The sequence below is a fragment of the Nerophis lumbriciformis genome, linkage group LG02 (assembly GCF_033978685.3).
Source record: "Nerophis lumbriciformis linkage group LG02, RoL_Nlum_v2.1, whole genome shotgun sequence".
Taxonomy (NCBI): Eukaryota; Metazoa; Chordata; class Actinopteri; order Syngnathiformes; family Syngnathidae; genus Nerophis; species Nerophis lumbriciformis.
Window position 1 is genome coordinate 26,421,105 of NC_084549.2, and position 288,358 is coordinate 26,709,462.

Genomic DNA, 288,358 nt, shown 5'->3' on the forward strand with positions numbered 1-288,358 from the left:
GGATTCACTCGAGGGAGTACTTGAGAGTGCTCCCCCGGGTGATTCCCTCGTTCTACTGGGGGACTTCAATGCTCATGTTGGCAGCGACAGTGAAACCTGGAGAGGCGTGATTGGGAAGAATGGCTGCCCGGATCTGAACCCGAGCGGTGTTTTGTTATTGGACTTTTGTGCCCGTCACAGATTGTCCATAACGAACACCATGTTCAAACATAAGGGTGTCCATATGTGCACTTGGCACCAGGACACCCTAGGCCGCAGTTCCATGATCGACTTTGTAGTTGTGTCATCGGATTTGCGGCCTCATGTTTTGGACACTCGGGTGAAGAGAGGGGCGGAGCTTTCTACCGATCACCACCTGGTGGTGAGTTGGCTGTGATGGTGGGGGAGGATGCCGGACAGACCTGGCAGGCCCAAACGCATTGTGAGGGTTTGCTGGGAACGTCTGGCAGAGTCTCCTGTCAGAGAGAGTTTCAATTCCCACCTCCGGAAGAACTTTGAACATGTCACGAGGGAGGTGCTGGACATTGAGTCCGAATGGACCATGTTCCGCGCCTCTATTGTCGAGGCGGCTGATTGGAGCTGTGGCCGCAAGGTAGTTGGTGCTTGTCGTGGCGGTAATCCTAGAACCCGTTGGTGGACACCGGCGGTGAGGGATGCCGTCAAGCTGAAGAAGGAGTCCTATCGGGTTCTTTTGGCTCATAGGACTCCTGAGGCAGCGGACAGGTACCGACAGGCCAAGCGGTGTGCGGCTTCAGCGGTCGCAGAGGCAAAAACTCGGACATGGGAGGAGTTCGGGGAAGCCATGGAAAACGACTTCCGGACGGCTTCGAAGCAATTCTGGACCACCATCCGCCGCCTCAGGAAGGGGAAGCAGTGCACTATCAACACCGTGTATGGCGGGGATGGTGTTCTGCTGACCTCGACTGCGGATGTTGTGGATCGGTGGAGGGAATACTTCGAAGACCTCCTCAATCCCACCAACACGTCTTCCTATGAGGAAGCAGTGCCTGGGGAGTCTGTGGTGTGCTCTCCTATTTCTGGGGATGAGGTTGCTGAGGTAGTTAAAAAGCTCCTCGGTGGCAAGGCCCCAGGGGTAGATGAGATCCGCCCGGAGTTCCTTAAGGCTCTGGATGCTGTGGGGCTGTCTTGGTTGACAAGACTCTGCAGCATCGCGTGGACATCGGGGGCGGTACCTCTGGATTGGCAGACCGGGGTGGTGGTTCCTCTCTTTAAGAAGGGGAACCGGAGGGTGTGTTCTAACTATCGTGGGATCACACTCCTCAGCCTTCCCGGTAAGGTCTATTCAGGTGTACTGGAGAGGAGGCTACGCCGGATAGTCGAACCTCGGATTCAGGAGGAACAGTGTGGTTTTCGTCCTGGTCGTGGAACTGTGGACCAGCTCTATACTCTCGGCAGGGTCCTTGAGGGTGCATGGGAGTTTGCCCAACCAGTCTACATGTGTTTTGTGGACTTGGAGAAGGCATTCGACCGTGTCCCTCGGGAAGTCCTGTGGGGAGTGCTCAGAGAATATGGGGTATCGGACTGTCTGATTGTGGCGGTCCGCTCCCTGTATGCTCGGTGCCAGAGCTTGGTCCGCATTGCCGGCAGTAAGTCGGACACTTTTCCAGTGAGGGTTGGACTCCGCCAAGGTTGCCCTTTGTCACCGATTCTGTTCATAACTTTTATGGACAGAATTTCTAGGCGCAGTCAAGGCGTTGAGGGGATTTGGTTTGGTGGCTGCAGGATTAGGTCTCTGCTTTTTGCAGATGATGTGGTCCTGATGGCTTCATCTGGCCAGGATCTTCAGCTCTCACTGGATCGGTTCGCAGCCGAGTGTGAAGCAACTGGGATGAGAATCAGCACCTCCAAGTCCGAGTCCATGGTTCTCGCCCGGAAAAGGGTGGAGTGCCATCTCCGGGTTGGGGAGGAGATCTTGCCCCAAGTGGAGGAGTTCAAGTACCTCGGAGTCTTGTTCACGAGTGAGGGAAAAGTGGATCGTGAGATCGACAGGCGGATCGGTGCGGCGTCTTCAGTAATGCGGACGCTGTATCAATCCGTTGTGGTGAAGAAGGAGCTGAGCCGGAAGGCAAAGCTCTCAATTTACCGGTCGATCTACGTTCCCATCCTCACCTATGGTCATGAGCTTTGGGTTATGACCGAAAGGACAAGATCACGGGTACAAGCGGCCGAAATGAGTTTCCTCCGCCGGGTGGCGGGGCTCTCCCTTAGAGATAGGGTGAGAAGCTCTGCCATCCGGGGGGAGCTCAAAGTAAAGCCGCTGCTCCTCCATATCGAGAGGAGCCAGATGAGGTGGTTCGGGCATCTGGTCAGGATGCCACCCGAACGCCTCCCTAGGGAGGTGTTTAGGGCACGTCCGACCGGTAGGAGGCCGCGGGGAAGACCCAGGACACGTTGGGAAGACTATATCTCCCGGCTGGCCTGGGAACGCCTCGGGGTTCCACAGGAAGAGCTGGACGAAGTGGCTGGGGAGAGGGAAGTCTGGGCTTCCCTGCTTAGGTTGCTGCCCCCGCGACCCGACCTCGGATAAGCGGAAGAAGATGGATGGATGGATGGAAATTAAAAACATTTTCTTGAATAAAAAAGAAAGTACAACAATATAAAAACAGTTACATAGAAACTAGTAATTAATGAAAATTAGTCAAATTAACTGTCAAAGGTTAGTACAATTAGTGGACCAGCAGCACGCACAATCATGTGTGCTTACGGACTGTATCCCTTGCAGACTGTATTTATATATAATGTAGGAACCAGAATATTAATAACAGAAATTAACAACCCTTTTGTGTGAATGAGTGTAAATGGGGGAGGGAGGTTTTTTGGGTTGGTGCACTAATTGTAAGTGTATCTTGTGTTTTTTATGTTGATTTAATTTTTTTTTTTTTAAATAAAAAAAACCTCATACCGATAAAAAAAACGATACCGATAATTTCCAATATTACATTTAAACGCATTTATCGGCCGATAATATTCTATATATTATAATATTATCGGACATCTCTACTTATAATGTTATGCAGAAGTATAGTTAAACACTTTTTATATTATACTATTTATAGTCACGGTGGGGTAAGGGAGCACAAAATATTTTCTTCTTACTGGGAAGGGCACAACAGAAATATGTGAGAAACAGTGGTTTAACCAAACGTTTAAAGAAACAAACGCGTATCAGGTGAAAGACATCTTGCGGCCCTAGGACTTCACAGATGTCAAGTGGCCTACATGCGGTGGTTGTCCATTTAGAAAATGCAACGTTTCATTTATCGGTGGTAAACTCAGCCAGCATAGTTTGTTTTCATCAGTTTGCGGCGACACCATCCTCACGATGGCCTAGCTCGGTTGGCGGAGCGTCCGTGCCAGCAACTTGAGGGTTCTGCGTTCGATCCCCGCTTCTGCCATCCTAGTCACAGGGATCCAAAAACGGGAGAAACAAAACAGGCTTTATCAAACAGATCTAACCTGACCACTAAATTTACAAAATTATCAACAAACTCAAAATACTACAGCAACAGGAGGGAAAAAGGTTTTAAGAAATACAACTACCAAATACAACAAAAAGCACTCCAACGGAGGCGATACTATGAAGCTAACCTTACCTGAAAAAAATACAAAGCAAAACTCTCCCGAGGATTCAAAAGGTAGCACTAAAACATGGCTATGGCTGTGGACAAGACTGTGGCAAAGAAACGCTGGCGGTACGCACAAGAAGAAACAAAACACTCTGGCACAGGACAGAAAGAGGACGAGACATTTTAAGAATGGGGGGGAACAGGTGAAATCAATCAGGACAAACGATGACACACGAGGAAGGGCAAGTGATCTGAAACGAGAGGGAGAAGTAGCTTTTCAAAATAAAACAGGAAGTGACACAGTGACGTGCAGTCACTGGAGGCAGGTGAGGCGGGGCCTCACGTGCCATCATGGAAAGAAAAAAAATGTAAAAAGAAAGAAAAAAAAATTAAATTGTTATATGTATCCAGTGATTATACTATAAAGTTATTTTCCATTTAACTTCACCAGTTTTAGATTATTTTTATTCAAAATCGCTGAATTTTCACATTTGCCGTTCAAATACTGAGAAGAGACGGTGCGGTGAACAGCAGCCAGTTGAGGCACGTCACTGCGTTTTAAAGCCTCACCATGGATTGCGGACTAGGCTAACTGCTGGCCTGCTGTGCAGTGAGACCGTATTGCTATATGAACTATATTATACATTTCCATAGTTTAGTTAGCTGAGGTATATAATGTACAGTGTATTTTGTCAACAACTGTATGTGTGTAACGTATTTCTTGTGCTGAGCAATCATAAAACGGCTGCAAAAGACGCACTGGCTGAGGCTCGCAGTAATCCCGCCTCCTGCACCCTGCCGTAGAATGCACCGACCTGACGGGAGTGTTATATCAACTAAAGCCCACACTTAAACTTTCCACGTGCAAGATTGAATCTATTTAAAAAAGTTATTTCATAAGAAGCCAAAAAGTGCAAAAACAATCATGTTCGTGTTGGAGGAGTTGTGAATGACTGCAGGGCCACAACATTAGGTACACCTGCAGGCTGCAGGTGTACCTAATTCACAACTCCTCCAACACGAACATTATTGTTTTTGCACTTTTTGGCTTCTTATTAAATAACTTTTGTAACCTATTTTTATGGGCTTTCCTCTTTGTGATGTTAAGTTCCCGTTATGCGCTGTTATACAGTATATGCCTTGAGCTCTTATTTTGAAGGCGCTAAGAGCGGAAGTGATGACACGTTGGAGTGGAGCGGAGGTTTTTGAAAGAAGGTAAATAAAGTGGTCCTCGTGTAAACTGCAGCCTCCGTGTTTGTTATTTTGCAGTTTCATACAGTGTAGGCGACATTTATAAACCCTCGGTTACACTTTTTAAAATAGATTCAATCTTGCACGTGGAAAGTTTAAGTGAGGGCTTTAGTTGATATAACACTCCCGTCAGGGGGTGCATTAATCCAGCACAACAGCGGCGCATGGACTTCATTTATAAGTAAAGGTAAGACCATAATAACGTTTTTTTTTTATTAAATGTGATTTTTTGTGTGCTACAGTTTGTATGTGTAAAGTTAAAGTTAAGTTAAAGTACCAATGATTGTCACACACACACTAGGTGTAATGAAATTTGTCCTCTGCATTTGACCCATCCCCTTGATCACCCCCTGGGAGGTGAGGGGAGCAGTGGGCAGCAGCGGTGCCGCGCCCGGGAATAATTTTTGGTGATTTAACCCCCAATTCCAACCCTTGATGCTGAGTGCCAAGCAGGGAAGAATGCTGGTATGAGCTTTTAAACATAACCCGTTAACTGCTGCCAATCAAATGGTGAATAAGATACTCTTTAGAGTTCATATGTTTGTAAATCTGACTGTGATGAAGTCAGTGCCTCACCAGCCATGAACCTCACCGCACGTCACTGAAGTGACAATACAACCTGAAACCGGACGAAACCCAGACAAGACTTCACCCATGTGTGACACGCAGAGCACATCGCTCTAACTATCGTCACACTGCCGTGTGACGTGATCACTGCCCGTGCAACGCGCACCACTTTCTGGCGGTCATAAAAACCGCTGTGAGTAATCTTCATTCATTTATAATAACGCACATTTCTTTTAAATGAGGTGTGGTTGTAATGTATAAGTATGTGTCAATGAAAGGGCATTGTATGACCTTTCTTAATTTGATTACATGCTTTAGTACGGTGGTGTCAAACGTACGGATCAGGCCCGCTAACAGGTTTTATCCGGCCCACGGGATAAGTTTGCTAAGTATAAAAATTAACCTGAAATTTATGAATGAAAGAAACTGCTGTTCTAAATGTGTCCACTGGATGTCGCAATAGCAATTATTTGTATCTTTGTAGATGATGCTACATATGTATAAAATTAACCACATGATGTTAGAACATCAGCTGAAGAAAATAATCAAACTACATAAATAAGATACTGTAATTTGATTTTGATATTTTTTTTTTATCTTGATAAATTGAAAATTAACACCAATGAGTTGACTGATGAACATTATCACATAATTTATTCAGAAAGTAAAAATAACGACAAATAAAGATAGAATACTATTAACCGCAACATGTAAGTGTAAAAAAAAAACCCAACAACATTATGACTTGTACAATTTCAGAATATGCTTGTTTTATTTGTAAACAAAGAAAACAATCTGAAGTTGTCTTTATTTTTAAGTTATCGTGTCGTGATTTTACCAGTCCGGCCCACTTGGGAGTAGATGTTTCTCCATGTGGCCCCTGACCTAAAAGGAGTTTGACACCCATGATTCAGTATAATTTTATTGTTATAATTGTATTACATGTTTTTGTATATCTTTAATTCAGGTAACCAGGGACTGCAGATGGAAATGAGCTATTTAGCTATAATCTGGTGCAGAACATATCTGTCTTTGAGCTTAATGTTTCTGTGCATTGTCCCTTCAAATAAAGACTAAACTAAATTAAGCTAACGTGTTAATGTTGAAAGCCCCAGTTTTACCTGTATGCACATCATTTATTTGCTCAAAACTGGCTAACAGTTTTCTCGAAAGGGCCGTCTGGGTTTATTTTTCAGTCAAATTTACTAGTAAGCATACGAGTCGGAGTCTCCTCACTCATGTTTGGACTGACATATGCGTTGACCTGATCACTAACAACCTAATAACCATTCGCGATTAAGGTAAAGGAGCCTGTACGGTCAAACTGAATTGTGTGATTAATCTTTTTAATTAATCTGCAAATCTGCGATCATTCTTACATGATTAATCACATGAGCCTGCTCAGTGGCCTTGTGGTTAGAGTGTCCACCCTGAGATCAGTAGGTCGTGAGTTCAAACCGAGTCATACCAAAGACTATAAAAATGGGACCCATTGCCTCCTTGCTTGGCACTCAGCATCAAGGGTTGGAATTGGGGGTTGAATCCCCAAAATGATTCCCGAGCGCGGCGACTGCTGCTGCTCACTGCTCCCCTCACCTCCCAGGGGGGTGGAACAAGGGGATGGGACAAATGCAGAGGTTAATTTCACCACACCTAGGGTGTGTGTGACTATCAGTGGTACTTTAACTTTAACTTTAACGAGTTAACTTCTTTTTTTTTGACAGACAGCCCTAAAAAAAAAAAAAAAAATTAAAAAAAAAAAAATAAATGTATATTTTTCTTTAAAGAAAAAAGACAGTGGGTATATCCAACCTCTCTCACCTCATTGTAAAACAACAGACGCAGAAAATTGCTGACGCGCCCAGTGCAAAGGTCTATTTGTAACTGTATTAGTTGTATTGATTAAGTGCTATAGTGACAGAATTGCTCAAGCTGAGACACCTCTTGTCAGTGCAGTGGTGTGGTTAGAAATGCATATAATCCAATAAATCTACAAACTACAGAGGAGAGTAAATCCCTGTTCCATTTTTACAAATATACTGCATATCTTATCAATTAACCTAAGGGTCAAATGAACAAGGACAAACTGTAGAAGCAACTGATTGTTGCTTCTATGATGGATGAAATGACAAACGAATGTTCTGTTCTAAGCAGCATGCTGTGAATATTACGGTTGGATAGACAACCAATCAGACAAGCTGCGAACATAAAAATGTGTCCAACATGTCACCTCCTGCCTTTTGGACTGCAAACACGTACAAGCTGGTCTAACATGTTGACTCAGTAGGTGGAATTTATGTGTGTCCAGTAATGCTTCGACAAAGAAGCAAGTTGAATTGACGGATCCTGTTGGTCATCCGTCACTGTGGTACTGTACTGCCAACTGTCCGTTCTATCCAGGACATTGATACGTGGTCATATTTCACAAAAATATGGCCTGCACGCTCAGTAAAGTCCCTTCACCCTAAGGTCATCTTTGACAGCAGCTCGGCAGTTCCTAGGGATCTTTACTTCATTATGCATTCTGCTCAGCAAGTACACGCTCAAGGCAACACGTACTGCGAAATAGAGGGAAACTATTCATTCAAGCTACTATAAATGTTTATGCTAAGTGTCTGCCTAATAACAGCCTTTTTTTAATGTCAGTCCAGTAATAGTTTCAGATTCTGCACAATAATCACCTTTTTGTACATGCGAACCTGAAACATTCAGTGCAAAACCAACAGGCAAAGCGAATAAGCAGATATGGGTTAAAGTTAAAGTCCCAACGATTGTCACACACACACTAGGTGTGGTGATATTACCCTCTGCATTTGACCCATCCCCTTGTTCCACCCCCTGGGAGGTGAGGGGAGCAGTGAGCAGCAGCAGTGGCCGCTCTCGGGAATCATTTTGTGATTTAACCCCAAATTCCAACCCTTGATGCTGAGTGCCAAGCAAGGAGGTAATGGGTCCCATTTTTGTAGTTTTTGGTATGACTCGGCAGGGGGTTTGAACTCACGACCTTCCAGTCTCAGGGCGGACACTCTAACCACAAGGCCACTGAGTAGGGTTAACATTTTTTTTGTAAAACCTATCCCTTTACACTCATATCTTAGCAGTGCAGTATAAACCAGTTAGATAACAGATTAGGTGCCTTGCAAAAGGGAATTTCAGCAGGCCTCGGGAAGAAAATTGGCATGCCTTCAATCTTTCAACAGTCATAGTTCAACCTATTAATCAAAATGTACTTTTTTGATGATCACCATCAAACAAGAGAAAGATCATTAGGCCAAAATTGTTTATTATGAACTTTTAAAAGAAGAGGCTCTCCAAATGGTCGGTTTTGAGGTTCTGGGTTATTATGTCATAAACAAAAATACTTATGACATGATACAGCCTTTGACCTGAAAGCTGGATGAATTGCCACATGTATACGCCTACCACTTCACGAAGGACAACTTTGTAAAAAAAAATGCAGGCTTCACTACACATCTTTAAAATTAAGCCCAGAGCTCTGCCAACTGTCCGTCAGTTAGTTACAGACTCTGGAGCTGTAAGTTTGATCATCTTGTTTTTCAGCATTGGAGAACTTAGCATGATGTTGCTGTTAAAGGGGAACTGCACTTTTTTTTGGAATCGTTCACAATCATTATGAAAAACATGATGACAGATGTTTTTTTTTTTAATGCATTCTGTCATGACGTGGTTTTCACAAATTACTGCGAGGATTGTTCTCCCAGGATGCAAACGGACTACTCTGGACAAGGTGAGCAGGTGAAAACATGATTTAATCTTGACTGAAAAAGTGAAAATAAAAAAGGTGCACAAGGCGAAGGCACAATTTAGCGCAGGAAACAAAACTAACACTTAGACTGAACTATGGATATGAAACAAAAGTCGCTAACTGTGGTATGAATAAACAAAAACTTACTTGGCATGGCATGAAGCATGAGAAGAGCAATAGCAAGAATACCTGCATGAACAGCGCATGAAAAGATCATCAACAGAGCAATGTCTCCAGGCCGACTAACTGGCAAAGACAGGCTTAAATAGTCTCTTTGATTAGAGCCAGGTGCGTGTGTCACATAAGGCAGGTGAAACCAATGGAGCGCAAAAACAGGAACTATGGAGTCTTAAACATAAAAAAACAAAAAACATGATCCAGACCACAGATGACACATTCTAAATATTAAATAGACGTAAATAAAAGTCCGCCTACAGCGCAGCCAATCGGAGCTCCTCTATTTCGCCCATAAAATCCAATAAATAACCATTCGAAAACCGCCAATACTCAATTTATATTTTGTGACTTGAACATTGACCAAATATTAGTGATACTATTATAAAGCAATAACAGAGACAAAATATTTATAGCAGCTCCATGATCAGTTCCTTGCTCCCTGTAAGTTTGTTCGAGATCATAAAACATGCATCTCATCTGGAAAGAAGTCTGAGTAGGTATTCTGACAAGTTGGTACACTTTGACAGCCATTTAGGACCCGAAAATATATAGCGCTTTTCTAGACACTCAAAGCACTTCACAGAGAAGTGGGAACCCATCATTCATTCACTCCACATTCACACCTGGTGGTGGTAGACTGACGGAAGCGTGGCTGCCAGTTTGAGCCTACGGCCCCTCCGACCATCACCATCATTTATCATTCATTCACCAGTGTGAGCGACACTGGGGGAAAAGGTGAAGTGTCCTGCCCAAGGGCACAACAGCAGTAATTTGGATTGCCAGAGGCGGGGAGCGAACCTGCAACCCTCAAGTTTCTGGCACTCCTGCTCTACCCACCACGCCATGCTGCCCCCAATAGTAGGCATTCTTCACCGAAATGGGAAAATATGAACATCCCAGCAGTTGGCATCTTAATGACAGCAGACCTTGCAAGGTAAGTGATGTTTTATTATGTTTGTTGCCTCTCATAAAGTCTGCAGTGAGTAATGAAGAAGGGAAAAAAACGTTGTGATTGGTTTTTGAAATTAATGTGCCGCTTATGCTTAAAATGATCAAAACATCCATCCATCCATCCATCCATCCATCTTCTTCCGCTTATCCGAGGTCGGGTCGCGGGGGCAGCAGCCTAAGCAGGGAAGCCCAGACTTTCCTCTCCCCAGCCACTTCGTCCAGCTCCTCCCGGGGGATCCCGAGGCGTTCCCAGGCCAGCCGGGAGACATAGTCTTCCCAACGTGTCCTGGGTCTTCCCCGTGGCCTCCTACCGGTCGGACGTGCCCGAAACACCTCCCGAGGGAGGCGTTCGGGTGGCATCCTGACCAGATGCCCGAACCACCTCATCTGGCTCCTCTCGATATGGAGGAGCAGCGGCTTTACTTTGAGCTCCCCCCGGATGACAGAGCTTCTCACCCTATCTCTAAGGGAGAGCCCCGCCACCCGGCGGAGGAAACTCATTTCGGCCGCTTGTACCCGTGATCTTGTCCTTTTGGTCATGACCCAAAGCTCATGACCATAGGTGAGGATGGGAACGTAGATCGACCGGTAAATCGAGAGCTTTGCCTTCTGGCTCAGCTCCTTCTTCACCACAACGGATCGATACAGCGTCCGCATTACTGAAGATGCCGCACCGATCCGCCTGTCGATCTCACGATCCACTCTTCCCTCACTCGTGAACAAGACTCCGAGGTACTTGAACTCCTCCACTTGGGGCAAGATCTCCTCCCCAACCCGGAGATGGCACTCCACCCTTTTCCGGGCGAGAACCATGGACTCGGATTTGGAGGTGCTGATTCCCATCCCAGTCGCTTCACACTCGGCTGCGAACCGATCCAGTGAGAGCTGAAGATCTTGGCCAGATGAAGCCATCAGGACCACATCATCTGCAAAAAGCAGAGACCTAATCCTGCAGCCACCAAACCAGATACCCTCAACGCCCTGACTGCGCCTAGAAATTCTGTCCATAAAGGTTATGAGCAGAATCGGTGACAAAGGGCAGCCCTGGCGGAGTCCAACCCTCACTGGAAACGTGTCCGACTTACTGCCGGCAATGCGGACCAAGCTCTGACACCGATTATACAGGGAGCGAACCGCCACAATAAGACAGTCCGTTACCCCATACTCTCTGAGCACTCCCCACAGGACTTCCCGGGGTACACGGTCGAATGCCTTCTCCAAGTCCACAAAGCACATGTAGACTGGTTGGGCAAACTCCCATGCACCCTCAAGGACCCTGCCGAGAGTATAGAGCTGGTCCACAGTTCCACGACCAGGACGAAAACCACACTGTTCCTCCTGAATCCGAGGTTCGACTATCCGGCGTAGCCTCCTCTCCAGTACACCTGAATAGACCTTACCGGGAAGGCTGAGGAGTGTGATCCCACGATAGTTGGAACACACCCTCCGGTTCCCCTTCTTAAAGAGAGGAACCACCACCCCGGTCTGCCAATCCAGAGGTACCGCCCCCGATGTCCACGCGATGTTGCAGAGTCTTGTCAACCAAGACAGCCCCACAACATCCAGAGCCTTAAGGAACTGGATGTTGGATGTTTTTTAAGGGGGTTGTATAGGCGGAATTCCACGGCTCCTATAGGCTCCATTGTAAGTAGACTTTTGATCGCATGTATTTAATATTCAGAATGAAATTCTTTTTTTTTAAATAACATCCGTTGTTGTGTATGTGTCAAAGGGAAGGAGGCGACACCAAGGCGGAACTGCGTTTTACCAGGTTTATTTAAACCTTTGATGAATGTGTGGGGTGTGTATGCTACCACAAGTGAATGAGTGCGGACGATGTGTGGAATTAACAATGTGAGTTTTACCAGAGGATGTTGTCGGTGCGTGTTGAATTAATCTTTCGCCGAATCCAAGAGAGAAGGCGAAGAGGCAGTCAGCGGCGAGGCAAGCAGTCAGGGGCTGGAGAGAGGCAACGATGTTCGCGTCAAAGCAGGGGTAGAGGATCGAGGGAGGCAAGCAGAGATCCGGGAGGAGGTCGTGAGGCAAGACACGATCACAGGCAACAGGGAAGACACTGTGGAAGACACAAAGGACATCAAAACGGGAACGAGGAAGAGCACAAAGAAGGCGAGCAAGGAACAAGGGAGGGGTGCCAGACGTGATGCTCACTCAGGGAGATTGGCTACGTTCCGGCGAAGGTCCTTTGGGTCTGCTGGCTTTTATGCCGCTCCCTCTCATCAGGTACAGGTGCGCTGATGCGCAATTGCCTGCAGCCTTGTCGCTGCGTGGGCATGCTGCGCCCAGCGCGAGCAGGGGCGTGTCCAAGCGTGCTGCCAGCAGAGGTCCCGGCTGCTCCAGCTGCCGAGGAAAAGCGAGTCCGCGCCGTGCCATCCAGCTTCATATCCTTCATTATGATTGTGAATAATTCCAAAAAAAGTGCAATTTTACTTAAAAGGTGACCTATGATGATTTGAAACACTTTCTTGCGGTCTAGATAATATGTTTGGATATGCTTTGGTTAAAATTGTACGTATATTTTGCTCCACGGTCACTTATAACCTTTCTGCGCATGTCTGCGTTTCCAGATTGCAAATATAACCATGGCCCACCCTCTCCATATATATTTTGAAAGTGTGCACTGTTTAAATATATATGTGGAAGTTGTCACCGCTATTTTTTCCAGACAAGGTCAAAAATAAACTTCATAAACATTATACAGATTCACCAGTTCACAACATTAGGTACAGCTACACAATGAGAGTGCAAAAAAAAGCTGCTTTTAGTTTGTCTCTGCATCTGGCACATCCTTGTTATTTATTCCTTTATCCTACCTTTTTTGTAGTGATGGGACGAAATGTGCCGAGGCTTCGAGGCATGTGTCGAGTGATGGAGGGGGCGTTTCCGCACAGCGCGTATCGAGGCTTGATTCATGTAGGGGAGGAGCCAGAAATTATGACCTGTGAGGCCTCGCTGCCGGTCCATACCACAAGACTGCTTTGGGACGTGGTGTGGGCTTTTGGGAGCTGCAGTCACTTGGGAATCTATATAGAGAATAAAAAATAGTTTTTCAAAATGCCAATAGAATCAAAGAATGACATGATAAAAACACTTGACAGCAAACTTAATCCAAGCCGTTTAACGCTTTGTCAACATTATATATAATGACTTCTGCCCAGATCTGAACATTACTCTGGTAGTATAATGGTCTACACCAACATCATTTATGCCAAACGACATGGGTTCGATTCTCGGCAACGTCAGACATCATATTTGTTACCTTATTAAACGTTATGTTTAATAAGGTAACTCATGCTCTTTTAAACACCCACCAAAAGTCAATAGCTGTATAATGGAGAGCTTTTGTCAAAAAAAAAAAGAATTGCTTTAAACTTGTCATGATCTGGCAGGTCTGCTGCCGCCTGTCTGATTTTGTTGCAGTGCCTGGTTTCTGGGTGACGAGGCGGAGCCACCTGCGCGCACACTTGATACTCATTTCCTAATATGTACTTAAGCTCTCCAGTCCATTCACTTGGTGCAAGTAGATTCCTGATGGTTCACCCTTCCAGTCATGTTCATTAACTCTGCTTTGGTTACACTCACGCTTCTTGTTTCATTGTGTTTCTGCCGTTGTCGTATAGTGTTTCCTCTCAGCACCTTTTGTGTACAATTTCTGTTTCTCCACACCTTTTGTGTGCATCCTTGGTTATTTCCCCTCACACCTTTTTAAGTGAGCTTTTTGTTATTATTCCTATTATTTGTGCTCTGCGTTGGGGTCCTACTCTGGCTAAGCCGATTGTGACAAAAGTAAAAATTTAAGGTTAACTACATCTCCACTATTGTGTACAGTATTATCCAAATCACATTAAATTGTCATCTTCCTCTTTAAGCTCTTATGCCATTTTCCCAAGATGACAGAAAAATATTATACACCCTGCCTAGGGATGTACGGTATACTAATGAATTAAGAACGGAGCTTTACTGCCTCTGAAAAACACTGGTGCTATTTTGATTTTTTTTTATGGCCATCACGACGCGCCGTCGTCACGACGTGCTGGAACAGAGGCGAATGTCTGTCAATGCACACGTACAGAGTATTTACAAAACCCAAAATCAGTGAAGTTGGCACGTTGTGTAAATTGTATATAAAAACAGAATAAAATGATTTGCAAATCCTTTTCAACATATATTCAATTGGATACACTGCAAAGACAATATACTTAACGTTCAAACTGGTAAACGTTGTTATTTTTTGCAAATATTAGCTCATTTGGAATTTGATGCTTGCAACATGTTTAAAAAAAGCTGGCATAAGTGGCAAAAAAGACTGTGAAAGTTGAAGAGTGCTCATCAAACACTTATTTGGAACATCCCACAGTTAAACAGGCTAATTGGGAAAAGGTGAGTGCCATGATTGGATATAAAAGCAGCTTCCATGAAATGCTCAGTCATTCACAACACCAACAATCCTCCATTTACATTTTGTGACTTGAATATTAACAAAGTATTAGTGATATTGTTGTTATAAGCGCTAACGCAAGACAAACTATTTATAGTGGCGCAGTGATCACGAGCTTGCGTGCCAATGCTGACATGTTCGACTGAGCAGCTACTTCCTCGCTTCCTTACTTGTCAAACTTTATTATAGACAATAAATCATGCCTCTCACCTGGATAGTAGAAGGATGAAGACATGTTCCGACAAATTGGTACACTTTGACAGCCAATTTAGACCTGGAAATGGCGAGAACGACACAAAAAGCAATTGATTCCATTCCACCCTCCTTTTTCTTTGCGCGGATTATGTATGAGTCATTCATCATCTAAATGGAAATATATCAACATCCTAGCAGTCGATATTCTAATGACAGCGGACCATGTACAGTAAGTAATGTTTTATTATGGCTCTCATGAAGTCTGCAGTGACTAGTGACTAGTGATCAGTCCTGTTATCAAAAAAAAAGTAAACGTCGTGATGCCTTTTTGAAATTAATGCGCCACGTATCTTAAAATGATCAAAATACATAAAAATAATATATAAATGTGCCCATTACTACAATACATTTATACTTACATCATGTATACAAACCTTAATGGAAGTGTTTGGATGTTTTTTGAGCGCTTGGCAAAATAGAGGGGCTCCCATAGGCCCCATTGTAAGGGGACTTTTGATCGCAATTATTTAATATCTAGAATGCATTAAAAAAAATACATCCGTCGTCATGTCTTTCATAATGATTGTGAATGATATGCAAAATTCCAAAAAAAGTGCAGTTCCAATTTAAAGGGGTCCTATTATGCAAAACCAACAACTTATTATCTGTTGGTACCTGTATTTGTCTATTTGGGATTCCCATAAATCCCCAAAATAAAAAATCAAATGGAAGCATGGTGGAGACATTTATAAAACAATCTTGCCATCTTCCAGACTTGCTCCAAACGAGCCGTTCGGAATTTGAGACATTAGTGACATATTTTGCCTTAGTTATGTCAGCGGATAATCTCCATGTCGCTTTACTCGCAGAGCTTTGTGCGAGTCTGGCAGTTTTATCTAGTTATAGTCCCAAGTTGTTGTCAATAAGTTCCTTAATATGTATCCACTTGTCGTGGGGCAGACTGGGTCATACATGCACATGCATGCTAAAATCCTCTGCTGTTGCCTTTTCTCATAACAAGTAGTGTATGGTTCTAACTTACATCTGTCTAAACTCAATATAAAAAGCACTAAAAACTACAACATGGCTGACAGTGTGGAAACACATCCCACAAAACAGCACTTTTTGAAGAGACATTTATATGGCAATTTGAAGATGGTCTTTAATTTAGAGACTCTAAAACAACAAATGTGTAAACTTTGGACCAAAGCGTCACCATAAACATTTTATGTAGACCAGAGGTGTCAAACGTACGGCCCGCAGGCCGACTCAGGCCCGCAAACAGGTTTTATCCGGCCCACGGGATGAGTTTGCTAAGTATAAAAATTAGCCGAAATTTTTGAATGACAGAAACTGTTGTTCAAATGCAATTATTTGTATCTTTGTAGATTATGCTACACATATTTAAAAAAATAAACCACATGATGTTAGTGCACCAGTTGAGGAAAATTAGCAAACTACAAAAATAACATCCTGTAATTTGATTTTGGTATTATTTTTTTATCTTGATAGATTGAAAATTAACACCAATAACAATCTACAAGGTTAATATAGGTTGCTTTTCTTTCTTCCCCTCCATTTTTCTGCATTCTTTTGTATCTCTAGTTATCATCACGTATATGTATTGTTGCATTTGAACAACTGTATTGTTGATAATAGAGGTAAATTATTGTTATTGTTCATGATCAATAGCGCTATTTCTATTGGTATTTGTATTTCTGTAGTGTAATAATGCTCATTGTCATTTCTGTATTTTTATTTATCTCGCTAACTGCTGCTTTGCTATCACTTTTACCATTATATTTGTACATATCGTATTTGCTGATGTTGCTCTATTGTTGTTGTTGTTGTTGTTATTGTTGTGTTTGCTGTTGTTGTTTTTGTCTCTCTGTCTTATCCCCCTCTTGTCCCCACAATTTCCCCCTCTGTCTTCCTTTTTTTTCTCTTTCTATCCCCTCCTGCTCCGGCCCGGCTGCACCAAATGATAATATAAATACATTTAATAAAGTCAAATACAAATAAGGCAACAAGAGAAGTATCCTACACTTCTCTTTTGTAAAGGAAATCTGAACAGCCGATATGGGCATCTACATCAACTATATGATTTGCCTGAGAAGCTGGACAGAATAAAAAGAAAAAAGAAAATTAACACCAATGAGTTGACTGATGAACATTATCACATAATTTATTCAGAAAATATAAATAACTACAAATAAAGGTAGAATACTATTAACGGCGACATGTAAGTGTAAAAACAACAACAACAACATTATGATTTGTACACTTTCAGAATGTGCTTGTTCTATTTTTAAAGAAAGAAAACAATCTGAAGTTGTCTTTATTTTGAAGTTACCGTGCCGTGATTTTACCAGTGCGATATACATTGATATATAGTGTATATATTGAGTTTTTATGTTGATTTAATAAAAAATTAAAAAAATTAAATCAATTTTTTATTTTTTTTCCTTGGGCGGCCCGGTACCAATCGGTCCGCAGACCGGTACCGGGCCGCAGCCCGGTGGTTGGGGACCACTGATGTAGACCTCAAGGAAATGTTTTGAATATAGAAAAAAAAAATCATAATATGACCCCTTTAACTTGTATTTCCAATTAATGTCACCCATTGAAATGAATCGACATCCATTTAATTAATGTTGGCACCCAAAACAGCAAAATGTTAACATGTAGCATGCATTTTTAAAAGAAAGAGAATAAATAAGAAATATTGTATGAATACCGATACAATAATTGTAGTACAAAAAACAAAACAAAAAAATAATCATTTGACAGCCCTAAAAAAAAAATTAATCTTTACTTTTCAATAAATGCGTCCCAGAATATATACGTGGGGCGTCGCCAGGAAAATTAAGCCCCGCCCCCTACTTGGCAGGTCGCTGTCAACACGGAACTGAGCTGAGCGCTGCTCCATCGCTGTTGTATACGTTCATGTGATATAGACTCTCTCCGAGCACATTTGCTTTCTTCCTGGCTGGTGTTTGTGTTGCCATTCACGTAAGTAACCTTGCCTTTTCTGAACCAGATATGTTTTAGAATCGGGTACAGTGAAACGGCAACCGTGGGCTACCTAACGTTAGCTGTTAGCACTCAGCTATCTAGCCTTAGCTGAACATCGCATCAAATCTATATACGTTAATATTCTATTCGAGTCACACGTCCCAAGCCGTTTTTTGGAGTAAACCAAGCTAAATAAAATACTGATGTTAATGACCATGCATCACTTGGCTCCCTTTTTCGTCATGGAAATGGGAGGAAAGTATGAGGAGCTGAAAGACATTTTGGACATGAACCCTTCCTTGTTTTGAACTGTTTTCCTCAATGTCTGTTACTGTGGTTACTATGTTTCTTCATTACATCCATTCATATTATTATAGTTTATCCTTTGTTAACAGGTCTCAACCAATGACTCACGTGTTTCCATGATACTTTTCAAAAATAGCCACTGCAAAGCACATGCATGCAGTCTGTATTTACCATTTACTACACTTAACGACATGTTACAAACACCTTCACGGTCAGTATCTGACTCGGCATCATTTTAAGTGCTGTAGTGAAGCCTGCTTTCTTTTGATAAAGCTATTCACTGTGAAGTGGTGGATGTATACAGGGGCTGGCTCATTTAGATAAGGTTATCCAGGGTAAATCCCACCTAACCTTATCCGTGTCCACACACAACAATGCCACCGTTTAAGACCACCCCCCACACACAAACACCTCCGTCCACCGGCGCAACGCCCCCTAATACGCATGCACGGAAAATGCGCACGTCATAGTCACCTCCAGTGTTGCAAGTTCTTAAATTTAACTTATCTGAATAATATCCAGTGTTGTGGTATTTCATTTAACTGGAATTCAGTGTGCTGTGAGGCCGTATTGTAGTGAATCACACCTCATCATCATCATCTCCATAGAGCTTTTCAACAGATGGAAGCATGTAGTGCTCTAAAATCTCTTGGTACACAGCTGCATTGACTCTGGACTTGATGAAACACAGTGGACCAACACCAGCAGCTGACATGGCTCCCCAAACCATTGCTGACTGTGGGAACTTCACACTGGATTTCAAGCAACTTGGATTTTGCTCCTCTCCAGCCTTTCTCCAGACTCTAGCGCCTTGACTTCCAAATGAAATACAAAACTTGCTTTCGTCTGAAAACAGGACTCTGGACTACTCTGCAACTATCCAGTGCTTCTTTTCCATAGCCCAAGTCAGACGCTTCCAGAGATTATAGAGCACTACATGCTTCCATCTTATGAAAAGCTCTACGGAGATGATGATTTCATTTTCCAGCATGATCTGGCACCTGCCCACAGTGCCAAAACCACTAGTAACTGGTGGACTGACCATGGCATTACTGTCCTCGATTGGCCTGCCAACTCCCCTGACCTGAACCCCATAGAGAATGTGTGGGGTATTGTGAAGAAGAAGCTGAAAGACACCAGACCCAATAATGCAAATGAGCTAAACGGACTATTCTGTGCAAGGTGTGCCTCGATGCTAACTCATTGTTAGTGTGACAAGAAAAATATTTGTGTGTATTAAGTGTAAAAATCTGTCACCCCTTGGATACAAATTCAATAATGCTGAATTGCTTTTCAGTTCAGTTGACACAACACCATTACCACTGGAGGACTAGAGAAAAAGGAATGGCTAAACGTGCTATACACACACACACACCGAGCAGGATGAAACAAAAAGCTAACCGCTGAAGCATCAACGTAAAGTAGAGGGACTTGATCCAGATGTCAATACCATCGATACCAAGTATGGCATCAGTGTATAAACGATACTAAAGTAATTATATCGATATTTATCTTATGGGCTGTTTTGTTATTGTTAACACACTCCGGGGGGAAGTTTTTGGATACAGAAAGGCTTTGAGGGCAAAACCCAAATGATTAAATGGGAGCCAATAGTAGTTTTTGCTTTTGTTTGGTTATTGCGTCTCTTTATTTTGTTAAAAAAAATGTATGTGACATTCAATACTACACATTTAATACCTTTTCTGATTTACAACAATACTAGTGCATTCTAAATTTAAAGATGCCATATGTAATATTGTGGCCAGAAATGGTACTGCAATCACGGTCAAAATTCTGTAGTCCCCTCCCACTCTCCATGACTGAGGTTGCCGGATACGCAGCCGAATCCAAATCCTGCTCCAAGGAACTTCAAATGGTAATCGACGAGTCCTACGCTGTAGGTTTGTCTTGTTTATGCTTCTTGCAAGATGGTTTACTAAGCAATTATGCCACATTTTACTGATGTCGATTAGCCAAATGTATTTGTAAAGTTACGCAGCAATATTTTTGTCGGGAGTCGGGACAGATTGTTGGCATTACCCTGCTGAAATGTGTAGTTTGACCGCACGGACCACCATCGAAATAATTATATATAATTGATCATATATCGCATAGGCCTACTTTGATAGCAAGTCAAGGCCAACACTAAAATTACCGCCACATTTCATTCAGCATAACTCCATGTTGCATCCAACCTGTGCAGTGCAGAGTGCAATTCTATGAGCCAACCCACGTTACGCATAAACCACGTTACGCATAAATCATATGGCCTACTACCATGTCAATACACAAAGTAGAAAATCATTACATGTAAATTATATTGTGCCAAGCAAATACCACCGTCCCCATATGTGTTTGATGCACATACAGTACCAGAAACCGCAATTAGCCGTGCTAATGTTGGAACCCATTTCCTCAGCATATTGAGAACGAAATAGGCACTGACACTACCCATATCCACATAGGTTTTATTTGTCGAAAATATATTTTGCTTGTCAGTTGGATGACACATCGACATACAGGCTAACAGGCAAATATTTCCCTCGTTAGCCTATATGTTGATGTGTCATTGACCGGGCTAGTATGCTAACTAAGCATTACACACGCTCCTAAGCATTCGTTGCACAACATACTGGCTTTGTTAGACATAGACTGGATTGGACAATATAGTTTACATACGGAATGTCCATTTCCGTTTATAACAAGTAATAAGAAAACGTAAATGTCTTACTTACCTATCAAGGAGGAAATGATCAAGTTTGGCGTCAGATGCGTCAAACTCGAAGTCTGATTGGATTTGAAACCAAAGATGCTGATTGAGACGTTCCTATTACAAAGTATTACACAGTTCAATCTTCTCTCCTTTTAATTTCAAACAAATCAAGGGATCAAATCAAATTGGCTGCAATGCAAGTGTCTTTACCTTAAACGTTTTGCTTCCACGCAGAATGTTCCGCTTGCGGGCATTGTCTGCTGTATGGGTTGGCGTGGCACACTTCTCCAGGCGCTACCACCAAAATGGAACAGTTCGAGGATCTGGCCGAAAGAGGATAATGGTGGCAGCTCTAGCCGGGGTAACTGGTGTTTCTGCAAGTGCTGGACTGCTCTGGAAAAGGTACGGTTTATTCAGAAAACTATAATGAATAACTTTTAATCAGTTTGAACGTTTTCTTTGTGCATCTTTTTGTTTCCATCCATCCATCCATTTTCTACCGCTTATTCCCTTTGGGGTCGCGGGGGGCGCTGGAGCCTATCTCAGCTACAATCGGGCGGAAGGCGGAGTACACCCTGGACAAGTCGCCACCTCATCGCAGGGCCAACACAGATAGACAGACAACATTCACACTCACATCCACACACTAGGGCCAATTTAGTGTTGCCAATCAACTTATCCCCAGGTGCATGTCTTTGGAAGTGGGAGGAAGCCGGAGTACCCGGAGGGAACCCACGCAGTCACGGGGAGGACATGCAAACTCCACACAGAAAGATCCCGAGCCCGGGATTGAACCCAAGACTACTCAGGACCTTCGTATTGTGAGGCAGATGCACTAACCCCTCTGCCACCGTGAAGCCCCTCTTTTTGTTTCCAAACAACAAAATTAGACTTACAGGGCAAGAAATTTAATATTTTATGTAAATATAGTAATGTAATAATGGCAATGAGGAGTTTATTAAATAAGAGTGTGTTGTGATGCATGGCTTATTGAATAATTTAATGACAGCAATGTTATTTCATTGTAATTTGTTATTTTGAGTCTTTGAGGTTCTAGAAAATCACTACAGAAATGTAATGTATTACTATTATTATTTGTATTTGTGTAAACAGCTGCTGCCTTGAAGGTGTTGCACTGTTTTGATGTTCTCCATTGCTCAGGAGGCTGATGTTTCCTTAAGGCAAAGTGAAGTTGTGGAGCGGTTGTTCAACTGCTGACATGAGAGCTCAATAGCGATACAATAACCATGCTGCATGAGCCAGTGTGATGGATGATGCCACGGGGTGTTTTAGACAGTTTCCAGGCCTTCACCCCCAGCCATTGTTTGTATCTCATTAAACCAACTTATTATTCAGCCTACCCCAGACTGTCTTGGTTATTCATTAGCATTTCTATTTGTCAGTCATGACAGAAAAATGGCAGAGTGGGAGTTGGCCGTGTTATACTGCTTAGCGTAGCAAAGATAAAACATATCATTTTAGCCCCTACTAAATCATACGTACATTGTAATTTACATAAGATGATCAAGCATACCTCACAAGTTCTGCTGTACTTACAGTGTAAAGAGACATTGCTATATTTAACCACCAGATAACATAATGAGTTCCAACAGTTTTTTCATCTGCTTTCAATGTTTCTGTTCTTGAAAATTAGAGCGTATGCTGATGCAGGGCCGTCAGTGCGACACGCCGAGATGCAAGATGGAGAGGCGGATTTTGTAAAGGATTTGGAGTCTGAGTCAGAGAAATCAGTCGAGGCCAGCAGTGGTGATGACGAGGCTAAGAATGAAAATGGCGAAGGGAAAAAAAAGAAGCCACGCATTGGATTCCGTGACCGCAAGGTAATCAATAACTAACACGGATTGCGCTATTCAACCACTCTCTCCTGTTTAATTCATATGTAGTATGACTCATCCAAACCTCCTAAATTAATGTTCAATACACCATATTAGGGATGTTTTAAGCAAATATTTTACAGAGCTTGTTTTTAGCTGTCATAAACAACCGTGTGGTTAATTAGGCATTGTAGAAGAAGAATTTGTCTGCTTTGTTTAGTTTACGGTTTGTTGATTGTCTGGAAATAAGTCTAAGCGGATTTATGGTAAGAATATAAAAGGGTGCAAAAAAGATTCTGCTGAAATGTCTGGATCCAAGTGTTTTTGGTAGCAACCGCATCATTGTATTCACCAGGTTGCACTTGGGTTGACATCTCGCTCATGTTGTCGAATGAAGCATTTAGTCACTATTAAAGATCAGTTTGATGTTTCCTTCAAAGTTTTGCTGCACGTATACAACAACCTGTTGATTTGCCCTTTTAAAAACATGTTGAAAATCATTCTAAATTCTTAATGTGGTTGTGATTGGATTTTGGGCCTGATCTGGATCATTTGTACTCTGTTACCTTACGTTCATGCGCGCATGTGTGTGAATGCGTGTGTGTGTGTGTGTGTGTCTCTCTCTCTCTCTCTCTCTCTCTCGCTCTCTCACTCACTCACTCACTCACTCACTCACTCATCTTGTAGGAAATATCAGAAATGGATTAAGAACAAGTGATTCGGTTTGATCAGGATCACTATCTGGATTCAGGACTTTTTTACTGTTGGGGTTAAGGCCTGGCGGGGGTCTGTGCTCTCCGAGGGCCTATTTGCTTCTATAATAGTTCGGGTGTACACTAAATGCAAACGCAGATTTCGGATATGGCCATGAAAATATGTGAAACAATGATGGATGGCAGTAGCACTACATTGAATTTCGGCACACAGAACCTTTAATGTAAAAGCCTGCCTCAGTTTTCGACTTAGCAATACAAGTTTATAAATCCAAACCAATACATAGCTACTCAAGCTTTTCTCTCAGTTTCTGTCATATCTGTCCTATAACTCCTCATTCACAGTGATTCTTCTATGGACCTTCTGCCAGAGATCTCCCCAAAGCGAAGCAATGCCAGCTTAACAAGCTAAAACAACACTGAGCCATGTATTCATTGTTTTTTTAACTCAACATCTGTTCATGCCTCAAATTAAATCAGTGTGGCTAACAACCTGAGAAAGTCAAATCTTACATTGTGTTGCCCACAGAGTGTTTAAATAGTCCACTCAGTCAGTTAGTCACATAGAATAAATGCCTTTGTCCCAAACAGCTGCTGCTTTGTCAAAAGTGTTCTGCCATGCTACTGCAGTTGGAAGCAGGAAGGTGGCTGTCTCAGAACAAATATTAATGCAACTAATGACTTTAACTGAGTAATGTATTGTATCCCATCGGGTGTGGGGGTTGAATTGGATTTATAGTATTTAGTTTTTTCTGTACAGCTCATTTGCCATGGTTGTACTTTGGAAACTGCTTAAAAGGATACTTAAGAAGAGCCAAACTGGTTGCCAACTGACAATACATAAGGAATTGAAAAATGCATAACACCATAATCCATAATCAGGTGTGTTGGAGCGATGTACTAAACGAGACTCATTGTGTTTTGCAGGTGATGGAGTATGAAAACAGAATACGGGCTTACTCAACGCCAGACAAGATTTTTCGCTACTTTGCCACATTGAAGATCATCGGTGAGCATGGAGACACTGAGGTCTACATGACACCACAGGACTTCATACGCTCTATCACGCCAAATGAGAAGCAGCCAGAGAGTAAGTCACGTATCCACCCCCATCACAACTGAATTTTTTCACCGAATTAGAATTAGAACCTCTGTAATTGCCCAGATTGTATGTTTTCCTACTCCGCTTTGGCAGTATAGACAGACCAAGTTAACCAGGTTGTACTTTGGAGGATTGGGTCAAAATTATAACGCATCTTTGGCCATCTTCTCTTCCTTCCACTATTTTAATGTCTCAAACTTGAAGTTATTCTCATGATGGTTCAGCTGCCATTTCCTTGAACTTTTTAAGTGTTCGGTTAAAACCTTAGAACTCAGTAGGATATAATGGTATTTGTGTGCTCGGGTTGCGCGTAATAGACAATATACAATATAAATGAGATAAATTAAGCAGATAATGCTTTTAATTGTATCGTTACATAGTGATAATGCATGTCGATGGCACATTTACGATGAGTCCTGCAAATTTGATAGCGACAAGTGACCGAACGCATCCTCAACTCAACTTACTATTCTCGTTCAAGGCTCATGTCCCTCCACAGTGCAAAGCCACATCTAATTCAGCTGTCCTCACCTCCATGGTGGCAAATAAATTATGTTTTTTACAAGTATCATTATCACTTTCTACCTTTTTGCTCTACTATCAGTTAGTGATGACACAAGGTCACACTCTCCTGACATTGATGATAAAGACTCTAAAGCTGATATGTAATTATCATACAAGATTAATTTCTGGAGGACGAGGAATAGCTAAACATGCCACACTATACACCACGGATGATATGCTAACCGCAAGCTAGAGCTCTTCAATGTAAACAAAGGAGGGCAGATTAATACAAATAATGACAATAACAATACCCAGTAAATGATCATTATATGGTCCATAATACAGTGGCTAGATGGATTTTTGTTGTTGTTTTTTTTTTACAATCCAATAATCTTTTGTCGTTTTTGTTATTGTTTACAAACTTAGGAAATAAGTCCCTGGAAACAGAAAGACTTCAAGGGCAAAACCTAAAGGATTCAATACAGAGTCAATAGAAGGAAATTATTTAAATATTTAATTTAATATTGTTACACCACCATCCTATGTTTTGTCTGATTATTGTGATAAAAAATTTAATCATTCAATGATCTTGAAAATGTTAAGTATCAGTGTTGTTATAACCAACACTGTCCCTGAGACTTGCTATTGGATCGATACCCATATTTGTGTATTGCCATAAACTAATGTAAAGTATCCAAACAGTAAAATAAGTACTTATTATATTTTAACAGAAACATAGATATAACCATGTTACAGCAGAAATTACCCAGCTATTAACAGCTAATTAGCAAGTATATTAATAGTAGTTGACACAATATATTACTCCATATATTAGCAGCTGAATTAGGAGCCTTTTGTAACTTGTTTTAATATGCTTCCAATATCATTTATATGCCTAATAATGTATTGTGATGTATCTGGTTATTGCAGAAGCCTGCAATATACAGTATGTCGCGATGTAGATTGGAATCCTTTATTATTTGATTAAATGATCAAATTTAGGAAAGTGGTGATGAAGGAACTGAAATACTAATAGTTTGTTCTTGCCATTCCTGCCTCTAATTAAAACAGACAATACCGGTGTCACAGTACATGCATGCAATTAGTTTTATTGCCACCTCTATTCTGGATTTTGCAGATTTCATTTTATTCCAAAAGTAGAGCCTCCCCGTTATACACACACACACACACACACACACATTCTGCCCTGTGCTCATTCTGCTCCATAAATACTAGCACACACTTGGTCTTTATGAAAAATTATGGAAATAGGAGAAACTAGGGCTGGACAATTATTAGAATTTTGATTTCGATTATGGCTTCGCAGGATCATGAAAATGGTGGACTGCGCAACGTACATAAGACACCCATAGGCTCCCTTGTAAGAGGACTTTTTCCTGCATGTATTTACTAGTTAGAGTGCATTAAAGAAAACATGTGTTTTTATCTTACATAAAGGATTGTGAATGCTAGGCAAAATTCCCCCCAAAAAGTGCAGTGAACGCTCTTGTTACATAATGTCATTTCACACAGCAAAGGAGTGTGGAATGTAGGTGTGAGGGTTCTGATGTTTAGATGAAACTAAGTGTATTTATTTATTTAAAAAGCAAGTTCTTGCAGGGTCTAGAACTGTATTCAGAGACAACAGAGTGTAAAAGACTAACGACCGTATGTGTTGGATCTGACGGCAGATGATTCTTTCAAAGAATGTGTAACATGGAAATGGGTTGTTGATGACTATTATTATTCCCTTGCACATGTCGGTGATCTTCAGAGTTTGAGTAATAGCATTGCCATTTGCTGTGCGTCATGCTACAATACATCATGTTGTGTAACTAGTGCGCCTCTTTTCGTATCTCAACGTATTTGCCCTTCTGCTTTTCAGATCTTGGCCTTGATCAGTTCATTGTGAAACGCTATGATGGAAAGGTAAGAATTGGATGGATTTGTGATAAAGAGGCAGATTAATCATAACTTTGAAAATCTGTTTTTGTGGTGTTATGTGGTCTACATTACTACTCTACATTCCATGTACATTTTAGTTGTCATTATGAAAATACAAACAGAATCATATTAGAGCTTCAAATATTCTCTAATCAAAAAGAACATTCTGTGGTTCCCATCCTGTAATATTTACCAAATTACCACACTAACCATAAACAATATACCGGTACTTGTTATGCCTCTGTTGTTCCTTTTCCCAGGCTATGTGTTCCCCTTATTTGCTAGCCACATTTATGTCCATGTGGATTTGTCTGATACTGCATTTAGCTCTGAAATGTTACTGCCAGCATAGACTGTGCCCACCCCCTGTGCTTTTGTTGTGTGTTTTTTTTGCCTAGAATCACATTCAGCATAGATGTTTCCTGAAGCGTTGTAGCTGCAGAGTGAAGGAAACTTTTGAGCTAGGATTTAGCTAAAGGTTGGCATAGAGGACAGAAAAAGCTCATACAATACCCCCGTATCAATTGGTAAAGGCTTTGTACAATACTTTTCTTCCTTTTAGAATGGAAGTATGTGAAGGTAAGTCTGTATAGTATTTGCCCCCGGACATTTCCTCCTGCCTGGTTATCGCTCATTTTTTCCAGGTTCAGCCTATATGTAAAGCAAACACAACACACCCTGTGTGGCTATGAACAACTAAAGTGTATGCTGACTCACCTTGTGTTTTATTTCCCTTTCCGAAGAACAGTGTTATTTTAAATATATTAACGGGATTGCTTGGGTTTGCTTAACCAGTTTTGTCAATGTGTATGTCATTTACTCCACCCACTGTGTTCATGTGGGTGTCCTTGTTGCTGCCATAATCTAACATTGTGATCCAATGTTACCATTACCGTTCTATCATGCTGTTGTCGACCCTCTCTCATTCTCATAACAAGTAATCCCTCCATTTTCTCTCTCTTCCCCTCCTTGTGAATAACCATCATCCTCAAACCCAATTTCCACCTTGTCTGTCTTGACCCCCAATCCCCAATAATTCCATCTGCTGACCCCCATTACCCACCTACAAACTCCCTGCCCCTTTTCTTCCTTGCTTCTTCTGTCGCCCTCGCTCTCCGTGCTTCTGCCCCTCCCCCTCTTCAGGACTTCTGGCAGGTATGGGGTGTGTGCTGAGCGGCATGTGTGCACCTGAATGAAATGCTGCACTTTGTAGTCAATACCTACTCTTCTTCCTTGTAATGTGGACGGCGTGTATACTCTACTGTAAGTGCAGGGGAACAGTTAAGTAGTTAGCGAATTAGTTTTACTCAATTGTCCATATCTTTGCTTCAATAACTCTTATGATGGCCCACTGATGATTATAAATTATCATAATATTACAATTATGTAATTGGATGGATGAAGAACCGCTGCCTTATCAGTTCATTATCATTTAATAGGACACTATGCCCATTACCCAAACACATATTTGTTCATTTAAGCAGTTAGATGCACAATTATTGTTCAGAACTGAATGTGAGGTTCATCCAAGTGCTTCTAAGAAATCCTAGATGGTATACTGTATTATTTATTATCTAATGAGCTACATTAACATTACCTACATAATGCCTTGGCTTGGTGCAGGTCAGTCAAATTAAGGCGTCATTACTTTATAATGAAGAGAATGTCCATCATGGCCGGGTTATTTTGGCTGCAGTTGTCTAGTGCCTCTGCATTGTACAAATTGGTACTCTCAGGGTTGGTCATTGTGTTAAAGACCTCCCCAGTGCTCTTTGTGTAAACTAGGTGCCCACAGTTGTCTGCGATTCAGTCCGTGCTGAATTATTCAATCTTAATTTTGCGCCTTGTTTTCTAAAGGACTAATGGATTCTGCAGATATATTGCAAAGCTGAGATGGAAAGAGCAACTACAATGGGTCCCTCAAATACAGCTTTTAGATTAGTTTAAAGACAATCATTTTCTGCTGTGAGAAAATTGCTGTTCCCCTGCACTCTTTTTAAAGAAGCGTTTTCTTCCTTATCTCCTTTTTTGATTGTGCACTAGCTTTCCATATGCTTTGGCACTCATGCACATTCCCCCAGCATGCCCTGCTGTGTTAAGGGTGTCTTCCACAAAAAGTAGCTGGTGTTGGCGCCCCCTTTCCACGCATGGTGGCATAACAGGGTTTTTTGGACCCAGGAAATTGCTGTTATAGCTAGCATTGAGGCTGTATTGATTTGCTTGGTAGCATTCACTAATTCATCTTTTAAATTGTTTAGATGTCAGTACTGCATGATGCCTGGAGAGCATGGTTTAAAGTTACTGTAAGCAGTAATTGTTTACGTCTTTAAAATCTGTCCACAATGTTTCCTACATGCTGTATCAAAAGCCACGGTGTGTGCCAACTGACTAGCGGGGACTGTCAGTGGACAACTCTTACTGATGGAGTGTGTGTGTGTGTGTGTGTGAATGTGTGTGCGTTTCTGTTGTTGCTGTGATTATGTTTCACTATTTCTTATTTTACAGGAAGTTTCAGAAGGTCACCGTTTGGACTTCAAATGGCTTTATTTTTCCATGTTTTTGCTCTTTATTCAACCTCCTTTGCGTTTTCTGTTTATCTGATAATCGCTTAACCCACTCACATATACTCTTTTCATCCCTCTATGTTCTCCTAATCTAGATGAGGTTTTGGGTAACACACTCACATTTTCGTCTGATGATTCTCCCCCTTCCTTGTGAGGCAGCTGCCATTCCTCTATAAATTGATAGCTGAGCATTTTGTATCATGTTGAATTGTTTAGTCATGTTCCCAGAATAATCAAGAGTTATTAAAAGACACATCTGTCTCTGACAGGTGTCCAGACATAAACAGTTAATATGCTCTCTGTAACCGCGCCATCGCATTAAGACAGTGGTATTTTTGTACCAGATATCAGTGCAACTCCAGCATATAGTAAAGTCCAACCCCTCTCAAGGAGTTTGGTTCCAGAGCCTATGCTGTGTGTTGAGGTGAACCCAACTATATCTAGACGGTATCTCTCGACTTCATGCACAAGCTCAGGTTCCTTTCCCACCGGAGAGGTGACATTCCATGTCCCGACAACCAGATTTGGTCGCCGAGAAATTCGCCTTCGACTGCAACCCAGTCCACATAGGATAATTCAATTGTATAATAGAAAAATATATGCTACATTTTTTATAACTCAATGTAAATCTTAACTGAGATTAGATGAGCCTTGTTGTTATGTTTCATAGCATGTGCTCTTTGTTTTACTTGCACATTTAAGGTAAATGCTACATATGTACCTGTGTACTATCTTGAACCGGGCCACTTGTTTTTTTTTGTTTGTTTTTTATACAATCAGTGCTTGATTGTTAAATACAATAAAATACCCACTACCTATTTGTTGTGTGGTTAACTGGACATGTACTGTAATCTGAGATGTAAGAAAAACTTGTTGCAAATTAGTGAAATGAGAACAAGACAATAATACATAATGACTTGTTAAGTGGTTAATCGTAAAAAAGGAAACCAATTGGGTGTATTACACCAGGCACCATTAAGAACACTGAAAAACAAGAACATTGACTGTGGCAATTAATGGGATGGAGGGGCCCACACTGATGCTCTTTAAGCAGCCTCAGAATACCTAGTAACAGCCCTGGCTGTGCAAGACCTCAAGGTGAATCAGATTTGTTGGACTGTTGAGTTAAAATGTGTCCAGCGCAACTCTCGGGCTTAGCGTGAACTGAACAGAGATTAGCCCTGACAAAACCCTTGACCTCCTATGTGAGTTGTTTGTATGTAACAGCTGTACATGTTTACAGCATCGCCCGCAGCTCTCGCACAACTGTATTTGTGCCTCTGCTCTCAGGCTATTTCCATATTTTCCCTGCAGCCATAGTTTAGCCCAACATACAGAGATTGGTATGAACATGAGCAGGCTTACAAGAGAGATTTAATAAGGGCCCATGCTTAGATTCACTCTGGCAGCTGCAATGTTGACACCAATAGGTTGACATGCACGTTCAAACGATGCGCTGTTAATTAACTTGAGTACTACAGTAATGAGGCTTTCAGTCATTTGCAGATCGGTAATTTGAGATAATTAAAATTAGCACTAAATGCTGACTATTGTCATTTTAGTAACGTTGAATTTCTTTGAATTAAATTTAGGTATTTATATGGGATTCTTTTATTCATTGTCTCCCAGCAAATATGTCAGTTTATATCATTCTATAGTGTCTGCTATGTTCAGCAGACTGACATCAAAGGTCTTAATCGCCTGTTGTTCAAATGTGGCCCAAAACCAACCTTTTCTCCTTTTTCTTTCCTATTTTCACTTTCAACTCTATTTCTCTCTTGCTTACCATTTCACTTTCAACTCTATTTCTCTCTTGCTTACCATGCCTTTGGTTCTTGACCCACATAGGGAATTGCCTCAAAGCTTCTAAGGCATTGTTTTTCCTCTTGTTCACCTTCTTGTCTTTTCTTCCTGACTCCCTTCTCCATTTATACTGTAACTGTAGATGGATCAATCATAATACTGTTATATTGGATACACAAGATTTGCACATTTGTTAGGAATACCATGATAAAATGAATGCAGTGCAGTCAACAGCCCTGCAATCTGACTAAAGCATCCCTTTATCCTGTGTGTTAGATGTGTAATAAAGGGGATGCTGATCATGTAATTTCAATTTAAGGCTCTAACGTTAGGGAGAGAAAGAGAGAGGGAGTCAGTAATGTGTGAATGCCTTTGGTTATTTTATTCTCCCAAAGGGGATGCCACAAAATGTTTCTATTCAGATATGTCCATCACAGAAAAATGTATGTACTGTAATATTGTGATAATAGCTGATTGAAACGAATCAGTTTTAAGATCCACTACTAAACAATAGTCTAGAGGAATTTTGGGCAAATAACGGTCTTTGTGTGAGGGATTAGATTAAAATCTCTATCCTGAGTGGCATCCCCATATATTATTTTGCTTTGAAGCATCTGTTTTGTGTGAATGTATATGTGTGTGACTGTGTGTAAGAAAGCATAGTATAAATACACATGCGTGTCTTTGTCGTTCAAGGCCCTGCTAAAGACAGCAGAGGCCACGCACTGTTCTCTAACAGTTGTTTCTCCTCCTTCCTCCTCCTGTGAAATGGACCTCTTACAGACGGAGGTAACTCCAGCAGGACTTACTATATAAACCCTCCAACCCCAATACCACGACCCCTCCCAAGGCATGCTTCGTTTTCTCTGTCAACTCGTTTGGTGGAGCGTCTCTGCTTGTGGGAAAGTGTCTATCTAACCTTTTCCTCACTGAGTGTGCATGTGATAAGGTCACACTCGTTATGCAAGAAAGTAAATATACACATGCTAACAATATATAACCGTTAACTATGTATGTGTGTGCGAAAGCGTAAAAAAAACTAAATCGGTGTTTGTTATAATGAATACATTTGGTTTGTGTTACAGATGTGAGTTATTAATAGTGTGTTTGTATGCTGCAGTTGTGTGATGTTTCTTCTCTCGTAATGTCAGTTTCACACTGTGAGTACAGTCTCTGGTGTGTATTGTGTTTGTACTTGGACTAATTATTTGTCATCGTCACCCTCACCTGCCTGTATAGCGTCATGTGTATGCAGCACTTGCATGACTGATATTGCACTACATCATTGTTACATATTCACTCCAATGCACACTGGTTTCTTTAGAAGTGTTTTGTCTTTGAGGGTAGGCTGTTTTGAGTGTAACTCGTGTAAACACTAAAGTATGTTTGATATGATGCTTTCTTTCTGCTGCTCGTGGTGAGCAGAAGATAGCCCAGGAGAGGGAGAGGTTTGCAGATGAAGACAGCATTTTTTACTCCCTGGGAGAATGTGGCCTCATCTCTTTCTCCGACTACATCTTCCTCACCACTGTGTTGTCCAGTAAGTGTAGATTGGTTTCTTTTCACCCGCCCCATTTAGCCCCTCACGCCTTTTCAATAATACCAAACCCATCTCCATTCCCTAAAATTAGGAACGGTAATTTGCATCTTTAAATTTAATATTAATTGGTGGTTTGTTCTTTTAGATTTGAGACCATTTGGAAGTTGCTCAAGGTTTTACAGTTACACATACTTTTGAAATGTATACCAGTGTATGGTAATAAAAACTATAAAGCTGACTTCTTCAATTCTAATATCTACTAAAATGTTATCCCCAGCTTAGCTTGCCTATTTATTCTAATCGCTGAAAGTCTGTGCAGAAGTTTTCAAGGACATGTCCTTTTTAGGCAGACATAGCAGACAGCCAATTGGTTGGTTTCAATCCATTTAACAATGCCACTAGGATGGTACATTGAAGGACATGCTGTATTTAACATTATACAATGGATTTCTTGTCACTACTTGAAATGGCATAAATGTGTCCTATTTCCATGCTCTGATACAACCCACACAATGCTTATGGGTAAAAATGCCTACATTCAAAACACAGTAAGACCTTTTTTCGTACTATTACAAGAAATATTGCTTTGAAACCTTGTATCATTACCATTTACATATAAAAATAACAGTTTATAGTGAATAATTACCAACAAATCATTTGTATTTCATAAATAAACAGGAAATTGATGTATCAGATGTTTGACTAATGTTGATTGGTGTTGCACAGTGTCAGTGAGTGCAGTCAGTATGACATTGTTCTTATTAGGAAGGATAAGCCAAATTAGCATTTTAGTGGTAATATATTAGTGTATTTTTGCTTCATTGGGCATGGATGATGATTGACTCAAGAGAGCGGTAAATAAACACTTATGTGCACTTTCGTCACTTGGCAGTTGCAGAACATTTGATGTGTAATTAATTACCAAGTCAGTATTGAACTTTTCAGCTGTCGTCTGTGTCGATCCAGTGTGACCTGTCTTTTCCTTATTATGTTACACTGACTTCAGACTTTGTTTCCTTTTGTCTGTGTCTGTCTTGTCAGCTCCCCAGAGGAACTTTGAGATTGCGTTCAAGATGTTTGATCTCAACGGTGACGGCGAAGTGGACCTGGAGGAGTTTGAACAGGTTTGTCCCATAATCAGCAACACTGCCAATTAAAGCTTCTCACACAGTAAACACTCAGAGAGTGCCGACTTCTGCCAGGGCTTTAACAGTTATCACCTCTAAAAACAATGAGGCTACGTAGTTTCGCTAAAGGAAGTAAACACGCAAGGGGCGGAGGTGAGCCAAAGGGATGCCCTGTGCTTCGCCCGTCAGTTGCAAAGGAGTGCAAACGACTTTAACAAAGGCACATCAAAAATACCGGTATGGTGGAAATGTCTCAAATATGTACTGCTTTCTAAAATATACCAGTATTAACTATAATACTGTTATATTGCCCAGCCCTAAATGTAATAATAATAATATACAGCATTTACCTTGGAGAGTGAACTACTACAGTATTACCTTCCAGCTGCTTCTCCCTAAAACACACCATCAGCAGCGTTTCCATATTTTCATGGATAAATGACGGCTGTTTCGATATAATTTTAACATTCTTGGCTGGCGTTAGACTCCTTCTGCTTCAATATGGTGCAGACGAGCAGTAATGCACTCAAATTGCTTCGCCAAGTTGCCGACGCGCTTGGTCATGTTTTTAATAATTTATTGTATTTAATGATTATCATCCATTTCTTCTTCACTGTCCTACACACTCACTTTCTTCTTTACCATGGTTGGAAAACAAAGTTGTTAATCCCTAGCTATAAATTAATAAATACAGTACTAGTGAGTAAGACCAGATGTTTTGTGCAGATCTTATGGGTTTGACTGTGGCATTTGGCAAATGGCGGGGTTGCTTGTAACTCAAATTTCTGATTGTATAACAATTAGCGGAGAGACAGCTCTCATCTCAAAACACTCTTAAGTTGGAGCACTCTGAAGTTGAGGTACCATTGTAATAGTAATGTTCATGATGATGAGGAAAAATGATTTCAATATTGCAAGAGCACCTCGACTGTTTTGCTCACCTCCTCTGTACTTGCTTCTTGCTCACCCCTCCCTAACCTGTTAAGAGTCCGCATTGGTCATAGCCATCTATGAGGTCTTGAAGGTTGTGGTAAGGTTTTTCCTTTTCAGATGTTTACATTATATTTGTATGTACAAACTTAGTTATGATGTCAACTAGTGTGTGACTGTAATAGACCCGTACTACAAGGTCGCTGTTTGAGGCGTGCAAATATCAACTAACCCATTGTTATTTTGTGACTGTTAGTTTGTCTGCCAAGAACAGAGACAAACATTCCTGATAGTAGGATGCTTGCAAGCCAGTAAGCAGTGTCAATGTAACATTTATAGTGTTGTCATTATGCATTCACTGTCTCTATGTTCAGGTCCAGAGCATTATCCGCTCTCAGACGAGCATGGGCATGAGACACCGCGACCGCTCCACCACAGGAAACACTCTGAAGACAGCCGGCTGCAGCTCAGCACTCACCACATACTTCTTTGGAGAAGACCTGAAGGGAAAACTCACCATTGGCAGCTTCCTAGAGTTTCAGAGGAAGCTGCAGCATGATGTGCTTAAACTTGAGGTAATGTGATTACACTGAGGGTGTAAATCCACACAGCAACAATGCACAAAGTCTTTTAACCATGAAGCCAAAAGACAACCTCTGTCTCTTTCCACTTCATACTTCCTTGTGTAGTCACAGCATATGTACATGGAGCATATCATGTTTCTATTAATTTATATGGTTTGTGTCTAGCTGATAAGATCAACATTAATGGGTAGTGGCATCTAAGGCAGGTCAGAGCATCTGCTATCTCTTAATGATACTACTTAGCATATGGAGTAAACACTATGGATAAGATAAATTGATTTAATTTTGAATCCCAATATTACACCCTTTTTTTTAAAATAGCATTTTATTCTCCATTAAAAGGTAGACGCTCCATTGTGGTGTGAAGGATCAACCCTAAATTATTCCCCCTGGCTTATTTTGTTTAGCGTAGTAACAAGCTGCTTCTCGGAAGTGCTACGAATTAGCATTTTGAGAGGTTGGCACATTCTGAGTGAAAGAAGGAAGGCCGCCGTGTGGCTGTCAAGCAGCTGCACATATAAATCGCCAGGATTGACCTGACAGAGCCAAGGACCACTACTGCTAAGACACGCTCGGCTGGAACGTTGTGAAAATGCACACAGAGAATTAATGTCACCATCCCATTCCCGTGCTTGATTCAGCTTGAAGCCTGACACCACAATTTACTGTTTCTCATCCTCCCGTGCCAACCTATTAATTTGTTTGTTCTTGTGCATAGCACTCAGTCCTCACTTGTCTCTCTCGTACGTTTCCCCCTCCAGTTTGAGAGGAATGATCCAGTTGATGGACGAATCTCCGAGAGACAATTTGGAGGTATGCTGCTGGCCTACAGCGGTGTTCAGTCTCGTAAACTCAAGCAGATGCAGAAGGGATTGAAGAAGATGTTTAAAGATGCACAGGTATATCTGTGTGTATGTTTTCAGTTAATGTTTATATGAATCTCTGACAGTAACTTGCTGGTGTTTCCACTAATTGGACTGCACAATGAGAAGTGTGACAGCCTGAATGTGCCTGCTGGGAACAGACATGTTTAAGTGTGTACAAAGAACACAGTGGGCAGTAATGCAAACCAAGGCAATCCACCTGCACAGTGTTCTTTTCTCTGTGTCTATAACAAGCAGAGCTTTCCCTATTTCTTATGAAAAAGCTGGAACATCAGGACGCAGAAAAAGTTGCTTTTCATCTGTTTGCCTTCTTTGTTTTCCTCATGGTTTCCCCATTTTTACTTCTACATTATTCCATTCCATATCAAAATAACTCAAGGTTTCTTACATAAGGGAATTTAAACTTTACTTCACCTAGCCAATTTTTCACCAAAACTTAAAACGCATAAATTGACTGCTGAGAAGACATGAAAACATTAAAAAAATCGAAGGCAATTTTAAGACTTTCAAGTTCTCTCTCCATTACCAGCACAATCCATAGACTGTGGTTTCATGCTGGTTCCGCTTCACTTTAATGAGCCCAGCCTTAAGCATGTTAATATCCCTATTGCTGCTGCAGTGAAATATGTCCCATCTCCCCCATTTTAAAAATAGCATACATCACGTTAATAGCTTTCACGTCTGGCAGGCTGAGCTGGGTAAGGCAAGTGTGAGGGTTAAAACTGCAAATGAGCTGAGTAGACTTCAATTGAAATCAATAATTTCTCATCTGACCATCTCTCTCTCTCTTGCCTTGCTTACCTAACCGACATCCATAGTTGCCATTGTTTGTTTTTCTTTGCAAATGACCAGTTCAGCAGTGTGGCGGTCATGTTGTATTCTACAGTTGTGCCTGTTTAGCTGACACTTGGTGGCACACTGTTCATCCATGCATGCCCAATGCCTTTGCCCATTTGTGTCACTGCTGCACCGTACCCCGCTCTTGGCAATATTTGGATGACCTTTTCATCATATTGCAGTGTCCTGTTCCTGACGGGTTCCATGTTGTACAGGTTTTCAATTATTTGTTTGTTTGTTTTTAGCCATGTTTTTGTTTGTGCAGGGCATTACTTTTGAGGAAGTTGAGAATTTCTTTACGTTCCTGAAGAATGTCAATGATGTAGACACGGCGTTGAGCTTCTACCACATGGCCGGAGCATCCATAGATAAAGGTGCAGACACACTTTTCCTCTGCCCTTCTCTACACTTTGATACACTTTCATTTCCTCCATGTTGTAGAGCTATAAATCCTCCTGCTAACCACTATCTCTTCTCAGTTCTTGCTGTGATTTTCTATTTGTCCATAATCAATTTATTAGCTACTTCCTTAGCTAAGCCTTATAAGAGAGCACAGGCCCTTGTTTGTTCAATTAGGTCCAGAATAGTGTTCAGTATTGTTTTACTTCTAAAATTGTCTCCAAATACGTAAGTACTCAAAAAGAGGAAAATATAAATTGTGTCTAAAAACAAAGCTTTTTTTATACAATTTTGTGACATGCAATTTAAACAAAATAGTTATTTAATACTTGAAGAATATACATACCATTGTAACTCAATAAATTCCCAAAAATGAAATATAATTCACAACAAAATTTCATAATTACCACAACATCACAAGCAGCAATACAGAGAATGTGCAAAAAAACAATAAAAAAAAATATCACAAGATTCTGTTTTTTAAGTGCATAATTGATATTTTTGTCCTGTTAAAAAAAACAATTCTATTCAAATACACACCTAATTAAGTTGTTTATTTGTAAGTAAGCAGACAGAAACATTACAGCCTTCATCTGCTCAATGAGTCAGCATATTCTTCATTTAATGCAGTGTTTTTCTGTCTACACATTTAATGGCTGGGATTCTTTGCTGAAACCTTCACTGAGTGCAGGATCCCCCTGAAGGTGCTTGTTTCCAGCATACGGTCTCAGCTGGAGGTGGGAAAAATGATCGATTCTCTGATGCATCACGATTAGAACGGGGACAATTCATGAATCGATGGACAAATGTTCAAACATCGATTATTTACGTATGTTAAATAAAGTAAAACAGAGTTCTAAAATGTGGCATTGATTCTGATGTTCTCTAAACATTTAGTTTAGAACCATTAGTTAACATTCTTTTAATGTTATGTGTTAGCTAGGTTAGTGCGAACACACAGAAAGTAACCAGTTAAGAAGGGAAACTTATACAGATTAATAAGTCAGAGACAATAATATCCATACAAACACGTCTTTTAGCCGCAAGTTTATGGCGACTGGGGCCAAAGTGTTTGAAAATTATGTGCTTTTTAAAGGCGCAAAAATGAAATCAAAGATGCCTGCTTCCCAAGTGGGGACTTTTATTTATTTGTTCACTTAGCAGGCTACTACAGTTCTCACATATCTAGTCTTCAGTGCATCCGGAAAGTATTCACAGCGCTTCACTTTTTCCACATTTTGTTATGTTGCAGCCTTATTCTAAAATGGAATGCACTTCTTTTTGTCCTCAGAATTCTACAAACAATACCCCATAATGACTGTGATTTTTTTTTTGCAAATGCATTAAAAATGAAAAAAATCACAAGTACATAAGTATTCACAGCCTTTGCTCAATACTTTGTTAATGCGCCTTTGGCAGCAATTATATCCTCAAGTATTTTTGAATATGATGTCACAAGCCTGGCACACCTATCTTTGGGACGTTTTGGCCATTCCTCTTTTTTCCATTGCAAAATAAAAAACAACTTTTCAGATTGTCATTATGGGATATCGTCTGTATAATTCTGAGGACAATAATGGATTTATTCCATATTAAAATAAGGCTGTAACAAAATGAGGAAAAAGTAAAGCGCTGTGAATACTTTCCGGATACACAATTTAAAAAACGGAAATTACGAAATACTGCATACGTCAGTAGCCAAACGAGGAGCCACATATCAATAAATACATGTATTACATTTATAATATATAATAATAATATACAATATAATAATTATGCACAATATATTTTTTATAGCTGTACAAATAATTGATTTATAATTGAATCATGAGGTGCCCAAAGATTCCCACCTCTAGTTTTTAGCCTATGCTATATATACTCCACATGCAGTAAACTTGCCGTGTGAGTGCAATTGTGTCGTCTCGTCTGCGGTTTTGTATTGCGGCAAGTTTTGTCTACAAAATGATTTGAATCCTCCAGGTTGTCTGACTGCATTCCTACTCTTCAAGCCGGAAGTGAGCACTTATTGTTTCCACTTTGGTCTTTTTCATATTTCTCTCTTAATGATGAGAGGATTGTGATGATACTGAACTGTATGCACTTTGTGGGAAGTTTCCAAAATGGTGTGTGCGTGTTGAAGTGCACACATTGTCTCTCTCAAAGGTAGAAAAAAAGGCTAATAATGGAGTTCTTAATAAGATGGCAAACATTTCACCCGGACTCTTTCGTACTCCGCGCTCTCTTTGCCAGTCCTCATCAATATTCGTGGATGTGATTAAATAGATTTAACATTATTTCATCTTGCCTGAGGCTTTTTTTACTCCAAGTTCCTGTCTTAATTTCTTCTCGTAACTTTCCGTCATCCTCTCAGTCAGTCATTCTCTTCTGAACCTGCTGATGCTGTCAGCCTCTCTCTTTCATTTGCATACCTATCAGTTTGTATTCACGGTTAATGGCAGCATTTCCCTGCTATTGAGCCAAAGATTCTCAGTGTCCTCCACAAAACACCATTGTGCTTCTCTTCTAATGACTTTCTCCGTCTCCTAGTTACCATGAAACAGGTGGCCCGCACTGTAGCCAAGGTGGAGTTGTCGGATCACGTGTGCGATGTGGTCTTTGCTCTGTTCGACTGCGACGGTAAGCAACTGGCCGTGCAAATATTAGGGATGTGCCGATCGATCTGCCTTTGATCCTTATGGGCCGATGTTAATGAAAAAGTACGTGATCGCCATTGCCAACTATTGTTTTTCAAAACCGATCACCAAGGATGATCTCCTCTGGTAGACACTGTATTTATTTTAGTCCCCCGGCTGACAAGCTAGCAGCTAATTATGTATCTCCATACACAGTGTGGAGCCCTAAGTTAATAATAACGACAAATAAGATACAAAAAAAATTTGTTTCAAGTGTCGTTATCAAGTTTTCATTATCAACTATTATCACTGAAGGACGAGGCTAAACATGTTACACACCGAGCGCAGATTAATGAGTCTAGAGAGAAGATAATATAACAACTGTTGGTGATACCAAGGGTAGTATCAGTATAAGATCGATACCAGAGTGATTCAATTGCTATATTAATTTCCTCAGAATCTTGTTTGTTAATGTTTACAAACTCAGTGAATTATTCCCAAAGCAGTTAAATGAGTACTAGAAAGTTTTTGCTTTTGTTTAGTTAGTGTACTATTGATTTTTTTTAAATCAAACAATTGAGCAGCATGGGCTGCCAAATAACCACGTGGTGCCACCATGCGACACACACCCAGGTCTGATCAGCCTGTGGTGGGCCAACCTCAGCAGAGGGTGTCTCGTGATAAATGGCCGAAACGCCCAATGACGTCGGGGAACACAACTGAAGATGTGTTGTACTGGTGTCACCACATGATTATTGCCAAATTCCACCCCACCCAAGAGGACATCTCCAACCCCATTTAATTGTTGTGCTGAATATTTAGGGATCTTTAACAACTAGTCCTATTAAGAATCATGTATTAAAAGAGAATTAAGGACCTAGTTTAAACATTGTTGATATTCTTAATCTGCCAATAGCCTTCACAATAAATAAATTAATTGAAGTATGTAATTGCTTGGTTGCAAATGACGTTACATCCGTTTTTCTTCTTTGCGGCTTAATTCACACGATGGACAAGCAGCTTGAGCGTAGCATTAAAACAAGTGAGCGTCAGTGTAAAGTTTGAGCAGAAAATGCCGTATTGCTGTTCTGTTCTTGGTTCATATCGTTCAAATAGAGAGATAGTAAAGCGCTTCCAGAGTCTCGAAAGAAGTGGTTCATAAAGTTAGGGAAGAAAACGAAAGTGCGTCGAAGGAATGGCTCTTAAAAATATCAATTTTATTATCTTGTGGAATGCAATGAACATGCTTGTGTCTGCAGTGATCACTTTGTAAAATGTTTGTTTGAACATTTGATTTGTTTGAGAAACTTTCTGTGATGCAATAGTTTATTCTGTACTACCTTAGTAGTGTTTGAGAGCAGAACTAAACCTAAAGAAAGGACAAGAGATTGCATTAGTTTGTGTTATTTTGTGGTTGCTATGCTTAAATATAACTACGAAGACCTGGTTGTGCAAATAAACTAACGTCATGATAAGGCCTAGCAATAAATATTGTGATTGTTGGTCCAATCCACCGTATTTTCGTTGCAGATTTTCATAACAGAAACTGAAAGCTTAGTTGTTGTGCAGGAAAGCAAAGTGCTCTAATTGAAACTAGATTAATAAATCTCTCGTAGGCTCAACAGCAATCGCTGAACAACAGGGACATCTATAGCTAAATAAAGAGATAAGAATGAACTTCACACCATAAAAACAACTACAGACATGAATTGTAAATGAGACTAATTATAGCAGGATATCAACTTCCAACAAACTTATCCTTTTTCTTATTAGTGCCACAATCACAGCAGCGTGGTACTCGTTATGTCAATCAAATACATTACTTAGTGATGTACGAATAAGTCCAACTTTGTCTTTCACGGATTAATGCTTAATTTGTGGACCCCTTCAGATGTAAATATACTATGTGCCTCTAATCTTTTCTTCTTTAAATCCTTGAAAGTATCGAAAGAAGTGAGGTCAAGGTGAGCTGTAACGTCTTGGTGATGAGTGGTTTAAATCTTTCAAAAATAATTTTTCTCTAGAGTGTATAAATCCACTCCATTTTAAATATATTCCCATGATCGCTTATATATTTGCCTCTAAACCAGTCAAAATGCACCCAAATCTGCCCTGATGCCGGTAAATAAACTGTAGCCTAATGGGACTCTAGACCATTGCCTGAAACTCGGAAGCATACTTGCCAACCCTCCCGAATTTTCCGGGAGACACCCGAATTTCAGTGCTTCTCCCGGGACAACCATTCTCCCGAATTTCTCCCGATTTCCAGCCGGACTTAAGGCACGCCCCCTCCAGGTCCGTGCGGACCTGAGTGAGGACAGCTTGTCGTCACGTCCGCTTGGCCAACCAACCGTTGGTTGGCCAACGGTTTACGTTGTATTGCGCACCCTGACGGCAAGTGTGGGAGTCGGTTCTGAAGTATGAAGTAAAGAGACGTAACTTCGTCACCTTGCCTGGTTATTGACTCCAACCCAGAATATTACACTGCCCATACCTATGCTCCTTCAAAGGCTGTGCTACTGGCTGCAAAGCATTGCACTTTCAAATACAACAATGAGTAGAGAGGAGTGTTATGTGTGTATATGTGTAAATACATGAACACTGAAATTCAAGTATTTATTTTATTTATATATATAAAATATATATATATATATTTTATTATATATACACCCCCCCCAAAAAATCTCCCGAATCTGGAGGTCTCAAGGTTGCCAAGTATGCTCGGAAATGCAGCTAGGTCATGTGATTGCAACCTAGCATTACATGTGATCGGTATCGTCCAATCTCACCCGCGGATGGTCTGTATCGGCAGCATAAAACACTGATCGGCACATCCCTAGTAAATCTGTCAAGTATTTGTCTGTAAGCACTCTTCTGGCTTTTAAATATCCCCCCGCTCCCTCCACACTTCTCCCTCTCTTTAGGGAACGGCGAGCTCAGTAATAAGGAGTTCATTGCCATCATGAAGCAGCGGCTCATGCGTGGGCTGGAGAAACCCAAGGACATGGGCTTCACTCGCCTTGTGCGCGCCATGGTGAAGTGTGCTCAGGATACTGCCTGGGACTTTGCAATGCCAAAGACATAAAGGGGCAGCAAAAGGTGACGTGTGAGTGGGAGTAAGAGCACCATTAGAGACATTTTTCTCCAACTGTTCTTACAAACGTAACCAACAAATACAATGGAAACTGCAGCGCTATCGGCCATGTTGGTGGTTTTCCAGGCCAACAGTAAACTTGAACCATGCATGAGGGCCCTTAATTGTGTATCATTAAGGTGTCACACAAATATGTATGATAACAATATACAAGCATATATTTATGCCAAAGTACGACATTCAACAGCATGTGACCCTTTGTTAAATGCTAAGAGCAGCTAGAAACTTTAACTAATATTCAAAATGTTTCCCCTTTTGCGTTTCTAGATAGCCTTAACTTCTTCTACCACTTGAAGGGTAACTGATTTTTTTTTTTTTTTTTTTACTTTCATTCTAAATTGTGTAAGACAAAAACACACGTCTTTTTCTTTTCTAAATCGTAATAAACTGCTAGCTAAGGCGGCTAACAATGCAGGTAATAAGGAGTCATCTATTCCACCAATATAGCGCTCTAAAAAAACTTCAATATAGCATGTATGTAATGTAGTAACAGCCACATTCATAACATGTAATAATTACAGTATTTTGCTCATTTTAAACATTACCGTAACTTCTTTTTTGAGCCTGAATATAATGAGGATAAACTACAAGTTTAAAAAGCTGAGTTATAAGGAGGCTGTTTGTCACATTTACACAGATGTTGAGAGTATTTTACACAGTATATCCCGCCCTCTTTACGGCTTCTAAGACGTAATGGCGTAACTATGTACGTAACACATGCACGCACCTTAGCTTTGGGTGTTGTTAGCTGATTATAGCGATTTGGATAGTTAGTGTAGCTGGCATTAAATGTATATTCTATCATAACAACATGACTGCAAATTCTCTTGGACGTGCTCTTAGTGCGTAAGTGTTGATGAGGCCGCTGTAAACACCAATCATTTAATTTATTCTAAACAAATATGTTCTGTTAAACCACTAATGGTAACATATAAACTAGCCGGTGGTGTTCTTGCTATATTTTTTGCTTTGAAAAATTTAACTGTGAGCAAGTTGCAAACATCCCATTTAGCAGTTTCAGCTTTAGTGAAACACTAAAGCATCATATATCAGTATTGGTGAGTGCTAAACAAGAAAAACAAAACATCAACATAATAAAACAGTGACTTACAATGTTTACTCTCACTGGGATACAGACTAATGCGATTGTTGTATCTTTCAGCACCAGACATGTGCTTCCCGTTTAGGAGATTAATTCAGCATAGTCCTCATTTCCCAGGTAAAAAAAAAAGGTGAACCAAACGAGCATCTTGCCGTGTCTTTCTAGCGATGTCTTGAAGTCCAGGTTAAATTTCAAAGTTGACCAACTCAGGGTTGGTTCAGCAGCAACGGAGTAGCTGTGGTCAGGGCACTGTATTACTAAAAGTAGTTCCTCAGCATTGGCTCTTACAGGTGAAACTCCAAAAATTAGAATATCATGCAAAGGTTTGTTTATTCCAGCAATTACATTTCCAAGGTGAAACTAATTTGACGTAGGCTCCTAACATGCAACTCAAGATATTAAGACTTCTTTTGATATCATTTGGTGATTCAGAAAATGTGGAGTTTTCAAAAACTGTAACCCATGATCATCAAAAATATGAGACATTTTACTTTGTATGTAAGGTGTTTATTTCACCTATTAGTTTCACGTTTGAGGTTGTATTGCTTAAATTAATGGACTTTTACACAATATTCTATTTTTTTAAGCTCCTGTATAATAGCAATGTGGCTATAGCTTGTTAATATGCGGGTCATGGAGCACTGTTGGCGCTTTTGGGATGTTTTTTAAAAGCGCTTTACAGGCAGAGTAGATTATTCCCATTACCTGTATTGTTAGCCACCTCTTGTTTTTTTTTAATATTTTGAATACACAAAAAGGAAAGACCAAGTGTGTTCTTGTTTCACATAAGGATTGTGAATGATGGGCAAAACATATTTTAAAGTGCAGTTCCACTATAAAGATGTTCATATGGGATGTCATGTCACAAAATGTTTATTCTTCTGATTACATTGCTCACTGAAACACTTTATACAAAGAATGTTATTCAAATTAAAGGTTTGTGTTTGATAACAAATAGAATGAGTTGTGCTTTTCTTTTTATACCTGCATGGAATTTTTATTTCTTTTTTCTCAGTTTCTAATTTTTACTGCTGGGAAAAAAAGGGAGATGAACCTGTGTGAGTGTGAGGAAGTCATTGTCCCAGTAGGTCTTCTGATGTGCAAGCACCAGTTGTACATATTGGCAGGGTGTGAAAGAGTTGGCTGTAGGGTTGTCTCAATACCAATATTGTGGTACAGGTAACCGTTTTGGATGATACCACAAATTTGGCTATCGATTCGATACCAAGTAGTAACAGGGTCATACATTGGTCATATTTACAGTCCTCACGTGTCCAGAGACGCATTTCCTGAGTTTATAAACATAATATAAATTTGGGGAAAACCGGAAAAAATATTTTGTGACAATAAATATCGATGTAATCATTGTAGTATTGACTAGATATGGCTCTTGTACTTGGTATCATTACAGTGGAGGTCGAGTGCAGATCCATCTATAGCAGTGGTCCCCAACCTTTTTGTCACTGCGGACCGGTCAACGCTTGTAACCGGGGGGGGGGGGGGTTTATTTATTTTTTGTCATAAAAAAATACAATCATGTGTGCTTACGGACTGTATCCCTGCAGACTGTCCATCCATCCATCCATCCATCCATTTTCTACCGCTTATTCCCTTTGGGGTCGCAGACTGTATTGATCTATATTGATATATAATGTAGGAACCACAAATATTAATAACGGAAAGAAACAACCCTTTTGTGCGAATTAGTGTAGTAAATGGGGGAGGGAGGTTCGGGTTGGTGCACTAATTGTAAGTGTATATTGTGTTTTTTATGTTGATTTAAAAAAAAAAAATTCAAGCAAAAAAAAAATTTCATTTATTTTTTATTTATTTAAAAAAAAAAAAAAAAAATTTTAAATTATTTTATTTTATTTTTTTATTATTATTTCTTGTGCGGCCCGGTACCAATCGATCCACGGGCCGGTACCGGGCCGTGGCCTGGTGGTTGGGGACCACTGATCTATAGCATTGGTCTACGATGAGGAGCGCTAGCCTGTTAGCGGTGAGCTATTGTATCCGTCTACAGTGTGTGGTGAAGCATGTTTAGCTATTCCTTGTCCTGCAGGGATGATACTTGTAAGAAACTTACTTTATTTGTCGTCGCCATGGAAGCGAGGATTAGTGATTTAGAAGTAGGTAAAACACTGCCGACTGCGGATGGACACTAACTAGCCACGTTTTAAAGCACCTTTTGCTAAGCGGCGTTTCAGTGTTGTAGCTTCACCTTTATCGTTAGTTTTTAAGCCAAAATGCATCCATTCTCGTTTTTAATCATTCATTTGTACCGCGCTTCTTTATTAGCGAGTTTAGCATCACTTAGCTGACAGTACATGTGTTTTATAGGCGGGATAGAGGGCGTTTTGATGTGGGAAATGTCTCCAAATCATCCATCAATATTTTTTCTACAATAGCTGTTTTTTTGCCCTCTTCGTCTCATTTGTAGAGGAGTTAAGGTGAACGCTGTAGCCTTACAGTGGCTTTTTGCTCTGGAGGTCAATCCTGTAAGGTATGAATGGCCTTCACTGTTCCAGCATCTGCATCTAGAACAGATGTTTCTCCTCCTGCTGACCACTGACACCTAGTGGTGGCTACGGAGCAACACATGCTAAGCATGAGACACTAAAATAAAAAGGCTGGACTCTCACCTAATTCAGTGATTCTCAAACTTTTTCCACCAAGTACCACCTCAGAAAACACTTGGCTCTCCAAGTGGCACCATAATGACTAACATTAAAATACAGTAGCATAGTAGGCCTAGATTTAATTAAAACAAGGCAAAGGTTTTATTTAAACAGATATATTTAATATTTTTGGCCACTAGCATTACACACAGTTTGAATAGTAACACTGTTTAAATACTTAAGTGATTCTTACCACAGTTTGAGAATCACTGCTCTAATACTATTGAAAAATAAACTAATAGTTTTGGAGGAAATATGACTGTAAACTCAGCACCTCCAAGTCCGGAAAAGGGTGGAGTGCCATCGCCGGGTTGGGGAGGAGATCTTGCCCCAAGTAAAGGAGTTCAAGTACCTCGGAGTCTTGTTCACGAGTGAGGGAAGAGTGGATCGTGAGATCGACAGGCGGATTGGTGCGGCGTCTTCAGTAATGCTCACCTATGGTCATGAGCTTTGGGTTATTACCGAAAAGGACAAGATCACGGGTACAAGCGGCCGAAATTAGCTTCCTCCGCCGGGTGGCGGGGCTCTCCCTTAGAGATAGGGTGAGAAGCTCTGTCATCCGGGAGGAGCTCAAACTAAAGCCGCTGCTCCTCCACATCGAGAGGAGCCAGATGAGGTGGTTTGGGCATCTGGTCAGGATGCCACATGAACGCCTCTCTAGGGAGGTGTTTAGGGCACGTCCGACCGGTAGGAGGCCACGGGGAAGACCCAGGACACGTTGGGAAGACTAACTATGTCTCCCGGCTGGCCTGGGAACGCCTCGGGATCCCCCGGGAGGAGCTGGACGAAGTGGCTGGGGAGAGGGAAGTCTGGGTTTCCCTGCTTAGGCTGCTGCCCCCGCGACCCGACCTCGGATAAGCGGAGGAAGGTAGATGGATGGATATATATATATATACATACATACATACATACATACATACACACGGTTTCTGTGGTTTATCCGTTATACAGTGCTCAATACCGGGGTAGAGCAGCATATACGTTAGGTCAGGAAAAAACACAGGCTATTTCATCCCTACAAGCCTGTTTCGCAGGTTTCCCTGCTCTTCAGGGGATTTTATAAATATATATATATATATATAATTATATATATAATTATAATTAAAATATATATATAATTATAAAATCACCTGAAGAGCAGGGAAACCTGCGAAACAGGCTTGTAGGGATGAAATAGCCTCTGTTTTTCCTGACCTAACGTGTATAATCATACTGTACATGTGTACATATATTTAAAAAACTTAGTTAATGCAGAAGTAGATCTTGCTTTGGTTTTTGGCTGAGACCTGGGATCTCGGGCTCGATAAGGTTGGCGACCACCGACCTAGAACTATGTGGTATGCCAAAGAATCATTTAAAGTTTGAATCAGTGTTTTTTTCCCAATATTCAAAAACAGTGTTACTGTTCAAACTGTGTGTAATGTTACAGCGGCCTAAATATTAAATATACTTGTTAAAACATCTGCCTTGTTTTGAATGAGTATCGTATTTTTCGGACTATAAGTCGCAGTTTTTTTTCATAGTTTGGCCGGGGGTGCGACTTATACTCAGGAGCGACTTATGTGTGAAATTATTAACACATTACCGTAAAATATCAAATAATATTATTTAGCTCATTCACGTAAGAGACTAGACGTATAAGATTTCATCGGATTTAGCGATTAGGAGTGAAAGATTGTTTGGTAAACGTATAGAATGTTTTATGTTATAGTTATTTGAATGACCCATACCATAATATGTTACGTTAACATACCAGGCACGTTCTCAGTTGGTTATTTATGCCTCATATAACGTACACTTATTCAGCCTGTTGTTCACTATTCTTTATTTTAAATTGCCTTTCAAATGTCTATTCTTGGTGTTGGCTTTTATCAAATACATTTCCCCAAAAAATGTGACTTGTACTCCAGTGCGACTTGTTTTTTTTTCCTTCTTTATTATGCATTTTCGGCAGGTGCGACTTATACTCCAAAAAATACGGTACTTTGGCCTATTACGCTACTGATTTTTAATGTTGGTCATTATGGTGGTATGGGGAGCTGAGTTTTTTCTGGGGCGGTACTTGGTGAAAAAAGTTTGAAATGTTTGAGCTCAGTTTCAAAGACAATGTAGACCGGTGAAAACCTCTGGTCCATTACAAAAAACATTTTCTGGAACATAGTTCAGTTTTATGCTCACAACAAAAATGTATTCACATTGCAGACAACTAACTCATTTAACCTTTTAACCTTAAAAGTTACCTAAGCAGGTTTAAAAATATATTTTTTAATTTTAATCAAGCTTCTGCATTTCCTCCTTTCCTGAGACCCGCCTCATACTTTGAAACCTTCTGCTGTAGAACATTCTCACCAACGTCTGTATAATTTGTTTTAAACATCGAACACTTTAAGTTCTACAATCAAACCTACAAGTACTTGTCAATCTTTTATTTACCGGTAGTTATGGTTAGAAAACAAGTACAGTAACAAGTTAAAACTGTCAATTACTACAAGACAAACAGAATTTCAACATACCATGAGGTCTTAAAACAATTAATACGCCGCATAAAATTGACTTGTATCCTCCATGCGGAGTTAAAGGAAAAACGCGTACAACCCCTCTCGCCGATATTCACATTAAAGATAGAGAAATTAGACACTTGAGATTACATAATAAAAAAACAGAAAACAAAAAGGTTGGATGGCTGCCATTCATAAATGCTGAAATGAAAAAAATTAAATTCTAATCAGATTTGTATGTATGGACTGGCGGCCTTAAGCCACCTAGTGGCTATATACACGGTCATTGTGCATTCTTCTACCACCATCAGTCCACTCAGTGTTACCTGTGAGCAAGCCTGCAAGTGGATTATCTATCTAGCAGGTCGTGTGCTGCTTTAATGTTAGGCCAGGAATAAAGCAGCCTGCGTCATCACACAGTTCAGGTGAAAGGAGACAAGAAGGAGACATTGTTCAATCGCTGTCAAACTTGATAGAGTTGACTGTGGTGGAGATGGCGCCGCCTTGATAGCTTCCCCTCTTCTTCTTTGTCTTTTCGTGGCGAAATGATTTGCCTTTAGTGAAGCGGAGGACATTGTTTGCTTTCTCGCCCCAGTCGCCGTTGGACCTGTACTGAATGGGCACAATGTGGAGATGGACAATTATTACATTACGTTTGTTATATATTATATAAAAATAATGTAATATAATAATACATCAGGATATATTATATACTGTGTATATATAATATATAAATATTACATATGTTATATTTCATATTGCTACTATGGTACATTTTTAGTCTACTTAATACCTGCATTATCCTTTCCATCCTTTGAAACTGAGCTGTGTGTGGAACAATTTCCCTTGTGGATCAATAAAGTTTGTCTAATTACAATCTGACAGACAATCTATTAGTTATTTAGCGGGTAAGCCTTGTTTGACTTTTTAGTTGAATGCAGACATGTCCGCTAATCTTTTGCCAGTGCACTAAAGGTGGCTACCAAATTTCATTGACATTTCCCCAAACACCACCCAAAGTTACACAGGGTGTTTTGTAAAAAGGCGTGTGAGAAAATTCAAGTCAAATCGACTTTAGGGTTGTATCTAAGAAATATATCATCACAAACAGTGATAATGCATGTTGTGTCGAATGTTTGCACTTGTAGAAAATTTGAGTCGTGTAAAATAAAAAATCAAATCAGCTTACCTTTGCATCAAAAGAATTATCTGCAAGGCGGGGGTCTACCTCCACATCTTCGTCTCTTATTCTTCGGAACGGTGCGTTAGTCTGAAAACACGATTATGATCAAAACACAAGTGTAGTTTGACATCACTATGACACAAATTTCAAGCCTTCTTGGCAGCAGCTTTAAACGCTTTTGGATTTTGTTTTATTTTTTTAAACCAGTCTAACTCTGGACAGCAGGAATTTGAAAATAAATCTTAATTTCCTCCATATTTGTTATTCAGTCCATCCAGGACTTCCCGATTGCACAGATCTTCGCAAATTCAACTAATCCCAGCGAATTAACCGCAGCCTCGCAATTTCTGTCAGACATTTTCGCTGATTGAATTTGTCCCAGCTGCACCCAAACGCACCGCAAATGTTTAACCAATCAAATGTCTCCCTGCATCTCCCCATGTCTTCACTTCCTTGTTTACCTTGACTTCACTCATTCCCAACCAAAATCACTGTCTACAGTTCATGTTCTCACCGAAAGTGCGGGTAAACCACACGCCATGAGTTGGAACAAAAATGTTTACGATCGACTTTTACCCTTAAAACGAGAATGTGTTTAACTTGTGGATGACAGAGCAGACAATAAGACATAATTAGTGGTAACAATAATAAGACAGTAGTAGTAGTAACAGTAAGACAATAGTAGTAAGAACAATAGGACAATAATAGTATTAGTAATAAAAATAAAACAATAGTATAAGTAATAAGAAATAATAGTGATAATAAAACAGCCTTTGGTGGTGGTTTTACAAACTATTTTTTATGTTTGTGAGTTCACAACAAACATGCCAGCAGATGGAGCACACTGTATGTAATGAATTACGCTTAAATCTACACTTTATGAAAAAATGTTGAAATTAAGCATATGTACATATACAGTATTTAATGTGAGTACAACCTTTAACATTTTACTACAGTACATCTTTTCAAGGTAGAATACCGGAAATCAAAATTGTTATACTTTAGTCAGCTGGTAACCAAAGTGCAATTTCTATAGTAATGTCCTGTAAGATGTTTTGTATTGTTTACTCATTCTTAGTACAAATTATTTTTCATTGTGAAGGTTTACATTTTGTTCATGTGAAGGCTAAAATATATTTTCCATACAGTAATAAAGGCCGACTGAATAAAGCCTATTTTGCACATTTGTGTGTCCCATGTTGGTCAAATGCTTTCTTCAGTCTTTTTTTGTTCATTAATTACTTTTTCTTCAGCAAATTTCCACATTTTAATTAGTGAAAAAATCAAAATGTATTGCAACACTTAAAAACCCTGCACTTCCAATTGCAATATTAGGAAAAAATTGGGCAAATTTTTAAAAAATCTGAAAAGAGGCCTGCCAGGTACTAGGTGGAAGTGACTAGTTTGTCAATACTCCCAAAAAAATGTATGATGCAAATAAAGGCTATTTTGTTAGATTTGTTGAAATCCTGTGCTTTTTGGGGAAACACTGATTAAAAATAAATTCACTCCTTGGGTTAAAGAAAAAAAAAAGCCTTTTTCCTGCCGCAAAATCAGGCTTTTTAAGTTTACTACAATCGCAAAAAAAAAGCTCCTGCATGGACTTAGTATTACATTCGCAACATTTTTTTTTTTTTTTTTTTTTAATGATTTTGATAACACATACTTTTTTATTTTCTTTAGGAAAGGTCTGTGGTGTTGTGGTTTCTCTCTTGTTTTTTGGAGTCTTGTTTTTCACTTTTTCTTCTTTTTCGCTTTCTGACGACTGCTTTCCATTGGTGCCTGCATCAAATGGGAAAGAAATAATAGTTTGTTATTTTGACTTTGCACTTGTCGTCGTCTTCACCTACCGTTGGTTTTAGGAGTGCTGGGCGCTGTGGCAGCTTTTTTAGGCGCCTCATCCTCTGAGCTGTCTGAGGAGGAACTGCTGTCTTTAGCAGCCGCTGTTGGCTTGCACGATGCTGCAGGTGTAGAGGTTTTAGCAGAACTTTTCACGACGGCTTCCTCTTCCTCTGAACTGCTCTCACTGGATGAAGACTCCGCAGGCTTGGCCGATGCAGCTTTGAGAGCGATGCCATTGACGACGGCAGCCTTGGCAGGTGTCTTCTTGGTTTGAGTATCAGAGTCTGAACTGTCATCACTGGACTCCTCTGCTGCAGCATTGCTAGGTTTCTTGGCCACTTTAGGTGCAGCTGCCTTTGTCACCGCAGGTTTCGCTTTGGCTGCAGGAGTGGCTGCTTTAGTCGCAGCTGGCTTAGCTTTAGCAGGTTCCTCATCTTCCTCGGACGAGGAGTCGTCAGAGCTGCTTTCAGCTGCTGCTGCCTTTGCTGGAGGTTTTGCTTTCGGGGCTGCCTTTGAAGTGGGCGCTGCCTTTGCTTTCGCTGGCTCGTCTTCAGAAGAGGAGTCAGAGTCTGAGCTGCTTTCGGCAGCAGCTGCAGGTTTTGCTGGGGTAGCAGCTTTCTTAACAGCAGGTTTAACTGGAGCCTTGGCTTTTGTGGGTTCTTCATCCTCAGATGAGGATTCAGACTCCGAGCTGCTTTTAGATGCTGTTGTCTTTGCTGGGGTAGCTGCTTTCTTAGCAGCAGGTTTAACTGGAGCCTTGGCTTTTGTAGGTTCTTCATCCTCAGATGAAGATTCAGACTCCGAGCTGCTTTTAGATGCTGTTGCCTTTGCTGGGGTAGCAGCTTTCTTAACAGCAGGTTTAACTGGAGCCTTGGCTTTTGTGGGTTCTTCATCCTCAGATGAGGATTCTGACTCCGAGCTGCTTTTAGATGCTGTTGCCTTTGCTGGGGTAGCAGCTTTCTTAGCAGCAGGTTTAACTGGAGCCTTGGCTTTTGTGGGTTCTGATTCCGAGCTGCTTTTTGCTGCTGCCTTTGCTGGGGTAGCAGCTTTCTTAGCAGCAGGTTTAACTGGAGCCTTGGCTTTTGTGGGTTCTTCATCCTCAGATGAGGATTCAGACTCCGAGCTGCTTTTAGATGCTGTTGCCTTTGCTGGGGTAGCAGCTTTCTTAACAGCAGGTTTAACTGGAGCCTTGGCTTTTGTCGGTTCTTCATCCTCAGATGAGGATTCTGACTCTGAGCTGCTTTTAGATGCAGTTGCCTTTGCTGGGGTAGGTGCTTTCTTAGCAGCAGGTTTAACTGGAGCCTTGGCTTTTGTAGGTTCTTCATCCTCAGATGAAGATTCAGACTCCGAGCTGCTTTTAGATGCTGTTGCCTTTGCTGGGGTAGCAGCTTTCTTAACAGCAGGTTTAACTGGAGCCTTGGCTTTTGTGGGTTCTTCATCCTCAGATGAGGATTCTGACTCCGAGCTGCTTTTAGATGCTGTTGCCTTTGCTGGGGTAGCAGCTTTCTTAGCAGCAGGTTTAACTGGAGCCTTGGCTTTTGTGGGTTCTGATTCAGAGCTGCTTTTTGCTGCTGCCTTTGCTGGGGTAGCAGCTTTCTTAGCAGCAGGTTTAACTGGAGCCTTGGCTTTTGTGGGTTCTTCATCCTCAGATGAGGATTCAGACTCCGAGCTGCTTTTAGATGCTGTTGCCTTTGCTGGGGTAGCGGCTTTCTTCGCAGCAGGTTTAACTGGAGCCTTGGCTTTTGTAGGTTCTTCATCCTCAGATGAGGATTCTGATTCCGAGCTGCTTTTTGCTGCTGCCTTTGCTGGAGTAGCCGCTTTGGCAAGAGTAGTTGCAGGTTTAGTGTTTGCCGGCTTGGCTTTGACTGGTTCTTCCTCGTCTTCAGAGGAGGAGTCAGAGTCTGAGCTGCTCTCTGCAGCAGCTTTTGCAGCAGGTTTTGAGGCCTTTGCAGGAGGAACAGCAGCCTTTGCAGCAGGAACAGCAGCCTTTGCAGCAGGTTGAGTTGGGGTTGCTTTGGCCTTCGTAGGTTTTTCATCCTCAGATGAAGAGTCAGAGTCTGAACTGCTTTCTGCTGCAGCAGCCTTTCCAGCCGGAGTGGCAGGTTTAGCCACAGGAACAGCCACTTTAGCAGCAGGCTTTGCTTGAGCTTCATCTTCTGAGCTACTGTCAGAATCTGTGATAACAAACCGTATTTTTAATACAAACTAAATTCCTAGTCAGCAGTTTTACAAAGAAAGTAAGCAAATTTAAGTAGGGCTGCAACAATTCATTGATTACAAAAATGCATGCATTTGCATTTTGTTGCTTCGAAGATTCGTCTGAGTAATATATGCAGACTGCTTTAATAGAGTGCATATGATGTGATGTATAATCGCGCTGCGGGTGGTGTATCAGGAACAGCGGAGTGCAGAGAGAAATAGCTCAAAGAAAAACAATGACAAGGTAGTAAGAGAGCAAAAGGCCTGAAGAAGACAAGATAGGTTTTGTGATCATTTAATAGTGAAAAAGAAAGACATGGTGTTGAAATGAGCTAACATTTCACAATAGTACTACCGTACATCGATGATGCAGCACATTACCAGAAAGCATCCTTCATATTTAAGTGCAGCAAACAAGCAGAAACAAGGTTAAGTCTTTTTCGGTAGTCAACGCCATCCTATTTGTTTGACTTGCATAACATGTTTTATTCAAACACATGTGAGGGTACTAATTTTGGTCCCAATAACCGTGATAAAATGTTCTTATTGTTACCGGTACATCCCTAACACTACCACTGGGCCATCATTCCAGCAGCACTGAGACCTGACCCAGCAAAATTCAGAGACGAAGAAAAACAGACATAGCAATTTGTCGATGATGGCACAGTTAAGGAGTTCATTTTCATTCATCATTTGATTACTTGACTTATTGACTATTAGCCCAGGCCTAAAATTGTTTAACATATTTTAACGCCCCTGGACATTGAATTTCAATGCTTTTTAATAAGGTCTTAATTTTACAAAATCCATTTATTGACTTTTAATGCGCTTTAATGCCTTGCGGAAACCCTAGAAGAAGAAAAAAGGTACCCATCCCTAGTTGCAGCCCTATACTTAATGTGATTAGAATCTGCTGTTTCTTGCCTGAGCTTGATGACTTGTCCTTTTTTGCTGGGGTCTGTTTGACTTGGGACGCTTTAGCTGGTGTGACCTTGGCTGGAGGCTTTTTTACATCTTCTTCCTCCGAGCTTGATTCTAAGAGGACCACAAGTTTTAAAACAATATAAAATCTTTAGCGATTTTAACTTGAATCTTTACTACCTGAGCTCTCAGAACTGGACTCCTTCTTTGCAGCAGGCTTCTTCACTGTAGATTTAGCAGGCACAGCCTTTTTTGCGGGGGTAGGTTTAGCTGATTCAACTGGAGCCTTCTTGATTGTTGAAGTAGGAGGTGGAACTGCATTGTATGCTCCTACACATATGAAAAGGTAGGGGATCAAAAAAAATATTGACTCATGGTTAAAGAAATGGCAGAAGGAAGGAAAACATAGTGAGGCTTGTACATTTCAATCTCTCTAAGTCAACCTCTGATTTGTTCATTTCCTATAATTGTTCATTTGTTACAATCAATATTTCTCATAGAAAAAAAACATGAAGCCAGCTAATAAAGATAATCATTATACCAATGGTAACACTGTATAGAACAGGATATGAAGTGTTTGCCAGCACACATTTATACTAATGCTGTTAAATTATTTATTTTCTAAATCAATATTACACTTTTGAATTTGGATACATTGTGTGTTAATCTCAGGTTATTACTTGCTTGCATAATTTAAATAAACCCCAAATATTTGGACAAAAATGCTAATTTATTGTCAATGTCATCCAGGGACATTTTGTAAACATTTTACTTGAATGCACTACATTTATTTGTTCAAAATGTGGAAACCGTTTTATTTAAAGTCCCACTGCTGTCTTCTCACTCATCTTTGCACTGACGTATGCATCAACCTGATCACTGACCTTATAACAACTCACGCTTCCTTTCATGTAACCATCGGCGGTAGAGGGAGAGGAGCATGTATGGTCAAAATAAATTGTGTGATTAATCTGCGTACATACATGATTAATGCAATAATTTTTTGTGATTAATCAAATGAGTTAACTTATCTGTGACAGCCCTAATTAATACAAACCTGTAGTTGTGTTACAAATAACAAGTATTGCATGTGCAGAGGTATACATGACAAAAGTCCACAAATACTTTTGCTACTTTAGAGGCATAAATTAATTTAAAACGTTATTTTGAGGGGAAATTTTCCCAACAACTTAGGTGACGTTAGAGCTGATCAACGTTCCCTCTAAGGTGCGCGCCTGCGCAATAGCGCACTGCTCAAGCGTCCTCTGCGCACAGCAAATATATGCCGCGCACCAAATCAAATCCCATCTGAATTCTAAACAAAATAAACACATAATTTATTCTGTATAATTTTGCAATGCAACTCTGAGTGACAGTGACAACAAGCGGCCCTAACGATGTTCGTCAACACTGTTCAATTGAACACCGGTTAATTATTGTAACGTCTTTTGAGATGGTTCGAGGACAGGAATTATATTGATCACTTTATTGAGCGAAACTGTTTATATTCGGCCATAACCACACCAAAAACATGAGTAAAAAACTTCTCTCTCGAAAAACTAGTCATTTTCTGCCGTACAAACCAGGCCAAAACCAACTTGTCATCTGTCACCAACACGCATAGCACTAAGCCACTGGTGCGTTTATGGCCACACAAAAAGTTGGACAACTCAAACACCACACAAGGTTACACTATGACTCCTCAGTCATACGTGTGCTTATTCTACTGTCATTTATTATTAATGTTAATTTATTGATATTAATCATGGAATGCTGTTACTAGACAAAGTTACAGAAATGCACACTTCATCCTATGCTTACATTTCATTGTGCAACATGAGGATGTTTAAGGGCAACTAAATGTGATCTCTGAAAGGGGTACAAATGATTTCCAAAGCAGGACCCCCACCCAGACATATTGTACAACACTAATCCATAGCTTATGAAAAACAAGATTTCTTTTATTTTCATTACAAGTGGGCCAAATCACTAATATTAGAAAATAATCTCATGAAAATGACTCCTCTCATTTGAGTGTTATAATAAAAGATTGGTTTGAGACAGGTGTGCTGCTGGTATTGCCACGTGTGATGTTGCTCACATGTGCTCCACTGAATGCTCAAGGAGTTTTTGTGTTTGCTCACACACATGAACAATTAGAGGGAACATTGGTGCTGATTGGTAAATGTACCGTAATGAAAACATGACCTCATGTTCTGAGGTCATCCAAAATCTTGTATTAGGAATACCGTTTTCCTAGGCTCCTTGTTTGTATGGAGTAGGAGCATCATTAAATAGTACAATCTTTAAAAAAAATAAAAAATAAAGATTAACCTGATTTGGGTTTCTTTGCGGGTGGCGCCTCATCTTCAGATGACGAATCTTCACTGCTTGATTCAGGAGCTGCAGCAACAGTTTTTACTTGGACAGCTTTGACTGGAGCCTATCAAGGAAACAAATCTAACTTCAACTGAATTGAAGATTCAAATGGCACAATTTTGTGACCTAAATATGAATTACACAGGTCTTAAAGAGGAACTGCAATTTTTTTTTTTATTTTGCTCACATTCTCAATCATTATGTAAGACAAGAACACGCGTTTCTTTTTTTAATTAACTTTGAGTCGTGAAATACGGCAAGTACGAGGTGGTTAACAATGCAGCGAATGACCGTACTCTATTGCACACATAAAGCCCTTTAAAACATTTGCAAATCACCAATAATACTTTATTTACATCTTGTGACCTGAATATTAACAAAGTATTAGCATATATGTTATTATAGGCGATAACCGACACACTATTTTTAGCTTATGCAGAAAGATGTCACATCCGGCTCATTAAATATGCGTGGTGGTCAAGCCAACGTCTGTTCTTAATAGGTACTAGGCATCATTTAGCCTTTCTCAAAGAAAACTACCCTATGCTTGCGGCTGTACGAATAGTTCAGATCACAAAAAGGATCAAAGTTTCTTCAGAGTTCCTCGAGAGGTAATCAAGAAAGGCTCGAAAAAAGTAGCACGCATTTAAGTCCTAGGGAGCAGAGTCGTAGAATGCACAAGTTTGCAGTGATCACTTTTTTTAAAGGTGTGTTTGACATACTTTCAACATTCCTCAAAACGCATTTTTGCTACGAGTGTTTTGAAAAGCACAAATTCGGCGAGCCTAAAAAAAAAAAAAAAAAGCAAACGTGAGCAAAACCTGAAAGAGTTACGGTAAGCTTTTACCAAAGGCAGCAATAATAAATCAAGCTTTCAGCACATACACAATGTTGAGATTTATAGTTCTATTTTTATAAAGTTGGGAATAACACACGTATTCATAAAAGGTGCGTTCAACAGCAACAACAAACATGGTGGTAGACGCGAAGTTAAATCATGAAATGCAACCTTACCCAAGCAAAAATGAGGCATATTTCCTTGACTCAGACGCAAACAAAGATGCCGTTTGCTTTTCTAAATTTTAATCTGTTTTGTTGTGTAGAATGATATCTGGAGCACATGTTTGGGAACGCTACTGAAGTATAATCCTTTATATCACTCGACAAATCTATTTTTCATAAATCTATTCCATTGCTTGGTTTGAATTTTTGCTCGTATCTGCTTTTTTCCAGGTAGATCTAGGCCTCTTGCGCACTCCGATAGTTTGTGCGCTGCTTGCTGCACAACAGCAATCTTGGCTTGGTCTACCCCCACTGGTTTTCATTTGCGGGAAGAGGCCACGTGACAAAATACAAGCAATTGACATGCTGAGCTAGTGAGCTGCTGCATCGCCTCTCAGTTGCTGACAGTTAATTCTAGCTTATAAGTCATGCCTCTCACCTGGACAGTAGAAGGTTGTGGCCATAAACCGAGAAGATAGTAAACTTTGACATCCCACTAAGATCCGGAGATGGCAAGAAAGACAAAAACGTTTGTAGCACCTTTGTTTTTTTTTTTAAACATGCATTACAATTTTGAATAGTTCTTCATCTAAACAGAAAGATGTAAATTTACGATTAGTCGGCATTCCAGTGAGAGCAAACATTTATCATGTTCATAGCTTGTATTTCTTGTTTGGCGCTTAGCAATATTGCTACTAATGCTTAGTCTTTTACTAAATATGGATCTGTTTAGCACATAATTTCTAAAACTTGTAGCTAATTCTCCTTATATTCAGGCTCAAGAAGAAATATAAGGTTCTAGATCATGGGTGTCAAACTCTGACCCACGGGCCAAATTTGGCCCACCATGTAATTTCACTTGGCCCTTGAGGCATATCAAATTAACACTAGAGCTGGCCCACCGATTATATTCAGCGGCGGTGCCGCAGTAGCACCGCATTCACCACTAATTCTCATACTTGCCAACCCTCCTGGGAGACTCTCAAATTTCAGTGCCCCTCCCAAAAATCGTCACGTCCGCTTTTCACCCAGTGCAGCGGATGCTGGCCCAGTCACATATGTGCGGCTTCAGCACGCACACACACACACACGTGAATGCAATGTATACTTGGCCAACAGCGATACATGTTACACTGACGGTGCCCGTATAAATAACTTTAACACTGTTAGAAATATGCACCACACTGTGAACCCACACCAAACAAGAATGACAAACACATTTTGGGAGAACATCCGCACAGTAACACAACATAAACACAACAAAACAAATACCCAGGATCCCAAGCAGCCTTAACTCTTCCGGGCTGCAATATACACCCCCGCTACCACCAAACCCCCCCTCTGTGCGTCGGTTGAGGTGGGCGGGGTTGGGGGGCGGGGTTTGGTGGTAGCGGGGGTGCATAACGTAGCCCGGAAGAGTTAGGGATGCATGGGATTCTGGGTATTTGTTCTGTTGTGTTACGGTGCGGATGTTCTCCCGAAATGTGTTTGTCATTCTTGTTTGGTGTGGGTTCATAGTGTGGCACATATTAGTAAGAGTGTTAAAGTTGTTTATATCACAACCCTCAGTGTAACCTGTATGGCTGTTGACCAAGTATGCCTTGCAGTCACTTACGTGTGTAAGCAGAGGCCGCATACTACATGTGACCGGGCCGGCACGCAGATAGCATGGTGTTAAAGCGGACGCGACGACATGTTGTAGAGGACATTTAGGGCAGTGCCATCACGGCACGCCCTCAATATTGTTGTCCGGGTGAAAATCGGAGAATGTTTGCCCCGGGAGATTTACGGGAGAGGCACTGAAATCGGTAAACCTCCCGGAAAAATCGGGGGGGTCGGCAAGTATGCAGCTGAGCCGCATCAGAGTGATCAAAGAGCCGCAGGCGGCTCCGGAGCCGCGGGTTGCCGACCCCTGACTTAGACCTACCGTGTAAATGCTGCATAGATGTTTACCTTCTTCACCTTGGCTGGTTCCTCATCCTCAGAACTTTCCTCACTGCTGCTGCTTTCTTCCTTTTCTTTAGCAGGAGTAGCACCTTTGGGCTTAGCAGCACCCACTGCCTCTGTCAGTCAGAGTTGAATAAATGACGATGGGGTACGTTCGTAAAGATGAAATGAAAGGTTTACAAAGTTTGGCGTTGACACTCACTTGATGGAGGAGCTTTGGCGGCCTGTTCGTCTTCAGAGTCTGATTCCTCACTGCTAGAACTGCTGTCTTTCTTCCTTGTGGTGCCTGCAGCTGCTAGTGGTGGTTTCACAGGAACCTACATAATAATAAAGTATTCATTTAGTCAAATAAAAAATAAAGTCATAAATAGGGCTGGGAATATCAGCAATGTTCCAATCAGGGTTTTATGCTGCCTATTTCAATCATCCATGACTGAGATTGGCTGATACAATACCGATCACACAAATTACTTGTAAATTTTTAAATGTATTTATGTTTAGTGTTATTGACAGTTTAACAATATCAACAATATATCAATTATACCACCAATTTATGGATTGATACACCCTCCCCTTATGTGTCATGTACCAACTGTGACAATGTTGACACACCAACAGTTTTATTATCCTCTCTTTCTACTTGTAATAATCTACTAGTTAATTTCCTTTTAATAGCTTCTAACTTTCTGCTGTAACGTGATTACATCTACACATCTTAAAAGCTTAGCGGTTAGCTTAGATATTAGTATGCCTGTTCGTGGCTTGCTCAGTGTGTAACATGCTTAGCCTCGTTCTCCAGTGATAAGGGTACATTAGATACTAAGAAACAGTTTATTTGACATAACTGAGGTGATTATTATTAATTTAAGGGGGAACTTAACTGTGTGGAGACATTATCTGCTAGCCTCTTGTCAGCCAGGTGACTAAAAATAAAAACGGTGTCAGCCAGAAGGTACTGGCGTTTGTGATCGGCATTAATTGGCAATGACGATCGCATACTTTTTTCTTTTTTTTTTCTTTTTTTTTACAAATATCAGCCAATACTGATTGGTGGCGGCTCGATCGACACATCCCAACAGGGTACGTCAGGATGTGATGATATGTGATACATGGCTTACGATAACATATCTGAGTTTAGAGGTGAAGCAAACAAGTTACATACGGCAAAGTCTACAATATAAATGCTAAAGTGAATTCACACTTTTTATGAAGGCAGTTTTGGTCCCCTGCAGGTTTAATAATATTTATATATCAATTAATCGTCATACCGCTGAAATCAATGTTTGTCACACACAATGATTGATTGCTACCTTAACAGGAGTCTTGACAGGAGCTTTGGCTGGAGCCTTCTCTTCTTCACTGCTGCTAGATTCCGCTTTAGTAGCTGCTGCCTTAACTGTGTAAAAAAAACTTGGCTGATGAATTCACTCTTACGACATACAACTAGCAAATAAATTCTGCAGTAATATTACTAGTAGGTGTTGTAGCCTTTTTTTGTTTAGCCTTAGCTTCATCTTCCTCACTGCTGGACTCTTCACTGCTGGAGCTCTCCTTGCTGTTTTTTGCCTTCTTGCTTGATGGGCCAGCATCTTCAGTCTTGTCAGCAAGTGCTTTTCGTTTTTTAGCTTGGGGAGATCTAAGCACACAAATGTATCATTAGGAGAACAAGATTTCATCCAATTCCTAAAAGGCCACTGTCAGAGAGAATGTCATCAACAAATTGACTACAAGCGCTTAATTAACTTTAAGACAAAATAACATTCGGTAAATGTTTATCCTCCTGCACATAAAAGTGTAGAAATAAATAATATTTATTGCATATAATTTATATAGTGTCAGGCCTCGAATTTTAACTTTTTATGGTCATGGCAAGTGTTGCATTAAAGGAGGGCTCATGTTTTAGGGCACCAAGGCAAACATTATTTTCTTTCAAGACAGGGACTCCAAAGCATACATGCGCGTATATGTATATATGTGTGTGTTTGTGTATATATATATATATATATATATATATATATATTAGGGCTGCAACAACTAATCGATTCAATTCGATTATAAAAATAGTTGCCGATTAATTTAGTCATCGATTTGTTGGATCCATGCTATGCGCAGAGGCTTTTTTTTAATTGTTTTTTTGTTTGTTTTTTTAATAAACCTTTATTTATAAACTGCAACATTTACAAACAGCTGAGAAACAATAATCAAAATAAGTATGGTGCCAGTATGCTGGTTTTTTTTTCAATAAAATACTGGAAAGGATAGAAATGTAGTTTGTCTCTTTTATCCAATTATTAATCGAAGTAATAATCGACAGATTAATCGATTATCAAATTAATCGTTAGTTGCAGCCCTAATATATATATATATATATATATATATATATATATATATATATATATATATATATATATATAAACGGCAAAAATGAGTCTACTTGTCTGAAGAACAACTTGCATTGGACCTGATATTTCCATAGTGTACCCTTTCCTTTGTCCAATTCTGCTCGCTATTTTCCTGCTTGTTGCTCATCAGTAAACAGTGAACGCAGCCACATTTTCCCACGCTACGGAACCGAACCAATTGTTAACGCGAAATTGCGTTAACTTTGACAGCTCTAATGAATTTTTCTTTTAGAAAAAATACTACATTGTGATACATGTTATCGGTATACACAATTACCTATACAAGGATATGCATGTGTTTTATTGTATTGCACAACAGTACCTCATTGGTATGATTGGAACAACAAGATAGGGAGCTATTATCAACAGTCTGTTTTACAATTTATTGTAAAGCCCACCCCTGGTAAAGCTATATTAAACTGAACTTATAATACAAGACAAAATACTGCGACATTGTGTACTACACAAAATATAGTACTGTAGAATATAACTTGGGTATCAACTCACTTCACCCAGAAGTCGTAGATTTTGAGAAGACTTTCCTCATTTGGATCCTGTGGGCTCTATACATAGAAATACAAACGGAGCAACAAAAAGATTAGTTACACTTAGACAAAAAAAATGAATTAATCAGTCAATAATAAACGTAAACCACGTGTTTGATCTCTGTAATCCACGTGTGAAGTGGCCACACACGCACACGGGTTTATGTACATTTAAATCATGACACGTTCACGTCCAGACCTCACCGAGTCCACATTTCACAGAATACCTACCACTTTAATTTGTTTGACGAATTGCTGAGCCGCCTTTGAGAATTTGTTCTCAATCAGAAACGAGTACACGCATTTATACAAATCGCTCGGCACCGACTTTTGCTCCGCCATCTTTACCACGATGGTAAAAAGGAGGAAGTGACCTCAGCCTCTTAAGCCGGTTTGCGCAGGCGTATTGCGTCGACTACACGATTGTTGATGGCTCACTCGCCCATTTTACACAACATCCGAACAATCTAATAGTTGACACACGGAGACCTATTCTATGTTGTCGCTAAGTCACTTACGGTATTTTGAATATTAATACCTAATTTAAAAAATATTTGGTTTATCAGAATACCTTAGTTAGTTTGTCCCAAAATATTTGGAAGAGTAAGACATCATTCTTTATATATTTTCTTGGTGGTTCACGGACCATATATTAAAAAAAATAAAATAAAATAAAATAAAAATATATATATATATATATTTCCTTTGATATATCATTTTCAATTAAATATTATCCAGTATTTTGTGTTTGCTACGTGATTGTCAAACTTTTATCTTTTTTTTTAAGAATATACAATTACACGGACGAGGAGCGCATGCTTTATACGTCATCACCGAAGACCTTCTCTCCTCGTGTCATAACATGGTCGACATTGACCGCCTACTGGAAATGTCTGCCACCAATTGAGTATTTCTATTTTTATTCGCTTCTCTTTGCCGTAATAATGCCTCGGTACGAACTGGCCCTTATTCTTAAAGCCATGCAGCGGCCGGAGACTGCAGCTACTCTGCGGCGGACTGTGGAGGCGCTGATGGAGCGGGGCGCTGTGGTGAGAGACATGGAGAATATAGGAGAGAGACTTCTTCCATTTGTGATAACCAAACACAACCAGAGACACCGCAGAGGATCATACTTTTTGATTGACTTCTACGCCGCTCCCAGCATCCTCACAGGCTTGCTCGACCACTTGCACCGGGACGTGGATGTGGTGAGGCCTACCGTGCTGAAGAACGACAAGGAGACTTCCGAACAAACATGTTGTGGACCTAAACTGTGATTGGACACAAGTAGACGTTTCTGAAACCTGCAGGACATATGTGAGTGCATGCTTTTGTTACCATATTTTGCTAAGAACTATTTTTGCAGCTGTATCATATCTTCCTTTAAAACATAATAATGCACTATTGCTGGGGTTCTTAATCTTTGCCCCCCAGCCCCACCTTTTCCACTACATCGGGGCCCAATAAATATTAACACTGAATTAAAGCTGCAAGCAGCGATGGACGGAACCGACTTTGAGGGCTCTTAAAATCCAAACCGGAGCAGTAATTAAAACTCTTTCATCAACTTTTAATCAGAAGGGTTCAATCTCTCTCCTGTGCTAATTTGAAGCCGACACGACAAACGCTCTCAGAGGAGATAATGTTTGAAAAAATGTGACTGTTTTTACACAACTTATGTTTTGAAGGGGGAATTGCAAACTTCTTGTTGATTTTTGCTGGGTGTTGTCAGTGTATTAAATATAGGTCTAAGTGAGACCTACATAGAGGTTTTTGTTTCATGTCTCTACAACATTCCTACTGGGAGTTACAGGCAGTTTTGTCTGTGTTTTCTTCCTAGGGGTCGCTAGAGTGCAATTTTGAGTTTTTGATTAGATCGCAATTTTCGCCAGTCCTGATGTGTGTGTCCAATTTGGTGAGTTTTGAAGCATGTTAAGGGAGTCAAATTACAGCTCAAAGAGGCGGCGGTATAATAATAAAACGCTACAAAAACAATAGGGTCCTCTGTCCCAAAGGGTCTCGGTCCCTAATTAGTAATCTTACTCTTGATTTGAATTGTAGTCAACAATTATATCTAACCTACTTTCAGTTTACAACCTTGTCAAATGATATAAGACTATGTGTCATTAACAAATATTATTTATTCATTTAACACATACACCTTAGGTTTAGGTTGGAGGATTATAAATATAATTACTCAGTAAAACTAAAATAATGCTATTTGGTAACAGTAGAAGATAAAATCAAATACAAATAGACGGAATAAAAATTGAAAGAGTAAATGAAACCACATTTCTAGGTATACTGATTGATGATAAATAGAACTGGAAATCTCATGTAAAAAATATACAACATAAAGTAGCAAAAAACACGTCAATAACGAACAAAGCAAAACATATTCTATACCAAAAATCACTCCATATTCTCTACTGCTCGCTAGTGTTACCATATCTGAGTTATTGTGTAGAAATATGGGGAAATAACTGCAAAAGTACACTTCATTCATTAACGGTGTTACAAAAAAGATCAGTTAGAATAATACATAATGTTGGATATAGAGAACATGCAAACCCTTTATTCATTGAATCAAAAATACTGAAATTCCACGACACAGTGCATTTGCAAACAGCTAAAATTATACACAAAGCAAACTATAATCTGTTACCCAGGAATATACAACAATTCTTCTTAAGAAAAGAGGAGAAATATAATTTTCGAGAAAAAAAATAATTTAAAACATTTGTCCGCACGTACAACACTTAAAACCTTCAGTATATCAGTATGTGGAATTAAATTATGGAATGGATTAAGCAAAGAAATCAATGTACTAATATGATCCACTTCAAGAAACTCTTCAAACTTAAAGTGTTTACAAACTACGAATAAGAAGAACCATGATAAACATTCAGAATTTATTTAATCCATCCATTCATTTTCAAGATAATCACCATATGAAATATAACTTACTTCACCAATTATTATTTTATTTTTTTTATTGTTATTACTTATGGAGAATATTGTGAATAAATTGAGAACAGGAAGTGAACAAAAGTTTTAGCAACTGCTATGTAAAGGAAAAGGGGTAGGATTAAAAGAGCTCTGCTTCTTCCTACTCCCTTTCGAACATGTTGAATAGAGAAACTGGAAATTAGGATGTATCATGTTGTATGCATGCATGTTCGAAATAAACTCAAACACAATGTCTAACTAACATACTGCATAAAAAGGGTCTCATAAATACCTGATGAAAAATACTTTTACATACAATTATGTTGTGCTGAAATAAACACAATCAATAAAGAGTATGTTACTTAACTAAACTGTCAAAAAAAATTAAAGTGCTAATGAAAATACGGCTTCACTGTCCGTGTTAGGCATAATTTTTGCGCTTGAGAAACTTCTCTAAGGCTTTTTTCTGTTGGTTTGAGATTGTCATTACTGCCACACAAGTGATAAAGAGTGTAATACAACTGAGCTGAGAAACGGATGCTTTTTGGCGGCTCTGTAGGGGGCTCTCGCGGCTTAACAATGGGCCCATGGCCCTATGGTTAAGAAACACTGCACTATTGTACATTCGGGGTGTGCGAAGAAAAGCCATTTTTTGGATATTGTACAAATTAACAGAATTCTGTGTAAACTACGCTCAGTATTTAATTTCACAGGTGATGTTCTTTTTAATGGTATTTCATGAGAGGGACAATGGATGGATGGATATAAACACACAAATTATTCATTAATTTTCAATGTAAAACCAAAACTTTAAAAGAAAGAAATATCACTTCTGTTTTTTTCAATATTTGTTTCCAGACCTAAAATGAAAAAGCAGAAAATAAATAGTTTTTGCAATTTCTGTTTTTTGTGCACAATTGGAAATTTGAAAAAATAACTTCGACATGGAGGACTGAGGTTTTTTTTCCCTTAAGTTTTGCTTTTATATTGAAAAATTGATTAACAAATAATACACATACATAGGCAAGGGGATATGTAGGAGAAGAAAAATGTTTTTATTAGTTAAAGGGGTAAAAAAGTCAACATGAAGCCAAACTCCATCCCAAAAAAAATACGGGAGTCAGGAAATAGCATCCAAGCTCCAAGTGCTTAATAGGTGGCACTGTCAAATCCTGTACAGAAAACCAGAGTGTAACTAAAGAAAACATACAAATATACATACATATATGACTGCATAACATTAGACATCCTTATATACAACATGACATTATTCAGAAGCTCCTCAAAGGCACAAAACAATTGTGATGGAAATAAAAGTTTACAAACTTCGCAATTTAAGCACCTTCAGCACCATAGAACATAAAGTATGTCTGTCTTAACTTTATAAAACAAATACTTGCAGACAATGCTTTCGGAGACGCAAATAACACAAGTCTGACAAGAAGCGGAAAAATGCAGTTTACACCAGAGATGTGATCTTCTGCTATCAAATGGACCGCAACAACCACATCCCTATTATTGTTTTTGAAAATCCTTGAAGACACACGTTGTTTAATCATTCCATTCTAAGGGGATAAACATGTCTAAATTAATTATTATTAAGAGCCCAAAATAATTAATAAGACATCTAAAACCAAGATGAGTGTATGAACACTAACACTATGAACTGTAAATTTATTGTAGACAAAACGTTTCCAGTTGTAAGTAGAGAAGTGTTTGGAAGGTTGATGCCCTCGCTGTATTCATAGGTAACATGTTGTGTCTTGTTGACTCGGCTGAAACCTAACTCTATAAAATCTGTTGTTTTACAGGTCTGGGCGACTCATCTCCAGGGAGTGTGCTGTCTCTTTTCCATGGGTTTTGGAGTGCATTTAGCTGTTGTATTGTAATAATTAAAAAAAATCTAGTACGCTTGAAGTTTGATGTACTTTCCTGACAAAAGCAATACATGTTCAGTACAGTCATCCATCCCTCGCCACATCGCGCTTCAAATATTGACGTTTCACTACATCACAGATTTTTTGAGGGCTCTTTTTCGGTTTGTTTTGAAAGCATATTTTACAACAATGCAAAGAGGTTGCTAGGTCTTCAAAAAAGTATGCAATTTTGTTATACCTATAGCCAGACGTGTGTTTATTTCCGTACCTGACGGTTTCGGCCACAACGTTGCCTTCCTCAGAGGTTGTCATGTTGCTGTGACGTGACAACCTCTGAGGAAGGCAAAACACACAAAACATGCAATATTTTCCCCAAAAATATTTCAAAGTGGAATATTTGATGTAATGTAATTGGAGCCTTGAATAAGTCAATAATTCATAACATTGGTTTTGATTCATTAGTATTTCATGAGCAATGTCAATTAAAAAAAACTCACTAAAATTATCAGTGATCCAAAAGGGCCCCACTCATAAAAGTGTTAAAAAATAACTGATACATTTTTTTTTTTCACTTTCAACGCTTGTTTTTTAATGTTTTTGTTGTTGTTTGTTTGTTTTATGCCCTTTTTGTCATAATAAACTTTGTTTGTTTTTTTGGCAAACACACAATATATTAAATATTTTCCCCAAAAAATATTTCAAAGTGAAATTTTTGATGTGAAGTAATTGGAACCTTAAATATGTCAATAATTTATAATGTAATTGTGTATGTAATGTAACCTTAAACAGTCGTAAATTGGACCAGCACAATTTGGCAGGAAAATATTTAGGGAAATCTAAGAGTCGGAGCAGTGACAACAAGTCACATTATGACTGGTTATCAAAGTTAAGGTTTACAGTATAATTGTAGTTTACAATAAAAAATAACCTCTCACCTGTCATCATAAAGTTTACCAGCAAAAAAAAAGGCGACATTAATGAGGTAGAGAAGAATACTCAAAGGAACAAAAATAACGAGTTAACTCGTGTGATTAATCACCAAAATTAATTGTATAAATCATGTATACATGCAAAATAATCACACAAGGTGTTTTGAGTGCACATGCTCTCTTATCTATGGTTACCTAAAAGTTAACACGAGTTGCTAGAAATCAACGATCAGGTCAATGCATACGTCAGCGCAAAAATGAGTGAGGAGAGTACAACTTCTGTGCTTGCTGGTAAATCTGATTGCAAAATGATCCCCGACTGGACTTTTATAAAGATGTTAGCAAGTTCTGAACAAAGTAAAATATGTAAAAAAAAATATTCCCGGCTGACAATAAAATTGCATTTTTGTCCAAATATTTGACTTATTTAAATTGTGCAAGCGAGAAACAATCTCTGATTTATATGGATTACTTCAAATTCAAAAGTGTGATTAAAGTGTCTTAAAAAAATGCATCTGACAGCACTAGTCTATAAATGAGCATGTGACAAAATGCAAAGCTGCTATTGCCAACAAAACATCCGACTTAAGGAAGTGAGAAAACATTTGGGGCACTTGGAGCGCCAACTGTTAAAACGTGCTTTTTGTCAAAGGACATGAAGGAGCTGCAAATAATTGAAAATGACATCTCGACTACAAGGATTTGTTACTGCTTGAATGCATCATCAGTAATTTGCCAAATGTAACAATAGTAAGCAATATGTTATTGGCTCATTTAAATCAGAAATTACATATAAATCGGGGGATTTGTGTAAACCAGGGGTGTCAAACTCAATTTAGATCGGGGGCCACATGGAGAAAAATCTACTCCCAAGTGTGCCGGACTGGTAAATACACGGCACGATAACTTAAACATAAAGACAACTTTAGATTGTTTTCTTTATTTAAAAATAGAACAAGCACATTCAGAAAATGTACAAATTGATTGAATTATTTATTATTTATTTAACAAATCATAATGTTGTTGGGGTTTTTTTTACACTTACATGTTGCGGTTAATAGTATTCCATCTTTATTTGTCGTTATTTATATGTTCTGAATAAATTATGTGATAATGTCCATCAGTCAACTCATTGGTGTTAATTTTCGATCTATCAAGATAAAAAAATGATATCAAATTACAGGATTTTATCTATGTAGTTTGCTAATTTTCCTCGACTGGTGCACTAACATCATATAGTTTATTTTTTTTTACATATGTAGCATAATCTGAAAAGATACAAAGAATTGCTATTGCAACATCTAGTGGACACATTTAGGACAGCAGTTTCTTTCATATTTATACTCATCCCGCAGGCCGGATAAAACCATCAGGCCCACGGGCCGTACGTTTGACACCCCTGGTGTAAACTCATCAGTTGGTTGAGCCAGTCTTAAGGTTTACAGATAAGGCTTCACTACACATGTAGAAATAATCTCTTGGGCTCTAGCAATTAGTCTAGTGTCAGTCAGCTACTGGAATGAGAGATGTTTTATCTCTTTTGTGATATTGTTTTTCGTCAGCTAACATTTGTAACCAGCTCCTGTCCCACTGGCCACTCCTTAATGTCATGTTATTATGTGTGATATTTGGCATCGGTCACGTTGTACTAGTGCAGCGTTACAGTGTACAGTATGTGTCAAAAGTACGTTAGGTAGAGTGCAAAATAGGGCTTCTTGGAGTCACACAGGTTTGGACAAACATCTCATTAGCATTAAAGCTACAGACAATAACAGCTTGTTCCCAGTGGCGCTTATTAAAAGAAACGTAATTCCAGGCTAGATTGTAGCCTGTACAATTTAACCCTCTGGGCACATTCCGTTTTAATTATTTTCAAAGTCCTGTAGTTTTTGAAGGGCACAAAATCGTTTTGAAATTATATTTTTGTTGGTACTTTTTATGCTCAAATTGCTCAATTAACTTCAGTATTTAACAAAATTATAAAACATGTAATGTTTTTTATTTTATTTTATTTTGACCCCTTTGAAAGCCTTTTAATGAGATAATGCCACAGGTTTAAATTCGTACAATACCTCATTATTCAAATGTACACTAATTAAAATTGTGACATAATTTTATCGAAAGGTCTTTAAAGAGTTGAGATAAAAAAAACAACATTATGATTAAAAAACATTCCAGGTAATATTTGTAAGTAAAATAAGTAATTTATTGCTAAGTGTTTTTTCTTTGTGTTTTACTTTATGTAGAATTGGCGCCACTGAAGTGGCAGCTTGTTGCATCAGCTCCTTGCTCTTTTATTGTATTTTATGTCCTTGGTGTTCTTTAATGTTTGTTTTCATGTGTGTTTTACATTATTTCTTGTGGACTTTCTTGTATCTGCACTGCAACCACATAATGTCCCCATTGTGAGATAAAGTCTATCCTACATGCAAATGTATACTAATTGAAAACTGTGACATCATTTGATCAATAGGAATGGAAAGGGTTAAAATAATTTAAAAAAAAAAAAAAAAACGTTAAGTTTTTGTTAAGAGATTTGAACAAAAAAAGAGAAGGTTTTATCCATCCATCCATCTCCTACTGCTAGTCCCTTTTGGGGTTGCGGGGGGGTGCTGGAGTGTCCTTTGAAAATTGAAGGACTAAAATGTCCTATTTGGCTTTGTGGTAATGTTGAGTAACTGCAATTGTATCCTACACTTGTGAAATAATTACACTTTCCATCCATTTTCTACTGTTTGTCCCTTTTCGGGGTCACGGGGGGTGCTGGAGCCTATCTCAGCTGCATTCGGGCGGTAGGCAGGGTACACCCTGGACAAGTCGCCACCTCATCGCAGGGCCAACACAGATAAACAGACAACATTCACACTCACTTTCAAACACTAGGGCCAATTTGATTTTTTTAAATTTAACAAGGGAAAATCATAATGGATTAATACAGAAAACAATATTGACAAAATACAGCAAATATTTACAACAAGCCAGCCTTTTGCCCCTGAGGGTCAAATATACTTTTGTTTAAAAAAAATAGTATAATATGGGACCTTACTTAATATGGTATTTATGATAGTGACAGTTTGATCAAAGTAATTTATTGTATTATTTACCGATAAATTAAGGCAAATGTTAGAAAACTACTACTGAATGATCAATTAAATAAAGTTACTATTTTTTGTTGCATTTTATCTTCCATCTGTACAGTGCCGGCCCAAGCCTCCATGGGGCCCTAAGCAAAATTTGATTTTGGGGCCCTCTATTTCTGCCAATAATATTGATTGTTGATCATTCACACACCTACTATAAACTCATTGCGGCTCTGGCAGTGTTGTTTACATTATCCTATTGTCAGCCTGGCATGTCTTTACAAATGACATGTCATTTATAAAGATATGGGGGTGGCCCAGTTAAGAACATAAATAATACCAATGAATTAACGAATGATGTCCAGGGTGCCACATATGGTTCCTAATCTTAAAATGTAGAAAACATTCAGCTACAAGAGTGGCCTGGGGTTGTACAGTCCAAGTGATAAAGCTTTGTATTTACAGTAAAAGTGTCATCTTGTCTCATCAGTCTTGTACATATTAGTCTTTAATTACTAGTTTATATTTTTAGTTAATTGTTCATATTTAATGTTTACTTTGTACAAAGAGAGCGCAGTCTACTGAAGTTAAATTCATCAATAGTTTTCCCCTTTGAAAGACGCAAGGCAAATTCCTTCCATTTCACCATGTTGCTACAATGATCTTCACTGTTTTCATGCTGTTTCAGCAGTGCACCTATGTTGACCCAATCCCGCTGTCCCTCGGCTGCCAGTTTTAAGGACTTTTTGGAAAATAATTTGCAGCAAAAGCAATAGACTGCATCTTTACTTCTTGAATAAGTCAGCCAGCTACGCTTGACTTTTTCCCCATTTACTAGCTGTCTGTAGGTATAATGATAATGAAAACTTCGGCCATTATGCCGTTTGGGGAATGAAAAGTTCTCCTTAATAGACAGTGGTCCTCTGATCACCTGCTCAGTCCTGTCTGAATCTGAGAGGAAAGAAGGCCACTCAGCTGGGTCAACTGGCGGAGCGATGATGGTCCATGGTGTGAAGGGGACGTTGTGGTGGAAGTTGCTGAGGAAGTGACCAAAGAAAGACAATGACTAAAAAAGAAGGACCTATAAGGTCATTAAATTGCACTGTTGGACATAATTATTAATCTCAGAATGTTCTGCAGTACAATGAGCAATTATAAAGGGTGTTTTGCAGTTAACTTACTAGATAAATCAGCTGTGGTTTTAGACATGGAGGGGACAGTGGGCACAGAGGATGGAGGTGTGTGAGAGAGCACTGTAGAAGATGGAGATGGACCTAAGATGAAATACATACATACATACATATAGGCACACATATTAATGAGATACTTTGACTACATTAATTTCCCTTCAGGTGTAATGTTTATACTAAGAAATTAAATGTATACTGTATGGTGACAGTCTTTCCCTCACCTGATTCATCACTCACAGTTGAGCCTGAGGATGTGGACTGGCTCTGGGCTGATTCTGTGCCTCCAAAGTATTTTAACAATGCTCCTGGGGAAGTTTCACATAACTTATGAGTTGATGTAAAAAATAATGTTTATTTTACTCACATAAATTACCGTGCTCTGCTGCAAACAATTTGTGCAAACAACATATCTCACTAGTAACCTGATGCTAAAAACATATTGCTAGCACCGCGCTAGCTAGCTAACGTCACCTAACTAAAGCTAATTACAGCTACAAATCTCTTTGATAAACTTGTTATTACCAAGTCATGCAAACATACCTTTATCATGGCATTTTTTCTCCTCTTCCACTTTCTTCTTCTTCCTTTTTTCTGCACCTGAAGGATATGTCCTTTTTTGTGACATTGTTTTGCCTCTATCTGCGCTTTTGATGCCCAGTGCGCACTGGCATTGCACGGCGGGCGGCAAACGTCACAGGTGCAGCAGAGGCAGCTTTACATTTAAAGAGAGGCAGGAAGAATCACTAGGCCATCAGATCAGCAGCAGCACTCTGTTGACCTAAAATTGTGTTTTGGTACAATAATATATCTTTGATCATTTAGAAATCATCAGTCAGACTCGTATATGCAAAAAATAAAAAATAAGAATTTTTTGTTAATTGCTTTTGGGGGCCCCCTGGTGGCCGCGGGGCCCTAAGCAAGCGCTTAGTACGCTTATGGCTTGGGCCGGCTCTGCATCTGTACATATTAGTGAGCAATATGTTGTATGTATTACTATTTTTTGTTTTTCATTACGCTTTACTTCTGTTACTGTATGTGAAAACCTGCACTGCAACAATGTAACTCCTTCATTGTGGGATAAATAAAAGTCTATCCTTATCCTATTGAGAAAATTCAATCTAAACTGCATAAAGTAGCACAATCTCACAATGCTGACAAAAAAACAATCATGCATCCTAAATGTAATCACCCCAACCTTCCAAAGGTTACAAAAGTAATCCTGAACAAACAGCTACGTAGACACAAAGCCGACTTGGCGGAGGTCAGCAGTCAAGTGACAGTGAGTCACATGTTCTGCTGAGTGGTCAGCTGACTCCCAGTGTGACGTCACTATTAAACGAAAGACTTCAACAGAAACCCGCAGACTGCCTTCAATACGCCTTCGGTACATCGCAGGAAAACAGCCGTGTCATGCTGCTTCTAAGTCTACTTTTCGTGTCAGCAGGTAAAGTTTGCACACTGGACAAAATGAACAGAAATGTTGCACATATTATCGAAAATGTCAGTTTACAGTGAATAATTTGGAGTCATGTTACTGCTTGTTATTTCACTTCAGAAAGGCGGAAGCGTCACCTTGTAGCTTTGGTAAACACTAAATGTGTATTCTTAATAGCGAATGCCAACACGCACATACGTACTCTGTTTATAATAATAAAAAAATAGTCGTAGTACAATTTGTTTGTGTTTTCTAACAACGGAGTTTGGCGAATTATCGTCGGCACTTCCTGTTAAAAGATAGCATTGTTAGCATGAAAGCTAATGGCTAGTTAGCATGGAAGCTAACAGCTAGTTAGCAGCAGAGCCTCGACCTATTTAAAGCTTTGTTGTTGTTTTCGGTTTTAACTCGAGATAAAACCTCGACTAGCTGTCAAAATTAATTTTGGTATCCGAACACTATTTGTTCGTTTGTGTGGTTCTATAAAATACGTGTTATATATTTACAGTATATACACGGGAAAATATTTGTTGTAAACAAGTGTAACCTGAGCTCAGTTATTCCCTGTCATACTGACGCTAATTTACCATTTTTTTCAGTTCTCTACAAAAGACTAACCACGTATTTTCATTTCAGTTTTTTCTTCTTCAAGTCCCTGCTTTGTTCTGCTTTAGGCACTTCTGTTTTTACTGTACACTAAAAGTAACCTGTTTATCATTCCGATTTATTTCCAGTATAAACATGAAATATATTAATTAATTAGTTTTACTACAGTGCTTGGATACTATGGTTGGCATTTAGGCTTTCTATGGACTCTGCTTATCTTTTGCGGCTAAATACTTCTCTGTTGAACTTTTCACATTCTTGCATTTGTTTGGTGCACAACCTTTAAATTAGTAATTTCAAAGACTTTTTGGGCAATTAAAAATATCTGGAGTTAAAGCAAAATCTGTCTTAGAATAGAACAAACTGCTTGGTGTGGTTGGACAATGACTATTTGTAGTATTTTCAAGATTAGTTGAGTTAATAAGAACTGTATTAAACTGTATTGTTGTCGTCTTTGTACTTGAAAAAACAGACATGTTATTTGTGCGAAGTAGATCATTTAAAGAGTTTACCGTGATATTTTACAAGTGGGATTCTAGAACAGTTTATTTCCGTCTGACTGGTTACATGACTCAAGTAGAAAGGGGGGCAGGGTTTCCGCTTTAAAAAATAATTTTTTACCAAAGTCTTGCACTGAAACCGCGTACGTTTGCTACTGATAATTTTGGTATTTTGGTCTGACGCATACATAAATAACATTGGTGTATTGATATTGTTGAGTTTCTTTGTTTTGTGGACCTCTTAAGTTGAACACAGTTTAGTAATGCTTGTTGACCTCTGATAAACACTTTAAAGTCTGAGACTGTTCCAGGGTCAAACTGTCCCCATCATAAAGCATTGTGATGGCAATGGTGTTACTGTAACTGCTAACTTTGTGATGTGGTGATTGAACTATAGTGTTTGTTGACTTTGATGAACTTGAAAATTTTAAAAGTGACAGATTGGTGCTTGTTTGTGCGATTTAATTCCCAGGGATTTACTAAAATATTGAATAAGTGAAGTGAATTATATTTATAGAGCGTTTTTGCTCTAGTGACTAAAAGCGCTTTATATAGAAAAAAACCCTGATATCTTAATATAAACTACATATACACCAGGTGGTTGATACTGGGAGAAAAGTGCATTAAGCGTCTTGCCCAAGGACACAACGGCAGTGACTAGGATGGTAAAAGCTGGATTCGAACCAGAAACCCTCAAGTTTCTGGTTGGCCGCTTTACCATCTGAGCCACGCCGCCCACATAATGATTAACAATACTTAAGAAATGAAGCTTCATGCACTTTAAGTAGCCTGTGTACATCTTTTAAAGCCCAGATCTGGCCCACCACATTGTTTTGCATAGCCTGCAAAAGCCTGAAAATAATTTATTTCAAACACTTCATCTTTCTTACTAAATGTATCCCTTCTTACAATTTTAGCAGAAAAAATGCATGTACTGTAGGGCTGGGCGATGTGGCCTTTTTTTAATATCTCAATATTTTTAGGCCATATCGCGATACGCGATATATATCTCGATATTTTGCCTTAGCCTTGAATTAACACTTGATACATATAATCACACCAGTATGATGCTTCTATGTGTCTACATTAAAACATTCTTGTTCATACTGCATTAATATATGCTCATTTTAAACTTTCAGGCAGAGAAGGAAATCACAACGAAGTCAATTTACCAAAACTGTATTTATTAAACTGTTATTAAGCAGTGGCACAAACATTCATGTCATTTCCAAAACAGAAAGTGCAAGATTGTCAGAGACATTTTAAAACAAGCTATTAGTGCACTTTTGTGCATGGTGTCACTAAGATGACTTATCAAAACAACACTAAATTAAAGTGCACTTTTTGTACAGAACGCCACTACAATAGTTTAAAAACATGATGTCACACACGATATTTCAAGAAGTGTCAAATAAAAATAAGTTGCATAATAGGAAATCAAATAGTGTTCGTCCTACGCTATGTGGTAGGTTCCTGCGGACATTATCTCCTTTTGTTGTTGACACTTTTTTGATGGTGTAGCCGTGTGGCACTGAATGGAGATGTTGACATGCGGAGTAAGCACTCTTCATTCTCTAGCAGGTGACTTTTCAAATGATGCTACATATTAGCAGTAATGCTACTTTTTGTAGAAACGTTTTTGCCCCACAATTGACATATTACGGTTGTCTGTTCGACATATTCCCACTTGAAGCCAAACCACCGCCAGACGATGGACCCCCTGCTGTTTTTCTTGGGAATTAATTCTTCCTTCATTTGTTACCAGATTCGCACCTTCTTTCTCTCGTATTACCACTCGCACCACAGCTAACGTTACCCATGCCGCTACCTCTATGCTCTACGAGGGCATATTTGTATGTGACGTATGACATGACAGTATGTAGAAGGTGCGCTTGCTGTCTGTGAGAAGGAGGCACAAGAAGGAGTGGGAAGAGCCTGTAGTGTAATGCCAGCAGCTAAAAGCAACTGCGTGAGAACGTATACTCGAATATCACGATATAGTCATTTTCTATATCGCACAGAGACAAACCCGCGATATATGGCGTATATCGATATACCGCCCAGCCCTAATGTACTGCATGCAATTGAATGTCTTTAAACTTTAGTATGATGGGATCATGCAACAAATATGATATTAACATACTCCAAAATTTAGTTTTTGGTTAAATAAAAGTAAACACTTGATATCTGGTTGCCACCCTGACTTTGGATCATTAATGTTTATGTAAAAAAAAAAAATTAGGAGGCAATTTTGTGTAATATCATAAAGTGACTATACACTAATATTCATATGTTTATTTACTGTTACATGTGGCCCTCTGAGGGGTGCTGTTACTTGGCACCCCTGTATTTTCATTGGCACTGTTTAGTTGTATTTTGCATACATTATGTTTACACCCCCCGCGACCCCAAAAGGGACAAGTGGTATAAATGGATGAATGTTTAAATTTGCTGTGAGCGTGGGGGTCTTTTTTTGTGAAGCCTTGGGATACGTTTTTTAGTTTCAACTTCCCTTTAGGAGCACAGGTGCACATTGTTGTGGCCAACCGAATAAAGCCTTTTTTTTGCTATTTTTTTTGTAGTTACGGTAAACTTCTGTGTGCCATGTTGATAAGCTGCTTCTCAGGGTTTTTATATTGAATATTTGTTATTACTTATATAACATATTTTTCTATTTTATTTAACAAATGGCAAAAAATAACAAAACATTGAAACTGTTGCTGTAATATCCAAGTACTGTTTTGTTTGAATGACCCATAGTGGTTTGGTGCAAAACAAGTTGTGGTAATCTAAAAAAGGACTATGAGCTAAATAACAAAATGCACATAGAAGGACAGCAGGTAAGTCCTGTCAGCAACATAAACAGGACTGAATTGTTTTAACTGAATTAGATTTGCAAAGGTTAATGTTTTTCTTCTTTTGCAGCTGTGGCCAGCCCTCTGCTGGGCACAGAGCAGTGTGCTCGTGGACCCCCTTACTGGTGTCAGAATGTGAAGACTGCGTCTCTGTGTGGAGCAGTGACTCACTGCCAGCAGAATGTATGGAACAAACCCCAGATGGTGAGACTCAGGCTTCCGGTTTCCATTTATAAAAAAATCTTTCCTGCATTTAGTTTCTTTTTTCTGATCGCTACTTGTAATATCAAATAAGTATTTATGATCTTATTTGAATCATTCCCAATATTCAATTGTCTACAGGCCAAAAAAGTCAAGAGTCAATATCTTGTGTTCTGTTTCCCGTTTCCAGAAAGCTGTGCCATGTGACTTGTGTAAGGAGATAGTCATGGTGGTCTTACAGGTTTTAAAGGACAATGGAACACAGGTAACAATTATAAATCATTTTACATACTTTCTCAGGGTATTCAATCGATCATCAGTTCATGCTCATAGGCTTAGATTAGTCATATCTGGTCTGTAAGCTGGTGCCAAAGCCCCAACTATTTCGCCTTCAACACAAGAAGCGTGCGCCCTATTGTAGTGAAAAAAACATCTGTTGAGATGAATAAGCGCAACGCCAACGACAGTCATTAAAATCAAATTCGCCCTCGTTAGCGTCGAGGTATTGTGTGGCAAAATGATTGCCATGAAACGATCGGAACGTGTCTAACTTCTGTTATTTGTTGGAGGCTAAATTGTAGTCTTTTAGGTGGAACGGACAGTATTAGTATGTACACTTAATAGTAGTATATTATATATACTATGTATAATAATAGTAATAGTAGTGATTGATAGCCCTGAGAATATAAAAACCTGAATGAGAACATCTGTAGACATTTTATATACTTGTTTTTGTTTTCCTTCCGCTCTAAGATGTAGTTGATCATGTGATTGCAGGCTGAGGTTCTTGGCTACATGGAGAAGGCCTGCCAGCTTATTCCTGACAAAGGTTTGAGTTCAGAGTGCAAGGAGATGGTTGACAATTACTACCCCATTGTCATAGGAATCATCATTGGAGAGCTGGTGAGAGATTGCATGCCGTTTTACCTTAAAGCCACTTAGATAAATGCTGCCATTGCCTTTTTTAATGTCATGAAAGTGTCTTGTCAGGGAAGTGAGCATAGAGCTACGGGCTAATGATAGGGAACTGGGTTTCAAGTTTAAATAGAAACAGAGAAGTTATTGTGCAATATGGATCCTTGTGACAGGACGCTCTCTTTTCAACTCTCAACTGTTTCGTTTTTTAATGCGTTTGCAGTCTTTTGATAACCCATGTCTATTATGTTTGTATATTTAGCAGGATCCCGGTGTGGCTTGTGGCGCTATAGGCTTATGTCGCTCTCAGCAGATGGCGCTGGCTGAGCTTCATCAACAGCTCCTGTCCAACAAGATCCCACAAGTGGACCTTTCACAGCAAGCAACACCATTCCTCCTCAATGTGCCCGAGCTCCTCTATCCACAAGAGACCCAAAAACCAGAAACTCCAGTTGCGGTACAGCAAACCCTCATTTATCGCGTTAATTGCTTGCGTGTCTGACCGCAAAATTACAAATTATAATTGCAATATTTTCATAGGTAGAGCAAAAAAACTGTTTACGACCTTCTAAATACAGGGATTTAGCATTATGAGAGCTCTCTTTCATGACACCCACATACTCACTTTTTTACTAGTTTTTATCCAATATAGAAATAGTGGCCTGAGGCTGAGCCAATCAGTGGCCACAATACTGAACAGTGCCCTATGATTGGTTTGATCTTATCTTGTGGCCAATACTACTGAATTTAGGGATGGGAATCGAAAACTGTTTCTATTTTGAGTTTAACCATTTTTTTAACCACTCAAAGTTACCACGCAAGGCACAAACGCTAGAGAGTTATTCACGAAAAAGGAGGACAACAGGGCAACTTGCATGAATACCTGCAATATAGGGAGGAAATACAACCAGAAACATTAGCACACGGGGGATAACTTTTGAATGAATTACACGTTTTTTTTTTCATATCATGACAAAAATGTTCAGTTATTTATTATCGTGCTATTGAATGTGGTCAAAAAGTACTTAAACACAGACTGAAATCTTTAGATTTTTTTAATAACTAAAATACATTGACACACTGTTAGAAAACTCACTATTTTGAAAGGTGGTTTGTTTCTTGTGCTTCACTGAAAGTGTTTTATATCTTATTAATGGTTAGGCTTTTATGGTTTTAAATATTGGTTTGTACTATTACTTTTGGAGGTATATAAATGAAAAGTATGTACAAATAAAATCTATTATTACTAATACTAGCGGGGTTTTTACTTTTTCAGCGTCCTTGAACGGCTCGTATTCCTCGGAGTATAGAACGGTCAATACAACACAGCTTTTAGGTTCAATGTTCACAGTTAAATAGCTTAGGTGCTCAGACAGCAATGTGTTTATTCAAGTTTAGATGGTGTATGCTGTTTCTTAACGAGGAAAGACCCTGTCGTCTGTTGTGTTCATGTTAGCATTTAAGCTCGCGAGCGGGCGCCAAGTCAGTCCGTGAATTTATTAAAGTGCAGTTATTAGTCAGTTTTTTGGAAGAAAAAAAACGGTAATACTAACCGTCTGGAGTTCTACCGGGGTTATCATTACCTACTGCACACTATATCCATTTTTTTATTCCATCAGAAGCATCCACCATTTAACTTTGCTTTTCCTGTCTCTTTAGGGAGCGAATGACGTGTGCCAGGACTGCATCAAGTTTTTGACTGATACACAAGCAGAAGCCAAGGCCAACTCATCTTTTGTAGACTCTCTCATTGAGACTATTGAGAACAAGTGTGACCTGATGGGACCTGGTTTGTCTGACATGGTAAGCACCACACTTGCATACAACTGAGGACCCTCCAAGGTCCTACACAATCCTTTTTTCTTTTCTGAGATGTTGGTTAAATTATATAAATTGAAACTATTTCAGGTTCAACCAATTGTTATATTCTTATCAATCATTATGCATGCAATTATGTAATTAACTGTTACTTACAGTTGTATTTTTCCTGAAATGTTTGTAGTTTTGGGGTGTTTCACTGCATTGCTGACTTTTTCTCCTTCATACAGTGCAGGCAGTATGTCAGCCAGTATGGCAGCCTTGCCATTGAGCAGCTGCTGACTATGGTGAGTCCTCCCCCATTAATACCTAAAATGTATTTTTACACAAACAACACGGCTACTTTAAAATCTAATAAGACTGAAAACAATTATTTCATATTGCTGACCCCTTTTACGTTTTCTAATTGATATTCCCTCTACATTTCTGTTTCCCCTCACCCCCATATTGTGCTTGAGCTTTCCTTCATTCATGTATTCTTGTTTTTTTATTTCCTTTTCGGCTCTGTGCTGCTTCCCAGGAACAGGTAGGTCTTGTCCAGCCTGTAGCCTCTTAACCCTCGTGCTGCTCGTGATTAGTGTTCCAGTGACTTACCCCACAGTAGTACTTAACCTTACATTTGAATGCTTTTAACCACCTTAATCTGCACATTTAAAGTTGTTTTTCCATTCACAAGCAAGGAGTCTTGTGACTGTTTTGACCAATAAGTCCACTGAGAATTGAAAACCACCGTTTTTTAATTTGCTCTGCATTGGTGTTCTGTCTTTAAAAGTTGGGCTAGTCTTCTTATGTTTTTGTGCATGTCACTACAACAAGAAGTTTTGTTTTGGTAAATTATGTGCAAAGTGCACATTAGTATCAGGAATTCCCTTTTATTGACCGGTCTTTTTTTTTCTGTCCACAGGAGCCCAAGGATGCATGTTCCAATGCTGGTTTCTGTAGTGCCATGAAAAAGTCCACTCCCATGTTGAATCTGCTGCCTGCCAAAATGTTACCTGCTACCAAGAGCGTGCTTGCTCTTAATCTTGTTCCGGCGACCAAGATGGAATCTAAGTCAGCAAAAGTAATTAAACACACACACACACACATACACACATACACACACACACACACACACACACACTTTTATGCAAGCTGTAGTTTATTAGTACAGTTGCATTAAACACCCAAGGGTGTTCAATGTTGTCCAGGCCAAAACCCCCTACTGATATAGCTTGTAAAAAAATGTTTTATATTAACCTAGTCATAAAGGTACCTTATTGTGCATCACTAAAATATTGAAATATCAGTAGAGTTGCTAATAACTTGCTGTCATCTAGCACGTTAATTGCTAGCTGGCAACTGGCGCGTTAATTGCTAGCTAGCAACTAAAGCGCTAATCGCTGTCTGCCAACTCGTCTCCAAATCGTTAGCTGGCAAGTAGATTGATAATCGCTAGCTATCTTAAATGCTAGCATCGCTAGATGGCAACTAGTCCGCTGATTTGTAGGTGGCAATTCGAGCGTTAATTGCTAGCTGGCAACTGACATACTAATTGCCAGCTGACACCCGGTGCGTTACTCGCTTGTTGGCAATTGGTAACCTGCAATTTCTTCATGGTTTCATGTTTGATAATTTGCCCGCTGGCAACAAGCATGTTAATTACTAGATTGTTAGCGACATGCTAATCGCTAGCTGGCAACTGGCGCGCTAAGTGCTAGCTGGCAACTAGGACGCTAATCGCTAGTTGACAACTACAGTGCTAATCACTAGCTGTCAACTAATGCCCTATTTACTAGCAGGCAACTAGTACGCAAATTGCTATCTGCCTCCTAGTCCCCAAACTGTTAGCTGGCAACTAGATTGATAATCGCTAGCTATCTTATATGCTAACATGAATACAACACATGGTGTTTTAGATCAATGTTAGTGTGTATTAAATGTATTGAAAAATAATACATATGAAAAAGTCTAGTAAGTTAAATATTTTAAGACCCACCCCCTGCAGTAACTCCTCAGACCCTCTGTCAAAGACCTCTGGTATAGTATTTATACAATACCGTATACCCTTTTTGTGTTCCAGCCTATGGTGCGGGTTCGTGATTCCCCAATGTGTGCAATCTGTGAGTTTGTGATGAATCAGTTGGAAAGCATGTTGAAAAATAAGGCAACTGAGGTAAGCTGAATAGCTGAAGCAAACTCAATGGTAATGTAGTTAAGGATTTTGATGTTGTCCAATCTTCTACCGTTGTTCTAGGAGGAGGTGATACAAGCTGTGGAGAAAGTTTGCGCATACTTGCCTTCCAGCCTGGCTACCGAGTGTAAGGACCTAATTGATACCTACGGACAGGCCATCATTGAGCTGCTGATACAGGAGGCTGACCCCAAGACAGTCTGCACTGTCTTGGCACTCTGCAATAGTGCTAAACGTGCATTTGTCCGTAAGTCCTTACCCTTTTCGGCATTGGACGTCCATTTTGTGTGAACTGACACAAAACCAGGTTTCCATTTTTCTTTGATCATACATTTGCAGTTCACTAATGTGGTTATTTTGGTTGAAATTTGCAGCATCTATGTTTTGTGAAAATATGTCCACACACAGATTTATAAATAGATTTACAGATTTACAAATTATTAGGGAGTGCTGTTACTCACCGAATGAGAATTTAGCCGGACATAAGTATGTGATCATGAAGGGGAGTTACTCTTACTGAGAGTTAACTGAAAAAAACTAAAGTATATGAAAAATTCACAATTTTTTTACCGTGCAGAACAGGACATATATATGGAGTTTTCTTGTCTATATGCGCGTATTGTGTGGGCATACTATTGTAACAGGGTGTATAATTTCATAGTTTAACGACAGCCAATTGTCGCTAAATTGTTCTCAAAATTTACACACACAGTAACTCAATGTAATGTTTCAATGACAATCATGAAAGGGCTGGGGAATAATACTTAAAACATGCTGCTACAGTGTTTGGCATGACTACCGATTTAACCGTGTAGGTTAAATTTTAAATCTCTTCCCCTCCCCCTTTTCTATAACATCTGCTGTGACAGCAAAGTATTGTACATGCACACCTATGCATATGGACGTCGCTCGAATCTCGCTACATCATCAATCAACCCTCGCCATTTGGCAGCAGTGACGTATAGCATATGCGACAAATGTTTGTGTACTTTCAAGATGCTGTCGCACTCGTTGTACTGTTCTTAATTTCATTCGCATGTCTTTGTTAAGAAGACAGTTTAGAAGACAAAGTTTTTGGTGAAAATTTGCAAGTGTTGTCCCATCAGCTTGCAGTATGTAAAATGTGTTTTAACTTGTGTTTGAAGCCAGTATTTACATGCAGTAGCAAAGGTTTTAAGTCTGACTAAATATAAATGATTAATTATGCTTATTACTTACATTTGTCGTGGGGACGAGCAGTAGAAAATGGATGGATTGAATTATATTTTTTACGCTTCTCTGGGTTTTTTGGTCTGCTATCTTTTTTCCTCGCACTCGATAGTGTAGGGTTGTCTTTGATGGATAATTTTAACTCCTCTTTAAGGGAACGCGCAAAAACCAAGGGAGAAGGTGGTGTATTCAAATTGAGCCGTAACCTCTGTGCAACCTTAAGATTGACTATACACACTTACTCTTGAGATCCACAAGGGATCATCTCATAAAAGTGTCATAAGTCAAATATTTTGTCTTCCTTTAAATCATTTACCAACTTCATATATATCTATTGATATGTTTAGGTTTTTTTTACAAATGTTTTTGGTCTTTTTGTCAACAAAAATAAAAACGTTTTATAATTGGAAAATGCAAAATATGCAATATTTCTTAAAAACAAAGTTGAAAAGTGGAATATTTGAGGTTGGGTAATTACAGTCTTGAATAGGTCAATAATTGATCAAAATTAAAGAGATAGCAAGCAGGACTTGGTTGAGCTTATTGAGTTTTCACAAGTAATTTATATATATCTACAGTGTTATATATAACTGCCTAAGATCATGTTCATTACATTTCAGCAGTTTTTTGGCTGTTTATTTTGATTCCTCTCAAAGCACTGAGCATTATGCTTTATCAGAGTGGATTATGGTTTTCTGGCACCATCTGCTGGTTAAGGGGACCAATTACACCAAAACAATACTTCCTTGTTTTTCAATCAAGGCTGTTTCTTTTGGTTAATCTAACCAAAGCGCTGAGAATTATGCTTTATCAAGAGTGGATTATGTTTTTGTGGCGCCATCTGGTGGTTAAGGCGACCAATTACACCAAAACAATATTTTCTTGATTTTCAATCAGCAAGAATTAGATTAATTTGGTTTTCATTGAAAAAAGCTTAGTAATTTACCATGATTACCCATTCATCCATCTTCTTCCGCTTATCCGAGGTCGGGTCGCGGGGGCAGCAGCCTAAGCAGGGAAGCCCAGACATTCCTCTCCCCAGCCACTTCGTCCAGCTCTTTCCGGGGGATCCAGAGGTGTTCCCAGGCCAGCTGGGAGACATAGTCTTCCAAATTTACCACGTTTAGTCTTTTAAAAATAGCAGTAAAAATGAGAGTCAATGGGGTCAAAATAGTTCTTAAGATAAAGTGTGTATAGTTTGTTTATATCCTATTCTAACAATGTTGCATTCAAAAACAGTGCAATTTAATATAGAAAAAAAAAACTTTCAAGCCACTAAACCTTCAGACTGAACAATCATATCACATAAAAAACATGTGTAATGCACATTTTGGGCCCTAAGGTTGTACAAGGGTTAAATAAAAACTGCACTTAACAAAAAAGTGCCCATCATTCACAATCCTTTTGTGTGACAAGAACACAAGTGTTCTTAATATTTTTTTTTTTTTAAATAAACATTTTAAAAAATGCTCGCAAGAGGCTCTAAAACATCCAAAAACCGCCTAACTATGCTCAGTTTACATATAATGAAGTTATTAACCGACAAAGGTTAATAAACATTTTTGTAGGAGCTAACACTGACAAACTACATCCAGGGCATAAAAACATAGCACCTTGCTTCTCAGTTACAATACAATGCGACAGAACAACAATCTGTACTGACTGAGAAACAAGCACAGTCATATGAACTAATACACAGAAAACCAAATTATATGCAAAGTATTAGCCCATGTTTGTTTTGTTTGTACACAGCTATATCAACTGTGTATTTAGCTGTGATAGATCCATGTATCAGAATCAATTACATGATAACTTACTCACCTCACAGTTGTCCAGCTGGCCGGGGCATCTTTCTCAGTGGATTTGAGTTTGGTGGGGGAAAAAAGTTTCAACCACTGCATGGTTTATTAGCCCGAACAATTCTAGAAGTTGTTGTGATAAAGTCTCTTGGAGCGGTGTACGTATATTCAGGCTCAAAAAGATAAGGTTTTGAATCGCCATTTGTATCAAAATAGTCCGAATCTTTGTCTCTTATAAAGTCCGCCATGATCGCCATTTGTCTCAAAATAGTTGGAATCTTTGTCTCTTATAAAGTCCGCCATGATTGAGTCCCTCACATTAAAAAAAAGCTCTGTTTATGGAAGTAGCGTACGTTGCTATGCTCTCTGTGAAATCCATGTGCCCTGTAAAAAAAGTTTTGGTAATGCTTAAAATGACCAAAATACTGTAAAGTATACATTTGATTGAAACATTGATGGATTTTTTTAAAGAGGTCTTTATAGGCAGAATAGCAATGCTACCAGTTTTTCTCACAAAAAAGAGACCTGTGTTCTAAAGAGGTCTTTATAGGCGGAATAGCAATGCTAGCAGTTTTTCGCACAAAAAAGAGACCTGTGTTCTTACCTTTACATGAAAGAGAGGCAAAATTCCCCCAAAAAGTGAAGCTTTCTTTTGATACTGAACCTTTTGTGGAGCTTTGTGAAAATGATTATACAACCTTTACCTGTTTGAATGTTTTTTGAGTTTGATCTTTTATTTTTCAACCTCCAGCCTTACTTAATCTACCATGGCATGTAGTTCCTAATTTATATGTCAAATAATGTCCATTATCTGGTTGATTCCCGGTGTTTAGTAGTAAAACAAGAGTCCTAATCCTTATTTTTCTTTACAGCTGCTCTTGATGTGACCACCTTCAACGCTGGCGCTTACTGCAAGGTATGCAAGATGGCCGTCACCTATATCGACGGCATCCTGGAGAAGAATGCGACCGAGGCAGAAATTGAAGAGTCGGTGAGGAAGGTTTGCAGCTTCCTGCCTGACTCCTACCAGACACAGGTGATAAGATGCACACTTTACACCACCTGTTGTGTAAATTTGGAACTCTTCTTAATCTGATAGTGTGTGTATGTCAACAGTGTGACCAGCTGGTTGAACAGTATGAGCCCATGCTTGTGCAGCTACTGCTTCAGATGCTTGACCCTGACTTTGTGTGCATGGTGAGTATTTAAATATTTCAGTTTGAGGCCAGAAAACTTGGCTGTGCTCAAGACAAGAATCTTGTCCCGCCATCTGGATGTGTTCTATAGAAAATGGGTGCCTGTCCTGACGTCATGCGCCGACTGCTGGGAACCGAGCAGTGCAGCTTGGGACCTTCATTCTGGTGCAGGAGCATGGAGACAGCAACCCGATGTGATGTGAGTCATCACGACACGCCCACAGAATGGGTTAATAGGCATACTGTACGCACGTCAACATATTCTTGACACCTGCCTCTCTTTCAGGCTGTGGTTCACTGCAGGCGCCACGTGTGGGCGTAAAAGACGATCAGCGAAAAGTTTTTATTAGGGAATTAACTGCATTGCTGCTTCCTACTTCAACCATTTGTTCTTTTCTCTACTAGAGTAAAATGAATGTTTGAATTAATTTGATATGATTTGTGATAAGGGCACTGGTCTTGTTTGAACCCTCTGACTGTGCGTGGGATAACAATGTCTATCCTTCTTTCATTTCTGAAAACAAGCTAGTTCTGCACTGTAATGTTTTGCAGTCTGGCATATTTGAGTATATTTTTTTGTCCTGCTTGCAGCATCTGATTATACGTAGAAACACAAGTCAAGTTTTACATTCATTGCTGTGTCGAGAGCCAACCGAGAGCAAACAAGATGAATTAATAATGATTGACAGATATAACCTTTTAGGAGCGTATTCTCTTCTAAAGGAAATGCTGATCTTTTGTCAGTCAGAATGTTTGTGAATTGTTGTGATGATGATGGCCTTGTTCCTTTAATTGTTTGCACTGTCCTAACAGTTTGTAAGTGGTCGCTTTTTCTAACCTACACAAAAGCATCTTGTGTTTTGCTTCATGTCCTGAGCCAGTTTATGTTTGATCCGGAAATTTTAATTATTAAAATGATTTAAACCACTGAAAATGAAGTTGTCATTTATTTTAGACGTGCACAAGCATTTTTTTAATAGGTAATTACAGTGTTCAAGCCACAAAATTGAATTCAGTTAGACCAGGGGTCGGCGGCCCAAATGTTGAAAGAGTTGTATTGGACAGCCAATACAAAAAAATCTGTCTGGAGCTGCAAATGCAATGATATTTTGTGGTTGTGCGCATTTACCCAAACACCATTGCAGCACTATCAAGATGCACATGACGGTACATTGACCATATATGGAACATATTTAAAGGATTTTGTTAATGCAATGCATACATTGGTATTTAGCAATAATTTTATTGCAACAATGGACGTAACGAGGGACAAGCGGTACAAATAGGATGGAAATTAGTTAAATGTCTTCAACTTTGCTGTCATTTAGTGGTGTGAGCACACATTTTACATTTGAAATCAACGAAGACAAGAATATATTGCTGAGAGAATTTCAGGCAGATTCATGTTTAGTGAGAAATGCGAAGAGGTGGGTAGTAACGCGCTACATTTACTCTGTTACATCTACTTGAGTAACTTTTGGGATAAATTTTACTTCTAAGAGTACCGGTAGTTTTAATGCAACATACTTTTATTTTTACTTGAGTATATTTATAGAGAAGAAACTCTACTTTTACTCCGCTCCATTTACATTCAGCTCGCTACTGATTTTTATCGATCTGTTAATGCACGCTTAGTTTGTTTTGGTTTGTCAGACAGACCTTCAAAGTAGGATCTACGGCATGCCTGCGTTTCACCAATCAGAGCAGTCACTGTTGACGTTTGACTCCGTTTCACCAATCAAACAGCCAGGCGGTCACATGACCGTAACACATGGATCCCGACTTAAACAAGTTGAAAAACGTATTCGGGTGTTACCATTTAGTGGTCAATTGTATGGAATATGTACTGTACTGTGCAATCTACTAATAAAAGTTTTAATCAATCAAACGTGTGAAGGAAAAAAGACACTTTTTTAATTTCAACCGTACTTCCCGTCAAAAGCCTAAAGACTGACCGCACAGTTCCTGTCTTCACAATAAAAGTGCCGCTCCATCGCGCCTGCGCTAACAAAATAAGAGTCTCCGAAAGCCAGCGCAAACAAGCTAGCAAGCTACGGAGTTTGCCGCCAATGTATTTCTTGTAACGTGTATAAAAACGAATATGGAAGCTGGACAAATAAGATGCCAAAAACCAACCACTTTCATGTGGTATTAGACAGAAAGGAGGAACTTTTTTTCTCCTCCATTTGAAAATGTGGACGTTATCAGCACTGCTGTCTGATTCCAATCAATGCAAGTCATCAGAATCAGGTAATACAGCAACTTATATTCTTGTCTTCATGAAAGACACCTTTAACATGTGAACAAAAACGGCAAAATAAATAAATATAAATTATATACTGTATATATCAATGTATGTTTATATATATATATATATATATATATATATATATATATATATGATATGTGTGTGTGTGTATTTGTATATATGAGGTAGATCACCTCGACTTGGTCATTTAAAAAGTAGCTCGCCTGCTGATTTTGTGTGGGCACCCATGGCTTACATGAACTCAACGTCAAATTTGAGGAAGCACATCGCGGTAAGTAACGTTAGTAGATATTCTGGCTGTCACCGTAGGCTGATGTTATGTTATGTTATGCTTCCCTGCTATGAATCACTGTCAAATGTACATTGTGTGGGGACATTTATTAACGCACTGCAGACGCACACACACACACACACACACACACACACACACACACACACACACACACACACACACACACACACACACACACACACACACACACACACGCATGCATAGAAACACCAATCAGAAGTGCACAGTGTGTTTACCATGAATTGATTAACGTTGAAAAACTTATTGGAGTGTTACCATTTAGTGGTCAATTGTATGGAATATGTACTGTATTGTGTAATCTACTAATACAAGTTTCAATCAATCAATCAATGAATGCCTACTGAGCCTATGGTGCTGTTAAGTTATTGTGGCTCAATTTGCCTTAATGTTTTTTTTCTATTTTAATGTATTATTATTTAATATATATTATTGTTTTAGTTGCTTAAGAGATATTCCTGGCTCTGAATTTGCTCATTGCTATTTTTATGTTTTTGTGCATTATTTGTTGCTGTCATCATTAAACTAACAGGTTACTCATCAGTTACTCAGTACTTGAGTAGTTTTTTCACAACATACTTTTTACTTTTACTCAAGTAAATATTTGGGTGACTACTCCTTACTTTTACTTGAGTAATAAATCTCTAAAGTAACAGTACTCTAACTTGAGTACAATTTCTGGCTACTCTACCCACCTCAAATGCGCACATGTCTCTATTGGCTTAATTGTACACATGAGATACTAAAATACTGCATTACCTTTCATTTGGCACTTCATGACCTAGACATTAACAATATGATTGTAAATGTGCCCTAAACTATAATTAGTGGTAATTAGTGTTATAAAACACAAATTTAGGCAGAGCCATATATATTATCTTTACTGACCTAGAACTGAAGGCTGAGGAGTTCACATTCCTTTCTTTACTAGTACAGTTGTAACTCTTTTAAAGCTCATACATCAGTATCAGAAGTATTTTATTAATCCCCAAGGGGAAATTATGATTTTCAATATAATCCCATTCAAGAGCAGGGAGACAGAACAGGATCGCTGATGGGTCTGCCAACTTCCGGCGCCCCTAATAAAAAAGGTGAGAAATAGGTCAACGCTGGGGGGGAGAAAAAAACGGGGTCCAGACTGAGGCCAAGGAAATGGAGTAAGCTGGAGCCTATCTCTGCTGCATTCATGTATATATATATATATATATATATATATATATATATATATATATATATATATATATATATATATATACATATATATATGTGTATATATATATATATATATATATATATATATATATACATATATATATGTATGTATGTATGTATGCATATATATATATACATATGTATGCATATATATATATATATATATATATATTGCTCCTGATGGCTGCTGGTTAGCGCCTTGCATGGCAGCTCCCGCCATCAGTGTGTGAATGTGTGTGTGAATGGATGAATGTGGAAATACTGTCAAAGCGCTTTGAGTACCTTGAAGGTAGAAAAGCGCTATACAAGTATAACCCATTTATCATTTATTTATTTTTATATATATATATATATATATATATATATATATATATATATATATGTGTGTGTGTATATATATATATATATATATTTCAGTGACATGCAGTCAGGGGAGGCAGGTGAGGCGGGGCCTCACGTGCCATCATGGAAAGAAAAAAAAATTTAAAAAATAAATAAAAAATTAAATTGTTATATGTATGCAGTGATTATACTATAAAGTTATTTTCCATTTAACTTCACCAGTTTTAGATTATTTTTATTCAAAATCGCTGAATTTTCACATTTGCCATTCAAATACTGAGAAGAGACTTGCGGTGAGTCAGCAGCCAGTTGAGGCACGTCACCGAGTTGAGCCTCACCATGGATTGCGCAATGACTCGGCTAACTGCTGGCCTGCTGTGCAGTGAGACTGTATTGCTATATGAATTATATTATACATTTCCATAGTTTAGTTAGCTGAGGTATATAATGTACAGTGTATTTTGCCAACAACTGTATGTGTGTAACGTATTTCTTGTGCTGAGCGATCATAAAATGGCTGCGAAGACGCACTGTGTGAGGCTCGCAGTAATCCCGCCTCCTGGTGGTAGAGGGCGGTAGTGATCCCAGAGATCATTCATGCAACTACTCGGCTGCAGAAGAAGTGACAACAAGCAGCAACAGTTAGCAGCGATCGTTTATTTTTTCCTCTCGCCTGGGCATTTCACATGGACGATTACATATCTAAAATAAAACAGTTTTCAAAACTGGACTTTCAATCGAAGCAGGAGGTAATACTTAAAGGAAGATCTCCATCGAGACAGAGAGACTTTTAAAACTGAAGAAAGATAAGGAAGACTTCTATAAACAAGTTATCGATGCTTCCGTTCAAAAGGAGCTGCGCATGGACTTCATTTATAAGTAAAGGTAAGACCATAATAACGTTTTTTTTATTAAATGGGCTTTTTTGTGTGCTACAGTTTGTATGTGTAAAGTTAAAGTAAAGTTAAAGTACCAATGATTGTCGTGACACACACACTAGGTGTGGTGAAATTTGTCCTCTGCATTTGACCCATCACCTTGTTCACCCCCTGGTGAGGGGAGCAGTGGGCAGCAGCGGCGCCCCGCCCGGGAATCATCTTTGGTGATTTAACCCCCAATGCCAACCCTTGATGCTGAGTGCCAAGCAGGGAATAATGCTGGTATGAGCTTTTAAACATAACCCGTTAACTGCTGCCAATCAAATGGTGAATAAAGATACTCTTTAGGGTTCATATGTTTGTAAATCTGACTGTGATGAAGTCAGTGCCTCACCAGCCATGAAACTCACCGCACGTCACTAAAATATTTGTGTGTGTGTGTATATATATATATATATATATATATATATATATATATATATATATATATATATATATATATATATATATATATGTATATACAAGTATATGTATATACATATATTATATATGTATATCAACAAATTACCTCTTCCTATTCTTTATTAAGGAGTAGTATACATGATAGATAAAATAATTAGATCGTATATAGAACCGTTATACACTGCATATGACATTCTATCACAACGAACGTTTTCTGACAATGTACAATGGTAGCATTTTGCAAAGATTTATAAGTCATTCGTCTAATCTGAAAACATTACGATAAGATAATTGAACCAAAATTTTCATTATTAAATTCATTACTTTATTTTGGAACATCGCCCCTGGATCTCGCCCAAGGGTGTAACATCCGGTGTACATTTCAAAATTACAGCAGTGATTATTTCAAACAACCATATATTCGTTTTTTGTCGTTTCATAACATCACATAAATATTAGAATTAAATAGTAAATAATCCCAAGCAAACAATTTATATTTTAGACAGTGTAGAGCAGCGCGTGTAATTGACAGCTCCTTTACTCTGAAAGCACGAACCAGAAATGAGAATGTTGATAGTCAACAGAATGGATTCCTTTTTGTGTCACTTGCTGTTTCTCGGCGCACAAGAGCAGAACACGCCAGAAGACTGACGGACATTTATGCCGCTGTGACAGGAAAACACACAGCAGCGAATAACTTGGCGACATTGAGGTATGTTTGTATATTTACATATACAGCGTTAAATGGGTGACCTGAACGCGTATGTGTATGAGTCAGATTGTAGTAGCCAAATTAACAAGCAGGATTTTTAGCTAGTTTTGTCCATGTAAACCTAGTAGCATATCAACTACTAGCACATTAACATCACAATTAAAAGCGGTAAAAAAAACAATTTTGCAAATTTCCAAACTAACTTGCTCCGTCAGCAGTCTTGAGTTAGTATGTGTGTCATTGCTCTTTCCACTGTCATGTGAAGAGACTTCTTCCTCCTTGACCTAGACAACTTTGGTTTGCTTTGTGCTGACTTGCTGTTTTCATTCCATAGTGGATTTAACATAGAATCCTTTAAATTATGTCCATGCAACATATTTTACCTTGTGTGTGTGTGTGTGTGTGTGTGTATGTGTGTGTGTGTGTGTGTGTGTGTGTGTGTGTGTGTGTGTGTGTGTGTGTGTGTTTGTGTGTCCGTGATGCTTGCTGTGACTTTCCTTGCGTTGGCATCCCTATCACACAAAGTTGTCACATGGCAGTCTTGCATCCACTCATACAGTTGGTACAGTAGAAAACAATATCCATAGTGAATGTCACATTCCTCATCATCAGAATTGTGAGTATTTTCCAAGAAGGACCTGCAAAAACTTCATTAGATTCGGAGTCACACAAAGTTGAGATTATTTTCTGTACAGACTAAAATCCTTCTGACAGGTCATGGTTGTCCATCTATTCAGTTTCTTGTTCTGGTCATATACAGTCGCGGTCAAAAGTTTATAAACACTTGTAAAGAACATAATGTCATGGCTGTCTTGAGTTTCCAACAATTTCTACAACTCTTATTTTTTTGTGATAGAGTGATTGGAGCACATACTTGTTGGTCACAAAAAACATTCATGAAGTTTGGTTCTTTTATGAATTTATTATGGGTATACTGAAAATGTGACCAAATCTGCTGGGTCAAAAGTATACATACAGCAATGTTAATATTTGGTTACATGTCCCTTGGCAAGTTTCACTGCAATAAGGCACTTTTGGTAGCCATCCACAAGCTTCTGGCAAGCTTCTGGTTGAAATTTTGACCACTCCTCTTGACAAAATTGGTGCAGTTCAGCTAAATTTGTTGGTTTTCTGACATGGACTTGTTTCTTCAGCATTATCCACACGTTTAAGTCAGGACTTTGGGAAGGCCATTCTAAAACCTTAATTCTAGCCTGATTTAGCCATTCCTCTACCACTTTTGATGTGTGTTTGGGGTCATTGTCCTGTTGGAACACCCAACTGCGCCCAAGACCCAACATCCGGGCTGATGATTTTGGAGGTAATCCAACAGTTCCATTGGCAGCAAAACAGGCCCAGAGCATAATACTGCCACCACCATGCTTGATGGTAGATATGGTGTTCCTGGGATTAAAGGCCTCACCTTTTCTCCCCCAAACATATTGCTGGGTATTGTGGCCAAACAGCTAAAAAAAATGTTTCATCTAACATCACATGGACAAAGATAAGACCTTCTGGAGGAAAGTTCTGTGGTCAGATGAAACAAAAATTGAGCTGTTTGGCCACAGTATCCAGCAATATGTTTGGAGGAGAAAAGGTGAGGCCTTTAATCCCAAGAACACCATTCCCACCGCATGGTGGTGGTAGTATTATGCTCTGGGCCTGTTTTGCTGCCAATGGAACTGGTGCTTTACAGAGAGTAAATGGGACAATGAAAAAGGAGGATTACCTCCAAATTCTTCAGGACAACCTAAAATCATCAGCCCGGAGGTTGGGTCTTGGGTGCAGTTGGGTGTTCCAACAGGACAATGAGCCCAAACACACGTCAAAAGTGGTAAAGGAATGGCTAAATCAGGCTCCAATTAAGGTTTTAGAATAGCCTTCCCTAAGTCCTGACTTAAACGTGTGGACAATGCTGAAGAAACAAGTCCATGTCAGAAAACCAACACATTTAGCTGAACTGTACCAATTTTGTCAAGAGGAGTGGTCAAAAATTAAACCAGAAGCTTGTGGATGGCTACCAAAAGCACCTTATTGCAATGAAACTTTGCCAAGGGACATGTAACCAAATATTAACATTGCTGTATGTATACTTTTGACCCAGCAGATTTGGTCACATTTTCAGTAGACCCATAATAAATTCATAAAAGAACCAAACTTCATGAATGTTTTTTGTGACCAACAAGGATGTGCTCCAATCACTCTATGACAAAAAAACAAGAGTTGTAGAAATTATTGGAAACTCAAGACAGCCATGTTGTTGCTCTTTTATCCTGCACTACCACGAGCTAATGCAACAAAATTTCGTTCTTATCTGTACTGTAAAGTTCAAATATGAATGACAATAAAAGGAAGTCTAAATCTAAGACATTATGTTCTTTACAAGTGTATGTAAACTTTTGACCATGACTGTATATGTGAGCTATTTCAGAAAAGGGTGTATTGGCCCTAAGTCAATCACAGCGCAACATATATAGATGAACAACCATTCACATTCACATCTAAGGACTATTTAGAGCCTCTAATTAACTTACCGTGTTTTTAAAAAGTGGGAGGAAGCTGGAGTACCGGTACTTGGAAAAAACATGTCTACTCCACAGAGTTGTTCAAACGGAGATTTGAATCCCAATCACTGGACTGTTGGGCAGGCGTCCTTCCACCGCGCTGCTGAATTGATCATTGTATGGAATTGATTGTTGATTAATTAATGGTGTACACTAATTGGCTATAAGACCGCAGCTATCTATTACTTTAGTAATCGAGGGATCTATTGATTAGTTTGTTTGATTAATCGATTAAAGCACACTTTATGGCCTCAATACGTATCTTAGGGAACATTGGTGAAATAAACAATTTTTCTGCTTGCCAAAACCTTAATCCCCCCCCCCCCCAATAAATGCACATTATCAAAAATGACATTGCACTTTTAAAGGGGTCATATTATTATTTTTCTTTTACATTCAAAACACTTCTTTGTGGGCTACATACCATGTATTGGTGGTGCTTTGGTCAAATGTTTGCATAGATTATGTTTTACAGACCATCTTTAAACTGCTCTCTGACCTTTTCTTCAGGACACATCCTATAGTAGGCGGTCTTATTTAGGTGCCTCCACTTCAATTGTGTCTTCTTGCCGTCATTGATGATTATAAAAAATATTGATGTAATCATTTTAGTATCGACTAGATACGCTCTTGTACTTGGTATCATTACAGTGGATGTCAGGTGTAGATCCACCCATGGCGTTTGTTTACATTGTGACGCGCCAGCTTGTTAGCGGTGACGCCGGTGAGCTATTGTATCCTCCTACGGTGTGTACTGAAGCATGTTTAGCTATTCCTCATCCTGCAAGGATGATACTTGTAAGAAACATAATTTATACATACTTTCCTGTGATAAAATGGCAACCAAGGTAATCAAAATGGTCAACCAACGAACAAGATTTCTCTATAGAATCTCCTCTCTGGTCAACAAAAGCACCATGAGGATTCTAGTGGGAACTCTCGTTCAACCCTTTTTCGATTACGCATGCACCTCCTGGTACCCTAGCACCTCCAAAACCCTCAAATCTAGACTCCAAACATCCCAGAACAAGCTAGTCAGACCTCCACCCCAGATCACACCTCACTCTTACCCACTTCTCCAAAGTGGGCTGGCTCAGGGTGGAGGACAGAGTAAAACAATTTGCACTGAGCCTAGTCTATAAAATCCACTACACCTCCCTGATACCGAAGTACATGTCAAACTACTTCCTTAACGTAAATGACCGCCATAACCACAACACCAGGGGGAGCTCCACTAACCACGTTAAACCCAGATTCCGATCTAACAAAGGTCTTAACTCATTCTCTTTCTATGCCACATCAATGTGGAATGCACTCCCAACAGGTGTAAAAGAAAGGGCATCTCTATCCTCCTTCAAAACCGCACTAAAACAACACCTCCAGGCAACTTCAACCCTAAACTAACACCCTCCCTTCCTCATCATACCTCCTCGGAATGTAAATAATCAAATGTAAACAATCAAATGTAGTCACTTTATCTTATAATTTCTGATCTCTCTCTCCGTGTCCAATACTTGCTGTACATATGTACCAAGTCAGACCTACACTGTTCCAATGTCAATTTCTCTGATGATGCAATTGTTGATGACTGAAGTGCTGATTCCAACCAGACTTAACGCACCCCCCCCCCCCCCCCCCCCCCTCCATATCCCACACCCCGGATTGTAAATAATGTAAATAATTAAATTTATATACTGTGATGATTATCTTGTGTGATGACTGTATTATGAAAATAGTATATATCTGTATCATGAATCAATTTAAGTGGACCCCGACTTAAACAAGTTGGAAAACTTATTCGGGCATTTAGTGGTCAATTGTACGGAATATGTACTTCACTGTGCAATCTACTAATAAAAGTTTCAATCAATCAATCAATCAATTTGTCGCCATGGATGCAAGGATTAGTGATTTAGAAGTAGCTAAAACACTGCCGACTGCAAATGGACGTTAGCCGCTAGCGAGCTAGCCATGTCTTAAAGCACCTCTTTTTGAGCAGCGTTTCAGTGTTATAACTTCACCTTTATCGTTAGTTTTCAAGCCAAAATGCGTCCACTCTCCCTTTTCTGTCTACACAGTGTCTGCTTGTGAGTAGTCCGTGATTGTGTGTTGAGAAAGAGAACTGGTACTTTTTAGAGGCGGCATAGTACCGATTATGATTCATTAGTATTGCGGTACTTTACTAGTACCAGTATACCACACAACCCTAAGTGAGATATTGGAGCAGAGGAGGCCGGTAAAGGGCGATGAAAGCGATTTTGACGCTATAAATATGGAACTTAGAGGCAAGCTATTTCGACATAAATGGATTGCTTACCCAAAATCAACGGGAAACATCCCCGGCCAGCTGGACCAGACGAACAACTGTCCATCGAGTGAGTCACTTTAATATCGATCATGATACACGCAGCACGCCATGCGCATTAGTACAACTACAGTACATACGCTATCTGGCTAGCTCAGCTGTGTACAAACAAAAGATGAAGTGTTGTCTAATACTTTACAGACACTGTAATGTGATTGTTCATGTTTTTCAGTCAGTACAAATGGGTGTCTTATCGCAGTGTTGTGCATTACAAACTCAAACGCGTTTCATGTTGTTGTAGAAGCTAATTTATCTCTTGCCGTAGTTAGCTTTTACAGGCCGATGTGTTCTTATGCTAGAGAAAGAGTTCCTCCATGTTCACTCTTACAATAAAAATGTCGCTACAGCTTGGTTATTATATGGGTTAGGGACGTAAATTAAGTACTGTTGACAGTTTTTGAATGCATTTTTATAGTTATTTAGAGGTGGAATTGATTGCTCCCATTAGCTGCATTGCGAGCCACCTAGAACGAGCCGATCTTTTTGATTTTTTGTGTGAAAGCAAAACAAAGAAACCTTTTGTCTTTTTGTCTCCCATAATGATTATGAGCGATAGGTAAAAGTCCCAAAAATGTGCAGTTCTTCTTTAAGACAACACCGATGTGGCAACAGGAGTTCAGAACCTTCAAAGACAAAACATTTAAAAGGAATCAAGGAAATGTAGTCAAATGTTCATCCTTGATTTCTAAATTAATACAGTGTATGTTCGTTGTTTTTACAGCATGCTTATCTAACTGGTCACGATATTAGGTACACATGTGCAACGCTACAAGTTCTATCAAAATATTATGCATTTACATCGATAATAACGCTAAGTTCTGATTTTACTACAATTGTTAATAGTAGGAAATAGTTTTCCTGTATGTTTTATACACACAGAACAGCATTGTATGACTTTACAGCTGGATAATGTGACCATAATATTAGAATGTTACACAAAAGAAAAATTGCTCCCAATAAAACATAACCACAGTAATAAACACGTCAACTTAATACCATTTTGACAGTCTTACTTGAAGCTTAGCATTAACATCAACATAGTATTACCGTATTAATACTGAGCGTTATTATCTGTTTGACACTGCTCTCGTGTTGGATCTTGTTAGATTGTTTAGGGTTCATAAGATCATATACTCAATAATGAATTTCATTTCTCTTTCTTATATCGTCTTTGTATTACAGTGAGTATATGTTGAAGAAATACCAAGAAGACCATGGTCCCAAACTCCCAATACACCAATTTGTTTTCTGGGCAAATAAAAGTAAGCTTTTTTACTTTAGATTTTAAGTAGCTGTAACTTTGAATTTAACAGGCCTTTCTTTATCTAATTTGCAGATTTCTATATGACGCTTTCTGTATTTTTGGGCCCATCTTGGTGAGCGTGCTACACGTTCAAACGGTGCAAATGGGTGAAACAAGAAACCTCAACTCCTCCTATTTACCCGTTCACCTTGACAACGACACTTCATCAGAGGATGAGGAGAGCGATAATTCGACCCTGGACAAACGCTCCATTCCTGATGACCGCTACTGTTTGGTCTACATCATCTTCTTCCTGATGGGCATTGGCTCACTGCTGCCATGGAACTTCTTCATCACAGCCAAAAGCTACTGGCTTTATAAAATGAGTAACGGCACTGAGGAGCAACGATCTGACTTCAGTGTGAGTATGGCCAACAGGAGAGCTCTATACAGAAACGGTATCCACAATAGACCCCTTGTGTGTGTGTGTGTGTGTGTGTGTGTGTGTGTGTGTGTGTGTATGTGTATGTTCAAGTGTATGTGTCAAAGGGATCCATGTGACTTTTGTGACTGGGCAGAGTGTCTTTCGACATGCCACCAGAACACATTAACCACATTAGAAATACTTCTAGACTTTAGGACACTTAGATCTGTAAGTTAGAACAGTGTTTTTCAACCTTTTTTGAGCCAAGGCACATTTTTTGCGTTGAAAAAATCCGGAGGCACACCAGCTGCACAAATCGTTAAAAAAAGATGTCAGTTGACAGTAAAAAGTCGTCGCAATTGCCTGATATGAATTCAAACCATAACCATAACCAACCATGCATCACTATAGCACTTGTCTCAAAGTAGGTCTACTGTCACGACCTGTCATATCCCGCCGTGACTTATTTGGAGTTTTTCTGTGTTTTCCTGTGTGTAGTGTTTTAGTTCTTGTCTTGCGCTCCTATTTTGGAGTTGATTGTCATGTCATGTACGGATGTACTTTGTGGCCGCCGTCTGCTCCACACGCTGTAAGTCTTTGCTGTCGTCCAGCATTCTGTTTTTGTTTACTTTGTAGCCAGTTCAGTTTTAGTTTCGTTCTGCATAGCCTTCCCTCAGCTTCAATGCCTTTTTTTAGGGGTGTGTTTGTATCACGCCGTCACTTGAGGACCGGCACGTCCCTCGTTCTCTTTGGCCAGGAGAGCGAGGACGCACCTGCACGCTGACAGCGGGAGCAAGCACACTGTCACAAAGACAATGTCAGTGTTGTGACTTGGAGAATATAACGTTTTGAGTGGGGTGTAGTCAGATGTACACCACATCGCGAGACACAAGCACGCACACACAAGAGACTCACCGAGCTTTATGCTGTCGTCATGGCGTCACATGGAGTTCAGTCAAAAGGACGCTGCGCGTTCAGATGGCATATGCATTATATAAGTGCGCATTGACCAGTGGACCAGACCAAGTGGTCTTAAGGTGGACTTATTATTTATTCATGGATTCGCTAAATATTCAGTTTCATTTGATATGTAATGGATATATAGACATGGTTTAGCATGAAATATTGTCAATTATTATCTAGATATGTACTTCAAGGGTACAAGCTTGTTTTTTCACCCTTTTCCCCTGTCAGTGGTATGCCCGAGGGAGGGGCTTGGACTAGTTTAGGTAGACTGTTCATTCAGTCGGGGTGGTAAGCAGGTTGGTTGTGGAGAGTTGGAGAATAGTGCAAACAGTGATTGGGGATTGTTGAGTGGCAGATGATTTTTTTTTCATTCCTGCATTTTGTAAATACTTTTTTTTTTTTTTTTGTATTTACTTTTCATTTTCACCAATTTTTGCACCGTATTTTTTTTTTGCACACAGTGCACTGGTGACTTGGAGTTGGTCCAATAAACATCCCCAACTCGAAATCTGCGACTGAGCCATCATTGGTTGAATGGTGATATAATTTTTGAGCGAACCCGCAACATACATCTATGTACTCGTCTATTCAGCAATGTAATTTTATAGCTGAAGGCTGTTGTCTAGATCGTGCTTCAATATATACTGGAGAAGGTTGTATATGATACATATATACAAAACCCAAAACCAGTGAAGTTGGCACGTTGTGTAAATCGTAAATAAAAACAGAATTCAATGATTTGCAAATCCTTTTCAACTTATATTCAATTGAATAGACTGCAAAGACAAGATACGTAATGTTCGAACTGGTAAACTTAGTTATCTTTTGCAAATATTAACTCATTTGGAAGTTTCAAAAAAGCTGGCACAAGTGGCAAAAAAGACTGAGAAAGTTGAGGAATGCTCATCAATTTGGAACATCCCACAGATGAACAGGCTAATTGGGAACAGGTGGGTGCCATGATTGGGTATAAAAGCAGCTTCCATGAAATGCTCAGTCATTCACAAACAAGGATGGGGCGAGGGTCACCACTTTGACAATTTGCTCACGCATTTGTTCACAAACAGTTCAAGAACAACATTTCTCAGATGGACTAATGCAAAGTGGAAAAGTGTCCTGTGGTCTGACGAGTCCACATTTCAAATTGTTTTTGGGAACTGTGGACATTGTGTCCTCCGGACCAAAGGAAAAAAAACATCCAGATTGTTATAGGTGCAAACTTCAAAAGCCAGCATCTGTGATGGTATTTGGGTATATTAGTGCCCAAGGCATGGGCAACTTTAGGGATGGCGTGGCGCAGTGGGAGAGTGGCTGTGCGCAACCCAAGGGTCCCTGGTTCAATCCCCACCTAGTACCAACCTCGTCATGTCCGTTGTGTCCTGAGCAAGACACTTCACCCTTGCTCCTGATGGGTGCTGGTTAGCGCCTTGCATGGCAGCTCCCTCCATCAGTGTGTGAATGTGTGTGTGAATGGGTAAATGTGGAAGTAGTGTCAAAGCGCTTTGAGTACCTTGAAGGTAGAAAAGCGCTATACAAGTACAACCCATTTATCATTTATCATTTAACTTACACATCTGTGAAGGCACCATTAATGCTGAAAGGTACATACAGGTTTTGGAGCAATATATGTTGCCATCTAAGCAACGTCTTTTTCATGGACGTCCCTGCTTATTTCAGCAAGACAATGCCAAGCCACATTCTGCACGTATTATAACAGCGTGGCTTCATAGTAAAAGAGTGCGGGTACTAGACTGGCCTGCCTGTAGTCCAGACCTGTCTCCCATTGAAAATGTGTGGCGCATTATGAAGTGTAAAATACGGCAACGGTTACCCCGGACTGTTGAACAACTTAAGCTGTACATCAAGCAAGAATGGGAAATAATTCCACCTGAAACGCTTCAAAAATCAGTCTTTTCAGTTCCCAAACATTTACGAAGTGTTGTTAAAAGGAAAGGCCATGTAACACAGTTGTAAAAATGCCCCTGTGCCAACTTTTTTGCAATGTGTTGCTGCCATTAAATTCTAAGTTAATGATTATTTGCAAAAAAAAATTAAGTTTCTCAGTTCGAACATTAAATATCTTGTCTTTGCAGTGTATGCAATTGAATATAAATTTAAAAGGATTTGCAAATCATTGTATTCTGTTTTTATTTACGATTTACACAACGTGCTAACTTCACTGGTTTTGTGTTTTGTATTTGTGCGTTGCATGTCAACAACGTGACAGCACGCCGCAGGTTGGTCCATATGATGCCATAAATGTGGAGAGAAATGAGTGTCTCCACGAGTGTCTCCTACACTTTATTTAAAGCATCTATTATTTGGATCTTAGTAGATAAGGCCTTCTGTCTACTCCATGTTTCAGTGACTCATTTAAAAGTTTTTTCAACTGTCAAGCAACTGCAATAACAAATTGTTTCTCTGTCTATTCACAGGACTACTTTGAAAGTTACCTAACGTTTGCGTCTACGGTGCCCTCGGTGCTGTGTTTGATTCTCAACTACATCCTCGTCAACAGGTCACATGCACCATTTCATTCCCATTTTTCTCATCTTACCGAAATGTCCATAAACAAAGGTCACAATACTGTAGTATGTATCTTATGTTTTTGTAAAACTCACTCACGCACAGTGTCTTACATAGATGCATACTTTGACACATTAATTACAGACTACAAAAATCATGTGTGTTTCATAATAAAACTTTACGCCAAAACAACATTTTAACTATCTTGCAATTTCAGCAAGACAATGAACAGAATAGTTGAAGTACTTTTTCTTGGTCACATGTTTGTCTTGCTACTTGTTGTCATCCTAAATTATGACATTAGAAATAGTTTTCATGGCAAAACTAAGACCTGTCAGACTAAGTTATTACTCAAAAACTCTAAATTCACTTATTCTTCTTTACAATGAAATCGCTGGTCTCTATTGAATATAAAAAAATGAAATCTTTATTTGTTGTGTTGCTGTATTGTTCTGCATAGCTGCTGAACTGTGAAATCAGTCTGCTCCATTTTGTATGTGTTGTCATTTTTCAGGCTGTCTCCAAATGTGCGCATCCTGTCATCCCTCTTTGTCATCCTGCTGGTGTTTGTTGTGACCACGGTGCTGGTGAAGGTGGACGTCTCCCAATGCAAGTCAGAGTTCTTCGCAGGCACACTGGCCAGCGTGGCCGTCGTCAGCGGAGCTTCTAACATCTTCTGTGGCAGCGTGTTTGGTATCAGTGGTCACTTCCCCATGAGGATCTCTCAGGCTCTCATAGCAGGTACTGCAGTCTGCTGCTTACAGCACAGGAGCTCAACGTGCGGCCATTTTGGCTCACAGCTCATTTCTTTGTCCCTCGGCATATTCTAAAAAAATATATTTATGCATTACTAATTTAAAAAATGGCTTTAAATGGCAACAAACACTATCTGTCCTGTACTTTATGTACACAATGTTTACATTTTTTTTTCAAGGATTCAGAATAGTAAACAATATAGATTGGTTTAACAGATTTTTGTTAATGAAAAACATTTGCTTGCAAAAGTTAGACAGTTGGAGCCTGATCTACTAAAGGTTTGCATGTATTAAAACTTGATAGCCCACACAAAGTTGATCTCCTTAGCTTGTGCGCAGAAGATTGCGTCTCTGAAATTAACCCAATGGAAAGCGCAATCCATTAAGCGCATTTGTCTTCATTTATTTGCAGAATATATGCTGATTCTCAGAACGCCCACAATTCTGGAAGCAGGAGATGCAAACATAATCAGTTCGGGCTCGCCATGTGATTAATCAAGACTGAAACTGTTCTGCAGGCGCTGTTTTGCATCTGTATTTGTAAAAAAAAAAAAAAAAAGGAGGCTATCACGCTGTTAATACAGACATTTGAGATAGAGAATATTCCGTCAAGTTGCAAACTGCGACAAACACGTTGTCTATCTACAAGCCGCTTCTAATATAGTAATGCTCACCCCCATGGTGGAAAATAATGAGCTTTTTCCAAGTATTATTATCATGGGAGGACTAGAGGAAAATTAATGGCTAGGCATGCTACACACCGAGCAGGACGACACAAGAAGCTAACCACTAAAATTTTAATATAAAGTAGGGGTGATCGATGCAGAAGTGATACTATTGATACCTGTTGAAGTAGCAGTATAGAAACCATACATGATAAAACGATATGTTTTATTTTTCTTGTTCTTATTATTACAAAATCCCTTTTTTGTTCGTTTTTTTGTTTTGTTATTGTTTACAAAGTCGGGGTTAAGTTTATGCATAAAAGAAGGCTTTGAGGGCAACACCCAAATTTTTTAAATGGGAACCAATAGTAGTTTTTGCTTTTGTTTGGGTATTGTGCACTCGACACTTAATTTTGTTAAATAAATGTGTGTAGCATTTAATACCACAAACGTTGTACATCATCTGATTTACAACAATATTGGCAAGTTCTACATATAATAAGATAAGCTTTATATAACTGGGTTATTGTGTTTAGTTACTTGCTCTAAAACATTTTTAGTTCTATATTCTATTGTCAAAGTATCGCATCCGGGTCTCAGAATCGGATCAAGTTTAAAGCCAAAAATATTGATAGGGACATCCCTATTTAAAATATATCTTCTATGGTACATCCATCTCAAAGAAAAGTCTTGCAATATGCATTTTGTTGTGTCTAGGCACACCATCTCAACACCCCGGTGCCTCCCAAGGTGCACCTAGGCGTGCTAAAAGTAGGTTCTGTAGATATTACACTTCTATATCGCCCAGAAAAGATGGTACATATTATATTTGTGCTGCATTTCCACAATATAACAAAACACCACAGGTTGGAGCATATGATGTAATGGGTGTGCAGTAAATGAGTTGGTAAAAGCCACATAGTACATACAGTATAAAAATATCATTTAAATAGGAAGGCCTGCACCACTTTTCTACTTGTTATTAATTGTACTCACAGGGCATGATCTACTAAGATCCAAATACTACGTGTTAAACAGCAAGTGCAAACTATAAAATTACGTGTACTATGAGTGAGACTGCGTGTGCAATTGAAAAGTGGTGCAGACCGCCCTGTTTAATTAAGCTTTTTGTGTGAACTTTGTGACTTTCACCTTGGATACACTCATTGACTGCACATTCATGTTATCATGCTCTTACTAGTGGCATTTTTCTACATTTTGAAACATGCAGCAGTTCATTATGTACCACTTGTTATAGGCATTTTAGTCCTGCATTGCATCTACAATAAAACCAATATTTCAAGTGCGCTGAAGATACGCCCTGGGAGATGCTGGCACTAACTACGAGTGTGCGCTGCAATGTTCCAGACAAATATAAATGCATATTACAATAATTTTTTTTTTACACATAAATTAAAAAATAAATGCCATAAAAAAACACACCAACAGACACCAAGAAATTGAATTTGTTTTAATCAGCCCCTTAAGTCATTCAGTAACTATAAACTTATAAAATAATATTGCTGATGAGGACCAAGCTGCAGCGTGATTGTCTCATTTCTCACAGCTATTTTTGCACAAATGCCAGTTTGCACGTCCTTTCTAGACGTACAGACACAAAACAGCCCCCACAAAAACCATTTTAGTTTTAAGAAATCCCACTGTTTGCTAAATAATTTTGTTTGCATGTTCTCCTCCCAGTATTGTGGATGTTCTGATGATCAGCATATATTCTGCATATTCATGGAAAAGCCTGATCCCTGCAGCTATAGCTGCCCTTAACAGCAGGCCCGGCCGACCTGTCTGACAAGCCAATAAATGTGTTTGTCATGTATGATGTATTTTTGTTATGTGATGTGTAATGTCTATTGTTTAAATGTACGGCAGTGAAAATGAATTTCCCCACGGGGACCAATAAATCTAATCTAATCTAATGAAGACAGACACGCTAAATGGATTGCGCTCCTTATTTTGCTCACTTACTCTGTGCACAAGTTTAGTAGATCAGTGGATGTGTTTTAGTACCTTTTCCTTTAGTAGATCAGGCCCTCAGTCTTAGTAGATCACCTATGACACGCCCATTTAATAGTACACACAATTTTAGAGTTTGCACACACTGTTTAGCATGTGTTATTTGGATCTTAGTAGATCAGACCCAAATGTGCGCCAGTGTTTTTGCTTCACAATTGTACTTGTTCTAAAAAGTGATTTCTTAAACGTTTTTAAAGCTTTTGTCTTAGAGTTTTTATACTTCAGGCTCACAAAGGTGTTTTAATAATGTAGCACAATTTGTTATTTTCCTTATTTTCTGCCTGAATGATGCTTAAATCTAATGAACATATTCAGTCATGTGCAGGTAGGTGTCTATTAAGGTGAACTGCTCTACTAAGTAATTGTCGACCTTTGAGGGTGTTTTGTGTCTTTTAAAATAACGTATTCATTTAACATTAAAGCTAAATATATGTGGAGGGTTGTGAGTACTCACCATGGTGCCTTTATGTGCTGCCTTTACTTTTAAGTCTTGACGTGTAGTACTCATACTAGCACTAGTATCTGTCAGGTGATTGGAGTGCACATTGTGTCTCAGGTCAGGCCATGGGAGGAACACTGAGCGCTGTAGCGTCTGTAGCAGACCTCGCCCTGGCGGAGGACGTGACAGACAGCGCCCTGGCCTACTTCCTGACTGCAGACATCTTCATCCTACTCTGCATCTTTGCTTACCTGCTGCTGCCCAAACTGGCCTTTTCAAGGTACACGACCAACAAATGTGTTGTGAATAATCACTAGCAGAGATGACATTTGGAGCCTGAGTGTACGTTTCGTCCTTCATTGGTCACACAGTTCACGTGTCGCAGTGGCATGAGATAAGAACGATATTTAGTTCTGCATTAGCTCACCAGTTTATTGCCAAATGATAAAGCTTTAAGAGTGATTTCACATGAACACAAAACTGTTTTTGAATGGCGCAGCCAGAGACAAGACCTAAATCCATAAGATATTCCCTCATCTTCTCATCCAAGTTTTCTGTAGTAAAAATGAGGCTTGGGATATGGGAGCTTTTATTTTGTATAAGTCTGATACGATATCAGCAAAAATCATACACTTATGTGTGGAATGTCTTGATCAAGTGAAATTTCTCAGAAGGATGTAGGTTCGGCAAATACTTATCTTATGACAGATTTATGCTTTAGAGGTAGAGTGTTGATGTTTTTGGTCACAGCAATTTATTAAGTTAAGAGCGTGACACAGTAAGTTGAATGATACGGACCCATTTGTTACTGAACACTTTCTAATACGTTTCTGTGTTATAGACTTTATGTGTAAGCAGTGTTGGGTTAGTTACTGAAAACCAGTAACTAATTACAGTTACTAGTTACTTTATTTCAAAAGTAACTCAGTTACTAACTCAGTTACTTACACCAAAAAGTAATGCGTTACTGTGAAAAGTAACTAATTAGTTACTTATTTTTTTCTCTTTTTTAAGGTTCCCATTAATGCCCTTTTAGCCTTCATTATAGTACTGTTATTGCACTGGAGAATAATACAATCTGTTGATCAACTTGGCATGCATTTGCTAAGCCGTGTGGTCTACATACAACACACAAAGACAAAGATATGTTTCAAAGGGTCAATTTATTTCAGGCCAGAAGAAATTGACAGAACTATTTTAAATAGCTGCAACATAACATACATAAGTAACAAGCAGCATAATAACAATATAGCTATAAACCTGGTTTCACCCAAGGAAGGCACACATGGCATACACAAAGCCTAACCAGGCATTTTTTTTCTCTCAAGGAATTTGGAAATAAAATCATGTCTTCAGGAGATCAACACTGTACTGAAGCCCAGAACACTATGCATTTCCCCAGTTTTAGTTTAGAGATAAGGAAAGATTGGCCTGGCCCACTAGCATCCCTCTTTATGTTTGTGAACTTTATAGTCTATACATTTAGAGTGATGTGATAATCAAACACTCTAGAAGTCTAGAATGAAAGAGTATACAAGAGAATTCACAATGTGTGTACCTTCAGTGCTGAATGATGAGCAGAGGCAGAGTTTGGAGTGTTTTCTTTAGCTCGCTTTCCATGTTTATGTACTCACTGTCCAGGTACGTGGAACATGTTTACTGTGCCATTTGCTGTTTGACGCCGATATCATGCTAATTAGCTGCCTGAAAGCGGGTTACTCCACTGTAGAAATAGCCTGCATGTCTTCTAGCGCATACGCTGCAATGGCTCTATCAATGTTGTCCTGGCTAGCAGTCCCTCCGTTAAAATCCTTAAGTGGAGCTGAAGTGGCATCGGAGTCTGTGTCTCTATTTACTAGCTTCGTCAAAGCATGTTGCCTTTGTAGCTGTTTCAGCAGGTTTGAATTGCTGTTTTGGGCAGTAGATGGGATCTTTGATCTAAGACACAACTTACATTTAACTAAAATGTTATTTTCTTTGTGCTCGACAAAAGAAAAGTAGTGAGTATATCTCCATGTTAAGAAACTCGACTTCTGGCTCCGCCATGATGTTTTGTTAGTAAACACAGACCCCCCCCCCCCCCCCCCCCCCCCCCCCCACACCATGGTTGGTGAATGGCCACAATGTCCCAACAAGGCTGAGACGGCAGCAAGGGAGTGGGGGTGTCATGTTTTGGGCTGGAATCATGGGGAGAGAGCTGGTAGGTCCCTGAGTGTGTGAAAATGACCCCTGCAATGTATGTAGAGTTTCTGACTTTCTTCCATGGTACAAAAAGAAGAACCGTACCTTCCGACAAAAAAAATAATCTTCATGCATGACAATGCCCCATCTCATGCTGCAAAAAACACCACTGAGTCACTGGCTGCTATGGGCATAAGAGGAGAGAAACTGATGGTGTGGCCACCATCCTCTCCTGACCTCAACCCTATTGAGAACCTCTGGAGCATCATCAAGCAAGAGATCTATGAGAGTGGGAGACAGTTCATATCCAAGCAGCAGCTCTGGGACACTATTCGAACATCCTGCAAAGAAATTAAAGCTGAAACAGTCCAAGAACTCACAAGTTCAATGAATGCAAGGCTTATGAAAGTGATAACAATAAAGGGGTCCTATATTAACATATAACTCAGCCTGTTTAATCAAAACTTATTTCAATCAAAAATATTTTTATTTATATGGTCTTATAATGCTAGAAATTTAACATGTAACCAGTTTGAGTTCTTTACAGCCTATACAATGTCTTGAAACACTCTTGTGCTTAATAATTTGGAACAGTGGACTTTTGACTTATTTATTGTATTTATTTATTGTAAAAATACATTTCGAGATTTGTTCAATGAAATTTGAATTAAACTCTAACGGCTGATGACTTGAACATTATTCTGACTGACATTTGCATCAATTATTTATGAACATTTGAGTAAAATGTACTTTGCATAATAATTTGGAACACAGTGTACATTTATGTGATACTTATTTATATTGACAAATGCTTTAGACTGCAATAGTGTTCAATTAAGCACACCTATTACATTTGTTTAGCTTGTGTGCTAGTGTGTGCTTGGCTGTTGTGTAGCTGCTAGCTCCTAGTAGTCATTCATTTTGTGAATGACTTGACTAAAATACAAGAAAAGACCAACCTGGAGTCCTTATTGGAGGACATTCAGATGCTTTGCACAAGTAAACACGCGGCAGAACTTCTTGTATCGCAGACTTTACATGCGAGCCGATATCATCTGATTTTTTTGCTGATAATGAACCTACATCAATATCGGTAGAAAGAATACAACTTTATTTCAAAAGAATAACATGTGTTTTTAGTTTTAATGACCCTGTCTCAAAGTCATCTGGGAAAGGCTCTATATCAGTGTTTTTCCAACCACTTTTCTGGTGTGCCGTGGGAAATTATGCAACTTCACCTAATTGGTCCAAAAAATATTTTTTGCAAATCAATAATTAGAATAATGTGCCGTTGTCTAGTGCCTGTGCTGTGTAGAGCTTGGCAGGGTAACCATGTAATACTCCATGTCAGTAGGTGGCAGCAGGTAGTTCATTGCGTCAAGGATGGTTTGTGGTGATTCCAATATGCAGAGCACAGCGGGAGACAGTGTGCAGGTAAAAATTAACCAAAGGCAAGTCCCGCTATGAAAAGGCACTGAAGCATAGGGATGGCTATGCAAAACAAAAGTCAAACTGAACTAGCCACAAAGTAAACAAAAACAGAATGCTGGACGACAGCAAAAACTTACGGCGTGGTGCACAGACGGCGTCCACAAAGTACATCCGTACATGACATGACAATCAACAATGTCCCCACAAAGAAGGATAGAGTACGCACAACTTAAATAGTCTTGATTGCGAAAACAAAGCAGGTGCGGGCAATAGCACTCAAAAGAAGGCGTGAAGCTGCTACAGGAGAACACCAACAAAACAGGAAGGGTCACCAAAATAACAGCGCAAGACAGACACTAAAGCACTACACACAGGAAACAACAACCAATTCAAAATAAGGCACGACAACCTGGCGGAGTTTAATTTTTCAACCTTTTCTGCTGGTGGTGTGCCTCTGTATTTTTGTGTGTGAAAAAAATGTGCCTTGGCTCAAAAAAGGTTGAAAAGCACTGCTCTATATGACCTCATGATATCGCGTCTCCTCTTCCTCCGTGCAGACGCTACATGGAGGCCGCCCCCTTAAACAATCCATCAGAGAGCAGCGACGCAGCAACAACATTCCACATCCCGCCATTGAAGCCCATCCTCAGAAAGACGTGGGTCCTCGGCCTGAGCGTCTTCAGCGTGTTCTGCGTGAGCATCCTGGTGTTCCCTGCTGTGTCGTCCGGCGTCCAGTCCGTCAACAAGGACAGCGGGAGCCCCTGGACCACCACCTACTTTGTGCCCGTCACCTGTTTCCTGCTGTACAACGTAGCGGACTTCTGCGGCAGACAAGCCACAGCCTGGCTGCAAGTCCCTGGACCCACCAGCCGGGTTCTACCAGCTTTGGTGCTTTGCAGGTCAGCCTTGGTGCCACTCATCATCTTCTGTAACTACCAGCCCAGGGACCACCTCCACACTGTGCTCTTCACTCATGATGCGTACCCGGTGGTCTTTAACTGCCTGCTTGGGCTCTCCAACGGCTACTTGGGTACTCTGCCCATGATCTATGGGCCAAAAGTGGTTCCCCGAGAGCAGGCAGAGGCCACAGGGGTTGTCATGTCCTTCTTCCTCACCCTGGGACTCGCTGTTGGATCCGCTCTGTCCCTCCTGATTGTCCACGCCATCTGATGAGTTTGTCTTTCACAGATCAGAGTCTTCCAACTCACTAAGAATCCATTCTATATTTTGGTATAAAGATTATACTAAAACTTTTTCAAAGCGGTTTACAAGAGCTCCTTTTAGCTGCTGATGCATGGCATAATATGCACAGTGAGTATGTGTGGGGATGACCTAAATAATGTAGGACTCAAGTTCATTAAGAGTATCTAACAAAAAAAGTAGAAAAAAAATATGAATCCAAAATATTTTGAGGACTTTATTGTCCTTTAGCTGACCCTCGCCCATTGGGCTTAAAATTATTTCTAGAGATGTCCGATAATATCAGCCTGCCGATATTATCGGCCGATAAATGCATTAAAATGTAATATCGGAAATGATCGGTATCGTTTTTTTTATTATTGGTATCGTTTTTATTTTTTATTTTATTTTTTTATTAAATCAACATAAAAAACACAAGATACACTTACAATTAGTGCACCAAACCAAACAACCTCCCTCCCCCATTTACACTCATTCACACAAAAGGGTTGTTTCTTTCTGTTATTAATATTCTGGTTCCTACATTATATATCAATACAGTCTGCAAGGGATACAGTCTGTGAGCACACATGATTGGTCCACTAATAGTACTAACCTTTAACAGTTAATTTTACTAATTTTCATTAATTACTAGTTTCTATGTACCGTTTTTTTTCGGACTATAAGTCGCAGTTTTTTTTCATAGTTTGGTCAGGCTCCAGTGCGACTTATATGTTTTTTTCCTTCTTTATTATGCATTTTCGGCAGGTGCGACTTATACTCCGAAAAATACGGTAACTGTTTTTATATTGTTTTACTTTCTTTTTTATTCAAGAAAATGTTTAGAATTTATTTATCTTATTTTATTTTATTAATATTTTTTTTAAAGTACCTTATCTTCACCATACCTGGTTGTCCAAATTAGGCATAATAATGTGTTAATTTCACGACTGTATATATTGGTTGATATCGGTATCGGTAATTAAAGAGTTGGACAATATCGGAATATCGGATATCGGCAAAAAGCCATTATCGGACATCCCTAATTATTTCCCATTGTTTCGATGTATTTGAAATGAAAATATTCAAATTATACATGAAAAAAATAACTCCGTTCAGAGTAACTCAGCCAAAGTTATGGACAAAAATAGAGCAGACAATTGACCTCAAAGGACACAAAAGTCCACAATACACTCTTAGGGTTGTCAATTGATTTAACATTAAAAAAAAAAAAAATCGATTCTTAAAAACTCTGAATCGATTTATAATAAATATGAATCACAATTTAGATGTGAATATTGTTTTAAGCTCCCTTATTGTTTTAGCAGACAAGAAAGCTGCATCACAAATATAATTTGTGGGGGTGTGTCACGTGACCAGAAGTGTCATAAACAAAAGAAAAAAGTGGTTAGTTTAAGGACAATTTGAATTTGGACAACTGAGATCATTTGGACAAACCATCTGATCCCGTGAAAGCCATCCATCCATCCAATTCCTACCGTTTGTCCCTCTCGGGGTTGCGGTCAAGTCGCTAACTCATCGCAGGACTCATGGGATCATGTTTTTAAATATGTTGAAAGACTTAAAGACCCACGACTGAGCACATTTCCTGAATTCTTCTATCACAAAACATTTATTCGTCTCCATTAAGACAACCAAAGTGCGCTGTGAGGACCATTCATCGCACTACTTGACTACCTGTAAATACATCCAACCATTCATTTTATACCGCTTGTCCCTTTATTCACAGACCTACTTTGTATACATTGTTGTTTACATATTGTTGATATTATCATTGTTGTACGTGGACAATAACTGCCATCTGTTTTGGTGCCAAAGTCTACGCTGCAACTGTTGGGAAAGTACGAGCTATTACGACATTGACCGGCAGAGGGCAGTAGAGGGCAAGGTTCTTGTTCTTTTCTAGACTTTCTACTGGAAATACTTGACATTTTAACAGCAGGAAAACATTCAATTGTGTACACATTTTATTTTGATTGATTATTCATTTTTATAAAATAATTTTCTGATACACCAGTATACTTGTTGTATATTAAAGTACTGTATTTCAAAGTGGAAGACATGGTACAAGTGTGTCTGTGGACGTAAACCTCAAAGCAAATATCAAATGGTAATGTTTAAATATGCTTCTGGTTCTAATTGCAGATTCATTTAATAAACTGGTAGAAAAAATCAAAAGCTTTTGCAGTTTTGGTCAATTTCATACCTGAGGGGATTAAGGCAATGGTGTCACATGAAATATTTACATTTTGGACACAATGTGTTGTTAGCTATTACACAGTAATGACTGCGTTGATCCATACTGCTATACAAGCTGTACACAGACTACTCTTAAGTATGTAATAAAAAAGGTTGCGGGAATGTGCTCGGTGTACTCACGTTCCTTCAAGATCCTGCCAAAAAACAAACCACACCAAATCCTTTTTTTAAACTAAGAAATATAATTTATTGCATAAAAATTATATTTAGTTACAGGTAAGAAGGCTAGATGTTTATTTACAACTGGTATTTTACAGAGATAAAATGTCACTGAAATACATTTGCTTTTCCTTCCATTTTTTTGTTGTAATTTTCTTCCATTTTTTTTTTTTTCTTTTTTTTTTTATTGAAACAAAGGCTTATTTCTTTTTCAAGAGGAGCGATTAAGGAGGAGTCCATCCATCTGCAGCAAAACAGCATCAATGCTACATGGAAACAATCCAATAATAAATACTGCTTACACTTCCGGTCCTTTTGTTGTACTGAAACCATTGTGTTGAGAACTTCACACTTTTGGTAATAACCGTTGATCCATTCGGGGGGAAAAAAAAAAAAAAAAAGTTAAGCATTCTTAATTTTGTTGGATAGAAAATCAAAAACCCTGTCAGTTATGCTCTTTATTTGAAAAAATAGAATTATTATTTCAGGAAAGCAAAAGAAGTCAGAATGCTTTTCTTGTCTTTTGCACTTGCATAGAGCACACACACACACACACACACGCACGCACGCACGCACGCACACACACACACACACACACACACACACACACACAATCTAATGGGTCGAAGCAAGCTTTTTTTTATGTGGACCAGCCAAAATATCCACATAATAAAGGTGGGCTGTTGTGCAGCACACACATTCTATTTCCAGTTCATTCACACAAAGCAGCGACATGACTCACTGCTCGAGTGGTACTGCAAAGTGTTTTGGTTTTGGGATTTCAAAGATATGAAGACTTTTGTGTTGTATTATTTTCTTGCTCTTTCTTCCAAACTTAACACTTTGGGATGAGAAAATAGCTTGAGGAGTCCTGACCACAAAGCAGGCAGATTAGGAAAACACAAAGCATCTTGTCTTGAGGTAAAAGTTACACACTATCGCTTGCCTTGTTCGTGCACGGCCTCGCTAAATGGAGACTTTTGTGTGGGGGGAATGTACGCCTGCTTTATGGAACGACGTGCAACTTAAAAAAAAAAGTGTGTCCCCCGGCGGGGGAAAAGTTTTAAAGGATGACCAGAAAACGGTGGCGAAGGAGATTACGGCGAGTTGCGGTGATGAATATACGCCGAGGCTTTGAGGCATTTTGTTGGTAGGAAAGAAAGAGTTGGACTTGGGGAGGATTTGTCCCAAATCCCAGCCGATGAATGAGCGTGTGTTCTGAGCGCGTCTGCCGCCCCCAGGTGGGCGCGCACTTGTTGCGTCCGCCCACGACCACGGTGGAGATTTGCAAACAAAAAGGCGTCTGACTGGCCTGAGGTGTGATGGCGTCGGATGGTGCGCTTCCTCCCGTGCTGCCGTCCCACGTTGGCTGTTGTCGGCATACATTCTTCTTTTGTTTCCTACGTGGCAAAGCAGCTTTTTCTCGCCACGTGGGGACTTTTTAAGGGCTTTCAAACGTCGGCGAGTCGGTTTTGGGTTTTTGAAGTGAAAAAGAGGTAATCGAGTACATGAAGCGACGACTACACGTACGTGCTGTCATAGGCAGGTGCATTGTTAGCATTCTTCTTTGCCCGCCGCCAATCAACAGTCCCCATCTGTCGTCATGACGACGAGCACCTCGCTCTTGCCCATCTCTTCCAGCGCCGTCGCCAGAGAGACCAGGTCTGCGTCGCCTTGGTGACAAGCTTCCCATAAGTCCAGTAGGACACCTGTGGGGCTGGGCTTGGTTGCAAAGTAGTTCAAGTACCTGAGGAGGCAAAATAAACACACCTTTATTACATCATATCAAACTGTAATTACAACATCACACTCACACTGATGTGTGTGTGTGTGTGTTCTTGTGTTTCTACCCTTCTGAACACATCAAAAAAGAACCTTCCATATGAGGACCGGTGAACAAGTTAGGACATAAATCATGGTCCCAATACGGAAAACCATTGCATCTAGTAGAGAATGTCTCATTTGCACCCCTGGTGGTGAAATCTATCAAAATGAGGGTGGTCCCAAAAAGGAAGGATTTTTCAAATTGACTGTGTGTTGGTTTTAAAAGTGCTCCCCCTCTGGTCAACCTATGAAATAACAAGTGTGTGTAAGAAAATGAAATGCGCCCCCTTTGGCCAAAATTGATAAAAAAATTAAATAAATAAAAATATATAGAGACATACTGTAATAACTTGAAGTAAATAATGAGGATTAAAAAACAATTACAAACAAAAAAATTCCCCCCCAAAAATAAAAAAAACTAAAAGCAGTCTTTTTTTTTACAATTTGTAGACTTTTTTTTCTTATAAAATTGGGAACATTATGTCATATTCTTTCTGTTTCTGTAATATTGCAATATTTCCTTGTAAAATGATTACATTTTTATGTAAAAATATTACTTTTTTAATGCAAAATGGTGACATTTGTCATATCAAATTCTGACTTTTATCACGATATTGCCAAGTTTTTGGTTTTTCTTGTAAAATAGTGACCTTTTTTTGAGTAAAATCCTGACTTTTGTCATAGTTTTGCCAAGTAAAATTCTGAATATTATTATAATATTGCCAACATTTTTAAATGTTCTTATAAAATTGTGACTTTTGTCGAGTAAAATTACGACTTTTTCATAAAATTGCCAACATTTTAAGCTTTGCTTGTAAAATTGCGACTGTTATTGAGTAAAATTCCAAATTTTATCATAACATTGCACAAATGTTCAGTTTTTCTTGTAAACTTTTGACTTGCGTTGAGTAAAATGACAAGTTTTATTATAATACTGCCAACATTCTAAGTTTTTCTTGTGAAATTGTGACCTTTTTCTTGTGAAATTTGAACACATTTTTCACAACAAGCTGTTTTATATTTGCATAGTATGTATATATTATTAATGTTGTTAATACAAATCTTTATATATCTAGAAAGGGTGGTCCTAAAGAGGTAGGCATTTTTCGGAGGTTTCAAGAAGTTAACAAATACAAGAATGTGTGTGTGTGTTTTTGTATTGTTACCCTTCTTGAGACATCAACTAGGAAAAGAACCTTCCATATGAGGACCGGTGAACAAGTTAGGACATAAATCATGGTCCCAATACGGAAAACCATTGCATCTAATAGAGAATGTCTCATTTGCACCCCTGGTGGTGAAATCTATCAAAATTAGGGTGGTCCCAAAAAGAAGGGGTTTTTCAAATTGACCGTTTGTCGGTTTTAAAAGTGCTCCCCCTCTGGTCAACATATGAAATAACAAGTGTGTGTAAGAAGATGAAATGCGCACCCTTTGGCCAAAATTAATTAAAAATTAAAATTAAAATATGTATATAGAGACATACTGTAATAACTTGAAGTAAATAATGAGGGGCGGCGTGGCGCAGTGGAAGAGTGGCCGTGCGCGACCCGAGGGTCCCTGGTTCAATCCCCACCTAGTACCAACCTCGTCATGTCCGTTGTGTCCTGAGCAAGACACTTCACCCTTGCTCCTGATGGGTGCTGGTTAGCGCCTTGCATGGCAGCTCCCTCCATCAGTGTGTGAATGTGTGTGTGAATGGGTAAATGTGGAAGTAGTGTCAAAGCGCTTTGAGTACCTTGAAGGTAGAAAAGCGCTATACAAGTACAACCCATTAAAAACCAAATTACAAACAAAAAATGCCCCCCCCCAAAATTAAAAAAACTAAAAGCAGTCTTTTTCTCACAATGTGTAGACTTTTTTTTTCTTATAAAATTGGGAACATTATGTCATATTCTATCTGTTTCTGTAATATTGAAATATTTTCTCGTAAAATGATTACTTTTTTATGCAAAAATATAACTTTTTTTATGTAAAAATATTACTTTTTTATGTAAAATGATTACTTTTTTATGTAAAAATATTACTTTTTTATGCAAAAATATTACTTTTTTTTGTAAAAATATTACTTTTTTATGTAAAATGATTACTTTTTTAATGCAAAATGGTGACATTTGTCATATAAAATTCTGACTTTTATCACAATATTGCCAAGTTTTTGGTTTTTCTTGTAAAATAGTGACCTTTTTTGAGTAAAATCATGACTTTTGTCATAGCTTTGCCAAGTAAAATTCTGAATATTATTATAATATTGCCAACATTTTTAAATGTTCTTATAAAATTGTGACTTTTGTCGAGTAAAATTACGACTTTTTCATAAAATTGCCAACATTTTAAGCTTTGCTTGTAAAATTGCGACTGTTATTGAGTAAAATTCCAACTTTTATCATAACATTGCACAAATGTTCAGTTTTTCTTGTAAACGTTTGACTTGCGTTGAGTAAAATGACAATTTTTATTATAATACTGCCAAAATTCTAAGTTTTTCTTGTGAAATTGTGACCTTTTTCTTGTGAAATTCCAACACATTTTTCACAACAAGCTTTTTTATATTTGCATAGTATGTATATATTATTAATGTTGTAAATACAAATCTTTATATATCTAGAAAGGGTGGTCCTAAAGAGGTAGGCATTTTTCGGAGGTCTCAAGAAGTTAACAAATACAAGAATGTGTGTGTGTGTTCTTGTATTGTTACCCTTCTTGAGACATCAACTAGGAAAAGAACCTTCCATATAAGGACCGGTGAACAAGTTAGGACATAAATCATGGTCCCAATACGGAAAACCATTGCATCTAATAGAGAAAGTCTCATTTGCACCCCTGGTGGTGAAATCTATCAAAATTAGGGTGGTCCCAAAAAGAAGGGGTTTTTCAAATTGACGGTTTGTCAGTTTTAAAAGTGCTCCCCCTCTGGTCAACATATGAAATAACAAGTGTGTGTAAGAAAATGAAATGCGCCCCCTTTGGCCAAAATTAATTAAACAATAAAATAAAAATATGTATATAGAGACATACTGTAATAACTTGAAGTAAATAATGAGGATCCATCCATCCATCCATCTTCTTCCGCTTATCCGAGGTCGGGTCGCGGGGGCAGCAGCCTAAGCAGGGAAGCCCAGACTTTCCTCTCCCCAGCCACTTCGTCCAGCTCCTCCCGGGGGATCCCGAGGCGTTCCCAGGCCAGCCGGGAGACATAGTCTTCCCAACGTGTCCTGGGTCTTCCCCGTGGCCTCCTACCGGTCGGACGTGCCCGAAACACCTCCCGAGGGAGGCGTTCGGGTGGCATCCTGACCAGATGCCCGAACCACCTCATCTGGCTCCTCTCGATGTGGAGGAGCAGCGGCTTTACTTTGAGCTCCCCCCGGATGACAGAGCTTCTCACCCTATCTCTAAGGGAGAGCCCCGCCACCCGGCGGAGGAAACTCATTTCGGCCGCTTGTACCCGTGATCTTGTCCTTTCGGTCATGACCCAAAGCTCATGACCATAGGTGAGGATGGGAACGTAGATCGACCGGTAAATCGAGAGCTTTGCCTTCTGGCTCAGCTCCTTCTTCACCACAACGGATCGATACAGCGTCCGCATTACTGAAGATGCCGCACCGATCCGCCTGTCGATCTCACGATCCACTCTTCCCTCACTCGTGAACAAGACTCCGAGGTACTTGAACTCCTCCACTTGGGGCAAGATCTCCTCCCCAACCCGGAGATGGCACTCCACCCTTTTCCGGGCGAGAACCATGGACTCGGATTTGGAGGTGCTGATTCCCATCCCAGTCGCTTCACACTCGGCTGCGAACCGATCCAGTGAGAGCTGAAGATCTTGGCCAGATGAAGCCATCAGGACCACATCATCTGCAAAAAGCAGAGACCTAATCCTGCAGTCACCTAACCAGATACCCTCAACGCCCTGACTGCGCCTATAAATTCTGTCCATAAAGGTTATGAACAGAATCGGTGACAAAGGGCAGCCCTGGCGGAGTCCAACCCTCACTGGAAACGTGTCCGACTTACTGCCGGCAATGCGGACCAAGCTCTGACACCGATTATACAGGGAGCGAACCGCCACAATAAGACAGTCCGATACCCCATACTCTCTGAGCACTCCCCACAGGACTTCCCGGGGTACACGGTCGAATGCCTTCTCCAAGTCCACAAAGCACATGTAGACTGGTTGGGCAAACTCCCCTGCACCCTCAAGGACCCTGCCGAGAGTATAGAGCTGGTCCACAGTTCCACGACCAGGACGAAAACCACACTGTTCCTCCTGAATCCGAGGTTCGACTATCCGGCGTAGCCTCCTCTCCAGTACACCTGAATAGACCTTACCGGGAAGGCTGAGGAGTGTGATCCCACGATAGTTGGAACACACCCTCCGGTTCCCCTTCTTAAAGAGATGAATCACCCTTCCGGTCTGCCAATCCAGAGGTACCGCCCCCGATGTCCACGCGATGTTGCAGAGTCTTGTCAACCAAGACAGCCCCACAACATCCAGAGCCTTAAGGAACTCCGGGCGGGTCTCATCCACCCCCGGGGCCTTGCCACCGAGGAGCTTTTTAACTACCTCGGCAACCTCAGCCCCAGAAATAGGAGAGCCCACCACAGATTCCCCAGGCCCTGCTTCCTCATAGGAAGACGTGCTGGTAGGATTGAGGAGGTCTTCGAAGTATTCTCTCCACCGATCCACAACATCCGCAGTCGAGGTCAACAGAGCACCATCCCCACCATACACGGTGTTGACACTGCACTGCTTCCCCTTCCTGAGGCGGCGGATGGTGGTCCAGAATTGCTTCGAAGCCGTCCGGAAGTCTTTTTCCATGGCCTCACCGAACTCCTCCCATGTCCGAGTTTTTGCCTCCGCGACCGCTGAAGCCGCACACCGCTTGGCCTGTCGGTACCTGTCTGCTGCGTCAGGAGTCCCATGAGCCAAAAGAACCCGATAGGACTCCTTCTTCAGCTTGACGGCATCCCTCACCGCCGGTGTCCACCAACGGGTTCTAGGATTACCGCCACGACAGGCACCAACTACCTTGCGGCCACAGCTCCAATCGGCCGCCTTGACAACAGAGGTACGGAACATCGTCCACTCGCACTCAATGTCCAGCGCCTCCCTCGGGACATTTTCAAAGTTCTTCCGGAGGTGGGAATTGAAACTCTCTCTGACAGGAGACTCTGCCAGGCGTTCCCAGCAAACCCTCACAATGCGTTTGGGCCTGCCAGGTCTGTCCGGCATCCTCCCCCACCATCGCAGCCAACTCACCACCAGGTGGTGATCGGTAGAAAGCTCTGCCCCTCTCTTCACCCGGGTGTCCAAAACATGAGACCGCAAATCCGATGACACAACTACAAAGTCGATCATGGAACTGCGGCCTAGGGTGTCCTGGTGCCAAGTGCACATATGGACACCCTTATGTTTGAACATGGTGTTTGTTATTGACAATCCGTGACGAGCACAAAAGTCCAATAACAAAACACCACTCGGGTTCAGATCCGGGCGGCCATTCTTCCCAATCATGCCTCTCCAGGTTTCACTGTCGTTGCCAACATGAGCGTTGAAGTCCCCCAGTAGAACGAGGGAATCACCCGGGATGAGCACTCTCCAGTAATGAGGATTAAAAACCAAATTACAAACCAAAAATTCCAACCCCAAAAAATAAAAAAAATAAAAGCAGTCTTTTTCTCACAATGTGTAGACTTTTTTTTCTTATAAAATTAAGAACAATTTCTCATATTCTTTCTGTTTCTGTAATATTGCAATATTTTCTCGTAAAATTATTGCTTTTTTATGTAAAATTATTACTTTTTTTAATGCAAAATGGTGACATTTGTCATATAAAATTCTGACTTTTATCACAATATTGCCAAGTTTTGGGTTTTTCTTGTAAAATAGTGACATTTTTTGAGTAAAATCATGACTTTTGTCATAGTTTTGCCAAGTAAAATTCTGAATATTATTTGGCACTTGGCACCAGGACACCCTATTGCCAACATTTTTTTAATTTTCTTATATAATTGTGACTTTTGTCGAGTAAAATTACGACTTTTTCATAAAATTGCCAACATTTTAAGCTTTGCTTGTAAAATTGCGACTGTTATTGAGTAAAATTCCAACTTTTCTCATAACATTGCACAAATGTTCAGTTTTTCTTGTAAACTTTTGACTTGCGTTGAGTAAAATGACAAGTTTTAGTATAATACTGCCAACATTCTAAGATTTTCTTGTGAAATTGTGACCTTTTACTTGTGAAATTCTAACACATTTTTCACAACAAGCTTTTTTATATTTGCATAGTATGTATATATTATTAATGTTGTAAATGCAAATCTTTATATATCTAGAAAGGGTGGTCCTAAAGAGGTCGGCATTTATCGGAGGTCCCAAGAAGGTAACAAATACAAGAATGTGTGTGTGTGTGTGTGTGTCTGCCTCACCTTCAAGACACTCCGCTAAATTACTTATATTCAAGGATTTTGATGATTTTAGTTTGTTCATTTCTACCGTAATAGTTTGTAAACTTCCTGTGTATAAAGCAGTAATATTATTTGCTAATAAGCAAATAATATTACTGTATATATATATATATATATTTTAAATCATTTTGGTCCCAGGATTGACCCTTGGGGCACACCACAAGATCCAAGCACTCTGTTGTGTTACTGCGGCCTCTTAACCTTGAGGCATTTGGGTTTGACTTTTTGGAGGTTTTACTGTTACTATTAAAGCATACAAAAGGCTTTGTCATCTGCTTTAATAGTTTGTGATACTGGTGGACCAGCCTGGAAACCTTTCATGAAGTCTGTAATGGTTTGAACTCTTCAGTACCTATTTATTGACTTAGTTCATTTTGGGGCATGTTAGGACAAAGCAGGCTTGTTTTGAGTTGAATTTGGAATTTGGAAATTCAATTAAAGTGTTTTGAAGAATTTGAATTAGAATTGGCTCCACCCCGACAGGATGTTACAGGAAGTAGAATTTAAAATAACAAAAGTGTGACTTTAACCGCGCTGACCTGTCAAAGCCTAAACTGCGAGCCAGGAGTCTCCAGTCGCAGCCTCGGGCGCTCGGTGCGTCTAAGCTGGTGCAGATCTTCTGGCGGATGGACTCAGGCAGGCGGAAGGCATACGGTCCTACTTGAGAAGAGGGCAGACAGGAGCCTGCAGAGGGGTGGGGGGAGTGTGGGGGGAGGGTCTAATGGGGACAAAAAGAGAGAAAGAAAGAAAGAAAGAGAGTTAAAAAAGCAGGAAATAATTGAGAACAATCTCAGTAATGAGTGTGCAGAGAGGCGTGCACATAACACCACATATTACCTCGTGTAACAGCACATATTACCTCATTTAACAGTACATGTTACCTCATGTAACAGTACGTGTTACCTCATGTAACAGCACATATTACCTTGTGTAACAGCACATATTACCTTGTGTAACAGCATATATTACCTCATTTAACAGTACATGTTACCTCATGTAACAGTACGTGTTACCTCATGTAACAACACATGTTACCTCATGTAACAGTACGTGTTACCTCATGTAACAGTACATGCTACCTCATGTAACAGCACATATTACCTTGTGTAACAGCACATATTACCTCATTTAACAGTACATGTTACCTCATGGGGACGGCGTGGCGAAGTTGGGAGAGTGGCTGTGCCAGCAATCTGAGGGTTACTGGTTCAATCCCCACCTTCTACCATCCTAGTCACGTCCGTTGTGTCCTTGAGCAAGACACTTCACCCTTGCTCCTGATGGGACTGGTTAGCGCCGTGCATGGCAGCTCCCGCCATCAGTGTGTGAATGTGTGAATGTGTGTGCGCGAATGGGTGAATGTGGAAAATAGTGTCAAAGCGCTCTGAGTTCCTTAAAAAGGTAGAAAAGCGCTATACAAGTATGACCCATTTACCATTTACCATGTAACAGTACGTGTTACCTCATGTAACAGCACATATTACCTTGTGTAACAGCACATATTATCTTGTGCAACAGCACATATTACGTCATGTAACAGCACATATTACCTCATTTAACAGTACATGATACCTCATGTAACAGTACGTGTTACCTCATGTAACAGCACATATTACCTTGTGTAACAGCATATATTACCTCATTTAACAGTACATGTTACCTCATGTAACAGTACGTGTTACCTCATGTAACAACACATGTTACCTCATGTAACAGTACGTGTCACCTCATGTAACAGCACATATTACCTTGTGTAACAGCACATATTACCTAATTTAACAGTACATGTTACCTCACGTAACAGTACATATTACTTCATGTAACAGCACATATTACCCTCATGTAACAGCACATATTACCTTGTGTAACAGCACATATTACCTCATGTAACAGTACGTGTTACCTGATGTAACAGCACACTTTACCTCATGTAACAGCACATATTACCTAATGTAACAGCACGTATTACCTCATGTAACAGCACGTATTACCTCATGTAAAAGCACATATTACCTAATGTAACAGCACATATTACCTGATATAACAGTACGTGTTACCTCATGTAACAGCACATATTACCTGATGTAACAGTACATATCACTTCATGTAAAAGCACATATTACCTAATGTAACAGCACATGTTACCTCATGTAACAGCACGTATTACCTCATGTAACAGTACATATTACCTCATGTAACAGCAGATATTACCTCATGTAACAGTACATATTACCTCATATAACAGCATGCATTACTTGGTGTAACAGCACATATTACCCTCATGTAACACACATATTACCTCTTGTTACAGCACGTATTACCTCATTTAACAGCACATATTACCCTCATGTAACAACACATATCACCTCATGTAACAGCACATATTAACTCTTGTAACCGCACATATTAACTCTGGTTAGAACATCTATTACCTCATGTCGGCAGCACATATTGCCTCATGTAACAGCACGTATTACCTCATCTAACAGCATATATTACCCCTTGTAACAACACATATTACACCTTTTGTAACAGCACATATTAACTCTTGTAACAGCATATTTTACCTAATGTCTACAGCACATATTGCCTCATGTAACAGCACGTATTACCTCATCTAACAGCATATATTACTCCTTGTAACAGCACATATTACCTCCTGGATGTCTGTGTGCAGCTGAAAGATTTGTCCCTCCCCTTCCACTTGTCGCACACAGATTTTACAGGAGAGCTGCGACACCACCAGGCTGCTTCTCTCCAGGCTGAAGGTGCAGTGCAGAGGTCTCTGACTGCCACTCCAGATATGATAGAAAGGAATCTCCTGGCAACAAAAAAAGCAACACAACAAGATGACTAAAAAAATGTTTTGGCTTTGATTAGGTTTTGACCACTTCACAGCACAATCAGCGTCTGTTTGTCAGAAGCCCAATCAGCGTCTTTTATTCAATGATACACATGATCACCTGGTACTTGGCCAGTAGTTTGCTTCTCCAGTGAGCGTGAGGGATGTCGTGGATGGACAGGCGCAGATTATGATAGCTGTCTTTAAACAGCAGCGGCTTGGTATCCTCCAGCAAGACTCCACCCAGACTCCTTTCTAAATCCAGCACCTCCTGCACACAGCAATGTTCAGCCTTTTCACATTGAACTGATTGCATGTTTTATAAATACAAATAAAAAGATAACTATTAAAATACCTTGAACACTAAAAAAATAGCATTTGTTGCCTGTCCCATTTCTTTAAATTAAATTTTACAATGAAACATTACAATCTAAATCCTCCAGTAATGATATATTTGTTTACATGTTTGTTTCATCCTTATTCCAACCATACGTTCAGTTTATTTGCTTTAAAAACAACAAGAACGACAACTTAGTTAAAATTGGTGTCGCTGGGTTTACACTCAGTCAGTGGTTCCAAAAGTGGGCCGCTCGCAGTTGCACGAAGAAAAAATCCAAACAGATGAAGAAAGATAAAAAACAATGCACTAAACTTGGGAAAGGACCTCAGGCGAAACGCATATGTGGCAATGAATGTTTGTCACGGCGAGCTGTAGTTATCTCACAAGTTCTTGCCGTCTGTGGTTCTCTACACGTGACCACACACAGTCTGAGCAATGTGTTCACGTGCACGCTAAAACGCATTCTCGCAGGTGATTGCGATCAAGATCAGACCAGACTGTGTTTAATAGCGTTCATCAGATATCGTATCAAAATTGTACCTCATGAGTATTATTAGCATCTGATAGCATGAAGTTGAACAAGGTAAACAATGTAAAATGACACAACGTGTAAGTTGTTCAAAAAGAAACTTCTCAGTTCCCGTTGTCGTCATTTCCTGGTCCTAAATAGCTGTACCAACTTGTCGGAGTACGTCCTCAGCCATCTACTTTCCAGATGAAAAGCATGATTTATGATCTACAATAAACTTCCAGGGAGCAATGAAGCAAGGAAACACCACTGTAATGTGGAAATTGTACTCAAGCTTGTTATCACAGCGCCGCTCTGAATAGTTTGTCTGCGTTAGTGCATATAATAACAATATCACTAATACTTGGTTAATATTCAAGTCACGAAATGTAAATAGAGTATTCTTGCCGTTTTTTGAATGGTTATTTGTTGGATTTTATGGACGGAATAGAGGACGTCCCATTGGCTCCGCTGTAAGCAGACTTTTATTTATGTGTATTTAATGAATGCCATAGAAAAAATGTATTAGTCGTCATGTCTTTCATAATGATTGTGAACGATAGGCAAAATTCCAAAAAAAGTGCAGTTCCCCTTTAAGTCAAGAACATCAGCAGCTTTTTACCATCTAAAAACATTGCCAAAATTAAAGGATTAGTGTCTAAAGCAGACTTTGTCTCCAGCAAGAGAGGCTACTACAATATCATTGTCACTGAGCTCTCTAAAAAAAAGCTGTAAAGCAGCTGCAATACATCCAGAATGCTGCTGCTCGAGTCCTGACAAGAACCAGGACATATTAGTTGACCATATTAGTCCAGTGCTTCTGTCACTGCATTGGCTTCCTGTTGCTCCGAGAATAGACTGTAAAACAGCTCTACTTGTGGACAAGTTTTTTCATGTTAGAAATAATATGATCGCCACCTCGGCCTGTGAGAACCTCAGGCAGAGGTCTCCTGCTGGTGCCTCGGGTCAAAACGAAACATGGTGAGACTGCTCCTAAAATCTGGAACAGTCTTCGAGGAGATGTTAGACAGGCTTGAACTTTGGCAATGTTCAAATCCAGGCTAAAAACACTTCTTCTTCAGTGCATTTGACAACTGAAAGTATTTTATTTACACTTTTATTCGCCTTTTTGTAATTCTATAGATCTGTAAAGCGCTTAAAATTGCCTTGTTTATGAATTGTGCTCTATAAATACACCTGCCTTGCCTTGCTGTATCTCACTATAATAGGACACACCCACTTTAACACTCCTCTGCTTGTCGCTCAACGGAAGACAGACAGAGGAGCCCGTGGCCGCGGGACAGAAAATCTCACACTTGCAGACGGACACTAGAGACACTTTTCAACCCACAGCAGAGTCAATTGGAAGCACTCGGTTGCAGAACTGCTCTTAGCGGGAAGGCAGATTTGATTGGATGGCAGCGAGACGAGGGGCTGTGCAGAGCAGAAGCGCTGTGCCTTAGTGTTGCCCAGAGGGTACAGTGACACCAGTCATGCATGCATAAAACGTTAAACCCGTTTACGTTTAGACTTAGACTTAGACTAGACTTAGACTTCCTTTTTATTGTCATTCAAATGTTAACTTTACAGTACAGATAAGAACGTAATTTCATTTCATTAGCTCATGGTAGTGCAGGATAAAAAAGCAATAAGGTGTATATATAAATAAATAAATGAATAGGTTACTGTACAGATAAATATATTGCACGTTTTCACATGCGTCCACGTTTAGGGATGTATGTTATATTGTCTTTTTTTTTTATTCCAACGAGTTAATCCATTTTGGGGGGAGTTGAGGGGATTTTTATGATGATTGTATTTGCTTACAATGTGGAGGAGGGTAAATCATTTTCTGCGTTAACGGTTTCAAGGACATTTGACCTTTTCTCTCATATTCCTTGTAATTTGGTTAATCATTTTCCAGGAGTTTCGTGCATTAGGCTTACGTACGCACAAAAACCTGCTGTATGCCTCTTTTCATGGCAAAGAGGAAATGTATCAAGACGTGGATACTCGTTCGGGCTTTCCCAACATATGACTTATTGTTCTAGTTCTAGTTGTCTCATGAACTAGTAGGGACGAAGCAAATGAGATACAGTATACCGACACCTCCCACATTAGTCAGTCTTTGGCGGTGTCCAGAGGCTGGTAGAATAACATGTTGGTCCATGTTTTGATGTTATCCCTCCATTTGATTTCAACAATGTAAAAAAATCACTTTTTTTCCAATGCATTAAATGCTTCATATTCCATCCATCCAACCATTTTCTACCGCTTGTCCCTTTCGGGGTCGCTGGAACCTATCTCAGCTGCATTCGGGCGAAAGGCGGGGTACACCCTGGACAAGTCGTCACCTCATCGCAGGCTTCATATTCATATTAATATTTAATTAAGCGCGATGATGTCACGTTATCGATGGGAAAATGCATTTTTAGACAATATAATAATAATAATAATAATAATAATAACTGGGATTTATATAGCGCTTTTCTAAGTACCCAAAGTCGCTTTACATGTAGAACCCATCAATCATTCACACCTGGTGGTGGTAAGCTACTTTCATAGCCACAGCTGCCCTGGGGTAGACTGACGGAAGCGTGGCTACAATTTGCGCCAACGGCCCCTCCGACCACCACCTATCATTCATCATTCAATTCACCGGTGTGAGTGGCACCGGGGGCAAAGGGTGAAGTGTCCCACCCAAGGACACAACGGCAGCGATTTTTTGGATGGTAAGAGGCGGGGAGCGAACCTGCAACCCTCAGGTTTCTGGCACGGTTGCTCTACCCACTACGCCATGCCGCGGCATGATTTGCCTGAGCGGCGAGGAGACTCCGAGAGTAACAAGCGGTAGAAAATAGATTAGAAAGGAAAAATTTACTAAAAAACTTGAGACTTCCCGCAGGCAGGATTATGGATTATGGACACACACACACACACACACACACACACACACGCACACACACACACACACACACACACACACACACACACACACACACACTAAAATAGATAGCCCAGCCACTGCCCAAATCAATTTAATCTAATGGGGCCCCCGAGTGAAAAAGTTTGGGGCACCGTGCCCTAAACTGAAAAAACTGCAAACTGAAAGCCAGAGGGACAATACACAAGAGCAACTGCGCCACAAACGCCCACCTTAAGTGCATGAGGTGTGTCATGGATGCAGTAAATACGCAGGCTGTAGTCCAGGGAGAGGCAGGGTGCTCGGGGTGCAAACAAAGCCAGCTGAAGGCGCTTGCAGGCAGGCTGTGGAGGGCAAGATTGACCCACCAGGCCATATGTGCCCAGCTGCTCCATGAGTACATGACAACACTCCTCCTCCAGCTGCAGATAGCATGGAGAGGACAAACTTTCCTCTCCCACTGTCAGCACCTCCTGGGGAAAAAAGATAGGTTGAAGCAGCGCGCTGACAAAGGACACTATTGTGTGGTATGAGTGTCTCACCTCCCATGCTCCCTGATGGGTCTGTGTCTTCAGTGTGAGTGTCCAGTCAGGTGTTGGCGTGTCCAGCTGGGCACAGTGGGGCAAGGTAAGGACAACTGGGCGATTGAGCAGCAAAGCAGACGGACCACAGCTCACTGCGGGGCTTAGCACAGTCTGACTGCCCTCTGAGGGTAACCTGTGAACGTCACACAATACGGCCAACACATCTATCTCACTCAACTTGGAAAAGAACACAGCGGAGGAGTCATGCTGAAGACACAATGTTTCACTCACGTGGTTTTCTCCCATTTGCTGATGATGAGGTACATCTCATAGAACTTCCCCTGGGGGATGGTGCCAGGCGGGACTAGAAGACTCACACCTGAGGGAGAAGTTGACCAATGTGTTACACTAAATGTGATGGACCGGGTCACCAAATTACATCTTTGAACAATAATTAAATATTATTATACATCAGTGCCAACAACAAAGACAAATATAATACACCATATGTAGGCCAGGCCTAAAAATACAATCTCAGATTATTTTACAAAAAATTCAATTTACGACTTTTATCCCTCTACTTTTTAAAGAAACCAATGAATACAAAAGACAGAGATAATTCAAAACATTTTTTTCTTTTATTTGATCAAACACTAGTAGTTTGAAATGACACTGTATACACTGCATCTTACTAAAATGGAATTTGTACAATGTTATTTTTAGACCAGATATAAATGTTACTTTTTATGCAATAATTTAAAACTAAATTAAGAGCTTACTCTGGGATGTAATACTTCTGCTTGAATGAAATATTTCTATACACAAAAATATAGAATTGTACATTGCATGCAAATGAATAATAATCTCCAACATTGAGATTAATAAAGTGCAAACTTAAAACTTCTGTCTTAAAAACACTTCTGTAAATAAAAATGTAGCATTGCACATTGCACGCAAATAAACAAACTCAAATAAATCAATAAATATACAAATAATCATTAAATTGTAAAACTATCAATCAAATCAATAAAGTGCAAACTTAAAACTTCTGTTTTGAATAAAATACTACTGTAAATAAAAATATACTATTGTACATTGTACAATACTATATAATAAAATAAATAATCTAGTAAAACCTTTAGATGACTATATAGTTTTATTATGTAGATAAACCCAGACTATTCCATAAGTTATCCTGGGCTCCTTGTCAGTGTGTACTAGGGTCGTCATTTTGGTACCGGTACCGGTACCAAAATGTATATTGATACTTTTCCATATAAAGGGAACTATGAAAACATTTCAATTTTGGCTTTATTTTAACATGAAATCTTACAATATGATAAACATATGTTTCCTATTGCACTCAAAGAACAATTTTAGAATGTTAAAATTTTACTTAAAGCACATTAAACACATTGTGTTTTTATTGTTGCACTCAAAGAACAATTTACAATTTTCCATAATCAAGAATTAATTAGAATATAGTAAAAAAAGCCTTATTAACATAATATTAATTTATTTACGATTTATGGTTGCCACCCCTGGTCTGTCCTTTAAGAAAAATAAAATTATTAGTAAGTACTAAAAACCAAACTATGGATAAATGTACACAGATAAGCCATGTAGTAAATAAACACACATTGGTTAAAGATAAAACACAAATTGTAGCAATTTGTTACCAAACTCAGTCATTTTACATGCACTAGTTGACGTTAGATAGGCGTCTTAACTCCGCTAATATTTGGCATCAATCCAAGCAGCTGTGTGCGCGTCTACATATCTACATGTTATGTATCTACATGTTTTTTTTTTTTTTTTTTTTTTTTTTTAATTTTTTTTTTTTATGTCCTGTCCAGCTTCTCAGGCAAATCATATAGTTGATGTAGATGCCCATGTCGGCTGTTCAGATTTACTTTACAAAAGAGAAGTGTAGGATACTTCTCTTGTTGCCTTATTTGTATTTGACTTTATTAAATGTATTTATATTATCATTTAGTGCAGCCGGGCCGGAGCAGGAGGGGATAGAAAGAGAAAAAAAAAGAAGACAGAGGGGGAAATTGTGGGGACAAGAGGGGGATTAGACAGAGAGACAAAAACAACAACAGCAAACAACAACAACAACAACAATAGAGCAACATCAGCAAATATGACATGTACAAATATGATGGTAAAAGTAATAGGAAAATAAGCAGTTAGCGAAAAATAAAAAATAATACAGAAATAACAATGAGCATTATTACACTACAAATGGATCAATACAAATACCAATAGAAATAGCGCTATTGATAATGAACAATACCAATAATTTACCTTTATTATCAACAATACAGTTGTTTAAATGCAACAATACATATACGTAATGATAACTTGAGATACGAAAGAATGCAGAAAAATGGAGGGGGAGAAAGAGAAGCAACCTACATTAACCTTGTAGATTGTTATAGTCACAATAGGTTAAGCTTTGTCAGTGTGCCATGTGTTACACCCAGTTTACCCTAGGGCAACAACGTTAATATATGTTTGATGAAACGTGATTATGTGCATGAGTGTAAGTATGCATATGTACTTGTATATGTACAGAATGTGTATATGTGTTTGTACAATGAATGTATATGTACAGAATGTGTATATGTGTTTGTACAGTGAATGTATATGTACAGTATGTGTATGTGTATGTTTGTATATTGAATGTGCGTGTGGATGTACGAACATTAGGTAGGTAAATATGTACTGTATTTGTGTATGTATGTGGGAGCGTAGGTACCTATGTACGTATGTGAGCATATGTGAATTTGCATGTACAATACAATCGACTCCCAGAGTGCGTGGGAGCCAGAGCACGGCCCCATCACCCCCGAGAGCCCAACCCACAAACAGGAGGCGTGGTGCCCAGGGAACCAGGGACCACCGCCCCCACGCAGCCAAGCCGGCCAGCGACAGGAACCCCAGAGCCCGACCCACCGTACCGCCCACAAGGGCCAGCAGCAGGCCGCAGACAGACGCACCCGGCAGAGGACAGGGCACGAGAAAAGCAGGGGACAGCCAGACCCCAAGCCAGCGAGAGACCACACCCCACACGGGCAGAAAGGCGAGACGCCCCGCCCGAGGGACCCAGAGACTCCCCGCAACCGGACGGGAAGACCGTCCCCGCCCCACCGGCAACCGGGCCCCCACGAGCCCACCCCCCACCCCCGGAGAGCGCGGCGAGGCCAGCCCCCGGCCACCCCACCCAAACCGGCCGCCGCAGGACCACCCAGGCACAGGGCCACGGGAACCACCCACCCCACCCGCAGGGACCCCAACGATGGAGATGGAACAACCAGCAACCGCCCCGCCGAGCCCCCCCCCTGAGGGAGGGGAAAATTAAAAAATAATATTAATAAAATATATTAAAAAATAAATAAATTAATAAATAAATTAATTAATTAATTTAAAAAAAAAAGAATTAAAAGAAGATCACAGACATGCTGACAAACAAGGTCACTACCCCAGCAACTGGCCGACTCGCAGCACCTCGGAATACCTTGCAGCACCAAGCTACCACAACAGACGCAGGGACTAGGCCCAACAGGCCCCAACCAAGACGGGCACCCGGAAGGGATGGACAGCGGGACCCAGGAGCTCCAGACACGCAGTTCGGATGCAGTAGCCTGAGGCGTCGACCCCCGTCTGACAGGCAGGCCCAGAGCGTACCCCCAGAAATATACATACATACATACATATATACATACACATACACACATACACGTATACATACCCACACATACACATATATACATATACATACACATATGTACACATACACATATATAAACATACATACATACACACACATATACATACATATACACAGTTCGTCAGCCCCGACAGCCATCACGCGCGCGCGCTGCCATCAGTCACAACATCAGCCACACCCCTACACCAGACCCAGCAGCCACGGGCACCCACACCACAAACAAACGGCAACAGAAACAGCAGACGCAATAACCCCAGACAGCCAGCACCAGCCAATCAAATCAAAGCGATCAAAAAAAAAACTGCGACCAGCAACCACACGCCACCAGGGCCACGGAGACCAGCCGGCGCCAGCCCGCCGGTCAGCCCGAACGCCAACACGCAAACAAGAGACACCAACAACCCCCCCAACCAAAAGGCCCCCCACCCCAACCCAAACCCGCACAAACACACCACCGCCCAAACAACCGAGACACAGCATCCAGACCAGACACGGGGGCTGCGCCGCCACCACACCAAGTCACCAACAGAGACCCCACAGCGCAAGGTCGGGCCACACGGGCACGGACCCCATCCAACAGGAAGTGAGACCCGCGCGACGCCACACACAAATAAATAATAAGATTAAAAAAATAAAAATAAAAAAATAAAATAAAATAAAAAATAAAATTTAAAAAATAAAATAAAATAAAAATAAGTAAATAATAAAAATAAAAATAATAAATACATTAAAAATAAAAAAATATATATAACAATAATAAATGAATAAAAGCCTGGCAGGCCACCAGACCGCAGTCCCCCCGGCCGACGAGGCAATGAGGGGTGCGCCGAACCCCAAACCCCCCATGCATATGTACAAGGCCCCCAGAGTGTCTACTGTGTAGTTAAAATTAGGAGGTCAGCCGTTACAGCCGACCTCCAGTCCCTATTGATGTGTGTACTGTAGCGTGAGTGAGATATGTATGCTTGTGGGAACTAATAATGCGATTAAAATTGGGGAACATCAAGGTCATGGTGGGTCCCAACCAAACCAAGCCCCCCAAATCCTAAGTGTCTAATATGCAGCTAAGATTGAGGGATGGACGAGCAGGGGACAAGACAGGAGGACTGGAGCCCCATTGGAGGCATCCTCAACCCCCCGCCATGCCTCCCCGCAGGACAATCCCCAAAGTCCTATATATGTGTGACTGTGTGCGCTATAAGTAGGAGGACTAGAGGGCCCGGACATCCCCCCAGTCCACGCGGCCGACAACCAGGAACTACGGCCAGGAGGCCGCCACTCCCCGCCACAGCCCGTGACCCACACCAGACCACTTTAACGTGACGCCACGCGAGCCCCACCCCCCGCCAAACAAAGCCAGCCCCCGCCCGCCCCAACCCAACCCTGCAGAGCCCATACCGGCAACCAAACGCAGAGAAACCGCACAGCCCCCACGCCCAATGCAAACACCGCATCCCGGCCATCCACACAGCAACGTGCCCATACGAGTCCCGGCCAGGGGAAGGAGCCCCCCAACGGGGCCAGAAGCCAATGCATCCCGTCCGCCCGCCAGCCCCCAAACCAGCCGGCAAGCTGGTTTGGGGGCGTATCTACATGTTAAGTATCTACATGTGCACAACAGAGGAGCTGGTTAACTTTGTTATGAGAATAGTGTATGTGTGTTTGTGAGAATGGCAACGTGTTGTCTGAGTGAAGTCAGTGAGTAAGTGGACGAGTAAAGAGAGGGAGCGGTAGCGCATGCACTGCGCAGTAGAGTGATGACTGAAAGCAACCAGAATGTCACAAATCAGCGCCCTCAAATTCTGACCGGAAAGCGGAGCTTAGCAGACCCATTGTAAAGTGAAGGGGGTTACCCCCGACGAAAACATCGACCCTGAAGGGAACGTCTGCCCTGTGCTCCTTGGCGGCAGTCTGCACCGGAGCCAAGTGACAAGTGTAACAACTACATTATTACATGTCACTCTTTATAACTCCTTGTGCAGATCTGAATTTTTATTATTTAAATGTTTACCTAAGTTTGAAGCAAAGGTGTTAATACTAATCGTCACGTTTGGCGAGGCGTGTTTTGAAGCAACACTTGAAGCGCAGCGCTTCTTTGTTTAAAGTGTCACCTTTACCGTTAGTTTTGAAGCCCAAATACCTCCATATTGCGCTTCACGCACCCTCTTTATTAACCAGTAGAATTGCAGTTTTTGGCCATTCTTCCTCTGCAAGATGTTATTGCTTGTATGGTATAAATGATTTCGCCACAATACGCTGCTTCCAAGGTGGTGTTATTGTTGCGGTCTTGTAGGCCTCGTGAAGAGTTGCATTTCCCCCACTTGGCTCGATGCTGTTTCAGATGCTGGAATAAGTTTGTTGTGCTGCTGTCTTTTTTAAAGAAACTTTGCAGCGTGCAGTCACTTTTTCTACGTCTGTTGCCGCAAATCTAAAGCACTGGCAACACTTTTCTTTTCTTTGGAACAAACGTCTTGCTCTTGTTAGCATTAGCATTAGCCATGTTTTGTGTTAGGCTTGTGGGTCTCCGCTAAGAAAGTAAGGGGGCGGGCGAGAGCGACAGAAGCCAATGTGGGCAAAAAAATATGCCGGAGCAAGAGGAAAAAAACATTGATTTTTTAGTTTTTAAATAGTCTGCAACAAAAAACTTAAATTTATCAATGGAATTGATTTGTCGCCCTGGCCTAACTATATCCTAGGGCGGCACGATTATAGGCAAAATAATAGTCGCGATTATTAAATACGATCATTATTATTATTATTAGGGGTGTAACCTTTGATCAATGTGTCGGTAAATCGATTTATACTCCTAAATTTCAAGTATATCGATCGTGCTCGGCAAGTTTGCCTTCCGGAAAATAGTTGTTGATCCACAGTCGTTTAAAAAGGGAATCGATCGATTTTATCGATACTAGACAAAGGAAAACGTTGGATTTAAGAACAGCAGACTTTGTATGATGTTTAACACTTTTATTGAAAAGGACCTTAAATGATAAGTCTATTTTGCCCGTCTGTGGGGTGGTCAAAACAAAAATGGCGGATGGCTACGGTGTCTGAGAAAGATCACAACAAACGCTAAAGCCACAAGACAATATCAATAATTACAACACAAAAACTTTCAGCTACAGCACAATTGCGAAAGCCACAAGAAAGACAAACAACATATCTCTCAACAAAATAATAAAAAGCCGCAACACAACTTTAAGCCACAAAAGACGCGGAAGTGGTAGCGGAGCAAGTTAAGTGACACACTGACTTCCGGAACACAACAACATAATCAGAAAGAAACAAATAGAAGAGATGGAAGGAGGCTATGGAAATTAGAAAGCGAGGGGCCAGCGCCATCAACAGGGATGAGAGAGCATACATGCTTCCGCACACCTGGGTCGCGGTCCGTCATCGACAAACCCCAGGGCAGAGAACAGATACTGTATGGCCGGGTCGGGGAACTTTATTTAGCAGGTAAATCTACTGTTAAAATGTTGGTTACTGTACTTTTATTGAAAATTGCTTGAATGTTTAAAATGTGAGCAGAAAGTGTTTCCTCAGGTTAATTCAACAATTGGTTGCACTTTATTCAAATAAGATGTGAATGCTTTGGCCATTAATTGTTGTTTACTTGCTTGTTTGTATCCATAAATCATCTATACATAATTCCCTACAAGAAACAACAGGGATGTAGGAAACTTCACCTGCAGGATCCAGTATCCACTATTTATTTCAGTCAAACTGCTTGATTTGTGTATATATATATATATATATATATATATATATATATATATATATATATATATATATATATATATATTGAGGGGTTGGGATATTATAAGCATCTGCTTCATCCAACCCCTTTTCAAGCCTTGCATAAATGTGATGTACTGTGCAGGTTTGAAATAAATACTTCAATTCAATTAAAAAAAATATATAGTACAGGACAAAAGTTTGGACACACCTTCTCATTCAATGCATTTTCTTTATTTTCATGACTATTTACATTGTAGATTGTGAATTATATTTATATAGCACTTTTTTGTCTAGTGAGCGGTTTACATAGTGAAACCCAATATCTAAGTTACATTTAAACCAGTGAGGGTGGCACTGGGAGTAGGTGGGTAAAGTGTCTTGCCCAAGGACACAACGGCAGTGACTAAAATGGCGGAAGCGGGGATCGAACCTGGAACCCTCAAGTTGCTGGCACGGCCACTCTACCAACCGAGCTATACCGCCCCGATTGTCACTGAAGGCATCAAAAATATGAATGAACACATTTTATATTCTACTTTCTTCAAAATAGCCACCCTTTGCTCTGATTACTGCTTTGCACACTCTTGGCATTCTCTCGATGAGCTTCAAGAGGTAGTCACCTGAAATGGTTTTCACTTCACAGGGTTGATTAGTGGAATGTATTGCTTTATCAGTTGTGTTGTTAATGAGGTGTGTCCAAACTTTTGACCTGTACTGTATAGTTGACTGAAAGAGCACGCACTTGCCGATGATGTCACGTTATCAATAGGAAAATGCATATTTAGACAATAATTTGCCCGAGCGGCTAGGAGACACAGAGAGTAACAAGAGGTAGAAAATGGATTAGAAAGGACAGATTTTTTTAAATAATAATACAAAAAAAAAAAAAAAAAAAAGTTTTTTTTATTTTAATTTTTTTTAAAACTCAGGATTTTCCACGGGTCGGATTTTGGACCCTGGCAGGCCGTATCGGGCTCGCGGGTCAGAGTTTGTGGACCCCTGGGTTAGCCATTACACAAATTTAAACAAAACTAAGATGTGGATATTTTGTTCATACATAGTTTATTGATTAACGTACATTGTACTGCTTTTAGTATTTTTAATGTACAAAATGTATCCAAGTAACCCACGCATATTTCATTTTGTCTGTAAGCGGCCCTCACTGGTAAAAAGTTTGGACACCCCTGACTTAAATCATTCTCTAGGAACCAAGAAGTGGTCTGCCAACTCAGTCAATTCCTTATGGACTATAGAATCATGTGACTGGTGCACATGTTTGTGTCAGTTTTAGTGCAATGATGTGATTACCTGTGCTGGGGATGGTGAGACGCCCCCCCAGATGGCCCAGGGTGGCGCTGGTGCTCAGCCCGGGATCTCTGGACAGCGTGTGGCTGTGGAAGTGTCGCTCCCTTCCCCCGGTGCCCACAGACTTCAGACTGAGGATCTCGCCGTCTGCCGAGCACATGTCGGCGGGGATCTCCAGTGATGAAAGGGTGGAGGAGTTGTACACCTTGATTTTGAGACTGGGCAAGGGGTCTAACAGCGGGGAGGTGGTCATGGGGATTTTGTGGCTGTCGTTGACCCCCTGCTGCAAGGAGAAGAGAGGGCTGCGGAAAGCCCCCGCTGTGGCTGTCAGGTCAGGAGGAGCAGATGGATGCAGAGGATGGGGGTTATCTGTGGACACGTACACACAAGAGAGTGAGGCTCTTCTCTTATCTGCAGAAATGAGACGGGCTCAGCTGAGAGTGCAAAAAGTGATGCGAGTGAAATGGATTAATGTTGCTAATTAATATTTGATGGCCAGAACAAGAGAAGAGATACCATGACAAATGCTTCAACTCTGAAATATGTAATGCGGTAAAAGAAGGGAGAACTGTCTACGTGAGAGCAGATAATGGTGTATGGTATAAAAATAATTCCTGATAAAAATAGCACGCACCGCAGAGAGTGAAATAAAACGAGTAGAGGCAAGAACAGGGAAAATAAAACAAGAAATCAACCAGTGTGCGTGTGTGTGTGTGTGTGTGTGTGTGAACTCACCTTGTCTGGGAGGCTTGTAGTTGCCAGGGTGAAAGGCAGCGGTGAGAGCAGAAGAAGAGTCAGTGATGTCGCCGTGGAGATGGCTACATCTGCGCCGGTATGCCAGGATGCCCACGCACAGGACCAGTATCACACACAGCAGCAGCGCCCCCACCAGGCCCGCGTAGACCGCCACACCCATATCAGGCGCCAGTGCTGAAAGAGGAGCAAAACGTTAGATTGACATACACTGAAAGAAAAGTGGAAAAGAGGGTACAAACAAACACGTGTTAATCACTGAGGGAGTTTATTAGTAACCAGCATCACATTTAGTTTTATTATGCAGCTTCAGGTCAAATTTGTTGCATCATTTTCTGGCCACCAGAATTAACTTAAACCGGTTGAGTACAGTAACTGTTGTTACATCCGAACCATGAATAAATATGAGATTCCCTGAGTCGAGAACATGAATATTATAGTCAACATTTTTATTTTAGGCAACAATCTGCTTTAGAGCAAAATTAAGCTTTGACTAAACTTTACAAAGACCCGGAAAAAAGTGATGATTGTGTGGTCCATCTGTTACTTTGTAATCGCTTGGAAAATGAGAAGGCACAATTGCACCAGTCACTTCTAATCTTTGCAGTGTGCATACGAACATCGGAGTGTTGGTGACTTGATTTCAAGGCCCTGCCAACACTCCTGCTGGGATCTTTCCAGTCTTGTTTAAGAGGATGATCCAGAAAAGCAACACAGACAAACAGTGGGAGAATTCCAAGCTTCATGGATGGTGGAAATGCTGGCCTAAGTTCACCTGCTCCCCACTGGGCTTCATCTCCTTTCTCTCCTGCTGGCTGACTGGTTGAGATTAGTTGGCTCAATGCAGCCAGCTCAACCCTGACTACTAAAAGCAGCAATTAGTAATAACTGTTGTTTTTTTCCCCACTACTCGGCTCCCACAAAAGTTGCAAAGTGCTGTCCAGTGATAACCTCGGAATCCACTCAGTGTATTTTATGGATGTTGACTACATGTACTGAATGTCGACCAAAGTGTAAGCTTAAAACATTATAATAATAGCCACATTTATTATTTTACTTTGCTTCCTACAAGCTGAGATCGACAAGAACAGGAGAGCTGTGGGTTTTTAGTGTTCTAGTTTTAATTTCTCAATCCTGGAAGCCATGCTTACATTTATACTAATGAGTTTGGTTGGATATTTTGGTCAAGTCCACACGATAATGAACATTCAGCATCATCATTTGATTTGAATAATTGGCCATGCTACAGTATATGTGCATGTGTTTTGTTAAAAGACTAAAAAATATATATTTTAAGGAAAACTGCACCTTTCTTTGAATTTTGTTCAGCATCCACAACCATTATGTGAGACAAGAACACATGAATTTCTCTTTACTGTGCATTCTAAACAGTGAAAAACTGCTAATCTGAGGCGGCTAACAATGTAGGTAATGAGGTCTTTACTATTCCGCTAAAAAAAAACCCATCGAAAACCCACTAACAACGCTCTGTTTACACCTATCTGCAAATTAACCAAGCGACAGCGACACATCGCCTGCCATACAGTAAATTGCTGCTGCTGTATTGTCTTAGAGTTAGGAAAAGTTAATGTTAGGTCATAAATCATACATCTCACCTGTAAAGTATGAGGTTGTTGCATTTAGAGAAGTTGACAATACATACACTACCAACTTAATACTGTACGGCTCTCACCAACAAATGGAATGCAGCATAAGACTAACACCACAAGTAGGAAGCATTTTTTTTTATCTGAGCAGTGAGGATTTTCTGAATTTAGCAGCTCAATGAGAGCATAAGTGCTGAAAGATACAACCATCTCATCAGTCAGCATCCCATTGAGAGCGAACATCGTAAGTCACTGTTTTACATTCCTTTTTGAAGCGTTTAGCAATAGTTCTACGTGTCTGCAATCAGTGGTAGCAAACACAGAAAGTGCTCTCCATGTTTTTGTTGTCAATGGAAATTAGCTTGTGTTGCTATGCAGTCTGTGAAATCAATGTCCGGTAAAATCACGAAAATACAGTAAATATTACATGTTTTCTTAAATGTACAAATTACATATATTTTTACAGCATCTATATCAGGGGTGTCAAACGTACGGCCCGCGAACACGTTTTATCCGGCCCGCGAGATGATTTTGGTAAGTATAAAAATTAGCTGGAATTTTTCAATGAAAGAAACTGCTCTTCTAAATGTGTCCACTGGATGTTGCAATAGCAATTCTTTGTATCCCATGACTTCAGAGGGTGCGGAGCTATGTGCCTGGTTAAGATAGAGGACTGGGGACACATTATCTGGGCGCACATAAATAATCTGAAATAACATGTATCCCCTTCTAACTTCATGTGTGATTCATGAAAGGAGTCCAAATTCACACGTTTTGTTGTAGATGATGTGTACAGAATAAACCATATGATGTTGGTACATCAGTTGAGGAAAATGAGTAAATTACATTAATAACATTCTGTTATTAATATAATCTGAAGACAATCTGAAATTGTCTTTATTTTTAAGTTATCATGACATGATTTTACCAGTCCGGCCTACTTGGGAACAGATTTTCCTCTATGTGGCCCCTGAGCTAAAATGAGTTTGACACCCCTGATCTATATAAAACAGTATTGGAGGTTTTTGGAGGGCCTTATAGGCGGAATAAATCGTATTCCAATGACCTGCATTAACGCGCAGTTTCTCACTAAAGCACAGAAAAGGGAAAGACGTGTGTTCTTGTCTCAATTGTGAATGATGGGCCAAATTAAAAAAATGTGCAGTTTTTCTTTTAAAAACAATTATTTGTTTTTATGACATTTTAGTATAACATGTTTTTGCTCTACTTTGCATTTTTGGTTTTAAATATTTTTTTTGATTAAATGTATTTCTACAACGTGCCCCCTACCCCAAAAGACAAAACAAAAACAGCCTTACTTTTGTCACCTCTAGTTTACGTAATTCACCGGAAAGGCTAAGAATCACCGAATGACGTAAGAGTGTACCTAGGCTCTGTCTTCTTACCACTATAACTAGTCTAGACTTGCGCTAGACCACGGGGAAGACCCACCCAGGACATGGTGGAGAAACCATATCTCCCAGCTGGCCTGGGAATCCCTTGGGATCCCCTCGAGGAAAACTGTACGAAGTAGCTGGGGAGAAGGAAGTCTGGGCTTCTCTGCTTAAGCTGCTGCCCCCGCGACCCGATTTCGGATAAGCGGAAGAAGATGGGTGGATGGATGCAATTTATAGGAGTTTTGATGCATAATGCCTCCTGCCAAGTTTATTTTTGGCAGTCCAAATGTATCTGTGGTGGACCACAACAAATAAATGATGTACTGTATAGAAGACACTGCAAAAAAACAAAAACTCTATTTTTTCTCTATCGTTCTTATATAGACAGAACCCAATGAGGCATCTTATTGTCGTCATATCTTAAACAGTTTAGGTACTGCATAAAGACAACTGGAAAAGCAATGAAAGCACAAGAGAGGTTTACTGCCTGTCCCACCGCTAATGTATAGACCAATAAAGTATGTTAGGTAAAGTACATGATTCAGGGCTGGAATGGCCGCAAAAAGACGACACTAAAACTATGAGTACAATTCAAATGACCTGTTTTTGGGTCACATTCTCACATAGTGTTACTTTACTGCAAAAGGGAAAAATGGTTAAAGACAAATATGAGGGAACAGAACTGAAATTAGGCAATTTGTCAAAAAACGATGGAGAGTATATAAATATGACTATGAATTGTTGAGAGGACAAATGTGAGGAAACGGTGAGAAAACAAGAGCAAAATTTGAATGATACGCAGGAGATGAGCATGGGGGGCTGGGGTGTACGAGCCAGAGGCAGACTGGCTAGGAGAGGAGACGCTTCCACGCTTAGGTGGCGCGATTGAACCAAATCCGACAGCCGTCCGCACTTATTACCAGAAAGGGAACAATAGGGAATTAGGTGCATTACTAAGGCTGCCCTCCCCTGAGTCCATGTCACATTGCACTAAAGGAATTAGCATCACTTTAAATTTGAACCATATCAAAGATTAGCTGTACAAAACAAGCCTGCTGTTCTTTCCACAACTCAGAGACCAGCCATTTCAACCTGATCACTTTTTGTTTAATTTACAATTTGTAGTTTTTCAGTTCATTATCAACTAGAGTGAGGTGACAACATGGAGTGCAGGTAGGACGCGGGTCAGACATCCTACATCGACTGGATAAAGTGTGACCACACAATGCTGCACACAACACAAAAGTTAAGGAGGCCATTCCAGTGAATCAGTGACTTTTGCATTTATTAATGCATGATGACATTTTATTTGAAATATTTATTTTATTAAACAAAGTTCCTTGCACATTGATCTGATTGTACATTTAATGAACATATTTTAAAATATTAATCTAATGTAACTTGAACACTGAAAAAAATTGCTTTTGTTGCATGTTCCCACATTACCTTGAAATATAATTTACATTAAAATCATTCAGAAATGTTATATTTTTTGTATATTTGTTTATCCCAACTAAACTTTGCTCATCTGACAAAAGGTAAAATTGAGTAAAATTCACATTTTGTCGTGTTGTTGAGTTTTCACTCATCCCTTTTACCTTAACACATTATGCCCTCTAAGAATTTGAAATATTCCACAAGTCACATGGTCCACAGGAAGTTGCATCATTACACATGCACACATGGGATAATAGATAGAACTAGATACTCGGGATGTAGGAATATGAACAGTTCATATTATAATTAGGTGATTGGGGCAGCACGGTGGGAGAGGGGTTAGTGCGTCTGCCTCACAATACGAAGGTCCTGAGTAGTCCTGGGTTCAATCCCGGGCTCGGGATCTTTCTGTGTGGAGTTTGCATGTTCTCCCCGTGACTGCGTGGGTTCCCTCCGGGTACTCCGGCTTCCTCCCACTTCTAAAGACATGCACCTGGGGATAGGTTGATTGGCAACACTAAATTGGCCCCAGTGTGTGAATGTGAGTGTGAATGTTGTCTGTCTATCTGTGTTGGCCCTGCGATGAGGTGGCGACTTGTCCAGGGTGTACCCCGCCTTCCGCCCGATTGTAGCTGAGATAGGCTCCGCAATATCGAAGGGAATAAGCGATAGAAAATGGATGGATGGATATTATAATTATTGTTACCAAAATGATCACCATTATTATTTTAATCACGTTATTGTTGAATGTGCTCATGAATTAGTTAACCCACACTGAAATCTAATAAAGGGGACCTATTATTCACAACCAACTTTTCTTACCCATTGGTGCCTGTTTTTGTGTATTTGGCTTTTGCAAAAGTGCCGCAAATTTCAAATCAAACCGTGGATGCATATTAATAAAACAATCTTACCTGTCTTAATACTTCCTGTAAGCGAGTCGTTTGGAATTTTCCCCCCGTTGTGATGTTTAACAACTGGTGACGTCAGCGGATATTTCCATATGTTGTAAAGGTTTACCCGAAGAGTTTTGAGCGAGTCCGACATTGTATTCAATAAGTTCTTTCTTTTTACGTAAAATGTAATGCATCACACAATTCCAGTTGTTTCATTCTGAAAAGGAGTAGGAAGAAGCAGAGCTTATTTAATCCTACCCCTTTTCATATCATAGCAATTTTATCCAATTTCCTAGTTCTCTGTAACGTAACAGTGAACAAATAAATAATTAAAAAAATAATATACCATAGATAGATAGATAGATAGATAGATGGATAGATAGATAGATGGATAGATAATACTTTATTGATTCCTTCAGGAGAGTTCCCTCAGGAAAATTAAAATTCTATCAGCTGTGTACAGAATTCAGATTGAATTTAATAAGTAACAAGTAAATAATGGGGGTATAAATGGAAATAAAATAGAAAAATATTGCAATAAGAATAAAAATAAAAAGCAACAATAAAAATAAAAATATTACAGTAAAAATAAGAATATAAACAAAAGAAACTAGCAAGTGGTGACCTTGTTATGAAAATGTATTGCAATGTTTAGTAAGCAAACAAATATTAAATACATAAATAATCTTTGTCTCAATTAAAAAAAGGTTCAAGATGTTCATCATAATTCTTGTTCTGTGTACTTTGTGAACACTTGTAGTTGGAACAGTCTCTAAAACTGAATCATATTGGTGCTTTGTTTGATTTCTTTGGTTAATCCATTCCATAATTTAATTCCACATATATAGATATGCTAAAGGTTTTAAGTGTTGTACGAGCATACAAATGTTTTAAATTACATTTTCCTTTAAGGTTATATTTGCCCTTTTTTGTTGAGAAGAATTGTTGTACATTCTTGGGTAGTGGTTTATAGTTTGCTTTATACATAATTTTAGCTGTTTGCAAATGCACCAAATCGTTGAATTTCAATAATTGTGATTGAATAAATAAAGGGATTGTATGTTTTCTATATCCAACATTATGTATTATTGTAATTGATCTTTTTTGTAAAACAGTTAGTGAATGAAGCGCACATTTGCAGTTGTTTCCCCATATTTCTACACAGTAACTCAGTCCTGTAACCTAAATTATTTTTAATAATTTGATTAATTTATTAATTTTATTAATTATTTTTTCTTAGATGTTTTTTGTTTATTTTTTAAAATATGTATTTTGTTCAATCACTGTAATGTGCTTAGCGTCAACATGCTATTCGCACAAATGGTATTTGGCTATTTTTCATGTATTTTCTAATTCAATCCTAAAAACTCACTCCCTTCACTTTCAGTCTTGTTACTCAAATAAGTCATCTTAGTCTTTGGAACCTTTAACAAAAAAGTCGGAACTGGGTTTTTATCAGATTTAGAGTGGTTAAAAAGACATAAATCTAAGTTTATTTTGATTTACAACAAACAAATGACACCGATTTGATGGAATGGTCCTAAGACTCCAGACAACACCAAGGAGTACGAAAGTAGGATGTTAAAGAGTGACATCATGACAAAGTGAACTTACGATGGCTTGCATGTTCAATAGAAATCTTTTTATCTGTTTGAACAAGAGAAAAAAGAGAGAAGAAAGAACAAATATGAAACTTTATGTAAATCAAAGATAACAGAACACAAAGAAAATAGAATTGGCTTATAATTATGAAAAAAAGAGAAATGTAAAAAAAAAAAAAAGTCCAGCAGTGCTATCGAATTGATTTAGATATAAAGAACACTATTGGGAGGCCAGTGACATGATGGCTATCAAAAGAAAATGACTGAAGTGGATGGTTACCACGAGAATGAGAGTGGCTCTAGAGATAAGTGGGGTGTGTGGAGATGAAGAGATTGAAATCATGCTGTCATGGCTGCTAACATCTTTGTAGAGTATGATAGAGTATCACCTTCATTTCACATCAACAACATCATCTGTCCTGGAAGGAGCATTGTTTAACATATTAGCTACGCCTGCAAGATGTAATGGGATTCAGTACACAAATGTAACAAAAACACGCATACAGATGCATGACTATAAGGTAGCCCTCGGAGAGACATCATCTGAATAGTACATTCAAACACAAGTGCATTTTGTAAGATTGATGGAGGGAATCATACAATTGGCCTGTGTTAATATCGCAACTATTGCTGTGATCACACAAAAGGTTCATGTTCCAATTATAAGCACTGCCAATGTAAACCCAACGAGCCCCATTGGGATACAATATTTACATTTTTATCATACAACCGTTTGGTTTCTTTTGCATTGGATATTATTAGATTGAGCAAGTGACCAAACATCTTTGCTGAGAGGTCACAAAAACGTTTCAACATGTCTCCTGTTCATCCAGCAGTAGAATCCACCATCAACAAAGTGACATTTATAACGTCTGTTTTTGTTTACCCTCAAAGGAATTACAATTAATGAGACACAGGAGAGTCAAATAATAATACTGTAAAGGCAAAAAAACAAGTCAATCAGTGATCTGTGGTATGCCAAGTGACACTTTCACAGATTCTCCATAATGCTTGTCATCTTGTGTAACAATAACAGGAGTGCATCTTTTCCCTTCGAGACATTTTTGTGTTGGTTTGATCTGCTGCTACAAGTAAGACGGTTTATGTCTGTATTGTCGTGTATGTCTAAGAGCGGAAGTGAAGCTCTGAGGGAACATCCAATCCCCTTGTTGCTTTCCGGGAGGTTTGTCCAAATGCTTGAACGCTACTTTGTGTACGTCTCTTAGTGTGTGCTCTAATACACTGTCAGATGGATTCTTCCCAGCTCATCACGGCTTCCACACTTGATGTCAGCGCTCGTCTGCCTCACTCTCATATGCTCTTCCTTGTGCTAATTTTTTGACTTGGATGTGTCATGCTTGTTTGCCGCTCTGGTAGCCGTCTCTAACTCTCCGTCTGTGCTTTTTAGACGTGGCTCACTGGCCTTCTCCCTGTGCAAGCTAACACGTTCCTCCATGAAACATCTGTTAGTAGGATGTAGCTGTTTTTTTTTTCTCGCATCTATCTCTACAGGATGCATGTCCTACTCATGCCGCTGCAAGAGGCTTCCCACCTTGAGGTATGCAGAGCTGTATAAAATCGATTTGCCATGCCATGCTCCTTATAAAATAGACTGTCTGTGCAAAGAAATCACTTTCTGTTCTATTATCACTTGAATGACCACCTGGGGCAACAACTATAATAGAAGGGGTTATGTCCGGATGGAGGCCTGAGAAACTCTATATGCCCTCAGATTCTATCATACAGAAGATTTAATGTGGGAATATACCCAAGTTTAGTATTTACTCAGTTCAAAAGCCAACACAAGGTTACTTACTGCGTGCACATAGCCCCTCAGTGCAGTTTTTACTCTCCATCATGCTGCCGCTGCAATGCTCCCCTCCATTTCTGGGTGCGGGGGCCAAGCATTCGCGACTTCGCCAATGGGTACACTCTGTGCTACAGGCGGACCACTTTGCCCATTCTGTCCAGCCTCCATCCACTGGAATGACGCAGAACACATGTGAGAAAACAAACCAACGATCAAAAAACTTCAGTCACTATTGCAGCAGGGAATTGGACCTGATCATCCTAAACGATTTATTGAATAATAACACAGATTCGGTAGAAGTGGATAATTTAGTTATGAGAGAGATTTTTATGATCTCAGGTCCGAGTCATGGTTGTGCATCAACTGGCACAACTGTGTGAGACATTTAATTAGTACAGGGGTCATGATGTGAATGTAATCAATTATAGGACATAAAAGAGAATCATCCAATGTTGTGGCTGGTGAAGGTGGATTAAATGACTAGGTCCTATTAAGATACACTATTACTCCCACTAAGTGACTGACAGCAATATGAAAATGGCATAAAAATGCAATTACATGTAACACTGACACATGTTAACATGTAAAAAAAAAACTAATAAACTAAAGCAGTGAATTTTACAGACAATAAAAATGGAGTTTGGGAAATAATAAATTCCAGTCAAAAGCTGGGACACATCTTCTCAAATGTAAAAAAATATAAAAGAAAGCAACTAAAATCAAAAGTACATTTTGCAATAACAAGCCTATACAAATGGTATAAGTCTTCAGTGTAGAAGGTGCCCAATTACCCCACTGCAAGTGCACTGAGGTAATTGGCCCGTTGAAGCTTTTACAGGAGATAAAAACAAGGGCAAAGGTTTTTCTTCTATGATCACAAAATATTTGAAAATATTCAAATTGACCAGTTATTTATAATTAGATTTATTTATAATATACTGTATATATATATTTTTTGGACTACGAATTGTTCAGAGGACAGAGGTGAGAGACGCAATGGAGAGAGCTCAGCACTGAGTCAAAGTTCTTGGAATTTTTTGGCACTTTCCTTGCAAACAGGTCTTGACCATGATTCCAGATCTGTTTACGTCTTGTTGTTGAAACTAACTCCTGGAAAGAGACGAGGTACAACTGCCGAAGATCCCTCGCAAGATGAGCTACGTCTATCTCTAACTCTATCTCTAACCTCTGAGCTTCAAAGCCGTCAAACCAAAACATGGGGAGAAAAAAGGCTTCTACTGCAACAAATGCAGAGAGGGAGGACTTGGAACAGAGTCGAGAATCAGGTAGTAACCAAGAAGTAAGGATGATGGAGTGTTTGCTTGGCTTGATAGACAGCATGAGGACATGAAACACTAAGGAAGTGAGGAATGATACTGCAAACATTCTTGAACAAATGGATGGCCTGGAAGGAAAAGTGCTTGGACGAGAAGAAAAAGTGAATACACAACCAACTTTTCTTACCTATTGGTACCTGTTTTTATGTATTTGGAAACTGCATGAGTCCCAAAACTTTGAAATTAAACCGCGGAGGCATTGCGTAGATATCTATAAAAAGACCTTCATAATTCTTTCAAACGAGCTGTTTGTAATTTGCACGATTTGTGATGTTATGCAACATGTGACAGGAGCAGATATCTTCATGTACAGTAAAGGTTGACCCAAAAAACTTTGTGGGAGTCTGCCATTGTAGTCATTCAGTTCCGTCTTTTTCTATGTTCAGTATATCCTCTGGTCTTGGGGCAGACTGGCTCGTACATGCACATGCATCCTCCGCTGTCGCCATCGCTAACACAAAGTAGCGCATAGTTCTTAATTAGATCTGTCAATAGATTCCATATGGAAGCGTTAAAACCTACAACATGGCTGACGGGGAGAGGGCAGAATCAAAATGGAGGCACGTAAATAAGACTGCCCACCAAATGGTGCATCCTGAAGAGACGGTCAGAAAGCGGCTTAAAGATGGTCTGTAAAACATAATCTATGCAAAATTTTGACCTAAGGACCACCATTACATGTTATGTAGACCACAAGGAAGAAGAAAAAAACCGTAATATGACCCCAATAATGAAGCAAAATGATGAAAAGGATCACATGAGGGATGTTCCGATCATGGTTTTATACTGCCGATTAATAACTGTTACAGTTTGTTAATCACTTATTTCTTGGCGTTGTTTCAAGCTAGATTAACGGTTAGCCTAGCTACTACCGTGCCTGCTTCTGGCTTGCTCTTGTTGTGGAACATGTTTTCCTAGGTCACATTATATCTCAAATTATGGGTCAGATTCAGGAAGTGCAAGAGTTTGTTCACATGAAAAATGTGATTGTGACAGATGTTCAGCTAACATGCATGCCTAATGGCAGAGCAAAAGGTGGCCAATCATCTGCATTAAAAGAGGTTGGATGTGGATGTGACATGCATTCCAGTGTCTAGCAGCAATAACACCACGCATGTCATCGTCATAAGGTCGACTACAAGGAAATAAAAGACACAACTCAAAAGACTTGATGCAGCTTGAAGTCAACATTAACAACGCACACAAAAACACAATAGTAAAATATTAAGTGATACATAACCTCAATTTAACAGTGCTTTAACTTAAGAGTGTTTTGAGGTAAGGCAATCTCTTGGCTAATTGTTATGTTTTAAGTTGCAACCAACAATTTTATGTTACAAACTCCACCGCCATTAGTTGGTGTATGGAATGTCACAGTGAACCCTGTAAGATCCAACCAAACAAATCTAGTCTTACTCGCTAGCATTAGCTTATTGCTAGAGACATAACTTTGCTTGCATGGGAAGGAAGAAAGTGGGTTTAGAGGACAGTGCTGAGAAGAAGAAATGAATGACAATACAAAAATAAATCATCAAAAACATGACGCAGCGTGTCACCATCTTGGCAAAGCTATTTGAACGTACCAGTGCTGGACTGCACCATACTGAAGCAGAATGCGTCCGATTCCAGCCAAAAATGTTAAAAATAATATCAAAAAGGTGGATACTTATCCATGAAAATATGAATAAGCTGCTGATGGTGTGTTTGACGGACAAGCAGCTAGACGGATGTACCGTAGAAGTCCACTCTCTAAGGTAAATGCTGTACATTAATAATACATGGCATCGTGAAACTAATGTAGTTGCTAGTAGAACATTATATTGTTTTATACAATATTTTTAAAGTTTGTTTTCCTTTTTGAAAGGCATCAGGGATGTAACAGTATTGTAAATATGGTGGTGTTGCAGTTTAAAAATCCTCACGATAATGCCATGATGTGTGACGGTATAAAATGACAACTTCGTCAGTGTATTTTTTTTTCTAGCATTTTTAATTTGCGAGTCTGAAAAGTAAACTACAACTCCCCAAATTACCTGTATGGCGCGAGTGTGCGAGGCCAAGCATCAATTTGTGAGGTATTTACATTATTAAACGTTAAATCGTCAGTTAACTTTTCTGAGAATCAGTATTTTCCAAAGTGATATAAAAATGTCCACGACAGGACACTGTTTCTTAGTTAAGTTAAAAGACAGTAAAGTGAACATTGCTGTTTTACACTTGTTACACTGGATGATTATATTGTCAGTTTAAAGAAAGTATGTACAGTATATATATCAGTAAGTGTGTTTATCCTAAACATTCCTGCCACTTTATTTATTTTTTCCACAATAATATTGTACCGTGGCCTTTATACTGTGATAATATCGTACCGTGAGATTTTTATATTGTTACATCCCTGAAAGGCATGTTTGATGTTAAAATTGTGCTGTTTTGGGAGGGCCAAGCACCAATTAAATTGATTTAATCTCATTTCAATGGGAGACTTTGATTTTAGATTCAAGTGATTTGAGTTAAGAGCTGAGTAACAGAACCAATTAGGCTCTTAAGTTAAGGTATTACTGTATGTTGAATTGTTCAAATATAACCGCATGATATTTCTTATTAACTGGTTAAATCACTTAACGTGAATAAGTGTTTTCCCAACCATTACATAAAGGGGGTGGTTATTGAACAAACTAAAAAGCCTTATTTAATTTATCTTATTTACATGACAGTGAGCAATTTCTGTCTCTACAATTATCTTAAAGTTGTTATTGTTGGATTAATTATAAGACATATCTTTATTTGATGAGTCTGCTGTGTGTTTGACTTTCTAGAATATTTCTATGGCATTGATTTATCTTCTAAAACGTGATGGCTATCATATATGATTGGTGAGGAGCTATCATATAAATGTCATTGTGTGACTGAGCTACACTGTTTGTACATTCTTATCCCTCACTACCCGTGCCCCGAAGCTGTAAACCTGCTGTTAACATTTAAAAGGTATTAAATGTGTCATCTGGTCTACTCGAAATAAGATAAATGAGATGGGTCATTCTAACCTGGGCACAATGTGGTGCAAGTCACTCTCTGGAAGGGTGGGCCTTCACAGAAGGCTCCTCCATTGAGGGGGGCAGGGTTGGTGCAGCTACGTGTTCGTCGCTGCCAGCCCCGCCCGCACTTTGTGTTACACTCAGACCACTCCGTCCAAGAGGACCATCCGCCGCTCACTGATGTATAAACACACACAAAAAGCGACATAAGCATTCTTTCACTCGTGAACGTGATGAAAATAAAATCATATGAAGAATGAAAAGAAGAATGAGTGGCAATTTGAAGCGTCTTTACGTAATTCATTCATTTCCCATTTTTAAATTGTGTATGTGTCACCAAAACAGGTAGACCAGGTGCCGTATGAAAGATTCTGCCTTTACAAAGACAATAACACTCATCTATGATTTTGTTACCATAAACAATGACAGTAGCTGTGCTGCTTCGTCTTTTGGCCACCACGTTACGAGCCAAACAGGTATAGTTGGCCGTATCCGAGAGCCTGGCCTGTTTGATTATCAGATCATTATCGATGGTGATCAGAAAGTTGGAGTCCTGCGAAGGGTCAATGGTATCCTCGTTCTTCAGCCAGTCCACCTGAGACAAGACACAACAGCGGAATGCAAGTATTATTATACCGTAGAAGCAGGTAAACAGCATGTCACATGTCATCCAACCACCCCCACATTATAGCTACTACCACAAAGGTATTAAACCATGTTCTTGTTTCTTCACAGCGATCTTCATTTGTTCTTTGTAAGTGTATCCCCTCTCTCATTTCTCTTCTTTCTTTGCAATTTTAAATCCACTTAAACTGGCTAAACTCCTGCCGGTGATGAATGTTTTGCACTTACTTTTTTCATTACTTCACAACTATACACTGCAATAAAATAGATATTTTCTAGTTTATTGAATCATGAGTACGCTAGTGTTTCGTTCAATTTAATTTGCTAATTAGTAAATGTTGTTTTATGAACCTAATACATCTGATTAAATTTAGCACACCACAATCTATAATCTTTAAACTTTGCAAATTCAACAAAGTTTTAATAGATTCTTTACTTCTGATTTTGTTGCAGATGGCAGCACAATGAGCCGAGTATGATGGACTGTTGATATTGGATCTTGTTTATTAGAGGAATCATCACTGCGAGGAAAAGCCATATTACCGATACAACCTTTGACCTTCTAGCATCTTGGACATTATTCAGAATCAATATTGGTAACAATCCCTGACAATCATGTTAAAAATGGACTTAAATCAACAACATGATATTGACACTGTATGTGTTGCATAAGAGATGAACAATAAAAAGGTCAGCACATGAAAACTTAACCACATCGACTCGAGATACAATATTGGAGCCATGTTGAAATATCAAGTACTTGAAAAAAATAATGACATATGTTATGCACGCATGCACAGTCACGCACACAAAATCTATGTGGTGGCAAATAGCTATCAAACATTATATGTCCACGTCTCTCCTGTTGTCATCGAACATGCTGACAGGGATGATGACGAGAGAGTTTTACCTCAGCAGCAGGCATGCCCTCCGGGGGGCGACACTGCAGGAGGACCTCTTGCTCCAGGCGCACCTCCCGCCCTAGCGGCTCCTGCTCAAAGTTTTTTCTCAAGTCTACCAGGGTGAAAGACACAAGTGTAATCACCTGTTAGTAAAAGTTTCTTTTTGACAACCAAATGACATGCAATTGATCACTGACATATACATGCACACCAGTAAAAACTATCTGGCACGCTGTCATCTTTTTCCTCCATAACATGACTGTCAATCACATGACAACTCACACCGTCAGGCAAGACGACGTAATATGAGAGTGCAGATATACAGTATATAGGATGATAGGCAAAAAGTTCCTATGGTACTGACATGCGATGCGGACATAGGCACGGATGCTCTTGGTGGTTCCGGCCGAGCTCCAGGCCACACACTGACACCAGTAGTCCTCCAACCCAAACAGCTCCTCAACTTGAGTCCTTGACACCAAGATGTCCACCTCTCTCACCACTAGCCCTACGGAAAACGATAGAGAGCTCATGCATATAAACAATGACTTGGCTGTGGGCCAAATGCAGTTATGGTGCACATAAAACCTTGTAGGAACTAATGGATCATGTAGTTGAATATTATGTTTGTAATTGAGGATGTTGTTTAGGTCTGTAAAAAACAAGGTGACATTGCCCCGAATGTGTATGTGTGTGTAGTTGTGTTTACTGGGTCTCTTTGATCGTCACCTGTGACCTGGTCCAAGCTCTCTCTGGTGACGTGGTCGTTTTGATTGACCCACTCCCCGTTGCACTTGAAGTAGATCTGAGTAGCTGGTGACGCCCTGCACCGAAGCTGAACAGGTCTGTTCTTCACAATAAAAGCATCTTCTGGTTCAAGCAGGAATTCTGGGAGAGGTTCTGCTGGTGCTGACGGATAAGAGTCCGGGAGGACCTCTGCATCACTGTAGTCGGTGCTCTCTGAAAACATTTACATAAGAGATGACTGTTATTTCCTCAGAAAAGCTGATATTGTAAATAAGGACTGTTGTTCCGTGGTTCAGCCTGCCAGAAATGTTGTCAATACAGGCCTTCCAGAGAGACCATAGCAGTCCACGTTTCCAATTAAGTGTGGATGACCTTCTCTGGACAGGTCTCTTTGAAGCTGACATTAAACAGTACTCAGTTCGATACAAACACACACACCCTGACAACACTGCAAAGTGTTTTTACTGGTCACTGTTTATTTATCTTTTGTGTTAGTTTGTTTGTTAATTCATTGTAGACGTCTTTAGAACTCACTTCTCGCTTACACCAGGCAGTAGTTTTGATTCAGTTTTGCATGGTAGCTCGTTTTTTCGTAGATTCGGTTTTGGACAAACATCTTCGGTAAAAGGTTGCGCCGATTTTTGTTTACTGTCTTGGTTATTGTACAGCCAAAACTTGTGTGTATTAACAAACTAACCCTCTTGGCCGTGTGTCTTTATGTGTCTTGAGAAGTGTTTTTATAGCATGAGACTACCACTATCTGATATCAATGCTCTGCTTTGGTGGAGGTAACTTATTGTATAACAAAAGGATAACTTCTAGGAGTCTGCACGAGCTAAGCAATATCTGCATTTTCTTCATCATCCTTGTATGTATTTTAGCAAACTCCAAAACATGTATTTCAAACTCTGGCAGTGCATTAATTCAAATTCATTTTTACCTGATAGTACTCAAGCTTTTCAAACATGGCAGTATTGCAACGTCATGGCTCTTTAACCCCCTATTTAACATCTTTATGTGATAAAATAAAAAAGATGTGCGAAGGCAACTATTTGTAGGCTTTCAACAATGAGACCTGGGGCAGGTAAATTTGCATGGTATTATAAATGTATCAAGCTCAACATGATCAGTTATGCCACAGTCTTAGAACAAGAGAAACTACTTAGAGAGATACCATCTTCTATTTTAGGAATGTGAACACTTCCCTACCAAGCTCCCTCTAGCCCATTTTCCCCCGACAGACTCTTTGCTCAGACATTAGCGCAAAGCAAAGCTGAACACAGAAAGTGATGGAAAGCAGAAGTGCAGGTTTGGGAGACTCTTGAGCCAACATCAGCAGGGATTCATGGGATTCTAATGAAGTGGAAGTTATCTCTCCTAACCCAAAGTCACCCATTAGTCAGTCATCCTTCCAAAACATCTCTCAACATTTACGCCTACAAAGAATTCCTACACAAAGACTCTGCACTCACAAATGTTGTGACTGCAACCTGAATCTGCGGGTCACACTCAGTACCATGTGATGTGTCACAAAAACCAAAGACACAGCACACCATTCGTTATTCTCCTCCGCATCCAAACATGTTACACAAAAACGGTGTTGGGATCTTAAAACCATTTCAGCACATTTATGCTTTGACAAAAGCATTTGCCTTGTGAAAACCACAAGGGAGGAATGTGTAAAGCAGAGTGGGCCAGTGATGCATGAGAGAAAGAAATGATATATGCATGAAGGTCTGCAAAATATTCTAAAATAACACTCTTCCTTTCACTTGGTTCAGTCTTACACGTATAACGTCTCACAACTTGTGCAATGTGGGATTATAAAAAGACATCAATTAAAACCATGTACTGTATTCAGAGGTGGGTAGAGTAGCCAGAAATTGTACTCAAGTAAGAGTACTGTTACTTTAGAGATTTATTACTCAAGTAAAAGTAAGGAGTAGTCACCCAAATATTTACTTGAGTAAAAGTAAAAAGTATGTTGTGAAAAAACTACTCAAGTACTGAGTAACTGATGAGTAACATACACACTCATATATATATATATATATATATATATATATATATATATATATATATATATATATATATATATATATATATATATATATATATATATATATATATATATATATATATATATATATATATACATTGATATATACAGTATATCATTTATATGTATTTATTTTGCTGTTTTTGTTTACATGTTAAAGGTGTTTTAATGAATATACATGCATGTTTAACATATAGATTCCTTTCCTTAATGAAGACTAGAATATAAGTTGGTGTATTACCTGATTCTGATGACTTGCATTGATTGTAATCAGACAGTAGTGATGATAATGTCCACGTTTTCAAATGGAGGAGAAGAAAAGTTCCTCCTTTCTGTCTAATACCACATGAAAGTGGTGGGTTTTTGGCATCCTATTTGTCCAGCTTCCATATTCGTTTTTATACACTTTACAAGAAATATATTGGCGTCAAACTCCGTAGCTTGCTAGCTTGTTTGCGCTGGCTTTCGGAGACTCTTGTTTTGAAAGCGCAGGCGCGATGGAGCGGCACTTTTATTGTGAAGACAGGAACGTCCTCATGTGCGGTCAGTCTTGAGGCTTTTGACGGGATGTACGGGTATTTGGGTCAATTATGGAAATTCTTCAAAATATTCAAATATTCCAAAAGTGATCTTTTACCTTAACCAGATGCCTTTATCACCATTTTCATTTCAGACTGTTTTATTTTTTGTATGCAATGATATATGCCAGGAATGTTAAAACCGTTATGTAAAAAACTGCCAGTCCAGATTTAAAGGTGCCATATGTAATAATTTCATGTCAAGTCATCATTAAATGGCCCTGATATGTCAAAAGGCATCAATAAATCGTGTTCTTTTTTCGAACACCTTTATAACTGATAACGGTAGTTCAGCCAAGATATGCTCATTTCAAAATTAGATTTACTGCCCGGAAATATTGTTATTGTTTTCCCTCCACTGTTTGACCAATTAGAAAGTCTTTGAGTGTGTCACATCCAGGTTGCCAGTTACGCACCGCCACCTTCGTCGAGCTACTGCCACTGGTAAAGTTACTAAACATGTCAGACCTTAGTACATCTAAAAGGCGTCGATACGATTCTCAACTTATTCATGACAAAGCCAGGAACAAAACAAGGATTTGTATCGGGGATGCCTTTGAAAGATGGAGACGATTGAAGGCGGAGAAGATTTTTTTCATCTGACGCCAAACTTGCTCATTTTCTCCTTGATAGGTAAGTAAGGCATTTACGTTTTCGTATTACTTGTAATAAATGGAAATTGACATTTCGTATGTAAACTATATCGTCCAATACAGTTTCTGATCTTGTCTAACAAAGCTCGTATGTTCAAGCAACGAATGCTTAGCATGCTAGCCCGGTCAATGACACATCAACATATAAGCTAACGGGGGAAATATATGCCCATGTGTCATCCAACTGACAGGGCAAAATATATTTTCGACAAATAAAACTTAGGTGGATATGAGTAGTGTCAGTGCTTATTTCGTTCTCAATATGCTGATACGCTGAGGAAATGCGTTCCAACATTAGCACGGCTATAATTGCGGTTTCTGGTACTGTATGTGCATCAAACTCATATGGGGACGGTGGTATTTGCTTGTCATAATATAATGTATTACATGTAATGATTTTTTACTTTGTGTATTGACATGGTAGTAGGCTATATGATTTATAGGTAACGTGATTTTTGCGTAACGTGGGTTGGCTCATAGAATTGCACTCTGCACTGAAAGATGGTGATGTGCGTAAATGGAAGAGAATGCAGTGCGTCAGGTTGGATACAACATGGAGTTATGCTGAACGAAATGTGGCAGAAATTTTACTGTTGGCCTTGGCTTGCTATCAAAGTAGGCCTATGGGATATATAATATATTATTATATATAATTATTTCGATGGTGGTCGGTGCGGTCAAACTAGACATTTTAGCGGGGTAATGCCAACAATCTGTCCCAACTCCTGACGAAAATATTGCTGCGTAATTTTAAAAATACAATTGGCTAATCGACATCAGTAAAATGTGGCATGATTACTTAGTAAACCATCTTGCAAGAAGCATAAACAAGAGAAACCTACAGCGTAGGACTCGTCGATTGCCATTTGAAGTTCCTTGGATTAGGATTCGGATTCGGCTGCGTATCTGGCAACCTCAGTCATGGAGAGTGGGAGGGGACTACAGAATTTTGACTGTGATTGCAATACCATTTCTGTCCACATTACTAGATATGGCACCTTAAACATGGCAACAGTTTGAGCATGCAGAACATATTACTGTAACGTATTGTCCAGACTATAAACCGCACATCCATGACTGAGGTTGCCAGATATGCACCCACTAAAATTTTAGAAGAAGAAAAAAAAAAATGTATATATCAGCCATGCCGGACTATAAGGTGCAACAGCAGGTACATTGTGCAATTACATATTTACAAATAAAAACTTTGTGAATGTTTATTTACATACCTTAATTGTTTTCAAACGGTGCTTGTAATTCGGCACAACAACGCATATATATAATTAATATATTTGGATATTTAGAGTATGTGAAAGTTTGACTCCTACCTTGTTTACTTCCGTGACGACCAGTGTTGGGTTAGTTACTGAAAACCAGTAACTAGTTACAGTTACTAGTTACTTTATTTCTTATATGTAACTCAGTTACTAACTCAGTTACTTACACCAAAAAGTAATGTGTTACTGTGAAAAGTAACTATTTAGTTACTTCTTTTTTTTTTTTAAGCTCCCATTAATGCCCTTTTAGCCTTTATTTCAGTACTGTTATTGCACTGGAGAATAATACAATCTGTTGATCAACTTGACATGCATTTGCATCACTGAACTCTGCTAAGCAATGTGGTCTACATACAACACACAAAGACAAAGATATGTTTCAAAGGGCCAATTTATTTCAGGCCAGAACAAATTGACAAAACTATTTTAAATAGCTGCAACATAACATACATAAGTAACAAACAGCATAATAACAACATAGCTGTAAAGCAAGGAAGGCACACACTACATACACAAAGCCTAACCAGGCGTTTTTTTCTCAAGGAATTCTGAAATAAAATCATGTCTGAAGCCCAGAACACTCTACGTATTTCCCTACTTTTAGTTTAGAGAAAAGGAAAGATTGGCCTGGCCCACTAGCATCCCTCTTTATGTTTGTGAACTTTATAGTCTATACATTTAAAGTGATGTGATAATCAAACACTCTAGAAGTCTAGAATGAAAGAGTACATATATAAGAGAATTGACAGAGTGTGTACCTTCAGTGCGGAATGATGAGCCGAGGCAGAGTTAATCCTTAAGTGGTGGTGGTGGAGGTGAAGTGGCATCGGAGTCTGTGTCTGTCTTTACTAGCTTCGTCGAAGCATGTTGCTTTTGTAGCTGTTTCAGCATATTTGAATTGCTGTTTTGGGCAGTAGATGGGATCTTTGATCCAAGACACAACTTACATTTAACCAAAATGTTATTTTCTTTGTGCTCGACAAAAGAAAAGTAGTGAGAATATCTACAATGTAAACAAACTCGACTGCAGCTCCGCCATGATCAGACACGCCCCCCCCTCCCCACACCCACACCCAGACACACACAGAGCGCGCGTCTCTATTCTCCGGCTTGTGACACAAGAAGAATCAGAAGAACGACACTGCAGCGCTCCAATAAAACACACTCAGATTTTTTGTTTCTAACCAATACTACATAAAAAATAACGTAAAATAACGCAGTAACGCATCATGTAGTAACGGTAACTGAGTTACTGAATATAAAAAATAACGCGTTAGATTACTAGTTACCGCCGTTACTTTGTAACGCGTTAGTCCCAACACTTGTGACGACCTTGTCAACGTTTTGTAATCAATCAGAAATAATATCAAGCAGCTAAAATGCGCCAAACAAGGGCAAGTGTGGAGAGAGTTTTACACTTTTCCCATCATGCACTCTAATGAATTTAAATGGATGTAATTTGAATTTTCTTTAATGGTATTTGGACGTTTTTCATAATATCTACAACGTTCAGTGAGCAGGTTGTGTTATGTGTGTTGACCTTTATGTTAGTTGCATTTTATTTTATTTTTTTGCACCATGACTGGGGTAGGTTGTTTGGATTGTGTCATATAAGTAAATGTGGTATTATTTCAAAGTATTTTCAAGGGTGATTGATCTGATTTACTCACATTGTCCACAAGATGGCAGCAAATGTGTAGCAATCAGAGACCGCCTGGTATTGAAGATTAATTTGAAAGCACTGCACGGTGCGATACTTTGTTGAACTCATGGCGTCTCGCCAGCCAAATTGAAGAGGCCGGAGGGCCGTGCTTGACCCATGGGCTATAGTTTGGACAACCATGCTTTAAACTTTTGTTAATGCATTTTTTTTTTGCTTAGATGATTTACTTATTTTAGCTGATTGGAGGGCACACTATACACTTCCCAATGTTGGGAAGGTAGAAATTATGGTATTGTTTTCGATTGTGGTGTGACTATTTTGAATCTGAAAAATTCTATTAACTGTACGATAGTTAATTTCTTTTATCGAATTCACTCGGTAACCTAATGGAAAGCTGAGATTAAACTGATTAATTCGATTAGAAAAAAAGATTTGGTTTATTTTCTGTTGCTTCGGTTAATTGTTTAATGAGTGTAACTAATAAAAATGGATCAAAATCCGTTCCCTAACTTATATGCAGACATAAGTTGCGTACAGCCGCTGCAATAGAGAGCACATGATCTTTGTGGCGGCAAACAGCAGAGACTTTTAAATTGTTTTCATTTTTATTATTGCATGAATGTTAAAAGTGCAATTTCACTGTTAATGATGTACATTTATTAGAAAAAAGGATGAAGGTTATAGCAAAAATACAATTTATTTTTTTTCCTAAACTACAGATTGAGGCTATGACGCATATTTTATTCGGTTGCTCGATTACTCAAACAAACTAATCAATAGATTACTTAAATAATCAATAGCTGCAGCCCCCCATCAAATTAATTTACATAAACGAGTTATGTTGTAGGTAAGTGGGTACAAATGCAGGTGCACACAAGCACGAACAAGAAGTTAGCGCATCTGAACATGGACCACAGTTGTCATGGTGCTTCTCTTACGCCCTCCGTCCTCTTACGAGAATGTCGCCTCCAGCCTTTCAAACTTTGAATTCTCTGTCAATAACCAATTGTGTTGCTCCTCCCAACCCTTCACCCACGCTCTTTCTCTTTGCCCAGCATTGATTGTTCGGTGTTCAAACATCAGCTGAAAAACACAGCCTGTCACTCTTCAGACACGGGGAGAGTAAGAGAGAGAGGGGGCGGGGGTGGCACCAGAGACTGACGAGCCGGGCGATATGGCGTTCACTTAAGAGACCGAATGGGAGAAGAGCCTCGCGTATTTGGATAAACCTCTTACTTCATGTGCGTGACTGTGTTTGTGTGAGTGTTCTGGAGTCTGCAGAGACGCACTTTAATTAAAAGACTTTTAGATTATGGAGGTAAGAGAGCGACAGACAACTTCTTTCTCTTGCCCCGTCTCTCTCTCTAGGATAATGGAGCTGGAAGGCCTTAAGTGGACTCTGTATTTTGGGGCCAGGATACAAACATTCATCAGACCTCAGCAGCTGGCAATTTCAGTGGGAGACGAGGAGCCTTGAAGACAACAACTCTTTGCAGTGTGGCACAACAAGACTTTTATTACTCTAATGATAGACAACAGACAGCTAGAAAGCATAGGGTTGGGTATGCTATCCTATGTTTATGTAGTCCCTCTCCTGTTGTCAGAGTATGAAGGCCCATTTAGTCTGAACACAACATATTACATTTGAGTGCCAAAATATTGAACTTTTTAGCTGTAACTTTTGTGCTAACCGTGCAGCCTGATGATTGGTGGGTTGTTTGGACCATCCAACAGTAAAAAAAATAAAGGTAGGTAAAAAAATTAGAAGAAAAAGGCAAGTATTCCTAAAAACTTTGAATAGGCACCTAGTGTGTGAATGTGAGTGTGAATGGTTGTCTGTCAATCTGTGTTGGCTCTGCGATGAAGTGCAGAACCGACTGCAGCTGGGATAGGCTGCAGCCCCTTGCCACCCTGAGAGGGACAAGCGGTAGAAAATGGATGGATGGATGGCCTGTATTTGGCAGTGTCACTTTGTACGGAGACGTAACACATATTGGATGCATGCACACCAAATATTTACTCCTACTCTACTGCCATTACTCCTCATAAACACTATGCTCCGAAGTGTTTCTGACACTGTTGTTTTGGTTTGGACACTTATGCATACATTATGCCATTTTTAGAGAGAAACCATAACAGTGTTGGAACACTGTGCTAAGAGAGCACAGGCTGTAGGTTCAATGTGTGCAGTTGAATAGCTTAGTTGCTCAGACAGCAATGTGTTAATACAAGTTTAGATTGGTGTTTCTTATCGGGGAACGATGTTAATGTCTCTCGTTTTCATGTTAGCATTAAGCTCGTGCTAGCTTGCGTCTGCAGTAAATGAACAGTGTCACCAATGCGTGAGTTTATCAAAGTGCCGTTATCAATCATGCTTTTACGATAATTTTAATATAAAACATAATACTAACTGTCGGGAGTTTTACTGCGTTTTTTCATTAAACCGTTTATCGTTACATCCCTACTTTTATCTTTTTCTCATTACATTATGCTTGTTTTTTTTGGTATTATTATTTTGCGATGTGCCACAGACCAATAAAAAACAAGCAACACCTTGGATACCACAGTTTTATAATTTTTTGTCTGGGTTGAGCGCGTGACCGGATGTCAACGCGATGAACAACCACCCCTTTCATTGTCTGTTTAACATATGATCTTATATTGTCAAAAGCAAAACACGTTAATTAAAGAGCAAAAGGGACTGTTATTGCAGCTGGAACTAATCGATACATTATCAGAGCCACTTGTTGATTCGAAATCAGAGTAAGTGTTTATGGAGTTGGGCCGTACGCCCTTTGAAGAAATAAAGTACAACAAGATGACCACTCAAAACCTTTATGATCTGCAAGGTTAGATTTATTTGTAAGAGGCATCTCACACCACTGTATGCAATAGGGTTTGCAGGGGAAGGAGCAAGTTGTTGCGGTGTATGCCGGTGCCGCGACACAGGTGCATAATTCAGGTTTCAGAGACTCAAGAAAACTTGAAACTGACACCGGCGAAATGCAACGAAATGCATACCTGGAGAGCAGGGAAGTGAACAAACTCGTGCAGTGTACGAAAAACGTGTACTTGTTGACAGGTCTGCATTTTCTATAGAAAGTAGAACTGTGAAAGTTAACGCAATATCAACGCATTAACTAATATGTTCCTTGAACGGCGCAATTTTTTTTGACACGCGATTAACGCGTATGCGTTCTTTTAAAATGTTTGCACTTTAATAATAAATACTGTAGGTTAAGACATTGCCATGCAGCAAAACGAATAGATTGTACAACCCGTAATGTACAGAATATCAAAAACATTTATTCAGGTAAAAACATAACATTTACATCACGAAAACATGCTTTGAAAAAGCATAATGTTTCAAAAACATTTAATTGAAGCAAACTATTTGTCCAGTCATGGTATTAAAACGTATTATATTTTGCCATGGGTACATTTATTAATGATGAAAAATGATATTTATCTGTAAATAATCGCGATTAATTTTAAGTTAACTATGAACAAAATGTGGTTAATCGCAATTAAATAGTTTAATAGTTTGACAACCTAAGTAGAAAGACAACAATAGATTAGGGTTTTCTATTCCAAACTGTACTATACTCCATAGCTTTGTGGCCAATTCTAAATAAAAGTAAAACTAAGGCTGTGTGGCACAATGCAGGCATTAGTGCAGTGTGTGGAGAGTTTGTGTGACAGTAGTGGAACAAGCTTACACAAGACGACAGCATTAGAGCATCAGAAAGAGTCTGCACCAAAGTGACATGACGGTAAGACAAGAAGTCTTGGCCAGCGCTCGGTCAAGGGCCACTAAAGTGGATCAGAGAGAGGATAGAGCTCTGAAGAACCAGATGGTAAAATGGTTCTAGCGTGTCTCAATCTCTTCCGTGCACGTAAACACACACAAGACAACAGCATTTTTCTGAATCTCAGCATTTGGACTCCAGTGAGGATTCAAAAGAATCATTACTTCTGTTGTCACTACATTTACTATTCCACACTGCACTCAAGTGTGCAAACTTTGCAGCAGTCAAACAAAAGGGAGACATTACAATAAAGAGTATGGGTAAGTCAGTTTCCCCCACTGTCATATTTTAGGTTTCCTGCCAGGGTGAAAACCAACACACAACAACAACACATCATCGACTTTCAACCCTCCCTCCTCTTTCTGACATGAAAACATTTCTGTTCTTCTTCCTTTGACTGCAGTGTCCCCCTCCTGCCTGTTGGATTCAAAGCTTGTCTCGGCTTTAAGTGACTTCAGTAAACACACAAGTACACAAAAAGGTACAACAACAGCCCATGGCTCTAAAACACAAGTGACTCACTGAGGACAAACAGCTGTGTGGACAGGAACCCAAACGCCCTGTTTCAACAAGCAGTATAGTATGGTTAATTTACAGTTTGCGACTTTTTGGCCCTGTCAAAAATTGTGAAAATGATCAAAACAGCTGATTGAACACAACGTTCTGGCCCCTTCCGCCAGCATATGACGGCTTCTGGCCGTTTAACTTACAAACTTGTTGGACAAAAATTAGCACTACCGTCAAATTATATGATAGTGATTAATTTTAAGAGTGACTTTTACTTGTGTTTTTATTAGTGCACTGTGGAATACTAATACATGTACCCTCGTACAGCGGAACCTCGATTTTCGAACCTTTCATTATACAAACTTTTTGATTTACAAACCACAGACCGAATAGATATATGCTTTGTTGTCCAAACCTTGTTTCCATACAAGAATGTTTCTTCCACTCATTGTGTGCCTGCAGCAACAATGAGTCACAGTATGTCACAGTATGTCTCTAAATACATACTTATTAATTTTTTTTAATACATTTTGGCCAAAGGGGGTGCATTTCAATTTCTTACGCCCACTTGTTATTACATATGTTGGCCAGAGGGGAGCGCTTAAAATTTTAACACACATTTGTTATTTCATATGTTGAGCACTTTTAAAACCAACACAAAATCAATTTGAAAAATCCCTCCTTTTTGGGACCACCCTAATTTTGATAGATTTTACCACCCGGGGTGCAAATGAGACATTTTCTATCAGATACAATGGTTTTCCGTATTGGGACCATGATTTCGATCCTAACTTGTTCACCGGTCCTCATATGGAAAGTACTTTTCCGTGTTGATGTGTCAAGAAGGGTAGAAATACAAGAATACACACACACACACACACACACACACACACACACACACACACACACACACACACACACACACACACACACACACACACACACACACACACACACACACACACAGCCAGCGGCAGGTTGGAGGAGACAGGGATGGATGGAGTGAGACAGTCTCCCCTTGCCTTCTTTAAAGGACAATTACATTGAGTGATTGACATGACAACTGACCTCATCATCACCATTCGGTAAATTACAGTCTGTCGGGGGCAGCAACAAGAGGGAATATACAATGGAAAATGACAAGTTAAATCCAGGATGATGAATCGGATGAAAAAGTACAGCTTGTGAGTTGTGTGTTGGCATGAGGCAGTGAGTGTGAGGTGACTTGTGTGCAGGTCGCACATGCCATCAACAAAGGCCGACCGGGTGTGAAGACTCATGCAGTTAGCCCATCTGACACAATAACAGCTCAAGCAGCTACTTTTTAAATACCGGCCAGGAGAGACTCGAGGCATCTTTTAATAGAAAATTCACTACTAAACATGGTTGCCAAGAGACGGCGGGAGACAGGAAGCAGAATATGACGTCCCGCTAAGAGCGGCGTGGATCTAACACTGTGAGTCCCCGTGTAAACGTCTCTGACATGATGGCCTTGAGACTTTCTTGTTTTGATATTTTGATACTCTCACCAGCATGAGCACCACATGGCACCACATGGCTCTGTTGCTTTGTAAACAAAAAATATGCGTCCATTCTTCCACTACCACAGTAACCCCATAGACATACCAGTTTTATTACACATTTATTGTCAGTTTATCTCACACAGTGCACATTCATTTATGCTTCATTTCAAAAGTATTTGTCGCTGCCTTGAACAAATAAATGACCAGTTCACCCTCCCCGATAAAGACATTATAATGGGACTGTCTGTGTAACTATCTGCTTGTTAACACACCTCTTATGCACATAGTCTGTCTGAGGATAATATGATGCAGCAGGAGGGATCAGTGTTGCCAATTTGGGTACATTGTTGCTTTATTTAGCGAGTAATTAGACCCCTGGAGATATTCCCTCTCAAAAAAGTGACCAGCAACAAATCTAGTGATGGTTTAGGGTGGCAAAGGAATTTACGTGTGTTCAAATTAGGGCTGGGCGATATGGCCTTTTTTTAATATCTCAATATTTTTAGGCCATGTCACGATAAACGATATATTGCGATATTTTGCCCTAGCCTTGAAAGAACACTTGATGCATATAATCACACCAGTATGATGATTATATGTGTCGACATTAAAACATTCTTGTTCATACTGCATTAATATATGCTCATTTTATCATTTCATGCAGAGAGGGAAATCACAACTAAGTCAATTGACCAAAACTGTATTTATTAAACAGTTATTAAGCAGTGGCACGAACATTCATGTCATTTCAAAACAGAAAGGGCAAGATTGTCAGAGACATTTTAAAACAAGCTATTAGTGCACTTTTGTGCATGATGTCACTAAGATGACAAATCAAAACAACACTAAATTAAAGTACACTTTTTGTACAGAACGCCACTACAATAGTTTAAAACATATAAAGTGCACTTTTGTGCATGATGTCACACAAGATATTTCAATAACTGTCAAATAAAAATGAGCTGCATAATAGGAAATCAAATTGTGTACGTCCTTCGCTATGTGGTAGGTTCCGGTGGACGTTATCTCCTTATGTCGTGGACTATTTTTTTCATACGGTGTTGATGTGGAAATGGTTGCCTCGGCATTTTGTTGGTGTGGCACCGAATGGAGATGTTGACATGCGGAGTTAGCACTCTTCATTCTCTAGCGGGTGACTTTTCAAATGATGCTACACATTAGCAGTAATGCTACTTTTTCTAGCAACACTTTGCCCCACCCTTGACACATTACGGTTGTCTGTTTGACATCTTCCCACTTGAAGCCAAACCACGGCCAGACGATGGACCCCGTGCTGTTTTTCTTGGGAATTAATTCTTCCATCATTTGTTACCAGATTCGCACCTTCTTTCTCTCGTATTACCACTTGCACCACAGCTAACGTTACCCATGCTGCTACCTCTCTGCTCCGCGAGGGCGTATAGGTATGTGACGTATGACATGACAGTATGTGACGTATGTAAGAAAGTGCGCTTGTATTGTCTCTGTGAGAAGGAGAGACTAGAAGAGTGAGAAGAGCCTGTAGTGTAATGCCTGCAGCTAAAAGCAACTGTGTGAGAACTTATACTCGAATATAACGATATACTCATTTTCTATATCGCACAGAGACAAACCCGCCCAGCCCTAGTTCAAATGAAAGAACACAGCAGTTGGTCTTCTACTTGTATTTGGTTGATTAAATTGACAGCGTCGGAGAAAGTTATGTATAGGTTTCAATTTAGCTCATAGCACATAACTGCTGTGTTTACACTAGGGTTGTACGGTATACCGGTATTAGTATAATACTGCGATACTAATGAATCATATTTGGTACTATACCGCCTCTAAAAAGTACCGGCCCCCCACCCGTCGTCACATCGTGTCATGCAGACGAGCACGTTAGCTAGCTCGCTAGCGGCTGATATCTATCCACAGTCAGCTGTTGTAACTACTTCTAGATCACTAGTCCCTGTAGGACGAGTGATAGCTCTACATGCTTCACTACTCACCCCAGACTCATAACATTGAATGCGTTACAACTGGTCTATAGCTACCAAAATCAAGTCAAGATTTCACTACATCCGATCAACAATTATTAAGACGACTATCTTGACTTAAAACACACGACACACGTGAATGACCGGCATACTGAGTCAACAGCCATACATGTCACACTAAGGGTGGCCGTATGAACAACGCCAACACTGTCATAGACATGTGCCATATAGTGAAACCACGCTAAACAACAATGACAAACACATTTTGGGAGAAAATTTGCACCGCAACACAACATAAACACTATAGAACAAATTCCCAGAATTTCCTGCAGCACCAACTCTTCTGGGACAATATAAACAAACGCCATTGGTGGATCTACACCTAACATCCACTGTAATGACACCAAGTACATTAGTGTATCTAGTCAATACTACTATGATTACATCGATATTTTTTAGCATCACAAAACCTTCTTTCGTTTTATTTTTTATTTGTATTATGATTATAAACTCAGGAAATATGTCCCTGTAGGATTTTGAATATGACCAATGTATGATCCTGTAACTACTTGGTATCGGATTGATACCCAAATTTGTGGTATGATCCAAAACTATTATAAAGTATCCAAGCAACAGAAGAAAAAGTGATTATTACATTTTAACAGAAGTGTAGATAGAACATGTAAGAGAACGTAAGCAGATATTAACAGTAAATTAACATGTAGATTAATAATTCATTTTCTACCACTTGTCCTTAATAATTTTGACAAAATAATAGAATGATAAATGACATGCATATGTCAGCAGCTAAATTAGGAGTCTTTAATTGTTTACTTACTACTAAAAAACAAGTTGCCTTGTATGTTCAATATTTTATTTAAGGACAAACTTGCAATAAGAAACATATGTTTAATGTACCGTAAGATTTTTTGTTAAAATAAAACCAATAATGCAATTTTTTGTGGTCCCCTTTATTTACAAAAGTACCGAAAAACATTTTGCTACCGATACCGGTACCAAAATATTGGTATCGGGACAACACTAGTTCACACTGAATGCTGGATGAAGAACATTATCAATTAAAACACACATTAATATTTAAAAAACTGCTTTTTAACAAAGACTCTGACATGAGAGCTCTTCTCGAAGAGCAGCGGGTGCTGTTGTTTTTTGTGACATTAAAAAACCCCAGATAAAAAGACAAAACAGAAGGGAGTTCATCTGTCGTTCTGAACATATTTGTTGTGCTTTTTGTGTTTCTTACTCAGTTTTTGTCTCCCTCCTATTCACTCCTCTCTTCCAAAGCATCCATTGCAATGACCTTAACCCACCACAAATAGATTGCTGTCCAGTAGAAAACACTGAGTTTGATGATAAATGTTTTTAATAAGTTTTAAAAATCAAAAGACAGTTTACACCTTATCCTAATTACTCTATAAATGTAAACAGGGACAGAAATACGAATCTGAATTATTTTGCCAAAGGACAAAAATAGTAATTTGAGTGATGATGCTTTGGTGAAACACATTCTTTCCTCCTAAATAAAACTTTTCTACTAAAGCTAATAATAAATGCATGTTGCATAAACCCATTTGTACTTTTAGATTGCATTTTTAATGTTTTTATTGAAAGGCTGACATTTTGGTCTTCTATTATGAAGCATGAATACCTATTATCGGTGAGAGAAATTGCACACTGATCTAAAAACATAATTTGAATTTCAAGATAATTATGACAAGTTAAAATGATATATAATATAAAAAAACAGAAAACACTTTTTCTGTCTGGCACAGTGAAATAATGTGTATGGATTGTCATTTGTAACAACATTTATCATGTAACTCGAAATATTGTAATTTGTTCTACATTAGAGTCACATGGCAACACAAAATGCTGTCCTATTTTGGAGGAGGTAATAACATTTTTTATTAAAGTGATGAATAAGAGAGTTGAATCCCATTTTAATCTGAGTGTGACATCCTTACTTTATTTGTCCCCACAGAAAAAAGCAGGCCATCAAATTATTAGAGATTATGAAGTCTTCATTATTCTACAGCGTCACTATGCCGACTCTTCTGATGGTGTATTGATGCTGTTATAGCTCTCTCGTGTGACTTGCAGTTGTCTGCCAACACACTAGGGGCAGCGTTTTCATGAGAGTGAGCATCGACAGCTCCCGTTGACTTGCTATTTACATAGCTTCCTGTTTAGTATGAAAATAACAACCAAAGCGACAACTTGCTCGTTGATGGAACTGGAACAAATTGATGCAAAACTCACTTTTATTGTACAAGTTGTAAATGAATAACAGGAAAGGTTACATACATACATTATGAAATAAGAAAAGCTAACCAAAATCTCAGCTCTGTGGTGCATCGCTGTTTACGCAAGATTAGGTATAGGAATCGAAAACTTTGTGTCAATTCCTTGCAATCACATTTTTTCAAACAATTCCCTTAAAGGGAAACTGTGCCTTTTTTTTTTAAATGTTGTCTATCGTTCACAATCATTACAGGAGACATGACGATGGATGTTAATTATTTATTTATTTTTTTGCATTCTAAATATTAAATAAATGCCATCAAAAGTTTGCTTACAATGGAGCCTATGCAAGGCGCACAATTTTGTCTATAAAGCCCTTAAAAACCATTCAAACACTTCCATTGAGGTGTCATTCTCGCCTTTTCTGGGTCCTAAATGGCTGTCAAAGTGTACCAACTTGTCGGCATACCTACTCAGACTTCTTCTGTCCAGGTGAGAGGCATGATCTATGATCTACAATAAACTTCCAGGGAGCAAGGAAACGAGAAAGCAGCAGACAACTCGATGATGTAAACATTAGGACACACGGTAGTAAATACTTCAACTGCGTTAGCGCTTATAATAACAATATCACTAATACTTGGTAAATATTCAAGTTACAAAATGTAAATAGAGTATTGTTGGCACTTTTTGAATGGTTATTTATTAGATTTTATGGGTGAAATAGAGGAGCTCCCATTAGCTCCACTGTAAGCGGATTTTTATTTACTTTGATTTAATATTTAGAATGCATTAAAAAAAATCCATCCGTCCTCATGTCTTTCATATTGATTGTGAACAAAAATTACCACTCAGAGAGCAACGAGGAATGTCATTGAGCAGTGACTAAGTTTGTGGTCAAAAACTTGTAACGATTTGCCACATAGATGCTCCTTCTGTGGGTGAATATTCAATTGCAGTCAGAGAACATTTGCGTGTTTTCCTCCAACCACATTTTCCCTCAGTCATTATATTATAAAGGTAGAACTCATAAAATTAGAACATTGTGTAAAAGTCGATTTATATCCGCGATTCAATTTCAAATGTGAAACTAATATGTGATATGAAGTCATTACACGCAAAGTGGGATATGTCCAGCCTTTATTCATTATAATTTTGATAATCATCGCTTACAGTTTTCTTTCTTTTTTTTTTTAAACCCACATTTTCTGAGATTTTAAATTTAAGGTCTTCATAAGCTGTACGCAATAAACATTAACATTATATCAAAAGAAGGCTTTAAATATCTTGCATTGCATGTTATGATGTTATGAGCTTAAGTCCTTATTTTAGTTTCACCTTGTAAATCCAAACAAACCTTTGCATGGTATATTGCTCGGTATATTTTCTAGGTTGATGACAAAGATTTTTAAAAGTTAAAAAATGTTACGAAATGTTACCTTCTTGGGTAATTTCCACATATTTGCTATTTTGTTAAATTATACAATTTTTTTTTAAACATTTATTTTCAAAAGCTTTTTTTCTATGCTATGTGCCTCTTAACACCTCACTGTTGGCTTTGTAAGGTCATGTTCGCTCTAAACTAAACAAAATTGATTCTAATCCATCTTTTTTTTCTTAAGAATCGATAAGAGAACCAATAAAGTTAAAGTACCATTGATAGTCACACTCACACTAGGTGTGGTGAAATTACCCTCTGCATTTGACCCATCCCCTTGTTCCACCCCCTGGGAGGAGAGGAGAGCAGTGAGCAGCAGCGGTGGCTGCGCCCGGGAATCATTTTGGTGATTTAACCACCAAATCCAACCCTTGATGCTGAGTGCAAGGCATGGAGGTAACGGGTCCCATTTTTATAGTCTTTGGTATGATTCGGCCGGGGTTTGAACTCATGACCTACCGATCTCAGGGCGGACACTCTAACCACAAGGCCACTGAGCAGGTTAAGCAGAATTGAAAGTCGAATCGGAACCGGAAAAATCTTATCAATTCCCATCCCTACGAAGATGCATGTCAAGCTATGCAGTGGAAATTGGACGGGGAGGAGCGAGCTGGGATGCTGTAGCTTAATGAAGCCTTAACATTGGAATCATCCCACCTTTAAAGGGGCTGTTTGCAACTTCTTCACAGTAACATTTTTCAAAGCAAAAAAACATATTAAGAACACCACCAGTTACCATTAGTGGTTTAAGAGAACCCATTAGTTTGAAAATTGTCCACAGTTTTCACAATTACGTAGTTTATGTAGTAAACAATTGATTAGAGTTTACGGCGGTCACTCACCCGGTCTCGTCGCAGGGAGCGCGTGCATACATACAAAAGCAAACCAAGAGAACCAACTGACAATTGGTAGTCATGTTGTTGTTATGACGAAATATACTTTCAATAACAGCTAACGCTAGCTATCCAAATTGCTCTTAATAGCTAACAACATCTAAAGCTAATGCGTGTGCACGTGTTACATATCACATCACATCATTACGTCATTATGCACGAGAAGCGGGATATATTGTGTAAAATACATTGGAAAGTTGGCGCCCTCTAGGCATCTGTGCAAATGTTGCAAACAGCCCCTTTAAATAGCAATGTCATGTCAATGAGGATGCATGCAGTGTGGCGTGGTATTGATTGTTCAAGTCATGTGCACAATAGAACTGGTGCGCCTGTGGAAAAAAGGCACACATCAAGACTAAAAAGGTATCTGTGTGACAGAGAGGAAAAGAAAAATGGGGGTGACAGGAAGCTTGAAAGCAGATTGACAGTCAGGAAAGGCTGAGCAGGCAATGGAAATACAGAGTGACAGAAACGCTTCACTCGTCGGTCCAGGCATGTCTGGGTGTTGGGAGAGGTAGAGAGCATACACACACAAACACACACACTCACACACACACACGCACACACACTAGAAAATCACGACTCAATTTAAAGATATTTTAGCTAGAAGGTGTATTGACCTTTAGCACGGCAGTCACAATCAATTTGAAGAAAAGTATACCAAAGGACAGATTGCATCTCACCGTACTGTATATCACTGAGCTCGGTTGTGTATGTGTGTGTACAATAGACATGCTGTACAAATGTAATTTCCCCAAATCTGTTCCACTCTGCCTCTAATGTATGAACCTGATATTGATTTTGTTTCAAATTCAGTGAACACACAGCTCCAAATGATATCGTCATTCATTACAATTCCATGCACCTTGTTTCAATAGATTTACGTACCGTATTTTCCGGACTATAAGGCACACTTCAAATCCTTTTTTTTCCTCAAAACTCGACAGTGCACCTTATAAACCGGTGCGCCTAATGTAAGGAATAAGTTTGGTTGAGCTCACCTACCTCGAAGCTATTTTATTTGGTACATGGTGTAATGATAAGTATGACCAGTAGATGGCAGTCACACATAAGAGATAAGTGGAGCCTGCACTATAATGGGTCTCAAGTAAACAATAACAACATTTTAAATGTTCCATTGAAAATACAGAACATTACACACGGCTCTCAAAAATCTATCAAAATGTTTTAGTACGACTTTGAATAAACTATGAAGCCGCACCACTTGATGGATTGTCGGTGCATTAAACATACAAGTCTTATTATGGTGTGTGTATAAGGTAAGACATTTAATCTGGCGTATCGTTTCGCAATATTATGCAAAAGAAACTTTTCTTACTTTCTGGTACCTGCTGATCTGTATTTGGGATCTGCATAAATCCTAAAAAATTGCAAGTGTCCGCGCCGACGCCGTTGTTGATAAGCTTCTTTTTTTTCTCTATCTTCTTGTTATGTGACATTCATCCTGTGCTGTTGCCATTTCTAATATAAAGCAGTGTAAAGTTCTTAATTATATCTGTCAGTAAACTCGCCATGAAAGCGCTAAAACATACCGGCGTAGTGAGTTTAAATTATTCACCCAAGGAACTTTAGTTATTAGAGTTCCGGTCGGATGGTTTTTCACGGGACACATTTCCGGTGCTCCGTTATTGATTTAAGTAAAGTCTGAATGTCATTAAAACAGTTAGCTCCATATTTTGACATTTCCACTTCCGTCCTGGTACGCTACACCGCTACAACAAAGATGATGGGGAGAAGACGCTGCCGAAGGTGAGCCACGTAAATAAGACTGCCCACAAAACGGCGCATCCGGAAGCAACTGTCAGAAAGCGGCTTGAAGATGAACTGTAAAACATAATCTATGCAACAATTTGACCAAATAAACTCCATTACATGTTATGTAGACCACAAGGAAGTGTTTTACATTTAGCAAAAAAAATTATAATAATATGACTCCTTTAATGCGCCCTATAATCCGGTGCACCTAATATATGAAAAAAGATAAAAAATAGACCAATTATCGCAGTGCGCCTTATAATCCGGTGCGCCCTATTGTCCGGAAAATACGGTAAACGTTTAGGTGTGAATAGGGAGGAATTTGCTCAAGTATGAATGTAACAGGTTGGTTTGTATTTACCGCTGTGCGCAAAACACCAGGGACAGCCGAATCAAAGTGAGATTGTGTGAGTGTGTTTTTAACGTGTGGGTCAGTCTGACTGCAAGATTGGGAGCGGAGCGCGAAAAGGGTTTGTGGTTGTGTCGTAGCAGGCCGAGAGACCGGTGTAACCAGTAGTAATGGACAGTGCACAGACACGGGGCGGGCTGCGTTTTTTTTTTTTTGGGTGCGGGGGCTGAAAGTGTGTTCTGTCGCAGCTAGAGGGCGCCACCCCTGCGGAGCTCATTAATCATAGCCCATCAAAAGTAGCCCTGTGCTGTTTGTGTGTGTGCCCCAGAGACCCCCTGCAGCATGGGAACACTAGAGTAGGCAAGTAGCACAATCAATCACTAGCCGATACAGAGAGCGAGCGAGGAAGAGGAGACACAGTGGGTGAGACAATGTTGTTTTCCTATTATCCTCTAGAAATTACAGAGCAGTGTCGCACTTGGAGGTCAAACTATGTTAGACTTGTGTGTGTGTGTTTGTGTTGACATTAATGTACAATATTTGTTGTGTGTAAGGCGCAACTGTTTGTCTCCTATAGTGCTGCGCAGCCGATGAGTGCCACACAAAATCTACCCAGAGTGTCTAGTTGCCACGGTGTACTCTAGAACAGGAGTTCTTAACCTTTTGACCTAGTGCCCCAAATGTTCTACCACAGAGGTGCCCAGGGCCCGCTCAAATATTAGCATTAAATTAGACATCTTACGCTTGATATTAATCATATTCAATAATTATACTTACAGTTTATTACAACAAACATTGTCAAATGATATGAAACCTTGTGTTACTCACAAATATTATTACCAAGGCTTAAAGCACGCTGATTACAAAAATAAATACTAACTAGAAAAGGCAATTCTTGAAGGAATTGCGTGTGAATGCTCCAATGCTGCAGTTGAACTGTCAGAATGTAGAATGAATGTAAGAATAGTTTGAATGTTGGAATAGTTTAAATGTTGAAGAGTTTGAATTTCCAGGAAAACCGGAACATGGTTTGGAACTTAGAAACATGTCTCATTCATTTCAATGGGAATTTCATGGAAATGTAGACATTTTGGGAAAAGAGGGCATTTTTTTGAAAATGCTAAAAAATGTGAATGGTCTGAATGAGTTGAAATGGTTGGTGTTGGTAATTTTCAAATCGGTCGAGAAATGTTGAAGTAGTAACATGTTGAATTGAGAAAGGGTATTACGGAATTCCTGGAATTTCGGGAATTTTTCCAGTTCAAAAAACAACTTTGTTTTTTGTCCGAATTAAGAGGAATGTTTTGACGGTTGAAAAATGTGGAAGGAGTTGTCACCAGAAAAAGGGGTGTAAATAGGGCTTTGGAAAACTAGGAATTATGGAAAATCGTGGAATTTTTTTTAACTTGGAAAAAAAATAGTTTTAATGTCCAGGATGTGTTGAAGGTGGAAAGGTTTGAATAGGTTGAAAAATGTGGAAATGGTGGAAGTTTTAAAAATGGCCAATTCATTTTGAAAAGGAAAAATGTCCTGGAAAACCTGGAATTCTGGGAAATCTGGGAATTTTTGGAATTTGTCAAGTGAAAACCCGCGATTCCCGAATAGGCTGAACAGTTTGAAGTTGGAACGGTTTAAATCGGGTGAAACATGTGAAAGGTAGAGAGCGCCAAAATGTGGAGAAGAAGAAGTTGAATAATAAATAGTTTAATTTTGGTGTAGAAAACCATATGTGTGAATGCTTTGGAGCATTTACACAATTATATGCTGCAAAATAAGGGACTTATAAAAACCGTTGAAAAATAAATGCACATATAATTATACAGTTAAAATGAATACATTCTAACTAAATTAATGTAATCCCAATGTTTTTTTTTATCTGTTCCTCTGCCAAGTATTGTTTATTTACGAGTGTGTGTGTGCGTGTGTGTGTGTGCGTGTGCATGAAAACATACTGAAAAGGTGACCAGTACACTGGAAGTTGGGGCCATTTAAATGAGAGTAATTACATGAGCTGCATTCCTTCCTAAGGGCAAGATGATTATAGGCCTCTTCTTCTGGGACCCTGTAATTACACAAATTATACCCCCCACCCCCCCCCCCACCCCCAACTCTGGCTCACCCGTCACTACCAACCTATCTCCGAATTTCAAATACACTCTATCTGACCTTCTCCTACTCAAGCCACTTTGCATTTATTGCAAACAGAACGTGCGTGCACACTCAGAGGACTAATAGATATTATCAGATGATTATGTAATTATGATTCAACCCACAACGAGCACCAATACATCCAATTTATTTTCTTATCATTGTGTGTTTTTTATCGGTGCTGACGGCCGCCGCTTGCTGACAGCTCTTGCCTCGCAGGTAAATTTGACCCCACTGTGGTGTCCCGCAGTGACGTGCAGACAAAAGAGGGTCGGACTTCAGCGCATGACCTCACTCTTTACAGACCCTGTCAAAACCAGTAAGTCGGGGATTCCAGTCAAGATTGGAGACATACAGAGACAGCTAAATTACACATTGCTCACTCTTAACACCCTAAATTGTTGCAAACAACCACCGGTTAAACGTCCTGCTTCTCTTTCATTTGTCCTCTGGCACCAAATCAGCGTGGGACAACAGAGCGGTTTTCAGGATTGCAGAATGCTTCGGACCCACACATCTTACTTAAATCACAAATGTTTTTGCTAATACTTAAAAACAAAAAATACTATATGAACTGATGTACATTATTTTGTTTCCACAGACATCTAATTGAACTGGTAGTTATCTATTAGTACGCATAGTTAGTGTATTAGTTTATTTGGAACATGACTAGTTACAATATGGTACATCGCATAGTCCCAGTTTCTGTTGACATGTTCAAATAAGTAGGAAGAAGCAGAGCTTATGTAATTATATTCCTTTTATGTTTCATAACAATTGCTACCACATTTGTTTATTCACTTACAGCGCTCAATCTGTAACACAGTAGTACTATTACATAGTAGTAATACATACATAAATAAAGTTCTCATTAAATAAATAGGTAAGTTAGTTGTGATTCACATAATTAGATACTAGTTGTTTATCAAAATTCTTCTTCCTTGTTTTTTGTAAATATTTTGAGTTTGAACAGTTTCCTAAATTGGATCATATTAGTACTTAATGTGGGGCTGCATAACTCGGTTGGTAGAGTACCCGTGCCAGCAACGTAAGGGTTCTTGGTTCGATCCCCGCTTCAGCTATCCTAGTCACTTCCGTCGTGTCCTTGGTAGGGTATTAGTATAGTACCGCGATACTCATGAATCATTTTCGGTACTATACCGCCTCTGAAAAGTACCGCAAACTTGCAATAAGAAACATATGTTTAATGTACCCTAAGATTTTTTGTTAAAATAAAGCCAATAATGCAATTTTTTGTGGTGCCCTTTATTTAGAAAAGTACCGAAAAGTATCTAAATAAACTTGGTACCGGTAACAAAATATTGGTATCGGGACAACACTAGTCCTTGGGCAAGACACTTTACCCACCTGCTCCCAGTGCCACCCACACTGGCTTAAATGTAACTTAGATATTGGGTTTCACTATGTAAAGCGCTTTGAGTCACTAGAGAAATGCACTATATAAATATATTTCACTACTTTGACTTATTTGCAAAATCCATACCGTGATTTTATTCCACTTACTGAAATAATAAACGTCTTATGATTTGTACATGCATACACATGTTTACAAACGTAGATTTTTTCTCGAGGGTTGTACAGTTTGTATTTCTCCTCTTTTGTTGAGAAGAATTGTTAAGAAAATGTTCAACAAACTACACAAAAAATGTCGTAAATGCTGTTATGGCTGCAAAAGAAGAGATGATACTCATTATTTTCTTCAGTTATTGTCAGCGATGTATGTCGAGCGATTCCTCAACGTCTAGTTTTGTACTCCATAACTATTGTGAAGCCATGAAGTGGTTGCGGCCGTCAAGTACGACCGCCAATGGGGGGGATTTTTATTTTTATTTATTTTTATTTTTCATAAAGAAATACAATCATGTGTGCTTACGGACTGTATCCCTGCAGACTGTATTGATATATATTGATATATAATATATATATTGTTTTTTTATCCATCCATCCATCCATCTTCTTCCGCTTATCCGAGGTCGGGTCGCGGGGGCAGCAACCTAAGCAGGGAAGCCCAGACTTCCCTCTCCCCAGCCACTTCGTCCAGCTCTTCCTGTGGAACCCCGAGGCGTTCCCAGGCCAGCCGGGAGACATAGTCTTCCCAACGTGTCCTGGGTCTTCCCCGCGGCCTCCTACCGGTCGGACGTGCCCTAAACACCTCCCTAGGAAGGCGTTCGGGTGGCATCCTGACCAGATGCCCGAACCACCTCATCTGGCTCCTCTTGATGTGGAGGAGCAGCGGCTTTACTTTGAGCTCCCCCCGGATGGCAGAGCTTCTCACCCTATCTCTAAGGGAGAGCCCCGCCACCCGGCGGAGGAAACTCATTTCGGCCGCTTGTACCCGTGATCTTGTCCTTTCGGTCATAACCCAAAGCTCATGACCATAGGTGAGGATGGGAACGTAGATCGACCGGTAAATTGAGAGCTTTGCCTTCCGGCTCAGCTCCTTCTTCACCACAACGGATCGATACAGCGTCCGCATTACTGAAGACGCCGCACCGATCCGCCTGTCGATCTCACGATCCACTCTTCCCTCACTCGTGAACAAGACTCCGAGGTACTTGAACTCCTCCACTTGGGGCAAGATCTCCTCCCCAACCCGGAGATGGCACTCCACCCTTTTCCGGGCGAGAACCATGGACTCGGACTTGGAGGTGCTGATTCTCATCCCAGTCGCTTCACACTCGGCTGCGAACCGATCCAGTGAGAGCTGAAGATCCTGGCCAGATGAAGCCATCAGGACCACATCATCTGCAAAAAGCAGAGACCTAATCCTGCAGCCACCAAACCAGATCCCCTCAACGCCTTGACTGCGCCTAGAAATTCTGTCCATAAAAGTTATGAACAGAATCGGTGACAAAGGGCAGCCTTGGCGGAGTCCAACCCTCACTGGAAAAGTGTCCGACTTACTGCCGGCAATGCGGACCAAGCTCTGGCACCGAGCATACAGGGAGCGGACCGCCACAATCAGACAGTCCGTTACCCCATACTCTCTGAGCACTCCCCACAGGACTTCCCGAGGGACACGGTCGAATGCCTTCTCCAAGTCCACAAAACACATGTAGACTGGTTGGGCAAACTCCCATGCACCCTCAAGGACCCTGCCGAGAGTATAGAGCTGGTCCACAGTTCCACGACCAGGACGAAAACCACACTGTTCCTCCTGAATCCGAGGTTCGACTATCCGGCGTAGCCTCCTCTCCAGTACACCTGAATAGACCTTACCGGGAAGGCTGAGGAGTGTGATCCCACGATAGTTAGAACACACCCTCCGGTTCCCCTTCTTAAAGAGAGGAACCACCACCCCGGTCTGCCAATCCAGAGGTACCGCCCCCGATGTCCACGCGATGCTGCAGAGTCTTGTCAACCAAGACAGCCCCACAACATCCAGAGCCTTAAGGAACTCCGGGCGGATCTCATCTACCCCCGGGGCCTTGCCACCGAGGAGCTTTTTAACTACCTCAGCAACCTCAGCCCCAGAAATAGGAGAGCCCACCACAGACTCCCCAGGCACTGCTTCCTCATAGGAAGACGTGTTGGTGGGATTGAGGAGGTCTTCGAAGTATTCCCTCCACCGATCCACAACATCCGCAGTCGAGGTCAGCAGAACACCATCCCCACCATACACGGTGTTGATAGTGCACTGCTTCCCCTTCCTGAGGCGGCGGATGGTGGTCCAGAATTGCTTCGAAGCCGTCCGGAAGTCGTTTTCCATGGCTTCCCCGAACTCCTCCCATGTCCGAGTTTTTGCCTCTGCGACCGCTGTAGCCGCACACCGCTTGGCCTGTCGGTACCTGTCCGCTGCCTCAAGAGTCCTATGAGCCAAAAGAACCCGATAGGACTCCTTCTTCAGCTTGACGGCATCCCTCACCGCCGGTGTCCACCAACGGGTTCTAGGATTACCGCCACGACAAGCACCAACTACCTTGCGGCCACAGCTCCAATCAGCCGCCTCGACAATAGAGGCGCGGAACATGGTCCATTCGGACTCAATGTCCAGCACCTCCCTCGTGACATGTTCAAAGTTCTTCCGGAGGTGGGAATTGAAACTCTCTCTGACAGGAGACTCTGCCAGACGTTCCCAGCAAACCCTCACAATGCGTTTGGGCCTGCCAGGTCTGTCCGGCATCCTCCCCCACCATCGCAGCCAACTCACCACCACGTGGTGATCGGTAGAAAGCTCCGCCCCTCTCTTCACCCGAGTGTCCAAAACATGAGGCCGCAAATCCGATGACACAACTACAAAGTCGATCATGGAACTGCGGCCTAGGGTGTCCTGGTGCCAAGTGCACATATGGACACCCTTATGTTTGAACATGGTGTTCGTTATGGACAATCTGTGACGGGCACAAAAGTCCAATAACAAAACACCGCTCGGGTTCAGATCCGGGCAGCCATTCTTCCCAATCACGCCTCTCCAGGTTTCACTGTCGCTGCCAACATGAGCATTGAAGTCCCCCAGTAGAACGAGGGAATCACCCGGGGGAGCACTCTCAAGTACTCCCTCGAGTGAATCCAAAAAGGGTGGGTACTCTGAGCTGCGGTTTGGCGCGTAAGCGCAAACCACAGTCAGGACCCGTTCCCCCACCCGAAGGCGGAGGGAAGCTACCCTCTCGTCCACCGGGTTGAACTCCAACGTACAGGCTCTGAGCCGGGGGGAAACAAGAATTGCCACCCCAGCCCGTCGCCTCTCACTGCCGGCAACGCCAGAGTGGAAGAGAGTCCAGCCCCTCTCGAGAGAACTGGTTCCAGAGCCCTTGCTATGCGTCGAAGTGAGTCCGACTATATCCAGCCGGAACTTCTCCACCTCGCGCACTAGCTCAGGCTCCTTCCCCCCCAGCGAGGTGACGTTCCACGTCCCAAGAGCTAGCTTCTGTAGCCGAGGATCGGACCGCCAAGTGCCCTGCCTTCGGCTTCCGCCCAGCTCACATCGCACCCGACCTCTATGACCCCTGCTATGGGTGGTGAGCCCATTGGAGGAGGGACCCACGTTGCCTCTTCGGGCTGTGCCCGGCCGGGCCCCATGGGGACAGGCCCGGCCACCAGGCGCTCGCCATCGTTTTTTTATGTTTATTTAATTTAAAAAAATAAATAAATAAAATTTAAAAAAAATTTAAAAAATGTTTTAATTTCTTGTGACCCGGTACCAATCGATCCGCGGTGCTTACGGACTGTATCCCTGCAGACTGTATTGATCTATATTGATATATAATGTATATGTTGTGTTTTTTATGTTGATTTAATTAAAAAAAATAAAAATAAAAACAAAAATAATCTTTTTTATTTTTTTTAATTTCTTGTGCGACCCGGTACCAATCGGTCCGCGGACCGGCACCGGGCCGTGGCCCGGTGGTTGGGGACCACTGCTGTAACGCACATTGGGCACCAGTGTGATTTTGTAAGGTGCTACACAAAGAAACTTTAATTAATTATTTGAAATGTGACTCAGAAATGCTCTTTATGTGAGGCATTGGCAGCTGGTAAATGTTGTGACACAATCCTCCTACTCCTAATTTTCACTTTCTGGTTATGTCTATCCATCCATCCATCCATTTCCTACCGCTTATTCCCTTCGGGGTCGCGGGGGGCGCTGGAGCCTATCTCAGCTACAATCGGGCGGAAGGCGGGGTACACCCTGGACAAGTCGCCACCTCATCACAGGGCCAACACAGATAGACAGACAACATTCACACACTAGGGCCAATTTAGTGTTGCCAATCAACCTATCCCCAGGTGCATGTTTTTTTTGGAGGTGGGAGGAAGCCGGAGTACCCGGAGGAAACCCACGCAGTCACGGGGAGAACATGCAAACTCCACACAGAAAGATCCCGAGCCCGGGATTGAACCCCAGACTACTCAGGACCTTCGTACTGTGAGGCAGATGCACTAACCCCTCTCCCCCCGTGCTGCCCTGGTTATGTCTAGAAAACATTAATTTTGCCACAGAGGCAGAAATATGCTGCATCATTTTCACACTGCTGGTTTAAGATTGCAACTCACATTGTGCCTGTAGATCGCCTGGAATCGCAGAAGTCAAAGATTAATGTAATGGTTCTCAATTATGTTCTGTCAATTTCCTGAGCATTAAAATAGTATAATACAAACTACATCATTAACATTATTAATAAAATGAGCGGGATATTGTCTAGAAAAATGTTAAACTACCGTATTTTCCGCACTATAAGGCGCACCTAAAAACCACAATTTTTCTCAAAAGCTGACAGTGCGCCTAATAACCCGGTGCGCTTTATTACGATTCATTTTCATAAAGTTTCGGTCTCGCAACTTCGGTAAACAGCCGCCATCTTTTTTCCCGGTAGAACAGGAAGCGCTTCTTCTTCTACGCAAGCAACCGCCAAGGAAAGCACTCGCCCCCATAGAACAGGAAGCGCTTCACCCGCCCCCATAGAACAGGAAGCGCTTCACCCGCCCCCGGAAGAAGAAGAAAAAACGCGCGGATATCACCGTACGTTTCATTTCCTGTTTACATCTGTAAAGACCACAAAATGGCTCCTACAAAACGATCCGGTTCATAAAAAGACGCAATCTCTCCATCCGCACACGGATTACTACCGTATTTCACAGCAACTGAACCGCACTGTGGAACGGGAGCACGTACGGTGAATATTCGCTCCACAGGGAATGAGAAGTCATCCTTCACTGTGGTTCTAGCTTGCCATGCTAACTTCCACCCATCCAAAAGAGACCTTTCCAGCCGGCGTCATCATAAAAGCTAACTCGAAGGGATGGATGGATGAAGAAAAGATGAGCGAGTGGTTAAGGGAAGTTTACGCGAAGAGGCCGGGTGGCTTTTTTCACACAGCTCCGAAGGCGAACACACCTTCACTAAGACGGGCAGATAGCGCCGGTCGACATACGCCAACATCTGCCAGTGGATCGTAAATGCCTGGGCAGATAGTTTCGGTCACAACTGTGGTCCGACCTTTCCGGAAGGCAGGATTCACAGAACTGCTGGACAACAGTGACACTGACTCCGGTGACTTCGACGAGACGGAACCGGCCATTTTGGATCCCGTATTCGCCCAACTTTTCAATTCGGACACCGAAGACGAAGAATTCGAAGGATTTACGAATGAAGAATAACTTCAGAAGGTGAGCGCTATGTTTATTTTGTGTGTTGTGACATTAACGTTCGAGCAACATTATGTTGCTATTGTTCTACACCATTTTGAATTTTACTATGTTTGTGATTGCACATTTGCGTACATTTTGGGACAGAGTTGTTAGAACGCTGGTTTTCAATATATTATTAAAGTTTGACTGAACTATCTGACTGTTTTTTTGACATTCACTTTAGCGCAGCGTTTTTTTGACATTCACTTTAGCGCAGCGTAGGCGCGGCTTTTAGTCCGGGGCGGCTTATTGGTGGACAAAATTATGAAATATGTAATTCATAGAAGGTGCGGCTAATAATCCGGTGCGCCTTATAGTGCGGAAAATACGGTATTTCCAAATTAAGTTTATTAACTCAATTCGTAACATTGAAACAAGGCAGCTCAGTTTGTGTGATTCTCAAAACAGAGAAAAAGTGCAAGCGATTCCCTAGGAAGTGCATTTTTATTCTGAACTTCTAATACTTAAATGCATGCCTCTCATGCCGTTCCCACCTCACCATCCTGCCCCACTATTTGAGATTGACTGTCATAGTCTTAGTTTTTTTAGAACTGGCTGACGTGTGACATACAACACCCGTATGACCTGATTCTTACTGCTCATCCGCTTTGCACAGACACAATAAATAGTTTGGGAAATCCAGTCATAATTGAACCATGTGAAATTACTCTCTATGCTGACCATATTTCTGATGGAAGCTGACAATGGCTCCTTGTTTCTCTAAGGCAGGGGTGTTAAACGTATGGCCTGCGGGCCCGCGAAAAGGTTTTATCCGGCCCGCGGGATGAGTTTGCTAAGTATAAAAATGAGCCGAAATTTTTGAATGAAATAAACCGCTGTTCTAAATGTGTCCACTAGATGTCGCGATAGCAATTCTTTGTATCTTTGTAGATGATGCTACATATGTAAAAAAAAATAAACCACATGATGTTCATGCACCAGTCGAGCAAAATGAGCAAACGACATAAATAACATCCTGTAATTTGATTTTTATATTATTTTTTTATAATGATAGATTGAAAATTAACACCAATTAGTTGACTGATGAACATTATCACATAATTTATTCAGAAAGTATAAATAACGACAAATGATAGATTGAAAATGAACACCAATGAGTTGACTGATGAACATTATCACATAAATTATTTAGAAAGTATAAATAACGACAAACAAAGAATACTATTAACAGCAACATGTAAGTGTAACAGAAACCCAACAACATTATGATTTGTACATTTTCAGCATGTGCTTGTTCTATTTTTAAACAAAGAAAACAATCTGAAGTTGTCTTTATTTTGAAGTTATCGTGCCGTGATTTTACCAGTCCGGCCCTTTTGGGAGTAGATTTTTCTCCATGTGGCCCCCGATCTAAAATTAGTTTGACACCTTTACTCTAAGGCTTTTGCAGATCCAGTAGTGCACTCACACAAATCACAAATAGGCTGAATAGGTAAAAATAAATGTGTATTTGGTAAAGATGTGAATGTGATAAGACGCAACGTGTCAGAAACGGTTCGGCAGAAGACGTCACGACAAATGTGTTTTTCATTATTTGATATGACAACTGTGCTTCCCCAAGAGACAGGAAGCTGAAGGAAGCCATCTTCCTGTACAACTCACATCAGACACTCTGAACAGGTGATAATGAAGAGAGAGGGGAATGTGTTGATTCATCGCTGGAGAAGATGGAGGGATTAAAAATGAAAAGGTCTTCATTTCTTGGAGCCTCATGAAGACAAAGAGCTCCAGAGGGGACAGGGAGACAGAAATAGTGGTAGTCGAGGAAAGAACTTCTGCTAAAGGACAAGAAAATGGAAGGAATAAAGGGGCAAATACAGGGAAAGATGGTAACTTGGAGAATAAAAGTAAAAATGGGTGAGGAAAGAGGGAAGGTATGTCGATGGAGAAAGTGGGTGAGGAAGACAGAAGCACTCCCTGGGTGCAGATCAAGTGCAACTCTTGATCACTCTGAGGGTGTGTGTACTCTGAGTACTGGCTACGGTTGCCACAGTGGCCGGTGCTATTAGAGAAGCCTGCGGCTGTAATGTGTTATGACAGGGGCCGCTTCTTGTGACTAACTACTTTGGCAGGAGAGCTTCTCTGTCATGCTAATGAACAGATGAGGCGGATTGACGGCAGATCGACATGTCATGTGTGCGTGATGACACACACACACACACACACACACACACACACACACACACACACACACACACACACACACACACACACACACGTACACGCACGCACGCGCACACAGACTACTACGAAAAAAGCGGGTTCAACAATATGTGAGGAGCAACATACACAACGACAGCAGAGGGACAAACATTGCCAGGTTTGCGTCACTATGCTCCCTCATTACGTACCCTTGCATCGAAGAAATCCCAAGACACATCAGCTTAGCCTCTTTGTGTGCGCCTGTGTGTGTGTCTGTGTGTGATCCTGGCAGAACCTACACACTTACACAAAGTTTGGTGACGATTTGTAATCCCACTAACAGACAAAAAAACAAAAGATATGCAGTAATTGAAGAGAAAGTGACAAAGTGCAATCAATGCGGAGGAGATAGATGTAGTTTTAGTTGGGGAAAACAAAAAGCCGAAGATGGAGAATAGATTGATTGAAGCTCTTTAAAACACTGAATGTTGTGATCTTGTCAGCAAAAGTAGTGCATTGCTAAGTTAATAGTGTTTGATCATGTTCCTTTTCCTCTTTATCATTTATTTTGGAAAGCACAGCAATGCACTTTCTCTTAAATTAGGTCAAAAGAAGGGCTCAGTGACAAGGATTTTATTTTTTATTTTACAAAAAGGGTTGCAGATGAGCTCATCTGTTCGCATTTGTTTGTTATTCTGTCGTGGAAGTGAAACTTTGTTCTTTATGTGATTTGTCTTGCTTTACTTAAGTTCTTGTGATACAGCAAGAACCATAAGCAAGTAAAAACAGCTAAACCCCAGGAGAAGGGAACAATAACTAAAGCATTAAACTGACTTTAAAATTGTTCAATCTAATAATGGGAGCATCTGATAAGATCAAGGAGCTGGTGTCATCTTCTAAAAAAGGTGTCTGCAACCTAAACGCTCCGTGCATTCCCTCCAAACTTTAAATCTTGTTATGTTTCAGTTGAAGACATTAGTTCATTCCCCCCAGTGTGATGAGTCAGCATTCAGTTGTCAATCACTTATGAGACCTTGCCTTGCAGCGAACATGTCCTTGACCTGTAGACAAGATGAGTAGTAAAAATAGGAGGTGCTAAAGCCCATGTTTAGATCTGTACACTCTGAAACACAGGCATAAATATTATGAAAGTATTAACACAACATTTTATTGAGAATACTTGTAGCTTTACATGAAAAAAAACAAAAATGACAAATTAAGTGCATACATAAACATTTAACGTCACGCCTACGGATATTCTCATTTATCCAGGTCATAGTATTTTCAGTAGGGTTGTTCCGATCCGATACTGATATTGGATACTGATATCAACAAAAATGGATGATACTGGCTAGCATCTAAAATCTCCCATATAAACTCCAATACATGCAATCCTGCAGCACATTTATTCATGCATAGCTACACAGCCAGTTACCATCTAAATCTCCTCAAAAACGCACACAAAGTTGGTCTTTCCTTGTGTAAGGTAGACATTGTAGGCTATATAGACTACTCGGAGCTAGCAGCTATTGTGCAAAACAGCTAAGCACACAAGCTAGACGTACGTATTAAGTGTCCCTAACTGAACAATATTGAAGTCTAAAACACGACATTTGTCAAAGAAGAAATCATCAAATAACTATAGTTATTTGATGTTACAAAATGTTACATGCTTGTGTAATTTCCACATGTTTTATTTTGTTAAATTCTACAGAAAATTGTTTTTCATTTATTTTAAAATGTTTTTTCGATGCTATGTACTTCTTACGACCTCACTGTTGGCTTTGTAAGATTATGTTAGCTCTAAACTAAACAAAATTGATGCTTGTCCATTTTTTTGTTATCTTTTTCCCCCAAATAATCGATAAGAGAACCGATAAAGAACCGAATCGTTAAACAGAATCAAAAGTGGAATTGGAACCAGAAAAATCTTATCACTCCCCATCTCTACCTACCATTGTTTTCGGAGTAATTTGATTATTTATTGTAAATATAATAATTTGAGTAAACTTAATGAACCTTTTTCTAACATTTCACATAACGAAATAAAAAAGTAAAAGGGACAAGCTGTATAAACTGGATGGATGGATGCCTTGAAGGGGAACTGCACTTTTTTGGAATTTTGCCTATCTTTTAAAATCCTTATGTAAGACAAAAAGATAGATGTATTTTTAATGAATTCTAACTCATAAATTAATGCGAGCAAAAGTCTGCTTACAATGGAGCCATGGAAGGTCCTCTATTCCGCCCGTAAAGCCCTGTAAATAACTATCCAAAAACAGCCAACAATACTTCATTAACATTTCATGACTTGAATATTAACCAATTACATACTAGTGGTATTGTTATTATTAGCGCTAATGCAGACAAATTATTTATAGCGGTGCAGGGATTACAGAGAGCTAACAAGCTTGTGTGGCTATGTTGACACTGCTTTCTCGCCTCGGTGCACATGAAACTTTATTCTAGGTCATAAATAATTCCTCTCACCTTAATTGTAGACTGATGAGAACATAAACCGACAAGTTGGTACACTTTGGCTTCGAGTTTGGACCCGGCGAGAAAGACACGAAAAGACGGTTGGTTACAACACCCTTTTTTTTCTCGATAGGATTATGAGTCATTCTTCATCTGAACAGGAATATATGAACAACCTTGCAGTCGGCATTCTAGTGACAGCAAACATTGTACAGTAAGTGAGATTTTATTATGTTTGTTGGCTCTCATCGAGTCTGCAATGAGAAATAATCAGTGATGTTGTCGAAGGAAAAAGCAAACACTCCGATGTGTTTTTTTTTTAAATTGATGTGCCGTATGATTGAAATGAGCAAAACATGTAAATATTACATGTTACTATGACTGTGCCTATTACTACATTAGATACTGTATATAATTACAGGGTGAATATAACACTTTGATGGAGGTGTTTGGATGTTTTTTGAAACGCTTTACAGGCAGAATAGAGCGACACCCATAGGCTCCATTCAGAGTCGTGTATAGAGAGAGTATGGACAACTACCGTATTTTCCGCACTATAAGGCGCACCTAAAAACCACAATTTTTCTCAAAAGCTGACAGTGCGCCTTATAACCCGGTGCGCTTTATTACGATTCATTTTCATAAAGTTTCGGTCTCGCAACTTCGGTAAACAGCCGCCATCTTTTTTCCCGGTAGAACAGGAAGCGCTTCTTCTTCTACGCAAGCAACCGCCAAGGAAAGCACCCGCCCCCATAGAACAGGAAGCGCTTCACCCGCCCCCATAGAACAGGAAGCGCTTCACCCGCCCCCGGAAGAAGAAGAAAAAACGCGCGGATATCACCGTACGTTTCATTTCCTGTTTACATCTGTAAAGACCACAAAATGGCTCCTACTACGCGACAAGGATCCGGTTCATAAAAAGACGCAATCTCTCCATCCGCACACGGATTACTACCGTATTTCACAGCAACTGATATTCCTGTGAACTGCACTGTGGAACGGGAGCACGTACGGTGAATATTCGCACCACAGGGAATGAGAAGTCATCCTTCACTGTGGTTCTAGCTTGCCATGCTAACTTCCTCCCATGGTGATATTCAAAAGGAAGACCTTGCCAAAAGAGACCTTTCCAGCCGGCGTCATCATAAAAGCTAACTCGAAGGGATGGATGGATGAAGAAAAGATGAGCGAGTGGTTAAGGGAAGTTTACGCGAAGAGGCCGGGTGGCTTTTTTCACACAGCTCCGAAGGCGAACACACCTTCACTAAGACGGGCAGATAGCGCCGGTCGACATACGCCAACATCTGCCAGTGGATCGTAAATGCCTGGGCAGATAGTTTCGGTCACAACTGTGGTCCGAGCTTTCCGGAAGGCAGGATTCACAGAACTGCTGCACAACAACAGCGACACTGAATCCGATGACTTCGACGAGGCGGAGCCGGCCATTTTTGGATCCCACGCTTGCGCAACTTTTCAATTCGGACACCGAAGACGAAGAATTCGAAGGATTTACGAATGAAGAATAACTTCAGAAGGTGAGCGCTATGTTTATTTTGTGTGTTGTGACATTAACGTTCGAGCAACATTATGTTGCTATTTATTGCTCTACACCATTTTGAATTTTACTATGTTTGTGATTGCACATTTGCGTACATTTTGGGACAGAGTTGTTAGAACGCTGGTTTTCAATATATTATTAAAGTTTGACTGAACTATCTGACTGTTTTTTTGACATTCACTTTAGCGCAGCGTTTTTTTGACATTCACTTTAGCGCAGCGTAGGCGCGGCTTATAGTCCGGGGCGGCTTATTGGTGGACAAAATTATGAAATATGTAATTCATAGAAGGTGCGGCTAATAATCCGGTGCGCCTTATAGTGCGGAAAATACGGTAAACGAGAAGCGCCATGTTTGGTACCTAGGACGTGTGCCGCTGTGCCCGGAAAAATGCAACTGAGTGGTTCTGACATTAGTTTTTACCTGACCAAATAAACCAAAATAATAATTTTAAATATAGTTCCAAATATACTCTGGCTCATAAATTTACAATAAAACATGCTTTCATTTTGTCAAAATAGTATATCTAATAATAATTTTGATGCACTCCACCGCTATATATTCATGCAGTGTTTAGTGACCAGCGGCTCTCTAACACACTCCCGCCGGCGAAATGTACGTCAAAAAATACACAACGACCAAAAATAGACGTATTTCCCTCATTTTACAAAAATCCTCATTAGCTTTGGACAAAAAATTACAAAGAAGTTATGACTTTTGTGTGAAGTATGTCAACTGTGACATCTGCCTCCAATGTATTTGTGTGTAATCACTCCATTGTATATGCCGGTGGTTTTACTTGTGCTTTTTTGAACATTTTTCATAGGTTTTGCTGTGGTGAGTCATGGCTTCCTGATTTCATTATCACATTATTTAACTTGAATGCTAAATTAATGCTGCTTTTTACTGGAATATGTATTAGTTTAGTCTGGATAATTGGTGACGCATGTAGAAAAGGTGCAATTTTGAAACAAAGTCTTGTCAGGCAAAGTGTATCAATTCACTGCTACTGAGTGTGATATACCATGTTTCCCATGTGTATGTATGCTTGCTTAGCTCACACAAAAAACTTTTGTTATTGGCTCTCCAGCCTTCCCGGAGAACCTTCACTTGCCATATTTTTCTCCTTTCTGGGTTGCAGGAAACGTATGCATTTGCTTCCCGTATTTTTCTCCATGCCACACAACAAAGCATGTTTACACGGCAATCACTCGGCAAACACTCTTAAATTAAATTAAATGTATGAGGAACTGCAGTGTCTCTTAGCTGCAGCTTCAAACTGGTACGTAACATGGCACACTGTAGTCACATGAGTACCTTTCGACCAATCATTTCGGAAATCGCTTAAAACCGGGTTCTATACACAAATCTGGCTCCATTGTCAGCAGACTTTTGATCGCATTTATTTACTCATTAGAATGCATTTAAACATAACTGTTCTTGTCTTACATAATAGGCAAAATTCCCTCACAAATGGCAGTTCCTCTTAAAAGTTTGTGTTTTTCATACCTTACTGTAGCGATAAACAGTATAACGATAAACTGCTGTAAATCTCCCCACAATTAGTATAACTGTCTAAAATTGAAATTATCAAAGAAAGGTAATTGGTAACACTCACGCATCAGTGACACTGCTCATTTACTGGAGTAGCTAGCTAACGTAAATTCCAACTGTGAATACAAAAAGACCTGAATGTCATTCCCCATGAAAAAACGACATTCCCCAATCTAAACTTGTGTAAACACATTACTATCTAAGCAACTAAAATATTTAATTGTACACATTTATTCTACAGACTGTGCTCTCTTGGCACAGAGAAATCGATCTATACTCAAAGGAATAATGACAAGAAGTGAGATTGTGTGACGTCACATAAACGCGCCCGACACTTGCTTTTTTTCTCAGTAAAAACACACAAAAACCTTTACAAATTAAAACAGATGACGATAAAAAATATTTAAGTAGCCAGAACAATATTATTCCATAACATATTTATTCTGCCAAGAAAGTACATTGTGTGTTTATTTATTTATCGAATTCCATCCATTCTCGTTTATCCGAGGTCGGGTCGCGGGGGCTGCAGCCTAAGCAAAGAAGCCCAGACTTTCCTCTCCCCAGCCACTTTGTCCAGCTACTCCTGGGGGATCCCAAGGTGTTCTCAGGCCAGCTGGGAGACATAATCTCCCAAACATGTCCTTGGTCTTCCCTGTGGCCTCCTACCGGTCAGACTTGGCCTAAACACCTCACCAGGGAGGCGTCTGGGGGGCATCCTGACCAGATTTATTGAATTCAATTTATTTTTAATAAAACTTGGTTATACTATAAGTACTTTTTGATTACATTCAACAATACCGCGATAAGAATGATAACCATGATGATTTTGGTGACAATAACCGTGATACCAACTTTTCATATTGTAACACCCTTACCTACAACTTTTCTCTGTTTGAGTAATTTCACTTGATCAAACCTTATTCAAACATTCCACACTACTAAATATTACAAGTATGTACAATGATTCCTGCTGATATCGTATTGGATTAATATTGGTATTGGTCAACACTTAAAGCTCCAATATCGGTATACTATTGAAAGTAAAAAAATCATATCGAGACACGCCTAATTCTCAGGACATTCATACATTTGCAACTGGACCGTACATTTTGTCTCATTCGAGCAGTTCATGCTCATAGACTAAGATTGATCAGATCAGTTACCTTAGTACCCCTTCTAAGGTTATTCAGGGTAAATCCCACCTAACCTTATCGGTGTCCACACACACACAATGGTCATTTAAGACCCCCTTCCTCCTTCCGTCCGCCGGCGCAACGCGACCTAGTACGCATGCGTGGAAAAAATGCGCGCGTCATAGTCACCTCTGACCTGGAAGTGTATCCTTACCCTGTGTTTCAATGTAGACTATTTCCACATTTCTTTTAACAGTAAGCCTTGCTTGCCTCACCATCAGCAGCTGTTAGACCAGCCCTATTGTAGTGAATGACACCTGAGCCATCATACATGAATCATATCTTTAATGGACGTGTGGAAGTAAACAATGTGATAAAGAACATTTTACAACAATCATAGATAACTGTTCAGGACACTGTGCTTCTAGGCTGAAATTTGCGGTCGTACTTGACGGGCTTCACAATAGTTATGGAGTACAAAACTAGATGTTGAGTAATCGCTCGACATACATCGCGGACAATAATTAGTAAAAGTCTGCTTTTCCAGTCCAAATGTATTTGCTGTTTTTCGTAGTCTGTCGTTGTCTCCCCTTCGACAAATGGACAAAGTTTTTCACTAAGTAGAATCACAGCTGACCTGGACATTTGAAATTTCTCTTGCCGTTCAGCTGGCACAACACACTCGTTGACAAACATATCCCACCAGGCTGCCGTTCTTCCAGGCCTTATCCAAAACCATCACTCACGGCGTGGCGAAGTTGGTAGAGTGGCCGTGCCAGTAATCGGAGGGTTGCTGGTTACTGGGGTTCAATCCCCACCTTCTACCATCCTAGTCACGTCCGTTGTGTCGTTGGGCAAGACACTTCACCCTTGCTCCTGATGGGTGTTGGTTAGCGCCTTGCATGGCAGCTCCCGCCATCAGTGTGTGAATGTGTGTGTGAATGGGTGAATGTGGAAATACTGTCAAAGCGCTTTGAGTACCTTGAAGGTAGAAAAGCGCTATACAAGTATAACCCATTCATCATTCAACCGTCTAGGTGTTGAGATGTGTTGAGATGTGTTGTATCCAAAATAGCTGCAATCGCGCGTTTGCTTCTCTTAAGGTATTCATGTGTGATTTATACACGGGCATGTCTGGATGACTCGTCTCCATCTTTCTGACGTCACTTCTTATGTGGGGCGTGGTCTTTCTGGCGTCACTTCCTCTCCGAACTCAGTTTGTAAACGATCAATGAGTCCATACAAAGCTAAGAGCCTGAGATTCAAGAAATAGGCGGCGCACTTACCCGTGTAAAATGTTTTCCCAGGAGGGGGTCCTTAAACGCTGATTTAGTGTTGCTGAAACGGGGGCTTAGGCTAAATAATTATTTGTTCAAGGGTTATCCGGCTTAGTGTAGACATAGCCTTAACCTTGCTATTGTTTTTGCTTTGAGATTTTCCTTAAGTTCAGTATCTTTTTTAATTTCTTCATCAAAGTGCTGGCACTCCGAATTTGGCACCATTGTGGGGTATTTTGCAATCATACCGACAAAAAAACCAGACATCATCATCAACGTGTTGGATTCTTAGTTGGGCACTCACAAATTTGCCAAGCGCAATTTTTGTCGTACGATACAATACGAAGGTCCTGAGTAGTCTTGGGTTCAATCCCGGGCTCGGGATCTTTCTGTGTGGAGTTTGCATGTCCTCCCCGTGACTGCGTGGGTTCCCTCCGGGTACTCCGGCTTCCTCCCACTTCCAAAAACATGCACCTGGGGATAGGTTGATTGGCAACACTAAATTGGCCCTAGTGTGTGAATGTGAGTGTGAATGTTGTCTGTCTATCTGTGTTGGCCCTGCGATGAGGTGGCGACTTGTCCAGGGTGTACCCCGCCTTCCGCCCGATTGTAGCTGAGATAGGCTCCAGCGCCCCCCGCGACCCCAAAAGGGAATAAGCGGTAGAAAATGGATGGATGGATAACAAAATAGAAAACTAAAACCAGGGCAATATATCAGCAAGATGTTTTGTTGAAAATAGAATCATATGAAAAGTAGGGAATGAAAAAACTTAACTGTACCCTAAAATAAATATGCAGGTGACAGCTACACTTAAATATGTCAGTCCCTACAGCCCAATGTCCATATTTCTATACAAACTTAAGCCATCAGCATGTGTTTACACTTTTTACAGCATACCACAACCACCAAATGTTCATAAGGAGGAAGTTAGTATGACTGGTAACAAAGTCTGCTGTTACATCTTCAGCATGTACACATTCATCATGCATTAGTTAACCTGAATGATTTTGAGCCACTGATAAACCCCAGACGGACCAGGTTCAGGAGGCCACTGACTCACAACAACATTGTTTTGTTTATGCTGACAATTTTTTCAATAGAGTGTGTTTTCGGTATTAGAGTGTGTGGCCTTGCGAGTCATTTTGTCTGGCTCCCTCTCGGCCTGTCCCACTCTCTGCGCTGGTGAAGAGGTTTGTGTAACCCATTAGGATGATGAAGAGGCCTTTCATCAGCACACACCCTCAGGCCAGGCACTGACAGGAGCTTTACCTCAACAAGCCTCTCAAACACACCGCTCGACATGAGACAGCACCCTGCGAAGACGTCCGCAGGCGATCCTCACTCACGGACGGTCATACACACAAACATACAAACTCTCAGTATAGCGAAAGAAGGAAAAATGTTTGCTGTTTTCCATCCACTTCAGCTCTGACAAGCTGGGACACCGGAACTAAATGAGGTAAATGAAGTAAATACATTACAACAAATTGGGCAACGACTACCCTCCTTATCCTCAAATGTAAAGGAAATACCTGTTTTCAGTGTGGTTGATGAAAAAACATGTGCATGCATACATGGGCACACACACGCACAAACACATACGCATGCACAAACACACACACTCGCACTCATGCACGTGCGCACACACAGACAACAGCATTGTACAATTTCATATTAATGCCTGATAACATAAGCAGCCAAACTTTAGGAAAAGCCCATATTTTAAGAAACTACAGAAAAAATAAAGACTTATCTTCATTGGTCATATATTTGTACAGTTTCTACAAAAACAACAATACTTATAAAATTTAGTAGAGGTGGGAATCTACGGGCACCTCACGATTCTATTACGATTACGATTCAGGAGCTACGACTCGATTAAAAAAAAGATTATTGATACATCTTTGATTCATGTATATTAATGCAGTTTTCCATTTCTTTTCGTTTCACTAAATAAGCATTCGTCACTTGCAACTTTTAAAAACACTGCCTTTGTAATAAGAAAAAGTTTAATTCATTTCCATTACCTTTATTAGATTAATGGAAATGAGTGCAAAATTGGAATATAAGTGCCATAATAACAATAATAAATAATAATAGAGCACAAAACATAGACTTCAAAACCAGCAGTTTAAAGTGTTTTTCTGCTTGAATACAAACATAACCATGAATAGGTTTTCCTTAGATACAAATTGAAAAATTATTTGGGATCAGCAGCTCAGCATTTACAATTCTCCTTCAAAATTTCTAATCTTGTACCTACAGTTGTAGTACCTTTTCAATGTACAAAAAAATGTGGCCCTTACAAAATATAAACTTAACTTCAGACTAAACACATGGCAAATAATCACTTTTAAAGTGCTTTACTGCCTAAATACAAACAGACATGAACAGGTTTCCCCTGAGATACAAATGAAATAGTTATAGAGTAGTGTAGAGAGTTGGGATGGGAGGGTCACAGGGTGTATCTGGGCTAATTGTGTGAAGCAGTGCTCTAAATCCCTCATTATTCACGACAGAATAAGGACAAAAATCTTTAGCAATAAACATTGTGATGGCCTTTGTTATTTTCTTGACCTTTTCAGATGAGGGTGGCATCTTTCAAATTGCTTCTTCAATTGTTTGCTGATCAAAACTGGTAGCTCGTAGTTGCCTGTTGCTATCCCGCCGCTTCCACCATGTGGAATCGATCTAGTCAGATGCCGGGTCCTCATGTCAGTCGTTTGGCCGAAATACTTTATCATACTGCAACACAACTTGCAAATACCATGGTTCTTGTCCAGTTATTGAAGTATTATTGTAGCAAAATTATTTGCGAATGCGTATCTCAATCTGTGTGTCTGCAATTTAATTCACGTTGTGCCTGTGAACTTATGTGTGTGTGTCTGTATCTCAGTGTGTGTGTGTGTAATCATGGTCATATGTGCTTGTTTTAAGTTGTCTGTCTGTATTATGATTTGTCTGTGGGTAAAAAAAAATCTATCTGTCCATATTTCCTCAATTCCCTATCTTTTTATATGTTAATTTTTGCTACGTTTCTGCCGTTCTGTCCATATTCAGAGGTATGTATGTATAAAGCAATTTGTGTCCAAGAGTTGTATGTGCGTAAAAAAAATGTGTCTGTCTGTAATCACATTGGTGTGAAGCAGGAACCCTGATTGGTTGTATTTTTACCCGTGACTTTTGTGGCACTCCTGCCGTGTAAGAGTTGTTTGTTTGTGCAGTGATTCGAAATTGTAAAAAGACTTGTCTGTCTATAATTTTACCTTGCCTTTCCCTACACTGACCACGAGTCGGCACCTTGCACCCATATGCACTCACACTTGTGTTGACGTTGAAGCCAAGAACAATTATAATGGACTTTATCACTTTATGTACCATATTTTCCGGACCATAGGGCGCACCGGATTATAAGGCGCACTGCCGATAAATAGTCTATTTTCGATTTTTTTTCATATATAAGGCGCACTGGATTATAGGGTGCATTAAAGGAGTAATATAACTTCTTTTTTGTCAGAAATTGGAAACACTTCCTTGTGGTCTACATAACATGTAATGGTGGTTCTTTGGTCAAAATGTTGCATAGATTATGTTTTACAGACAATCTTCAAGCCGCTTTCTGACAGTCGTTTCCGGATGCGCCGTTTTGTGGGCGGTCTTATTTACGTGGCTCACCTTTGGCAGCGTCTTCTCTCCATAATCTTTGTTGTACCAGTGTAGCATGCAAGGACGGGGGTGGAAGAAGTGTCAAAAGATGGAGCTAACTGTTTTAATGACATTCAGACTTTACTTAAATCAATAACAGAGCAGCATCTCATCATCCGGAAACAACAACAAGGCCGGAAATGTGTGCCGTGAAAAACTGTCCATCCGGAACTCTCTAATAACTAAACTTCCTTGGGTGAATAATGTAAACTCCCTACACCGGTATGTTTTAGCGCTTTCATGGCGAGTTTACTGACAGTAAGTAAGAACTTTACACTACTTTATATTAGAAATGGCAACAGCAGAGGATGAATGTCCCATAACAAGAAGATAGAGAAAAAGAAGAAGCTTATCGACTGCGGACTACAAAGGCGGACGCACGCAATTTTTCAGGATTCATGCAGATCCCAAATACAGATCAGCAGGTACCAGAAGGTAAGAAAAGTTGCTTTTGCATAATATTGCAAAACAAAACGCCAGATAATATGTATTACCTTATACACACCATAATAATACTCGTATGTTTAATGCGCCAACAATCCATCAAGCGATGCGGCTTCATAGCTTACCAAAGTAGTCAATCAATCAATCAATGTTTATTTATATAGCCCTAAATCACAAGTGTCTCAAAGTAGTACTAAAACATTTTGATACATTTTTGAGCGCCGTGTGTAATGTTCTATATTTTCAATGGAACCCCAAAAAAGGGACAAGTGGTAGAAAATGGATGGAGGGGCATATAAAATGTTGGTGTTGTTTACTTGAGTCATATTTCCATCGTAGTGCAGTCTACATGTATCTCTTATGTTTGCCTGCCATCTACTGGTCACACTTATCATTATACCATGTACCAAATAAAATTGCTTCAAATTTTACGGTAAATAAAAGTTCACTTTGCAAATACAGAGACTGCCGTTTTTTACACGGCTATGCGTTTTGAACACGTCCCATTTCGAACCAGGAAAACCGCCACGGAAATTGTTACATATTACATTTTTTTCCAGGGTCCGCACCTTTTTTGGAGTTTATGGCGGATGAGTGATGGACGACCAGGTTTTGTGTGTTAACACGGTCTTTGGCAGAAAATGACAAGTTGTCGAATACCGCCATACAAACTGGCAATGTGTGAGGAGTAAAAGGAGTGTGGATGATGGGCAGAATTTTAAAGGAAGAGCAGTTCCCCTTTAAGTCATAATGATTGATTACAATCATGATTATAGTATATTGCAGTTAAAACAAGCTTTGATTTGATTACTTACAGTCGAAACAAAAGCTTCTCCAGTTTAACTTTGTGATCATCACTGTAGGTAAACCCCTAACAATAATCCATGTCTTGAAAAAGTAAAACAACAAAAAATGTATTGATCCCCATGGGAATTTGATTTTAGAACATTACTGTACACAACCAGGCACAACCAATACCCTTTTCTATCAAGCAGAAACATATAAACGGTAACATAAAAACTTCCTGACAATTTATGATTCAGATCAAAGAAAGACTGAGTCAAAACCTGCGGAAAAGAGCAGAACCCCAGCCCAAAAATGAGAGAAAAAGAAAGTAAACCGCTAGTATTGTATTTTGCATTATCTTCTACTGATGTTTTCCTCAAAATTCTTGAGGAAATGCTGAAAGAGCATGAGGAAACACAGGCTATATGGTCATATATGGCCATATACAGTATGATCGAAGAGGAGATGGAGGAGCGTATTTCAATTTTTGCTCATAATGTTAGCCACATTCGTTTTGAAGTAATTGTTGACCAGGGTGACAAAAACATGCAAATAAATATAAAAATAAAACACCTTGTGAATGTAAGTGTGAATGTTGTCTGTCTATCTGTGTTGGCCCTGCGATGAGGTGGCCACTTGTCCATGGTGTACACCGCCTTCCGCCAGAATGCAGCTGGGATAGCCTTCAGCACCCCCGTGACCCCGAGAAGGACAAGTGGTAGAACATGGATGGATGGATGGGTTTTAGCAGTTTTGTACTCAAATAAGTTATCAGTAATGTTATGTTGCACAGCAAACAAAATTATTGCGTTTCCTTTGTCGGGGGCGGGCTTTCTTAGTGACTGACTAGACATTTACCTTCTTGTAAAAACTGACGACAACCACAGCATCGACATCTTTGTCTACAGTGGAACTAATCCTCAGTTTACTTTTAATGGACGTTTTACTTATAAACCAGAGGAAAATACATTCGTGAAGATGGACTGCGAAACTTCTGAACGAGTCGCAGCAGAGGACGCTATTATTTGCAAGGCTATTTGGCCGTTCGAGACATAAGACAAGAGAGACCTATTATGCAATTGTAAATTAACAAAACTTTTAAATAATTATTGTAAATTAACAACATGCTCGTGTTAATTTGTGTGGTCATGTGTTATTGATGTTCAAAGTTCCGGCGAACATAACATGCCTGAAAGATACTGACCGAGAATGAGGAAGTGTTGTGTATGAAGGTAAAAGACGTGTGTGCACGAGAAAGAATATGAGTCGGAATTGAACCTGTTGTTAGCCCAAAATTGGCAATAAAAGTTAAAAACAGTGTCATTTGTGTGACTTCTTTAGGACCAAACAAAACAAGCTGAGAAACGACACATTCAGCAATAATTTTTATAGCGCACCATAATATTAAGTACACAATATCAGTTTGCATCCCAATGTTCAAAGACTGTTGCTTTATTTCATACAATAATGTGTGCATTTCAAACACAAAGTCTGCTCTACTGTGTTCTGGAAGCCTCCTCTTCAAAAGCTGACCAATCACAGCTCTGCGATTTGCGTGGAAACCGACGCAAACCTGAGATATCTGGGAGGTGCGCGCAAGGCTTGCGGGAAGGTACGCAGAGGAAGGGGTCTAGATGGCGTTGAGATACACATTTGCAAATAATTTGGCTACAATAATACTTTCATTACCAGTTATTTTCCACCACCGACAATGTAAAAGCTGAAATGTTTCCACACGCCAGCTTTTAGGGTGGAAAAGAACCCGGTTGGATCCCTCAGTAATGTAGCTCGCTGCAGGCAGCCATGTTTGTTTACGCTGTGCAGTGTGTCCACTCACATAGCATCCCAAATATGACATGTACCGCACTTCTTTGTTTCGCAATTTAGAACTGTCTGCATTACTTTATTTACAATAAATAAATAATCGGTTTTGGGAGGCTTACCAATCGATTTTACAATCGCTCATTTCTGAATTGCAATGCATCAAAAAAAACTATTCTTTCCCCTACTTTTAACATTTAGTCTAGTGTGTAATCTATATTTGGAGTGGGACGAATGTCCTCACCTTTAAAAAAAAACCCTCTGTACTGAACCAATATAGCTGAGTTCAGTGACAGTATATCCACAAAGATCAAATTCTATGAAATATATTTTTTTCAAAAATATATTGTCAATGTAGTGTAGTTTCTGAGACTTTGGCAGTAGCATTGGTATTGTTTACATTTTAAAAGATGCTGCTGCCAAATTGAAAAAATGGAAAGCATACAAGTTTTGTTTTGAACAATTACTTATTACTTACTGTTACAGACTTTTGTGACATGCAAGTTGAACAGAATAGAAATAAAACTTATTCAATGATATAAATAAAATGACAAATAAGTACTATAATAAATCTAACAATATGAAATAAAATCTACAACAAACTATTATAATTCCATGCGTACATCCATTTTCCACAGGGAAATGGGGGGGTCTGAAGCCTATCCCAGCTGCACTTGCGTGGAAGGCAGCACAACCACAAGCAATATAGAACAACTGCTTCCGTTGTAATGTTGATATTTGGAATTCCAGAGTTCATGAATGCACCTTGTTTGCCAGTGATAATGAAGCGTTGTGTTTTAAAAAGTGAGGTCTGCTATTGGCATGTCAAAGTCAGCAGTAAAGTTTAAAAAGAATGCCAGACTGTGTTTGCCTCTGTCAGGACGCCACATTACACAAAATACTACTTAGCTTACCCCATACTTGCCAAACTTGAGACCTCCGATTTCGGGAGGTGGGTGGTGGGGGGTGGGGGAGCGTGGTCGGGGTGGGGCGGGGGCGTGGCTAAGAGGGGAGGAGTATATTTACAGCTAGAATTCACCAAGTCAAGTATTTCATATATATATATATATACAGTATATATATATATATATATATGTATATATATTTATATATATATATATATATTAAATAAAATAAATAAATATATATATATATATATATAGCTAGAATTCACTGAAAGTGAAGTATTTTCTTATATATATATATATATATATATATATATATATATATATATATATATATATATATATATATATATCAAGAGGGACAGAGACAGCGCACAGTGCATGTGGATCACATGTTACCATGGCGAGAAAACAGGGAGAGACTGCCAGTTATCTAGTCTCCACCAGTTGCAGAAAATGTGCCATCAGTACAACTGGACAGTGCTGTTTCAGTTCCATCATCAGGACCATCAGTGAGTCAGACACAAACTAGTCTCATCATTGAACCAGATTCAAGGGCTGCTGAGTTGCCATCATCAGAACCCAGATCACCCACAACAAAAACCCCACCAGTGATCCGCAGGTACCCAGAAAGGTTTCGAGTACCACTAAAAAAACTGAATCTCTGAAGACAGTATAAAAATCTGTGTTAAAGATGTACAAATACTGTTTGTATAATAAGCATGTTATTGTTTACAAATGAGGGTTAAGAGTTCAGTACTAAAAAAAAAAAAAAGAATGTGGCTTAAATACAGTTTTTTAATTGAGCTGCTGCATTTTTTGGTTGGGTTGTTTGGGTGATCTATGTTTGTCTGTTGCCATCTCCTGGTGAATGTTGGCTATAGCGTACTGGGGTTACTTTTTGGTTGGCCAACGATTTACGTGGTGTTGCGCACCAGACGTCAAGTGTGTGAGTCTGTTCTGAAGTATACCGAGGATGTCGTTGTGGCTTGTGCAGCCCTTTGAGACACTTGTGATTTAGGGCTATATAAATAAACATTGATTGATTGATTGATTGATTGATTGATTGATTGACTTCATCACCTAGCCTGTTTATTGCCTCCAACTCAATATATTACAACAACATTGCTCCATGCAGACCCTCCAGGTCCGCATGGACGTGGAGGGGGCGTGGCCTCCAGGTCCGCCTGAATTTCGGGAGATTTTCGGGAAAGAATTTGTCCTGGGAGGTTTTCGGGAGAGGCGCTGCATTTCGGGAGTCTCCCGGAAAATCCGGGAGGGTTGGCAAGTATGGCTTACCCTATTACTTGGACAATATCACCTTCAAGCACGTATTGCAGGTGGCAAAGTCTGGACTTTTTTTTCGGATTGTTACGTCAGCACCGCTGCCTTAATGGAACAGAGTTTCAGTGCTCATCCCTTTTTGGTAGTGGTACATGCACTTGCCATTACAGTTCTGTCAGCAGCTAAAATGCAGCTTAGCGGCATGGCCCTAAGGATGCAGAGACGGGAGGCAGACGGTGAGTGAAACTAATATTATTTCATACAAACAAAGGAAAACCCACTCACGAGGGAGTGGGAGAACACGCAACTAGGGGTGGAGAAAAACCAAAAGAAGGCGAGTGCACAAGTAAGCGTACTAGGCATAGAACTTGATTTGAACCGGAAACAACACGTGTGTGCTGAGCAGTGCAGGTAGCAATGATCCGACCCTGTCTGGAAGACAGGGCTGGACTGAAATTGGAGACTGATTGGCGACCGTGTACAGGTGTGTCCCTGTTGCCAATCAGGCAGCAGTTGTGGAAACCTTTGCGCAGAACGAGGTAGCGACAACTTACACAATAAAAGCACAAGACAGGAAGTAAACTACTACACACAAGGAAAAAGTAAATATAAGTCCATAACAGTTACAAGGATGTAACACAGTTCAGTGTCTGAGAAGGAGGACATAAGACGACTCAAAACGGAGAAAGTCTTGACTGATTTCTCACTCTGTATTCTGATCTATTTTTAATCTTAGGCTAATAGCGTAACGGCCGTGCAGGGCTCAGTCCAGACGGGCAAAGTCATTCATCAAATGGGCAGAGCGAGAGGAAGACAGACCATGAAGACCGGGCAGGAAAAAAGACAGGTATAGAGGGACGAGAAAAGAGACAAAGATAAAGTGATAGTCCAAGCGACGAGAAAAAAAGAATGGGGCAGCGAGACAGAAATTGATAAAGACAGGGAGCGAAAGGGAATATATGCTAGAAGCCTCAGGAGGCAACACGACCTGTTTTCATAGGAGCCATATTGATTACTTAAGGATGAAAAGCAAAAGAAAGGGCTCTGCTTAGAGAGTAGTAACTCACGATCATAGACTTGGAAACAAAAGTGGGCCACAGTAACAAACACAATATGTTGTTACTTTTCTTTCAATCTAATAATAGTGAAAGCAAGTGGTGGCAGCTGCTTCATTCACTGATAGGATGACTAATAAAGTCTGATGGATAAAAGGTATGACAGGTCGGAGTGGGACTGTATATATACACAAACAGCATTACCTCAGAGCATATGGGAGACTACTTGATCTGATAAAATGTTATTCTATGTAGGATTTACAGGGCAGCCTATGGATCATATACTTTACAGCAGGGTGTCCAAACTATGGCCCACGGGCCATGTGCGGCCCCCCTGCTGGCATTTTCAATGTGGACCACGAGATCTCATGAGTTTAATAAGGAATCTGGGGATTTCAATTCATTTTAATAGTCAATGTATTGGTTGCTTTGAAGCTATCTTGTGGACACCTTGAGTAAGTGAAGTCTATGACTACTTGCTTTGAATGGGGACATGCGCTGCATTTACTTCTATGACCAAATGCAAACAGCCTTCTAGACTTAGACTTAGACTCAGACTTCTTTTTATTGTCATTCAAATCTGAACTTTACAGTACAGATAAGAACAACATTTTGTTGCATTAGCTTGTTGTAGTCATGGTCTAAAAAAACCCAACACAAAATCCCAACAGACATAGTCACACATAACACGTCATTACACAATTTGTGGATATTATAAAAAAACGTCCATGCTCCATAAAAAATTCAGAACTAAATTAAATCCATTACAAAGCATGATGGGGAAAATGCCAAACACTGTCTCCACACATATCCATGTTTGGTGCAATTTAGCTGCTTGAGAGTTCTGACTTATTACAAAACTTTTAGGAGGTTGTCACGAAAGTAAACAGGGTAGGAGTCCAACCTTCACATAATCTTAATATACAATTATATTAATTATTAATTATACATAAATTATATTATGTACACTTACAGTATATGTAAACATATAAACATATATATATATATATATATATATATATATATATATATATATATATATATATATATATATATATATATATATATATACATATAGGGCCTCACCTGCCATCATGGAAAGAAAAAAAATGTAAAAAGAAAAAAAAAAATTTAAATTGTTATATGTATCCAGTGATTATACTATAAAGTTATTTTCCATTTAACTTCACCAGTTTTAGATTATTTTTTATTCAAAATCGCTGAATTTTCACAGCGATTTTGAATTAAAAAAAAAATTCACGAGGGAGGTGCTGGACATTGAGTCCGAGTGGACAATGTTCCGTACCTCTATTGTCGAGGCGGCCGATTGGAGCTGTGGCCGCAAGGTAGTTGGTGCCTGTCGTGGCGGTAATCCTAGAACCCGTTGGTGGACGCCGGCGGTGAGGGATGCCGTCAGGCTGAAGAAGGAGTCCTATCGGGTTCTTTTGGCTCATGGGACTCCTGAGGCAGCAGACAGGTACCGACAGGCCAAGCGGTGTGCGGCTTCAGCGGTCGCGGAGGCAAAAACTCGGACATGGGAGGAGTTCGGGGAGGCCATGGAAAAAGACTTCCGGACGGCTTCGAAGCAATTCTGGACCACCATCCGCCGCCTCAGGAAGGGGAAGCAGTGCAGTGTCAACACCGTGTATGGTGGGGATGGTGCTCTGCTGACCTCGACTGCGGATGTTGTGGATCGTTGGAGGGAATACTTCGAAGACCTCCTCAATCCTACCAGCACGTCTTCCTATAAGGAAGCAGGGCCTGGGGAGTCTGTGGTGGGCTCTCCTATTTCTGGGGCTGAGGTTGCCGAGGTAGTTAAAAAGCTCCTCGGTGGCAAGGCCCCGGGGGTGGATGAGACCCGCCCGGAGTTCCTTAAGGCTCTGGATGTTGTGGGGCTGTCTTGGTTGACAAGACTCTGCAACATCGCGTGGACATCGGGGGCGGTACCTCTGGATTGGCAGACCGGGGTGGTGGTTCCTCTCTTTAAGAAGGGGAACCGGAGGGTGTGTTCCAACTATCGTGGGATCACACTCCTCAGCCTTCCCGGTAAGGTCTATTCAGGTGTACTGGAGAGGAGGCTACGCCGGATAGTCGAACCTCGGATTCAGGAGGAACAGTGTGGTTTTCGTCCTGGTCGTGGAACTGTGGACCAGCTCTATACTCTCGGCAGGGTCCTTGAGGGTGCATGGGAGTTTGCCCAACCAGTCTACATGTGCTTTGTGGACTTGGAGAAGGCATTCGACCGTGTACCCCGGGAAGTCCTGTGGGGAGTGCTCAGAGAGTATGGGGTAACGGACTGTCTTATTGTGGCAGTTCGCTCCCTGTATAATCAGTGTCAGAGCTTGGTCCGCATTGCCGGCAGTAAGTCGGACACGTTTCCAGTGAGGGTTGGACTCCGCCAAGGCTGCCCTTTGTCACCGATTCTGTTCATAACCTTTATGGACAGAATTTATAGGCGCAGTCAGGGCGTTGAGGGGATCTGGTTTGGTGGCTGCAGGATTAGGTCACTGCTATTTGCAGATGATGTGGTCCTGATGGCTTCCTCCGGCCAAGATCTTCAGCTCTCACTGGATCGGTTCGCAGCCGAGTGTGAAGCAACTGGGATGGGAATCAGCACCTCCAAGTCCGAGTCCATGGTTCTCTCCCGGAAAAGGGTGGAGTGCCATCTCCGGGTTGGGGAGGAGATCTTTCCCCAAGTGGAGGAGTTCAAGTACCTCGGAGTCTTGTTCACGAGTGGGGGAAGAGTGGATCGTGAGATCGACAGGCGGATCAGTGCGGCGTCTTCAGTAATGCGGACGCTGTATCGATCCGTTGTGGTGAAGAAGGAGCTGAGCCGGAAGGCAAAGCTCTCGATTTACCGGTCGATCTACGTTCCCATCCTCACCTATGGTCATGAGCTTTGGGTCATGACCAAAAGGACAAGATCACGGGTACAAGCGGCCGAAATGAGTTTCCTCCGCCGAGTGGCGGGGCTCTCCCTTAGAGATAGGGTGAGAAGCTCTGTCATTCGGGGGGAGCTCAAAGTAAAGCCGCTGCTCCTCCACATCGAGAGGAGCCAGATGAGGTGGTTCGGGCATCTGGTCAGGAACGCCTCCCTAGGAAGGTGTTTCGGGCACGTCCGACCGGTAGGAGGCCACGGGGAAGACCCAGGACACGCTGGGAAGACTATCTCTCCCGGCTGGCCTGGGAACGCCTCGGGATCCCCCGGGAGGAGCTGGACGAAGTGGCTGGGGAGAGGGAAGTCTGGGCTTCCCTGCTTAAGCTGCTGCCCCCGCGACCCGACCTCGGATAAGCGGAAGAAGATGGATGGATGGATGGATGAATTTTCACATTTGCCGTTCAAATACTGAGAAGAGACGGTGCGGTGAACAGCAGCCAGTTGAGGCACGTCACTCAGTGCCGCAACATGGATTGCACAATGACTCGGCTAACTGCTGGCCTGCTGTGCAGTGAGACTGTATTGCTATATGAACTATATTATACATTTCCATAGTTTAGTTAGCTGAGGTATATAATGTACAATGTATTTTGTCAACAACTGTATGTGTGTAAAGTATTTCTTGTGCTGAGCGATCATAAAACGGCTGCAAAAGACGCACTGGCTGACGCTCGCCTCCTGCACTCCCGCCGTAGAATTGTTATATCAACTAAAGCCCACACTTAAACTTTCCACGTGCAAGATTGAATCTATTTAAAAAAATTATTTCATAAGAAGCCAAAAAGTGCAAAAACAATAATGTTAGTGTTGGAGGAGTTGTGAATGACTGCAGGGACACAACATTAGATACACCTGCAGACTGCAGGTGTACCTAATTCACAACTCCTCCAACACGAACATTATTGTTTTTGCACTTTTTGGCTTCTTATTAAATAAATTTTGTAACCTATTTTCATGGGCTTTCCTCTTTGTGATGTTAAGTTCCTGTTATGCGCTGTTATACAGTATATGCCTTGAGCTCTTATTTTGAAGGCGCTAAGAGCGGAAGTGATGTCAAGTTGCGGAGCTTTTTGAAAGAAAGTAAATAAAGTGGTCCTCGTGTAAACTGGACCCTCCGTGTTTGTTATTTTGTAGTTTCATACAGTATAGGCGACATTTATAAACCCTCGGTTACACTTTTTTTAAATAGATTCAATCTTGCACGTGGAAAGTTTAAGTGAGGGCTTTAGTTGCGGCGCATGGACTTAATTTCTAAGTAAAGGTAAGACCATAATAACGTTTTTTTTATTAAATGTGCTTTTTTGTGTGCTACAGTTTGTATGTGTAATGTTAAAGTTAAGTTAAAGTACCAATGATTGTCACACACACACTAGGTGTAATGAAATGTGTCCTCTGCATTTGACCCATCCCCTGGTTCACCCCCTGGGAGGTGAGGGGAGCAGTGGGCAGCAGCGGCGCCGCGCCTGGGAATCATTTTTGGTGATTTAACCCCCAATTCCAACCCTTGATGCTGAGTGCCAAGCAGGGAAGAATGCTGGTATGAGCTTTTAAACATAACCCGTTAACTGCTGCCAATCAAATGGTGAATAAGATACTCTTTAGGGTTCATATGTTTGTAAATCTGACTGTGATGAAGTCAGTGTCTCACCAGCCATCAACCTCACCGCACGTCACTGATATATATATATATATATGTCACATTTATGTCCTGGTTTTTTATTTATTTTGTTTTTAGAAATAGATGAAAATGTTGTGCTTTTTAATGTATTTCATCAGCACAAATACTGTATTTACAACAGCACAAAACTCCACAGCTCAATGAAGCATGACAATTCTATTCACGATAAATGATGGGCTTTGGTTATGTTGAAATCGTATTTGCAACCTCCATAAGACATTAACATACAGCACAGCATATAACTTAGTGTAAATCGGCAAGGTCAGAGGTCGCTGCGTTGTGTTAGCGCCACAACGCTTCACTGTCCAACATTATAATGCCTTCACCGTTCAGCTCACAACATGGGGATAAAACAAGCAAAGCAGTCATAACTAAGCGGAGGTATTGTACTTAATGGTCTGGGAGCCTGTGCTGGGGCCTTACCTGTCAGTAACTCTTGAACTTTTATTTGTATCTGTGATAAAATCCTGATTCTGCTTATAAAAAACAACAAACTAAAAACTGTGATTATTTATCAAGTGAAGAGCCTTGCGTAGTTGCTTCTTCACTTTCTCCTCATTAAATATTATTCAGTGTGCAATGAAATGACTAAAACTTTAATATGCATTGCATACTGTAGTCTGCAATCACTTTAATGGCAGCAGAGACAGTGAATACAATCAGTGGGGCAAATAAATAGGAAAGAAAAAGGGACTGGAGGAGTGGTAAACCAAGAGAACAGGATGAGGAGAAGCAACCTGGGTTCTTGGAGGGCGTGACGGTGAAGTAGAAAACACACACACACACACACACACACACACACACACACACACACACACACACACACTCAGGCCCCTAGAGGAATACAAAGTAATGAAAAGTACACGGCAGCCTGCTCTACCTTTAAGTCCCCAACAGCTAGCACAAACACAGCCCGACGTCTCCCCCATCCAACTCCCTTTATCTCCTCAGTGACCACATATGAGCAATAATTCCAATCTTTGCCTGCTTGTCCACTTTCCATCTTGCCTCCCACTTGCACGGGCTCTGGCTAAAGTTGCATATCATGTGGTCCATTAAGAGTATGAGGGGTGTGAATCCACAGCGCACTCTGTTTCTCTCACCAACTCATCGACTGAATGCCGAAGGGTAATATCACAATAAGCTTTCCTTGTCCCTGTACCCCCATGCAGTTCTATAATTCATCTTAATTGAGAAAAATAAGCAAGTAAAGGGAAGCAGTGGAAGGATGTAAAGTGCAGGTTATGTGTTGGTGGGACTAAGGGACTTTGTGTATGTTTTCTATCTAGAAAAAGTGACTTCAGGAGCTTCCAGTTTCAAAATATATTGACCTTTCACCAAGTAGTGGGCTACTAAAGCATATTTTCTTAGATGGGGCACATCGGAGATACTTAGCAACAGTTTTATATGAAGTGAGGCTTTTCGTTTCAACAAAAGACAATTGATAATCAGTTTTTGTAAGTACCTTCCTGTCCTTCTCCAAATAATTTCTATCCTCACTTTCAATATGTGAGACAATCCATCTGCCGTGTCTGGTTACAACTTTCCAATAAGAAATAACGCTCCGGATCAGTGGTCGATTGAGGCTAATCTTCTATTTCAGCATACTCTTGAACATTTGTGACTACACTCCTGAAGTTCAATCAGTAGAGAACAAATGCATGAAAGCGGGAATTTTTACACTAGCTGCCACTGTGCCAAGCATCTGCCATAGTTCTATAAGTGGGTACATGCTTTTTTACAGGAGCATTTGTGTTCCCTCTTATTTTCTTTTCATCCACGCTTCAAAGCCTGCTCTATGTAGGGCAGTGGTCAGCAGTTTTAATCAATTTTCCAAACACAGGAGCACAACGGCAGCCAGGATTTCCCAGCAGGGCTGTAGGGAATGGACATTGCAATAATAATAACATAAAATTTAATCTGAATTATGCTCTAAAGAGATTAGGTTGGAATAATCCCTAGAATAAACACAAATGGGGAGGGGGTTGCCACTTCAAATACACAGAAGGGGAGCCAAACTGCTAGTGTGTGTATAGTCTATATTGTGGCATTTGTGTTTGATTAACAGTGAAGAAAGATGATGGTGTTTATTTTGTAGTGGATTTTTGTTCAGGCGAAAGTAGGGAGTTTATAAATACTCGTCATAATAGTCATTATTAAAAATGTATATAAGCATTATGTTATGACAACATATCCGTATGTAAACTTTTTGATTAGTCGATCTGGGGGTGCTGGTGAAATAGCTAGAGTTGGCTTCCATCAAGTAGTACATTTTGTTGGGTTTAAAATGATAAACAATCATCTGGCTTTTGTTTCCACTGTGTGGGGTGTTCGCAATATCTCCATAAACATGACTTCATAGCAGCTTTACACTACCCAGTGTAAGTCTCCTATAAATTCAACAGAATGTAAAGAACACAACAACCACAAGGATAACAACTGAGGCGATCAAACATCTTCTTGGCATGTGGCAGTTAATTACAAGAAAAACTCCAGCCTGGATTCAGATAAAACATGTTTTGTGTTCTTCCAATTCCATTCCCATTATTGCACATAAGTGATATTTGCTGTCGACCAATGAACAGACTGAAGTGTGCATTGATCCATTAATTTAGTCATTGTTTTGCAGGGTGCGCCAAACCGTAGTATAATATAGATCAGTTATTTTCGGACCCCTGAAAAACTGTATGGTGAAAATGGAGCCTACCTTGAAAATGTACAATTGCCTGCAAACTAGCAAGAATGAGTGCAGTATCAATTTTACCATCCAAATCTCAACATACAAGGTCTGCAAGAAACTGTTGATGTTGCTCGCATTCTTTGATGTCAGGGACATCATCTACTGTCGGACCATCAACCAGCACGTCTACAAATAGATCCTGCAACGTTTGCTTTGTTCAGGGCGCGAGAAAAGGCGAGAGTTGCGGCAAGATTAGCCTGGTCTGCTTTACCATGACAACATGTCTGCTCACAATGCCCTTAGCATCCAACAGTTCCTGACTGAAAATAATATCGCCATGCTGGGCAACCTCCCTAGTACCCCAACCTGGCTCTGATGGCTGAGGAACCCGAAAGAATCCTTCCAGGATTGTATAAAAGGCATAGCTCCAGACTTCCGGGCAACTACTTTAAAGGGGGAAACTTGAAGTCTGGATTTTAAATGCTGTATATCTTTGGTGACACCAGAGCTGGAACTTTTCAGAAACATACACTAAGCCACCATCACCTTTGTTGCTACCTTGTTTACAGCAGTCACTTTGACATAGTAAAACACTTTCTCGTAGAACAGCTAGCATGATCCAAAAATTCCATTTGAGGAAACTTATGACCTGGGAGATATTACCTTTAAGTATTTTTTTATGCATAAAGCAAACAAAACGCTATTTATCTCCAAGTCACCAGCAGCTCTGTACTTCACATTGTTTTGAAGTGTCATTGATGTGAAAACGTTTTTTTTTTCCATCTTTATTTTACTGCATATTGTGTACAATGTTGCACCTCTTGCACCCTTTCTAAAGCCAACAGACCAGGGTTCTAAAACTCTGTGGGACAAAGAACCACTTTACAGGGGATGTATTTTATAAGAGTCTGTAACGCTCATCACAAAATGTTCATATATTTATACTCTATGGTCATAATAGCATTGCTAAAACTAATATAATTGTGGCTTTTTGCTAAGTATTTTAGGTGCATATTGTACATGTGTACTAGCTGTATCAAATAACTATATTAACAAATTGTATTGATTGATTTGTGTAGCTGCGGCGGTCTCCATGCTGACTCTGTGTGGTCAGGGTTCAGGGATCAGCGTGGACAGAGCCCGAGGAGACCTTGAGGTCATCGGCTGCCTTTCTGCTGAGCTAGCTATTGTCCAGCATGCATGGCCGCACCACTTCATGTCTATTCAGAATCTATTCAGCAGCTTCAGCTAAGTGCAATGGAAGAACCTGCTCCATTGTCTGACGCCAAGTCTTTTTGAGCTGTGCTCACTTCATCTCCCAGTGAGTTCAGAAGAACAGATAAGTCTCAAAGAATAGGGGCGGATTTACACGAGAGAAAAAAAGACGTTCAGCGTATTCAGGTCGATCTTAGCTCTCTAACAACGAGCTGCTTGACCTCACTGGAGGATCTTTGTGTAAAGCCTCAAAAGGGAAGAGTTACAAAAGGGAAAATAGACTTCTCATCACATATATAGCCTGTTGCTCTGTAGGCATGTAATCTAAGCTCTCTTTAATTTAGTTCCCCCCCAGTTTTGTTGGATAAAATTAGATCCCACCGCAGAAAAGGCTGACCAAAGATCAGCGACATTGCTAATAAGTTCGCAAATCTGACCAAAAGAATTGCATACGTGTATAATGGTACATGCAAAATGGACATATCACACTCAGTAAAAATCCATCTGGAGGCATCAGCACATACTGTATACTGTGAGTAGAATTAAGTCAGAGTGCATTGGCTTTCTCACTTAGAGTGCCTCCAAAGAGCGACATTATTACCTTCCCAGAATGCAAATGTGCTTTAGGCCAATTAGAGGTTGAGCTAATACCAATGTAAGCCCATAAAAATCTGCCCTTCCATGATCATTCAGCGACATGACTCATGGGTAAGACACTTAAATGTGTCATAAATATGAGTCTATGTCTAAAATGAATGGCAGAGCTTTGTATTCTGTTCTCATAGCGCTGGATCTGAGCCACGCATATGTTAGAGTCAGCGTTGCTAACGAAATAAATAAACTTGTAATTACACTTGTTTGGGTTCCATAAGTGGCAGGTAAAGACAAGGGGCCTGCGGGGGATTCAATGTCTCGTTTCAGATCTTACCTCATCAAGAGGTATTTAGGAAGGTTAGCAGGGGCTCCTATTTTGTTTGTAGAGACAGACGCCCTCATCCAGGATGTCTCAGGGTAATTACACGCTACAGAAGACCTTCATTCCTGTCTTCTTCACACAGAGAGATGAAAGACAAGAGACAGAGGCATGTAATCGCTTCTCTTTCTGAAAAAAAAGTAGAGAAGACATGGGGGCAGAAAAAAATAGAAGGACAAAGGGTTGGTGAATAGCTGTTAGGTTTTAATAAACCTCCTCTGTCTTGTTTACTGAGTCTCTCAAACACGAGCGGCCTTTTATTATTCTCAGCTTCCTGTTGTCCGCCTAAGGACAGATGCGTAAACTGTGGTGCTAATGTAAGGCCCACTGCGGAGAGTTTTAAGACTGACAAGAGATTTACACACTCCTCACCACTGACCGTCACTCTGACACTAACGCTCATCAAGGGCATTCAGAGGGACACCGTGAGGGACAGCATGTCAACACAAGCGTTCGTTGGACTGTGTGCACATTTGCAGGTGTCCAGAGGTATGAGGGGACAATTACATGCACACTCGTACATTGTTTCTAACAACATTTTTACTGATTGATAACAAATAACAATGCCCCGTTCAATATTTTTGGCCTCAGATCTAATCTGATTTTGAGTCCAAATGAGATACTTTGAAAACAGATTATAGAACTGAAATAGCAAGTAGCTAAAGTAAAAACAATAACCCTTAATAAAGCTTATCTTATTACATTTTTAATTTTCTAGTATTGTTATAAATCAGATGAAATATGTTGTACTATTTTTTTTAACAAAATAAAGTGTCTAGTGCATAATAACTAAACAAAAGCAAAGACTACTTTTGGATCCCATTTAAATAATTAGGATTTTGCCCTCAAAGCCTTCCTGTATACAACGACATAACTTCCTGAGTTTGTAAACAATATTGACCAAAAATGCATTTTGTAACAATAAAAACAATAAAAAAAAACATAGATCTAATCACTTTGGTATCATTTTTACGTTGATACTACAATCCCCGTTTCCATATGAGTTGGGAAATTGTGTTAGATGTAAATATAAACGGAATGCAATGATTTACAAATCATTTTGTGTAAAAAGCTTAGCCATTCCTTTTCTTCTAGTCCTCCAGTGATTATGATATGTGGAAGAAACTTAGTTTATTTCAAACCATGATGGTGAGGATTAGAAGCCATTTTGCACTGTGGATGGACTCTAAAATTTGAGCTTGTGTTCCGGCAAGACATGCAGCCTCCTGTAATTCATGCAAATGTGTAACAAGGAATCCTGTAATTGAATTGTGTATATTTATTTTCAAACATCCATCTATCCATCCATCAATTGAGTGAACTAATTAGCTGCAACCAGCAGAGGTGCTATTTGTTTAGTAAAGAAAAACGACTTCAGCCATAGGAAGTTAAACTACAGCCATGAATCCATCTGATATTCATCCCCCGAGTAACATTATTATTCTGTGTATGACACTGACATCAAAACAAGAGTTCCTTTACAATCCAATTAAAGCTGCTGTATGTCACCGGCTCTAAAATTGCATTTAAAAAAAAAAGAAGAAGATAAGAACACCACCAACGGCTAGCATATTTAACCAATAGTGGTTTAAGGGAACAGATTTCACAAATTCATGCCTATAATTGTCACAATTAAAAGTCAAACTTTGTAAAAAATTGCCACGCTGGCTGAATGAAATAGTTGGTGGTTATTGCTGTCAATCACAACTGCCTCGTGCATGGCCACATATACAAAAAAGTATTTCCAGAGTTGCGGACAACAATTTACCCTCATAGCTAACAACTAATTTGTCTGTAGACACTGGTAAGCCGAGAAAATGTGTACAAGAGAAAAAAAAACCAAAAACAACTCAAATTAAATCTAGACTAAATACTAAATACAGGAGTTGCTTTTGAGCAATGGAGCTGTTGAAGAACAAAAGGATCTAAAAATCATATGTGATGGTAACCACTATATTCCATCTATAATGCAACGTTTTATTGTTACTTTTATGTGTATTACTAGGGCGTAAAGTTGACATGGTTGACAAGTTGACAAGTAACTGGCCTATGCCTACTCCAGAAAAGTGTGTGCTTTCTGCTTACGTCGTCACAATATTCAGTTTTAGCAGCCTTTTTTCAGTGATAAAAGTCCAGTTTCCATTTTCACCCAAACGTTTTTGGTGGCCAAAAATGTTGGTGCATCACTAGTTTATACAAGTTTCGAATTGGGGTATGTTTTTCTTAATGGGGAGAGAAGTTAAAGTCTCTTGTATTCATATTAGCATTCAAGCAAGCCAGTGGGCTAGCGCTGGTCGGTTCGTAGGTTGATCAAAGTACGGTTTTCAATCAAGTTTTTTCTATAATTTCAACTTAAAACACTAATGCTAACCATTAGGAATTTTACCGTGGTTATCATTAATACCGTTTATTGATACATCCGTAAATAAGACTAAATCTAAAGTGCAAAATAGCATATTGTTGTTATTGGAGGTTATATACTGTATAATGGACTTTTTATAGGCAGACAGTGGTAGAACCCTGGAGCTTTTGAACATCTAAGTTCCTTTGAGCCAATAGAGGAAAAAAAAAATCTAACATCCTGGAGTCTTGCTGTCACCGTGATTCTACCGGAAAAGCTTCATCGACTCCAAGAAGCAAAGAAAAAGCTTATCATCAATGATGTATCTTTATTAAGAAACCAGCTGTGTCGATACAATGCATTGATAAAGAAACATTTTTGGTGAAACTCTATATACCTTTTCATCTTCTTTTTCCTCTTCTTCTTTTTTTTTTTTTTTTTTACTGCGGATCCCATTGCTGCCAAACCTGCAGGACAGTGTGTTTGCCTGTCTATCTATCTGTGATACAAGGACCTCTGAGGAGGGCGCTACAAATGACCCATCTGCCAAGGAGTCTGCCAGTCCGTCTGTCTGGCTCTCCACAGGTATGTCTGTCCCTGCACGATGCATGTTGCATTTATTAAGTCATGGAAGAGGAGGGCAGGAGTTGGCTGCAGCGTGAAGGTTGAATCCATAGACAGGCACAGCTCAGTGCTTAATGACCCACTATAACTATACCTATTCATCTTCAGCATCGCAGCACTGAAATACAATGGAAATGGTCCTGTGCTGAGCATATTGCATCATATTCAATCATAATTCTTCAGTCAGGTTTTTCTCATGGCATAAGCCTTCCCCTTTGAAAACACAAGGAAAGAGAGAGAATAAGTTAAACTGATACGAATGCAAACAGAACTGTAGCAGCAGCCACTTCACAGCCTCCAGAGTAACCAATCAAGCATAAACAGCTCTGCATTCATCCCTGATTGATAAACATCCATACAGCATTAATTCGTGGGACGTGCAATCCCAACTTGCTACACGCACGCACACACATGCCTTATACTAGCTCTCAACAGAAGCAGCCATTGAAGCAGAAACACCCAAAGTTAATGAACCCTCGCCAGTCAGCATGGCTGTCCATCTGCTTTCATAATCCCCATTAACTGCTGGTTATGGGTGCGACTCAGTCAACTACATAAAACATACACACACATTCCAAAACTATTTTCAATACAAAACAATGTGTCTGTGTGATGTAGGGGAGGGGTTGGTTGCTGATGTATCTATCATTGTGCCTTAGCTCATCTCACCAGCTAATCTAAGCAGAGTGGCATAGGGAGGTGAGGGTGAGGTCGGCTGCTCAGCCCATCTGGTCAGCAGCAGGTAAGAGGCTTGAAACAAACACACACTCACACATACACACAGTCTGACACATTTGATGCACACTTAAATCCAACCTTAATTACATGCTAATGCATCTGCCTCATCACGCCAGACCTTGCACCGCTACTTCACATGCGGTGCACATTTTAAAACGATACCTTAATCATCAGTCAGGTGGATTTTTGTAGCGTGTGTGGTGCTCACCTGGCATGGCGGATCATGCAGGCGGATAAACAAGGTGGCCTCTCGTGCAATCCGAAAGCCTGACCTAGCAAGAAAGATGCGTGCCTGCCTGTGGGCAACGCTGATTGAGATTGGGATTGTGACCCCACCGAGACCTATGCAGAAAAAGGAGTAATACCTACGTATTACGGCCGGCTTCCCATTAAGCGTGCAGTCATCCCACACACTCATAAACCCACACAAACCAAGCCAAAATGAGCCAGTCAGCTTTTGATTATGTCCTGCATTCAAGGCCAGAGGAGTGTGTGTTTAGAAGATCCCAGTCAAAAAACCCTGATGGAGTACGATTCAAGTCCGGGAAGTGAAGATGGGTAGGGGAATTAAAGGGTGATGAAGGGCAGATCTAATTTTGTTTGAGTAGTTTTGCTCCAAGAAACATTGAATGACTTCCCAAAGTGCAAGATTCTGGACCTGTGGCGGTTTTGTAAAAAAACTAACTGGTGGGGCACCGACTATTATAGTACATACAGTGTATAAACCTTTCTTCAGAAAAAAATTCTAAACCACACAAAAAACAAAATACTCTGTGACTCATTATTAACTCAGCTGGAATGTTTTGCTATGAAACCACATAGAATAGCTTCTGTTCCTTTTCATTTCTCATGCACTGTATATATGGCCACTTGTTACTTTTTTTTAATGACAAATTAATTGAGGCTATAGGCGACATTCCCTTAATCAACCATGGGGAAAAGTATCCGCTGAATAATCGATTAATTGTTGTTTTACTGTTACGATGCCAGTGTTGAATTGAGCAAAATAGGGATGTAACAATAAACGGCATTAATGATAACCTCAGTAAAAGTCCTGACGGTTAGTATTACTGTTTTTATTTAAAACTATCTAAAAAATGTGGTTGTTAAAGGGGAACTGCACTTTTTTTGGAATTTTGCCAATCGTTCACAATCCTTACAAAAGAAAATAAAAGATGATAGGGTTTTATTTTGCATTCTAACATGTAAAAATCTGTGCGTTCTTGGTGGCTATCGATGCAGCTAATGGAAGCAATCAATTCTACCTCTAAATCGCTTTTAAAATGCAATCAAAAACCGTCAACAATACTTCATTTACATTCCATAGCCTGTATGAAGCCAAGCTGTAGCGACATTGTTTTTGTAAGAGCGAACATTGAGGAACTCTTTTTTTTAGCATAATAACACATTGGCATGTTTTGGTATTACCTGTAAAAGCTAACTACGGCAAGAAATAAGCTAGCTTCAACGACATCACAAAACCCTTGAGTTTATAATGCACAAAACTGCGATAGGACCACATTCTGTACTGACTGAAAAACATGAACAACCATATAACAGTATCTGTAAAGTATTAGCTCCCATTTCATGTTTTGTTTGTACACAGCGAGCCAGACAGCGTATGTACTGGGCGTGCTGCGTGTAACATGATCGATATGTCAGTTTGGAAAAAGATCTAATCATTTAAAGACAAGTAATGACAGTTTGATGACGAGGAGTAGATTTAGCCATCAGGCTCCACCCACTGCGAATAGTTACAAACAGGTACTGGCCCATCTGGCATTTCAGAGTGTCATCATCATTTTTTAGGCCTGGGCAATATATCGATTTTATCGATATATTCAAGTTTCTTGTTGCAGACGATTTAAAAATTAAAAAATCTATTTTTTTCTTTTACTCTGGCATAATTTTTGCCCCTCAGGAGCTTATGTAGCTTGTGCCGTCCCCTTACTGCATTAGAGGCTGACATAGCAAAACATGGCTAATGCTAACGCTAACAAGAGCAAGACTTTTCTTTCAAAAAAATAAAAGTGTTGTCATTACTTTGGTTTTGCAGCAACAGGTGTGGAACAAATGACTGCACGGTGCAAAGTTTGTTTCAAATAGGCATCCGCACAACAAACTTGTTCCAGCATCTAATACCGAAGCCTCCAGCCGAGTGCGGGAAAGACAACTCTTTATGAGGCGAACAAGACGCAACATCAAACAAACTATAGGCTAAAAATCAACTTACTAAGGTGGCATCATTTACACAATGTATGGATGATAATGCCATGTACAAAAGTGTATGGTGAGAAAGAAGCACAAAGTGTAAAGCGATCACTAAAGCTCTGCACACCGCCAAGATGTGTGAATGAAAAAGGCTGTGTTTACTTTATGTACTTACTGAAACAAACTATAGTCCTCTCAATGTTTTACTTCATTATTTATTTGGACACAATGTATAATAGTATACATATTTACAGAAGTATGTTATTCAAGACAGAAGTTTACACTTTGGGGACTGTTTATTTGCATGCAAAATGTGCAACTTTTTGTTAACAGAATTATTCTATTCAAGCAGATATATTGCTTCCCAAGGGAAGCTCTTAATATAATTACTTGAAAATGATTTCATAAAAACTACAATTTATATCTGGTCTAAAAAGAACAACATTATACAAATTAGAATTTTGCTAAGAGTAAGATGCAGTGTATGAAGTGTCATTTCAAACTACGAGTTTTTGATCCAATTTCTTTAGAAAGTAGGGAAAAAAATCGGATTTGTACCTATTATGATTAAAGATCTGAATTTGTGGAGCTGAGTTACAAATGTGTAATGTTTTGTGGCGAACACTCAGATCATAGTTTGGCGGCATTGCCATGCTCACATCTTATGTGTAAATTTCTTTGCAGTTCATCATCTCCTATCCCTTTAGTATTTGTCATTTTAAACGCGGCTCATTTGGTCAAATTCCCTAGAAGGAGTTTGTTGAAGTACGAATTTCATGACAATACGCGAATCTGGTGGCAGGGGCTATTTGTTTCCAGAGCATGAATATTTTTCTTCGGACCAGACGACAAAAATTGGTGAGTTTTTGTGCATGTTAAGGGCCTCAAAATTGCAATCAAAGTGGGACAAAAATAATGCAAAATACAATTACAATACAATTACAAACTCCATGCCTTTGCTGCTCGGCCCTAATAATAATAGATGTTACTTGTTACGCACTTTTCTTTTAAATATTCTTAAAGTGCTAATACAAACCAATATTTAAAACGATAAAAGCTTACCCATTAAAACAGATAAAATACTCAGACTAAAAAACTATCCGTGAAACACAAAACATGCACATTAGTGGTTTTTCTAACATTGTGTCTATTTATTTCAGTCATTTAAAAAAATAACTTATCAAAAGATTTCCATGTGTATGAGTACTTTTTGAGCACATTCAACAATACCGCAATAATAATGATAACCGTGATAATTTTGGTCACGATAACCGTGATATGAAATGTTCATATCGTTACACCCCTAGAGCAGTATAAGGCTGTCCAGAGAAGTTTCCAGGCATAGGACAAGTCTGCATGGATGTATAGCTCAACTTTGACACCATCAACAGTCAGTTCCTTGCAATTGACGGAATTCAATAATTGATAGATTAAAAATCCCATCCTTATTGATGTGGGATCTGAACCGAAGATGTCGTTGTGGCTTGTGCAGCCCTTTGAGACACTTGTGATTTAGGGCTATAATATTATGGCGTCACATTAGTGCCAAAAATCCAAGCGCATAAAAACTGTTATCGCGCGCTGATTCTCCACTTCGTGCGCGCGCGACACCCTTTTGCGCGCGCGTGGTGCCTTTTTGCGCGCGCGCCGTCTCGGTCTGTGCGCTGTCATGTTTCGTTTTGGCACTTTGGGGGCGTGTATGCTTGGACGGCCTCTTCTTTCTGATTGGTCAGGCGAAAAATGCTCAGAGCCAATCAGAAGTATAGCAGGGCGGGTCATCGTCAATTTGTATCAAGATTTACGGAGGAAGAAGTGGATAAAAACATGTCGTGCGCTGATGAAGGCTATTTCATACCACATAAACACAATACAGGGTAATACAAAATGTGACCCAAATAAATAATAAGACAACAAACACCATAATCACATCTTTCAGCCAGAACTGGTCCACCAGCAATAACATCCAACCATAACATTATTTTATATTTTCACTTCTTCTTGAACATTTGTTTTCTAATTTATGGAATTTCTTTTGATTCAGCCATAAAATTAATGAAATAATCTTTGAATTTTGTTTTTAAAATGTTAAAAATAGCCTTTTAATAATGTATTCTGAAACAGTTTAAAATAGTCAGAGAACTGACTAACACTGACCCTACACAACTATGTTGCACAATTAAGTCATTTTTTTTTAAAGCGAAAGAGGTAATTTCAACAGGTACAGCATCCTATGTCATATCTACATGTAATAAGATTTGTAACAAGGCAAACCGTTTGTAAATTGGTCGAAAATCGAGCAAGTTATGGTAATTTAATTAGTACATGTACCATTGACATCAATGTAATGATTGAGGCTAGCTGTCTGAGGTAAGATGGCTACAACGTTGCTACGCTGGAGAATCATTGGTCATATGAAAAATGCTCAGAGCCAATCAGAAAGGAGGGGCCGTCTCAGCATACCCGCCCCCAAAGTGCCAAAAAGAAACATGACAGCGCGAGGAGAGATGCCAGGAGTACACAGACCGAGACGGCGCGCGCGCAGAAAGGCACCGCGCGCGCGCAAAAAGGCACAACGCGCGCGCAAAAGGGTGTCGCGCGCGCACAAAGTGGAGAATCAGCGCACGATAACAGTTTTTATGCGCTCGGATTTTTGGCACTAATGTGACGCCATACTATATAAATAAACATTGATTGATTGATTGAATGCGAACGTGTGTGTCACGGCGTGACCCCAAGGATGCAGAGAACGGCAGGCGGAATGCAAGTAAAACACAATTTATTCCTACACAGAGGCGGGGAACCCAAAACAGCACACAAAGCATTGGTCTCGAAAGGAAGAGCAAGAATGATCCAACACTGAAGGAGGGACCCAGGTGGAACTAAATAGAACTAATTAAATAAACAAGGACATGCTGACAGGACATGGAACAGAAAGTAAAGGTGCTGCAAAACACTGGGACCAAACAGGAAACACTGACAAAACAAGAGCACCAGGACAGGAAGTGATTCTAAACACAGGAAAACCCAAACATAACCAAACTGTCAGTAGCACTTCTGACAGTGTGAGCTTCGTTGCCTCACACAGCAGAGGGGGAACAAGGAGATGTGGCAGAAACATAGGCGAAGTTAGACAAAAACTGAAAAAGTTACTCCAGATAATAAGAATGTTAGATACCTGGAATCACTTCTTTCCCTTGCTTGTAATACAGAATCATGAGTGACTTTCACTGAAGAAAAGATTTAGGTGTTGGCTTTTGACTTCAGAATAAGTGGCCAATCAATGCTCCAATAGCGACAGGCACGTTGAACAATGAAGAACCTTGTAGCTTTAACTCTACCTCAGTCACCATACCAAATATTACTTCAGCACACTGTTCACATGGAGCCAATCAGGCACGCCCACTCACAGACGGTAAAGTATCATTTGCCTCGATGTAAAAAACACAAGGGAGTGTGTATGAGTGTGTGTGTGTGTGTGGGGGGGGATTGTAAGTTGTTTTGAAAGTCATGCTGTTGCCTAGCTGCCGAGCATGCATGCATGCGCACACATACACATGGAGGGATGCAGGATCATTTGTGTCCTCTCAGCTGAAGATATGCACTCATATGCTTGTCACTCCTGGGAGGTCTTCGTGTCATTCCCCTACTTTGGACACACCAGCTGCTCAGTGTGTGCTCTGCAACGTTAAGAGCTCCTTTTCCACCTCCACATCCACTTCCACTCATGACAAAGCTCTCCCCTAACACCCGTGTCTTACCGACACCCGGCATCTCAAACACCCTCCCACATTCGGCAGCACCCCGAGGGCAGCTGGGACCCTAATAAGCGTTACACTCAGAGAAATGGGATTCTTCACAGTGCCTTTTAAAGCCCAATACCCAAACTCTGACAGGGAGCTGACTGGGTAAAAAAAATGATGGTGTGAACGAGATATGACAGAGATTGGTATATGTGGGACTGTAAAGCTATAAATACTCTTGATGAGACCATCAAGGGATGGGAGGAAGAGGAAATGGGGGATGAGTGGAGGCAATTTATTAATGTTGAGGTGGTGAAAGGTAGCTTTGAGATTTAAAAGACTTTTGAAAAACTACATTAACATGTTTGTGTCAGTCTCATCTGCGTTCTGAATGCAGCACATTTGCTCTCCCGCTGCAGAGTATCCTATTAACATGCTTTAAACGGAGTTGCTCTGTGGTTAAGCCATGGCTCCAGACAGACTTGCATACAAACAGGCACAAACACGAGCATTAACAGATTGACTTGGGCCTAAGCTCAGCGTGAACTTGGCTCTGGCTGCTTCTTGAAGACAAAAACGCCTCTAATGCTAAGAAGATAAGAAGAAATCTGCATGGCCTGAAATAACTGTTTGGGGCGAGGACACACGCCGAGTCCTGGACCACAGGACCAGCCAATCAAGTGCTGACAGGGCCTCTGATCAATGGATCTCACCAAGGCTGTGTGTGTATGAGTCCATCTCTGGGAAGGCTCAGGATCATGGCCCCCTGTAGTGAGTCCTTATCCTATTGGTCACGATGCGCAGAGTGCTGCTGGGATCTTAAATGAAAATTCCTACACTTGCTCCAGAGTGCACCAGCAGGTCTCCCACATTAACGCACACAAATTCAACTTCTTTAAAAGAGTCAGCGCACTGTCCTTTTTAGGTCAGGTGTTAACGAGTCATATGTTTATATCTTAATAAACAAGATCATATTTTCACTTAAGCATGCAGGTGTGTTTGAGTGGTTGATGCAATACAGTAGAAACCATATCTCACACATTGGTCATGTGGAACTTGTGAATGAGTTCTGAGAGTGTGTGCGTGTGTGTGTGTGTGTGTGTGTGTGTGTGTGTGTGTGTTCTCCTGCCGTCCCCTTCACCCCACACAAAGGGGCAGAAAAAGCCCTACGGAGTCTCCTATTCATCTAAAGCACAATAGAACCCCACAGAGGTTTTCTTCCCATTTCCCTGTCTGCCCCACCCATCTCCCCCACAGGGCATGATAGAAGGGCAGTGGGGGACCCTGTCATGCCGGCATAGCAGGCACTCCGCTCCCATCTGCCACCGAAACTCCCCCAGCCCCACCTATCCAACTCTCCTCCACGCATTGGCATTCCCAAGAATTGTAACAAATACTTTTTGTAAGTCCCAAACATAACACATTAATTACAAATATTTGCCCAATCAAATCATCAAAGGACGTCAGTGTTTTGATTAAACTCAAACGTTCCAGCCCTGTAGCAATCCTTAAAACGGAGGCTCTCAGGCGCAAGAGACTATTCAAGTCTGTCCAGCTCCGTGAAACGCTCCTCTGCTGCTCACTCCTCTCTCAATTCTTCATTGTCAGCGTCCTCCTTCATTTACCTCGCTCTTTTGCTACTTCTACAGAGCCCTCGCTATTTGCGGCAGATTTATGGTCCTTTCTTACATGCACAATATTGGCAAAGCATTAAACATGTCTACTCTTATACTGTGAGCTCTCTCCATCGATAAGAGCCTTAATAAAAACATCACCCTGGGGGATTTGTGTATGTCTTTTTCACTTTCAGCTCTGGCCGTCCCGTTCTCCTGACAATATCCTTCTTCTGTCAAAACTTTCGGTTCGTCTGCTGCTTTCCAAGTTCTAGAGCTAGTCTTACTGCACATCACTTTCTTTCCCTTTTTCTCATTCTAATTCCCATTCTTCTCCTCTTCATAGCCTCATTCTTCAGTCTGTGCCAGAGGTTTAATGATGCTAGAATGGCATGGCTACGGAATTTTCTTCTCTTTTGAAGGATATTTAAAAGCCAAGCTCTGAGAATCATCTTATCTCACCATAGATACATCTCTTATCCATCTGCAATTTTAGCTGGAATCCCGCTCTACTTAAACAAAGTGGATCCTCCAAATTCGAATGCCCCTAAAGTAGAGCAATTTGGATCAGACCAAAATTTTCAGTGAGTCGTACAAAAACTTAAAGTGGATCTTTCATCATGTGTGACATCAGCATATCTAAATACTTTAGCATAGGCCACCAGCATCAAAGAGTTTACTCTTGGATGTTTTGCAGTACCAGTATCTATCATGGTAACGATTAGAATACACAGTGACACCTGGGTCTTCGTTTCGCCCGCCTTTCAAATGATTCGGATTTTGACAAAACATTTGCCCCCAGTTTTTGAATATCATCTCGACTATCGTATGGCCAAACATGTTGAAGAAACTAGTTCTGTCTGCCACTGTTTCACTCCGCGAAACTGAGTGACCAAATGTTGGTGACCAACACTTTGTGCTTTTTTTTTTATTGACCACACCAACAAAATAAGTCACCATGGGTCCAATACTAGGCCTGGGTTGATAATCAATAAGTTTATTAATTGAACGCTAAATGAAAATTAACTCGATAACTTGGCCAGCATCGATAAATTGCCATGTTTGCGTGTGTTTTCTTCTTTTCTCGCTTCCAAACAGGGTGCAAGAGGGTTCACTTTGTGCATCGCTCTCAGCTCATGAGCGCGTTCATTCAATAACAGAATAAAATGGAGGTAATTAATCCTCTTGTCAGTCATTCAAAATTTTTGTGAAGGTGGGACTACTAGCTTCCCACAGCGACAAAGCCTCGCTAGTCACTGGTGAGAAGCACTGCAAGGTAACAAAAATTAGGAGGAAAAAACTAGATTGCAAAGTCAAATTTTCCATTGTGGGAATATTTTGACTTCAAACCGAATGAGCAACATTAGCCTGTTAACACAGAAAAACAAGCCAGTTTGCCGAATTAATGGTGGTCGACAAGGAGAAGAAAAACCCTAAACACTCGACCAAGATTTTCCAAATGGGGAAACTTCAAGAAGTACAATATTTATTTCGGTGCAATTTTTGCTAACAGAGATTGAGAGTCCATTTTATTTTCATTTATTTAGGATAATACAGTTATTTGATCAATTTGTCATTTATGTGGATTGTGTGTTGTTTTCTGCATGTAAAACTATAATAATTTTCTATACCATGTGTTTTGTGTTAATATTTCTACGTGTCTGGAACAGATTAATCGGATTTGCATTATTTTTCAACAATACCGAGATTCCTATTCCAGGAGTTCAGACTTAAGTGAGTATTTCAGTGTCATTCTAACTGGTGATCATACCACATAAAACCAGGAGTCGCAGCAGTTACGGAAAAGAGCATATAAATGCTGTAAAAGATTAGTTAGTTTGATTAATCGGACAAAACACACTTTATAGCTTCGATATGTATTTTAGGGAAGATAATTTAATAAATAAACACATTACTACTTTATTCTTTTTTCTAATACATTCACATCATCAGCATTGAAATTACAATTTTAAAATGTATGCAGAAATAAAAATGTAAAAACTGCTCTGTTCGCTGTCACACAGATCATCATGTGCGCTCTATTACAGCGGTCGTGTGTAAACTATGTTCGCATATTTAAAGTTCCGGGCACTCCAAGCGGTTTGGATTTTTTCCATTTTTAATTAGTTACACTCATTAAAAGATTAATCGAAGCAAAAGAACGTATAAATCAAAGCTTTTGCCCGAATCAATTTTATAGTTTCATCCCTAATTAAGTGCAAGAGATAAAACATGACTAAATAATGACTTTTATTACGCACTGCTCATTAGTCATTGAATTTGAAAAATTAAAGTGTTTATAGTTCCATAATGTTACAATGACCATTAAGAATGTTAACATTTTACCTAAAAACATTCACGTAGGTTTTATCTAAATTGTTTCCAAATAGTAGATCTTTCACCCAGAACGGATCGTGTTCAGCCGTGGAGGTTCCACTGTAGTGTGGGTGCAATTGGCACACTTGTTAGAACAGCCACTCTTTCATCTTGTCTTTAAAAGCCAATTGGTACCCTAAAATCCTTCACAGCCCCCAGTAGCCCCCCTTGGAGGGTAAGTTACGCCAATGAGAGGCAAGCAGCTGTTACCCTCCCACTTCTTGCTCCTTTGCTGTCCACAATGTGAGCATCATAAGCACATTTTTAAATATTAACAAAGACCACTTTGCACATATGAATAATACAGCAGAGAGGCCAGTGGCTGGCCAGCGATCCCATCCCCTGCCGCCTGATGGCCATAAAACTAATGCATTGCCTCGGGACAGAACGTGCTTGTGTCTCGTCAACACTGACGGGACCAGCCTGACGAACCACTCTGGTTGAAGCTTAGCCCAAAGAGATTTCTTTTGTGGCTTTATTGCCCAATGTACTGAATTACCTGTTGACTGCAGTTTCAGTTGACACTTTAATCTAGTCGGACATCACAATTGTGTCCTTTAAGGCTACTTTATTCAAGTTTAAAGTTAAGAAGCTATTTAATTATTAAAGACACTACAGCTGTACACACTGTATTTATACAAATATATACAGTACTGTATATACAAAATGTTTCCTATTGAAGACATTAAGTGGCGTCCATAATGTTTTATTGTATCTCTCTCATGCAGATTAGTGGTAAAAGAAATCAATACAAACAAATAATCTGCTGCACTGTTGATCAAAATGAGATTACCACACTTAACAGCAACATTCACCCAGCCTTTCAAAGAAATGCCTGACATGCTACAGACTCCAACTTTGCACACTTAACTGCCACTTACAGTAGATAATTTGCTCTCCTCCTGTCTTGACCCTCTTAGTCCCCCAGGGTCATACCAACATTTAACCTGATGTGTTTGTTGCAAAAACAGCACAAACACACCTCCCACATGCCAGCTCAGTAAAAATAACACTAATAGCACACAAGTACTTAATGAGTATGTAAACACTGAAGAACAATTGCATAAATGTGAAACAAACACAATATATCTCCGTTTCTGTCTTTCCTATAGACACAAATTGAGGCACACTGAGCTTTTGTCCCCCTTTGTGTCCCCCCTCCTCCCAGCTCTGCTCCCCTAACAGGACCTCCCTGCAATACCCACGCTTAATATCAACAATTCTCATGCGAGGATTTCAGAGCGGTCTACAATTTTAATAAACGTAAGCTGCTTTTCTGCGCCGCCTGCTCAGGGAATAATACACGCACACACACACACACACACACACACACACACACACACACACACACACACTCACACACACACACACACACACACACACACACACACACACACTCACACGTGTATTGTTACTGACAGGGAGGGGTCAGGACTGACCACAGACCTGTAGAGACAATCGGTGTGTCATATTACTGCAGTCATTAATGCCATAAGTAAACTTTGCACACTGTGTTCATTTCAGCTGTCTTTTTGGTAAGTCTTCTGGATTGTTCTTTTTTTCCCCTCCTCACTGTAAAGCAATCTTAATCCACTAAACCCAGTCTGACAAAAGCAAGGGAGGGAACGTCCAGGCTCCAACACAGGAGATGACCGCTGCCACCTCAGTTGTCCAAGTCCCATTAGCTCATCCACAGTGACCTATGACCTTTGTGCCAAGTGAAGCATCTCCATTAGAGCTGGCTGCTGCCTCAACATAATCATGTGTGAGCGGCTCAGTGAATTAACTTGTGGTTAGAGTGTCCGCCCTGAGATCGGTAGGTCGTGAGATGAAACCCTGGTCGAGTCATACCAAAGACTATAAAAATGGGACCCATTACCTCCCTGCATGGCACTCAGCATCAAGGGTTGGAATTGAGGGTTGAATCACCAAAAATGATTACAGAGCGGGGCCACCGCTGCTGCTCACTGCTCCCCTCACCTCCCAGGGGGTGGAACAAGGGGATGGGTCAAATGCAGAGAGTAATTTCACCACACCTAGTGTGTGTATGACTGTCAGTGGTACTTTAACTTTAATTACAGTACTCATGTCTTTAAAAGAGCAACTAACCTAAGTTCAAAACACTTTCCATACTGTGTTTGTTTATTTTAGGGAGAACCTTAGTCACTTTGCGGTGAGTAAGTTGGATTTGTTAATTTTCCAAGTAGAAGAAACTATAAAAACGGGACCCATTACCTCCCTGCTTGGCACTCAGCATCAAGGGTTGGAATTGGGGGTTAAATCACCAAAAATGATTACAGAGCGGGGCCACCGCTGCTGCTCACTGCTCCCCTCACCTCCCAGGGGGTGGAACAAGGGGATGGGTCAAATGCAGAGAGTAATTTCACCACACCTAGTGTATGTGTGACTGTCAGTGGTACTTTAACTTTAATTACAGTACTCATGTCTTTAAAAGAGCAACTACCCTAAATCCAAAACACTTTATATACTGTTTTTGTTTATTTTAGGGAGAATCTTAGTCACTTTGCAGAGGGTAAGTTGGATTTGTTGATTGTCCAAAGAGGAAGAGTGTCTGAATTCCGTACTATTATCTCGTAAAAATGCTCATGTTAACTTTTTAAATTGTTGCCAATGCTTACCACTACTACTACTAATAATAATAAATAATACTTTGTATATATTTGCTGAACTTACCGGTATCACACACGACATATCCCCCGAGCAGGAGCAGAAGCACAACAGGACCGCCAGCTTGTCCACGCTGCATTCGAAAAGAGAGCATCTTTTCCGGCTACACTGCTGCAAAGCGTCCGGGGGGGTGTTCGCATACACAAATAAGTGTTTCTTCTCCGGAAATGCGATATATCTGTTCACAAAATAGCAAGAAGCAGAGTCCGATCCCACCATTAAGTGACAGTCTGGTGTAATTTCTCCTCCAAGGAACTTTACAACGAAAACATGTCGTTAGTTATCCAGGCTGCGTTTATAAGTTACGTCTTTAAAACAACAGCGGTAAAAAAAAAAAAAAAAGTCATCAAAAAAGTTTGAGCTAAGTTAACCGATAAAAGAGTAAAAAAAGCAAAGCAAAATAACATCAAAAAGATTAATTCGCGCTCGTCAAATAGCCCTGTTGGAAGCAGGCTGGACGCCCGAGTCTACCAGAGGCACTCTGGACTTGTTTCCAGTCCGCCAGGTGTAAACAAGGAGACACAAGGAGCAGGACTAGCAGCTCCCGCCTGGCCAATCACGTGGCATCCTCCTCCTCCTCTTCATCCCAATGAAGACTGAACAAGTGCATGCAAGTTCAGTGCACGCCGAGAGGAAGAAGATGGAGAGAGAGAGAAAGAGAGAGAGAGAGAGAGAGAGAGAGAGAGAGAGAGAGAGAGAGAGAGAGAGAGAGAGAGAGAGAGAGAGAGCGAGAGAGCGAAAGAGAGAGAGAGAGGATTATCTATCTATCTATCTATCTATCTATCTATCTATCTATCTATCTATCTATCTATCTATCTATCTATCTATCTATCCATCCAAATACCTATCACCACTAATGATGTTATTGTTTCCTGTCAATCGACTTTCACAATCATAATTGTACCTACGGTGGCCACAAGGGAGCGCCCTTTGATTAATGAGCCTGACTCCAAATGTGGATTCCATACAGCACTATCCAGTGTCCTTTCCAGTGGACACTACTGGATATTCAATTTGCTGTTTGAGGGCAAAACAAAACAGTGTAAGAATTACAATAGTAGGCTACAAATAAGATGTTTCCTCATTTAGGGTTTTATATAAAAAATAAAAAATAAAATATATATATATATATATGTACAGTATATATGTATATATCATACATCATGACAGTCCTCGTCGAATCCGACTGACTGTGGGAGGTATACATATATACATGTATAAAATATATACATATATATACATATACATTCATCCATCCATCCATCTTCTTCCGCTTATCTGAAGTCGGGTCGCGGGGGCAGCAGCCTAAGCAGAGAAGCCCAGACTTCCCTCTCCTCAGCCATTTCGTCCAGCTCCTCTCGGGGGATCCCGAGGCGTTCCCAGTCCAGCTGGGAGACATAGTGGCAAATCATGATGCGTTCAGTCGATCGCAGCATCAAGCAAACAATCTGAAAATTCCCGTCGTATCAATTCCTAGATATGGTCGAAACTATTTAAAGTGCACTACGTATAATAAACGCAACATTATTAATATTGCTACTACGGATAATTTAAACAAAAACTCGTCAAAACAGCCCAATACTTATAATATGGGCTTTTTAAACATAAAATCATTGTCTCCCAAAACGTTATTAGTTAATGAGGTCATTAGAGACAACAATCTTAACGTCATTGGTCTTAGCGAAACCTGGCTCAAACCAGACGATTTTTTTGCGCTAAATGAGGCATCTCCTCCTAACTATACGAATGCGCATATTGCCCGTCCCCTTAAAAGGGGTGGGGGGGTCGCACTAATATACAATGAAAACTTTAACCTTACCCCTAACCTAAATAATAAATACAAATCGTTTGAGGTGCTTACTATGAGGTCTGTCGCACCGTTGCCTCTCGATATGGCTGTTATCTACCGCCCCCCAGGGCCCTACTCGGACTTTATCAATGAATTCTCAGAGTTCGTTGCTGATCTAGTGACGCACGCAGACAATATAATCATAATGGGGGACTTTAATATCCATATGAATACCCCATCGGACCCTCAGTGCGTGGCGCTCCAGACTATAATTGATAGCTGTGGTCTTACACAAATAATAAATGAACCTACGCATCGCAACGGCAATACGATAGATCTAGTGCTGGTCAGGGGTGTCACCACCTCCAAAGTTATGGTACTCCCGTATATTAAAGTAATGTCCGATCATTACCTTATAAAATTCGAAGTTCTGACTCATTGTCAACAAACTAATAATAATAATAACTGCTATAGCAGCCGCAACATTAATGCTGCCACAACGATGACTCTTGCTGACCTACTGCCTTCGGTAATGGCACCATTCCCAAATTATGTCGGCTCTATTGATAACCTAACTAACAACTTTGACAATGCCCTGCGCAAAACCATTGATAGTATAGCACCGCTAAAACAAAAAAGGGCCCCTAAAAGGCGCACCCCATGGTTTACAGAAGAAACCAGAGCTCATAAATTATCATGTAGAAAGTTGGAACGCAAATGGCGCGCGACCAAGCTTGAGGTTTTCCATCAAGCATGGAGTGATAGTTTAATATTGTATAAACGCATGCTTACCTTAGCTAAAGCTAAATATTACTCAAATCTCATCCGCCTCAACAAAAACGACCCTACATTTTTGTTTAGTATAGTAGCATCGCTAACCCAACAAGGGACTCCTCCCAATAGCTCCACCCACTCGGCAGATGACTTTATGAATTTCTTTAATAAGAAAATTGAACTCATTAGAAAGGAGATTAAAGACAACGCATACCAGCTACAACTGGGTTCTATTAACACAGATACAACTGTATCTATGACGGATACTGCAATACAAAATAGTCTCTCTCTTTTTGATGAAATAACATTAGAGGAACTATTACGGCGTGTAAGTGGGATAAAACAAACAACATGTTTACTTGACCCACTTCCTGGGAAACTTATTGTCACGTTCAAACACAGGACATCTATTCAACAAGACAAAAGACAAGGAATCAAACAGAGACAGAATTCAATTTGGACTCAATTGAGGAGAGACATGCGTCAACCTGTAACCTCTTACAGTGTCTTAGCACGCTCTGACGAAGAAGGTTTTCGTCTCCTCTTTTAATTCAGATGTTCCATGTTCACGCACCAACATATGTCACAGCAGGAATGGTAAGTGTGTAAAAGAGTCATTGTTTTCGGTCGCTTTGAAGTCCAAGAAGCGGATTTCTCGGGCTTGGGCTCTTCCTGGATCCAGCCGGGGCAGGTGTTGGAGGACAATGGATAACCCCTCCCGTCTCCTGACCACAGTGACTTCAAGAGGGCAGCGGGTCGTAAATAGCGTTGACTTCAGTTACCAAATAGTTGGAAGAGAGTTTGTGAAATACTTCAAAGAGAGTTCGTTTAACACTTCAAAGAGAGTTCCTCTGGGAGTTGAGCAGATCCTGCCATCTGTCCGTGTTGAAATCACAGTGGCGTTTCACGAGCCTTCTTCCTCTTGTTAGGCCTCGAAATACAGCATTCATAATACAACTTTTCTTTTGTGATAACTTACAAACAATTATTCCAACATTTCCCTCCTGTTTATCGCAAAAACGTTCCCATAATCTCCTTATCCCTAATAACTTCTTCTTGCAATTTTCAGTTAATGGTTAATTTCCTTACGACAAAGTTATGTTTACACTCAGAATTGAACATACATTTTTCCTCATATTTATGACATTTCTGGAAATAAATCAGGAACACCATCTTGGTAGGTATCCTCGTCTTCAGATTCATCTTCCTTGTCGTCCACCAGGAAGTACATCTGAACAGCTTTATCATCTGCTGGGCTAATCGCTGTGGTAATCAGACGGTTAAACAGAGAACAGACAGGGAATACAACAACATCCACACAACGTCAGTATTGCTGAACACGGCCATAGATACTAGGTACCAAAGACTTGTATTTGCCAAACACGTCCAACCACCCCTCCCACATAGATGTATCTATGCCTGAATGCTCTTTCAGTTTACCGTTGAGGTGCGCAGGCCTTCCATTGCTTTGGTCAGGCTACCTTCTGCATCAGTGTTGTTTGGTATGAACGTGCAACACTGTTCACCAAATATTGCGCACACACCCCCTCTTTCCGCTAACAACATGTCTAGCGCCATACGGTTTTGAAAGGCCATAAGGGAGGTGGCGGCGAGTTGATCAGCGACTGCTTCAAGTCCGGCCTGTGTCCAATTTCCCAATCTCTGTACGTTGTAGTGGACATAGTTTATTCTGTCAACATTCTCGTTAATCGTACACCACCAGCAGACAAATGATTCAAATCCAGCTGCAATTTGATTTACCAATTTATAGTCGTCAGGTACACCTCTTGGGACACCTATTGCATCGATATAAGTTGGATCTCCAACACTTTGCCAGGTCACATCACGTTTAGTTATTTTCCAATGTTCAGGTATCAAACTGTTCAGGCGTGTTAACAATTCTTGTACAAATATTGATACTTTTACTATGTGTATGCAGTTATCTGATGATACGTTTCCTAAGTGTTGTACAGAGCCTTGCATGTTAATGCAGGTATAATTAGCTTTTTTCACATATTTATCAAATATTGGTTTCTGTTTTGTCTCTTTAGCTACAGGGTCAATTTTGTTTTGCTCATTACTTCAATTCAACTTTTTTTTTTGACTCATCTTGAGTAATTGTCTGGGCTTATACATACAACACAATCAGTTTTTGTAGCCTTTCCCACTTGCTCCGCCATAAGGAACAAATTAATTACCAAAACAGGAACCAATTATTATCAAACTTTGACACACCATCAAATGGTATGCTTACAACTTTGTCACAGTGGAATTTGTAGTGTGCTAGTTAACATGTCCCTTTGATAACACAAATTCAATTCCAAATACTTTTTTCCCATTATATGACCTTTCTACAATGTAAATACAATCCCAAATACTTTTCCCATTATATGACCTTTTTACTATGTGCTAAGTGTACTCAGCTTGGTCTTTCCACTATCTTTCAAATGGTGTTAGTCCTGTTGTACTTGTAATGTTAATGTACATTTTTACTAAATATTTGCATAATGCTTTTGCTACTCTCAGCACATCTGCTTTTCCTTTAGGAAATATTTCTACCTACTTTGAAAATGCATCTACTATGACCAGACAATAATGTTTTCCTTCACTCTTATTTAGTTAATTGCATAGATGTTTTATACAATTTTCTTTTTATTAGAATTAAACTATAGGAAGTATAGTACTTCTGTATAAGGGTAATCATATCCCTCCTGTTGAGCCATGAGTTCAACCATGGCTCAATATTGCTGCTCACTTATACCGATTTTTCTTTGTAAGATTGGTTTATTGTCTGGACAAACATAGATGTCTTCTTTGTTCATCATCATCCTCATAATTTCTTTTTATTCCTTTCATTGCTTGTCTCAATATATTGGTCAACTTGTTTTTGTAGTTCTTACAGCGTTTTTCAGCATTCTCTGTTCTTGATTTGATAAACGCCTTACAAAGTCTATTTTTCTTTTTACATGCATTTTTCAAACTGTTTATCATCCAAGGTGCATTATTTTGCCTTTGTTTAGATCTGCATGGAACCTCAGGACAATGCTTGTTATACATAGTAATATAATGTTTACGAAAAGAATCATAGACCGTGTTTATATCGTCTGTATACACCTCTTCCCACTCTTGTTTTAATAGGTCATACCTGAAGTTGTTAATATGATTGACACTTCTTTTCCTCTTAAGTATTTGATGATATGCTCTTTTAGGGAATTGATAGTCAAATATTGCAAATATAGGCAGATGATCACTTATGTCATTTATCACTAACCCAGTAGTGATGTGAATCCCTAAAACATTTGTAAAGATTTTGTCTATTAAGGTTGCACTAGTTGTGGTTATTCTACTAGGCTTTGTAATTAATGGGTACAGCCCTTTTTCATATAATATCTCTACAAAATCTGATGTTTGTTTATGTGAATCTACCTTTAGAAGATCAATATTATAATCTCCACAAATTACGATAGTCCTATTTTTATTTAGACCATTAATCATTTCCTCTAATTTATCCATAAAGATTTCCACTTTTGATCCTGGTTTTCTATATACACATGTAACAACAATGTTTCTGTTTTGTTCTAATTCTATCTCAACAGCTACACACCCCATTAACACATGTATGGCCATTATCATACATTTAACTGGTCTGCATTTAGTTCATTATATACATAGAGGGCCACCCCTCCTCCAGTCCTATTGTCTCTGCTAGTGACATACAGATCATAGTCCTTTAATTTCAGATCAACCTCCTTGCCTTTCTTTATCCATGTTTCAGATAAAGCAATTACCTTAAATCTACCTTTAAGCGACTCCAAAACATTTTTGATTTTAGAAAAGTGTTTTGGTAGACTTCTACAATTAAAATGAATCAAAGAAAATGTATTTTCTATGCCTACGTCATCATGTTGTTCCTCAGTATAATATTGGAAGAATCCTTGATATGCTTAAATATATGAGTCTTTGGATGCACTTCATTATCAAAATCAAATGTGTATCCATTTATCTTTCTCTTTTGGAGTACTTTGTTGTTGCATATCTTTTAGTATATCATGCGCTAGTTTGTAGTTTGAAATATGTATTTCCTTTTCTGTTGCTTGTTTTGCTGTTTTGTCAGCAAACACATTTCCTATTGATACTGTGTCTGTTCCTTTGGTGTGTGTCGCACATTTGCATATTGCTATTTTAGCTGGTAGCTGTACTGCTTCTACTAATTCTTTTTTCTCTCTCTTTTTTTCTTTTTCTTTTAATCAGTTCTCCAATGTGTTACAGATTTTCCTGTTGACTTTATCATTCCTATATTTTGGCTATCTTTATATATATTGTGACCTTTTGATCTTTCATTAATTTACATGCTTCTATTAGTGCTTCTAGTTCTGCCGCTTGCATTGAGCAATTTGATGGTCATTTGATAGCTTTCAAAATTTTCGTTACTGTAACAATCGCACATTCTGTTCTATTTTTATTTCACAGAATGCTGCTTTAGCTTCTGAATTCCACTCTACAGATGATTTAATTTTTTTCATTAATTTACTTAAAGGAGCTACTATTTCAGCATAATTTGGTATTCAACTTCTACAATAATTCGTTAATCCTAGAAATTACATAATTTGCTTCTTTATTTGTGGTTTTTCTACTTGTCGTACTTAGTTTTTCTATTTTCCACAATAGTGCGTCCATTTTTGTTTAGAGAACGTCCTAGATTCTTTACTTCTCTTTTGCATAATTGTACTTTTATTTTGCTTATTTTGTGTCTTTCACTATGTAGATGATTTAATAACGCTAATGTTATTTTTCCTCCTAATTCAAATGTTATACATATTACTTTATGCATTTTTTAAGTAATGTTTTAAACTCACTTATCTGTCTATATGCCACTTAATCTATACTTTTAAACTCTGAATTTACATTCTTCCCATTGTTTATATTTTTTATTTGCAATTATTATTCAACAATATTTAAAGCAAACAGTTGTCTATCGCTAGCTGATAGTTTTCCTGATTGCCATACCTCCTTATTTATTCTATATTATGTCCTTATCTTATCTTAGCTCAACACTCAGATGTATGGTGTTGCAAATGTCTAAAACATAATCTAACTTAAAAATGTTATATTACACTTCAAAGTTAAACCTACTTTAAATTTACATGTAATAAATTCACTTTCACACCTCCCCCACTGCGCCACGCACACACACACACACACACACACGGTGGTGTGTAAGTGCGTGAGTGCACTCTTAAGGGCAAAGGTCAGCAACACTTGAAGAGATTTCTCTTCTTTTTTCTTTTTTCTCTCTTCTTTCCTCAGCTAATAACCATGTAACCCACTTTATCATTTTATCATACTCTACATCTCAACTCTTATTATAGTTATTAATCTAGGTTTTTATTCGTTCCATTATTTAATTATACATATATATATTTGTATCTATCAGCACGGTGGAAGAGGGGTTAGTGCATCTGCCTCACAATACGAAGGTCCTGAGTAGTCTTGGGTTCAATCCCGAGCTCGGGATCTTTCTGTGTGGAGTTTGCATGTTCTCCCCGTGACTGCGTGGGTTCCCTCCGGGTACTCCGGCTTCCTCCCACCTCCAAAGACATGCACCTGGGGATAGGTTGATTGGCAACACTAAATTGGCCCTAGTGTGTGGATGTGAGTGTGAATGTTGTCTGTCTATCTGTGTTGGCCCTGCGATGAAGTGGCGACTTGTACAGGGTGTACCCCGCCTTCCGCCCGATTGTAGCTGAGATAGGCTCCAGCGCCCCCCGCGACCCCGAAGGAATAAGCGGTAGAAAATGGATGGATGGATGGATATTTGTACATATAAAAGCGCTCTTTATATATCCAAACATACATGTATATCTTCAGTCTACCTTTTCTTCATCTCTTATTTCAATACCCCCATTATCTCTGTCGTACACATTAGTTTATTCCATTTTGCATTAATTCTTCTTATTGATTTCTTCCCATTTCTTCTATTTTTACTTTTATCTCATTTTAGCACATTGAGATTTTTCTCCTATTCGCTTTTTCTTTTAACCTATTTTTATTTTTATTTGAACCTCCTTCATAATCTGATACTATTGCTAAACCTAGCACAGTCATTTTATTCTCTACATGCTCCCCTCACCTCCCAGGGTGTGATCAAGGGTGATGGGTCAAATGCAGAGAATAATTTCGCCACACCTAGTGTGTGTGACAATCATTGGTACTTTAACTTCTTTAACTTTTACATGCTCCGGTGTCACACAAAAATTTGATTTCTTTACCCTTTATTTATATTATTATCTCTAATTTACTCGCTGTTTTTTTTTTTTTTTACTTAAGTCCTCATAATTTAGTATGTCCTTATTATCAATTTATTTGTCTTTTCGTGTGGTCTTCGGAGATTTGGATGTCTCCTATTTAAATGTTTTCTTTTTTTCAGGGCAGTTTCTTGCAAAATGCCCTTCTCTGCTACAACGCCAACACGCAGTCGGGTGTAACCGCTGTTGTTGTTGTTGTGGTCTCATATTTTCTTTTTTTTTTTCAGGACAGTCTCTCGCAAAATGTCCCTCTTTGCCACAACGCCAACATGCAGTAGGGTGTAACCGCTGTTGTTGTTGTTGTGGTCTCCTATTTTGGTTGAAATAGATTGTAATAGACCATATTAGATCTGCGTTTCTTTGGGTTCCTCTTTCCATTTTGAGAATTTGGAGTAATCCGTCGTCCCCTACAGAGCCGAACTTATAAGGATTACTTTTGTTTTTGTTGTAAGATAGTGGTTTAATTTATTATTGTGGTACACGTCGCTTCTACTGGAGATGGTTCCCCAGTGGAGGTGTCTTGCCTAGAGCATCCACAATAACCCACTATTTACTTCTCACAACTTTAATATGGAGTGATAGCCTAATGGCGATTACTCCCACACACTCTCACATTCACACCTTTCAGTATATTGATCTACGGAAATTTCAATGTTTATTACATGAGGACCCCGTCGACCTCCAGGTTATTGTTTTTTCACGGACAAAATTCTGTTTTTTATTCTGAATAGACCATTTTAGGTCTGTTGGACTCCGACGTCCCCAGGATAATGGTTCACGGATATTTCAAATTATTGTGGGCTCCGACACCCCCTAGTATGTTTGTTTATGGATATTACGGATTCCAGTTTTCGCGGTTCCGTTTACCTGCAGTATATTGGCCTCTTCAGTTTTTATTTTAATTCAGTTTTTATTTAAAATTTTAATACTCACGGACGTTGGACTCCGACGTCCCTCTAATTTGGCCTTTTTACCTGTTAGAGCCTAGGATTTACAGGCTTTGTCTATGCGTCGTAACCCTCAGTTACACGCTTTTTCTTAGTCGTTTCTTTCTTCGTCAATTTAAAACGTACTCACTGCTCTCTGCGTTCCTTCCTCTTGTCCTTGGATTTCCGTCAGTCTTTCAATTCCAGCCCGAAATGAAGAAAAAGCAGTTCCTCAATCAGGATTTGGATGCCATGGTCTTTCTGGTTTCACTCACTCATGCTGGAATCGTCAGACGTGTTGGAATCCGGCTCGAAGGACCAATTAGATGTCACGTTCAAACACAGGACATCTATTCAACAAGACAAAAGACAAGGAATCAAACAGAGACAGAATTCAATTTGGACTCAATTGAGGAGAGACATGCGTCAACCTGTAACCTCTTACAGTGTCTTAGCACGCTCTGACGAAGAAGGTTTTCGTCTCCTCTTTTAATTCAGATGTTCCATGTTCACGCACCAACATATGTCACAGCAGGAATGGTAAGTGTGTAAAAGAGTCATTGTTTTCGGTCGCTTTGAAGTCCAAGAAGCGGATTTCTCGGGCTTGGGCTCTTCCTGGATCCAGCCGGGGCAGGTGTTGGAGGACAATGGATAACCCCTCCCGTCTTCTGACCACAGTGACTTCAAGAGGGCAGCGGGTCGTAAATAGCGTTGACTTCAGTTACCAAATAGTTGGAAGAGAGTTTGTGAAATACTTCAAAGAGAGTTCGTTTAACACTTCAAAGAGAGTTCCTCTGGGAGTTGAGCAGATCCTGCCATCTGTCCGTGTTGAAATCACAGTGGCGTTTCACGAGCCTTTTTCCTCTTGTTAGGCCTCGAAATACAGCATTCATAATACAACTTTTCTTTTGTGATAACTTACAAACAATTATTCCAACACTTATCAAGGAGCTTTTTGTATTATTAGGTTTATCAGTGCTAAATATTATAAACTTATCACTCTCCTCTGGCACTGTTCCCCTAGCATTCAAGAAAGCGGTTATTCATCCTCTGCTCAAAAGACCTAACCTTGATCCTGACCTCATGGTAAACAACCGACCGGTGTCCCACCTTCCCTTTATTTCGAAAATCCTCGAAAAAATTGTCGCACAGCAGTTAAATGAACACTTAGTGTCTAACAATCTCTGTGAACCTTTTCAATCCGGTTTCAGGGCAAATCACTCTACGGAGACAGCCCTCGCAAAAATGACTAATGATCTACTGCTAACGATGGATTCTGATGCGTCATCTATGTTGCTGCTTCTTGATCTTAGCGCTGCTTTCGATACCGTCGATCATAATATTTTATTAGAGCGTATCAAAACACGTATTGGTATGTCAGACTTAGCTTTGTTGTGGTTTAACTCTTATCTTACTGACAGGATGCAATGCGTCTCCCATAATAATGTGACCTCGGACTATGTTAAGGTAACGTGAGGAGTTCCTCAGGGTTCGGTTCTTGGCCCTGCACTCCTTAGTATTTACATGCTGCCGCTAGGCGACATCATACGCAAATACGGTGTTAGCTTTCATTGTTATGCTGATGACACCCAACTCTACATGCCCCTAAAGCTGACCAACACGCCGGATTGTAGTTAGCTTGAGGCGTGTCTTAATGAAATTAAACAATGGATGTCCGCTAACTTCTTGCAACTCAACGCCAAGAAAACGGAAATGCTGATTATCGGTCCTGCTAAACACCGACATTTATTTAATAATACCACCTTAACATTTGACAACCAAACAATTACACAAAGCGACTCAGTAAAGAATCTGGGTGTTATCTTCGACCCAACTCTCTCGTTTGAATCACACATTAAGAGTGTTACTAAAATGGCCTTCTTTCATCTTCGTAATATCGCTAAAATTCGTTCTATTTTATCCACTAGCGACGCTGAGATCATTATTCATGCGTTCGTTACGTCTCGTCTCGACTACTGTAACGTATTATTTTCGGGTCTCCCTATGTCTAGCATTAAAAGACTACAATTGGTACAAAATGCGGCTGCTAGACTTTTGACAAGAACAAGAAAGTTTGATCATATTACGCCTATACTGGCTCACCTGCACTGGCTTCCTGTGCACTTAAGATGTGACTTTAAGGTTTTACTACTTACGTATAAAATACTACACGGTCTAGCTTCGTCCTATCTTGTCAATTGCATTGTACCATATGTCCCGGCAAGAAATCTGCGTTCAAAGAACTCCGGCTTATTAGTGATTCCCAGAGCCCAAAAAAAGTCTGCGGGCTATAGAGCGTTTTCTATTCGGGCTCCAGTACTATGGAATGCCCTCCCGGTAACAATTAGAGATGCTACCTCAGTAGAAGCATTTAAGTCCCATCTTAAAACTCATTTGTATACTCTAGCCTTTAAATAGCCCCCCTGTTAGACCAGTTGATCTGCCGTTTCTTTTCTTTTCTCCTCTGCTCCCCTATTCCTTGTGGAGGGGGGGGGGGGCACAGGTCCGGTGGCCATGGATGAAGTGCTGGCTGTCCAGAGTCGGGACCCGGGGTGGACCGCTCGCCTGTGCATCGGCTGGGAACATCTCTGCACTGCTGACCCGTCTCCGCTCGGGATGGTGTCCTGCTGGCCCCACTATGGACTGGACTCTTACTATTATGTTGGATCCACTATGGACTGGACTCTCACAATATTATGTCAGACCCACTCGACATCCATTGCTTTCGGTCTCCCCTAGAGGGGGGGGGTTACCCACATATGCGGTCCTCTCCAAGGTTTCTCATAGTCATTCACATCGACGTCCCACTGGGGTGAGTTTTTCCTTGCCCTTATGTGGGCTTTGTACCGAGGATGTCGTTGTGGCTTGTGCAGCCCTTTGAGACACTTGTGATTTAGGGCTATATAAATAAACATTGATTGATTGATTGATTGATGATTGATTGATAGTCGTCCCAACGTGTCCTGGGTCTTCCCCGTGACCTCCTACCGGTCGGACGTGCCAGAAACACCTCCCTATATACATATATATACATACATGTAGATACATATATGCATATATGGGTATACATATATGCATATATGGGTATATGCATTAAAAAAACTTCCTTCTCACCCCAGTGGGGTGGTATCTGTGTCATCCTCAAGCTCGGGTCCTCTACCAGAGGCCTGGGAGTTTGAGGGTTCTGCGCAGTATCTTGGCTGTTCCTAGGACTGCGTTCTTCTGGACTGAGGCTTCAGATGTTGTTCCTGAGATCTGTTGGAGCCACTCTCCCAGATTGGGGGTTACTGCTCCGAGCGCCCCCACTACCACGGGGACCACGCTAGCCTTGACCTTCCACATCCGTTCCAGCTGTTCTTTCAACCCTATATATATATATATATATATATATATATATATATATATATATATATATATATATATATATATATACATATATATATATATATATATATGTACATATATATATATATATATATATATATATATATATATATATATGTGTGTATATATATATATATATATATATATATATATATATATATATATATATATATATATATATATATATATATATATATATATATATATCCATCCATCCATCCATCCATTTTTCTACCGCTTATTCCCTTCAAGGTCGCGGGGGGCGCTGGAGCCTATCTCAGCTACAATCGGGCGGAAGGTGGGGTACACCCTGGACAAGTCGCCACCTCATCGCAGGGCCAACACAGATAGACAGACAACATTTACACTCACATTCACACACTAGGGCCAATTTAGTGTTGCCAATCAACCTATCCCCAGGTGCATGTTTTTGGAGGTGGGAGGAAGCCGGAGTACCCGGAAGGAACCCACGCAGTCACAGGGAGAACATGCAAACTCCACACAGAAAGATCCCGAGGCCGGGATTGAACTACTCAGGACCTTATACATATATATATATATATATATATATATATATATATGTATATAATACAGGCCAAAAGTTTGTACACACCTTCTCATTCAATGTGTTTTCTTTATATTCATGACTATTTACATTGTCGATTGTCACTGAAGGCATCAAAACTATGAATGAACATATGAGGAGTTATGTACTTAACAAAAAAAGGTAAAATAACTGACAACATGTTTTATATTCTAGTTTCTTCAAAATAGCCACCATTTGCTCTGTTTACTGCTTTGCACACTCTTGGCATTTTCTCGATGAGCGTCAAGAAGTAGTCACCTAAAAGGGTTTTCACATCACAGGTGTTATAGTTATGATCCCTTTAGTGAAAATCTACAACGTAAATAGTCTTGAAAATAAAGAAAACACATTGAAATGAGAAGGTGTGTCCAAACTTATGGACTGTACTGTATATATATATAAATATGAAATGCACTTGAAAGACTCTCAGATCATGGGAACACAATTATCTGGCTTGATGAGACAATAGATTTAATTTTTTGGCATGTATGCCAAGCATCATGTTTGGAGGAATCCAGACACCGCTCATCACCAGGCCAATACCATCTCTACAGTGAAGCATGGTGGTGGCAGCATTATGCTGTGGGGATGTTTTTCAGTGGCAGGTACTGGGAGACTAATCAGGATAGAGGGAAATATGAATCCAGCAATTTACAGAGACATTCTGGATCAAAACAAAGGCTTATCAACCAACCTGATGGAGCTTGAGAGGTGCCGCAAAGAGGAATGGGTGAAACTGCCCAAAGATAGGCCAATATTTTGGCATTGTATTCAAAAACACTTAAGGCTGTAATTCTGCCAAAGGTGCATCAACAAAGTATTGAGCAAAAGCTGTGAATAGCTATGTAAATATGATTTTTTATTTTTTTTAAATATGCCAAGTTTTTATGCAAATTGTGGGTTATTGTCCGTAGAATTTTGAGAACAAAAATGAACTCATTCCAATTTGGAATACTACTGCAACATAACAACATGTAGAACAAGTGAAGCGCCGTGAATACATTCCGAATGCAATGTACATGTTTTTGGCCTAAATTAAGTTTCATTTATGTATTATATGTATTAAAGTGCAGTATTGGTTTTATTTTATATTGTTATATTGTGGCGATCAATAAAAATAGCAGCACAAAGCTTGAAAAAAAAGTTTTTGTTTTTGCGTGTTTTGCCAAATCTGTAAAGACATTGTGCAGCGTTTTCTTCGTTCAGTGCGCAAAAAGAGGAGAACGTTGTGGCAAGACATTGGGGGACAAGAGGGATTAACCCTATACTGTTCCGGGAGGACTGTGCCCCTGTGCACAAAGGCCACGCCACTAAATCTCTTGAACTACTCAAAATGACTGTTTGCCCATCTCTGACAACTTTATTTATTTTTGTACAAAGTATCCGGACGACTAATTTTAATCTGTGGTGGGCTCTGTTTTGCATGAAGAAGCACATGGAACATGTAAATTAATGTATATCAGGGCACTTTGTATGAAATTTTACAGCAAAGGTTTTCCCAGACACTTCCTGCTCCGTCACTGATTAGAATATAATGGCAAATTTGCCCTCAAATTTTCTGCGGCTGTTGTGGTGCACACTATCAGTGCTTTTCTCATGAGTCTGTTGGTACTGGGTTCAAATCCTTATTGGTGTTGAGGTAGCAATGTTTATAAATATGTTTTAATAATGTTAAAATAGTTTTTGCATTAAAAAAATAAAATATAATTATTGAACAGTTTTTTCTACATTAATTTGTTTTAGTACAAAACATCCTTCCATCCATTTCCCACTGCTTGTCCCTTTTTTTGGGGCGGGGTACACCCTGCACAAGTCAACACCTCATCACAGAGTACAAAACATGCATAACATTAAATTCAAGTTTGATTAAAAAAGTATAAAAATTGTTTCACATTAATAAAATGTTACAAATGTAAAGGAAATTCAAGGTTTAATTGTTTTAATTGTATTTATTTATGTAATTAGATATTTGTGTAATTAGATTGATGTGCAGGACACTCAAAAAAACATTATTTTGCAATTAATTTTAACATGCATTAGTGCAAACTATTTCATGGGGATGCAAAGTAGAGAAAGCAAAGTCAATAAATGTATGTTTGGAGTTGAATTTGATGTGCGAGAACTTGAAAGTCCTGACTTTAACCCAATCACACACCAGTGCATAAAAAAACCAAAGGCATTTTTGAAACGACAGGAAGTGGGAAACTCAAAAAGACAAAGGACACTCTAGTCTAAAACCTAACAAGGCATTAACAATCTGGGCGGGTGGTGACACCTTTTCTAATTAAAAATGTAAAAGTCGAGGGCACCTACTGTGTACCGCAATATTGGATAAGTTAGGGGATGCCACCCATACTGTATGTGGAGAACCATACAGGGTACAAAGCAATGAAAAAACTAGGTTATTATTAAAAAACATAAAGCATCATTGTTGAGGTATCACTAACCCTCTAGTGCATTGTGTTGCAGCCTTGACATAAAATAGTGCAAACTGCATATCTCTGTAAAACAGAGGGGCTCTAAAAATAGCAGATATGTTCCAGAAGATGCCATAATTGAATATCATTTTCAGGAATGATTAGGTTGACCTATTCAGGAGACTAATTGTTTTTTTTGCAAGCCAGAGAACGTGTTTAATAGATTTTGGTTGAAGTGAATAAGGCAAAATAAAAGGCGCAAGCCTGCAGGCTTTCAGCCCACCACAAAGACTTTTAACCTTTTAATCAAATGAATAACACAGCAGACACGAGGATGTCCTTCTGATTTTGTGTGCTGTATATTTTAAAAGTTTAAACCTTTTGTTCATCTTTTGCCCTAAGTCAGGTATGATAGGCTTCAGCTTCCCACAACCCAGAACAAGGATAAGCGGCAGAAAATGTTTGACTGGTATTTTCAGAAATCAAAGTATGGATGGACAAACGGCTAAATGTCTTTGATCAATTATGCTAACAATAAATTGGGACATCTTAAATGAAATGTTCTGAATCAGTGGTTCTCAAACTTTTAGAACCACCTAAGAAACAACTTAGCTCTCCAAGTACCATGAGGTTTTAGTTAACAAATATACTTATATTTTTGGCTACTGTAATATTACACACAGTTTGAAGAGTAACACTGTTTGAATCTAGGAAAATAAAACACTGTACTTTAATCAAGTGATTATTTGGCGTACCACTAGTGGTACACGTACCACAGTTTGAGAATCACTGTTCTGAACTCCTGCCAGTGCCAGTTAGTGTTTAATTGAACAGAATACAATATAACTGCCCAGAGATGGTGCGATATGCAGTGTTTTCTGCAGTGGACAGTTTTTTCTGCTTTTGTCAGCGTTACATATTTTGGAAAAAAACTGTAGCCATGTTATGCAAAACATGAATGTCTAGGACACTGGCTTTGAAAATCTACACAGATGTAGCTCACTATGGCTGAAGTCATACTGTTTTATTAGTGACCAAATTTTAAAACTGACCCGAATCTACCACAACCCTTCAGTTATTAAAACATAATACAATACAACATGAATTACCACAACCGTCAGATTGTGTTAAATAAGTCATGTTTCTTAGTTGCTCGACAGTTCGTCTGCTTCATTGTTTACCATTAGTTTAAAATTACCATCATCACTCCTATGTTGCTTTGCCAAAACTTTAAAACACTTTTTCCACATGGCTCATCTCTCTAGGTCACTGGTGTGTGTGTGTGTGTGTGTGTGTGTGTGTGTGTGTGTGTGTGTGTGTGTGTGTGTGTGTGTGTGTGAGTGAGTGACATAACAAAAAGCTCTGACTCACTTGGGGATAAGTCGTTTGGCATCACTGTCTGGTTTGTGTCATTGTCTGATAATGACGACACCATCTTTTTCGGTCTTTTTTTAAGAAAGAAAACGAGCCATTTAGCCACTACAATAAAGGCTAAAGGCAATATATGATGACAAATATGTGGTAAGTAAGAAGCAATACATAATACAAAACTGGAAAAGCACTCAGGGAGCGCAGATAGTAAAGAATCCTTTAACAAAAAAAAAATCACAAGTCCGGATTGCATTTTACTTATACATTTTCTGACATTTCCTGAAAGTTTCATCAAAATCCCACCCACGACTTTTTGAACTACACTCCTATTGAACTAAATGGAGTGGACCCTCTTGTCAGTCATCCACTCTCTTTGTCTCTGTGGGTGGAGGCCAGACCGCCGCCAACATACACATGCAGAAAAACTCCTAACAAACGTAAGGTAACGTAGTAGAAATTATTTTATATCACCCCCAAAATCTAATCACTTGTTCTTTATCCCGTTTTGGACATTTCCTAAATGTTTCATTAAAATCTGCCCATACCTTTTTAAATGATGCCGCTAACTAATTTAACTAACTTAGTAACTACTGACTTGGAAGTGATAATAATGTTACAATAGCATCAAAGCTAGTACTGGTCCACCAATATCATAGAACACTAAAGTATCTGATCCAAGGTTGCCATGGCAATAACAGTTACACTGTTCCCTATTTTGTTGCGTCACATTGGTATACTATATTTACAAACTGTGTTGCAAATCCACATAGTGTTGCTTTGATAGAGTATGCACATCGGTAAGGAAATACAAATTTGGTATGTTCAATCCATGATGCTGTTTGTTACAGCGAAGTGTCCCTGCTTTGGGGACGTGTGTGTATGTGTGTGTGTGTCCCTGTCACTTTTCATTGACTTCACCTGTCCTCCACCCGCTTAATCCCTGGACACACCTGGGCTGATTGGCTTCAGGGCTTTTAGCAGATTGCATGTGTCACACTTAGGACAATTACACTGATTGTTGCCCTAGAAACTCTGCTGCCTGAACAACTCCTTCAGTGGTGTGTTTTTAGACACACAGCATGACCCAATATTTCTATGTGCACATTTGCTTGAAAAGGGAAGATATTTACTTTAAATCATCCTTAAGTTAAGGTGATTGATCTGAGGCAGACAGCAGTTGAGGATTTTTGGGTATAGGTATTCACAGTAGACAGGAAGCCTAATATTCAGCATTACACGCTAATGACTGTGATCACACTGAGCTGTCCTCCTGGACTGGCACAGATGTCACTAGTAAACAAACATCACAGTAACAACAGCAAGTAATACGATGACTGACACTGGTGCTGAATTATTGGCTTAGACTGGAAAACGCAAAGTCCCCAAAGATAACTGATTTCATTACTTGGAAACGAAAAGAGGCTGTGCAGTTTGCGCACACTATTGTTTGTTGAAAAAGTGAAAAAACATGAACATCGGATAAGAAATAATGCTCATCGTATGAAATGCATTTAAAGTCGACAGGGCTTTTTCACTTTATACAATGTAAAAAGTATTTCAATAATTGTGCATATTCGAATATATGTGAATTTTCATACAGTAGAACCTCAATTTAGGAGTGCCCTAACATAACAGTGGTTTGAGATAAGAGCTAATTGTTATGTTTTAAGTTGCAAGCTATGTTTAGAAAATGCCATATAGTGATAAGATAAGATAAGATAAGATAAGAGCCGTCCAAATCATCTGGTCTTACTCGCTAGCATGAGCTTATAGCAAGAAATCGACCTAAATTTGTTTTCCAACTACGGCTAAGAAGAAAGTGAGCGTGTGTGTGTGTGTGAAACGGTGATGATTTTCAGTGTGTCTTCAAGCAATTTGAGCATATTCTCCGCTAGTCTGCACAATACTGAACCAGAATGAGTCCAACACCAGCCAAGAATGTGAAAATGATATCTAAACGGTGTGCATTTATGAAGAAAATAAAATAAAATATATATGTGTATGTATATATGTATATATATATATATATATATATATATATATATATATATATATATATATATATATATATACTGTATATATATATATATATACTGTATATCATGGTGTCAAACTCTGGCCCGCGGGCCAAATTTGGCCCGCCGTGTAATTTCACTTGGCCCGTGAGGTGATATCAAATTAACATTGGAGGTAGCGGGGGTGTATATTGTAGCGTCCCGGAAGAGTTAGTGCTGCAAAGGGTTCTGGGTATTTGTTCTGTTGTGTTTATGTTGTGTAACTGTGCGGATGTTCTCCCAAAATGTGTTTGTCATTCTTGTTTGGTGTGGATTCACAGTGTGGCGTATATTTCTAACAATGTTAAAGTTGTTTATACGGCTACTCTCAGTGTAAACTGTATCGCTGTTGATGAAGTATGCTTTGCATTTACGTGTGTGTGCGTACAGGAGCCGGTCATATCTTGTGACTGGGCGAGCACGTTGATAGAAAGGATGAAAAGCGGACGTGACGTCAGCTCGTAGAGGACGTTAAAAGCAGTGCCTTTAAGGCACGCCACCAAGACTGTGGAATACGAGAAATAATGTCTGATGAACACCTTCGTTCGATAATGAAGGTTGCCTCAGCTCAAAGCCTGAGCCCCGACATTAATGAACTAGCATCTAAGAAAAGATGGCAGGTATCTGGCTTGGGCACATCAGATTAGATCAGTGTGTTGCAAACTGAGCAGTTTAAAGTCCTGAATGGTTGGTTTATTCATTATTTTATTTTCAAATTTATTAGCTTGTGGAAAAAGTTAATGTTGATATTTACCTCAGAAGGCTGCAAATAGAAAAGAGGCATTCACTTTTTATTTAAATTGTATTTGATATGCCATTGATATTTTTTCATTATTATTATTATTATTTGAAACTCAATTTTGCATGTCACTATAAAGTTATATAAGCCTTGCATGTTCAATATTCAATGCAAAACTTGTTTGGGTCCCTATTAAAAGGTTAATTTGTTCAACCTTGGCCCGCGGCTTTGTTCAGTTTTACATGTTGGCCCACTCTGTATTTGAGTTTGACACCCCTGCTGTATATGGATGGATGGATGGATATATATATATATATATATATATATATATATATATATATATATATATATATTTATATATATATGTGGTAGCACTTTAGTATGGGGAACATATTCACCATTAATTAGTTTCTTTTTAACATGCAAATTAGTAACATATTGGCTCCTAATTAGTCATTATTTTCTTTTTTTTTTCTTTTCTTTTTTTGTGTCCTGTCCAGCTTCTCAGGCAAATCATATAGTTGATGTAGATGCCCATGTCGGCTGTTCAGATTTACTTTACAAAAGAGAAGTGTAGGATACTTCTCTTGTTGCCTTATTTGTATTTGACTTTATTAAATGTATTTATATTATCATTTAGTGCAGCCGGGCCGGAGCAGGAGGGGATAGAAAGAGAAAAAAAAAGAAGACAGGGGGAAATTGTGGGGACAAGAGGGGGATTAGACAGAGAGACAAAAACAACAACAGCAAACAACAACAACAACAACAATAGAGCAACATCAGCAAATATGACATGTACAAATATGATGGTAAAAGTAATAGCAAATAAGCAGTTAGCGAAAAATAAAAAATAATACAGAAATGACAATGAGCAATATTACACTACAAATGGATCAATACAAATACCAATAGAAATAGCGCTATTGATAATGAACAATACCAATAATTTACCTTTATTATCAACAATACAGTTGTTTAAATGCAACAATACATATACGTAATGATAACTTGAGATACGAAAGAATGCAGAAAAATGGAGGGGGAGAAAGAGAAGCAACCTACATTAACCTTGTAGATTGTTATAGTCACAATAGGTTAAGCTTTGTCAGTGTGCCATGTGTTACACCCAGTTTACCCTAGGGCAACAACGTTAATATATGTTTGATGAAACGTGATTATGTGCATGAGTGTAAGTATGCATATGTACTTGTATATGTACAGAATGTGTATATGTGTTTGTACAGTGAATGTATATGTACAGAATGTGTATATGTGTTTGTACAGTGAATGTATATGTACAGTATGTGTATGTTTGTATATTGAATGTGCGTGTGGATGTACGAACATTAGGTAGGTAAATATGTACTGTATTTGTGTATGTATGTGGGAGCGTAGGTACCTATGTACGTATGTGAGCATATGTGAATTTGCATGTACAATACATTCGACTCCCAGAGTGCGTGGGAGCCAGAGCACGGCCCCATCACCCCCGAGAGCCCAACCCACAAACAGGAGGCGTGGTGCCCAGGGAACCAGGGACCACCGCCCCCACGCAGCCAAGCCGGCCAGCGACAGGAACCCCAGAGCCCGACCCACCGTACCGCCCACAAGGGCCAGCAGCAGGCCGCAGACAGACGCACCCGGCAGAGGACAGGGCACGAGAAAAGCAGGGGACAGCCAGACCCCAAGCCAGCGAGAGACCACACCCCACACGGGCAGAAAGGCGAGACGCCCCGCCCGAGGGACCCAGAGACTCCCCGCAACTGGACGGGAAGATCGCCCCCGCCCCACCGGCAACCGGGCCCCCACGAGCCCACCCCCCACCCCCGGAGAGCGCGGCGAGCCCAGCCCCCGGCCACCCCACCCAAACCGGCCGCCGCAGGACCACCCAGGCACAGGGCCACGGGAACCACCCACCCCACCCGCAGGGACCCCAACGATGGAGATGGAACAACCAGCAACCGCCCCGCCGAGCCCCCCCCCTGAGGGAGGGGAAAATTAAAAAATAATATTAATAAAATATATAAAAAAATTAATAAATAAATTAATTAATTAATTAAAAAAAAAAAGAATTAAAAGAAGATCACAGACATGCTGACAAACAAGGTCACTACCCCAGCAACTGGCCGACTCGCAGCACCTCGGAATACCTTGCAGCACCAAGCTACCACAATAGACGCAGGGACTAGGCCCAACAGGCCCCAACCAAGACGGGCACCCGGAAGGGATGGACAGCGGGACCCAGGAGCTCCAGACACGCAGTTCGGATGCAGTAGCCTGAGGCGTCGACCCCCGTCTGACAGGCAGGCCCAGAGCGTACCCCCAGAAATATACATACATACATACATATATACATACACATACACACATACATGTATACATACCCACACATACACATATATACATATACATACACATATGTACACATACACATATATAAACATACATACATACACACACATATACATACATATACACAGTTCGTCAGCCCCGACAGCCATCACGCGCGCGCGCTGCCACCAGTCACAACATCAGCCACACCCCTGCACCAGACCCAGCAGCCACGGGCGCCCACACCACAAACAAACGGCAGCAGAAACAGCAGCCGCAATAACCCCAGACAGCCAGCACCAGCCAATCAAATCAAAGCGATCAAAAAAAAACAAAAAAAAACTGCGACCAGCAACCACACGCCACCAGGACCACGGAGACCAGCCGGCGCCAGCCCGCCAGTCAGCCCGAACGCCAACACGCAAACAAGAGACACCAACAACCCCCCCAACCAAAAGGCCCCCCACCCCAACCCAAACCCGCACAAACACACCACCGCCCAAACAACCGAGACACAGCATCCAGACCAGACACGGGGGCTGCGCCACCACCACACCAAGTCACCAACAGAGACCCCACAGCGCAAGGTCGGGCCACACGGGCACGGACCCCACCCAACAGGAAGTGAGACCCGCGCGACGCCACACACAAATAAATAATAAGATTAAAAAAATAAAAAATAAAAAATAAAAATAAAATAAAATAAAAAATAAAATTTAAAAAATAAAATAAAATAAAAATAAGTAAATAATAAAAATAAAAATAATAAATACATTAAAAAAAAAAATATATATATAACCATAATAAATGAATAAATAAAAGCCTGGCAGGCCACCAGACCGCAGTCCCCGCCGGCCGACGAGGCAATGAGGGGTGCGCCGAACCCCAAACCCCCCATGCATGTGTACAAGGCCCCCAGAGTGTCTACTGTGTAGTTAAAATTAGGAGGTCAGCCGTTACAGCCGACCTCCAGTCCCTATTGATGTGTGTACTGTAGCGTGAGTGAGATATGTATGCTTGTGGGAACTAATAATGCGATTAAAATTGGGGGACATCAAGGTCATGGTGGGTCCCAACCAAACCAAGCCCCCCAAATCCTAAGTGTCTAATATGCAGCTAAGATTGAGGGATGGACGAGCAGGGGACAAGACAGGAGGACTGGAGCCCCATTGGAGGCCTCCTCAACCCCCCGCCATGCCTCCCCTCAGGACAATCCCCAAAGTCCTATATATGTGTGACTGTGTGCGCTATAAGTAGGAGGAGTAGAGGGCCCGGACATCCCCCCAGTCCACGCGGCCGACAACCAGGAACTACGGCCAGGAGGCCGCCACCCCCCGCCACAGCCCGTGACCCACACCAGACCACTTTAACGTGACGCCACGCGAGCCCTCCCCCCGCCAAACAAAGCCAGCCCCCGCCCGCCCCAACCCAACCCTGCAGAGCCCATACCGGCAACCAAACGCAGAAAAACCGCACAGCCCCCACGCCCAATGCAAACACCGCATCCCGGCCATCCACACAGCAACGTGCCCATACGAGTCCCGGCCAGGGGAAGGAGCCCCCCAACGGGGGAAGAAGCCAATGCATCCCGCCCGCCCGCCAGCCCCCAAACCAGCCGGCAAGCCAACGCCAGCCAGCCCCACAACCCCACAAGCGCACAGACACCAGCCACAGTCCCCCAACCACTCCAACCCAACACAGCAATGCCAACCGCTGGTATCACCGCAGCAACCATCACCACCACCGCCCGTCCGCAGCGTAAACACCCGCGGCCGCCGAAACCAAAACAAAAAAGCGACCGACCCCGTAAACCACAACAACGCACACCCCCGGCTACCACCGAGGCCACCAACCCACCTACCCCAACTCATCCACAGCCAGGCCAATTGAGCCACCGGACATCCACACCCATGCACACACCTACACATTCATATACACATACATACACACATACATATATGCATATACATATACATACACATACACACATATACACACGCATGCATATACATATAAACATACACATCCACACATATATACACATTAATACACCCACACACATATACATAAGCCCACATATACACAAACACATACATACACAACACACACAAAAAAAAAAGAAAAAGAAAAAAAAAAGAAAAGAAAAAAAAAAATAGAAAAAAATAAATAAAATAAAAATAAAATAAAAATAAACCCTTTAAATAAAATAAAATAAATAAACCACCCACCAGGCATCCCATCCGGCAAAAAGCCATAAGGGCCCAGCCCTGCGCCCACAGCCGGCATGCCACGGCACCTCAGCAGACCCGGCGCCGCAATCAGCAATGCACACCGGGGCAGCGACACATACATATGTACCTACATACATACACACAGATTTCACCATACATATATACAAACGTACACACACCCACATACACGCGTACCCATATATAATTTAACAGAATAAGTTAAATATATTAAATAGATTAAAAAAAATAAAAATAATAATAATAATATATATATATATATATACATACACACATACATATATATATATATATATACACATACATACACATACATACATACATACATACATACATACATATATACATACATACATATACATATATACACATACACATACATACATATATATATATATATATACACATAAAATAAATTAAAATAAATAAATAAAATTAATAAAAAAATAAGGGCAGAGTAAAACACAGGAGGGGGACTCCCGCAGGGCAGTCGGGCAGCACCGCCGGGGCCCCAACAAGGGAGGCAAGCAGTCCCCCCAACCCGGCACCAGTCATTATTAAGTACTTATTAATGCCTTATTCTGCATGGCCTTATTATACAACCAGTAAGCCATTAACTAAGCGTCTTCCCTCAATAACCTCAGAATTATTGCTTATTAGTAACCCTAACCATAACCCCAACCCTAACCCTTATATGTTCCCCTAGTGTCCAAATAACTCTAAATTATTATTATTATTAATCTTTGTTACTTAGAATATGTTCCCCATACTAAAGAGTGCTCAATACCGGGGTAGAGCGGAATATACGTTAGGTCAGGAAAACACACAGAGGCTATTTCTGTATACAAGCAAACACCAATTAAATTGATTTCGATTCATTTTAATGGGAGATGTTGATTTGAGATACAAGTGTTTTGACTTAAAAGCTCTGTCAAAGAACCAATTAAGATCATAAATTGAGGTGCTATTGTATTTTTTACAACCTTTCTTTGCGAGTAAAACTCCAGTATACCGTATTTTCCGCACTATAAGGCGCACCTAAAAACCACAATTTTTCTCAAAAGCTGACAGTGCGCCTAATAACCCGGTGCGCTTTATTACGATTCATTTTCATAAAGTTTCGGTCTCGCAACTTCGGTAAACAGCCGCCATCTTTTTTCCCGGTAGAACAGGAAGCGCTTCTTCTTCTACGCAAGCAACCGCCAAGGAAAGCACCCGCCCCCATAGAACAGGAAGCGCTTCACCCGCCCCCATAGAACAGGAAGCGCTTCACCCGCCCCCGGAAGAAGAAGAAAAAACGCGCGGATATCACCGTACGTTTCATTTCCTGTTTACATCTGTAAAGACCACAAAATGGCTCCTACTAAACGATCCGGGTCATAAAAAGACGCAATCTCTCCATCCGCACACGGATTACTACCGTATTTCACAGCAACTGAACCGCACTGTGGAACGGGAGCACGTACGGTGAATATTCGCTCCACAGGGAATGAGAAGTCATCCTTCACTGTGGTTCTAGCTTGCCATGCTAACTTCCACTCATGGTGATATTCAAAAGGAAGACCTTGCCAAAAGAGACCTTTCCAGCCGGCGTCATCATAAAAGCTAACTCGAAGGGATGGATGGATGAAGAAAAGATGAGCGAGTGGTTAAGGGAAGTTTACGCGAAGAGGCCGGGTGGCTTTTTTCACACAGCTCCGAAGGCGAACACACCTTCACTAAGACGGGCAGACAGCCTCGGACGACATACGCCAACATCTGCCAGTGGATCGTAAATGCTTGGGCAGATATTTCGGTCACAACTGTGGTCCGAGCTTTCCGGAAGGCAGGATTCACAGAACAACAGCGACACTGACTCCCGATGACTTCTACGAGACGGAACCGGCCATTTTGGATCCCACGCTAGCGCAACTTTTCAATTCGGACACCGAAGACGAAGAATTCGAAGGATTTACGAATGAAGAATAACTTCAGAAGGTGAGCGCTATGTTTATTTTGTGTGTTGTGACATTAACGTTCGAGCAACATTATGTTACTATTGCTCTACACCATTTTGAATTTTACTATGTTTGTGATTGCACATTTGCGTACATTTTGGGACAGAGTTGTTAGAACGCTGGTTTTCAATATATTATTAAAGTTTGACTGAACTATCTGACTGTTTTTTTGACATTCACTTTAGCGCAGCGTTTTTTTGACATTCACTTTAGCGCAGCGTAGGCGCGGCTTTTAGTCCGGGGCGGCTTATTGGTGGACAAAATTATGAAATATGTAATTCATAGAAGGTGCGGCTAATAATCCGGTGCGCCTTATAGTGCGGAAAATACGGTACAGTAAGATCACTTACTTTTTACATTATTTCAACTTACTTTTTTTTTTAAAGTATGGTCATGGTCATATAGTCTTGTTTTTTTTCCGTAACTGCCTGACAAGTTACATTATAAACAGACAATTGCACAAATGTTCGAATAGGAGCATTCAGAAGCAGAGCTTATTTAATCTTAGCCCTACTTAATGTCTCAGCAATTACTCATAGTTTTTTTTGTCACTTCTTGTGTTTAAATGTTATTGCTCCATCAATTTATATTATTATCATAAAACAACTTATATTAAGAATATTACGTTTCGATGTTTTAACTAATTCTGTTTCGTCATTTACAGTTTAGCTGCATTGGCAGAAAAGGGGATCTTGTTTTCTTTTCATGTTTTATTGTTTTTAATAATTAGATTACTGACTGGAGTTGATAAATGGAAGTGACGTCAGACTGCAGTATTTCAGTGTGGATGTTAACACTAATTAAAGCTAACATCTTGCAGGAAGTAGACACTGGAGAATGTTGGTAATCAAGCTACAATACAACAAAAGTCAGTATTTTGTTGATCAGTGTTTAGGTTGAAACATCCCTGTAAGATGAATCAGGCTTTTAATATGTTTGGCTTGTGGGAGTATGAAACCCTCTGTGGGCCTGTGTCAGGTAATGTCTCAGTCTATTAGCCCTGATATGAACTATAAACCAAAATTTTGTTTATGATGAGGGGCATCGGAGCATTGTTGAGTGATGATATTTCATAAGGGAAGCATTATGTACACTTCATAATATTGGCTGCTCAGCACATTTGCTCTGCTTGTCCGGTCTTCCTTTTTTATGGCTGCAGAGGGCTTTAGGACACTGTAAGTCAGTGCTTCCTCTATGAAAGCAACATAATGGCTCTATTTCTCCACGCATATGTGTGGTTCATGACCCCAGGCATCCAACTGTGTTTTACACAAATAACTTTTTTAGACAATATAGGGTAACGCCTGCGGGTAAAAAAACCAAAAAAAAAATTTTTTTTTTTTTTTTTTTTGCTATCCTTCATCATCCATCGTTGCTGTTCACCTGTGTCACCTTTGTAATGATTGCTCTCTGGCTATGAGTGCGCATGCATGATTTATCATTAGCTTTAGAGGGTGCAGGATGAAAGGGAGAAGAAAGACTACTTTTTGTCTCATGCAAGATGTTTGAAAGAGAGTAAGGATGAGAGGTGCACACACACACACACACACTAGGATGCAAGCACATGCTCACAAAGGCAGTATAAAGTTGTAAAGGGAGAAAGTGAGGATCGGCTGCAGGGTTACCAGGAGGCCCATTTTATTAATCACAGTCTTGATCTAGAGAGGAACACCGGCAACTCCGTTGCCACCACGGCACTTCTGACGAAACATAGTCAATGTATGGAGGCGAAACACATCCCTAAAAACAAAGTACGGTAGAGCCCATAAAGTCTAATACCCCTAAGGAATTCGGAGTTTGGATTTGAAAATTTTGTTTAAGTTTCACAAAGCTTCTGAGCTTTAACCGCCGTCGTGAAATTACATCAGATGAAATTTGAGCAAATATTGCTAATAGATTAGATGTCCAGTACCTAGCATTTATTTCTCATGACTCAATGTTTGACATTCTTTGTTGGTGTTGTTGGGCCGGACTCTAAGATGTAGAGATGGCAGGCGAAGTGCAGGTGAGAGGGGCGGTGCAGGAAGAACAAAAACAAGATGTGTAGCAGGGAAGTGCACAAAGGGCAAACGGGCTAAGGAAGCATAAAGAAAACACTAAAATCACAGCAAATGTCCTGGAAACCAGCAAAAGACCAAGCTGAACTAAACAAACCCGAATCACCAATAGAACGGTGCATTACTAGCTCCTTCAAACAAAATAACAAATTAAGAGGAAATAATCAAAGAAACACAGCGAAAGAACAGGACCCAAAGCAGGTTACACAGAGAAGTCACGATTAATTCACTCCACATTCACTCCTAAGGTGGTAAGCTACATTTGTAGCCACAGTTGCCTTGGGGTGGACTGACAGAAACAGCATCTCCGACCACCACCACCTAACATTCAGTGTGAATGGCACTCGGAGCAAAGTGGGTGAAGTGCTTAAGAACACATTAACAGTCAGTACGCGTCCGTGCACTAAACAAGTCCGATTTCTCAAATAGTTCGGCTCTAAATAAGCATCCTAGAACCTATGAGAACACCTTTATCCGATCGTGTTCGGTTTTTGAAAAATCGGATTTACACACCCGGATTATGTGATTGAAAACCAGATATCTCTGAGGCGGGCCTTTGTATCGCAGATGCGCCAGTCTCAACGGGGGAGTTATAACCCGGAAGCACACACCATTCCTTACAATCCTGTTTATTTGCTTCACAAATGAAAAGAACGGAACATTTTGAAGTGCATCTATGGGAAAAATAAAGAAACATAGATTTTTTAAAGACGGTAGCTAAGGGAATGGAGAATGTCGGCTTTATTCGGACTCCCAAACAAAATATGAATATGACGGAAGATAAGGCGAATAATCCAAAATCACGCTGCATTTGTGCACTCCAAACTGATTAACAATAACTCTGTATTCCACACAACTGGCAAGATAGTCCAGAACCATAGCAACCTTCATCTGGAACAGTACTGTCATCGGTATTTTCCTTTGAATTTAAAAATCTTTCCATCAATCCACAGAGCAATATGAATGAGCTTCGGGACATAATAATAATATTTTTTTTCTACGTAATTCACAAAATATCAATAATACAATAACTCTTAAAAACTAATTATGAACGTTGTTGAGCAGTATTTTCATTGGGTGTGTCTTTTTTGCACACACCCAGGCTCCCATAGTCAAATCTACTTCTGGTCGCCAAGACTAATATTACAATATTTAATGTGTTTCAACAGTAATATTAAAGATTGAAATTGGGCCACAAACAAAATATTGTTTAGCCGATGCATGCGCTTGTGTGGCTTATTTGTGACTCTTTCTCAATATGAAATTTGAATTTCAGCAAGTGTCAGGAGAAGAGACATGTTTTGAAGTGATTGACTGCTTTTTACACATGTGGGACAATTGGATGTGAATTGCAGTTTTTTTGGTGGGAGATTTGTCATATTCTGGGTTGGTTACTCTAAATCAGTTAATTATTGACCTAATACAGGGGTCAGCAACCCGCGGCTCTCGAGCCGCATTTGGCTCTTTAGCGCCGCCCTAGTGGCTCCCTGGAGCATTTTTAAAAAAGGATTGAAAATGGATAAAGATGGGAGGAAATATTTATTTTGTTTTACCATGTTTTTTGTTTGAGGACAAACATGACACAAACCTTCCCAATTTTTAGAAAGCCCACTGTTTTAATATGTTTGGTTGTATGCTTCACTGATGAGAGCATTTTGTCCAACTAATTTCAGCGGTTCTTGAACTCACCATAGTGTGGACTGTGACGCAACAGTTTGTGTACATGTAAAATCTTCCACCCCTTTGTCTCATTTTGTCCATCAAAAGTTTTATGCTGTGCGTGAATGCACAAAGGTGCGCTTTGTTGATGTTATTGACTTGTTGGAGTGCTAACCAGGCATATTTGGGCAGTGCATGACTGCAAGCTAATCAATGCTATCATGCTATTTAGGCTAGCTGTATGTACATATTGCACCATTATGCCTCATTTGTAGGTATATTTGAGCTCGTTTAATATACTTTACTTTCATCCTCTTTGTATATAATTTAGTTTTGCATGTCTCATTACACATTATTTGTATGTAATATTGGCTGCATTTCAGATAGTTGTTTGTGTGCCATGCTGTTCCAGACCACAGTAAACATTACCTAGCTTGCCAAATATTGTAATAACTCTATTAAAAGAAGACAGCCTGCCGCTTCCTTTAACTTGGACACACACATCTATACCTTTGGACATTAAAAGCCAGTAATTTCCATGAGTTATCTCACCTTCTGAGTAGCCTCTGATTTACTAATGGTTTGTAATGTTGTAAAAATGTGTAGAATAAATATAACATTTCAACATTTCTGTCAACGAAGACTTGCTTCAGCCTGCGACACATAGTCAATTTGATAGTAGGCTATTATAGCTAATATAGACACATAAGTCATGTGTTGTCTTCCTTATAAGACTTATATACGGCTTTTAATTTTTTGTGGCTCCAGACAGATTTGTATTTTTGGTCCAATATGGCTCTTTCAACGTTTTGGGTTGCCGATAGGGCTGCGAATCTTTGGGTGTCCCACGATTCGATTCAATATCAATTCTTGGGGTCACGATTCGATTATAAATCGTTTTTTTTCTTCGATTCAACGCGATTTTCGATTCAAAAACAATATTTTTGCGATTCAAAACAATTCTTTATTCATTCAATACATAGGATTTCAGCAGGATCTACCCCAGTCTGCTGACATGCAAGCAGAGTAGTAGATTTGTGTAAAAAGCTTTTATAATTGTAAATGACAATGTTTTATCAACTGATTGCAATAATGTAAATTTGTTTTAACTATTAAATGAACCAACATTTTTGACCTTTTTTTATCTTTGTGAAAATATTGGACACAGTGTGTTGTCAAGCTTATGAGATGGGATGCAAGTGTAAGCCACTGTGACACTATTCTTTTTTTTTTATTATTATTATTTTTTTTTATAAATCTCTACAGATAATGTCAATGAGGGATTTTTAATCACTGCTATGTTGAAATTGTTACTAATATTGATACTGTTGTTGATAATATTCATTTTGGTTTCACTACTTTTGGATTGTTCTGTGTCGTGTTTGTGTCTCCTCTCAATTGCTCTGTTTATTGCAGTTCTGAGTGTTGTTGGGTCGGGTTTGGTTTTGGAATTGGATTGCATTGTTATGGTATTGCTTTGTATTATTTTGTTGGATTGATTAATGAAAAAAAAAAAAAAAGAAAATCGATTTTTGAAAAATTTGAATCGATACTGAATCGTACAACGTGAGAATCGCGATTTGAATTCGAATCGATTTTTTCCCACACCCCTAGTTGCCGACCCCTGATCTAGTGTGAATGTGAGAGTTTGTTCCTTGTCTTTGCTGGATTTGAACCTGCTTCAATGAGCGACGACTGACTCCTAGAAAACCTGCACAATGTAATGGGGTAGCAAATGTAAACATAAAGTCTCTGTAAAGAAGTGAAATGATTTCCTGTTTTGGAGAAGTTGCTACACGCCGGTGTCACTATTTAATACATTTTCAATTTGGCACAGGAGAGTTCACCCTGGGAAAGTGTATGATAATTGCATCCAAACTCATAAAGCGGCAGTATATTTGTCGATGTAATAAAACACAAAGCACTTCCTCAGCAGCTACATAAAACACAACCAAACAAAAACAGCCCTTTACCAAAAGTATGTGGCAAAAGGAAAATAAGAAAAATACTATAGTTCTCTTTTATATGTCTGTATGATAAACACTTTGATTAATTACAGTCATTTTTAAGAAGCCCATGTATGTAATTGATTTATTTATACAATAGGCAGCAAAAAGTCAATGAGGGTTTGAGTAAATTGACCTGTCAAGATGTTTACGATGACTATAGCTGCCTTGCTAAATAGCCAATTAAGGAGATAATAATAGGATGTATTTCCGCCGACTGGGCATTGAGAACATCGTAGTTGACCTCACGGCGCGGACATCGAGCCAGCAAGCGGTCATCTTATTAGCCTCGGAAAGAGCTCAGGTGTGGGGGCGTGCTCTGTTTGTCTTCACATGGTCTCCCATCGTCGCATATATCTTATTTCTGGAGGTGGAAGACAACAGCAGCGGGGAGGAGGAGAAGAGGGAAAACAGAGTGGTTGGGGAGGAAGACTGAGTTTGTCTAAGAACTAGACAAATATAATATCTCACATTAGTAAGTGAGTGGGGAAACTCACCATGTCTTTTTTTCTGGGAATTTTGAGTCAAATTATGCACTTCATTGTCCTGGTGTGTATAACAATTTGAATAGTAATCAGAATCACAATCAGAGGTCTTTGTGGTGTGCCGGTTGAGGTGATTTTACTCTTCATTGGATGCAAATCATTGTTATGGTTGCAAAACAAATCCATGCAAATCATGCCCGCAGTCGAGACTGCCGGAGCCACAAATTAGGGATTGGAAATTATGCAACACCGTGTAAGGTCATTCTCCCAAAATACAGTGTGCTTGGTGACGATGTTTTTAGTTGAATAAAACGGCAGCAAATCATGTCTGATATACTGTATGTTGAAATAAAAGCGGACAAAAGAAGTTCAAAATAATAAAATGTCTTATAATGATTTATTTAGGCTTTTTGCTAAACATTTCAAACTCTTCTAAGGTCGTTATGTTTTATTATTTTATTTATTAGGCTCCAGCACCCCAAAAGGGACAAGTGGTAGAAAATGGATGGATGCTATTGATACTACTTTTATTCTTACTATTTTATGATTTTATTGTTTTATTAATTAAATACTATTTTATTTTTATATATATTAAAAAATATACATATATAATACACACACACACACACACACACACACACACACACACACACACACACACACACACACACACACACATACATACATTTAAATATCTGTGCATACTTTGTTTACTTGACTGTGTATGAAAAGGTCTATATAAATAAAGTTTTGATTGACTGATTGATTTATTTGAAAATGTCACTAGCACTAACATTGGTAGGTAGGTATAGGTATAGGTATAGTTGGGAGAGTGGATACCAGCAACCTGAGGGGTCCTGGTTCGATCCCCACCTTCTACCAACCTCGTCACGGTCGTTGTGTCCTTGAGCAAGACACTTCACCCTTGCATGGCAGCGCCCGCCATCAGTGGGTGAATGTGTGTGTGAATGGGTGAATGTGGAAATAGTGTCAAAGCGCTTTGAGTACCTTGAAGGTAGAAAAGCGCTATACAAGTATAACCCATTTACCATTTTACATTTATACTGTACATGGACCATAATACGGACATTTGTATGCGCATACAACTCTTAAAACCTTTAGCATATCAGTATGTGGAATTAAATTATGGAATGGATTAACCAAAGAAATCAAACAAAGCACCGATATGATTCAGTTTAAGAGACTGTTCAAACTACAAATGTTCACAAAGTACACAGAACAAGAATTATGATGAACATCTTGAACCCTTTTTTTTTCTTTTTTTAATTGAGACAAAGATTATTTATGCATTTAATATTTGTTTGCTTACTATGGTTTATTATTTAATCATTATTCATTTGTTCACTGTTCTGTTACAGAGAACACGGCAATTGGATAAAATTGCTATGGTATGAAAAGGGGAAGGATTAAATAAGCTCTGCTTCTTCCTACTCCTTTTCGGACGTGCTGTGATGAAACAACTGGAAATGTGTGATGCATTACATTGTATCGTATGCATGTTCGACATAATACCTGGTATTCACGCCAAAGAGTTCATTCTTTGTCTCATCGGACTAGGAAATTTGACTTTTCATGTTCTGAGAGTCTTTCAGGTGCATTTTTGGCAAACATTTTACTAAGAAATGGCTTCTGTGTGGCGACTATACCATACAGGTGTGATTGGTGGATTGCTGCAGGGATGGTTGTACTTCTGGAATGTTTTTCTCTCTCCACAGAGGAATGCTGTAGCTCTGACAGAGTGACCATCAGGTTCTTGGTCACCTCCCTGACTAGACTAAGATGAATGCAGCAATGTACAGAGACATTATGGATGAAAACCAATGGTTCCCATCCAATCTGATGGAGCTTGAGAGGTGTGGCAAAGAGCAACGGGTGAAACTGCCCAAAGATAGGTGTGCCAAGCATGTGACGTTGTAAGATTTGAGGCTGTAATAGCTGCCAAAATTGCATCAACAAAGTATTGAGCAAAGGCTGTGAATAATTACAGTATGTACATATCATTTACATGTGTGAAGTACATTATATTTATATAGTGCTTTTTCTCTAGTGACTCAAAGCGCTTTACATAGTGAAACCCAATATCTAAGTTAGATTTAAACCAGTGTGGGTGGCACTGGGAGCAGGTGGGTAAAGTGTCTTGCCCAAGGACACAACGGCAGTGACTAGGATGGCGGAACCTGGAACCCTCAAGTTGCTGGCACGGCTGCTCTTTTTTTATTTTTAATACAGTTGCAAAAATGTAATTTAATAATAATATATTTATTTTACTGCCTTTTATGTTATTCTATTGTAAATATTGTAAATTCTGAGAGAGTTGTGTGAGCTGTGAGGTATTTGAGCAAAATTGTCTTTAATGATTGTCTGTAATTGTTTGTTGTGTAACGTGTCCTGTGTTGTAATGTATTGTGTTCATTTTAAATGTCTTTTGTCCCCCTTGAAAACGAGATGCTGCATCTCAAGGGGTTTTCCATTAATAAAATAAAAATTCTCAACAACAAAAAACAAATATATATAAAAAAATAAAAACTTGTAACATTGTCGTTATGGGGTATTGTGTGTATAATTGTGAGGACAAAATGTATATTTCATTTTGAAATAGGGCTGTAACGTAAAATGTGGAAAAAGTGAAGCACTGTGAATACTTCCTGGATGCACTGTATTATCTACTGAAAAAGTAAAAGTAAAGCCTGAAAGTAAAGCCGCTGCTCCTCCACATCGAGAGAAGCCAGATGAGGTGGTTCAGGCATCTGGTCAGGATGCCACCCGAACGCCTCCCTAGGGAGGTGTTTAGGGCATGAGAGGAAATATGGCTTAACCCAGGACACGTTGGGAAGACTATGTCTCCCGGCTGGCTTGGGAACGCCTCGGGATCCCCCGGGAAGAGCTGGACGAAGTGGCTGGGGAGAGGAAAGTCTGGGCTTCCCTGCTTAGGCTTCTGCCCCCGCGACCCGACCTCCATACTTGCCAACCCTCCCGGATTTTCCGGGAGACTCCCGAAATTCAGCGCCTCTCCCGAAAACCTCCCGGGACAAATTTTCTACCGAAAATCTCCCGAAATTCAGGCGGAGCTGGAGGCCACGCCCCCTCCAGCTCCATGCGGACCTGAGTGATGTGTCGACAGCCTGTTTTCACGTCCGCTTTCCCACAGTATAAACAGCGTGCCTGCCCAATCACGTTATAACTGTAGAATGATCGAGGGCGAGTTCTTGGTTTCTTATGTGGGTTTATTGTTAGGCAGTTTCATTAACGTCCTCCCAGCGCGGCAACAACACACAACGACAGCAGTCACGTTTTCGTCTACCGTAAAGCAGTTCGTCTGCCGTAAACAGCAATGTTGTGACACTCTTAAACAGGACAATACTGCCATCTGCTGTACATGCATATGTGACAATAACATCTAGGGCATTGAGAGAGTGCAGTGCACAACTGCGCACACAACAAGGAGACGAAGCAGAATGCATCATCAGAGAGGGTGTTCAGCATGGTTAGAAAAATAGTGACAAGGATGGACAATTCAACCCTTAACTCAACAATGAGTAGATGAGTGTTATGTGTGTGTATATGTGTAAATAAATGAACACTGAATTTCAAGTATTTCTCTTATTTTTATATATATACAGTATATATATATATATATATATATATATATATATATATATATATATATATATATATATATATATAATAAAATAAATATATATATATATAGCTAGAATTCACTGAAAGTCAAGTATTTCTTATATATATATATATATATGAAATACTTGGTGAATTCTAGCTGTAAATATACTCCTCCCCTCTTAACCACGCCCCCAACCACGCCCCCACCTCCCGAAATCGGAGGTCTCAAGGTTGGCAAGTATACCGACCCCGGAGAAGCGGAAGAAGATGGATGGATGGATGGATGGCACTGATTTCGTGGAATCAGAATAATAGAACTGACACTATAAATTATTGGATAGAAGCAAATACTTTGTGCATGATGGGATACTGCCTTGCCGTGGCTTGTTGTTTCATTGAAAGGAATAAAATGACAGTTTAAGAGTGCAACAACACCATATAAGAACCTGCGCCACACCTTTTCATTGAGAAGAGACATAGGTGAAAAAGGGAAACATCTGATGCTACAGAGACACATCTGCTCCAATCCTGGTTCATGTGTTATTTTGACGACAACACCACTGTCTGTTTCAGCTGAACAAAAACTCATCCGTGCGAGTTGCGACCTCCTTTGTCATGCAATCAACGTTCAACCATTTCTGCACAAAGTCTCCTCTCCGGGGCTTACAACTTCACAACCTTCACACCAGAAGCGACGCCGCTGCCGCAAAATCTCCTGTGTTCTTTAAAGTGTGACGACAAGAGACAAAAAGAACAATCGCACAACTAACACTGTGTGTAAGCACACTCCCGGGCTGCCACGTTCCCTTTGGAGGGCGCATTGCAGCCTTTCATCGGTGTATGCATCCTCTCATCTCTCTGCTTTATGCTCTGCCTCGCGAGCAGGGTCCAAACACTGGGGACCAGTTTAAATACTGGAAGTTCCCACTGCAGCGCTCCAGTGAACCAGATCATATAAAGAAACATAAAAAGCTCGGGATTTTTGCCCGTTATTCCACTGTCTAGGTGGTGGCATTGCATTTATATGAATACCTCCCCCTTTTTTTTTTTTTTAATTAAAGCATATTGAAAGCCGTGTTGTTACACTGACCGTTAAGTTTAAAGTGGGAGCCATTAAGGAGCAGCAGAGGATGGATGCAGAAGGACACAAATGGTCAAAGCTAGAATATGATATACCAGCACAATTCCCAATGTGTAAATCAATACACGGGTGAGGAAAAAAAAGTCGCTAAATAAATGAAAGGAAAGAGAATGCACCGGGGTCGATACATGCAGGTGATTGAGAACAAATACCAACCTTGTGTGTGTTTACAGTTTGTGGTGGTGCTCCAAACCTGTATTGACCCTATGCCGTGCACTTGTGTATGAAAAAAATGATGTCTTGTTCTCTGTGGTGTATCTTGTGGCTGCTGACCTCTAGCCTGCTATTGACTTCTTCTGTCTTCCAGTATTTTACAGGAAAAAGCTTCTTGACACATAAGAAAAGAGAGACATCGTAACGCAAAAAGACCAACCACTTGGAACGTAGAAAGGACTGGAAGCACTCTATTGCTGGTTGCTATATTGCATGAACCATGACACAAATGGTTGACACGCAATGTTTTATTCTCGCCCCTTTTATAAGTTATTTGGAAGTGTTTTGGAGTATAAACACAGGGCTGCAACTAACGACTATCTTGATAGTCGACTAATCGGATTATAAAGTGTAAACCTTAGCTATCGACCTTTAACTAACAATAAAAACTACTACTTCAATAACAAATACCGTGTTTTTTGGACTATAAGTCGCTCCGGAGTATACGTCGCACCGGCTGAAAATGCACAATAAAGAAGGAAAAAAACATATATACGTTGCACTGGAGTATAAGTCGCATTTTCGGGGAAAATGTATTTGATAAAATCCAACACCAAGAATAGACATTTGAAAGGCAATTTAAAATGAATAAAGAATAGTGAACAACAGGCTGAATAAGTGTACGTTATATGACGCATAAATAACCAACTGAGAACGTGCCTGGTATGTTAACGTAACATATTATGGTAAGAGTCATACAAATAACTATAACATATAGAACATGCTATACGTTTACCAAGCAATCCGTCACTCCTAATCACTAAATCCCATAAAATCTTCCTCCCCGATGTCGCCTCTGGTATGTCCTTTCTTTCTGCCGCTCGATTGCCGTGCTCTGCTGCATATTTCATTACGTCCAGCTTGTAATCTGCAGTACCGTATTTTTCGGACTATAAATCGCAGTTTTTTTCATAGTTTGGCCGGGCTCCAGTGCGATTTATATATGTTTTTTTCCTTCTTTGTTATGCATTTTCGGCAGGTGCGACTTATACTATGGTGCGACTTATACTCCGAAAAATACGGTATATGATTTCCTTTTCAATGCCATTTTAGTTCATCCCTTCTCAGTGTTTATAAGTTACCGCCAATGTTGATGTGATCCATTTTAATAGCTACGGCAGTAGCATGTAGCATATAGCAGTTAGCATGCCATGACCCACAATGCACTTCTGCCATGACCTTCCCCCGCCAAATTCTTATTGGTTGACGTGTGAGTGACGATTGCTGACATGTGTGTGACGATTGCTGCCATTTGCTTCGTCTCTTACACGAATGAGATAAATAATATTATTTGATGTTTTACAGTAATGTGTTAATAATTTCACACATAAGTCGCTCCGGAGTATATGTCGCACCCGCGGCCAAAATATGAAAAAAAATGTGACTTATAATCCGAAAAATGCGGTATATATTTATACAGTATCTGTATTTGTGCTGCTAATTAGGCTGTTACAAAAATAATGTCATGTTCTGTGGTCATGTTTTGTTTGGTTATGTTCTGTTGGTTTTTGGACTCTTTTAGTTCCTGTTTGTGCACTCTAGTTTGTTTTGTCACCATGACGACCGATTAGTTCACCTGTCCTCATGTGACTCACGCACCTGACTCATTTGGACACACGTACCCGTCTCAATCATGAGGCATTATTATTTAAGCCTGTAGTTGCCAGGGAATCGGCCTGGCGACATTGACATTACTCCTGACATTACTCTGATGACATTTTCATGCTGGTGATTCATGCTTGGTTCATGCTGCTCACTTCATGCATAGTTACTGACTTTCAATGCTTGTTCATAGCTTATGCTGCTCGTTTCACGCCACAGTAAGTGTTTTTTGTTTCATGTTCTTAGTTTGTTTAAGTGTTAGTTTTTGTACCCTGCGCCAAGTTTGTGTCTCCACATTGTGTGCGCCTTTTGTTTTTGTAGTACTTTTGAGTAAGAATAAATCATGTATTTACCTGCAAGTCTTGTCCAGTCAAGTCCGTTTGCACCACAGGAAAACATTCCTCGCAACAAGCTGCGAAAGCCTCGCAGTAAGCTGCATCATGGTCCACGTCTTGACAAATAATAACTATATTAAACTTTTGTCCATTTAAAAGCAAATGGCAGGCAAAGTGCTGCTAAAAAAACAAACAAGTATATATTCTTTATGTGAACAAAGGACAGTCAAAATAGCAGCGATAACAACAAACATTTTTGGGACAATTACGATGTGTTTAAAAATCTGCACATAGGTATAATTGTATCTGTCTATGTTGATCTAGACCAGTGTTTTTCAACCACTGTGCCGCGGCACACTAGTGTGCCGTGAGATATTGTCTGGTTTGCCGTTTGGAAATTATGCAACTTCACCTAATTGGTCCAAAAAATATTTTTTGCAAATCAATAATTATAATAATGTGCTGTGTGTCTAGTGCAGTGTTTTTCAACCTTTTTTGGTATGTAAAAGGTATGTAACGCTTAAACAAAAAATGAACAAAAGGCAAGTCCCGCTAGGAAAAAGCACTGAAGCATAGGGATGGCGATGCAAAACAAAAGTAAAACTGAACTGGCTACAAAGAAAACAAAAACAGAATGCTGGATGACAGCAAAAACTTACAGCGTGTGGAGCGGAGACGGCGTCCACAAAGTACATCCGTACATGACATGACAATCAACAATGTCCCCACAAAGAAGGATAGCGTACGCACAACTTAAATATTCTTGATTGCGAAAACAAAGCAGGTGCGGGCAATAGAACTCAAAGGAAGGCGTGACGCTGCTACAGGAGAACACCAACAAAACAGGAAGGGTCACCTAATTAACAGCGCAAGACAGAAACTAAAGCACTACACACAGGAAACAACAACAAACTCAAAACAAGGCACGACAACCTGGTGGAGTTTCATTTTTTAACCTTTTCTGCTGGTGGTGTGCCTCCGTATTTTTTTTAATGAAACAAATGTGCCTCGGCTCAAAAAAGGTTGAAAAAAACTGATCTAGACCACAGGATGCAGAGACGGCACCCAGAAGCTATACAACTATAAAACAATGCTATAAAACAATTGCTTATCAGACAATATGTTTAATATTTTAATTTCTGACAGTCCAAATATGTTGATACGCACGTGGACGGAGGTTTTCTCATTTAACTGCCATGTACTTCTAGACCAGTGTTTTTCAACCACTGTGCCGTGGCACACTAGTGTGCTGTGAGATATTGTTTGGTGTGCGTTGAGAAATTATGCAACTTCACCTAATTGGTCCAAAAAATATTTTTTGCAAATCTATCGATCCATTTTCTACAGCTTGTCCAGTTAAATCAATAATTATAATCTGCAAATAATGTGCCGTTGTTTAGTGTCTGTGCTGTGTAAAACTCAACAGGGTAACCACGTAATACTCCATGTCAGTAGGAGGCAGTAGGTAATTGCTTTGTAAAAGTCGGAATGTGTCGTGTGAGACGAGGATGGTTTGTTTTGATCCCAATATGCAGACCACAGTGGGAGGCAGTGTGCAGGTAAAAAGGTATGTAATGCTTAAACCAAAAATGAACAAAAAGGAAAGGGAAAGGGAAAGGAAAAGGCAATGGCTATTCAAAACGAAACTAAAACTGAACTGGCTACAAAGTAAACAGAAACAGAATTCTGGACGACAGCAAAAACTTACGGCGCCCACAAAGTACATGATATGACAATCAACATAGTCCACACAAAGAAGGATAGCAACAATGTAAATAGCCTTGCTTGCTAACACAAAGCAGGTGCGCGGAATAGCGCTCAAAGGAAGACATGAAACTGCTACAAGAAAACACCAACCAAACAGGAAGGGCCATCAAAATAACATCGCAAGACAAGAACTAAAGCACTACACACAGGAAAACACCAACAAACTCAAAATAAGGCACAACGACATGGTGGAGTTTAATTTTTTAAAGTTTTTTGGTGGTGGTGTGCTGCCAGGATTTTTAATGAAAAAAGGTTGAAAAACACTGTTCTAGTCATGTTAAATAAAGACGCAAAACAATGTCAATCTTGACAAATGACATTGCGAGTGCTAAATGATCATATGTGCATGTCCTCCTCTCAGTATTGTGGGTGTTCTGATAATCAGCACAACGTCTGCGTATACCGTATTTTTCGGACTATGAGTCGCAGTTTTTTTCATAGTTTGGCCGGGGGTGCGACTTATACTCAGGAGCGACTTATGTGTGAAATTATTAACACAATTACCGTAAAATATCAAATAATATTATTTAGCTCATTCACGTAAGAGACTAGACGTATAAGATTTCATGGGATTTAGCGATTAGGAGTGACAGATTGTTTGGTAAACGTATAGCATGTTCTATATGTTATAGATATTTGAATGACTCTTACCATATAATATGTTACGTTAACATACCAGGCACGTTCTCAGTTGGTTATTTATGCCTCATATAACATACACTTATTCAGCCTGTTGTTCACTATTCTTTATTTATTTTAAATTGCATTTCAAATGTCTATTCTTGGTGTTGGGTTTTATCAAATAAATTTCCCCCAAAAATGCGACTTATACTCCAGTGCGACATACAGGGGCGCCGCTAGGGATTTTGGGCCCCATGAAAAGAATCATTTTTTTTTCTGTATTATAATTTCATCATCATTAGGGGCCTCTATGGGCCCCCCTCCATCATGGGTCCCTAGAATCCGTCTCCTTTACCCCCCCTTTTCGGCGCCCCTGGCGACGTATATATGTTTTTTCCCTTCTTTATTATGCATTTTTGGTCGGTGCGACTTATACTCCGAAAAATACGGTAAACTGTAAGAAGACAGACACGCAACATGGATTGCACTCACTATTTTGCTCATTTAAGAGACGCCATCAAGTTTGCACTTGTTTTAATATACCATTAGTCATGGAAATGGGTGGTGTAGTGTTTTTACGTAATCCTGCAAACAAACACAAATCAACAAACAACATGTAATCTACGATTAGATCATCATTACTTTGATTAAGCCATTTATACCTAATTTCAATTAACCTAATGTTGCCCTGCAAACATTCATTGCAGCAGCTGTGTGTGTCCTACCTGGCTGACAGGGACATTGTGCCAAAAGAAACTAGATTACACAATCCCAAACGCCCCAATCAGGTCTCATGCATATTTCATCCCATTGCTGTCCGCCTTTTCAGAGTTACTTAATTAATTACCCCCGCTAAGGTAGACCACCGCTAATCCCCTCGCCTCCCTCGAGGGTTCCCAGTAGCGGTATACGTGTCCATGTCCCAAGATGCACTGCACATGCAGGGCAATATGGAGTTAAATCTTTGTTCACTTTGCTGATGTAGCAACTTTTAAACCCTAAATTGTATAGGCAAAGAGTTTAGTCAACTCCATCACCTCATGAGATGGATGACTTATCTGATGGTGAAAGTGGGGACGATACCTGCTTGCATAACTCCACAAACAATATATGGCACATTTTATTTTTTTGTTGCGTCTTCTTGTGTTGTTCTGTCAGCGGCGTAACACAACGTCTCATGCACTCCGTTTGCCCTGCAGGCAGATTAAGAAGCTAAAGAAAAGCTTTTTATATGCACTCCCACGTCGTCGGGCTTCTAAATACTCGCGGAGAAAAACATCGTGCAAAGCAACATTTTTGTTCAGCGTGAAGGTATTAGCTTTCACTTTGGAAACACCGATGGCTCATAAGGAGAATTTTCTTAGCAGTGATGGAGTAATTAGGATAGATTTGCATTTCTATCAACATTTACATGAACAATGATGGCTGTTTAAATGATAAATAAATAAATTAAGTAAAGTAAAGTACCAATGATAGTCACACACACACTAGGTGTGGTGAAATTTGTCCTCTGCATTTGACCCATCCCCTTGTTCACCCCCTGGGAGGTGAGGAGAGCAGTGAGCAGCAGCGGTGGCCACGCCCAATAATAATTTTTGGTGATTTAACCCCCAATTCCAACCCTTAATGCTGAGTGCCAAGCAGGGAGGTAATGGCTCGGCCAGGGTTCGAACTCACAACCTACCGATCTCAGGGCGGACACTCTAACCACTAGGCCACCGAGTAGGTCACTAGGCCACTGAGTAGGTTGTAGGTTTGAAGCTATATTAAATCAACTGTGGTTAATGTGGCTACTTACTCGCTGTAAAAATAAGCAAACACAGCCACACTTTTTACTTACCGCTCAAAAGGTGCAGTGGCAATGCCAAACAACATCCATTAATGGAATTGCATTAAAATATATGAATTTTCCCACATCTTTCCTCTCCACCATTGGAGAAATGTTCTACCAGTTATTACTGTATGCCCATCCCATCCATCCATTTTCTACCGCTTATTCCCTGTGGGGTCGCGGGGGGCGCTGGAGCCTATCTCAGCTACAATCGGGCGGAAGGCGGTGTACACCCTGGACAAGTCGCCACCTATTACTGTATGCCATTCAGTTAATTTGTTTTGGGGGCCACATATACAGAAAGCTAAGGACCAGGGGGCCGCACTTAAAATGGGACTTTAAGGTTTTACTACTTACGTATAAAATACTACATGGTCTAGCTCCATCCTATCTTGCTGATTGTATTGTACCATATGTCCCGGCCAGAAATCTGCATTCAACTCCGGCTTATTAGTGATTCCCAGAGCCCAAAAAAAGTCTGCGGGCTATAGAGCGTTTTCTATTCGGGCTCCAGTACTATGGAATGCCCTCCCGGTAACAGTTAGAGATGCTACCTCAGTAGAAGCATTTAAGTCCCATCTTAAAACTCATTTGTATACGCTAGCCTTTAAATAGACCCCCCTTTTAGACCAGTTGATCTTCCGTCTCTTTTCTGCTCTGCTCCCAACTGATGCACTCATCTGTGCATCAGTTGGGGACGTCTCTGCTCTGCTGACTTGTCTCCACTCAAGATGATCCCCTACTGACCCCACTATGGACTGGACTCTTACACTATTAACTAGATCAGTGGTTCTTAACCTGGGTTCGATCGAACCCTAGGGGTTCAGTGAGTCGGGCTCAGGGGTTTGGCGGAGGTTAAGACACACCCGACTCATCGTGTAAATAAAAACTTCTCCCTATCGGCGTATTACGGATACGGCAACAGCAGAAGTCACACTGATTTGCAGGTGTGTAATTTGTTGTGAGTTTATGCACTGTGTTGGTTTTGTTCTTTGAACAAGGTGATGTTCATGCACGGTTCATTTTGTGCACCAGTAAAAAAACATGGTAACACTTTAGTATGGGGAACATATTCACCATTAATTAGTTGCTTATTAACATGCAAATTAGTAACATATTGGCTCTTAACTAGTCATTATTAAGTACTTATTAATGCCTTATTCGGCATGGCCTCATTATAACCCTAACCCTCTAACCCTGGCCCTAACCCTAACCCTAACCAAATAACTCTAAATTAAGTCTTTGTTACTTAGAATATGTTCCCCATACTAAAGTGATACCAAAAACATAACTTTGTCTTGAATTTGAAAAAAAAAACATTTTATTTTTCACTAAAGAAGGGTTCGGTGAATGCGCATATGAAACTGGTGGGGTTCGGTACCTCCAACAAGGTTAAGAACCACTGAACTAGATCCACTCGACGTCCATTGCACCAGTCGCCCAGAGGCACGAGGGGTCCCCACATCTGCGGTCCCCTCCAAGGTTTCTCATTGTATCCCATTGGGTTCAGTTTTTCCTTGCCGTAATGTGGGATCTGAGCCGAGGATGTCGTTGTGGCTTGTGCAGCCCTTTGAGACACTCATGATTTAGGGCTATATGAATAAACTTTGATTGATTGATTGATTTGACTTCTCCCTTCACTGTTAGCTTTATTTTGTATATTCCGGAGAACCAGCGTGACAGCATCCTTTACAGTAGACATTTGATTTTGGCCTATTTATTTTGTCAGAGTTACAGAAACGCTCTGCTGTTTTTAAGGATCTTCTGCAAAAAAAGGGCCGGATTCAATCCTTGGGGAGCTGGTCGAATAGCCCCTGCCGTATGCTCTACTTGGTTTAGGCTCTGCAAATACAAATCATTTATTTGGTTAATGATGAATTCATCCCGGTTCAGGCTGTGTCAATATTCTACAATATAAACTGGTCACCTGCAGCTCCGAGTCCCCTCAGTGGGACTTTAGTAAAGAAACAGAGCACAAGCCAGACATAGAGAAACAGCAGGAGACCCAAAAAAGACTGCAATCATTTTGACTGACTCTGGGCTAAATCCATGTTGATAATTATCACAACTGGTTGGATGGTGCAAGATTTCCAGTGTCGGTGCCTCGAGGCTCTTGGGGGACCTGCACTGTCTCTTCCCCTCATTAACTCCTCTCGTCCTCTCCCCTTGTCCGTCTGATCCTGCGAGCAGCCGGGGCTGCTGGGTAGTTCAGTCTCCAGTCTCCGAGGTGAACCAGCGCCGCGGGCTCGAACCACACGGATGTTTAACCTTTGTTAGATGCAGTTTTTGGCGGTAGTTTCCAGGACGGCTGCTTGTTGTAGGTTGTTACTTCCTGGCTGTGCTGAAAAACAGTCAATCTCTACGGTCGAAGACAATTTAGTCTGCGGATTCTTGTCAATCTCAGATTTGTGCAGAATGCAACATCAATCAATCTCTGTTGGAACATCCCAATGTGGAGTGTGCATGTTTTTCTTCATGTGCTTTCTCCCACACTCTAAAATCATGCCTGATAACTGATACTATTCACCAATACTTTAATTTGAGTTGATTGAAAACTCTTCATTTATCAAATGTGGGAATGCGAATTATTGTTTGTGCCCTGACTCCTGACAAGTGGTACAGAAAATGGATGGATAAAAAAAATCAAAACAGAAATTACCTTTTTGAGGGCCAAACTATTAAAGCGGAACTGCACTTTTTTTTTGAACTTTGCCTATAGTTCAAAATCATTACGAAAAACATGACGATGGATGTTATTTTATTTTTTTTGCATTCCAAATATTGAATAAATGGAATCAAAAGTCAGCTTACAATGGAAGCTATGGGAGCCATGCAATTCCGCCTACAATGTCCTTAAAAATATTATTGAACTAAAGTTAATACCATTTTTTTTACATGATGTAAGTATATATGTAATGTAATTTACAATAACATTGAATATTTATGTATTTTTGATAATTTTAAGCATACGCAGCGTATTAATTTAAAAAACGCAACACAACGTTTGCTTTTTTTTTCTTCATCACGGATTAAAATTCACTGCAGACTTTATGAGAGTCAACAAACTTACTGTGCAAGGTCTGCTGTAATTAGGATGCCGACTGCTGGGATGTTCATTTATTCCCATTTAGGTGAAAAATGTCTCATAATCCTCATGAGGCAGCAAGCGTCTCTTCATGTAGTTCTGGCCATTTTCTGGTCCTAAATTGCTATCAAAGTGTACCAACTTGTCGGAATACCTACTCAAACTTCTTCTGTCCAGGTGAGATGCATGATTTATGATCTACAATAAATTTACAGGGAACAAGGAAGTGAGACAGCAGCAGACGACTCGATGATGTAAATATAGGGACACACGGAAGTGATCACGGCGCCACTATAAATAGTTTGTCTGCGTAAGCGCTTATAATAACAACATCTCTAATACTTGGTTAATATTCCAGTCATGAAATGTAAATGGAGTATCATTGGCGCTTTTTGAATGATTATTTATTGCATTTTATGGGCAAAATAGAGCAGCTCCCATTGGCTCTGCTTTAAGCGGACTTTCATTTACATTTATTTAATATTTAGAATGCCTTAAAAAAATATTTTTGTCTTCGAGTCTTTCATAATGATTGTGAACGATAGGCAAAATTCCAAAAAAAGTGCAGTTCCACTTTAATTGCAACAAAATGTCGGTAGATGACTAACTGTACTTGGAACACTTCTTTTTAATTGCCAGACTCGATATGCCGCGCCCCTAACTAAAAGGCCCCTCTATTGGTGACAACGTTGGCACTAATTTCATAGCTCCGGACCTAAAATTATGTCTACGGTTAAAATTCCCCCCAAAATAGACACAGTAGTGATTTGAGGCAATTGTTTGCTCCAATATGTGGGTACATAAAACTATTATTTTGATCACCTAATTACATGTTTTGTCACCATGGCACATAATTACTTCCAAACTGATATGGTTAACAATATTCCCTTTTCTTCCATCTCTTGAGAAAAACCTCAGTAGAAGAGGACGCAAAATAGAATACTAGCAACTTACCTTCTTTATCGCTTCTTTTTGAGCACCAGTTCTTTTTTCTTCTTTTTATTCAGGTTCTGATTAAGGGCCTGACTTACCAAAGGTTTGCGTGTACAAAAACATGTGCAAACTTGATTGCACAGCCGCAAAGTGGATTGCGTCTGTTAAGAATGCAGAATAAGGCGTGCAATCCATTTTGCATTTCTGTCTTCATTACAATGCAAAATATATGCTGATCATTAAAACACCCACAATACTGGGAGGAGAAAATGCAAATATAGTTATTTAGCACACATAGTGTAATTATTTTAACACTCATTACAGATTTGCGAGCAGTATTTAGCGTTTTATTTAGCGTGTGTCAGAAAGACGTGCAAACTGACTGTTCCACACACAGCTGCAGGATCAGTGGTTGCGATGGACAGATGAGAATCCTCTTTTCTACGTGTGTGTGTCAACATTTTGGACAGTCAGAAATAAAAAATATTAGACATATTGTCTATTCAGCAACATACTTTTGTAAATTTATAGCTGCTAAAAGACTCAATGGGCTGATTTAAAATGATTTCAATTGATGTTTTGGCGCTTATGTTTTAATGTCCTTGTTTTTTTAAATTTAGGAAATGTATTACTATATAATACTGTATATGTCCGACATGAAAATATGTCCTTTATTGTGCATTTTATAGCGTTTGAGTCATTCGAGACTGGTAATGCTATCCAAAGACTTTTGTGTCAGTGTCCAAAAATCACTACTGTTTTTATTTTGGGTGGAATTTTACCTGTAATGTTTACAGGTATTTTTAAGTCCAGAACTATGAAGTATGTGCCAATGTTGTCAGCATTAGAGAGGTCGTTCTAGTTAACTGTAAGAATAAGTTAAAAAGACAAATGACACCTTTACTACCATCAAAAGTGACTTTTGTGTCCGCTTATTTCAATTTTTTTCTTCTCTCATTCATCTTTTAAATTTTTTTTTTTTTTTTATGACCACCTGTTAATGCTGGTACATCTATTGAAATAAGCAAAACAAAAAGCTTTAAGAACTTAAGAAAAAGTAAATCACATGTATAAAAAGTGTCGCAGAACAGCCAAAAAAGCCAGAGAAAGAACTAAACACCAAAATTGTGTCGATTTGGAATACATATATAAAAACTGAAGATTTTGTTTCTTTGTCTTTTTAAAAAGTTCCAAATTCAGACAACAATGTTTTTGAAACTCTCTCAGTTCACACAGAACTGCAAAAACGCCTGGAGACGTTCTCATTTGCATACCTTGACATAAACACACTCCTATCCAAAAGTGTATTTTTCAAGACTCTGCATACAAGCTAATCCCAGGGAATGCACACTTTGCTGGAGAAGTGCTACCAAGCTCATCTTATCTCGTATTATCTTATCTTTTACTGCACACATGCAACGTCAGTCTTTGGAGCTGCTGGCCATGAATAGATGTGATGTAATGTACTGAAAGGGGAACTGCACTTTTTTGGGAATTTTACCTATTGTTCACAATCATTATGAAAGACATGACGACGGATGGATTTTTTTTTAATGCTTTCTAAACAAGCGCTTTTCATGTCGTTCTCCCCAGTTTCAGGTGATAAATGGCTGTCAAAGTGTCCCAATTTGTCGGATTATATCCATCTACTTCTCAGGTGAGATGCATGATTTAAAGTTAAAGTTAAAGTTAAAGTACCAACGATTGTCACACACACACGAGGTGTGGCGAAATTATTCTCTGCATTTGACCCATCACCCTTTATCACCCCCTGGGAGGTGAGGGGAGCAGTGAGCAGCAGCGGTGGCCGCACCCGGGAACCATTTTTGGTGATTTAACCCCCAATTCCAACCCTTGATCCTGAGTGCCAAGCAGGGAGGTAATGGGTCCCATTTTTAAAGTCTTTGGTATGACTCGGCCGGGGTTTGAACTCACAACCTACCGATCACAGGGCGGGCACTCTAACCACTAGGCCACTGAGAAGGTGGAGAATTGTGGAAATCAATTGTAAATTGACTGCTCCCAGACAGGTTAGACCGTGTTTCCCTGACTGGGAATCGAACCCGGGCCGCGGCTGTGAAAGCGCCGATTCCTAGCCACGAGACCACCAGGGAGCTATTTATGATCTACAATAAACTTACAGGAAGCAGGGAAGCGAGGAAGCAGCAGACATACATTTCGATCGATAAAACTATTAGCATACGTTTTATTTTCATATTACAAGATCACAGAACTCTCCAAAATAACAACTGTAACATTAAAATGAACTAACTAATTAAAATAGAATTAATTAAAATCAAACAGCCATTTTTTTTTTTTATATTGAGACAAAGATTATTTATGTATTTGTATGCTTACTATGGTATATTATTTATTCATTATTTATTGTTCACTGTTCTGTTACAGAGAACAAGGAAATTGGATACAATTGCTATGGTATGAAAAGGGGTAGGATTAAATGAGCTCTGATTCTTTCTACTGCTTTTCGGACGTGCTGTAATGAAACAACTGGAATTGTGTGATGCATTACATTGTATCGTATGCATGTTCGAAATAAACTGAAACTGAACTGAACAGAATTATTTATTGGCATTTTGTGTCAAAGGCAAGCCAAAGGGAGCCGCAGGTTGCAGACCCCTGCCCCATTGTGTCTTTTCAGTCACGAACGTCCGCATCTGCGCCCAACAATCTAATTCCACCCCACCTCACTGTTGGCAGCTTTATATGGCTGCTCTTAGTTTATTGCTCATTTTTATTTAGAACAAATTCAGCTATGCGCATCGGACGTGAATGCGGGAGGCATATAAATGTAGCCCCGCGCTCCTGTTAGCTCATTGGAATGTATTACATCGCTTTAGTCTGAACATTGATTTTCCTTTTGTCTTCGGTGCTGCAGCTTCCAACCTCCCAAGATGAGCGCCGTGTTTAAAAAAACAAGAGTCAGGAGGTCCTACAAAGAGGAGGTTAAGAAACATGATTCGCGGTTGTCATAAATTTGATAAGGGCCGTGCAGGGATGCTGGCCTTCACAGAAATCCACCCACGCATGCACGCACACATGCGCACGGTAATGAGTTTGATTTCACATTATGATTTTGCACATAGCCATTAAAGCTGGGTTGCAATGTAATTATTGCCTGTGACAAATGAAGAGGTTATATTCAAACTATTAAACAGCTCATAAGTTTTGATGGAAGACATATATGATCAGTTAAAAGTGCTTCAGGCAGAAAAACGTTTCCGTCTACTATTGCCTTTTCTGTCTCGTCGTAACACTGATGATAAATAGTGTACATTACCCTACCACACCAATAACACATACAGTCGCGATCAAAAGTTTACATACTGTTACGTGCGGGGGGTCGCAGCTTGCTGAAAGGTTTGTTCCCCCGGGATGCAGACGGACCACTCCGGACAGGACGTGCAGGTAGGAACATGATTTATTTGTCGAAATCAAACAAGTACCAAAAACGGAAAACAAGCCAGAGGAAAAACGTGCCGATCGCACTGGACGCTTAAGCTAACACTTAGCATAGACTAGAGATAAGGAATACTCACGTAACTGTGGCTAGAAGCAAACAATGAAGCCAGACCGACTGACCGGCAAAGGCCGGCTTAAATAATGCCTCTGATTAGTGCTCGGCAAACAGGTGAGCATCTCGAACACCAATCAGAGGCAGGTGAAAATAATAAGCAACCATGGTAACTAAAACAAACACAAGGGTGCACAAAACAGGAACTGAGGGAGTCCAAAACTAACAGAAAATACCAAAAGATGATCCGGGCCACGGATCATGACACATACACTTGTAAAGAACTTAATGTCATGGCTGTCTTGAGTTTCCAATAATTTCTACAACTCTTATTTTTTTGTGGTAGAGTGGTTGGAGCACATACTTGTTGGTCACAAAAAACATTCATGAAGTTTGGTTCTTTTATGAATTTATTATAGGTCTACTGAAAATGTGACCAAATCTGCTGGGTCAAAAGTATACATACAGCAATAAGGCACTTTTGGTAGCCATCCACAAGCTTCTGGTTGAATTTTTGACCACTCCCTTTGACAAAATTAGTGCAGTTTAGCTAAATGTGTTGGTTTTCTGACATGGACTTGTTTCTTCAGCATTGTCCACACGTTTAAGTCAGGACTTCGGGAAGGCCATTCTAATACCTTAATTCTAGCCTGATTTAGCCATTCCTTTACCACTTTTGACGCGTGTTTGGAGTCATTGTCCTGTTGGAACACCCAACTGCGCCCAAGACCCAACCTCCGGGCTGATGATTTTAGATTGTCCTGAAGGAGGTAAACCTCCGTTTTCATTGTCCCATTTGAAGCACCAGTTCCATTGGCAGCAAAACAGGCCCAGAGCATAATACTACTACCACCATGCTTGACGGTAGGGTGGTGTACTTGAGATTAAAGGCCTCAACTTTTCTCCTCCAAACATATTGCTGGGTATTGTGGCCAAACAGCTAAATTTTTGTTTCATTTTTGCATTAACCACAATTACGCACAGGTTAATGCTGGCATAATTTAAATCAGGGGTGTCAAACACATTTTAGACTGGGGGCCACATGGAGAAAAATCTACTCCCAAGTGGGCCGGACTGGTAAAATCACGGCATGATAACTTAAAAATAAAGACAACTTCAGATTGTTTTCTTTGTATAGAAATAGAACAAGCACATTCTGAAAATGAACAAATTATAATGGTGTTTTTTTTTTTTTATACTTAAATGTTGCGGTTAATAGTATTCTATCTTTATTTGCCGTTATTTACACTTTCTGAATAAATTATGTGATAATGCTCATCAGTCAACTTGTTGATGTTAATTTTCAATCTATCAAGATAAAAAAATAATATTAAAATCAAATTACAGGATTTTGTTTATGTAGTTTGATAATTTTCCTCGACTGGTGCACTAACATCATATTTTGTGTGTTTTTTTTTTTACACATGTAGCATAATCTACAAAAATACAACAAATTGCTATTGCGATATCTAGTGGACACATTTAGAACAGCAGTTTCTTTCATTCAAAAATTCCGGCTCATTTTTATACTTAGCAAGTATAAAAATGAATAAAACCTTTTCGCGGGCCTGATCTGTCCCCCGGGCCGTACGTTTGACACCCCTGATTTAAATTAACTAAAACAAATATTTGGAAACATGCAATTTTCTTGTCAAAATGTCATCAAGGAAAATGTTTAAATGGTCCACGACAATGCGTATCATTTATTTACGTAAAACAGTTTTATTTAAAGTCCAGACAGGGCGTCTCCTCAGTCCTCTTTGTACCGACCTATGTATTGACCTGATCACTGACCATATATCTGTTTAAGCAGGTGTTAGCACACGCCCAGGATAAAATAAATTCATGAAGTGTTGACGAAGGCCAAAATAGGACATTTCATAAATAAATACTTATTTAAATATAATATTATAATACATGATATATATTATATATTAAGTATACATTATAATATAATAATATAATATATCAGTATATATCATATACTATATACATAATAAGTACATATTACATGTATGTTATATTTTATATTGCTACTACGGTACATTTTTTTTATCTACTTTATACCTGAATTATCCTTTCCATCCTTACACTTTCCATCTTTTGAAACTGAGCTACTGTGTAGAACAATTTCCCTTGTGGATCATTAAAGTTTGTCTAATTCTAAGTCTAAAAAATAATAATTACTCAAACTTATCTATTAATTACATCATTAAATTAGTCATGTAATAATTAATTTAATAATATTTTTTTTTAAATAATTAACTAAATCATGAATATATAAAATTAATAATTTATTACATTATTAGATGTAATTTTATATAGAATGAATTGATGACATATTTAATAATACATCTATGTATTTAATTCCAAATATAAATAATTAATGACACATTGGAAGATGTATTTATTTAATGTTGTCCCATTAGGCCATCCAGAAGGAAAGGAGCATATATAAATTGTGTGATTAATCTGCATATATACATGATTAATCGATCGACAAATCGATATCATCGCTTCTTTTTTTGTGATTAATCAAATTAGTACTAACATGATACAGTTTGTTTAATGTTTACCAAGTACAAGGAAGAAGAATTCTAAAAAACATCTTTGCTCACCATATATTACATAACTATCTATTTATGTGAACTTAATTTATTAATTTTTCTATTTATTTATTTACAGATTTTTTTATTTTTTTTCACTGTTGTGTACTAACACATGTGTTAAAAAGTGCAACGATACCAAATGGGGTTGGATTAAATAGGCTCTGCTTCCTATTACTCCTTTTCGGAACTGGAAATATGTGATGTATCATATTGTAATTGTGTGCATGTTTGAAATAAACTAACACCATTCCATATTTTTTTTGTGATTAACCACATGAGTTAACTTGTTATTTTATCCATCCATCCATTTTCTACCGCTTGTCCCTTTTGGAGTTACGGGGGGTGCTGGAGCCTATCTCAGCTGCATTCGGGCGGAAGGCGGCGTACACCCTGGACAAGTCGCCACCTCATCACAGGGCCAACACAGATAGACAGACAACATTCACACTCACATTCATGACCGCTCTAAATAATGAGAAGAATAGAGCAAACAATAACATAGTATCACAGCAAATATGAGGAAAATATCTGTCATTTTGATGCACAGCATATTCTACTGTATGTTCAACTACAATGATACCATTATTGTTAAAGGAATACCAATGTAAGACTTCCATAGCTTTACAAGTGTACCTAATGATGTGGCCCAGTGAAAATGAGGATATTAACAATGTTCAAGTTTCAAGTTTCATTTATTCAGAAAATTAAACATTTGACAGATACAAAGAAGACATTTATATACATATAGTCTGAAATGGAACCGGCAGAAGCTAAATTTATTAGACTATTTACAAAGTAAATAGTACATTCAATTGTTCACATTCATCACAAACATTTTTTTGATAAAGCTCTATCATTTTAATTTTACATTCTTAGCATCCATTTTCAACATATTTAAAAAAAAAGATTTGTTGAAAACAATTTTAAATTGAATTAAAGTTTTACAGTCGTTTAGCTCTTGGTTTAACTTATTCCACACATTAATCCCAACAAAAGACATGCAATGCTGCCTTGCACTTATTCTCACGTATGTTGTTTTTTTAAACATTTCTTTCTTTCAGAATGTTTTTGGAACAATCCCTGATTATACACCGCTAACTTTTTATTGTTTACTTTACACATAAATTCTCTTAAAGTTGACCGAATCCTTCAATTTTA

The 288,358-nt window shown here is 39.9% G+C and overlaps 6 protein-coding genes and 1 long non-coding RNA gene across 11 annotated transcripts; 4 read left to right on the top strand and 3 right to left on the bottom strand.

Moving 5' to 3' along the window:
• Positions 1-12,227: 12,227 nt before the first annotated feature.
• Positions 12,228-13,266, bottom strand: LOC133606955 (uncharacterized). Its single transcript, XR_009815332.1, has 3 exons — positions 13,131-13,266; positions 12,469-12,703; positions 12,228-12,373 (listed from the first exon to the last, which is right to left on the bottom strand). It is a non-coding gene; the product is annotated as an uncharacterized lncRNA (long non-coding RNA).
• A 4,547-nt stretch (positions 13,267-17,813) lies between these two features.
• On the top strand, positions 17,814-45,596 carry micu1 (mitochondrial calcium uptake 1). Of its 2 annotated transcripts, XM_061959642.1 has the most exons (13): positions 17,946-17,962; positions 21,219-21,386; positions 22,639-22,825; positions 24,460-24,622; positions 27,024-27,067; positions 32,146-32,238; positions 32,875-32,989; positions 34,031-34,113; positions 35,421-35,621; positions 36,392-36,529; positions 37,617-37,725; positions 40,298-40,387; positions 43,308-45,596. In XM_061959642.1, the coding sequence occupies exons 2-13, from the start codon at positions 21,220-21,222 to the stop codon at positions 43,466-43,468; spliced, it is 1,551 nt and encodes a 516-aa protein (XP_061815626.1). In that variant the 5' UTR covers positions 17,946-17,962; position 21,219; the 3' UTR covers positions 43,469-45,596. The 2 variants fall into 2 exon arrangements, with proteins under 2 accessions (XP_061815618.1, XP_061815626.1); XM_061959634.1 differs by lacking the exon at positions 32,146-32,238 and having other exon boundaries at positions 17,814-17,962; positions 43,308-45,594.
• A 4,135-nt stretch (positions 45,597-49,731) lies between these two features.
• nolc1 (nucleolar and coiled-body phosphoprotein 1) lies at positions 49,732-64,609 on the bottom strand. Its single transcript, XM_061959711.1, has 13 exons — positions 64,470-64,609; positions 64,201-64,256; positions 62,764-62,927; positions 62,602-62,687; positions 61,494-61,608; positions 61,298-61,407; positions 58,298-58,406; positions 56,144-56,293; positions 55,967-56,077; positions 52,852-55,017; positions 52,668-52,783; positions 51,008-51,088; positions 49,732-50,430 (listed from the first exon to the last, which is right to left on the bottom strand). The coding sequence occupies exons 1-13, from the start codon at positions 64,578-64,580 to the stop codon at positions 50,272-50,274; spliced, it is 3,534 nt and encodes a 1,177-aa protein (XP_061815695.1). The 5' UTR covers positions 64,581-64,609; the 3' UTR covers positions 49,732-50,271.
• Positions 64,610-65,047: 438 nt separating this feature from the next.
• Positions 65,048-69,102, top strand: mrps6 (mitochondrial ribosomal protein S6). Its single transcript, XM_061959722.1, has 2 exons — positions 65,048-65,555; positions 68,999-69,102. Exon 1 carries the CDS (start codon positions 65,054-65,056, stop codon positions 65,513-65,515), a length of 462 nt encoding a protein of 153 aa, XP_061815706.1. The 5' UTR covers positions 65,048-65,053; the 3' UTR covers positions 65,516-65,555; positions 68,999-69,102.
• Positions 69,103-75,543: 6,441 nt separating this feature from the next.
• Positions 75,544-89,904, top strand: psap (prosaposin). Of its 2 annotated transcripts, none has more exons than XM_061959764.1 (14): positions 75,544-75,707; positions 79,730-79,863; positions 80,051-80,125; positions 80,638-80,763; positions 81,041-81,232; positions 82,435-82,578; positions 82,824-82,880; positions 83,498-83,656; positions 84,656-84,748; positions 84,830-85,013; positions 88,647-88,810; positions 88,891-88,971; positions 89,062-89,169; positions 89,257-89,904. In XM_061959764.1, exons 1-14 carry the CDS (start codon positions 75,674-75,676, stop codon positions 89,290-89,292), a joined length of 1,587 nt encoding a protein of 528 aa, XP_061815748.1. In that variant the 5' UTR covers positions 75,544-75,673; the 3' UTR covers positions 89,293-89,904. The 2 variants fall into 2 exon arrangements, with proteins under 2 accessions (XP_061815748.1, XP_061815738.1); XM_061959754.1 differs by having other exon boundaries at positions 75,545-75,707; positions 81,038-81,232.
• A 5,108-nt stretch (positions 89,905-95,012) lies between these two features.
• slc29a3 (solute carrier family 29 member 3) lies at positions 95,013-114,029 on the top strand. Its single transcript, XM_061959807.1, has 7 exons — positions 95,013-95,155; positions 101,267-101,346; positions 101,421-101,748; positions 105,153-105,235; positions 105,758-105,984; positions 109,251-109,413; positions 113,303-114,029. The coding sequence occupies exons 3-7, from the start codon at positions 101,491-101,493 to the stop codon at positions 113,913-113,915; spliced, it is 1,344 nt and encodes a 447-aa protein (XP_061815791.1). The 5' UTR covers positions 95,013-95,155; positions 101,267-101,346; positions 101,421-101,490; the 3' UTR covers positions 113,916-114,029.
• A 2,906-nt stretch (positions 114,030-116,935) lies between these two features.
• unc5b (unc-5 netrin receptor B) lies at positions 116,936-233,349 on the bottom strand. Of its 3 annotated transcripts, none has more exons than XM_061959787.1 (17): positions 232,767-233,349; positions 156,706-156,936; positions 156,341-156,478; positions 155,985-156,088; positions 154,865-155,045; positions 154,460-154,627; positions 150,085-150,249; positions 148,282-148,314; positions 141,313-141,507; positions 140,581-140,946; positions 132,087-132,174; positions 131,814-131,988; positions 131,505-131,744; positions 127,622-127,771; positions 127,315-127,479; positions 125,198-125,376; positions 116,936-118,110 (listed from the first exon to the last, which is right to left on the bottom strand). In XM_061959787.1, exons 1-17 carry the CDS (start codon positions 232,852-232,854, stop codon positions 117,945-117,947), a joined length of 2,832 nt encoding a protein of 943 aa, XP_061815771.1. In that variant the 5' UTR covers positions 232,855-233,349; the 3' UTR covers positions 116,936-117,944. The 3 variants fall into 3 exon arrangements, with proteins under 3 accessions (XP_061815771.1, XP_061815762.1, XP_061815780.1); XM_061959778.1 differs by having other exon boundaries at positions 156,341-156,484; XM_061959796.1 differs by lacking the exon at positions 148,282-148,314 and having other exon boundaries at positions 156,341-156,484.
• Positions 233,350-288,358: the final 55,009 nt, after the last annotated feature.

Excerpts from the sequence above, each read along its gene's own strand:
- mrps6 (XM_061959722.1), top strand. The coding sequence starts at position 65,054 with ATGCTTTATACGTCATCACCGAAGACCTTCTCTCCTCGTGTCATAACA.
- unc5b (XM_061959778.1), bottom strand. The coding sequence starts at position 232,854 with ATGCTCTCTTTTCGAATGCAGCGTGGACAAGCTGGCGGTCCTGTTGTG. Across the intron at positions 127,480-127,621 it reads AACTACTGGCCAAGTACCAG|GAGATTCCTTTCTATCATAT; the intron begins GTGATCATGTGT and ends TTTTGTTGCCAG. Across the intron at positions 125,377-127,314 it reads TGCACACAGACATCCAGGAG|ACCCTCCCCCCACACTCCCC; the intron begins GTAATATGTGCT and ends TGTCCCCATTAG.
- slc29a3 (XM_061959807.1), top strand. The coding sequence starts at position 101,491 with ATGGGTGAAACAAGAAACCTCAACTCCTCCTATTTACCCGTTCACCTT. Across the intron at positions 105,236-105,757 it reads AACTACATCCTCGTCAACAG|GCTGTCTCCAAATGTGCGCA; the intron begins GTCACATGCACC and ends GTCATTTTTCAG. Across the intron at positions 109,414-113,302 it reads CCCAAACTGGCCTTTTCAAG|ACGCTACATGGAGGCCGCCC; the intron begins GTACACGACCAA and ends TCCTCCGTGCAG.
- nolc1 (XM_061959711.1), bottom strand. The coding sequence starts at position 64,580 with ATGGCGGAGCAAAAGTCGGTGCCGAGCGATTTGTATAAATGCGTGTAC. Across the intron at positions 56,078-56,143 it reads GTCCAGTTCTGAGAGCTCAG|AATCAAGCTCGGAGGAAGAA; the intron begins GTAGTAAAGATT and ends TGGTCCTCTTAG. Across the intron at positions 52,784-52,851 it reads CAGCACTCCTAAAACCAACG|GCACCAATGGAAAGCAGTCG; the intron begins GTAGGTGAAGAC and ends CATTTGATGCAG.
- psap (XM_061959754.1), top strand. The coding sequence starts at position 75,674 with ATGCTGCTTCTAAGTCTACTTTTCGTGTCAGCAG. Across the intron at positions 80,126-80,637 it reads TAAAGGACAATGGAACACAG|GCTGAGGTTCTTGGCTACAT; the intron begins GTAACAATTATA and ends ATGTGATTGCAG. Across the intron at positions 83,657-84,655 it reads TGGAATCTAAGTCAGCAAAA|CCTATGGTGCGGGTTCGTGA; the intron begins GTAATTAAACAC and ends TTTGTGTTCCAG.
- micu1 (XM_061959642.1), top strand. The coding sequence starts at position 21,220 with ATGTTCCGCTTGCGGGCATTGTCTGCTGTATGGGTTGGCGTGGCACAC. Across the intron at positions 24,623-27,023 it reads AAATGAGAAGCAGCCAGAGA|ATCTTGGCCTTGATCAGTTC; the intron begins GTAAGTCACGTA and ends TCTGCTTTTCAG. Across the intron at positions 37,726-40,297 it reads CGGAGCATCCATAGATAAAG|TTACCATGAAACAGGTGGCC; the intron begins GTGCAGACACAC and ends TCCGTCTCCTAG.